At 40.0% G+C, this 288358-nt stretch overlaps 1 protein-coding gene across 1 annotated transcript; it reads right to left on the reverse strand.

The window, feature by feature from the left end:
• Window positions 1-3486: 3486 nt before the first annotated feature.
• NTNG1 (netrin G1) lies at window positions 3487-202322 on the reverse strand. Its single transcript, XM_077824836.1, has 7 exons — window positions 202077-202322; window positions 123448-124088; window positions 80781-80953; window positions 65940-65966; window positions 55595-55660; window positions 48413-48580; window positions 3487-3713 (listed from the first exon to the last, which is right to left on the reverse strand). Exons 1-7 carry the CDS (start codon window positions 202320-202322, stop codon window positions 3487-3489), a joined length of 1548 nt encoding a protein of 515 aa, XP_077680962.1.
• Between the last annotated feature and the right edge of the window lie 86036 nt (window positions 202323-288358).

Below are 288358 nucleotides of genomic sequence, written 5' to 3' on the forward strand. Positions count from 1 at the left end.
TCAAGTTATGAGTTACCACACAGCCCTTTATAAGCAAGCACATTTATTCTGATGGTGAAAGCATTACAGAGAAAACATATAAAATAATTAAAGTTCCTATACGCATGCTAAAAGCTTATTTGATGTCACCCATTAGTCTTATGTGGCCTTAGTGATTGGGGTCTCCTTTGGTCCAATTGCTAGATCAGAAAGAAGGCCTGAGTCAGTGTAAACTCAGACTCTTTACCCAAAAGTCCTTTCTTTGTTTGTTGGTTTCTGGAGGATCCACTCTGAACTAGTATACGTGAACCTCGACAGGTGGCGGTAATTCTCTGGAGGTGTTACAACCTGAGTGAATTTGCACAATCATCCTTTCCCCTCTCCCTCCCCCCACACTGTTGTTCGTTTATGGAGGAGCTGTGGTCCCCCTATCCCATGGAATTATGCAGAATCCCTGGCCCACAATGATATTTCTTAATAGAGCAAGATGTCCCAAAGATATTGCAGGAAGTTGCCATCTGTGTCACAGTGACCACTTGCGGTCATTGAAAGATCCCATAGCAATTTCAACAAGATGAGTCTGTTGTTCTGACCAATTTTCAATATGGGAAATACACTCTGGCTCCCTAAATTCCTCATTGACTTCAATGGAAACTGAGTTACACCAATACAGAGCAGTGTGGAAATCTCATTGTGTGTATGCGCATGATATAATTATTAATATACTCTGAATATTATAGCAGAACTCACGTTCAAAAATCTTCAGGTACTGCAGTTCCTTTACAGTGTGTACAATGGCAAAAATAATGAGGTTTGATGAAAATGGTGATTGAAAAGAAAATTCACTTTCTATTGGATATGTACCTAAAATTGGCGTTTTATTAAAAGCAGGCTGACCTATGTGGTGAAATGCAGAAAATGCTATATAAATATATGGAAAGCTGTGTATTCCACATAGTTTTAGATGATCGTACCTACATGAAATTGAAATGCAGATGAGCTGATTAAGATCTGATATTCATTATACTTTAGTATTGTCTGGCAGAGTTCTGTATAATCAGACATGCACAACATGATTCCTGAGCACTTTCACAAAGCCTTGATTGTATAATGACAGTTAAAGTGCATCTTTTCCAATAATTACATGGTCTGCATTCGGTCTGGGCTAATAAACTTCGGGACAACTTAAATTCCACATTTAATATTAGAAATCCATTTAATTATAAGTAATCTTCAGATCTGTATGTCACCTATATTTGCATTTATATTCCTCAGTGTCTCTGCAATATAATTTTCTGTTTATTGTCTTGAGTATGCACCTAATATAAATCTACAATTTCACGTAGGCCGTGCTGGCACACAGCCAAGCCTTTAATTTATCTCACCCTTGTTTTGTAAACTAAAAGAGCCTGCTGGTGTGATTAGCAAACATTCCATAAGCAGGGCTGAGGTGGTAGCTTGAACAAATGACAATACAGGTAAACAGGTAGTAATCTCCAGATGGGTTTTTCTAGAAACAAAAAACTGTTAAGATATGCTGTTCCCTCATGTAATATTCCTACGAGGTATCTGCCAGCAGTGGGCTTTTTCCCCCCTGGAGGTGGAGAGGCTATCAAAGAAGGTAATTCCCAAATTCACAGTCTATTCACCACAGGGGAGTAAGTAGCCAAGTAGAATCTATTGCCCTTAGGATTTTTGCCTGTGCTGATTAATTGTTTTCCATTCTAGACTATCATATTGGTAAAATATTTACATTATGTATGATGAAAATCTGCTAGGAAATGAATCCACACAGTGTTGCTGCCTTTTGATTTTCCTTGTCTCTGAAACATTACCATGGTTTTGGTTTACTCTTACTTTTCTCTCTATCCCTTGCTGTCACACTCCGTAATTGGGCTAATAAAAGGTAGAAACAAGGATTTATTATACCTTGAGCAATACTTAAAACAAGCTTTTATTTGCTGGAACAGCACTTTTTATCTGTTTGCTGCTGTATATTTTGACACTCCCTCTAAATACTAAATCTGACTTTATTAAAAGTTGAATCACTGCACTTCTTTTTTCTGTGTGTACGGGGTTGTCATTGCTTTTTTTGAGGCAGACTAATATTTCTATATAAATAAACATTTCATTTTAATGAAGCTTTAGGAGACGCATTTAATCAGGGGCTATATCGACTTCATTACTGTCAATCCACAAAAGTTGCATGATTTAAAGAAAATATTCTGTAATACTTTTGTAAATTAGCCTTGGAATAATTCTGGCAATGACTAGAGTGAATACAGATTTAGGGTTTTTATAACCTTTTCCTCTAACAAAAGGTATCTTTTTATTCAGAGTGGTTTGATAGAGAAGAAAACATGTTAGTTAGTCAGACTTCATTGTGAACTAAATTCTGACGTTGAATTTGTATTTCATCCATATAGCAGACCGTAAAATGATCAAGGAAATAATTTTTAAAAATTGTCTTAAGAAATTGCAATACAAATTCCTGAAATTGTTTATGCAGGAATTTTTATTTATTTTTTTTTATCTTCCAGTGTTAAAGCAACAAGAAAACATTTAGAATGTCCTTTGGTGGAATCTTATTACACTTGTTATATATGTAAACTGATATTCTTTGATGCCAGCACGTTGCCCATACAGAGAAATCTCTGCACAATTAAATGAAAGGAGAAAAGAAAAAAAAAGAAAGATTAAATAAAAAGTAGTAATTTTCTTATCTGATTACAATTAAATACATTAATAAATTGTCTGGTAACACAAATTGTCAATAATACAAAAAATCTACATTGTACATTATTTCAAGAAAAATAACTTCATTTGAATACAAAAGGATAGATACACTTTTTGTCCTATAGCCACTCTTGTACAGTAGATGAACACAGCATCTTACTGATGCGGTGCTGCTAAAATATACAAGGATATGACTGTCTTTGAGTTTTATTGAGGGGGGCTGTTACACATGTGCATCACTAACATCAGACAAAGAAACCTTTCAACCAACAAGGGTTACAGAGCAATGTTCACTAAAGCACAGGTTGGAAGGGATTTAGGGACTGAAGCAGGCCAATATGGCAGCTTTAACAGATTTCCTTATACCCACAATGCACTGACAGCAAAGAATGCCTCTATTTGGTTGGTCCACACACTGGGCAGAGGTACAGTAGCGCACCATATCAAAGTGGCAAATGTTTTTTATTTTCCATTTTGGGGACTTGTCAAAGCCTTTTCAATCCTTTGTACTCTTCGCAGCTGGCGTTGTTTGTAGTAATAGACTTGGCAGCTGCCAACTTGTCTTGAGTCAGAAATTAACAGTCTTTTGACTCAGAGTGCAGTCCACAATTGATTAATATGGCTTAGTTCAGTTGGGCCTTCTTAGTTTATATGTGGTTTTATTCTTTTTCTTTTTTAAATTTTAGTAGCAAATGCTTGGGTTTTGTTTTGCTTTTTGTGGCACATTCCTTCTGAAGCAGTCTGAACGCGATGCCATCAACCAGACGGAGCCTAGAATATGAAAAGCCCAGTTACTCCTAGTAGAGCAGTCAGCGGTAATAGAGGGCCATGTGATACTGCCACATTGCCGGAGTTTTGGCTGCAGCCTCCTGGATCCCTTTCACACTTCAGCTTCTCACACAAAATGCCAGTGTAGGCTGGAGGGCACTGGCATCGCATGTTTTTGAGGCATGTTCCTCCATTCTGGCATTGCAGTAGTTCTTTGTCACATACATTTGCTGCAGGACAAGGGGAAAAATAGAAGAGCAGAATAAGCTTAAGTTCATTTGTTACAGAAAGCTTTGAACTTAATTTTTTTTCTCGCCTTAGAGATGTAAATAGATATGTGATTCCAGTTTCCAAACAAATGCAGTTTACTTTTTTTCTCATTTAGCTATTTTCCCATAATTTTTTTGCTGTAATCTGAGAGAATATTATCTTCCATTTCAGACAACTGAATACGAAGTTACTTACTACCAGCTGTTTGTCAGTGCCTTTATTATTATTTATTGAACTGGAATGCTTTGTGAAGTGCCATATTTGAAAGGCCAGTGTGTATGCTAACATCCCAGAGCTCTTGAAAAACATTAATGGCAATTAAAAATGCAACACGATGAGGTGAAATGAATAGAACTGTATGAGAAACAGAACTGCCCATGATACTGAGTGACTTTTATGTATTAATGTTCTGGAAGCTCAACAAAAAGCAGTAGGGGATATGGCATGGGAAAGTCAGCATGCTCTATGGGTGTTAAATGATGTTAGTTTAAATTCACACACCATGTCAATGTGAGAAGAGAGAGAAAGGGCACCATTTTCATTACAGACCTACATATTTCTTCTTACTTGTGTATGGTGCTTAGGTACCAGGGTGATAGACACTTTAGAAATACCTAAGATATCTACTGAAGATAGCGAGGAACGGTCACTAGGCTTTTTCTTTCCATTAATTAAACAAAACTGGATTGAAACATTCCCCTATAAGGGTGTGTACAGGCATACCGTGCTATTGTCTCACTGTAAATTCTAGATTATATTATAGAGTAGAATATGCTATAGATTATATTCCCATTTTAATAGAATATTTTCAGATTCAAAAGCCAGAAGGGACCATTGTGATCACTAAGTCTGACCTCCTATATAATACAGACCATAGAGCTTCCTCCAAATAATTCCTAGAGCAGATATTGGTTTATTTTAGTTTTACATTAAAGAGGACAAAGGGACTGATCCTGCACTTCTAATTTGGGCATAATTCCCATGCAATCATTAGGAATTTGCCCTGAGTAAAGGAAAGCATGATTGGATCTAGGGTAAAGCCTCCAGGATTTGGAACAATGTTATATATTGCTTAAGCATGTAATATCCAGGGAACACACTAAAGGAGGCAAGATAGAAAAACAAATTATTCTCAGTCTTTCCGCTGTGAGATATGCTAATTGTTCTTTACATTCATAGATTTATAAATGCTTCACTTTTTTAAATGTAAAAATACCATGATAGCTGAAATCCAAACAGGTGGCCCAGATTCTCAAATGTTATTTGGTAAAGCTCTCTGTCATAGGTTTACCAAGGCTATGTGGTGATTTACATCAGCTTTACACAGGTCTGGCCCAAAGTGTTTCTAAAAATGATTTTGATTTGTCAAAAAACAAGTTATTTTTTATCTACTCCCCTCTTAACACCATCCCCTTGAACCAAAACAACAACAAAAAAGTCCAACCATCCCAAACACCAAGAGTTGTTTTCACACTTAAATGTCCTTTCTCACATATAATCACTTTCTAATTCGGTGCATACAAAGGAGTCAAATGCTGATGTTGGTGTGCTTCCTATCCAGCATGTAATAATATGAAAATAACTAAAAGGCAACATCTACCCAAGTGTTTCTCACTTGACACCTTTCTCAATTATTCTTTCTTTTCAACCAATTGATATAACATTGCAAAGCATCTATAATTTCTGTTCAGTAAGTGTCTCAACTGATTATTAAAGTTCAACTAATGCAGAATATTCAAGATATCATGAAGAGGAAGACTGTATGTCTGCATTTCAGTGTTCTTTAGTATAGTACATTGGGCTATTTTTACATGATGAATATAAACTAACAGGAATAATAAACAACAAAATAAATACTGCATACAATAGTACCAAATCCAGAATGGTAAACTAAATTTTTCAACATTCAAAGTAAAATTGAATATTTGGTTATGTCTGTTATAATGAAAACCAAAAATGTTTATATATAATAATACAATTTATGTAGTGTTAACAATCATAGCAATAGCAAAGATCAAATAAAAAGTACTGTTTTATTTAAAGATAAAGCTGCTGGCCTTTGCTTATTCTAATGTAACAAGCCTCTAACATTTCCTTTGATTTGGGCAACAGTGGTGGGGAAATATCTATTCCATCAATATTAATCATTGTTGGCCTTAGAATAATTGAGTAGAAATCAATAGTTAATTAAATACCCTTTTTACATAGAAGATGAGATCTTTTTTTCTTAATGTTTGGTTTTGAATCCAAATTAGGTATATACCAACACCTTTGCCTTTTCCAAGTAGCCAATTAAACAAGTTTATTTGCCTACGTTTTCTATTAAAAAAGTTTTTTTTTGACAGACACTCTGATTTTTAAGATAGTCTCTGATCTTTTGCCCCTAGTTTTCTGGGTGTGAATTATTGTGGTAGCATTCCACAGTACATTCACTGCTAACTCTATCTGATCTACAGACACAATGAAGCACTTAGAAATCTAACTGCTTTAAAATATCCCCACAATAATTTGCACTTACAAAATTGCGGATGCAACATCACATAGGATGCTTTTCACAATTAGGCCCAATATCTCTCATTATATCTAATGTTGCCTTAAGTCATCAAATGCTGCATAAAAAGTTTCAATGTCAATGCTTTTTTGTGTACTCACAAAGACCACATAAAAAGGCTAATGAAGGTAGACAAAGGCATAGTCTAATGACCTGAGCAAAGTACTAGGAGTTAGTAATTCTGAGTTTCTAATTCTTGTAATGTCCGTGACTTCTCTTATGAACTTGGCAAGTCATTTCATTTTTCTTAATTTTCTCATCTGTAATACATAGATAATAAGTAGGATTGCTTTGGAGGATGGGGGCAAACAGTTGTGAAAGTTTTCATGCTGGTTTCTGTTAATTTTATATTTGTTTTAATTTTCCAGTCAGCTCTAATACCCTAACCTACATCACAGCGGTGTTGGAAGGAAAGATGCATTGTTTGCAAATGGCTTTGAAAATGACAAGCCGCATCTACATTCAAATGACTGTTATATATGTTGCTACTATTTTATTGACTTAGGACCTGCATTAACTTCTGATAATGTTTCCAGCACATAAGTTGCACAAAGCTATGAATCTGTACTTGAATTGTGACCAAAGTTGCTCATTTAACTAAGCCTAGTCAGCATGATGCAAAAACCAAGAGAAGGGCAGATACGTTAGTTATAGTTAGGAAAAAAATTAAGAGATTTTCCAGTCTACTATGTTTTAAATGTTAAATGCAATATTTTGCCAGGAGAGTTTACCCTGACACTTGTATTATTATGTACTTGCTCTCTATCAAACAAACCCAATGATAAACAATAATAAAAATTTAACATCCCCCTCCCAACACTGTGAAATGAACAAGGCTCTATTTGTTCTTGTTTCTATTAAAGAAATGTCAAGGTGGAAACAATTGTATGTATTAGGCTAGGAATAAGATCCACAAAGTACCCATCCAGCTACTTTAAATTGGTGGTGGTTATTTTCAGAGTTTGTGGTACCATCTTTTGCTTCTATTTATTGACATCATTCAGATAAGCCACGCCTTAGTAAGAGGTCTGCAGTCACTCCTGTGGTGAGAAAAGGACTATATGGAACGTCTTGAATATAACTATGTATGGCTTTCAGAGTCCAGAGTCCAAGCTTTGCCTGAGCAATGGATTTTCCTTTTTATTTTTTCTTCCAAGTATCAAAACAAAGGTACCTCAGTAATAACCTGGCAGATATCTGCTGGGCTGCCGATTCTGTCAAACTGTGGTGGATTTTTTGCTAGTGCTCCCACATAGGACGAAGATGATCCCACCAAGCTTATATGCTTACCCAGAACTGTAAATCAGGAAACAAATTCACTGCTGGAGTAATCAGACACAACTCCATTGCCCTTAAAAGATTAGTTATTTGCTTTTAGTGTTGGAGACATGGTGCAGTGTGTAAAAAAACATTAAAATGAGTCATTTTAGGCAGCTTCGATACAGTAGAACCTCAGAGTTACGGACACCTGGGGAAATGGAGGTTGTTCGTAACTCTGAAATGTTTGTAACTCTGAACATGCTTTATGGGACTGGGCGGACTACTCAGAGCAGGGCTCGCAGCTCTGCATGGGCTGCCTGGCGAGTGGAGGTGGGGACAGGCAGCTCGTTCTAGCCCCCGGCTGCAAGGGTGGTGAGTGAGGCACCCTGGGGGCACTGCAGTGTCAGTGGCTGCGTGGTGCAGGCTGTGGCCCTTTAAAACTGAGCTGCTTCTCCAGAGCGCAGTGTGCAGGCAGGAGCACAGGCTCCAGCAGCTTGGGCTTCAGCAGCTTAAACTCCAGGCCAGGTTTCAGCAGCAGCTCAGGAAATTTATTTCCCAGCTTGTCCCCCTCGCAGCCGGGGGAGGGAGAGGGGAAAACGGCATTCACTACCTCCTACCTCACGAAAACTCATGCTCAAATAAATTGGTTAGTCTCTAAGGTGCCACAAGTACTCCTTTTCTTTTTGCAAACACAGACTAACACGGCTGTTACTCTGATACCTCCTACCTGTGACTGCCCCCTGCTGTGGTGAGTAGATGTGGGTGTGGGAACAGGCAGTCCAGTTGTGCCTATCTTTAAGATGCAGTACAGGCACAGTACAGTACAGTGTTTGGGGTTTTTTTGTCTCCGCTGCTGTCTGGTCACTTTCTTCCAGTTCCCCATTGTGTCCAGTTGACAGTCAGTCTGTATCTCTGGTGTTCATATCTCTGAGGTTCTACTGTATACACTAAGCATTCACAGATGACTTTTCAAAATGTGATTTATACTTGACATCTAAAGCTCAAAACTTGATGATCCTGAAACATCTCAATATAACTTCTAAAACTTGCAGATGTTGTTTGGTTTCTAAAGAACACAGTGAGCCAAGAGATTTTTATGTGGAACTCATGATTAATCACATTCAGAAAACAACCTCCAAAAGGCAAAAAGGTTTGTTTTTTCTCTAAAAAGAAAAGGAGTACTTGTGGCACCTTAGAGACTAACCAGTTTATTTGAGCATGAGCTTTCGTGAGCTACAGCTGTAGCTCACGAAAGCTCATGCTCAAATAAACTGGTTAGTCTCTAAGGTGCCACAAGTACTCCTTTTCTTTTTGCGAATACAGACTAACACGGCTGTTACTCTGAAACCTGTTTTTTCTCTGTCTCCCTACATCTCCCTCCTCCCTCCCCTGCAAAAAGCAAGCTTGTTTCCCACCACAGAGCAAATGCTCTCAAGATGTAAGAGAAGAAAAGGGACTTTTTTCTCTGCAGGACTATTTATGGGATCATATACTGCTAGTATATCCATCTTAAGGCACAAGTGTCTAGTCTAATATGTAACAAGGAATGAGATGGCCTGAGCAGCATGGATTCTACGGGGAGGGGTACTGGATATGTGGTGTGCTTTTGCTCATCTTACATGGGATTTTTTGCCCAGTGAATCCACACAATACAGAAGTCCACTTGTCAAATCCCTATCCCATCCTGAATTGGGGAGGAAGGGAAGTTTTGTGGTTAACACCCTGGGATGACCCTTTGGAGATATGGGTATAATTTCTGACTCAACTTCAGATGCCCTGTATGATCTTGGACAAGTCACTCAATATCTATGCATATTAGTTCCTCATCTATACAATGGGGATAATACTCTTTTTTTTTTCTTTTTCTTTTTTTTGGACTGCTTTGTCTATTTACATGGTAAATTCTTCAGGTCAGGGATTCTTACCTTATATGTATATATAGCACCTAGCAAAATGAGGCACCAATCTCAATTGGTGCCTGTAACCACTACTGTAATACAAATAAATAATAACCCTTCACATCAGCGCTGTGAAGATCTCTGCAGGAGATCTCTGCAGCATTCAGGGGTATTGATTACTCCCTCTCAGCAGGGTCTCCATGGTTTCTGCCTTCTGAGGAAATGACCTGCATATTTAAAGCTGCTTTTGGTGACTCAGAAATTAGTATTTTGCTGTGGTGTTGTAGCCATGTTGGTCCCAAGATATTAGAGAGACAAAGTGGGTGAGATCTGAAGAAAAGCTCTGTGGAGCTCAAAAAGCTTTTCTCTTTCACCAACAGCAATTGGCCCAATGCATTCACCCATCTGGTCTCAGCAATTAGTATGTAGACTACAGTCTTCTGATTATGCTATTCTCAGATCACTGCACTAGATGGATGAAGGCCACCTGCAAAATTGGACAAAGTTTTCAAGATTTGCCTACCTAGGGAAAAGACACTGCAGTTAACTCAGTGAATTATTCTCTGAGTTAAAACTAGGCAACTTTTCCAAAGTGATCATTAATAAAATACTGAAAACTTTTGTAGGTTATGACCTCCATAAATACTGAAAAGATGCTTTGCTGTAAGTCACAAAATATTCACAAGAAATCATTTGTTTTGTAATTCCCGTGTAATTAAAATTGCATTTTTTTTTTAAAGCCAGCCCTGTTCTTCCAACCAGGTCAGGCAGTTCAAATGGCAGATGGTACAATAATGTTTCATACAGTTTAGTTGGACACCTAATCAAACATATTGATTTTGCATTATTGTTAATTATCAGGAGAGGATAATTGATAAGTTTTATTGAATTCATACTGTATTCTTAAATATTCACGTATGAATAATGCATGGAGGAATTTCTCAGTTTGTTTAAAGCTTAACTCTCAGGCATTTGCAATTAAAAAAAAACAAATAGATTTGATCAGGACTGCTGTTAGTTATGAAGCAACTATATAGATGATGTGACTACAACTTAGAGGAAAATTATATACAAAATTATTGTTTCTTTCAAATGGGGACCGCAGGATCCAATTATGAGCTCTTTGTACCCTTACATTCTGTTTGAAGGTCAGTTCAGGGAAGTAAATGGGTTCCCCTCCTTTTTCTGGGACACTTTCTTCTACTTTTGCTATATACAGCTTACTTAAAATAGCATCGTAATGCCAAAAAGGATAGGCAGGTGGGTCAGAAACGTAGATATGAGAGAGAACTGTCAGTTTTTGAAAAGGAAAATGAAGGTGATAACAAGGTTTGAGTCCGGAAAAGGGGGAGTTGCCTCTCCTCATCCAAAATTAGGACAATCTTCACATTTTTTGTGTGTGTGCACTAGAAACATTAAAAGGACCATTAAATGACAAAGTAAAAAGGTTATGGAAAGCAAACTTTTGATAACATAGAGCTAGTTATATGTCTCATTTTTTTCTTTTTCTCTTCCCTTTGTTCCTTCTATATCCTGATTCATCTTTAGGGCTCTGCAGTTTTTCCTTATTTTTTTAGATTTTTTCATCCTTTTGAAATTTTTCAGTTCACATTTTCTCTTCAGCCCCCTCTCTTTCTTACAAGATATTTTTCTTTTTTGAGCTGTCTCTTGCGTATTTGTATTTTTTTCAGTATCTTCTCTCACTCTGTCCCCTCTCTATTACAGCGTTCCTTCCACAATCCCTTCCTACTTCTACCTCCCTAAATTATTTCTCCACTTTTCCACGCTCCCCTGACAGTTTTCTTGGGAGCTGGAGTACAGGTATTGTTAATCCTTTAAATCAGCATTTCCCAAACTTGGGATGCCGCTTGTTCAGGGAAAGCCCCTGGTGGGCCGGGCCGGTTTGTTTACCTGCCGCGTCCGGAGGTTCGGCTGATCGCAACTCCCACTGGCTGCGGTTCTCTGTGCCCGGAGAATGAGGGCTGCGGGAAGTGGCGGCTGATACGTCCCTCGGCCCACGCCGCTTTCCACAGCCCCCATTGGCCTGGAGCGGCAAACCGTGGCCAGTAGGAGCCGTGATCAGCTGAACTTGCAGATGCAGCAGGTAAACAAACCAGCCCGGCCCACCAGGGGCTTTCCCTGAACAAGCGGCGTCCCAAGTTTGGGAAACACTGCTCTAAATGCATGTGATGAGTGAGTTGTAGAAGTTAAAAGCATGGCAGAGTAAATATATGAGTATCACCTTTCAAGAGTGGATGGATTGACAGCCCTGACTACACTGTAGGACATATCTTAGTCAGTTTTAATGGTTTTTACTTCAATAGGCTATGGATCAGGCCCTATGTATGGTGAGTTAGCTACACCATTCCCCAACAGTCCAAGAGTGAAATCCTGGATCCACTGGAAGGTTGCAACTGACTTCAGTTGGCCTAGGATTTCATGCCTGGTGCATACTTTGACAGCATGCATGTCCACTGGGCTGGGAAATATGAATCCCACTTGCAAGGTTGTTCATATTTGTTCCATGTTCATTGGTTGAGAATGATATTTAACATCATCTCTGCAGAAATTTAAATAGTTTAGTTTAAGATATGTTTTCAGTATGCTGATACATCCAGACTGATTGTTCTGTTAAACCATACCAAGTAGAAGAGGAACAGTACAATGGAACCCAGATTTAAGTAAAGGTGTTCACAGACAGCTTCAGAATGTGTGTGTGTGTGTTTGTCCACATATAGAAAGAGTGATTGGCTCTTGTGTGGAACTGCAAATAGCACATTTACATGCAGTGAAAAAATTAGGGACATTTATTTCCCTTTGGCATAACAATGTCACTGTATCAAAGCTCAATATAAGAGGTTTAACTTTACTGCCAAATGCAGATCAGTGAGAAACTAGAGTTACTGTAAAGACTCTGTTACAAGCATTCTTCTATAAAAATGTGTTCACTTAAGTCAATAAATTGGTGGTTTGGGAACATGGAGAAAGGAGAAATCAACCAAAAAGAAACTCTGTGTCTCTATATTATAAACACACTCTCTCTCTCTCTCTCATCTTCCAAGTGAGCCTCTGCAGGCATGGGGCAGAAGCAGAATTTTGAATGATACTAGTTTAAGAGGGCCATGAGAAATACCTTTACAGATTTAGCTAAAAGGTTTTAATTTTTTCCCAGCAAATCACATATTAAGACCTACATTTAAAAACTTACCAAATTATTGTATATAACTTAGTATGATTACCTTGGTATCTGTAATATTTCCTAGGTGTTCTGTATAACAAGTATAGACCCAGTCCTACAATGTGTTGTGTGTAGTTTGACCCCTCTGCCTATGCAGAGTGCCATTGATTTAAACAAGACTCTGCCTGAATGGAGTCAATTGCAGGATTCAGGCCATAGGAAAGTACAGGGAATCCTTTGAAAACCCGGGCCATCATAACTAGGATAAACTTGCCTACTTTTTGAGAGTGACCATTGTTGTGTTTATCACTTCCGAAGTTACCATGATAGTCCTTAGTCATGACTCCGCTTAATGTTGCTTTAGCTACAGCTAATTTGATAAACTTGGAATTTTGAGGGTTTAATATCTGATCTATCTGAAATTATTTAAGGCAGAAAACCGATTTAGGGTTCTTGACTTTAAGGATTTTTACAAAATAGGAAAAAACCAAAGATGTAACTTGGATCTAGTTTTGGATTAAGTGTTTTTTTATGTTTTAATTTTTCTGATGCCATATATATATATATATATTGAGCATAGTAATTCTAAATGTTGATTAGGCTTTCTTAGGGGGTTTAAGCAGAGATAAAATACGAAAAATAGCTACTGCTCTTGCACAACAGTAACTATTCATAATTATATATATTTTTAGTGACGCTAATTCGCCGTTTGCTGCAGTGGCCATAATATCACTAAAACTCCCTTATGACCATGTCAAATCAAGTCAAGGTAGGTGATTTGATAACATGAAAACAAAACCATTTCTGTGCAAATCCATCGAGGCAACATTCCAAAGTCAAGACAGAAATAATCAGTGTTCATAAGTGGAAGCCTATGGAGACAATCTTACAACATCAAGATAATGGCCATAAGATGACAAACTGTAGAAGATGGTCTCTGGTGCAAATATGAAACAATATCCTGACTAATTACATTGCATTAGAAACAAATCTAAGAAAATGAATACTAAGCAGATGAGAGTGGCATGTGAAAACTGATAGCACCTGTCTTAGATATTCCTGCTGGACGCTCCATTGAGTTGAAGCTGTCTTATTTACCGATTTAAGAACATTGCCAGGGTACATGAAAGTGTGGCCTGCAGCGTAGGCTGTTTTTATTGTTTGTTTATTGCTGTTCTATTGTAGCGCCACTGATCTCTGGCAATCGGTTTATAGATTATTCCCTAGCACAACTTTCGATGTCACTGGACCCTATTCACTCCCTAGTCACACTGTCTTTGACCAGGCTTCAGGCAAACTCTTGGCTGCAAGTTAGACAGAAGAAGGGAGGCAGCATTACAGAGAGGAGGGGACTGGAGCCAGCCAGCACAGTTTCAAAAACAGGCATGTACAGCTAGCATTCATAGCTTCTTAGCCTAGCCAGTGGAGCACCTGTACACCCACAGCTACTTTTCAAAGTTACCCTTTCTCCCGTGGTCCCAGGATGATGGTGCACTGGGTGATTACCTACCTGCCCCTCAGCACAGGTGTAAATTGCACTCCCTGGCATCCATGTGGGTAAATTTGACACATTATGTCCCATTCCTGTAAGAACAAAATCCTCTGGAGAGAAAAGGTGGATTTTTTTTCCAATTGTGGTGTAGGGTCAGCAAAGATGATGGCTTATTCTTTTCCATGAGTACTGTCTGTGTCTCCATTCTCTCTAAAACCCCTGGTTGGACAATTAGAAAAGATCCATACAATCTATCAAAACTACAGTGCAAGGATTTTCCGGACTTCCTCTTCACTGAGTGGAACAGTTAACTGAAATTCTGGAATCTACAGTTCCACATGATAGAGATGTTGTAACAGGCCTGGCAGGAAATAACAAGAGATTGCTTTCCAAAATGGATGACATTGAAAATAAATCCAAGATTACTCATCTAAGAATTACTGTTGTTCAGGGGAGGACAGAGCCCTCCTATCTCTTTTGGTTTAAGGAAATGGGTAACGGAGCTGTATGATTCTCTGAGTTGGCTCTGATCAAGTATTTTCAGCTAGAAGGTTCCTAAGGGGAGGAAAAACCCTCAGCTGCATCCATGCTATTTATTGTTTTGATTATATGTGGATCCCTGTCATTTTGTAATAAAGTTCTTAAAGCTGCTATAATAACCTGTGTATTACTCTTTCAGAGCTCTAAAACAGACACATTTACGTGCCTCATTGAAAGGAAAAAAATATTTTGCTTTGGTCAATACGTTATTTTGAAAAATAAGAATCAAAGCCATAGTTGTATCCGTCTGGATTTATGTGGAGGTCGATGACCATTCCTACAGCTGTAAGTCTGTGGAAGAGGTAGATAGCTTTGCTTCAACAAAAATCCAATTATGCATTTGGATTCACCATTCAATGAGTCCAATATGAGTGCAACAGAGGTGGAAGAACCACAAACAGCCAATGTGGCCCATAGTGTAATTTAAAGCATCTTCAGGACTGCTCTAAACAATGCCGCAGCTCAAACGGGACAAATGGATAACCAGGACATCCCAGAGTGCAGTATTGTGGTCATGTCCCTTCTTTCTCCTATCTCACCCATGATGATGAAGACTGGGAAAGGAGTGGGTGTGCCAGCTTTAAGCTACTCAGAGATTCCCTCTAAACTGGGAATCCCATATGGCTGTTTATCTGGAGCACAAAGAGGCTGTAGCAGGGCTTAGGTATAAGTCTGTGAAGTCTGAGTGACACCAGCTATTGTTTTGACCCTATCATGAAAACAAAGTTGTTTCAATCTTTGTTTTGCCCCATGCATGCAATTAATATATTTTGAATGTGCAAAGCTTGTTAATTTTTGTTAGATGTTATATCTTCTATGTACTTTTTATTCTCTTTGGTCTGTCACAAGTCTCCAGTCTCCAAACAGTCTCTGGAAAATAAGTTTAGTTTGTATTACAAACTCTTCAGATTCTGTTTCTTCATTATTAGTTGCTAACACTTCCAAAAATATTACTTTACTGGGTTTAGGTCATTGATAGACACATGGAAGGGCTCATCTGGGCTCTGATTTAGCAAAGTACTGAAGCCCGTGCCTAACTTCAAGCACATGAATAGTTCCTCTGGGAATCAGTGGGGCTCCTTATATGCTTAAAGTTAGGTATGTGCTTAAATACCTTACTGAAATGGTCACGCTTGCACTGCTCCTGGTTACTTATGATACATATATGTATGAAGAATAGTATTTCTTAGCTTTAATAGCCATGGCTTACAGTGTCTTTCTGTACCACCTTTTGTAAGAAGGAATCTCTTATTTCCCCGAAGATTACAAGGTGTAAATAGTTTATATCAGTTTATAAATGTTTAATATCACCTTTCTGGTTTTTTGAGTGGAATTTTCAAAAGCACCAAGTGACTTAGGGCATAAGTCTTACTGAAAGTCAGTGAAACTTGTGCTTATGAGTCAATTAAGTGCTCTTGAAAATCCCACCCTTAAATAATATCTAAATACAGCAGTGCTTAATTTGTGCTTGGGCTGAGCCCCAGCACCTCTAGGTTTGGCAGTTTATAGACCTGGCACCTCTGGGCTTGTCACATAAGTTATGAACATAAAGAAGTTGCTTAAGCCCCGGCACCACTTTATTACAAATAAAGCATGGGAATACAGTTAAAAGATATTCAGCTCCTAGAAACACTGTAATGTTGCTAGGCCAGGATTCTGTGGTGTTTTCCTCTTTTTAGCGGCAACTTAGCAATTACAGTTGTATGTGGTAGCAGTGTCATTATTTCCATCTTCTTGTAGGAGAAAGATTTGTATTATGTAGGAAGCATGAAAGTCAGAGGGTAAGAAGAGCCTCCTCTAAAGCAGAGTTTCTCAATCCGTGGTTGGGACTCAAAATTGAGTCAGCAAAATGTTTCAAAGGGTTGCGTGGCAGGTCCTGTTGCACACGGCTGCCTGGGCTCACCTCCTTGGTCCAGGGGTCCCAGCACCACTGAGATTAGGCCCAGCCATGATGATGATGGGAGTTCATTAGGCCAAATCTGAGTGAGTGGCATTGCAACCCCATGAGCCAGATCATGACTCCACTCACACAAATTTGGTCCAGTCACGGGGTGGGACAAATCTGAGTGGTGCTGCAGTCCTGGAGGTTGCAACACCCAGAGCCGAGAGCCAAGCCCAGCCAGCCCCACAGCTCAGGAGCTGCCACGGTGGAGTAAGTGCTGGGCAGGACTCAACCAAAACCACCCAATGGCCTCCATCCTCAGACTATTTACTGGGTCATGACAGGCCATACCCATTTACAAATGGGTCCTGAGCCCAAAAAGGTTGAGAATCACTGCCCTAAAGGATCTGTTGTTTCCTTCCTTGACAAAGAATGAAACAATTAACTCTGCAGTTTTTTAGTTTTGCTGCCATTGGTAAAATCTGAAGGAACTATCAGCCGTGGCAGCTAGTATGTAGGGCAACTGAACACAGACATAGAAGATGAAACAAACACCAAAAGGCCTAGCTGCACAGGTGCAGTACACTCGTGTGGATATGGGCCGAGCACTAGCAGCATGGCTGGGTCGCATTCTCAGTTTCTTACATACAGCTATATCTTTGACAGGTGAGGATGGAGGAGGGCATGAGACAGGAGACTGACTGAAGAGTAGGGAAAGGTGAGACTCTCTTCCACTGCCATGAGCACTCTTAAAACAGACATAGTTGTGGTTTGGGCAAGGGAGTAAAAAGACTGAAAGGTTGAATTGACTTTAAGACTATAGTCTCAAGACCTGGGTTCTTCACCTTGCTTTGCTACTGACATTGGGAAAGTCATTTAACTTTTCTCTCTCTACCTCACCTTCCTCACTGCGTTTGTGTCAGTGCCAGGATTAGAATGTTCCTCAGAATCTCCTTGATGTCGTTCCTGAGCTTAGCCTGCTAGACTACCCATGCCATTGAACTGCTTTGTGGCTGGAGGCATAGGTGCTGACTTCCTCTCTACCCGGGGGAGTGCTCGACCCTCCCCCTCTGCCCCAGGACTGCTACCACTCCACCCCTTCCTCCAAGCCCCCACCCTGCCCTGCCTCTTCCTGCCCCTGCTCTGCCCCACTCCCCGCTCCCACTTCACCCCTTGCCCCAAGGTCACAGCCACACCTTGCCTCTTCCCGTACCTGCCCTACCTCTTCCCACCCCCTCCCCCAAGCACGTCCTATCCCTGCTTCTCCCCCTCCCTGCCAGCGGCTCCTGCATGCTGTGGAGGAGGCACTGGGAGGGAAGGGGAGGAGTTGACCAGCAGGGCCGCCAGTGAGTGGGAGGATCTGGGGGATAGGGGAGAGCTCTTCTCTTTGTATGCCTAAGGACGGCCCTGGTCCAGAATGCATTTGCCAATAAAAAGTTACGAAATGTCAGTTTGAAGGTAGAATCTGGGCCCTGCTTTTGCATGCCTTGGCATTCTTCTAGTTTACTTTAAAACATTCATGGGCCTCAACCTACAGTGCTTTGTAGATAAAGCTTCAACTAAGGGCATGTCTAAATTGCCATTTATGTCGGCAAAACTAATGTTGCTCACAGGGGTGAAAAAAGCACCCCCCCTGAGCAACATACGTTCCACCAGCGTGAGTGGTAGTGTACTCGGTGCTATGTTGGCGGGAGAGCTTCTCCCGCTGACGCAATTACTACTGCTCGTTAGGAGTGATTTAATTATGTGGACGGGAGAGCTCTCTCCGATCAGCATAGAGTGGCTACCTGGGAGATCTTATAGCGGTGCAGTTGCATCGGTACAGCTGTGCTACTATAAGGTCTCTAGTATAGACTAGAGATAACTTCAATGAGATTTGTGCAGAGAGAAGTGTAGGATCAGGCCCACCTCTTAATGCTATTTAACAGCAGTGGGCTTTTTCTGCCCCCTTCTGGTTTGAGACACACGTATTCATGGATTTTTAAGCATGCTTATTATGTATTTAATAAACATGAAGAATGTATATCAAACTAATACACATTTTAAACCTGTATTGTTGCCTGAGAGGCTAGAATAGTTCTGGTTTAACTATGTATGCATTTTTTGTTAAGAAAAAGACACATTTTAATAAGTGCTTAGAATGCCTCCAAAGGAAAAAGTCAGGTCTGTAACGTAAATTTTTGTTGAGGACACATGCTGTGCATAGCAAAAATGCTTATGAAATTTCTTTGAAAATAATGATTGCACATTTCACTAGCCAGTTTTTAAAGCCAAAATCCCTTGGATTTACATTTTTTTTCTGGGATTTTTCATGCCCATCTAAAATTTTAATCATTGGCATTCTTTAGTTATACGTGAGCAAAAAATCATCTGTTGTTGGCAAACCTTCACTTTTTAATGTTTCTTTAGCTTAAAAGCAACTGAACTAATTGTTTTGAAAATTAGTAGCAAAAAAATTCTGAGCTGGAAATGAGTCTTTATGGTCAAATTATAAATCACATATAATAAGGGTGTATAATGGAAACATCCATAGATCTTTAGCTACAGGCTCATGAACAGCTAAGCTGTTATAATGGGAAAGGGCCGTATAACCTAATGAAAGGAAACAGGTTTTCAATTATTTTAAACATTTATCACTATATTTTACAGGGGTGAATCATAATCTGCTACATTATAATGACCAGATACATGGCTAATGACATGTTTCTGTTGATTGCCTGTCTGTGTCAGAAGTGTGAAGATAATGTTCTGGTACAGAAGACCAAAATCCCATTGCCAGATCATTAATAGTTACACGTTTTACATTAGTAATTACATTGTATTTGTTCCCTGTAAAACAGGAATATGCTGAAATGGAAGGAAGAGCAATCTCTTGGTTAGAGCAAAGATACCAGGACTCAGACATTCTATTCCTGGTTCTATCATTGATTCATGGTGTGATCTTGGATAAGACTCTTCTCAGTGCTTCCGTTTAACCACTGGTGGAACAGGGATGATAATACTTCTCCAGTAGGTCTGAAAATCCTTTTCAAAGGTGAATAGGAATTATTATCCTCACTTATCCCCTCACAGTGGGGAAGCTGAGACAGAGGAAAGTTACATTACTTTCCTAATGTCAGTAGGAAAACAAGGTAAAGAACCCAGTCTTGAGACTTGCAGTCTGTTGTCTTCTTCACTGGATCACACTGCCTAACAGACAGGTGTGTTGGAAGGGTTAATTAATCTTTGCAAAGTAATTTTGAGATTCTCAGATGACAAATGCCACATAAGTGTAAAGTACAATGTGAAAAGAGGAGTATCCAAATCTTGCCCATTTAAAGCATTTGCAAATGGTTACAGGTTTTTGCAACTACAGGATCTAGCATGCAATGTTTTTGCTTGACATGGGCAATCAGAGCTTCAGCCTCTCCATATTTAACATAACAAGGACACTATACAACTTCCACTGTCTGTTTTTGACCTTGGGCTGCATTTTAGCCTTCTCTGTGTTAAAATATTACCTAACCTTTCTTTTTGTAATATTACAGTGAAACAGAGCATTAAGAATGAGAATTAATTATACTGTAGTCTCTCCCTCAAAATAAAGGAAACCACTTTCTTTGCTAAATCTATTGGGCAAGCTCATGAGCTGGTACATGAGTGATGTACACTGATCTAAATTAGTTGAGGATCTAGCCCATTAAATTTACCTATAAACAGATTTTTAAGGAAAAGGAAAGTTGAAGGGTGGTTTTTAGTTTAATTGTACCACTTCTGCTGTGAACAACTTCTTCTGGATGCTGACACAATATACTGTAAATAGAGTCTAATTTGGGTGGATGTATTATTCCATACTGTCTTTTACCAGAATAGTGACAGGATATCTTAACCATCTGTAGTTTAACATTCAATGAAAAAAATGAGAAATAATGAAGTAATGCATCAAATAATTAAAGCTATTAGCCACTTTGGGATAACTTTTATCAGCAGCATTTGTTGTTACATGCAAGATTGCTCTAGGGAGCTTTGTGTGCTTAGCCTCACTAGGAGAAGTCACTAGAGGCAAAAGATATGTTGGATGCATTCCAACATGATCCTCTGTGGTCATACTAACCTCTCTTTTCCAGTATGGTGTGAAGATGTCCCAAATGAGATCATGGTAGTCAATGTCTTAGCCCAATATTTTCTACTTTCTCATAATCTGAGTATTATTCAGCATAAATATGTAAAAGAAGTCTATATCAAAGCACAGACCTTGTATAACAACTTTATTAACTTATATCTAGTCTACTTTATCCCTTTCTTCAAAAATACTATTTATTTGTATTTTCAAAGCAATTTACAGATGGGATCACAGTTAAATTTATAAGGTTGCTGCATACATACAAATAGGTAGATATATAAGCGAAGTGTATTTTGATACAATATCATTATGTAGGATGCTATACACAAGCTGCTAATACAGCAGAAGGGCTATGTTGACCTGGTTCTTGTCAGTTTCACTAGTGCTCTTAGTTTACAGATTTGCTGACAGAACACTGACAGGTCAGTTTTTGCTGTGCTGCAATTTGGGAAAGCTTTGAGGAGCTCCATTTAAAATGTTACCAATTATTGGTGCTTTTGATAGATTTCAAAGCCAGAAAAGACTACTGTGATCTGCCCTCTTATAAAAGAACAGACCACAGAACTTCCCCAAAATAATTCCTAGAGCATATCTTTTAGAAAATCATCTAGTCTTGATTTTAAAATGGTCAGTTATGGAAAATCCACCATGACCCTTGGTAAATTGTTCCAATGGTTAATTATCCTCACTGTTAGAAATGTACATTTTATTTTCATTATTTTTTTCCTAGCCTGGCAGTTCCTAATTTTAGACGATTGTCATTGGGTGTCAAAGAGTTGGAGAACAGTGAGACAATTATATCATCCCCATTAATCTAGTTAACAGACAAAAATAAGAATATTTTCAACTGCTATTCGATATATGTTGAAGGAAAAAAGATGAATGATTTAATGTTTAAAACACTGCACCAATACCCTAGATGTTATGATGAAAATGACTAATTGTTGTATTGGAAATGTCTCCCACTCCCACCTTCTAAATGTGTGATATTGAGGATTTTTTCTTATACCTCCAACTAAAGAGCTTTAAATGAGAACTAAAATACTCATAATATTTTCTCCCTAAACTACTTGTAATACCATAGATACAACATTAATGCCTTGTCTTCTTTCCATATTGTGGCAAAGTATTAGGTTAATAGCTTCCTCACATTTCAGGAGGGATACACGTAGTAACACTACAAACTCCTATGTCTGCTTTATCTTAACTTAGGTAAGGAAGATTCACATCTGAGCATTGCTACAAGAATGTTGTACTTGTCCCAAAAATACTCTCTCTGAAAAATAAATAAATAGCCACATCTTTTTAGCTTCCTCTCTCTCACATACAATAGTTGGAAATAAAATTGTTAATATTTGGATCATGCTTCCTCCTCAGCCAGCCAGCCAGCCAGCCTATCCGCTCCACCCAGTGACGTTCCTTTTCCACTCGTACAGCCAGCCTCCCTGTTTACCCTCTCTCAAGGAAGTAGCACCACCACCTGCTCCAGTGTGTGACCTCCCTCCAGTGGGTTCAGTAGCAATGCCTAAGCTGAGCCTCAAAGTCTGTTCCTTATCAAAATCATACCCCAAGATCCAATGCGGGAATGTGGTAGATTTGACTGGGATGGTGGCTTTCTGAAGAACATACAGCCTAGCAGCAGCCTGTTGGAGAGAGAGAGAGAGAGAGAGGAAGGGGGGATAGATCTGAAATTGGAATGAAGGAATTTAAACCGGAGCCAGAGGGGCAGGGGGAAAATGGGGAGGTAGGAAAAGTGTGTCACATATCTTGGCTGGCACATTGGGATAACATACATACTGTTCAGTGGTAAAGTTTCGTATCTACAACACAATCATGATCCTCCAGTGGTGTAGAGTTGACAATGGGTCCTTACACTACTGAGTCTCCATGGGTGTCTCTATGCTGGAGCTGAAAGGTGTGATTCCAAGCACAGGTAGACAGACTCCCACTAGCTCTGCTCAAGCCAGTGTGCTAAAAATAGCAGTGTGTGAGTAGGGGCAGCAGTTCAGTGTGAACTTGCACTCTGAGGGGCTTGGGCAGGCTTGGATTTATGTGGCTAGATTGAGCTGCCACCCAGCTGCAACATTCACACTGTTTTCTAGCACGCTATCTTGAGCAGAGCTAGTGTGAGTTTGTCTACCCAGGCTGGGAATTGTACCTCCCACTGCATTGTAGGCATATCTCATGCTGCCAGACAGGGGAACAGGGGGCATGGAAAGAATGAGGTGCCCTAACTTATCCTTAGCTGTGTTTTCACCCCAGTGCAGTCTTGCATGAGTAAGAGTGACTCTGAGGCTGTTCTGATCCAGTACATGGTAACCAGTCTGCACACAATATGTGGCCCTATTTCTGTGATATTTCTGCAAATATCGGGCCATATTTTCCAAACTTTGCACATACACAAATTCTGCTGCACACATGCTGCCCTTGTTTTCCATATGCATATAGGGATGCAGAAAGAGGTTGTGCACCCAATGGGAGTTTGTGCACGTGTAACTTGGGCAGATGCATTTTGAAATATCTGAGCCATTATGTACAGCAACTGTACGTGGTGCAGCATTACAATCTCTTGGTAAAGGAGCTCTCGGGGTGGAATGTGTTCCTGTGAACTGAAGCCTGATGGCACAGAACTGCAGTGTGTTGCATAGCACTGATGCAGTGGGACTGATTTTTAGTGCTTTAAGAATTTCCTTGCACTAGTGACTCCGGTTGACATCCTACTGTGAGCACAACCCTATTCTGCTTGAAATCAGTAGGAGGTTAGCCAGTGGAAGCAGTTTGGGACCCTGTGATCTGCATCTGCCCTCACTGTAGAATTCAATGTCTATTGCCTCATTGTCCAAATTCAGAGTTAGTTCTTGAAAGAAAGCTTGAAGCTCTTTTCATCCCTTGGAAATAAAACTAAACTTTTCAAAGTAAGAGTCTCATTTCAAGGATCTTTTGGGTTAAAAGGGAAATTCATATTCTTCTTAAAACATGTATAATATTCAGCGAACACTATGAGGCAGCGTCTTGTTAACAGTACACCCTGCTGTGGACGCTTTTTTGTTTTCTTTTAATGAGGATGCTGTTTATATTTGTTGTTGCCTGTCAATGCAAATGAAACTGAAACTGGTAAGCATATGTCAGGGAGCCTTGTAGCTCTTTAGATTATAGGTCTAGTGCTTCCCTTAGGGCTGCTCAGCACTGCTTTCCAAAGCTGCCCTAAAGCCAGCATAACTAGTCAGTGAAGGATCCACACATAAAGGGAGGTGTGGTTGGGTGAGTCTCCGTTATACCCTGGCAATTCCCTACTGCTGGAATGACTCTGTGGGTCCATTAAAGAAGTCTTAAAGTTGCTCTAATTTAAGCAGGGACCAGACCAAGAACAGGATGGCCAACTAATGGAAAGTAAATGTGGCTTAAAACCACCTTTGTGTCCCCTGTACTGAAGTTCAGCTTAGCTGCAGCTTCAGGGTATATGTTCTGTAGCTTTGAAACACCAGCTCAACGTTTGCAGTTTACATTCAAGCACCCCAGAGCAGATCAATATTTTAGTTTATTCACTCATAAATGAGTATTAAGATGTGGCTTCTGTTCTTTGGAGACCAGGAAAATCTGTTGGGTTTTATATTTGTCTGAAAAGTGGGAAAGAACTGGTACTGTCAAAATGACTCAATGGATGATCATTAAAATAATAGAAATATAAATCTAAACACTTTTTCCAGGTTCAGTGGGTAGGCATTTGTGTGAATGTTAACATGCTGCTCTGAAATACCATCTGCAGTTCGGTCCACCAAGAGAGCACAGATAATCATTGGAAAGAAAGAATAGCATCTGTAAACATGTACCTGTCCAATGTGTAATCAAACAGCAAGAAATGGCTTTGGACACAATGTTTTAAACACTGCAGACCCTTTACTGGGCTCCAGACACTTAAAATGCTGCATTGACACAGCCTCTGTAGCACTTTAGTGAAGATGATCCGATGCCGATGGGAGAGCTTCTCCTACCATTGTAGTTAATCCGCCTCTGTGAGAGGTGGTAGATATGTTGATGGGAGAAACTTTCCCACCGAAGTAGCACTGTCTACAGTGGGGTGTAACTATATTGCTCAGGGGTGTGGATTTTTCACATCCCTGAGTGATGTAGTTATACCAAAATAAGTCAGTAGTGTAGACGTGTCCTCAGTGATCTTCAGAAAGTAGCAATTTCCAGTAACTGATAGATAGGTTCATATCAATCAATCTCCTTCCCTTTCTCTGTAGAGATCCTGTAACTTCTGGCACTATCTCATCTTCCCCTTCTCACTCATGATCATAGGTTAAGGTTTTATTTTTGATTTAGTTATTTTCTTTATAAGAGAAGATAATGGTAATGAACGTGGATCTGGCTTCCAGTGAAGTCTCTTCTAGTTATTCTGCCACTAACTTTGGTCCAATGTAAGAAAACAATAACTGGTAATCAACAGATGTGTATCTTGAAATCATATTGATGAAAGAAAATGAAAAGAGGTAATACTATTAATATCTTGCAGAACATTTTAACACCTGTATGTGCTGTATGGATGCCTGCAAATCTTTATTCATGTGAGTAGTCCTTACTTAGATGAGGAATTCCACTGAAATCATGGGAGGAATGATAGTCATCCTGTGGTCAACCAATAAAAAGACTATGAGCTGTTAATGTGATGCGGCTATGAAAAAGGCTAATGCAGTCTTAGGATGCACCAGACGAGGTATTTCCAGAAGAGATAGGGAAGTGTTAGTACCATTATACAAGGCACTGGTGAGACCTCATATGGAATACTGTGTGCAGTTCTGGTCTCCCATCTTTTAGAAAGAAGAATTCAAACTAGAACAGGTACAAAAAAGGGCTATGTTGATGATCAGAGGAATGGAAAACCTACCTTATGAGAGGAGACTCAAAGAGCTTGGCTTGTTTAGCCTAATCAAAAGAAGGCTGAGGGGAGATATGATTGCTCTCTATAAATACATCAGAGGGATAAATACCAGGGAGAGAGGAGAGTCCCTTCTGACCTTAAAATCTATAAATCTACGAGACTTTTGGTGAAGATGCTGGACTGGCACTCAAGAGATATGCCTTTGGTTCTCAGCTCTGTGGTTGAATTTCTGTGTGACTTTGCCAAGTCACTTGGGCCTTGATCCCGAAAACACTCACATGCTTAACTTTCAGCAAAGCTTGAAGATAATGAGACTACTAATGTGCCTAATTCAGTGCAGTGTTGTGACGATGCATTAATTAAAGGTGCTACAGGTATTGGGGGCCAAATGAGTTTGAAGATAGACAGACTTCTTGTATGAGTAAAAGTTTTCAGAATCAGGTCTTTAAAGTAGTTTGGGTTAGATAGATAGGGATTCTGGGGAAAATATATTGAGGTGGGAATCAGATAAGGATATGTGAAAGTTAATCTCTTGTATTCCATAAAAGAAGAAGAAAATTTATTTTATTTATTTTATTCATTTATTTTCAGGAGATCATTTATATATAAAGCAGTTAATCTACCGACACCAAGCAATAAATCCTTTAGCTCAGATTTAATAAAATAGGTATTCAGTTTGAGAAGATTTTTGGTATTCATAACAAATATTGTACATGGGTGAAAAAGTTAGAAGTCTCTCAGAAAATGCCCAAAATGGAAGTAATATGGTTCATCAACTGTTCAGGTACCGCAGCATTGGGTCCAGTATAAATCTATAGAGAATTGGCCTGGGGAAGGAATTGCTGGATACTTAAGGACAACATCCTTTTAGTATGTTCAATTCCAGGTCAGTAGTCAATGCACCGGAACATTAGATTCATAGATTCATAGATATTTAGGTCAGAAGGGACCATTATGATCATCTAGTCTGACCTCCTGCACAACGCAGGCCACAGAATTTCACCCACCACTCCTACAAAAAAAACCTCACACCTATATCTGTGCTATTGAAGTCCTCAAATTGTAGTTTAAAGACCTCAAGGAGCAGAGAATCCTCCAGCAAGTGACCCGTGCCCCATGCTACAGAGGAAGGCGAAAAACCTCCAGGGCCTCTTCCAATCTGCCCTGGAGGAAAATTCCTTCCCGACCCCAAATATGGCGATCAGCTAAACCCTGAGCATATGGGCAAGATTCATCAGCCAGATACTACAGAAAATTCTTTCCCAGAAAATTCTTTCCCAGGTAACTTGGATCTTACCCCATCTAAAACCCATCACAGGCCATTGGGCCTATTTACCATGAATATTTAATTACCAAAACCATGTTATCCCATCATACCATCTCCTCCATAAACTTATCGAGTTTAATCTTAAAGCAAGATAGATCTTTTGCCCCCACTACTTCCCTCGGAAGGCTATTCCAAAACTTCACTCCTCTGATGGTTAGAAACCTTCGTCTAATTTCTAATCTAAATTTCCTAGTGGCCAGTTTATATCCATTTGTTCTTGTGTCCACATTGGTACTGAGTTTAAATAATTCCTCTCCCTCTCTGGTATTTATCCCTCTGATATATTTATAGAGAGCAATCATATCTCCCCTCAGCCTTCTTTTAGTTAGGCTAAACAAGCCAAGCTCCCTGAGTCTCCTTTCATAAGACAAGTTTTCCATTCCTCGGATCATCCTAGTAGCCCTTCTCTGTACCTGTTCCAGTTTGAATTCATCCTTCTTAAACATGGGAGACCAGAACTGCACACAGTACTCCAGGTGAGGTCTCACCAGTGCCTTATATAACGGTACTAAAACCTCCTTATCCCTACTGGAAATACCTCTCCTGATGCATCCCAAGACGACATTAGCTTTTTTCACAGCCATATCACATTGGCAGCTCATAGTCATCCTATGATCAACCAATACTCCAAGGTCCTTTTCCTCCTCTGTTACTTCTAGTTGATGCGTCCCTAGCTTATAACTAAAATTCTTGTTATTAATCCCTAAATGCATGACCTTACACTTCTCACTATTAAATTTCATCCTATTCCTATTACTCCAGTTTACAAGGTCATCCAGATCCTCCTGTAGGGTATCCCCGTCCTTCTCTAAATTAGCAATACCTCCCAGCTTTGTATCATCTGCAAACTTTAGTAGCACACTCCCACTTTTTGTGCCCAGGTCAGTAATAAAAAGATTAAATAAGATTGGTCCCAAAACCGATCCCTGAGGAACTCCACTGGTAACCTCCCTCCAACTTGACAGTTCACCTTTCAGTAGGACCCGTTGTAGTCTCCCCTTTAACCAATTCCCTATCCACCTTTCAATATTCCTATTGATGCCCATCTTATCCAATTTAACTAATAATTCCCCATGTGGCACCGTATCAAACGCCTTACTAAAATCTAAGTAAATTAGATCCACTGCGTTTCCTTTATCTAAAAAATCTGTTACTTTCTCAAAGAAGGAGATCAGGTTGGTTTGGCACGATCTACCTTTTGTAAAACCATGTTGTATTTTGTCCCATTTACCATTGACTTCAATGTCCTTAACTACCTTCTCCTTCAAAATTTTTTCCAAGACCTTGCATACTACAGATGTCAAACTAACAGGCCTATAATTACTTGGATCACTTTTTTTCCCTTTCTTAAAAATAGGAACTATGTTAGCAATCCTCCAATCATACGGTACAACCCCTGAGTTTACAGATTCATTAAAAATTCTTGCTAATGGGCTTGCAATTTCTTGTGCCAATTCTTTTAATATTCTTGGATGAAGATTATCTGGGCCCCCCGATTTAGTCCCATTAAGCTGTTTGAGTTTCGCTTCTACCTCAGATATGGTGATGTCTACCTCCATATCCTCATTCCCATTTATCATGCTACCATTATCCCTAAGATCCTCTTTAGTCTTATTAAAGACTGAGGCAAAGTATTTGTTTAGATATTGGGCCATGCCTAGATTATCCTTGACCTCCACTCCATCCTCAGTTTTTAGCGGTCCCACTTCTTCTTTCTTTGTTTTCTTCCTATTTATATGACTATAGAACCTTTTACTATTGGTTTTAATTCCCTTTGCAAGGTCCAACTCTACTTGACTTTTAGCCTGTCTCACTTTATCCCTACATATTCTGACCTCAATAAGGTAGCTTGCCTTACTGATCCCTCCCTTCTTCCACTCCCTATATGCTTTCTGCTTTTTCTTAATTGCCTCTCTAAGATGCTTGCTCATCCAGCTTGGTCTACAACTCCTGCCTATGAATTTTTTCCCCTTTCTTGGGATGCAGGCTTCCGATAGCTTCTGCAGCTTTAATTTAAAATAATCCCAGGCCTCCTCTACCTTAACTCTACATTAGTTATGCCTCCTGAAGTTAAAAGAACTTAAAAAGCCAATTGCAAACCATTCAGTTTTCAGGTGAACTAGTCCAGATAATGTCTTTTGGAGGCTGCAGGAATGTAAAAAGTATAATGTTAATAAGCAGTGTAAAAACACTGGCTTCAGCAAGAATTGAAGGGAGCTCAGTTCATCTCAGGAGGTCCTCAGCACCTTCTATGCTCAAACACTTACGTGTAAGAGAAATATCATATATGAGAATACATACCTTGTACAAACTTTAATTATTTCTATTTTAAATGGATTATTTTGATAAGCTTTAAAGTAACTTGCTGCTCTACAGTGGGAATTCCAGACACAAGCTGTGTAACCTTTGACACAGTTTTACAAGATGATAATTGCCACATTGTCTTGTTTGCAAGGGAAGATGGCGACATCTGTCATGAGATGTCCATATGAATTTTTAGTATTGCTGATGGATGCATGTTGAGTGGTTGGTGTTTCTCTGAGGGTCTTCTGCAACTCATTATTTTTATAGGACGTTTAGGGCTCTTTCCCCTACAAGTTTCCCCCTGGGGGCAGATGTTAGTGTCACCCTAAAAGGAGTGGAGGCTATGGCAACTACCTCAAAACCAGGCTTGTCCTTTTTTTATGTTGGGGTCACAAGCCCACAGTGCATATGGTGTGTAACAATGAGTATTTTTAAAAAATGCTTCCTTAAGTGGGACTTGAGGGAGACTGATGCTTCTGATTCCTGAGGCCAGCCTCCTGAGGGGAAAGGGAAGGCAACAATGAACAAGTTATGCCAGTCTCTGACAAGTCTCCCACCACCTGAAAGGCCCCACTAACATGAAGCACTGTTAGAGCGCCACCACCATATGGTTTCTTGATCGTCACTCCAGATCCAGCTCCTACACCATGTGAATCAATAGCTGAAGAGAGAACCCTTATTATCTTAAGTATATTATTTATCCTTTTTGCTATTTTTGTCCTTCATTTTATTAATGGAGACACATCCCAACCTTTTATTAATTTAGGACTTGGAAAGGTGGTTGTCTGTATGCATATGTGTGTGAGCACTAGTAAAGTCCACACAGGAAAGGCACCAGTAAGAAAGTTTCCCAGGTATAACCAGACCTCATAAAAATACTTGCTACAAGTGCTCTTCAGTCTGTGCAAGCATCCAAAAAACCTTTTAAATTGTCAGTTGTAAACTGTTAAATAAGATTTGTTAAACTTCTGTTCATCAAAGGGTCCTATTAAGGCTTCCATTGTCAGTATTGGAGGGAACGAAAAGGGTTAGCCATCACATTGCAGTAAAATCCACTTAAGCTTTCACTGGCTGTGAGGTTGTGATTTAAGACATTCAATTACAATTTGGTTTTAATAATAAATATAAAACCAGTTAAATTTTGATAGTAGTGCCATGGGGAAAATTCTCTAATTTGGTTTTGGGACTTATAAGGATTGATTATCTGCTGTATTAATTTGATGATTTGACTAAACTGATGATTTAATTCTAATCCAATCTTACTCTAATCCAATCTAATCCGATTTTACCTTAATTGTGACTTGATGACTGTATTGATTAATTCTAAGTTTAGGAGTGTTAACAGTTTACTTATAGTGATATTTTAAATTTTATTTATTAACATTCATAAAATGTCATATTTCCTCAATAAGAAATATGGCCCAGAACCTTTCAGAATCAGCTGGGAACCTAATCAGCTCCCTTTAAATTAACCTTTGGTTCTCACATAAGTGTTATCATGAACAGGGAAATCTTGTTGGCAACGGGAGGCTCTGATGGAAATATTTGTGCATGTTAATGTGTCCCTGTGTCAGTATTGCATCAATAACATGGATGGCAAGGAAATGTGAAGTACCTTTTGATTAACTCACGTCAATAATCTTCTTTTGTCTCTGATTAAACATGATGATTGCTTTATTTCAACCTAAATTGTCCCCTTTAGACCCATGTGATCAAATCCTCAGTACTGGTTGAATGGATCTTTTCTTTTTGTTCTGATGAAATGGTAGCAAGCAAATTACACAAAGGTTAAGGCCACTGAGTAGGTTTAAAAGAGAAGCATGACAGCTTTTCGCAATAAGAGCAATCCTGCTCATCACAGTTGAAATGATCAATTAATAATTCATAACAATTAACTGAGTTATATGCTTCCTCTTCAATATGTTTCCAAACACGAATAGATTAAATGGTAATTGCTTTATGTTCTATTTCATGTGCCTAATAAAAGTTTATCTTTTGGAGCTTAATTTGTATCTCCTTTTGATCTACTCCTGAATGCAATATACTATATTAAAATATTTATTATTAATCTATCAAATATTAACCGTTTTAAAATTATACCGACTAAAGAAAACAAATAGGATACTTTAACTTTTTTATGAATTTCTTAATATTTAGATGTACAGAAAACTTCCATAATACACTGCCAACAAAAACTGATCAACCAAAAAATTGTATGCACACTCTTTAAAGAGTGCTGCTTTGAAATGCATTGCTATTATATCCCTCAGCATTATTTATTTTGGCTCTTTACAGATACAGTAGAAACTCAGTTACGAACACTCTGGGAATGGAGGTTGTTCGTAACTTTGAAATGTTCATAATTCTGAACAAAACGTTATGGTTGTTCTTTCAAAAGTTTACAGCTGAACACTGACTTACTACAGCTTTCACTATGCAGAACAAAAATGCTGCTTTCCCTTTATTTTTTAGTAGTTTATGTTTAACATAATACTGTACTGTATTTTCCCTTTTTTTTTTTGTCTGCTGCTGCGGCTGCCTGATTGTGTACTTCCAGTTCCAAATGAGGAGTGTGGTTGACTGCTCAGTTTGTAACTCTGGTGTTTGTAACTCTGAAGTTCTACTGCAATACTATGTATGTATTCGATAAAAGGTTAATAACTTCCCATCTGTACAATATATTTCCTGCAGCACTGCCTATTTCTATTAAATTAGTATTTTATCTTTTTTCAGTGGTTAGGTCTTGTGAGCCTCCCTATTTTTCGCATTTTGCTTCTCTAGCACTTAAAACAGATTGAGTTAGTTTGCTCAAAATTCCAATAGCTAGCTTGACAGCTGACAATATTGATAACCATATGGTGGAATCTGGAAAAAATAGTTGCTATCCTAAAAAGGCTGAAAGGCCTGAAAGTGGACACCTTTGTGAAGGCAATTGCAGTAGAAAAAAACATAATACCATCATGGTAGGGGAGCTTCTTTCCTTTCTTAAATGGCCAGATTGGTGCTGTGGTTTTATAAATGCTGTTCATGTATAATATGCTCTGATTTTGGGGGAAAACACACCAGGTGATCACACTAGCCCTTTTAAAAGGAGAGGTTTCAGAGTAACAGCTGTGTTAGTCTGTATTCGCAAGAAGAAAAGGAGTACTTGTGGCACCTTAGAGACTAACCAATTTATTTGAGCATAAGCTTTCGTGAGCTACAGCTCACTTCATCGGATGCATACCGTGGAAAGTATAGAAGATCTTTTTATACACACAAAGCATGAAAAAGTGGGGTGGGGGGAGAGAAAACCTTTTGTAGTGGTAAACACCCATTTCTTCATGCTTTGTGTGTATAAAAAGATCTTCTATACTTTCCACAGTATGCATCCGATGAAGTGAGCTGTAGCTCACGAAAGCTTATGCTCAAATAAATTGGTTAGTCTCTAAGGTGCCACAAGTAATCCTTTTCTTTTTTTAAAAGGAGAGTTATTGCCCACTAGAACCCAGTGGCCTAGTAGTGTGATGCTAACTCTTTACTCTATTCCCTCTCCAGTTGTTTGTGGGCTGTCATCTTCCTGGGACTTTCTTCGAAATGCCCGTAGATGTCGCTAGCTGTTGACCATTGTGTTTACAACCAATGTCTTGGTCATGCGCTATTATGGAAACCTTTCCTCCATGGAGAGGCGCAGACACAATTCCCCCAGTGCCCATCAATGCCACTTTCTCTGTAGGTCAGAGAAGATTGCTAACTAACTCACTGTAGAGTGGAAAATGCTGTTTCGGCATCACTCCTTAGCCTATGCCACCACTACTAATGCTATCAATATCTATCCATTGACTTCATTACATTCTATGCTGCAATCTCAACATTTGGAGCATCCTCTCACCTTCTTCATGCTAACCACACTCCCTTTCCCTCGTCAAATCAAATCCCACACTAAAACCTACTTTTGTTATGAAACCATGCTTTGACCTGAGTGTTTTTGTCTCTTATATTTTGTTGCAACTGTATGGTTATCCCACATATCATATTTGCCTGAACCAATGTACTCATCAAGGTATGGATCTTGTCTTTTCTGACTTTAAAGATCCACAATGATAGGAGGCTATATGGAATTATGAGGCATATTTTCTGCTGGTAAACTGATATACCTCCACTGAAGTCAATAGAACTACATTGATTTATACCAGATGAGAATCTGACCCAATAACTCTGTGGGGATTTATAATTTTGTTTGTTCTTGGATTGCACATCCTTACATGTTTCAATAACAATATTCCTATTGCCCTTTATAGGACATCAGTGTGATTCTGGACTGATTTCAGTCAAGTTACTCTGAATTTACACTGGTGCAATTTGGTCTGGCATATTCAAAGCACTACCTAATTAACCACCACAACAGCCTTGTGAGGTAGGTTAGTAAATATTATCTCCTTCAGAATAGATGGAGAAACTGAAGTAGGGAGGGTGGGTAAGTGACTTGCCCAAGGTACACAGCAAGACTATGCCAGAACTGCATTAGAAATTAAGGCTTCCTGATTCTGAATTCTGTGTTGCTTCCTCTTGAGTATACTTCCTCATATGTATAAGATTCATGTGTATGTATTTAGGGTGATGTACAATGTGCATCTTCCTACACATATATAATCTATGTTAAGTATCCCTGCAGGCAAGATTTCTACAGGACAACTGCATTTATTTATTTTAACTATTTAGAAAGAACAGAAGGCTGTAATATGTCTTTTAAGAATGACATTTTTGGAAGTTCTCAGTAGCAAAAGATTTTTTGTTGAATTGCAAATGTTAACTTCCTACAAGCAATGTTTATATAATTCATTGGCTCATGATTTCATGTTTGATTTTCTCTGGAAATTCATCCTGCATGATGATTTTCATAAAATGCTTTAGCTGCTAACATTTGTAACTCATGGGAAAATTCAGACAATAAAAGAAGCTTATTTACATTTAAATAATCAGGTAATATATAGAAGGCATACTGACAGAATAACCTAGTATTCTATGGAATGATATAAGTTCAATCCACAAAACAGATGCAAGCAGTTTGAAAAGTTCAGAGATGAGAATTTAATTGTAATCCTCTGCCTGCTTTAATGAAAATTATTAAAGAATGGAAAAGGGGAAAAAAATCAAAGAATATATGAAATGGCTACTTACTGTAATTGTGGTTCTTCAAGGTGTGATGCAGATATGTATTCCAGTTAGGTATGTGTGTGTCCCGCACACCAGAGCCCGAGACTTTTGCCTAGCAGTATCTGTAGATAGGTAGCCTTCACATCTTGTGCGTATTGCCTCTTTCTTGACTATATGAGGCAGCACTGCCTTCCTCCCTCCCTGCCCCCCCCTCAGTTCCTTCACATTGAACATCCAGGGGAAGGCTCCGATGCAGAGGGGTGAAGGGCAGGTCATGCATTACATTTCAAAGAACCACAGTTACAGTGAGTAACTGTTTCTTCTTCTTCAAGTAGATGCAGATGTGTATTCCAGGTAGGTGACTCACTAGCAGTACCCTCTGTTGGAGTGGGACTCGGAGTCTATGTGAGTAGGGATCGCAGGACCACTTCTCTAACATTAGTGTCCGTTCTGGAAGAAGCAATGATCGCATAAACCTTTCTATGGACAACCATGTGGTAGCCCTGCAAATGTCCAATATGGAAGTGTCATTGAGGAATGTTACCAATGTGGCCTGTGCTCTCATTGAAATGAGCTAGTATCTTCTGAGGAGGCATAGCTGACACTATCTCATACACCGTCTTGATTTAAGATGTTATTCATCTAGAGATGGTCTGCGCAGAGACTGTTTGTCCTTTCATGTGGTCCGCATGTGATTCGTGCTTTGCCTTGCCTGTTCGCAACTGTTCAGTCCTGTTCAGATAAAAGGCTAGGAAGCATCTAACGTTGCTTCTTTGGAGAGGAATGCAGCTTAGGGAAATACACCGCTTGGTTCAAATGAAACTGAGAGACCATCTTGGATAAGAACTTGGGCTGTTACTGGAATGTTACCTTGTCCTTGGAGAGCATGTAAGGAGGGCCTTCCTTCAAGTGCCTGCAACTCACCCACCCTCCTAGCAGAGGCAATGCCTATGAAGATTGTAGTTTTTTGAGACAGGAGGGCCAGTGGACAGGATACAAGGGGCTCGAATGGAGGCCCCATTAGAGCTGCGAAAACCGTGTTCAGGTCTCACAAAAGGACTGGCCCTTGGACCAAAGGATGCAAGCAAAGAAGTTCTTTCAGAAATCTTGTCACTGTGGCATTGGAAAAAACTGATTTCTTTGGATAGGGGGATGAAATGCTGATACTGCTGCAACCCCGATTTCTGAAGGTATATTAGGTACTCCAAGATGTCCTGGATTGAAGTTCCAGCCAGATAGGCCCCGTGGGCCAAGGACCACACTGAGAACCTCTTCCACTTACTCAAGTAGGCCATCCTATTGGAAGGCTTCCTACTGTTAAGTAGGAACAGTTCATCTGCCTCCAAGCAATGCCCTTCTTCATTCAGCCATGCAGTAGCCACGCCATAATGATTGGGATAGGAGGGGAGGTGTACAGCAGCGTTGACTGCCAGCTGCAGTGGAAAGTGTTTGGAGATGGAGCCCAGGCTGAGCATTCCCATTAAAGCAGAATAGGCAACACTTCTTGTTTTCCCTGGTCGCAAATACCCCAATCGCGGGAATGTCCCATGCTGCAAAAACAATCCTCCTTCAGGAGCCATTCTGAGGGCGATCTGTGCCTCAGTACCAAGGCAGGTCACATGGCCTGTTCAAGCAGATGCCGCTTGAGGTGAAGGTCCCGCGCCCCCTGAGACCTCTTTTTGAATGATAGACAGATCAAACAACACTCTTTAAGGTAGGCTTTACCAAGGCAGAACAAGCATCTTGTGTAGGAATTGGGAATTGCCACTCCACAGGAAGGGCAATGCTTGGACCCTGGTGAGGGCATCACTCCCGCTAACACTACTCTCTCTCTCTCTTTTTAAACTAACACTAATTACTATTAACTATGTACAATGAACTAGGCTAAGAAGGATGAATGAGAGGTTGTGAGAGAACAACCACACTGAGCTCTGACTCCAGCTGATGGGTGCTGAGAAGGAACTGAGAGGGGTTAGGGCAGCCCTGCCTCATATAGTCAGGGGAAGGGCTATAGACACAAGGCACCCCTCTACAGGTACTGCTAGGCAAAATCTCCGGATCCAGAGGCACACACACCTACCCGTAATACACGTCTGTATTCTACTCGAATACATCTACTCAAAGAAGAATTAGAGTTTAACATTAGATATTTGACTGAAAACTCACACGTCTGAAAGGAATGTTATGCTTGCTAATTGTTTAAGATTTGTACTGTTAAATCAACAGATGATAAAACAGAGCTGATCCAGTACTTCACAACAGTAATGTGTTCAATGAACTTAGGTTCTCAGTCTGTAATCAGATCTACAGAGGGGGACCTCTACACCTCCCCAGAACCCCCCTTGGGCTCAGTGACGAGTCAAGGATCTGCTTGCCAGGATCTCATTGCAGTAGCTGCTTTACCTGCTTACAGAATATCTGTGAGCAGATTGCTGGGATTTTTTTAAACTGTATCCATTGTTTGATTTTTATCTGACTTTTTCAAACTCTTTTTTTGTAACTCTGCGAGTTGATCAAACTGTGTTAATAAGCTGTCCCTGGTGGAAAGAATCACTACCAAAGTATTCTTTCTGTTACCTGATTGCAAACATTTCCAGCATAACTCCTTGCATTAGGGAAATTAAAAACTGGTTTCTGTAAATATTCCTGCATATATCAAGTAAAATCTCTTGAAATGTTATGGTAATGGAACACAAAAGAGGTGAGAATATGGCAAAAGAAATATATGTAGAAATTTAATGTGGAAAATACTCTTTATTAGTCACTCAGCTTTAATTTTAAAACTGACATTGCCTTTGTCTAGATGTAGATGTGTCCCCACTCTGATTCAGGCTCCTCTTATCACATGTCATTAAGAACCCACTCTGGACTGGTCCCTAATGTGCAAAGATGTGGTTGGTCTTCTTGCTTTTTATTTATTTATGTATTCATTTATTTATTTAATTCCTAAAATTGCAAAATAAAAAAAAGGATCTCTGATAATCTGGGTCACTTTCTCAAACTCTAAACAAGCTTAAGGGCTAGATTGTTTTTCATCCATTTCCTAGACTTTGGGGGAGAAGAGTGAGAGAAAGAGGGGAGGTTGTGCATTTGTGTGTGCGCGCGCATGCCTGAGATAGAAATGGGTGATTGGCACACAGCGGTCACATCAGCTGCACCCTGTTTATTCAGTACAGTAAGCATTCTCCCTGCACCAGCACACCTCAGTTAGATGTTATGTCTGTGTGGTGGAAGCCCTGAACTCTGAGGTTACTGCTGCTAATGTTAGTACTTATGATCTGGAAGGCAAGGACCAAGATTTTACCTGGCCCCTCTATTAACAGGGATGCAAGGGGTGAGCTACGTGTCTTTCTGCCTTCTTCTGACTTGTGTCCATGCAGTACTAAGAACAATTTGGGCCTTAATGTATAAAAAATATTGCAGCACCTTGGTCCATAAAACAGAATAGGTCTTTGCATATAATATTTTAAAGTAGTGGATTAACAACTCTGGAACATTATCCACTTGGAATGTATAATAATGTTTTTTAATACTTAAAATCTATCTGCGTAATTTAAATCTACACTATGAACTGACATGACATAGAATATGGATTTGTGTGATAGCAGGTCAAATTTCTGGTTCCAGTGAGTCAATACTACACACTGGGAAAGCTCCCTAAACATAAATATGCCTAATTTTGTAAATAAGCCATATTTTTTTAAAAAAGGAAAAAGTCCCATTATATATTTCTGTAGCATCATGGCTCGGAGAAAGCTGTTACAGGGAATTAGATAAACACCACCCTTGGTGTGCTCAGGCAAATAATCCCTCCAGACTCTTGATAATGCAGTGCAGCGATTTTGGTTTTCATGTAATTTTCTAGAAGAAAATGGTAAACAAAATCTTCCAGACAGAAATTAATTGGAAAAAAAATGGGCCAATTGCAAAAGCAACTAGATCATGGACTCCTCTGCTGCACATTGAAATATCAGACAGCGGATTTTAATCCAGCCTATAACCCTGACAACTGCATTCAGAAACAAGTTTCTTCTGATTTTTGAATAGATGAGCAGTGCTATTTGTTTCCTTTGTGTCAAGTAAAGAAACTTATTAAATATCCCTTGCTGTGTTTTAACTTTCTGAATATATCAGTCTTCTAGTGTTTTAACTAGATATCCTGCAAAATATTTGCAAGAACTTTGATTCAACAAAATGTAGTTTAACTACATATTACACACAAAAAACACTATGAAGAAGTCTATTCTGACCAAGGCCATGAGACAGTGAACAAAGCATGAATTGACAGCAGTGTTCACAGTACATATAAATGTGTAACTAGTAGATAAGGGAACAGTAGAGTAGTGATTAATGTGTAACGGATGGCAGATGTGTGGCACGTGATCAGTTCATGATTTGTATGGAGTATGGTGCCCAGAAATTAATGAACCAATCACAGAGTGCATGACATGGTGTAAAGTAAAATGGGCATACGGCATTCTCTTTTGGGAATGTGTATATAGTTAGATTAATGATTATGTACTTTGGATTTGTGGCAACCCCTTTGCTAGTAGAGTCTGATCAACTCAGTGTAGTTTTACTATATGACAGTAAAGAAACCTAAATGACTAGTTCAGAGTCGAGCTGAGTTGCTGGAGGTTAAGGTATTGGCGGAAATGCCAACACTATGTTAAAAGAAAATTGAGGTTGCAAACTCAGGCACTCAGAGGGTAGGAAATGCCAGAATTAAGGTTGCCTGTTTAATCCTAATGCTGCCTCTTGGGCATGTGCATTATGATACATCTTTAATTACATGATCACATAATGTTTTTTTCCACAGGACAGGCAGTGCTCATTTAGGGCTTGTCTACACTTGAAATGCTGCAGCAGCAGTTGCATTGCTATAGCACTTCACTGTAGACACTGCCTTTACCGAAGGGAGGGGTTCTGCCGTCGCTGTAGTTAATCCAGCTGCCCAAGAGGCAGTAGTACTGTCTATATCAAGGGTTAGGTCAGAATACCTACGTCTCTCAGAGGTGTGGATTTTTCACATCCATGAGAGAGACAGCTATGCCAATGTAAGTTTTTTGTGTAGAACAGGTTTCAGAGAGGCAGCTGTGTTAGTCTGTATCCGCAAAAAGAAAAGGAGTACTTGTGGCACCTTAGAGACTAACAAATTTATTTGCGCATAAGCTTTCGTGAGCTACAGCTCACTTCATCGGATGCATGATGAAGTGAGCTGTAGCTCACGAAAGCTTATGCTCAAATAAATTTGTTAGTCTCTAAGGTGCCACAAGTATTCCTTTTCTTTTAGTGTAGAACATCAATTCAATAGTTTTGTTTTCTCCTTGTTGTTCAGCATTTGGCCTCATGCTTTATTTGCTGCATTAACTATTCCAATACTGTTCTGAACACAGAACATAATAAAGGCCTTACTGGGTGAAACCAATGGTCCATCTAGCCCAGTATCCTGTCTTCCAATAGTGGCCAATGCCAGGTGCTTCAAAGGGAATGAACAGAATGGGGCAATTATCAAGTGATCCATCCACTCCCAGCATCCGGCAGTCAGAGGCTCAGGGACACCCAGAGCATGGGGTTGCATCCCTGACCATCTTAGCAAATAGCCATTGATGCGCCTGTCCACAATGACCTTATCTAATTCTTTTTTTGAACGCAGTAATAGTTTTGGCCTTCACAGCATCCCCTACAAATGAGTTCCACAGGTTGACTTGTGTGAAGAAGTACTTCCTTTTGTTTATTATGACCAATTTCATTGGGTGACCCCTGATTTCTTGTGTTATTTAAAGCAGTAAATAACACTTCCCTATTTACTTTCTCCACACCATTCATGATTTTATAGACCTCTGTCCTATCCTCTCTTCCACGCCGAACAGTCTCAGTCTTTTGAAGTCTCTCTTCAAAGCTTCACAAATATTATTGAATTTATTTTCATGGCAGCCCTGTGAGATAACGGAATTGTATTATCCCTGTTTTACAGATGTGAAACAGAGTCACAGAAAGACTAAGGTCAGAAATATCCGCTAATTTTGGGTGCCCAATTTGAGATGCCTAGAACCTTCTTTTTCATTATATAGCTCTTTATGTGTTCAAAGCACAACTCCCCACTGACTTCAGCTGTAGCTGTGAGTGCTCACACTTCTGCAAATCAGGCCCTAGGGTCTCAGGACAAGCACTCAGGAAATAAGGTATACACAATTACGGACCATCTGAGAAAAGTTTGATATGAATGACTTGACTAAAATCACATAAGCATTCCAGCAGAGGCAGGGAGATAATTCATTTCACCAGGGCAGCTGTCAACTGCTTTAATCATGAGATCATTCTTTCTCTTATTGTAGTCCCCCCTGGCTCATTCACTATACACCTTCTAATGTCTGCAACAAATTAAGCATGGGTTGAACAGCCTCCTTTCCTTCCCTCCTGTATCATTTCTGGAGCAAGTCCATCCTGTGCACTGAGTAAGGCAGGGATCCTGTGGAAAAATAGTATGTGATCACATAATTAAAGTCTGTATGATAATGTGTATGCAGAAGGGGGGCAAATTAAGTTTTTGAGTGCTTGACCGTGCAGCCTCAGTTTTCCTTTAATGTAGTTTATTGGGCCTAATTTCCTAGGTTTTCAAAAAAAGCAAACTGAGAAAATAGAAATTCCATCATGTGGCCCAATATTGACACTCAGATGATTCATCAAGCAGGTTTGTACCTTTCGATTCACTGCACAGACCTCTGGCACTTGAGCTAAAGGAGTAATTGAAAGCAGTAGGAGGTTGTCATAATCTATGTGAACCAGCACTAGAGGGATGAGGCATAGTTCATAGCCTGATAGTTAGGGAACTGGGTGAGGATGCAGGAGACGCAGGTTCAGGTCCCTACTCTGATTGATTCACTGCAGGCTTTTTTTCCCTCACAGACCACTCTGAATCAGGCAGAGCAGGGACTTGAACCAGGGCATGGGGACACACACTGCTTCACAAATCAAAAACCTCAGGTTTCAGTCTCAAAATGGACAATTCAACACAGTTCTGATTTCCTTAAAAGCATTTGAAAAATTTTGTTTTAGTGCCAGTGAGGAAGGAAACCAAATTTCAAAACTTTGAAAGTTTCTGTCAAATATGTTTGCATAAACCAGTTATTGAATAATAAACATGTTAAAATCAAATCTGTGTGTGTATAATTCACAGATGTAGAAACAGGCCAAATTCATTGAATAAAATGTTTACTGTGAATAGGTCATTCATCTCTAGAGACTGCCTGTGGCAAACCTTCAGTAGCTGAAACGTTCTATTTCAGGAATTATAGTTTTCCTACCTGCAATTCCTGATAGTTTTTCAAGTTCCTCGCGTTGGAACTGTTGTCTGCTTATTTGAAGGCCAAGGTCTCTCTCCCTCTCCTCAGCGCTCCCCTCCCCCGCTAGTTGTATTTTAGGAGGCAGTGAAGTAATCTTAGGATATATCATTTGTATTTGGTTTTAGAGTATTTTAGAATCTGTAGCTAAAACACTATGCCAGTAATTCTTCTTCTTCTCATCTTTCACGAGTTTCTAGATCTTACTAACCAGGAGCAAGTGTTTCTTGCAGAAACTGTCTCTTGTATGTGTGTGTGATTAGGACACAAGTGCTGAGAATCAGGGAGAGAAGGTGAAAGAAACAAATAAAAGGATGTTCAAGGGTTTGTAGAATTAAATCCTCAAAAGTAGTAGTTATAGAGATTAGAATATTAAGGATCTGATACAAAGAATCCAGCAGCAGCACGCTAGCCCAATATGTAATGGTGTGGCATTTTCTTGTGTTATCTAGAAAAGAAACTTGGTGTACAGCTAAATATTGATCATCATCTGCTACTAAAAGTTAATATTAAATGCTGTTTTTGTCCCATTTTAAATGAAATTAAAATCTTTAGATTTATTAACTCTGGTTTAGACTGTATTTTTCGTTTACTAAGTAATGAGTTAGTACGCTGTTCTATATATATATTATATGGATGTAATTTAATTTATGAACTCACATTTTTAAGTTACTCAAAAAGGCTGAAGTTCAGTCATAGAAATATGTTAATACACTTAGATATCACCTTTTGTCTTTCAGTCAGAATTTTTAAGTTTGGAAAGTTGCACTTGTGGTTTAGCTCACACAAATTAATTGATAGCGGGCAAGACACACAGATCTGCATATTTCAGTACAAGCTCCTCCAGGCATTAGCAGAGAAAAGGGGAGAGGGCACTAAAAGCATAATGAAATAAATGGACTGCACAGTCAATTTACTGCCCTCATTTGGGAGTATCCATAAAGGTTCAGGGAGTGAGGCATTTTTAAAGCTTGTAAAAGTTTTGCTCTTTTTCAACTCTAAGTAACTGCACATGCTGGGATACAGAAGCACAGGCAGCAAAGGTGCAGGAAAAGGGCAGCTCTCAGTTACTTACGTTGACAGCCTAGGCTGTGCCAGATATATCCCAGCAGACACTTATCACATTTACGCCCTGATGTTCCCTCCTTACACTCACAGAATCCTGTGTCATTACAGCGGTCACGGACAGAGCCAAAAGGGTTACAATTACAGTCTGCAGAAACAAGACAACACACATACGCTGGCCATAATTCAAACAATAGCAATAAAGGAAGCAATTCTAGTGTTTAAAAGTAAAGGAAGACTGTCTATTAGTGACATGTGGAGGAGAGAGAATAATTACCATAGGTCCACTTTTCATTTGTTTGGTCGCTTTAAGAGCAGACCTCTGTCTGATTATGTGAGGGGAAAAAATAAACAGAAAAGATAACTGATCATAATGGAGATTCCATTTTAGTAAGGAGGTTTTGGATAGTTGAATGAACATAATGAAAGATTTGTATAGCAAGGATAAATCAATATGCCATCAGGATGAAATCTGTTTTAAATGATTAAAATAGGTGTAGCTGTATCACTCAATACTTTGAGTTCTGCTGAACATTTTTAAAGTGCTACATAATGCACTTTACTTATTTCCAAGATAGTCTTCCCTCTATATTTAGGAGTACTATGTTAATTATGTAGGTACTTGCCATTGTAGTGATGAGAATTTACAATGCACCTTTCACATATTCCAAAACAACCCTGAGGTGGGGAGCAAAATACTCCAAGACTTGGTCAGTACTGACTTTAAGCTGTCCTTTTCATTTCACCTCTTTTCTTCCACTCCCATGGGGAGGTGGATGAGAGAATGGAAGATCCCGATGCACTCCAGCACCCAAATGCCTGACCCTGACCAAAGACGGTAGTAAATGTTGGTGGTTTGAGTTGACCCCTTTATCTTCCACAACCTTTAGTCTAGGGAAGTATGTCTTCTTCTCTTGAACCACAAAACTCTCTCTTTAACACCATCACAAATTCAGTGCTCAGCTCTGGGCTCCAGGGCAGGTGAGATCCCTTCAAAGAAGGAAGATCATTGACAGCAGTGTTGAGTTTTCTGGTACTGCTATGGATCAGCTGTCTATTTTCTCTAAGCCTAAGGGCCAAATTCTGATCTTGTTTGCACCAACATAAACCTACAGTAACTTCACTGTTGTAACTGAGGCCACACCCTACCTCTAAAAATAATTTTGTCCACACACCTGATTTGTGCTGCTATCAAAGTCAAGAGATACAAATCCATTGGCAACCTTGCTGGATGCATTGTTTATTTTTTTTCTTTTAATCAAGCTACCTTGCTGTTACTGTTTGCTTGGATTACATTAAATTGCAGCAATATTACAAATGACAGAAGAGGAAAAAGCAACAGAATATTTCAAAATCCAATGGAATTTTTTTTATGGGGAAATGAATACTACCAGAAACAAATTTGTCACTTGTTGCCTTACTGCTTATTAACTTTAAATGAGAGAGGACGTTTCAAACATTTGGCATGCTGGAGAAGAATAGTTACCTCTGGCAAACACAGTTCCACAATAATAATCCAGTCAATTAGCTAACAACATTAATTAATGAAGTTGAATGCTGACATATAAAAAAAAACAACAAAAAAACAGCCCATTGTGAAACATTGAGCACAGTTATTCCTCAGTGGGGGGACCATATAAAAAACTGGAACTTCTTATGTTAATCAGACATTTGAAACCTTTATGTAAATAGGCATACAGTTGAGGTACTAAATGCAGTCAGTCAAATTTATTTAAAGAAGTGTAAGTCAAAAGCTAACAGCACTGTATATTATAAGGAAATGGCCTGATTCTCCTCTCATTAAACTGAAAGTAACTCCTGAACACAGTGGAATTACACTGATGTAAAAGTGGGAGAAGAGTCAAGCATGGAATATATGATCTGTATATAATATATTGTCCCACAAAATAGAAAGCCTGATCTAAAGGTCAATGAAAAACTCTCACTGCCTTGAATCATATCAATAAGTAAAGAGTATCAGGCTTATATTTTGCGACTAAAGGGGACAATATATACTGGATTAAAAAAACTGTTATGACAAACATCTTTATAAACGTGCTGTTCTGACAAGCCTCTTTTAAAAAGTGGTAAAATAAGTTAAAGGGGTATTACCAAAAAAAAAAAAAAATTAAAGTGCAGCTTAACAAATTATTATCCCAATCTTGCAAAAACACTTAGGCATGTGCTTAGGCATGGAGGTTGTAAGATTACGCCCATGTGTAATGTTAAGCATGTGCCTAATGTCTGCAGGATTAGCACCTATTTGAGAAAGTTTAAAAAAATCATCATTTCAGTATTTCTTTCTGAGGCAAAATAAATGGCTATACTTGGTGTCTCATCTGTAACTACACTGTATTCATATGGTTATGTATGCTCCATGGTACTATGCATGGAACTGCATGTTTTATGTAGCTCGCAGATTCTTGCTTAAAAAGATTCATTCACATGACACTAAATGTGTTACCTTCATGTAATTATGGTATTACACCATAGAGTAACTGCATAATAATTCAAAGACCTGGTACTTGTATTTGAAGTTTATATAGAAAAGCCAAGTGCTTCATCAGTAATTACAAAACAACTAATCACCATGTACATGCAATAGCCAATGGCCTCTGCAAAATAAAGCATTATCTGGATTTTGGGACCTTGTACAAATTATATTTAAGTGTAATTCTTCAAATACTGTTACTGTTCCTTCAGTGTAAGAGCTTGTTCAATCAGATGTAAGCCCACTGTATGACATGTTCTTATTTGCGTTCATAGCTAAAAGCATTCTCAGTATCTCAGTTATTTGTATCTCTGTCATTTCTAAAAGCACCACATCGTATGTTTCCTCCATTTGGTCTAATCTTGACTATTGTATATTATGTAGCTGTCATTTTTTTTATCCATACACTTACCATGTATATTTTTTACTTGGTTTGAATAGTGCCAATACATATTTCCCTTGATAAAGCTAGCTTAGCCAAACATTTTTAATTTTCCTAAACACACTGTCTGGAAATGGGGAAAACAACTGCACTGGAAAAATAAGATATTCATATGTAAATATCAATGCAAATCTCCTTATTAGCTTGTCCACTGATCTACTAAATGTGTAATTAAAACCCACAACACTGATTGGCTGTCAGGCTCTGGGTAATCAAATGAGCATTTCCAATAGAGTGAGACACATTGCAGGCTCGCGTCTCAGAAGTGTTGAGTATCTTTAACGCTCACTGAAATCGAGGGGAGTTGAGAGTGCACAGCGGCTTGCAGGATCAAGTCACTAGAGTCCCAACACAGGAAAGCACTCAAGCACATGCTTGCGTCCACCCCTTTTTAGGAAAGTATTTCAGTGTGCGCCTAAGGGCTTATCTTCACGTACAGTACTAGAGCGGCACAGGTGCAGCTTTAGTAAGATGCTCCTACACTGGTGGGAGAGCTTCTCCTGTCGGTGTAGTTAGCTACCCGCTTTAGCAGAGGTAGATTATGTCGGAGGGAGAAGCTCTCCCGTTGACATAGTGCTGTCTACGTTTGGCGGGGAGTGAGTATTCCACACCTCTGAGTGACGTAGTTATACTGCTATAGGTCTGTAGTGTAGACCTGGCCTTAGTCCCACTGACTTTAAGGAAGTTTTCTGGAGTCAGGGCATCAGTCAGCATATGCAGATTTTGTATGCAGTATGATCAACTGCAAACCTGAGGAACTGTTTCTATTTTGACCTTTCTGCAGTCATCCCACATGGTACAATGCCTATAGGAGCCCATGAGAATTTTATTTACATTAGGGTGTGAAGGTCTGGAAATGGTCTGTATATTTTTATTTTCTGAAGAATCTTCCTGATTAAACTTTTTAAAATTTTATTTCTCCTGAGTCAGGAATGCTGAAATCTGCTCAGTTGTTCATTTTGTGAACTAATTCTAAATGTATTGCTTGCAAATTATTTTAAAAAGTCATTATTTTTGGTTCCTGCTTTATTAACCCCTCCTTGTTGCCCATACTGCAATAACTATTGATCCCCCTGTCTCCCAGCATTTCAATGTATATTCAATGACAATCTAGTGAATGTGAAAAAAAAGGAAAAGTTATTAGATACCTTTCCAGATCTCATAGCTTCTTTAGCCAGTTTAAAGTACATAGCCCTGTTGTCATAAAGACAATGTACCTTGTCCACAGCAAACAATTACTAGGAAGGGATAGTTCTGTTCAACAGTACTATATATGGCCTATGTTTATTTTATTTAACAGGATAATGTGAGTGCCTGACTTTCTAGTTGTCATACTGAAGTTCATATTACCTCAGCTTAATTAATGTCCAAGGGAATAATGCACATCATTTCACATGCTATCAACCAATGTTAAAAAGGACACATGAAATACAGTGTGCATGTGTCTTATTTTTCATTAAATAAAAAATATATCGATAAGTTGCAGGTTGGAACAGGTTGGAACAAATGATAATCTAAATTAGGTTTCGGCTGAATCTTTCCAACGAAGATAAAAAAAAGTCACATGAAATGTGACTTACTATGAAAATTTGTCCACAGTCTGTTTTTGAATTGCACAAAAATATTACCTATTTCAATCCTATATATATATATTAACTCTTTGGTTACTCTCTGATTAATGACAGAAAGCACCCTGCTTTGTAGATGTGGTGAATGGATATAGCTGAAATCCATGACTGACTCATAGTTACAAGCAATATTGTAAAACACACACTAGCTCTGTTTATAATTGGAACAAGCTTTTAAGGCCATTTGTTAACTAATAGCCATGGAATGAACCTGTACTTTCAACATACTATATGTTAATTTTTCATCCAGATAGTCCAACCTCTTTCTCACTAAACAGTATTTGAGATAATGTAAGGATGCTGTGTATTGCTTCAGTGTCACAAATGTCTTATATTCTCTTCTGTATGTCATTCTTATTACTGGTATTCCATTCTGGCATTCTCCTGGTTTTAGCTGTTTGGAAGTTTTCATGGGATTATAGTATATATATGTTTGAAGCATCATAGACCCTGAGGAGTTTGCTTCAAAACTGGTATCAGATATGGCTCATAGAATTTTTTTTGTGAGTTTTGGTGTCTGACTTATTTTGTTGGATGTAACTGATTTGAAAAAAAATATGCTCTCAGCTACAAGGGCATACATTAAAAGTGAAAGGAGTTAACTCTGAATTTATACCCTTTTATCCGACAATTGGGCACAGTATGTTTGTTTTTGAAATCTGGATGCATAAAAATGTTGTTACAAATATAGGCACTAGTCTTGCCCTTGGATTAACTCTTATGGGTCTCCCTGCAGGTGCAAGGGTCTGCACGCATTAGGCCAACTCCAAGATCTGAGCTTATAACTTAAGGCTCAGTCCTTATGTTTTGCAACTCCCATGTGATTTCTTCTGAGTGGAAGCACTGCACAATCAGTTTATCCCAGAGCTCCTGTGAAGAGCTTCCAAAAATCTTTAGCAATGATTTTGCTGCTTTATCCTGTTCTTAAAGACATTCAAAATACAGCCCCGAGGCCACAATTAAAACTGGGACAAATGCATTGAATGTCTACACAGGAGATGCTCTTATCCATTGAAAAAGCTCATTCTGGTTCAGCTGGCAAATATATAGCGGTGGTGTAAATTGCTAGCCAACTCACTAGTAGCTCCCAATAGCTGAAAAGGCAAAGAACAAAAGCCAGAATTATAATGAAACTGACCTATGCATACATTTTCATCGTCCAGCTCTGCAGAAGCATTTCTGAAGTAGCCCAGCCTGCATAACTCACAGTGCTGCCCTCTAGTGTTGTGTTTACAGCTCACGCAAATGACTGTATTTATCAGCTCGATGTAACTGCACCGGTTGGAGTGGCCGAAGCATTCACAGTCTTGCAAGGAAGAACAGAAATGTATACAAAATGTATACAGTAGCAGAGTAATAGCACATTACATGCTTGGTTAAAATGAACTATGCATAGAAGATGAATGGTAGCACATACATGTTAGTCAGTGTAACACATGGACAACAACAGATGTCTGATTGGCATGAACATGACATCTGTTTCAGGCAGGTTAAAATGATCAGACATTCATGACTCTGAAGATTGCTTCTCCGCAGTAGATCTGATGGAAATGAAGCATTTGCAGTTGTAAACCTTTCAAGGGTTTTGTAGGCTCAGTTTACAAATGCATATCTTTTGCACATTTGAGATGGAAATAATCAAAACACGTGCAAAACTTTCCTACACTTAAAAAAAATTACGAAATGTTAAATACGTAGGACAAAATTGTCAAACTTGGGTGCCCAAAGTCAGGCATTTAAATCCACAGTTAAGCACCAAAATAAACCAGTGTGATTCTTAGAGATGCTGAATAAGCATAACTTGTGCTTAAGTAAATAAAAGTTGTGGATGTTGAATACCTATGAAAATCAGGCTATTTCACTGAGGTGCATAATGGTCCCAAATTTGATAATTTTGGCCAGCATTCCTAAAACAATTAACTTATAAGAACAGAAAGGAACAGAGATGAGTGCCATTTAAATGCCTGTTAAACTGCCATCCTGAGTCAATACCCAACCTATCTTTATACCAATGACAACACTTTTAGTATTTGAAAAATATCATGGAAAATTCTTCGGTTTGTGTAGAATAGGAAGAATGCTTACCATAGCCATCTAAAGTGTCGTGCCCACTTTAGCAACTATAATTGTATCGAAAAAATATAACAGGCATTGGAATTCTGTCGTCTTTTATAAAACCAATTTCTGGCTTGGGCACAAAAAAGTCATCCTAAACTTTTATTAGCAATTTTTGTTGTTGTTGTAAGTAAGCATGACACATAAGGCTAAGATGTCTGTTCAGCTTGTCCTTAGCTTTTGTAATGACCTGATAGCAACACAAGATTTCGAAGCAGTCCTGACCCTTCTCTCTGGTCTAACAGAGACTCTGTGGTCTGCTATCGTGGCATAATTAGTTTCCGGGATGAGGACACCAAATGTACTCAGCCTACAATCAAGCCAGCTGGCCAATCAATGAAGTCATATTGTAGGTGGATTCGGAAGAAATAATTTATCTTGCTTTGCCAACTTCCAACCAGCAGTTGTATAATATCAGATCATTAGGTAATAAAAGTGTGTTCATTATAAAGGGGAGGTAGGGAATCTGACTGTATGATTGCTAACATCTATTAGTGAGCAGAGAGGAAGCTAAAGAATGTGCTATGAATGACTGCAGAACTCACTCACATGGCCCTGCGATCATAGAACATCAGGGTTGGAAGGGACCTCAGGACGTCATCTAGTCCAACCCCCTGCTCAAAGCAGGACCAATCCCCAACTAAATCATCCCAGCCAGGGCTTTGTCAAGCCTGACCTTAAAAACCTCTAAGGAAGGAGATTCCACCACCTCCTTAGGTAACCCATTCCAGTGCTTCACCACCCTCCTAGTGAAAAAGTTTTTCCTAACATCCAACCTAAACCTCCCCCACTGCAACTCGAGACCATTACTCCTTGTTCTGTCATCTGGTACCACTGAGAACAGTCTGTAACCTTTCAATACAATAATATCATAACTCCTTACAAAGCCAAGAAAAACAAAGCTGCATAAAAATTCATTAAATTGTTGTAACAGAACTTTGTCCAAAATATAGTTTGGACTAAAGAAGCACATCCTGTAGTTATGGCTGACTCAGTTCTCTCTCACACACACTCTCAGACAGACAGACATATCATAGTAGCTGATTCCATGCACTTGTTCTTGTTTCATCAGTACTAAAGAAAAAAATGAAACTGTGTCTTGTACTTAACTACACTAATATGGACACTGATGCTTTTATTACATGAGAGAAATAGCTTTGTGAGTTAAGGGGTCTCCTGTCAACCCAGCTACCACCTCTCGGGGAGGTGGAATACCTACATCAATGGAAGAAGTTCTCCCGATAGTGTAGATAGCATCTTCACTAAGTGTTCCAGTGCTGTATATGTAGCCAAGCCCTGATAGTTTACTACATTAAGGTTAGGTGAAGATTTGGGAACCTTGGCTATTAGACTGATAGTGTTACTTGATATAAATTAACCCCAGAGACAATCTACTGTCTGATTAAGGTGGAAAGTGAAAGAAACAACCCCTGCCTCTTTATCATTAAATAAGATAATTGCTAATACAATAATGAGCGTGCTGCCTTGGCCTGTAGCCATTGGGCTTGATTTTTATTTACATTAATTCCCTTTCACACTGCTCTGGTGCCCTAAAATGGGCTTACATTGTGAAAATGGTGTAAAGGGGTCTTCATGTAAATGAGAATCAGGTAATTTCTCCACTGGTAACATTAGGCCAGTTATCACAGTTATCACAGGAACATAGTACCTAGAATTGCATGCTACATCATACAAGCTGGGACGATAAAACAAAGGTTGGCAGAATTCAATTTTTGTTTTTGATATTTTTGGTGGATAATATCAATGTTCATTTTAAAGCATTGTTCATGTTTTTATCAATTTAAATGTTCACAGCTGGAAATTATGGGGATGAGTGTCAGACAATGGGAGGGTCAGACAATATCTGTTTAATGGTAGTAGACACTGAGATTCCAAAAGTTAAAACTTTATATGCATTAAAACACAAATTGTCAAAATCATGTCAAAATATACACAGTAAATATCATTATATCAAACTTTAATAAGTTCTTAAGCAGCATTTTTCTTACTTTGCTTATCTGTATATTTCCATTTTTGTTGATGGATTTTTTTGTCTGTGTGTGTACAGTGACACTGAAGTTTATTGACATGTGCCAATAAAAATTTAATCTGTCCAAGTCTAAAGATAATGCATATCGCCACTGTTGCGGCTTTCTCACCTTTCTGGCATAGGAACAAGTGAGTCATACTAACCCTTACACAGAAAGACCAGAGTATGACATTATCACCCTCTGATCAGTATAGGCTGAAATACAACTTTAGTTTCTTAGACACACAGCTCTGTCTGGCAGCCAAGGCAGAATTCCATCATAGGCAAAGCCATTCAATCACTGATATAGAGGGGGAAAAGGTGGTAAAAGCTAGGGTGCTAAAGCACTAACGAAAAAAATATGAGAAGTGCTTAAAATGTTGACATATGCTGCTTTCAGTTTTGAGCACCACATGTCAGAAAAGACAGACAAATTAGAGAGAGTTTAAAGCTGAGTAACAGTAAATGGTAAATGGTTTGGAAAATAAAATCTCAGAGGAAAGGTTAAGATAGGTAGGTATATTTAATGTAAAGAAAAGGAGTGCAGAGATCGTAAAGACCAGATTTGATAACCATCTCTCTCTGGATGAATCAGGAATTATCAAATCCCTTATCAAGATGCAAAGGGATGAACGAGATGACACATTAGAGGTGCTTTTCTATAAAAACAATCCCATCAATATTGTAAAATCAAGATACAATTGCACTTTAAAGGAGATGCATAAAATAATATCAACCATCAATCATTTTATTCTTCTCCACTTCTAGTTTTAATACCTCTCATTCCTTTATGAGGAAATGCAGCTATGCATTTACATGTGTGAAATGATACAGTCCTGTACTATGGAGGCTAGCTCCAGCTCAGGCTTGAACCATTCCCACTGAAACTGTCACATGAACAGTTGTAGAGGTATATGCAAGAGAATCATAATTTCTGAAAAAAGACATTCCTTAGGTGATGCGTGAGACACCTGTTGTTTCCATATTTTAATTAGCAGAATACAAGACTCTTTCAAGAAGAGAGAATTTTTTTGAAAAGTCTCATTTTTTCATTGCCTGACGAATCTCTCTCCCTCTTCCTCCACTACACACTAGCAAAAGACAAACAAATTAGCTTTTCATTATAACTTTCGAAATAAGCTGCTTCAGTTTCATAACAAACAGTATGGCTCATTATCAGTTTCATTAACTGGGTCAAACTTAATTCAGATTTTTGTTAAATAAACCTATGCCTTAGTAACTCATGTTTCATGAATAATGAGGTGTTGATAAGGATAAATGAGAAAAAACAGAACACCTTTTATACATACACCAGACAGATCAAATGATGAGGAAAATCAACGGGGGAAAAAGTTCTCAGATGGATTTCAGACTGTGAATGACAGATATTTAGCTGCAACAGCTTGACTTTAAGTCATCAAGACAATACTGCTATCCTTTCAAAATGCCAATAAAATTTCACTATGTTTATATTAAAATCATATCTGTTGATATGTAATGCAATGCATGCCTATAAATGAAGTTTGTACTATATTAACACACAATGGAGATGTATGGTATACTACCAGTGCAATAAGACACTTTTTTGAAAATCGTATCATTACACCAGATGGCATTTATGTTTTATTCTAGAGAATATGAACAAGAGATGGTTTACATATTGCCTGCCCTCAACTAATCCGTTTACATTTCCTCATTTACAGTCTATGTAAATTAGTGACAAAGATAATCGCTAGGCTAACATGTTAGTTTTCTAAACAATAACCTGGACTGCCATATTCTAACTCACATTTAATTCTTTCAAAAAACAAATGCTCCACTATTTTATATCAAGCAGAGATTGTCTATGAAGCATATTTATTCTGTTCTTCACTATGGCTTATGTTGTTTGTGATACTTAATGCTTCAATTGCTGTCAATAAACATGCTTCACCAATAAACTGATAGGTACACTTCACAGATATTCCAGATTCATACAGTGCAATGTTCTCACAACACAAAACACTAGGAAATCACTGTATGAATCCAAGAATTCCTACCTCTCTTGTGGTTTGCAACTTGAACAGAAGAAACAGTTGACAAAGATAATTTGGGAGCAACTGGATAGGTTTAAAAACATGAACAATAAATTAGAAAGGTATCATATAGGAACAAATAAAAAAGCTTAAAAATGAATTACCTTAGTCACTACATTTTGAATTAGCTTTAAAAAATTCAACATAAGTGAGTATTTTTTAACTATTGTTTGCTGTTCTGAAAAGGAAGGTTGATACTGAGGTGAAAATGAGTGAAACACTATCAATGATTAAGGTATTGGAAATGATAATAATTTGAAGGGTTTTAAAAACAGGAAGGAGAGACTGTTTTAATATCTGCATTTTTATTTGGCTTTGGCTCAGATGTTATACATGACCTAGGGAGTTTCTTCCCAAGTCCATAATTACTGACTATACAATACACCTCATGGTCTGTATAGTTTTTATCAAATTTATGTACAGATGTTGTTCTAATTGTACTATAAAGAAAAGCATAATAAATAATGTGCAGGTATGGGCATCATTCTGTAATCAGGATGTACATATATTATACTTCAAATACTGGACTCAAGGATCTTAATTCTGATAAATGTTAAACTCTTAACAATATGCTCCAAACAAGTAATCTAACCACAAAATATTTGAAGTTTTTTGTGCTTTGTGTTCTCTCCTAACATGTAAAAGCTAAATAAAATTTCCATGTGTGTGGGAACAATGCATAATCTTGTACTGCTCAAGACGCATTGTGAAGTGATGTTAATCACTTGCAGTATAATTTGTTAAACTATGAAATGCTTTAGAAATGCTAAGTGTCATTTTGTTGAGGATGTTTTGATTGATAATTCATATGAATAACAAACTGAACTTTGCTGCTAATCCTTAAAGAAAGCAGAAGAGCAAAGATAAATTTGTTTCTCTTCTTTAAGGAACACATGCAGAAACTTGGAAAATATAACATGGACTAGCTGATTAAGATTATTCTATTTGTTAGTAACCTATGTGTATCTAGGGCAGCCTCAGTTTCATCACCATGATCAAGGACTAATACTGCAGTCCGTACAATATAACTCCCCAGCAAATTGCTAATGTATTTTGTTTAGCTTAACAGCTATTTCCTGGATCTTCCTCTTGCTCATTTCCTCCTCCTCCATCTGTATTCATTAGAGTTTAAAAAGAACATCCTGTGCATAACCATGGCAAGCTGCAGGCCAGAGTTCTGCAATTCTGGGGGAAGGGTGCAAGGGAGATTGGGGAGAGCAAGGGGATTTCATGTTAAATAATGAACGGGTTTACATCTGATTGTCAAATTTGTAGCATGCAAGCTAGTATGAACACAAATTCAAATGGAAAAGCATTTTACTTTATATTTTATTACTCTTAAAATCACTCTATCCCTTTCTGCAGTAATCATCATGCCACAGTCTGTCACTGTAATTTTTTGTGTGTCATTGGAATTCAGATGCAGAAGTATTGCACTAGGGATTTCAGAGAGATTGCTGTCAATGCTAGAGGAGATGTAACTTTTAGACCACAAAGAAAAATACTTAGAAACATCTCTTCTGTGACCTGACCTGCTAAAAAAAAAAAAAAAAATGGAGGAAAACCCAAATTCTGAAAATATTGTATATAAGATTGTTAAAATAAATTCCAGGAGACTATGGTCCAACTGTCTTCGACTATGCAGCTGAGCTCTGAATACAAATGGGAATAACATTCATTTCACTTAAGAAAACAAAGTGAAAGAGAGACATTAAGAAATGGGTTTGATGTAGACCATGGAAATCTTTGGCACTCAAAAGTCTTGAAACTGTCTCATAAAGCAAACTGCGATGTCTATACAATTCCAGGCTTCTCCAGAGACTCACTTTAAATTTAATCTATGAAATTGCTTACAACTTTGGTGCCTGCTTTTCCATACTTTTTGCAGTAGTGTTTCTAGTCCAGAATCTGTATATTAGAAGAAGCCTTTTTCATGTAAAATTTTGTTTATGCTAATTCTCATTAGATTGGTTTTGACAATACCATTACTTAGTACCAACAGAAAAAGGAGCTGGATTATTATTATTTTTTGCAAACATGTGGGATTTTATTAAAGCAATTTAAGTAACTTTCGACCAGTAGGAATTTTACAGAATCCTACCTTGATTTGGTTTAGAAACCTCAAGGGAAGAAATATTCGGCCATATCCTATCAAACTTTGGTGGATCTGCATGCATCAGGAAAAATCAGGATTTGTTATTTACATACGTGATATTGTTCTAAACAGAGAAGTGTATGGACAAAGACATAAACCACAAACATCTGCTACTGGACTTGTCTATGATGCACTTGAACAATACGTGACTCCCACATTGAACAAGAACAAGCAATTGATGATTCCCAAAACATTGAATGGACATTAAATACTGTATATAGCAATTTATCTTTCAGGATTTTAGATATTAACTTCAGTGTTAAGAATATATACTGGAAAGATATATATATTTTTAACACTAATCACAAACCAGGAACCTTTCTGTTTATGCTATTATTTTAAACCTAGCGTCGAGAGATAAAATGACAATATCATACAAATACAGTAATTTCTTACTATAACATCTCATTTTAAGGACTTTAAATCTACAAATACTTACATAAAAAGAAGCTTCTACTATCAGCAAGTTATATTTACTAGGGGAATGGGTTATTTTGTTCTCACTTTTGTGTATTGTATCTCTTTCCCATTGCCCCATTAATATCTTATATAGCTTGATTTCTTTTAAATAAATAAGGAAATTAAATTTTTCTTAAAAACATTAGATAAAGGAAAAGATTTCTGAATTAGTTGGGTAGATTCCCAAACCACAGATTTCCCAGTAAAAGGTGAATCCCCCTTTTCTTCGTCAGATGCATCAGTTTACACATATTGGAAGTGCATTGCAGCAGCCAATAGGAAAGGGAGCACACACAAGTGAAAGGTATCAAAAACCTGTATTTGTAGAGGTAGAAAGATCACCATAGCACTTGATGAAAGAGTGGCTAGAATTGTATGCACCTGTGAGATAACTTCCCCTTTTCTAGAGTACTGACTTTTATAAATTACTTTATTTGGTCTTGTGTTTGAATAATTGAGGACTGATCTCACGTGTTAAGGGACTGTGAAAATAGTCTCTGTATGTGATAAAAAACAAATAAAAATAAGAGTGAGGTCTGGATAAAGAGAATAGGAATCTCCTAGCTGTCTTACCTGTTGCCTTGATTGGACCTTATCCTTTTACTCTCCTAGCCACTGTGTAATAATACATCAAAAATCTTTGAGACAGACTAAAGTTACATTCCAGATACGAAGTGCTACTGGCAGAATGGCTCTCTTCTTGGCACGTGCCCTCCAAAAATACAGAATAGTAAGGTGTAGTAATGGCCTAGGCATTACCAGTAATAACATCATACTATGTCAAAGCTCAAAGGAAATCTGCACAACACTTTCAAAAGATGAACTTAGGAGCTTAAATTCATAACTTTGCTAGATACTAAAAATCATGGACTGAATAGACACACTGGATTTATGGGTTACTACAACTATCCCACTACAACTCTATCCTGCTAACGACCCCCCTTCCAGCTGCTTTCCCCCCTTCCTTTCCTCCCTATGACTGGAGGAGTGTTAAAGGGCTACTTTATCTTAAATGGCCCCTTGAAATATATGTTAAGTATGCTAAACAATCTGTTCCACCTTGTTTTTAGCTGTGACATGAGTACCTTTCCCAGATCTGAAGAAGAGCTCTGCGTAAGCTCAAAAGCCTCTGTCCCCAACAGAAGTTGGTCTAATGAAAGATATTACTTCACGCACCTTGTTTCCCTAAAGCTCTGTAATACATTTAAGACCAGCCCTATGGAGTATCTGCCACTGACTAAAATATACTGGGGAGGTAGGGGAGGGATAGCTCAGTGGTTTGAGCATCGGCCTGCTAAACCCAGGGTTGTGAGTTCAATCCTTGAGGGGCCATTTGGGATCTGGGGCAAAACTTGGGGATTGGCCCTGCTCTGGGGGTTGGACTAGATGACCTCCTGAGGTCCCTTCCAACCCTGATATTTTATGATATGCCTAATCAGAGCAATTCTTACTTGGAGACACATATTTTCAGTCTCTTGTCTGAATGAGACTACTAATCACGTAACTAGAGATATCAACCAATTTACAGTTCTCTCGGCAATATTGCTGATAGCAGTACAGGATGTTTATGCTCAAGTAGATTATGAAAGCTTGTTTCAAGAAAACCTATTTAAGCTACGGACCCTATATAGGGGATGAACCAGGTTAGAAAATACAACTCTAATGACCTTCCAAATTTATTTACAGTAAGATGAGTTTGCCAAGGGTACACCCAAGAAAGTGATACATATGTATTTGTATTATAACTGATTGAAGTAATTTTGAACGTTTTTGTGCCTGGAGGTTACTCAGTGTTCAGGCAGATACATCTGATGTATACAAGTAAATATAAACTTTCTGGACCTTGGTAATGTAGCTAATGCACTGACTGGTTTAGTTTTCCTACTTAGAAATTTTTCCTTCTCTTCTAGGAAGGTCTTCTTTGACTACTCTATGATGAGTAGGTTTATTTTGTTACCTCCCTGTCTATTGGTGGAACTTGTCATCACCAAGATTTTCAATTTCTCAAGAAGAGTCTTTGTTCTTATCTTTGAAACCCAAGGTTTTATTTTCTGGATAGTATTTTTATTGCTCTATCAAAACTTCCTTGTGAGACTTGCCTCACAAAGAATATAGACTGTCCTCATTATCTGGTATAGACCCTTAACATCCACAGGTTAAAGGTTTGTTTTGATTGGGCTTGAGTGTGTTAGGGCCTTATTCCAAGATGTGAAAGTTATATTATTTTATGTATGTTTAAAAATGTAGATGTTAATTCTAGAAATTAAGCTTTTAAGCCTACAGGATCCTTCTATTATGTATTTTATTGTGTCTGTGGCTTTATGCAGTAGGAGCACATTCCTGTAATTGCATATTTTCCTGTGTAGTTAGGTTCTCTCTTACCTCAATTGTAGAAGAGTTTTTGAGTCATCAAAGGAGCCCACTGCATGCATACTGTAAAAGCCAGATACTGGAACAGATTAGTCAGCCTCTGAACAGCCACCAGTCAGACTCCTTTAATAGGTTATTTAATAGCCAGTCATTCATTTACAGCAATTTGTGAAAATCTTTTTTTTTTCCTGAGTTACTAATAGGCAGGCCTTGTCTACATTGGGCAATTGACTGGAAGAGATATATTCCAGTATAGCTCTCCATGTGGGCACTTTAAATCTGGAATAAAAATCACATTGTTACAAAAGAATTACTTTGTGGTTGAATAATTTATCCAGAATACAGTGACTTTTATTTCAGAATAGTGTGTCCACATAGGGGCTATTTCAGAATAGTTCACTCTACAATAGCTATCCCTCTGTCAATTTTCCTGCATAGACAAGACCTAACAGTAATAGTTCTGAGAACACAGGAGGAGCAAAGTTTGGCTTAAAAGGAAAGCTATGGAATTGTGATCTCTGAAAGTACATTTTGAATACATCTTTTAAAAAATGTAGGTACTTTAGGCACATTTAAGTGTAGAGGGATGTGAGACATGCAGCTTAGCAGACAATCTATTTTAAACATTACTTGAAAAAAAATTCTGTACTGCTGGTTAATCCATCCTGCAACATCTTGCTCAGGTAATAAGGAGAAAATTATTGTATGATGCTTAACAAGTGTATAATCACTTACTCATAGACTTAAAGGCCAATAGAAATTTTCGCTATTGCTTTTCTTTTCACTGGATTCTTTTATAACAATGTTAGAACAATCTGTAGTGCTAAAGGAAGGGAGGGAATATGTATCAAATGACCACTGGAAATCAAAATTTGGACCAACTGGCACAGTATGGTCTTAATTTGGGAGGTTTATGTGAAATAAGTTGGTAGTTTCAGCCCAATTCCAACTGGATGGATTGGAACACAAAAACCACTGCCACAGGCAGCAGAAATTAAGCATCACCCTTATTGGCTGTTTCAAGTGGCCAAACACTGAGTTGACAAGGTAATTAAACTGTACTCTCAATCCAACGTGCTATCCTTCCAGAGCAACACTGAGGAACGTTGTTAATGGAGTGTGTGGAAGAGGATATTACTGCTCCATGTGCTATGCATGTTCTTTGCCTAGTCAGAGTATTTGTCTCCTAAGCTAACAGTATTACACAAAGATTGCATTTGCTTACAATTATTAATAAAATAATTAATAAAAAGCAGTCTTGAGTTTAGTTCACTCTGAAGATTGACAGGGGCCACTTGAATGACCAAGTGATCATTTGACTGGTACATAATAGCAATGACACAACTGTCCGAGAAATTGAGAATTTTGTGATTGGGGAAAATTTGTTTAAAAGTCTTCACTTTTAAACCATTTTTATTTAAAAAGTAAGAAAAGCATGAAGGCTAAAAAAATCACAATCCAATTTCATTTAAATCATTCCAAGTTGAAGTAAAGCACCTGATCATTTAGGCTTGGCCCTGCCACTGTCTTCTTAGACTGCAAGTTCAGTTAAAGGCATGTCTCTTGTAGTGCGTATGTAGAGTGCCTCGCACAAAGGGGCCTTGTTCTCATTTGGAGCCTCTGAGTGCTACTGTAATACAAATAATTAATAAATGAAAGTATATGCCACTCCTATTTAAATCAGTGGAAGATCTGTATATGAATTCCTGGCATAAATGGGTATAATTAGATCAGGTGATATTTTATCACCACTCTGGGGGAGTAAACTATGACAAGGACAGTATTTCACCCTCATTGTATTTCTTATTTCAAATCAGGGTGATGCCTACCTCATGCAAGAAGCTTACCTTAGGGATGAAATCAACTTTTTCTCACAGGTTAATAGAATACTATAGAATAAAACTGAGCAAAAAAGAAATGTTTCAAAATTTAGTCTAAATCTCCCTCGTTTTAGAAATTCAAAAATTTAAAATTAAAAAAATGTTAACCAGTGCTAACTAGACTATTTTTTTGGGCAATGTAAGACATTTCACACCTCTTCCTTAGACGGATGAAAATACTGCATTAAAGTGGAGATGGAGTTGTTTTATTTGGCGTGGAAGCTCCTCAGCCATAACAGCTTTTACAACTGTTGGAAGAATTTGAATTGAATTAGTGGCTTGGGTGTCCAGCTATTCTCTCACAGAAAGAGAGTACGCTTCTGCAGAAATGGTTTCAATGGGCCCCGATGATCCTGTGGTGGAAAGTTTTCATAAATCAGAAAAAATCCACTGTTTCTAACAAGCAGGCTATCTGGGTCTCTTCAAACTCAACAGGCTTGATGACATTTTCTAGTTACCTAAAGGAAAGTAGTAATAAGAATACATAGTAGATCTAAATAGTTCATGGAGGAGGAGAGCTCTGAATCTTTTCCTATGGAGTAGAGTTATTTTGGTCTACTACAGAACTGGTGAAATTGGCTGTTAATGTTGAAGACCTGGTATATCAGACTGTGGTGCAGAAGATCTCGCTCTCTCTCTCTCTCTCTCTCTGTAATCAGGATCGGATTTAAAAGTCAGAGAGCTGATTTGGAGAGTTCAGTCTTCTATACTCTGTGGAATTCACTGAATATTGTTAGGAAGGAGGAGGGCAGAGGTGGACATGGGGAAAGAGAGGTGGAGAAAAATTTCATATTTTTTTAGTCATTTTAACTATACATTTTTCTGTGGCTTTGTAGTAAGAACAGCCAGCACTGCACAGCTGTCATGGCACAGATTAAATGCTTGCTGACTTTCTCCAGTGTCTCATCATTTGATTGCTTTTACCTCATTAACAATTAAACTGAAGACAGCAGTGCAATTCCTCCATATAGTGTAGTCAGTTAAGGTAACTGTGACAAAGTAACTTTGAAATTAGCTGGAAGTGATAAAGAGTGCACCTTCAAAAATGGCGAATATGAAAAATATTGAAGTGCCATTGGCTGTGTCTACTGGTGGCTAAAGCCAGGCTATTCAGATGTGTTATGTTGGTGGACCTGGTGAAAATACTTTTTTTTTTTTTTTTTGCCCCCAGTGTAAACTTCTGTAGTTTACCTTTCACAGTGTTGTAGCATATACATTCTCCTAAGCTACTGTCACCCCACATGGGAATTTTCTCTTCCAGGGTGAACTGGTAGTTAAGTTCCTTTGCTCATTCAGTTTCAGGAAGTGCTGTAAATTGTACAAATTGTACAAATGTGAAATAGATTTGTGATGAGACTTTCTGAAGAAATAGTATAAAAGATTCCCAAATTCTTATCACATGGGACATTAAGGTTTTCTTCCAGATCTGGAGTTCAAATTAATGTATTTGCTCTACTTGCACAATGAATTTTTTATATTATAGAACATCTAATTAGTTAAAGAGCAATTCAAATTAAACTTTTATTTTTGGGATTTAGAAGTATTAAGGCAGAGGGAGCGTGGGGACAAATACTGTAGCTTCCTTGATGTTATGACTATGATGATTAATAACAATGCTTGGCTAAGAAGATGATTAACCTTGTTATTTTATTCACAATTCACACTTGTATCAAACAAAACCCAAATCAGAATATGTTGTTGCTGTGTCAAAACCAACATCTATATAATATCAAGCCAGTTTCAAATGTCTTCAAGGAGAAAAACATCTGAGAGGTCTCTTGACAGAAGAGGAAACTTTTTCCTGTCTCTTGACAGGAGAGGAAACTGGGGGAAACTTTTTCTTTATGTACTAATATATCAACTCAAATAATAATAGGGAAAGATTAATAAACAAGGGCCAAAGTCTGCACTTCATTATGCACGTTGAATCTCCTGCTTAAGTTAATGGGAATTGCATTCAGGACCAGAACTTGGCTCTACAGAAAGGGCTCAACCCTGCAACCACTAAAGTTAATGACAAAAACTCCTACTGACTTCAGTGATGCATGATATCAGGACTGTAATATTTACAGTGATGAAAATAATGGGAGAACTGGAACTCAAGTGTTTGTTAGCAAAAACCTTGGGTAACGTGCAAATTCATATAAGCATATCTGAGACCACTGAAAGAAGTGTTCATCCTGACACTTGCCAAACCTGAAAAATACCCAGCTGATATTTTAAGATTATGAAAGCAATGCATGAAAGTCATGCTGTACAATCTTTTGACTTTTGTGTCTTGAATTGGTTATCCTTCCAAGAGAGATTTCTGTTTATTTGAAATTGGCAATTAGAAAAACAAAAAACAAAACATAAAATACCATTTGATTGTCTTGATTGCATCTTGCATTTCAATATATGGTCTGTCGCTAAACTCTGACTTATCTGCCACCAGCAAGCTTCAGAGGTGATAATCACCCACACAAAGCTATTTGCATATCATGTCAATCCTATCCATGTCTAATTATATTCTTTATAACAAACTGTTTAGCATAATTAGTGAAATTATGCTCCACAGGAATAAGGATAGAAGTTATCCGATAGAAGATTAAAGTTTTTTAAGGTCAGGCATATAGGTACAAGCTAATCACTTTGCTATTTGGTCACAATAAAATACATTTTGATATATTTGCCTACATACAATTATTATTTAAAGTAAGTCTGAGTAACTTTTTGTATAATTTTACAAATTGGATGAAGGCATCACTGATCATAAAAGCTTACATAATTATGAAATGGTTTTGGGATTCATAAATTGCTAACAATCTCACCAATATTTTTCCAGTCATGCCTGAAAAATGCTGTAAAGACCAGCACTGGAATCAAGTATGCTGGAAATGATCAAAGAACCTATTACTCAATTGATAAGACAACAGCAGGTACAAATGACCTTAATGGGAAAGCTCTGGTTTAATTTTTTTTGTTGTAGATGATCAGAAAGGATGTTTACTTAATGACCACTCTTTCTTTGTGTTTAAACTTTAATGATGTGCTGCTTTAATATGAGATGCTTTGAGATCAAAGAGAACGCAGTATTATACATATATGTACACATAGATAAATATATACATTGTTGATTTTTCTTTGGGCATGCTTTGATCATAAAAGTCTTATGGGTGTTACATGAACATCTGTTGCAGTGACATTTTCTTTGTATGTTGGCAGTTTTGTGTTCATTTTTTCCGTATTAAACTGTGAAAAGCTTGAAGCATACAAAAGCCAATACACCAGTTTATTGTTTCATAGAGGCAAAAAAACGGTGTCATCTGAGAATAATTTCCTGTCCCCAGCCGAGGACAGAAATCTACTATTATGAACACATATATTGTATTAGCATAGACAAGAAAAAAAAAAAGAAGAAGAAATCATGCAGAATCCATTAAAGCAGCCTCAAGTAATTAATCATGTTTGTTTTTTAAGTACTGATTGTAATTCTGTTAAAACATAGTTACATAGTGGAGTAGGACCAAGAAGTCAAGGGGCTCTCCATTGTTTAATGACAATTCTGTTATTTCTATCCTATAGGAAAGGCTGTTAGAAAATTGTGCCATGAACAGCCACTTTTTTCCCCAAGCTACTCAATACTCCTGTGGGGGAGGAGGAATCTAGTGGGTAGGAGCCAAACACTGTAGTCATCTCTTTGTGTACTCATAAATTGGTGCTCATGCTTCATGCATTCCACATGGGCAGGGAAATTTGTTGAACACTGCCTCATCTATTCAAAGGACATCCATACCGGATATATTTAAGATAAGGCATAGACGTGCAGCAACTACTATATTTCCTAAGGGATGTTAAACAGAATCTTGTTCATTTTAATAAGTAAATGACACTAATCACCTCACTGTAAAAGTTCATAGAATTCAAAGAGGTCAACAATGCATCCTTTCAGGTCACCATTGATTAAAAAATATTTGAGTTTCCCTATTAAGTATTCAAAGGCCAACATCTGCTGATGCTCAGAGATGGTGAATGTGATGAAGAAGGCTGTATGGAGTGTAAAGTGAAAATCACAACAATGTAGTCCATGCAACACAGTATTGACAAACAGTAGCACAACTGAGCTCCAAAAAGCTATTTTGCCATTTATCCATTTCTGTTACTTATGATCGTAGGATTCCAGGGAATAATAGTTTCATAATCTCTTTTTACTGCCTTTTATTTAGTTCCCTTTTTGGATACAAAATACATGTGCAAATGCAACTGTCAAGATTGTGAAAGTAGCACATCATTGTGCATTTGCAGTGAGGCAAATGTTGAGGGAGATACTAAAGCAGAAAACTTAGACTCTCAAAACTGAAGACTTTCATTGGCAAGTTGTCGTCTTTCATGCTGCTTTGCTATTTAAGGTTGCAAACTGGATGCCATAGGATTAAGCTGGCATCTAAATGGACATGAAACACTATTCCCATTTACAAAGAGGCTAGTTTTGATGGCATTTAACATGCTGTCTAGTGCTTAACAAGTCAGTGCCTAAGCCTGTTCATGCGCTTAAGTAAACTGAACTGATTTATTGAAAGACCTGACCACGCATTTATAAGAAGCAAGGCAGCTGCTTTATCCAAATGATCAGAATATTGCTTTTCAGCCAGATATCAGGTATTGCAAAAAAAAAAAAAAAATCTTTTGACACTGCTTAAACTGTGATAGACCTGCATAGTACAAAATCTGTGCCTAACGCCTATGCAAAGCAGAGGCTGTGCAGGACCATTCTTTCACACAGCTACTTGAATGATACCTTTTCTGCTTCAGTGCTTTATTTCTAATTAGCTGTCATTCCATGACCGTACCCGCTTACACGTAGGATGGTTTGACTCAAATACCATCTTCTTATTTTTTTGCATTGTTTTTATTTATAATAGTTGATTTTTAAAAAAGGCAATTTCATATGTTATTAGTTGTTTTAAATATTTTAATTTCATACAATAAAATTAATCTCAACAAAGAACCTGTTTATTCTGTTCAAGGCCTGACCTAGAGTCCACTGATGTCAATTGAAAAGATATTCTCTAGTTTAGCTCTATGGCCTGATCACCACTGTCCCTGTCCAGCTTTGGAATCTATGAATCAATGGAAAGACTCTGATGGATGCTCTACATTCACTAGATTAAAAACAAAAAGAAATGCATGTTAGTGCATTCTTCCATTTCCCCTTATATTTATCTATTCATATATGCAGCTTTAAGGGCTCTACTCTTCTTAGGTATTAATGAAGTTTGGTGTTTTGGAAAATGTACTTGGTAATATTTTTCTACCCAATGCCATCCTGATGTTCCAATTTGTAATGCTAACTCTTTTATTTGCTGATCAAGAAGCTGTGTTTTCAGACAGATGTACTTTCATGAGCTACATAACATATTCTCTTTGATCACATAATGCAGTTACATGTAAATGCAGCATGGCAAAGTCAATAATATAGCCCCCTTACCGTAAAGCACATTTCAGTGAAACATTATCTACAACAGAAATGGATGTTGGGAAAATAGAGCTAAGAAGCTGAATAACATAGCAAAGCTATTCTAGATTTGCTTTTTATTACTTACTACCAATACTGGAAATACTGGGAATACCTGTAGAAAAAGAGAGTAAAAAGGGCATAGTTAGCAGTTTACTGTAAGTGTCTAAAAGGCTGTGGCATTGCATCAAATATTTGGAACTTATTTTCTCATACTCTCATAAACTTCAGAATACTGTATCAATTAACAGCTAGAACCAAGCACTTGCACATACATCATCCAAGCCTTCTATTTTTAATTGTAGAGGCTTTGGATTCTTTAATATGAGATTGCAGGGAATTTTTGGAAGGTATTTGTTGTGTTCCAAAATGACATTTGGAGTATTTCTGAGACATGCAGCATTTTTCTGCTCTCATAACTTCATGCAGTTGTTCAGAACAGTTCTGTATTCATACTAAACAGTTATTAGGTTTCTGGTCTGGACAATAAATACAGGTCATGATGTATCAGGTATATCTAGGAAACTGTTTTAATACAGAGGCTCCCCGGGTTACGCAAGACCCCAACTTACGCAAATTCGCACTTATGGAAAAAGTTCCATAAGCCAGAAATAGGATTTTCGAGTTGCGGAAATTTTTGCATAATGTACAGGTATATGTTTCTGACTTACACAAAATTCGAGTTACGCAAGGCTTTCCGGAACGGAATGATTGCATAAGTCGGGCGGTGTCTCTACAGGGATAGATCCATTATTAGCTGCTTCAGTCGGCTGCTGAAAATCATTTGGTTTTTTATTAGATTAACTTTATCTAGCTATCATTTTTTGTTCCTCTTTTACCTGTCAGTTGTCTGGATTAAGCTATGTAATAGAAATTTAATTGAGCAAAATAATACAACACATTAGGTCACTCATATTGATCATGCCCCTCATTGATTTTTCTTCTCTCACTTCAATTCTCAAGTTGAATTAATGTGGGAGAACCACTTTATAGTGTGACTGGACTTGGTAGAAAATGTGGACGTGCAATATTCCTTGCAATATAGTTCTCCTTAGCTAAAGTGAAACATGCCTATGAGACTATTTACAGGCCCACAAGTTAAAGCCACAAACTGCAGATCAGTATTTAAATCCGTGCTACTTGCATCATCTCAGTTAAATAGTTTGCCTTTTATACGTTTTATTGAGTTTTGATGGCATATTATAGTGTAGAAATCTATTTCTCCATTAGCATCTACTATCCTTTTAAATTTCTTCCTGAAATTCTTAATGCAGAGAAACTGTGGGATGGATTCTGCGACGTTTACTCAAGGGAATGACTTGCAGGAGTATGCATTACTCAGTGTAGACTAGGGCTGCAGAATCAGGCTTATTTTATTATAATTATTTTCATTATCATATATTAGGTAGTAACCTACTGTGCATTATGGCTATATCCTAGGCTCTATCAGATTGTTTACACCAGTAGAGCCTTGGGCTTCTCAAGTCTGCTGAGGATTCTGCCAAGGTGGAACCATCACTGGGGGTGTAGAATACACAACCGAATACAGGCAGTCCTTGGATTTACGACACAATTGGTTCCTGAAAATTGCGTAGTAAGTCGAAACATTGTAAATCAGAACTGCAATACACTCTGTTGCAGGACCAAGCATCGTAAAGTCGAAACCAGTGGTCGTAAGTCGAATCAGGGTGTCAATTCAGAAACGTGGTAAGTGCTGTTTGTCTTAAGATGAACGTCATAAAGTCGAGGCCTGCCTGTACAGTCCCCACTGCAATCTGGTTTAGGAGCATGGCTGGGAGGAAAAGCAGTACATAATGAGGCAGCTCTAAATTATTTCTTGGTTGGGGCCATGTAGCACTACTAGCTCCAGGGTCGGGGAATCATAAATGGCTCCTTTGTGACTCCCCACCTCAATTACAGATAGGTACTTTTTGGGTACTTGTGAGAATTGTGTCCCAAAAGTTTTATATTCTATTTGGAAACCCTATGTGCTCAGTCCTGCAAGGTGCAGAGTATCACCTTACAGAAGACTCTCAGCAATTTTCAGGACTGGGCTCCATAAGCAAACACTATTTATAAAACAATGTATTTGACTCCTGCTGAGAATAAACTGATATTTAAATGGAAACTCCATCAATGTTTCAAAATTTCAGAATCATGTAATTAGTATCACAGACTACAACACTGATATTTTTAAATAGAGAACATTAAAATTGTATTTATAGAAATAAAAAACCTCTCATTCCACTGCTGCCATATTTTCTTGGAAACAGGGTAACAATGATAGAATCTCTTTCCCATTGTTTTAAATAGAAAAGGAACTCAACTTGGAATACTATTTTTAGATGAGCTTTAGTAACATATATTACCATTTATATGTGGCAGTTTAGTCATGTTTTGAATATGTTTTATTTTCTTTATACACAGATGGGACTTGTACAGATAAAAAGGCAGGTAATATTCTCACAGCTCCCCTGTGAAATGGTATTAAATATTCCCTTTTATGTGTACACACACACACACACAAACAAAAATATACACACATACCCCCCACACCTTCTCTTCCTCTCCAAGGCAAGTTGCAAGGTAGGGAGAGGTTTTCTTATTAATTTGTACTCCTCTTCCTTTACTGTATCTCAAAAGTCTCAGTGAAAAATAATGATGAACATTTCCTTAGCAATAAGGAGTAATGAAAACGAGGTAACTGCTTGCCTGAAGGACTTTGCATTAATATTGTTAGCTTGTTTTCACATTCCCTATTTGAGAAGCTTCTTTTGCTATTTCCATACAGATTTCTCAAAAAGGAAAGAGAAGCTCTGAGTGGCAGTGAACTCTCTCTGTCTCCTAAAATATTTTTGGCCCTGGAAAAAGACAGAAAAATAAATTTCGCACATAACAGGGAAATGCTTTATAACAATGGTTCTCAAAGTGTGGGTTGCAACCCCAAAGTGGGTTGCTACCCTGTTTTAATGGGGTCATCAGGGCCAGAGTTAGACTGGCAGGGAGCCTGGGCAGAAAGCCCCACCCTGAGTCCTGCAATCATGGGGCTCAGACTGAAGCCACGGGGGGGCCATTTAGGGAGGCTGGTGGGGCACCTGCCCGCCCTGAGTTTCATACCACAAATTTCAGCTCTGCACATGGCAGGGCTTGGGTTGTCAGCCCTGTGCTGATAGTGGAAGCCTTGCGGTGCATAGGGCTGACAGCCAGAGCCCAAGCTCATCCACAGCAGGACTTCCAGCCTGAGCAACTTAGCTTTGCGCACCCTGTGGCATGGGGCCACAGGCAGTTGCCCTGGTTCCCACCTCTTAACCCCAGCTCTGTACATCACTTCCTCTACTCAGCACCTAGAAAGGAATCAGTGCGTCTTGTAGATAAAGCCAGTTTGAAAAGTTGCTGTAGAAATAATTTTAGCAAGGGACTGTTTTCTGAAAAAAGGTGGAGGAAAGGGGGGGTAATGAATGGGAATCGGTTGCCACTTGCAGCAAAAGAAGAGCTCACAACAAGGATCTAAGCAGCAGTAAAAAACTAAGAAACTGAAAATACAATCTGAAATATTTGGAATAGGGATTTACTGGGCTGGTTTTGAGGGGGATCCATGGCCACAGTGTGTGGCAAAATTCCAGCAAAGGAGAGCTTAAAACCGTCTAAAATGTGGCACCCACTTGGAGACATGGTGCAGTTCTATTCAAACAAAACCACTTGATTTTTTTTTCCAGCAAAAGCTGAGAGAGCTACAGGGCCAGAAGAGAGTTCTCAGATTGGCAGCTACAACAAATGAGAGCGCCCTTGAGGCATCTTCTGCTGTGTCATACTGGATATGTAAAACTGGGAACCACACTCTATTGGAGAAACTTCTTTTCTGCCATGTGCCAAGGAATGATTTGATTATATTGGGGCAAGGTGCAGTGACTCAACTTGATTCAATTCCCCTGTCTAATGACATTATTGCCAGGTGTATTCACAGTATGGTAAATGATGTGACTGAACAAGTGATCGCCAAAATCAAGCAAAGTTCTTTTTTCCCCCATTCAACTTGGCGAAAACAACAGATGTGCCGGGGACTGTTCAGATGTTGACATATGTAAAATTTGAGAACGATGAAAAACTCCAAGAGGAATTTCTGTTCTGCCAGCCATTACTACAGCATGCTACATGGGAATAGCTTTTTGCACTTTTCAGTGCTTTTGTCTCTGATTCTGACTTGGAATGGCAGTGCTGTGTAGGAATTTGCAGTGACAGCATTTGTGCAATAACTGGAAAAAACAGTGGGCCAGTAACCTGAGTGCAGGCTGTTGCACCGCAAGCAGTTTGGATGCACTGTTTTATACACAGGCAAGCCCTAGTTGCAACAACAACAAAAAGCCACCCGTTCTAAAACAAGTTCATAATGAAGCTGTTCACACAGTCAAGAGCAGCTCAACAAGTGTACATCTGTTTGTGTGGTGAGATGGGAGCTGAGCACCATCAGTTACTTCATCACACAAAAGTTTGGTGGCTGTCTCAGGGAAAGGTTCTCAATTATTTGTTTGAGCTCAGATGAAGATTCCCTGGTGGCCGAAAAGTTTGCAGGTACCAAGTGGCTTGCTTTGCTAGCTTACCTGGAAGACATTTTTGAATGCCTAAATGAGTTAAATACCTCACTTCTCTCACTGACAAAATTGAAAGCTGAATCAAGAAACTTTCCTTATGGTATGTGCATGTGGAAACTGGCAGTTTTGAAGGGGTTTTATACTGGATGACTTTTTGGATGAAAATGCCTTGCCAAAGCATGACTTGCAACCCATTATGCAGCCACCTGGAAAGCCTTAAACTGCAGTTTAGGGAGTACTTCCCTGGAAATGATCAGAAAACAGAGGTGTGGATTAGAAATCGCTTTAATGCAGAAGTGCTGTTATGTTACTTATAGTCAAAGAAACATTAATGGACCTTTCCTGTCATGAGACATTGATGATGAGATTTTCTGAACAACCTCTTGCTAACTTCTGGATTTCTGTGTGAGAAGAATATCCAGAGCTGTCACCTACAGCACTGAAAGTGCTCAGGCCATTTTTGTCCACCTTCCTGTGTGTAGCTGGTTCTTCAGCACTGACCTTACTGAAAAACAAATACAGGGCCCATCTCACTGTTGAAGATGACCTCCGTCTTTATCTCAGCCACACAGAGCCCCACTTCGAGGATTTGTGTTAATCAATACAGTAACTCCTAACTTAGGGCTTGGTTACACTTGCGAGTTAGAGAGCATTAAAGCAGCCCTGGGTGCTATAGCTCACTACCTGTCCACACTGGCAAGGCACTTAGAGCGCTCTGACTCCATGGCTAGAGTGCTCCTGGTACTCCACCTCGGTGAGAAGATTAACGCTTGCTGCGTCTTGGCTGAAATACCCAGGAATCAGTGTGAACGAGATGTTGCATTACTGTGCTCTGATCAGCCTCCAGAAACGTCCCATAATCCCCTTAAGTCAAGTGGCCACTCTTGTCATTGTTTTTGAATTGCTGCAGGAATGCAGATATGCCCTTTGTAAGCGCCATTTCTGACAGCCAGCTGCTTATCTGCTCTGAGACAAAGCAACCATTAGTGTGGAATGCTGTGTATGAGAGAGGGAAGCGGGGGAGAGGGGGTCTGCTCCGGTCTGAATTTACAAGACAGCATGCTGATATGCTCTCAGGACCCCCAAAACCCACTCCCACATACACACAATACACTCCCTGTCACACTCCATCCCCCGCCCCCATTTGAAAAGCACGTTGCAGTCACTTGCATGCTGGGATAGTTGCCCATAATACACCGCTCCCAATGCCGCTGCAAATGTGGCCATGCCAGTGCACTTGAAGCTGTCATTGTGGACAGACTGCAGCACTTTCCCTACTGTGCTCTCCGAAGACTGGTTTAACTCAAAGCGCTCTACATCTGGAAGTTTAGCCATGCCCTTAAAGTCATCCAGGTTAACGCTGATTCGTTGTTACACTGCTGATCAATTAGGGAACATGCTTGTTTAAAGTTGCGCAATGTTCCCTGATAACGTCCTTTGGCAGCCGACTGATTTGTCCACTGCTTGCAGGAAGAGCAGCCCGTTGCAGCAAGCTGGTGGGGGGCTTGGAACCAGGATGGACCGGCAGCCCCCCCATCAGCTCCCTGCTCCCCTAAGTTCCCTGTGCAGCAGGCTATCAGTTGCCTGCGGGGGGACTGGAGGGGGGAAGAAGGGGGCTAATGTCAGGGTGTCCCCCTCCCCCTTGCTTCTGCACCCCGCTTACCCCATCCCCATAGAACAGGAAGACACAGGACAGGGCTCAGGACGGAGGGAGCTTCCTGGCAGCAGTTGTGGTCTCAGCTTGCTGATTTAAATACACTGCCTTGTTAAGTCAGAGTGGGTCAGCATACTTAAAGGGGAAATGCACAACACACACACATACGGTGGGTGTCTCTGTCTGCCATGCTGACTCCCCTCCCTCCATTCCTGCTGCCTTGTAGAGTGTGAGGCTACATTAACAATAAGTTAACCCTTGAGAGCTCAGCCAATTGCTAGTTCATCAATTAGCAGTAAGGCATTCACTGGGAAACATCCCACCCTCTGACTTAAGCACCTCAACCAAGCTTCACAATCATCATTGCTGTGTACAGTATTAAATTGTTTATAAATGCACACAATATAAGTTTTATATATATAAAATATAGTCTTTTGTCTGGCAAAAAAAAAATTCCCTGGAACCTAAGCCCCCAATTTACATTAATTCTTATGGGGAAATTGGATTCGTTTAACATCGTTTCGCTTAAAGTCACATTTTTCAGGAATATAACTCCAACCTTAAGTGAGGAGTTACTGTCCAAGCATACCCCTCCCATAAGGTACATATTTATTTTTTACTGCTGGATATAAAGATTGTCTTGTGAATTTAAATATTTAGTGGCTACTTTTTTCTAGATATGGTCTTTAATACATTTTTTTATTTAAAATATTAACTGTTCCAGAGTAACACAGCGCACTGGGGTCCTGTAGTAATTTTTGTTTTCAGAAGAGGGTCGTAGTGCAATGAAGTTTGAGAACCCCTGCTTTACAGTAACATCAATTGTCTGGAGTTCTGGAGGCACATATTAAACTTGATTCGCTGGTTGAGCTGTGCTTGGTGCAAGCACTTAAGGTGATGAGCAAAAGGAAAGTTTAAGGTACCTTTCTTTTTCGCTGATCCTGGGGTCATGTGGGCGTTTGCACCTTATGGCTGCTCTACTATGTACCTGACTGTCTGTGGCACTAATGAACCATTCTGGCATTCAAGAATAGTTGGAGTGGAGAGACAACCACATTCCCATGGCAAGGCTTTTGGGGAGAGTCTGGCCTAAGGCTTCTATATCACTGAGGGAATTTTCAGTTGGTCTGATTCACCGGGATTCTGGCCCCTTTACACTAGTGGAATGGTTCAAATAGGCTGCAGAGTGATGGAGAATCAGACCCATTATCTATCTTGATATAGAACTCCCACTCCTCATCTAAATATAAAAAGTAAACAATACCAAGTTAATTTATAACAAAACTGCATTTTCCTATACACAACTTTAAAACACATTTAAATACAACTAAATACAGTGTTCATATCTGAATGCGTGAGCTTTCGTGAGCTACAGCTCACTTCATCGGATGCATACCGTGGAAACTGCAGCAGATATTATATACACACAGAGATCATGAAACAATACCTCCTCCCACCCCACTGTCCTGCTGGTAATAGCTTATCTAAAGTGATCATCAAGTTGGGCCATTTCCAGCACAAATCCAGGTTTTCTCACCCTCCACCCCCTACACACAAACTCACTCTCCTGCTGGTAATAGCCCATCCAAAGTGACAACTCTCTTCACAATGTGCATGATAATCAAGGTGGGCCATTTCCTGCACAAATCCAGGTTCTCTCACCCCCTCACCCTCCTCCAAAAACCACACACACAAACTCACTCTCCTGCTGGTAATAGCTCATCCAAAGTGACCACTCTCCCTACAATGTGCATGGTAATCAAGGTGGGCCATGTCCAGCACAAATCCAGGCTCTCTCACCCCCCCCTTCCCCCCCCCCACCCCCAGGGACACACACACACACACACAAACTCACTCTGGTGAGAGAGCCTGGATTTGTGCTGGACATGGCTCACCTTGATTATCATGCACATTGTGAAGAGAGTTGTCACTTTGGATGGGCTATTACCAGCAGGAGAGTGAGTTTGTGTGTAGGGGGTTGGAGGGTGAGAAAACCTGGATTTGTGCTGGAAATGGCCCAACTTGATAATCACTTTAGATAAGCTATTACCAGCAGGACAGTGGGGTGGGAGGAGGTATTGTTTCATGATCTCTGTGTGTATATAATATCTGCTGCAGTTTCCACGGTATGCATCCGATGAAGTGAGCTGTAGCTCACGAAAGCTCATGCTCAAATAAATTGGTTAGTCTCTAAGGTGCCACAAGTACTCCTTTTCTTTTTGCGAATACAGACTAACACAGCTGTTACTCTGAAACATATCTGAATGCTTTCCCCTCTGAAATCAATGAGAGAGAGATTCTGTCAGTTAATCTGATCACAGGGAAATTAGCAACCTCCATAAGTAAAGCTCAGAACCATGTACTTCCACAGATAGCTCTCTAGTAATAGCTATATTTTTAGATTTGACTTGTGTTATAAGCAAATTCACTGTAAATATATATACATATAGCCACAATATTTGATAGAAAATATCTGGAGTTGTCTTTTTAAAGGCTTATAACTTGGATTTCTCCAATTATCACTCATCTGATTTTTATGAAATAATCTCAAATTTTTCTCTATTACCTATTGAAGAAAAATTATACTTAACCTTTCTTAACTACACAGTAAAGAAAATGACATTATTTAATAAAATCAGATCCTCACAGAGAAAATGAGTTTTAGAATTCTTTTGCAGGTTTATATAAAGTATATAACAGCCAATAAACAATTGACTTCAAAGATGGATTGATAGTAATTGCTGATTATTAACTATATCAGAATCTTTCTTGAAAAGGATGCTTTCCTTTAATTGGAGCATTCCACACTGCATGTTTTAACACCTGGAGGTGAACTAAATTTGGATCCTGGACCAAGGAGTCAGTTCAGAGATGTTAAATTCCACATCTGATGCTTTGCTAGAATATCTGTACTGCAGCATGACCTGGCAGTGAGTCTTTTTTCCTTTTTCAAGTGCCCTGCTGAGGTATGATTACAGCATCATAACTTCAGCATCAATTTTAGAAACTACAAATTTCCTAGTGATTGAAAATCCTGAGATGCTGTAAGAAACTAGCCTCTTCTAATCCTCCAAGGGGACTGATTAGTTATGATCATGTGTTTTCAAATGTCTGTTGACCCAGAGGACTACACACAGCAAATTTCTCAGGAAACCTGGCTTATCCATTTCCCTGTAACAGCCCTAGAACTCCTGCTTCTGTAAAAATTGCATTTGTTTGCTTTAGAAAGTCACAATTTTTTAATTCACTGCAAGAGAATGGTGTATGTGAGGATTATCACTTATTCTGTGTCTATGCTCCTCCAAGCAATATCACTAGAAATGTGGCTCTCTTTCATTTGAACAGGCATGAGAAAATAGTTGATCAATGTTTTAAAACATAGGCCCTTTTCCCTTGGTAGTTCAGTCTCTCAGGCCCAGTCTTTCAGTCTCTATATGTAGGAAGCTCCTACTGAGGTTAATGGGAGTTTTGGGTGTGTAGAGGCATGCCTGGGCATACTTTATTTCTAAGAAAGCACAATGCATTAAGAACTTTTGGGAGCCACAAGGAAAACACAACCCATCCTAGGACTCTTAATAATTTGTGCAACAGTCACCTTGCTTTCTTGTGCTAGAATTTAGTGACTGTGCCAAAGTAGTTTCATTGCTGCAGTTTATTTTAAACAGATTTGTTTCAAGTCAGTCAGTGAAACTGAAGTATTCCATCTCCCAACAGTAGGTGTCACTATAACTATCAAAAACAACTGCAAAGGGTTAGTGGACAGGGAATAGTGCATTAGAATAATTTTGCAAGTCACACTTCTTAAAAATATAGCAAATGTTACTTACAGTGTATCGTTTTTCAAGTGTGAATCTGGAACCTTTTATTAACCACTAAAGTTGATGTCTAATATGAGGGAAGGCAGTTAATCAGCTGCAGGTTATCCTGACATTTCTCTTTCCCTGAATGCCTGAGCTCAAATACACTGCCATTTATTTTCTTTTCCCTTCATCAGGTCTTCCAGCGTCAGTCTGTGGCTTACTACCTGCTCTAAGTCCTCATGAGCTAGCCAAGTTCAGTAAGTTGTACATAGTGAGAACAACAGGAAGCACTGCTATTTTGTAACATTTTACCCCACTTACCTCATCTTTCCTGCCTATCATGGATCTATCATCATTGTACAACACTGCCCTTCAAGCAGGAGTGGTCCCATACTTCATATCAGTATCATACCACAGAGGCTTCTTCCAACCTACAGATGGAAGTAGCATCTCTTTAGAAAGCTACTTCCAGTCACTTGAGCCAACCTCACATACTAACTTCAGTGAAGCTAATTTAGCTTTGACAAGGAATAGGGATAGGATCTCTCTCTAATTGCGGGCATGCATGAGCAAGATGGGTAGCTATTTAGGGACATGACTAGGAATCCTGCTAATATACAAACTCTTGGCCCCCTTCACTCATATCACTCCTTTAAAATGGCACTATATCATCATATTTTAATAAGAATGGGTGCCAAACAGATGAGTCTGGATGACAAATCAGCATAATATCTCAAGTGTCATATCTCCTGCCAAAACCCCTCTGTGTGACAGCTGTGCCACATTACAAGTAAAAAGAGTTATGAGGCAGAGTAGGATTAAGGAAGTATTGCTGAGATCCAGGTCCTATTGTCAGAGAGAGTCCCAATGCAGATATAATTTAGCAAGCTGCTTATGGCTGGCTGGATGGCTGTTGCCTGGGAAGGAACCTAGGTCCATGTTGTCCTGATCAATCCCTCATTTCATGTCATGGTATGACCTGGGAGAAGGACTGGCAGAAGTTGGGAGATGTGTCCGGACTGTTTGGTGCAGTTTATTCGCTGATGGGATACATTTTGGTGAATGGGAGCCCAAAATAGTCTTAGATACCTACTTTGCTCAGTTGAATAGTGGTAACACCTGAATGTGAAAGAAAACCTAAACAACTGGAGAAAGAAAAGACCAATGGCTGTCAGACATTTGGCTGATGACTAGAAAAGCTATTCTATAGCAGGCATGTGGGAAATCCAGTAAGATCACTTGGAGTGTCAAAACCTGTTACATAACAAAACTGCCTATGGCATGTGACAGCATCAGGAGACACATTTAATCACAAAAGAGTCAACAAGATGGAACTTGAAATGTTAAGCAGCAGTCAAATACAGAGTTATCCGTCATTCCAGTAAGTGATGGACTATCCCAGGGGTCTCAAACACGCGGCCCGTGAGTTATTTTCTGCAGCCCGCCAGCTCCCTGTGCCCCCCCACCCCCAGCATTTACCTAGAGCAGCTCCGGCCAGCCCGGTGCGCACCGGGGGCAAGGGCAGGCTCCCTGCCCGCCTGCCTGCACTGCCCCCGTGCTGCTCCGGGAAGCGGCTGGGACTTGGTGGGGGGGGGGCACAGGGGACTGTGTGTAGCCCTGGCCGCTCCTCCAGGTCCCCCAGTGCGCACCAGGCTGTAGCCTGCCCCCCGAACCCCTTCTGTACCCCAACCCCCTGCCGCACCCCACACCCCTCCTGCACCCTGACCCCCTGCCCTGAGCCCCCTGCTGCACCCCGACCCCCTGCCGCACTCCACCTGCACTCGGACCCCCTGCCCTGAGCCCCCTGCTGCACCCCTCCTGCACCCCGACCCCCTGCCCTGAGCCCCCTGCCGCACCCTGCACCCCTCCTGCACCCCTTGGGGACAGGGAGGGAGCAGAGTTGGGGTGGGGATATCAGGGAAGGGGTTGGAATGGGGACAGGGAAGAGGTGGGGCAGGGGCAGGGCCTCATGGAAGGGGTGAAGTGGGGGCAGGGGAGGGGGGGTCAGTGATACGGCCCTCGAGCCAATGTACTAGTCCTCATGGGGCCCTTGTGGTCATTTGAGTTTGGACCCCTGGACTATCCAATGCCCTTTCACAAGGAACAAAAGCAAAGAGGGGAAATATTTTGCTCAATCATGAAAAAAACCCAATTGATGATAATAAGAACATAGGAAACAGGATTATCCCAAAGTTCTGACTATGGCTGGTGTAGACTGATCAATTAAGTTTCATGAACAAAAGCTGGCTGTGATGGTTTCAGCAGTAGAGCTAAGTGAAAGACAGCAGTTTTGTTTCATGATGGATTTAGAGATTTTCAACTTTGCATTTGTTCCAAATTGGAGCAAAGATTTTAAAAAAATTAAATTCTCTTCAAAGGAAAATTCCATTTTTTTCATTTCTAGCCCTTCAAAACATTTCATTTCAATTTTAACTTTTAAATTTTGTATTATATACTAATAATTCAAAATTAAAAAAAATCAAAACAAAAGATGCAAATGTTTTGGTCTGAAAATATCAGCACAGGATTTTTTGATACCGTTGGAACTTTTCTGTTGGAATTTTTGGGACTTTTTTTTCCAAATACAATTCTGGTGAAATTGACCCAATTTCAAGAAACATTTTGATGTAACCACCCATTCTGATGGAATATGATTCCATCAAAGTTTCTCCAACCAGTGCTAGTCAGCAGTCGATACCAAGTGCCAATGCCATTGTTTTGCAGGCACTTGATGTACGATTACATAAATGGTACAGGAAATATGGAGGTAGAGGGAACATTGATTTCACACTCTGATGTATTTTACCCCTAGACCTCAAGCACAGCAAGTTTTGTATGGAGTTGGGATGCTGAATGAAGCCAGTAGAGAGTCTGTGATCAGAAACTGTGGTCTCAAAATTTTTGCCGGACATAGTTAGACCGTCACTTTTTCTACAACATGGAAAAAAAGAGAATACTCTTACAAAGTACCCCTCCCCTTTTCTTTTTGAAGGTTCATTTTTTCTACCTGGTAAGAATTTTTTCATAATTTCATGCCCCCAAACTTCATGGTCTATTACTCTCAGGACTTGATATGGTCCTGCTTCCTGTGATACCCATTTTTGAGTTTTTATTCCTCCCTTCTGCTGCTTTGAAGTGTTAGATAACATTCGAAGCATTGCACATTGCTGTTGGTTTTTAAACTTTTCATTCAACTGCAGTACATACCCCTGTTTCTTCTAAATAATTTTTCAGTGAATGGTTATATTCGAAAACCAGCTTTTTGCTTTTAATCAGGGCGAAATGCCAGCCTTTTTTCTAAAGCAGCTAGTAAGTGCGGTCCAAAAAGTTGGATGATTTTGTTTCAGTTTATTTCTTTTCCTCATAGGGATTTAGGTGCATAACTTGAATTAGAGGAATCTGAATTATTGTCTATTTCCAGCATGCATAAATAGAATAGATACCTGTATTTTTGTTTTCATGCCCTTTTCTCAGGATTGCACCCTTGGGGCCATATCCTGTCTACAATCTGTGCACGTGGCTCTCAGTAACATCAAGCAAATAGGAGTAGATGGCCTATAAAGTTGTATTGTAATGGTGGTTAAGCATCTTACATGGGCAATTATGCCAGTGTTGAGCTAGCAGTTAGCTAGAAATATACAGACACAACTGCTCATGTTCTGCCTTCATTGCCTATATCTTGGCAATCCCACACAAATCAAAGTGGTTGCATGAGTATCAAGGAATCTGGATTTCAAGCAGAGAACATAGCTCAAAATCTGAAATTTTCCTACACAGTGCTTAAAACCTATTATTACACCCACCAAGTTCACAAAGACTTGGTCTGAAGTTTAACCTTAAAAAAAGGCTGACCTCACTAGCCAGGGTGTATTTGTATGGATCTGTAGGCAATGGGAACACCCAGCCCTCCCCCAACCTCACTGCTGGGTGCAGGAAGTGGGTCCAATGTGAGGTCTCTATAACCCAAACTGGCTGCCATAGGCCAAGAGCACAATGATGCACCATGAGTGGGTACGCTTCCATCATGTCTCACACGATGTATAGTTCCCCTTATCTCATCTCTCCTACCTCCTACGTGAAGGAGGAGAACAGTTTGCGGCTTCGGCTTCCAGCCCGAATCCCTGGGCAGGGATTCATGGAAAGCGTTATTGCCCTCATGCCTTCCAGGTTTGTAGTACTGGGGACATTGGTTTCCAGCTGAAATCTGCACTGATACAGTCCTGCTGGGTAGTTTGGGGAGTGATTCCTCATTGGTTAAGGGTTTTCAATAAAGTTGTGATCTTCAAATTGCATGATACTATGGCATACTTCTCTTATTGTATCCGTGTCTACATCAAAATTCTTGAAGAAATTGCTTTATGAAAACATCTGCCCTATTCACAACACAACAACAATCCAAAATCCCCAACCCTGTCATTTCAATTATTTTCTACATATTTGGGGAAAAATTCTTTCCAGTTTGCACTGTGGATCTCCTACCCTTCACTCTAATGATCTCTAATGGAAATCCCATGCATGGAAATAGAGTGGAGAACATGCAACAAAGATGGGGCCACAGTTTGGGCGCCAGTCCCCCCCCATTTTTAGGGTGCTTCCGCCACACTTGATAGCACTTAATTTTATTGTAGGGGGCCAAGTTCTGCCCTGGAATGTAAACACACCATTCTCATGCTGAGTTATTTATGTGCATATAAGGGCAGAATTTAACCCATACTTGCAATTAAATGTTTTTATCTTTCCATCAAATTATAGACATAGATTTGTTTCACATTTGGGTCCCAAATGAATGACAAACTTTGGCTAGCACTATTTTTTCCCCCTCAAATATACGGACCAGAATTATAATTATGATGATGTATAGAGCCTTGTTGTACAAAACTACTCACAGATATTTGCTGTGCCCTTAGGAATAGGCAGATATGAGCCAGGACTCCAAGGTCGACCCTGATAATTCTTCTTGCATTTCCCGCAGTCTGGGCCTGTAGTATTGTGCTCACATTCACAAAACAATTTTTTGTTTTCTTCTTTACAGCCAGTGGCATGAAGGTTACACTTGCACCTATCAGAGAAAAGGTAGGGTGTTATGTCAGACTACTGAGATCCTACTAAAATACTCCTTATGGCAGGGGTGGCCAACCTGAGCCTGAGAAGGAGTCAGTATTTATCAATGTACATTGCCAAAGAGCCACAGTAATACGTCAGCAGCCCCACAGATCAGCACCTCCCGATCAACTGTTTTGTGACATGCAGGAGGCTCTGTGGGGGAGCGAGGGCACGGCAGGCTGAGGGGAGGGGGCTAGAAGGGGTGGAGTGGGGGCAGGGCCTGTGGCAGAGCCAGGGGTTGAGCAGTGAGCACCCCCGGCACATTGGAAAGCTGGCGCCTGTAGCTCCAGTCCCGGAGTCGGTGCCTGTACAAGGAGCCGCGTATTCACTTCTGAAAAGCCTCATGTGCCTCCGGAGTCACAGGTTGGCTTATGGCAACCAATATATTTCTCTCCAACTTTGCGGTGTTATTGTTTTAACATGTCTCCAAAGAAATCTATCCAGCTTAAATTGGTTTCATGCATAAATGCCACATTGTGGTATCCTGCTGTTCGGCAGCATTTTGACAGCTTCACCTGAACTCCAAGGAGCTGATCTCCTCTTATTTACACCAGTTTTACACTGGTGTAGTTCCACTGAAATCAATGGAGTTACTTCTAATTTTCACTGATCTGTCACCCTGCAAAGAGTTCAGTGGGACTAGTCACAGGGATAAAATTAGTCATGTGCTTCCATCTTGGCAGGGTCTGGCCCAAAGTGAGATCAACGTCACGTCCCAAGCTCAGGTTTCCCGTTAAATGTACTCGACGACACCCCACTCTTTCTTAACAAGGAACAGTTATACAGTAAATGCACACACTTTTTAGGTGTATTTTATTATACATACAACCAATAAAATAGTGCTTTAAAGGTACCAGAGACGCCAGAAAAACTGTTCTCGGAAAGCTAGTGTGAATTCCTTGCCTAGGTTCTGAAACACAGATTCAGAGGATGATAAATTAGTAATTAGAAGGTCTCCAGGAAATAAGCCCAATTATTCTGAAAGAAAATGTTTACACAAAACAAGAAGTACTGCATTACATACATTTGGAAAACTTTTGCTAAGGTCCTGCTTTTTTGGCTGTGGATAAGATAGAGATATATAGTAGGTACCAACGGATATGCAATATCCACAAAAATATGTTACCCACATCATATTTGAATGTAAAATTGCAGAAGCCAACTTATTTGCTGAAGAGGCAGGTTATTACTTTGTATTGTACCAAGCACTGCCCAATTGCTCAGAAAGGACAATTAATCTGACACCTTAATTTGACAAAATTATAGCACCTGAAGGGAAGAAAAAATAATTTGGTAAAAGTATTTTTTTTCAAAATGGGAAATAAAATAACCGCAATTCTTATCAAAACCATTACATAAATCAGAATTTGAATGTACATTGTTTTCAAAATATTTGGGGTATTTTCAGGAATGGAAAAAGCTAGGTTCAGAGACACTAAGGCATCGTTATTTCTTTCCAGTAGTTGTCAGAAATGGGTAAAATATCCTTGTTATTGGTCCTGGAAAGGAAACTAGTATTTAGCAACTCTGGTTCTTTGTTTTCCTAATGATTATAAATCCAGTGATTTAAAAGGTTCTCATGTGGGCATTTGTTACCTGTTCCATACAGTGCCCAGTAATTAGAGCAAAGCAGCACATGGAATAGCCAAGATTTTTAGCAAGTGCAAATGAACAGCTGCCAAGCTAACTTCCATTTAAAAGGAATATGACCTGAAGCAAGTGGCCATACACACACATATCCCCAGGGTAAAACAAACTTGCAGTTGCCTTAAGCGGCAGCTGGAGAAAAGCCACTAGAATTTGCAATACAGAAGATGCTGTATGCATTCTACTCACTATTAGAAAGGAGACATGAATTGCTTGTTATTTAAACAATGCTCACTCTAGCTGGAAATATAATCAACACCTTTTAAATTAAAATTTGCAAAAAAATCTTTTTTTAAACAACTGAAAAAAAAAAGAGAGACTCTGTTAAGCAAACAGTATTTAATTAGGTATGAGCTGTGTCCTGCATATACATACTGCAGTGAATTACTTGTAGTGCTAATTTGCTTAAAGGACCATTTTTCATACAACATTAGCACCTTTCTTTGATGGTGTGCTCTATATATGTACTACATCCAAAATTGCTATGTTAAAGGAATGTTTAGGTTACAAAGTCAAGCATTCAAGAGATAGGAAATGCTGTGTAGCCTTAATTTGGCCCTTTGCGTATAAGCATTACGATAGTCTTTAATGACATACTGTTACTCCACAAAATTCCTGCCTCTTTCAGTGAATGAGCAGTTATTAAATATTTTTTATTCATCTCATTCAGTGTATGGCCCCAGGGCTTATTTAATGCACACCATCCAGCTCCTGTAGTGAATACAAAATTATGCATTTCCTCATGGACAATTCTGTGGTGCTCTTTCCATAGTATCTGAGTGCTTCACAGACACTAATGAATTTACCTTCATGACATTCCTCTGAAATAAAGAAGTATTATTATCATCCCCATTTCACAGATGGGGAACTGAAGTACAGAAATATTAAGGCCAAAATTGTCAAAAGTGTCCACTAATTGTTGGGTGGCCAATCTGAGCCTACCTATGAAATGATTTTTTAGAGTACTTAGCATTTTTATAGCACTTACATGTTCATGGCACAGCTCCAACTGACTTTAGTTACAGTTGTGAGTGCTCAGCACTTCTGCAAATCTGGCCTTAGGTATCTCACACTGGGTTCCCAGGCAATAAGGAACACACAAGTATGGGGCAACTTTGAATATTTTAATTTAAGTGACTAGCCCAGCACACACAGGAACTCTGGCAAAGGCAAGGATAGTGCGGCATTCAACTGCCCTAACCATAAGACCATCTTTTCTCTTCCTGCAATTCCCTACCGCAGTGTTTCCCAAACTTGGGACGCCGCTTGTTCAGGGCAAGCCCCTACCGGGCCGGGCTGGTTTGTTTACCTGCTGCGTCTGCAGTGGGAGCCGCGATCGGCCGAACCTGCGGAAGCGGCAGATAAACAAACTGGCTCGGCCCGCCAGGGGCTTTCCCTGAACAAGCGGAGTCCCAAGTTTGGGAAACACTGCCCTACCTCTTTCATTGCACATCTTACAACTCCAGCCCACCACCTCTTTTTCTGACAAGCCTCCAGCTCTTACTAACTCCCTCATGCACAGTGTTGGACAACCTTAACTATACGTGATATTACAATCTCTGCCATATATAGGTGCCAGATACAAATTGTCAATGGAACTATGCAGATTTACACCAGCTGAGAATCTGTCCAGTGCATGTGTTTGAAACCCTGTGTGTTTGAATCACCCACAAAATAATAATATAATAATGTAGCACCTACATATGAAAGAAAATCTCAGACAAGCACCAAATGATTAGAGGAAAAGGAAGAGAGAAGAATAGAAAATAGGAAGAGAGAGAGTAAAATTCTAGGATCAGTAATTCTAACTGGATTACAGAAGCAGCAACAAAGTTGAATGTTGAATGACTGGAAATGAAAACTGTCTCAAGAGTGCTGAGGGGGCTGAGTGAATATATGGGGGCAGAGCGGAGACAGACATAAAGACCTGTGATTCAGATAACATTGATAATTAAACATAAAGCGTAGGCAATGCTAGGAATCCTGAAAACCACAGTTATTCAGACATAACTGTCTACAGTTCCCTTGAAGAAGACTGCAAGGAACAAGAAGTGGCTAATGTGACTTCATGAAGGATTACTTAAAGATCAGAGATAAAAACAACAACAACTGGTATTATAAAAGCAAGAGTCAAAAAGATGAATACTTAGAAACAGTTAAGGCTTGCAGGAAAAGGAGAAAGGCTGCAAAAAAAAAAAAAAAGAATTAAAAAAAAAAGAGAGAGATGAGTTAGTGCTCAGAGGATAGCCCAAGTGAAATACAGGAACAACTATCACATGAAAAAGATCACCACCTCATCTAGAGAATAAAGGAATCATGACTGCAATAAGCAGCAATATGTTTATAAAGGATAAATCTTGTCAGAAAAAACTGACTGCTTTTCCTGACAAAAAGATACCATAAATATGAAGGGGATGCAGCAAGCATAGCATATTTGGATTGTAGAAAATACTTTCTAGTACACTTTCACGTGATTGGAAAACTAGCTGAAAAACTGTACCAGAAACAAAAGATAAAGGGCTTGTCTACCCAGCCCCACATTGTGAACTACTGGGGTGTGAACTGCGGCTGCACTAAACTTTTGCGCTATAACTGCCCTGTGTAGACTCTGCTAGCAAGAACTACAAGGTATGTTGTTTGCATTAATGTAGTCCTGTTTGAAACTGGACTACGTTATCACAAATTAGGTATCTTTGAGTTTGTGCTAACAGGATCTACACAGGACTTTACAACACAACGCTTTTGTGCTGCACTGCAGGTCACAGCCCTGTAGTCCATGCTGTTGGGCCACGTAGACAAACCCAAAGACTAATGGCATTGTATTGCTCTGTGGAAGGATCTTTAATGAAGTACTATTGCAGGGATAATGTCAGTGTTGAGTCTGATCTTCTGAAACACCATTGTTAATGATCTAGAAATGGGACAAAACTGTGTGCTAATGAAATCTGAAGAGGATACTAATTTGGGAGTAGTGAATATCAATGAAATCATACAACCTGGCCCAGAGAGTAGAAACACTGGAAGAAAAATAATAAATTGTGATTCAGATAATCTGAAAAACATAAATTCTGATTTATGCCAGTGTCACTCCATTGATTTCAGTGGAGTTACTCCTGGTTAACAACTAATGTGAGAAACAGGCCCCTACTCAGTGAGACGGTGAAACCTAGATAGCAATAATACTAAAAGAGACCAAAATGTAATAGTGGGCAGCACATTAGACATGAGTTTTCAATATATTATGCTTACCAAAAAAAAAAAAAAAAAAAAGCCAGTAAAGTTGTGTGCTGTACACAGAGAAACATCACATTCTGGAGAAGTGCTGTATATTCTCTTTCTATATTGCTCTAGTGAGACTGCACTTGGAATCTTGCAGTTAGTTCTGGGCATTTCATAATGCATGCATTGATAAACTGCCGGGAATTCACAGAAGAGCAATAGGAAAGACTAGAGTGCTGGAAGGAGAGAAGGGAGGGTGAAAGTGTTTCTCAGGCCTACATTCTTCATGATTATTTGTACAGATACAGTTGACAGAATGTGTGAAGATATGTAATAGAAACTGGAAAGTCTTTTCCCATCCTGTTTACAAAGCAAGTGTTAGATGATTATAATAAAATTTTACATCTAGAGTTTTTTTAAGTCCAAAGAAATCCAAAGTGCTTCACAAACTTTTGTATATTCACATAACTTTTTATATACAGAAATCCATCTACCTCTGGCACACCATGCAATAATGTGTTTGGGTGTGTTGGGGAGAGGGGCAGAGCGAACAAACAGAGGAGCTATCAGAATGTAGGTAAAATGCTGCAAATGGAAGAGGATATATCCAGTAACCTTGTCAGTACACTGTACACCATGTAAGAATAAAGCAGATGTTAAAGGCAAAACATAAATCTCATACTGCATATATTTAAAATAAGAGGTTATGGCATGGTTTAATGCTTTCCCACATCTTCATAACCCTTCAATAAGCTATTCACCGCTCCACCAGCAATTGGAAGAAAAAGGGGGAGAGAGAAGCCCCACGCTGGCTGTCTGCCCAAAGGGAGTGGTTTCATCTGTCTGTTACATCTGATGACAAAGCAGTTTTCCATGCTCTCTCTTTATCGGTCATTATGGCAGCCACCTTGTCAGAGCTGAGCCTGTGAAAGTGAATACCAACTCTCCACAACGTTTGTCTATATTTGGAAACTTACATCCTGATGTTTCTACAGCTCAGCTGATTTTCATCTTTCCAGTCCAACCTGTGAGAATGTTTACTGCCTAAATGTCGTTTTAGGGCATACACAAGAATACAATTCTTTTCAATGTGCAGATTTAATTCTGAATAGCCAGAGATTGATATCACTGTCCAACACTATAAACTCCACTCTAATTGTGTAGGAGAACAAATTCGTTTTTCTGACCACTCATCTTTGACAGACTCATTATTTTGTCATAAAGCAATTTCAAACAAATGATATTTTTGGCAGTTATATAAGGTGTAGGAAGCATTCTGGTGCGTTCAAGGAATAGCACTGCTTTAGTGGGAGAACGAAGCCTTGGCATCCTGAATTTCTCACAAATTCTATTTACATATAGACAACTGACATTAAAATGCTGTAAATATCACTGAGGTAATTGCTAACAGCATGCTGATTCACTTGCATGTGCCAACCAGCAGACTGGAGGTCACATGAGGGGATCATTCATGTCAACAAAAGAGAGAGAGGCTCTTTGATACATTTTTAATGACAAGCCATATGTTCCTCACTTAAACACATTTTTGGATCCTTCTATGTCATTGCCAAAGTTTAACAAATCAACTTAAAAACAACTTGCTATGCAAAATGAAGCATGCATAAAATGGATCTGCATCAGCCAGTTCTTCACCCCATGTATTCTGTCACCCAACCTTGAACTTGAACAGGATTCTGTATAGAGGCCTTCTAATGCTACAACTCCAACCATGACAGAGACACTCCTTTACCCAGTTTCCACACAATTCCTTTATGTCGTATAGACAGGATATAAACAGTATCCTACAATGCTAAAGCTTTGAAGGCATTGTCTACATTAGGGAATTTTTACCAAAATGACTGGTTAGCAGCAGTGTGAGTCGTCATGTAGGCAACTCTCCAGCTCCAGCAGTCATTTACAGCACCTTGTTGGTTACACTTGCTCTGAAAAGGGTGAACTGACACCATGCTGAAGATGGCTGCCAGAGTCTGAGAGCCATTTATATGAATGCTGCCAAGGTTGCAAACAATGGGGCAATTTCAACAGTGTTAGCAACACTGGGCTTTTTGTTTCTGTACAACAATCTCTAACGTAGATGGGACTGGAAATTCATGTTGTAATGATGTAACAAGTTTCCCCCTGTCATGGATGAAGATGGAGTGTAGATGGGCTATCATTTTAGAGGAACACTGTCAATATATTTTTTTAAAAAAAGCTCCAAGTAGTTTCAGATAAACACCGGCACCTGAACTCTCTGCTATTTTACAATTACAGGTTTTTAAAAATTTTGTTTTATATTTTCTTCTCCTCTGTTGTGTTGTGTGGAAAACTCAGGCTAACAACAATGGAAAGGAATGGTTACTTACTTTACAGTAATTGGAGTTCTTTGAGACGTGTGGTCCCTATCTGCATTCCATTGTAGGTATGCATATGTTCCATGCACCTGAGACGGTAAGATTCTTGCTAGCAGCATTTGTTGATCTGTGCCTGCGCCTCTCTCCTACTAGCTAGGTCGTAAGGGACAACATGGATCAATCACCTCTCCAGTGTCATTCTACTGCGAATTAACCTAGAATGAAACTGCAGCAGAGGAGTTAGAGGGCGGGTAGCAGAATACAGATAGGCACCACATGTCCTGAAGAACTCTAATTACTGTAAGGTTAGTAACCCTCATTTCTTCTTTGAGTGATGGCCCTTATGAGTCTCACTGTGGGTGACTCACAAGCAGTATTTATTGAGGAAGAGGGTGCAAAGACCCCTGCTGTACCACTGAATGGAGGACTGCTCTGCCAAAGGCTGCAGCAGGTGTAAAAGCTCGCACCCGGGCATAATGTCTCATGAAAGTGTGAACAGAGCCCTGTGTTAAAGAGTTTCCAGGAGAGGGACTTCTTAAAGGGAGGCTACTGATGCAGAGTGGGATCTAGATGAATGGGCCCTCAGCCCTTCTGGGGGAGGGGTTGCTGTTAACTCGTAATAGAGCAGGATGCAACCTGAAATCCATTTAAACAGTCTTTGGGATGAGATTGCTTCATCCCTGCTCTGCGAAGGATACATATAATCTAGGTGATTTCCTAAAAGATGTAGTCTCTGTAGGTGGAATGCCAATTCTTGAAGGACATCTGGAGAATGAAGCTTCTTATTCTCAGTATAGACCAGTAGTTTTGGGAAGATGACAGACAAGTGAATAGTCTGATTTACATGGAGTCCCAAGATCACACTGCGGGGTGAATTTTGGGTGTAATCTCAGGGAGACTTTGTCTCTATGGAAGACTATGTAAGGTGGACCAGCTATAAGAACTCCCAGCCCACCTACTCTTCTGGCTAACGTGCTGGTCACCAGAAAGGGAATTATCATCAATAGGTTGGCTAAAGAATGTATGGCTAAGATGCAAGCAGAGTCTTCATTAACGCTGATAGGACTAGACTGTGGTCCAAAGTCAGGGTAAGTTTCAGTACTGGGGAAAGAGTTCTAATGATACTCTTTAGAAAATGGACTGTCACAGGATGGGTGAAGATAGAATGGTTGTCAACAGGGTGACTGGCACCGATAGCTATTAAATGCACCCATATGGAACTAAGATAAACCTGAAATCTTTAAGGAGAGGATATATTTCAAGATGACAGGAATGTTGGAATCCTCTGGTATTATCCAACAATGTTGACATCAGATAGAAAATTTTTTCCACTTTACTGCAGTACTTTCTTGTGGATGCTTTCTTACTGTTATTAAGGATGAAATGAACTGCTCCTGAGCATGTCCTTCATAGATTCATCACCCTTTCAAATACCAGGCTGTTAGGTAGAGGGATGCCAGATTGGGATGCCTGATTTTTCCTTTGTCCTGGGTCAATAGGTCCAAGAAGAGTTGCATACAGATGCTTGGATGGATGTATCCAAAGATTGACCGCTTCTATACAAAAAGGGGTGGATCTTGCTCCCCTTTGTTTTTTGATGTAGAACACCATTGTCTGACTTGACTTGGACCTGCAGGATTTGAATGAATGGTGGGAATCATTTGCTGGCCTTATGGACTGCTTGCAGTTCCAGGAATTTTAGGTAGATCCAAGAATCTTGAGAAGTCCATGTCTGCTTTGCTACATGCTCATCTTGATGGGTGCTCCACCTTAGCAAGGAAGTGTCAGTTATCAGTCTCTTCTTGGGTAGTGAAGGAACAAAGGGGACCCCCAAATTGCACCTCTTTTCCCTGTTCTCCCACCATAAGAGGAAACCTTGCACTCTGTGAGGGAGCAAGACTAGTATATCTGCACTCTGTCTGCTAGGCATATATACTCTCCATAGCTAAGCCTATAGACAATGAAGGCAAAGTATTGCAAAGAGTGTCACATAGGTACAGGAAGCCATGCGACCCAAAAAAGATCAGACATGAGTGGACCGAGATCTGTGGGCTTACCCAGCTCTGAGTAGCGAGCTCCTTCACGGATTGGAACCTGTCCTAAGGAAGGTATGCCTTGGCCTTGGTAGTGTCCAGGGTTCCCCGATACACTGTACAGGCAGAGTCCCAATGAGCACAGAGGATTGAGCAGTGATAGAGTTGATGTCTACACCTCCTGATGAGATTTTCCAGTCAGTAACCAGTCATGATGGAAGGGGAAAACTGATGTGTCCTGGCGGTGGAAGTGGGCTGCCATAGTTGGTAACACCTTTATGAAAAACCTTGGTGCTGCTGTATCCATAGTGGTCCTGACTGTCAGTGAATCTCAGGAATCTTCTGTGTGCACGATGGATGCCCATGTGGAATAGGCATTCTTCAGATTGATAACTGTGAACCAATCACTCTTGTTCAATGAGGGAATTACTGAGGTCAGGGTGACCTCTTGAATTTTAATCATCAGATAAAACATTCAGTGGCCTGAGATGTTAAATAGGTCTTCATCCTCCATTCTTTTGGGGGATGAGAAAGTATTTCAAGTAAAATTCTTTCCCCCTGTGTTGAGGAATATCGGTTCTATCACTCCCATATGGAACAGGGAGACTACTTCTTGATGGAACCTCCTCTCACCAGAGAGGTCTTTCAAGAGAAAGACGGGTTGGGAGGGGAAAGAGAGAAATTCTGTGGTGCAGCCAGTATAAGTGATCTCCACAACCTCATGGTTGATATGAGATGCCAAGTTTGGGATAAATGAGCTAGGCAGCCACCAAATTAGGTACTGGATTTCTGAACAGAGGGATGTGGTAGGGGGATATATTTGCAGCTCCTGAAGGTCCCATTAACAGTGTTTTCTAATGGAAATATGGGATTGGAAGGAGGGCGAAGGGAGACATCCTGCTTGTCATGTTGCACCCTCTGTAGTTTCCTGGGTGGCTCATAACCCTTTTGATGATAAAAAGTTTGAAGGGCTGGTTGCCGCTTGTTGGGTTGAGATCTGTGGTATTTCCTCAGTGGCACTGGAGTGTAAATATCCATTGAGCAAAGGGTTGCCCTTGAGTTCTTTAGCAAATATAATGACTCATCTGACTTTTCACTGAACAGCCTGTTTCCCTCAAAGGGCATATCCTTCACCATGGATTGGACCTCTTTGGGAACTCCAGAGGATTGAAACCATGATACCTGATGCATGACTATAGATGTCACCATCAAGCAGGAGGCTGAATCTACTGCATGTACTGAGGCCTGGATGGACGATCTAGCAAGCAATTTACCCTCCTCAATGAGTACTTTGAAATGCAGGCTATCCTCCTGTGAGTTCTGCCAATTTACTATAATTAATAAAAACATTCTTCGACATTACTGCCTGATAGTTTGCTATGCAGAACTGTAAGCTGGTTGAAATAAAAATCTTTATCCAGAAAAGATCTAAGCATTTAGCTTCCTTATTGTACGAGGGTGGATATAGGCTGATATTGTCTGCCTCTTTCAATGACTGAATTACTAATGAATCTGGAGCAGTGTGTGTAAATAAAAATTTTACTCCTTTCGCTGGTACAAAGTATTTATCCATTCTTTTCAGAGTAGGGGGGCACATGGCTGTGCCAGACCTTCTTGGCCAGTTCTAAGATGGCCTCATTAATAGAAAATGCCACTTTGCTGGGTCTGGCACTTTAGAGAATGTACAGGAGTTTGAGGAGTGTCCTGCACTTCCTCCAGAGGGATTTGGAGGATCTGTGATCCTCCTTAGCAGGTCCTGAAATTGCCTATAGTCATCAAGTGGTAAAGATGGTCTCACAACTCCTTAACATGATGTGAAGGTATCGTCAATGAAGGAGGCGTGTGCTTCCATTTCTTTCTCACTAGTACTGGGATGGTCCTGCTCCTGTGGTTAATGACGGTTTCAGGGTGCTTTTACTTGTTAGACCTGGGAAATCGGCACCATGTTCTTCTGAGCTCCTGATACTCCCATAACTTGAGTGTGGAGTCTCACTCAACTTGGAAGTTATTGCAGAACAGGTCCTCTTCTTGGAGGAGGACATGGAAGGGGATTTCTCTTGCTTCTTGTGAGAGTGTCTCCTATTTTCCTCATGTCCCTGTTTGAAGAGCTCCTTAGCTCTGCTCTTATCAGCCCCAGAACTGGAGATTACTGTGCTCAAAAAGGTGTTTTTGAGCACCTCTGCCTGTTGTATGGGAGAGTTGGGGCGCTCATGGGGCATGGTCAGATTGGGGCCTCATTGGTTGATTTATCAAGTGTCTCTGAAGTTTAGACTGATGGGCTTGACAGGATCAGCTTGGGAAGGATTGGCAAATAGTGCACTTCTAGGGGACATGAGCTACTCCAAAGTAGTAGAGGCACTTGAGGTGGTCATCACTGATCGGGAAAGCCTGGGGGCAGAAAACGTATTTCTTGAATCCCGGGATCTTGGGCATGCTAGTCACCCCGTACAGGTTGGAGGGGTTTACATAGTGGCAGACCCACCCAAGGCCCTAATTACTAAAACCTCACGTACCTAATTATCTAATAACTATCTAAAATTACCTAAAAGTTATTTACAAATATTTACAGATAGATGCAGAAGCAGCTAGCAAATGCTGCGGTCACTGAAGAGGTTTGGTCTCAGACCACAGGCAGTAGAAAGGAACTGAAAAGGTGGTTGGTCTGCATTGCTCCTTATGCCCTCTACTCGGTGCACAGACATGGATGAAAGGATGCTGCTAGTGAGAATCTTTTGGTGTCAGATGCATGGAGAGCCTGCACACCTAGAATGGAATATACATAGGGACATCACTTTAAAAAATTGACTATAGAGGGAAATAGTAAAACTGGCTATATATAAACACTGTCCAGTGCACAAGATACACAACCCAAACAACCCCAGAAAATTATTCTTCCACTTATTCCTTCCCAGCAAGTAAAACATTTTCAGACAGTGGTTCATGTATACACAGAAACTCCACAAGCCTACTGAATAATATTATACGTTAAACCATAAGATTTCCCATGTCATGTAAAAAACAGCTCATCCTAATTTCCAAAGTTTACTCACTGTCTACATCGCTTTTATTAAAAGTAGATTTTGTAGGGATGAAAGTATAGAGCATATTACTGTTGTGATGGGGGCAGCATGTCGCAGGCTCATATTTTCCATGACTACTGGCTGCTCTGAGACATTCTTGCTTGTAAACACCATTGTGTAGTTTATATACAGTGTTTTAATCCCTCTACTAATATATAGCAGTGCCTCCACACTTTTACACAGTATCTCAATGTTCTAACCCCTTCTCCAAAAGGGGAGGGGAAGTAAGGTACCTCTACTCAGAGGACTCTCTTTGTCAGGCTCTCCTAGCCTTTTGTCTCTCTATTTCTCTCCTTCTCTTCCCCCCAAGCCACCTTCCTGTGCCCTTTTATAAAGCTTCCCTGTTAATGGGCTAATTGGCTCATTGACTCACTAGCCTCAATCTGTCCTGGTACACCTCTGTCCACTTAGGCCTTTTCCAGAGGAACCTAATTAGTACTAATAGTGACCAGAGTGCCGGCTCAAGTGCTCGCCCGCAGCACTGTGTAACAACTGTGAAGAAATAAAATCATCTTTGACCAATTTACACATAACTTTTGGACAGAAACTGGGTAAGACAATGGGAACACAGAGATAAAAGAGGCAACAAGATAATTCCTGCAATCTACACTGCCGCTGCTCACTTCAGGACCAGTCAATCTGAGGACGTTCTGAGCTCAAAGGCTCAAAACAACTACGGACAATTGGCAATCAGCAAATGACCCTGGTGGTCGTCTGCTGTAAGGACAAGTCTTGTGAACTACTGTACTCCAAATCATTTGAGTTAAAAAGCCAATTTGGGCTATTCACTATTTTCAGAACCAAAGGAATGTCTCAGGGGCAAATTCAGACCTGGTGTAAGAGGTGCAACTTCTATTAAGTCAATGGAACTTAAGATCCAACAAGTTCAGCAGTTCTGAACTTGACCTTTGTGGTCATATAACCCATTGTTTAAAAATAGCCATATTTAAAGATCTGTAATAAATGCAGGCTATTTTTATAAATAGATTTGGAAAAGTGGATCTTTATATATATATAAGCTCTTCCATGTCCCCTTGCCTGAATGCACTTAAAGTATTAGAATCTCTCCCCTTAAAAGTGAAGTTCTTGGTAGAAAGGGTCTGCACCCACAACTAAAGAAAAAATTGTTTCACTAATAATAAATATAACTTTATATATAGAGATATATTATTCTTTCATTTGCAAAGCAAGGACTAATGTTGGATCAGCTTTTTAAGCTTCTTAAATCTGTAAGTAGCTTTGTGGCTGAAAAAGAAGTTTAACCTGTGCTCAATAATCCTACTGCACCTTAGTACAGTACCTTAGAATCCAGTGATTTACAGAAGCCTCTTCAATCTTATTCTTTACTGCTTAGTTTTCACTGCTAAATTTGGGTGAAAATTGAATTAAATTTCCACAGGCAGTATGGAAAATTGGGGAAAATAGCTTTTTCCTGATTTCCCCTCGGTGGAGTTTAATATATCTAGCAGGGAACATATAACCCAGGCAAAGGGAGCGTACTTCCCTTTCTTGGTGGCCTACTTTTAACTAGTTTGGAGAGCTCGAAATTTTACAAATAAAATCCCAAAGGGCAAGCACGATCCACTTTACTTCATGAGTAAAACTACTCCTGGGCCTCCTATAGCTAAAAAGGTGATTCTGAAATAAAACTTAATGGAAACTGAGTTGCTGCACCTGATTCAGATCCAACCAGCACAATAACATGGCTGTACAATGCTGAATTTAAATACAAATAATATCTCTCTGTGGTGCTGGCCACATTGTGAACACTTACAAGAGTTCTGCTTACAGAAACAGAGTTACTTTCCTGAGTTCAGTGCTTACCAATGTGAATAAGGGCTCAGTCACAGCTCAGGGCAACTGCACCTGTTTCCCCTTTGCAGTTCAGCAAAGGCATCCACCCTCAGGCCTCCAGGTTTCTAGCTGTCACCTTTCTTGGATGGAGACTTGTGCCTCTCTCTCCCTCCTGAGTGGGATATTTCCAGGCTGAACAGTTCCCTGCCTTCACTGTGTTATTTCCAGCACAAGACAGTCTGCCTAAGCAAACCTGCTTCACCTCTTTCCTCAGAGACAGTACACAGTGTAATTGCTACAGTTATAAGTCACCACACAGTTCTTTTTAAGAAAGCCTATTTTAACCCTATGATAAAAGCACTACAAAGAAAACATATTAAAAACAATAAAAGAACCTAAATGCATTCTCAGGATCACCCCCAACCCATTCTACATGATCTCTGGTGAGTGTCAGTCCGCCCAACCTTTCCCTAATGACTGGAGCACTTTAGGACCGGAGGTCTTGTCTGTTTGCGGGATTAGAACGAAGGTTCTGAGTCAGTTTAAGATCAGGCCATTTATTCAAAAGTCCTTTCTTTGTCTGTGGTCCCTGGTGAATCCAGATTGGATCTTTAAACTGTTCTCATATAACAGGTGCTCAATAGATAAAAGGTCCCCCGTCCGTGCAAAGCTTCCAAGGCTGAGTTCCTAGGTGGGGGTTTGCCATTCCCTCCTCCCCTAAACATCCTACAAATTCCACTTTACACATATTGTCCCAAAAGATTAATCGTATCTGCTGTGTTATTCAACTTCGTCTTTTGCAGTTCAGATTGTCTCCCAGAGAGTGTATTAATCCTTGTCCCCATTAAAGAAGTTCCATACAATCCTACAACAGTACACAAACACTTGCATTTTCAATACAATGGACCCAAAAGGTATTAAAAGTAATGCAATAAGGTTTAATTTAATTCCATAAGGTTTGCCCAGGATATTGCAGGATAGTGTCATATCTGTCACAGGCTGAACAATCGTGCCCCCTATATCTGCATGTATATAGCGATGACTGGTGTGTGCAGGCTATTTTACCCTTCTGAGATCAAATGATACTTACTAATCTTTCTTTGACACTGCTCCATATTACAGATTGCAGTATTCTTCATGCAACTGACTAGTAGAGAGAGTGCCTCCTTTCCTGTCTTCCTTCAAGTGGATAGAAATAATATTCTGTTTTAAAATGCCAGCCAATGATTCCTCTTCTATATACTGTAACAGTGAGAGTCAATTTATCTCAGATCAAGCAATAAAAGTGTTTACTGGAAGATACAGGAGAGAGAGAGAGAGAGAGAGGGGAAAAAAGAACCAATAGATTCTGAACTGTTGTTCTACCCTGAAAAGTTATTCTGTAAAAAGGGCATGGTGGGTTCACCACTGTTCTTTCTCAGTGGTCCCAAATCAAATTAGCTCAGTGAACAAGTAAAATAAAAGCTTCTTCTATCAGCCAACCCTGTAAACTTAGAGTCTGACTTAAAGTCAAACTAGGATATTTCTAGTTTGCACCTCAAGTAACTACAGAGATGGGTAGCACTGGGACTCTGAATCATCCAACCAGATGCAAAACCTTAAAGAAGAAATCTCTGCTTTTGGGGTTCAAAAGCAGAAGTTAGGGTGCTGCTCCTCACCCCTTCACTACATCTGGCAGTGGTTTCTGGAATGTGGGCCCACCAGTCTCCAAACCACCCTCCCTCAGCTTCTGCAGGCTGCTTCCTTTCATAGTCTCTTTATAGGGGGCTGCCAGAACAGATCCTACTCCACCTAATACAACCGAGTCTTCTGTGGGCATGGCAGCTGGCCTGACCAAACAGACAAAAAGGACCATAAGGAATAGCACAATCCATTTCTACAGTTCCCAGCTGAATCAGCTGATGCCCGCTCATTCCCCTTAAAGACCCATGTATGTTATGCCCATTATTCTCCCCTGTTGTGAACTTTTTTGCACTTTTGGGTTTTAGCTAGGACCAGAATTGAAAGTGCCAAAATGCCAAAGGCCATTCTCATAATATTACTGGCTCAACTGAAAATGGGAACTACCTAGAACTTGAAAGAAAACTTGTTACAGCAGACCCAAGAGGTTCAGATAAGCTTTGGCTAAGTAGGCATCCTGAACTTACACGTCCAGCCTTTGAAGTACACAATTCACTAAACAAAATGATGACATCTGGTAGTCACCCTGAAATCAGCCAGATCCTGTGCTGTAAATTGGCATAGTTCCATTGACTTTTCCAGCTAAGGCTGTAGCACAAAGTCCTGAAACTCCACAACTTCAGCCTCTAGAAGGAAAGGCCAACTCCTCTAACCTCCTCCCCACACGCAAGTCCAAGTGACTGGGTGTGGTGCAATCCCTCTCTCCATCCCAGCAGTCAAGCTACAGCGGAGTTGCTCTGCCTCATGCTGCCATAATCTTTGGAGAGAGCACAGGACAGGCCACCAAGAGACCAGGGTTCTGTTCTTTATATGCCATTGACTTGGGCAAATCATTTCACTTCTCCTAGCCTCAGTTTCGTCATCTGTAAAATAGGGATAAGGATACATACCTTATCTGTATGTATGTATCTATACCTAAACTGTAAAATGCTTTGAGGTCTATGGATGAAAAAACGAAGTATTCTTATTATAGCCATGTGTGTAAATGCTCATGCTATAATCCTTGAAGCTTACTACTGATTTTTAGTCTCCAAAGTGATCTTGGAACAACACAAAATTAGAATTGCCACTTCAATGGTACTTTAAATAGCAGATGTGTTGCACAATGGTACCTTTTAAGTCACAAGTTACAAAAGTAAAGGTCTATTAGCTCACTTACAGGACTGAAGAACATATAGTAAAAGCCAAATTGATGTGTCACTGAATAATATATACCAGGAATGAAAATGAGGATTTCCCAGTTCGCTATACAATTAGTGTTATACTTAAGACATGGGTAAACTAACTGATTTTAGATAGCAGTGTGTGTGAGAGAGAATGGGATCTGAGTGAAAAGGGTGCCTAAGAAATCTGTTTTATTTGCTGGAAGTTTTTGTCATTATAGAAATAGGTTGAGCGCCAGCATTTCCTTTTATTTCCCTGCTTCTACAGGTTTATACCTAGCATAAAATTCAGTGTACATGGTGTTGGGCTGAAATAGATTTTTTTTTCTTATAACATTTCAAGAGAACTCAGTTTGGAAGAATCTGAGTTACCATGCACAAGTGTGAAAAAAACATGAAATCTGCTGTTTAAGATGATTTTCAGCACTTGGACAACTCAAATGTTAGCTTTCTTCCAAAAAAGCTATTTGGCAAGTAAGCAATACATAATAGGATCTTAGGGGGGCCAATTCCTTAGTCTCTATGCAGGTAAGACTCCCTTTAAAATTAATGGCATATTTGGCTGTATAAGGACTGCGACATCAGGCCTAATTCTCCCCTGCATTTCACCTTGAATAGACATTTACACTTCTGCAAAGTGGATGTAAAAAGCTCCTGCTGGTATTAGGGACCAGAGAATTCTAATGCAGTAGCATTGTACGTACACGGTGCACAGACGTAAAAGATTACACAAGGCACAAAACAGCAGAGCATTAGCTCATGCTATTCAGAAGTGAAACAAAAGGAATGAATGAATGAATAAATAAATAAATAAATGGCACACATTTTGTTTCATATTGTGCCATCAATTGTTAAGGACCCCTCCCCAGAGATCAATAGGGATTTCTACTTACATACGAGTGACATGATGTGGCCCATACTTAGAAGAATGCTACAGTACATATAGAGTTACTAATCCTCATATGAATTTTTAGCTTTCCTGTTTCAAAATGTGACATTCAAGTGAGACATCTTTTTTTTTTAAAAGGAACAATTGAAAATGTTTGATAGTGGAAGTGTTTAGAGCCAGCATGTGTAGAACTACTGCACGTCACAGTAGCATGTTAGGTAATCTTCGAAGTGTCTACATACTTAAGCATTTGAAGGTACTCTGATTTATTGACTAGATAAAAAGCATTTTAAAAAATTAGAAATACGCATTTTACCAATCAAAAAGAACAGCTTCAGAGCAAACCCAGTCTCTTAGGTAGGTAAAGCGCATTTTAAAAAAAAACCTGTCCATGTACGCATTAGACCAGACAAGCTAGTTCAGAGCCATTTCAGGTCTACTATGTAGAAAATATGTATTTTCACATTAAATACTGACTTATTTAACAGAGCGGATTGGACCCAATGACTTTTCAACTTTTCCTTTTAGTTTCTCTTTCCTATTAGTTCCCCAAGCCTATTCATTAAAGAACATAAATGTGTGCTTAAGTTAAGTACATTCATAATTCCCATTTAGACTGTAGGCCAGTGGTTTTCAAACTTTTTTTCTGGTGACCCAGTTGAAGAAAAATGTTGATGCCTGGAGCTGGGGATGAGGGGTTTGGGCTGTGGGAGAGGCTCAGGGCTGGGGCAGAGGGTTGGGGTGAGGGAGTGAGGGCTGCGGGGTGGGGCCAGGAATGAGGGGTTCAGGGTGTGGGAGGGGGCGTTGGGATGGAGCAGGGGTCAGGGCTTTGGACTGGGGATGAGGGGGTTGGGGTGCAGAAGGGGGCTCCAGGTTTAGGGGGGCTCAGGGTTGGGGCGCTGGGTTGGGGCACGGGCTTACCTTGGGCAGTTCCCGGTCAGCGGTGCAACAGGGGTGCTAAGGCAGGCTTTCTGGTGAAGAGCTAGTGCTTGGGGCGGGGCAGCACGCAGAGCCCTGTGGCCCCCCTGCCTAGGAGCCGGACCTGCTGCTGGCCACTTCCGGGGCACAGCACGGTGTCAGAACAGGTAGGAACTAGCCTGCCTTAGCCGGGCAGCACCGCTGATGGGACTTTTAATGGCCCGGTTGGTGGTACTGATCAGAGCCGCCGCGGCCCAGCGCCTTACATTCCGCAACCCAGGACTGGGTCGTGATCCACAGTTTGAAAAAGTGCTTCTGTAGGACCATTGCAGCGCTTAAGTACTTTCCTGATTTGGGCAAGCGAAGGAGTGTCTCTAATGGACAGGAATCATGGTTCCTGGGTTCTATTCCAATTTCTGTTAGTGACTCCTCTCTGTGTTTTTTTATAATGCCAGTCATTACAGCAGTGGTTTTCGAGCTGGGTCGCGGAATGGAAGGCACTGGGTCACGGTGTCTCTCGTCAGCACCATCGACCGGGCCATTAAAAGTCCTGTCAGCAGTGCTGCCCGGCTAAGTCAGGCTAGTGTCTACCTGTTCTGACACCGCGCTGCCCCCCAGAAGTGGCCAGCAGGTCGGGGTGGGGGAAGTGCGCAGAGTCCTGTGGCCCCCCACCTATGTGCGGACCTGCTGCTGGCTGCTTCCGGGGCACAGTGCACTCCGCAGTGCCAGGACAGGCAGGAAGCCTGCCTTAGCACCCCTGCTGCGCCACTGATCAGGAGCCACCCCAGGTAAACCCACACCCCAACCCCATGCCCCAATCCCCTGCCCTAGCCCTGAGCCCCACCCCAACACAGAGCCCCCTCCTGCACCATAAACCCCTCATCCCCGGCTCCATCCCAGAGCCTGCACTCCCAGCCCAGAGCCCTTCCCCCCTCCTGCACCCCAACCCCCTGCCCCACCCCGGAGCCCGCTCCCACACCCTGAACCCCTCATTCCCTGCCCCACCCCACAGCCCTCACCCCAGCCCTCTGCCCCAGCACTGAGCCCCCCCCATACCCCAAACCCCTCATCCCCAGCTCCATTAGGTCGTGGTCATCAAAAATTTTCTTCAACTGGGTCACCAGAAAGAAAGTTTGAAAACCACTGCATTACAGTATCTAAGTGCTCAGCTGGTAAAATAGATCAGCATGGAAGTATCCATTGTGGATCTTGTAGAGAATTCTGCTCTTTGGCTTTCCAAGGATCTACGAAGCTCTACTGGGTATTATTTTTTGTTTTTCCTTAAAGATTTCAGTTCTGATGGAAAAGCAGCACACTCTAAAAATCAGTCTGTCTTTGCTGGCAGCTTTTTCCACAAACAACTAACTGAGAACACTTTGGGCCAGATTCTCAGCTGGTCTAAATCAGTGTGGCTCAATGGAATTAATTCAAAGGAGAGAGTGTAATGAATGTATCTCCAGACTCCATGCATTTTCATCCTGGGCTTTGGTGGCTGCATTGTCCCAGTGGAGAACATTTTTCTTAGTGGGCCATGGACGGAAAGATGATCTCCGATTATTCTTTGATGGCTTTGAAGGTCAGGACCAAGATCTTGAACTGACCTCGGATGTGAACTGGGAGCCAGTGAAGAGTGTGAAATCCAAGAGTGATGTGCTTCTGGGAGAAGGTGGGCTACTGTGTTCTGCAGTATTTAGAGCCTCCTTGTTGCTCCAAACTTTAATCCCAGGGAATTACAATAACCTAGTCTGGAGGTGCCATATTTGTGGACCTGTGTGGTCATATTTCCTTCTGAGAAGAGGCAAATCTCTTAATAAACTGCGAATGGATAAAAACATTTCTTGCCACTGTAGCTAACTAGTCATTCAAGGTTAATGATTAACTGGGCAAATCAGACTTTATATCATTTACCAAACATAGGATATATGCCCTCAGTATAAGGGCAGTAGATAGATATATATGCCTTCAGTAGGTCAGTTTCTCAGCTACAGTAACTCCTCACTTAACGTTGTAGTTATGGTCCTGAAAAATGCTACTTTAAGCGAAATGATGTTAAACGAATCCAATTTCCCAATAAGAACTTATGTAAATAGCGGGGTTTAGATGCCAGGGAAATTTTTTTCGCCAGACAAAAGGCATCATATATATATATACATAGTATAAGTTTTAAACAGACAGTTTAATACTGTACACAACAATGACGATTGTGAAGCTTGGTTGAGGTGGTGAAGTCAGAGGGTGGAAGAGGGTGGGATATTTCCCATTAATGCCTTACTGCAAAATGATGAACTAGCACTGGGCTGAGTCCTCAAGGGTTAACACATTGTTGTTAATATAGCCTCACACTCTATAAGGCAGCAGGAATGAAGGGAGGGGAGACAGCATGGCAGAGAGGGACAGAGACACACACCCTGTGCGAGAAAGAGGGATGTGCATTGCCCCTTTAAGTACGCTGACACCACTCTAAGTACACTGCCTTTTTAAGTAGATCAGAAAGTTGAGATAGCAGCTGCTGCCGGCAAGCTCCCTCTGTCCTGAGACCTGTGGTGTCCTCCACCTGCTCTGTGGACATGAGGTACAGGAGCGGGGGGAGGGGACACCCTACACCCTGACATTAGCACCCCTCTTCCCCCGCTCCTGCCCGAACAGCAAGCAGGAGGCTTCCGGGAGAAGCTCCAAGGCAGAGGGCAGGAGCAGCACATGGCAGTGCGGGGGAGGGACTGCTGAACTGCCCTGCAATTGATAGCCTGCTGGGCAGCTGCTGCACAGGGAACTTAGGGGAGTGGGGAGCTGAGGGGAGGCTGCTGGTCCACGCTGGTTCCAATCCCCCACCAGCTAGCTCCAACAGACTGCTCTTTCTGCAAGCAGTGGACAAAGCAGACAACTGCCAAGCAACATTATAGGGGAGCATTGCACAACTTTAAACAAGCATGTTCTCTAATTGATCAGCAATGTAACAATGAAACAACGTTAACGGGACAACTTTAAGTGAGGAGTTACTGTAGTTCCTCAAAACATTTCTCCTTCTCACTAGAACCACTTTGATCCTATCCAACTCAGTATAATTTACTGGTCCTCATCCACAGCAATGGCTGCATCTATTGCAAAGGAAATATAAAGGCTGATGTCATCAACATATTGCTAACAGCACAGCTTCTGGTGTCTAACTGTTCTCAGAGGTTTCATATAGGTATCAAAGAGGAAGGGGACAGAAAAGAACCTTGTCAAACTTTACAAGTAAGGACTCTTGGAGAGTACCCATTACCGTTCTGTGGGTCCTGTTTGAGAGGAATGACTATTGGAACCGTAATGTTGTGCTGTCTACACAGCTATATCATGTAAACAGGTCGGTAGAAGCCTGAAATCAACTGTTTGATGCTACAGAAAGGTCAAAGTTGCATGGGAATTGAGATTTACTCTCTATCCATTATCATGAGGTTCTCCATTTGTGATACTAGGGTTGTTTGTTGTTGTTTTGCCATAATCCAGTGAAACTTCTGATTGCAAAAGGTGGTGGCAATTGTCATAGCTGACTAAAGCAATCTAGGCAAATCGCCTAATCTGTCTGTGCCTCAGTTTGCCCATGTATAGAATAGGGATAATATGGAGTTCACCATTAAAAAGTTAGTGTTTGCCAATAGTTATCATGTATTTAGGTCCTATTTTAAGCATAAGGCATAACTGTAGTATCTCAGATACCATTGTGTTCTAACGGTTATGGACTACAGTACCAATGAAGTATGTATTGCAATCTGGCCAAACTGTTTGCAAATGTGACTTGAGATCCTCTTATGAAAGGTGTTGTATTAAGTTGTATTAGAGATTTATTAAACTGTGACCCTTAAATCACAGCTTTACAAAATCCTTAAGTGTCACTGTTTTTGCTTTGGAAAGGAAGGACCAAAAGTGAACATTAGATTTTAATTTTCTGGATTAAGATCAGTGTGCATTACCACTTTAATTTTATTTAGTGACACATTTTTTTATTTAATTAACACCAGTCTTACATCTGCTCAGCAGCAATCTCAAGAAAGTTGCTCTAAGATGTAAGTAATTACACTGAACTTCCTATCTTTATTTTTAAGTTGTATTCACTAGCATCAACTGCCAGCTGGAATCCTGCACCCTTTCCCTCACTATGCCACTAAAAAGGAACAATTTGTTTTGTGGGAGGTCTAAAATTGTGGAGATTATATTCCATCTGAGTGGACATTCAAAAATGTCACTTAACTCTCTGCCAGGGGAAAATTTTGTTCTTACATGCAGAGAGACCCAAGTGAGTTGTTATATATCTGTGTCAACCATAATTATTGGACAGATCTGACTGAAGTGGCAATAGCTTTATCTGTCTTCTGCTTAGAGAAGAGCCATGCAGTAGCAACTACTGTGTCACAATAGGGAATACAGTACATTTGTGAACAGAAATGAAAATCATTGTCATGTGAACTGTATTCCTGCTACAACAGAAACAAGCAAGGTTAATTTCATACTGGTTTATATAATTTCCTGAAGGATACAAAAGGAAAAAGCTGTGTTGGAGAATATCAGTGGTGTGTTCCCACACTAGGGAAACTAGCTTAGTGAAGCAGTACGTCTGTTGCTGTTTTCAATAGATTTTAAAGCATTTCTGTGTAAGAGCCCCCCTAAGGACTGATATTAAAGATTAGATTGCGCCTTAATAGCAACTGCTGCAGTAAGGGTGTGTAGAGAGGCACTTTGCTAGCTACAATGACTGACTATCAGCCTCCAAAGGAGAAACAACACCTTTGGTGCTCTGAAGAAACCCTTCCGGGAGTGGCACAGAATGTCCCACCTTCACGTCACTGCCCCCCTGGGGTGTCTAGCACTAATGCTACCATTTGTGTTCTTCCCTTTTCACCCTTATTTTTACTTTATACCCTAACAAGGAGACTTCTACCTTCCATTTAACCAAATACACAGCAGCTAGGAAGTGACTTGTTTCTAAAGAGATAATGAGTCATGGGTCTGAGAAAAGAAAATGCAAAACAGAACTATTTACTCAAGTTGACTAATCCTGTCAGAGAAAGAAAAATTCAAATGCTGAGCAGTTTATTCACAGTGGATCTTAGGAAAATATCTGGCAGGCCAAACTGAGCAGGCCTCATATCTTAACAGGTGGATAAAAATATGGGAAATGCCAGGAAAATGCAGGCAGAGCTGGTGTTGGGGGACAGCACGAAAGCTGCAAGCAGTTGGTCAGAAACGTCCCTGCCTTCCTTTCCTGGAAGGGAGCCAGAAAAAAGAGAAAAGAAAAACGGAATATATCTGATTTTTCTCCTCATCCTACATATGCTTTCCAGCTTCTTCTCCAGGTGTACCAACAATACACACAGCCAGCAACAAAATACCACTCAAGTACCAAGGCTGAGTCCTGGCACCAATTAATACTCTGCAGTAAATATAGTCATATATGAGCTGTATCCAGGCAATGTTCCTGAAAAGCCTAGGACTGGAACTCTCCCAGAAAGAAAATGGACTTTTTTATTTCTTTTGGGAAAATTCAAATGGTAAAATCACAGTCTAATTTTCAATGAATACCAGCGTGAAAGGTCTAGATTCTTACAAAATACTCGGGCAGAGTGTGGCGTGGTGGAGGCTTTGAGCGTTTTAATTCAGACAATGACACGCGTGCCTCCTAAGTGACTTGGACTGTTGATTTTTTTTCGTTTGTGTATTTAACTAGTTTTATATGAATTGTACTCAAATCAATGTATAATCTCCTTATTAGTTCTAACTGTAACAGCTATCTTGTAATGTCACAGTCCCCTCTTCCAGTCCTGCTGGTTATATGTTTGTACTACTATCAGTACGCAAGAAATGATGGTACAATCATAATGAAGGGAGAGGCTGAAGGTATTTTGACTGTAAGCCTCTTTGGGTAGAGACCATTTGTTTCATCTGTGTTTGTACAGCACATATCATAATGCGGTCCTGGTTTATGACTAGGGTTCCCATTTGCTACTGCAATACAAGTAATAATTATTAATAGTAATAGTAAATGTCCTGTTCCTGCTCCCCACAATGTTTTGCTATCCCAGGAATCACTATTTGTATTACAGTAGCACCAAAAGGCCCTGAGATCAGGGACATCTTTGCTTCTCTCCCCATGCCATAACGCCACAGTTGCAGTTAGCACGGGCATCCGAGCTGGATCCCCCTCATTACAAAAATGAGGGGGTGGCTGACAGGGCATTCTCTGAGGGCTCCAAGACTTGCTCCACCTCCTGGGCCCCAGTCTGAAATAGCCCAAATTTGGTGACTTTCTGGGCAAGTTACAAAATACACCTGTTTGACTAGGTTGTCAGACAGGGCTGAGGATTTGCTTCCCATAATACTGCAAGGATGGAAGAGTGTCACTGTAGGCACCTGAGTTCCTGTTGAAATTATTACTTTAGTGCTGCTGGGATTTTACTATTAATGGTGTCATAAGGTGCCCACAGTCTTGGACTGGCATCCTTGATATCATTTTTAATCTTAAAATAAATACGGTAAATACATAAATAAAAATTCTGCTAAACATGGTACACATACACAGTAAGGCACAGTCCTCTCATCAATGTTACACAATTTAGATGACTGATGAAATACCCTTCAAATTAGCATCAATTCAAATAGTCAATGGGAAGATGCTCAAGAACAAAAGGGCACAACAGAGCCCTATATAGGTGTTGCCAGCATGAGAACTTAGATAAATTTCAAAAGTGGGTTCTCATTTGTAGTGCCTATCTTGAGTTACCTTGGGCCTGGTTTTCAGAAATGCTGAGAACCTTTAACTCTATTTAAAATTAATGGGAGCTCTCGGTGCTCTTTCCTCTGATAATCCAGGCACTTTTGAATATTTGAGCCTTACCTTCTTTATTTTTAAATCAAAACAAATATATAAATTAACAAACAAAAACATAAAAAGAAATTTAAATAACATTTCTGACTGCCTATCATGCTAAACTAGCCACCTTCAGTTTTTAATTTGTAAACTCCAAAGCGCTTAAGCTTCTTTTTACAGTATAATTCCTTCTGAAATAACTGTGATAAGAATTATTTGCTACTGAAAAATTAAGAATTAGACAAAACCAAAATGGCTTTACTTGGTGTACTATGCACAGTACAGTAAAATGAACCTAGCATCATAGAATCATAGACGTTAGATACAGAAAAGACTTATCAGGTTGTTTTGTTTCCTAGCCCCGCTACTGCAGAAATACAGCACATTCAAGTAATTTGTTTGGTCTACTTTTAAAGCATATAGGAAGTGAGGGTTCCACTATGTCTTTTTCTGTAATTTGGGGAACCAATCCTTCTTTCATTCACTCTTTTTCCATGACCAGTTTTGTCCCCATAGCTGAAAGCCCATTTTGTTTCTTTTTCCAAAAATACATGTATTATTGCTTAATTTTAGACATAATTTATTGCTCCCTACAGTAAGGTATGGAAGCCTTGAACCTGCAAACACTTAAGCCCAAATGCAATCTTTCTCATCAGAGTAATCCTGTTGAAGTCAGTGGAGTAAAGTTACAAATATTGAGTGTTAGCAGGATTGGTGCCTAAATTATTATGGATCAAATTTAATGGCATTACACTATGGATAAATCTGGCTTTGTACATGATAGCTAAGAGATGGTCTGTAGTCTCTGTATTTGAGGAAGGATGGTCTTGTGGCTACAGAATTCCTGCTTCTGCCACAGACTTCCTGTGCGATATCATACGAGTGTCTCTGTGCCTCAGCGCCCTCTCTGCAAAATGGGGATGATAATATTCTCTTGCTATTACTCCTTTAGCTCAAGTGATAGAGGCCTATAATTTGGAGCTGAAGGTTCAGGGTTCTGTTCTGATGGGAGACAGGAGGATCATAATGATCCCTTTTGGTCTTAAAATCCAGAAACACATTTGGTATTTATTATTTCGTTACAGTGATGTTCATGTTTCATTTTTAATAAGTCATGAGTAAATCAAAGAATGTTTTGAAGCAGTCACAACTAGAGCTGAACTGCACTGCCCACTAAGGTGTTATAAGCATGTTCTTGTCTCTGAAAACAGACATGCTGGGAGGTTGAATCTGATCCAGTTGCTTTAATATTCCACTACTAGAAGAATCAAACAACTTCATTTATATTTAAAAAGTTTCAAATCAATATCTCCCTTCATTTTATGTTGCCCTAGCAGCATAACTATAGCTAACTGAAAATTTTAGGAATAGATTGCCTGTTATGAATAATTTATTCCAGTCATAGGGGAAAACAAATTGTAAAATACTGCTGACAAAACAATGTATGTATGTTTATTTTAAGGAATAAACCTTTCTATCTCCATCTTGTCTAACTTAGCTTTTAAAATCCTTTAGCCTCTTCTCCCTTTTTAAATGTCATTCAGGCTTCCCTCAATCATACTCTCCAATAAAAAACGTAAAGGCCGTGTCTGTTCTCAAAGAACATTTGAGGTAACCTGAAGGGGAAAAAAGCTGAAAACTCCAACCATTCAAAATATTATACATAGTATAAACGTAAAATGAACCCTGTAACTGTTTTACCCCCACTGTTACTGAACTCACTGCCCTGAGGCCATGCACATTTAGAGAGGAAATACATGCTTCCCTATGCCATATGTAGCATAGTTGTAGTTGTCGGTTCGATGATATTAGAGGGACAAAGTGGGCGCGGTAATCACTTCTATTAGACCAACTTTTTTTGGTCACAGAGACAAGAAGAAGAGCTCTGTGTGGCTCAAAAGCTTGTCTCTCTCACCCACAGAAGTTAGTCCAATAAAAGATATTACCTCACCCACCTTATGTCCCTATGTCATGGAATTCTTTCAGCCAGGGATGAAATTTAAGGAGACTGCAGCCCAAAGCAGGCACTCTCTGGCTGAGCTCTGCAGCCAGAGAAAAGAAAAGAGGATGTGTTGTCCTGAAGACTGTCACAGATCTGCCTCATAATGGAGAGCAAATGGGGGGTGATTGGGGAGGCCTCCAGCAAATTTTCCATAGTCAGCAGGCAAGCATCTCAGACAGGATTTACGAGCTCCATGTGGCAGCCATGTTCTCCAAGTACTACAGACTTCATCTATAGCAGACTGGCCCGATTTACCCACACCTATAGCAAGCCAGAGTGTTCCCTACTGGAAAGCTCCATAGGTGAGGTATATGCTTTCTGGACTTCCTAAACCCCAACCCCAAGGCTCTTTCTACACCTCTTAAGGGGGTAGAGCACCTCAAGAGCAGAAAAGGACAGCTTTTAGTGGATTTCATGATTACGAAGATTTATCATTATATGAAGCAAATTGACCAAAAGAAAGTTTGGGATGATTTGTGTGGCCACATAATCACTTCACACATGGGGAACAAGCTGCTATGGTTTGGCCAACCAGTTAGCAGAAGACTCTTACTGTGTCTCTTCATCTTTCTCTGCATACTCATGGCTTTTATTCTATCTTTGCCATATAACCTCAAAGCCTCAGGTCAATTTTACCCCTTATTACATGGTTGTCTCTGTGTCTTCACCTGCCCAACTACAGTAGAACCTCAGAGTTACGAATACCTCGGGAATGGAGGTTGTCTGTAACTCTGAAATGTTCGTAACTCTGAACAAAACATTATGGTTGTTCTTTCAAAAGTCTGCAACTGAAAATTGATTTAATACATTACAAAAATTGAAACTTTACTATGGAGAAGAAAAATGCTGCTTTCCCCTTGGTTTTTTAGTAGTTTACATTTAACACTGTACTCTATTTGCTTTTTTTTTTTTTTGGTCTCCGCTGCTGCCTTATTGCATACTTCTGGTTCCAAATGAGGTGTGGGGTTGACTGGTCAGTTCATAATTCTGGTGTTTGTAACTCTGAGGTTCTACTGTGTCTCTAAAGATAAAGAGCTTGTTTTAAAAGAAGTATTCTTTTAAAGAAGCAGATGCACAGATTCCCGTGGAAACAAATGTACTCTGGGTAGAGAACTGTGATAACACTCTTGACAAAACAGTCATCATGCCTCTCACTTTCACACTGTCACCTGCTCAAGTGGCTTCTTGGGCCGACAAGTGCCCTTGGCTGCTGTCTCCAAGTCTCTGAGCTTCAAGCCTCACCTATTTCTCTTAGGGCCTCTTGATGTGTTAGAAGTATATCTGTTGTATCTCTGAAATCCATTTTCTTTTAAATATATAAAGAAAATACATATTTTTACGTGTTATGCCCCAGGCTACTGGAAAGCTCCTTAATGCAAAGCACTGGGATTTAACTAGCGATCATGTTTACATTACATGCATATTCATTCACACAGCACTGAAAAAATAATGAATTGGTGTCAGTGTACACCCTGGAATGTACTGATGGGGAACAGTCTCTTCTTTGGATGTTCTAAGGACCAGGTCAGGAATCTGGAAGGGATGTCCCCAAAACATTGCCATAACAAAGCACAAGCATAGACAAGCATACAACAAAAAAAACATCTCTAAGTACTTCATGACCAATATACAATCTGTAACCACAGCAAGGCTCCAGATGCTGTTCCAGATCTTCTCCCAGCCCCCGAGCAGCACCTCAGTTTTACCCAGATTATGCTTCAGTCAGCTCCCAGCCAAGTCCAAACATGGGGAAAGCAAACACACTGCACCAGGTACCAAACTAGGTTTAGGGCCTGGAACACCTGATCTACTTTTTGGGGTCAAGAAGTTAATGGAAAACCTATGGACACTTTAGTGGTAATTCAGGGTAGTTAGAAAAACCATCTCTACTATACAAATCCTAGAGATTTTTATGCAGCAATAACAACAACAACAACAAAAAAACCAACAAAACAAAACAAAAAATAAAGCAAAACAACAATGTAGTCCACAGCGGCTTAAGTATAAGGTATTCTCTAATAGTAACCGCTGAAGTCAATGGATAATACCCATTCCATCTCCAAAACTACTGGATCCCAGGTCAGTAAAAAATTGAAAGAACAGGAGGAGAACTGAAACACCCAGGCAAATATTTTAGGAGACCAAATCTGGAGCGTGAAATGTTTATAAATTTAGAGAACTAGGACATCCAATGTGGTTTACATAGGGGGATTAATTGAAAAACGAATCTCTGAGAAAGACTTTCCTACTTGAGTATAAATGCTGTAGGCAGTTCATTTACTAACTGAGGTGAAGTTAACCCTGTGCAAACAAACCTTCAAAATCTGCAGTGTTCTCTTTCAGGGAAGGGGAGTACACTGCCATAACAAACATCTTCCAATTGGTTAGATGAGGATTTTTTCACTTTATGTCTCCATGTCCCCTCACAGGGTTATTAAATAGCCTTAGGTGCCTCCATGCAGACAAAACACTTTTAGAATAGAAAGTAATTTTTTTTTGCCTTTCTCCATCCCATGCAGCTGTTTCTCTTTTACTATAGTCCTCTAGTCCAGCGGTTCTCAAACTTTTTTACTGGTGACCCCTTTCACATAGCAAGACTCTGAGTGTGACCCCCCTTAAAATTAAAAACACTTTTTAATATATTTAACACCATTATAAATGCTGGAGGCAAAACAGGATTTGGGGTGGAGACTGACAGCTCGTGACCTCCCATATAATAACCTTGCAACCCCCTGAGGGATCCCGACCCCCAGTTTGAGAACCCCTGCTCTAGTCACCATTCACCACTACAGCAAACAGGGAAATACAAAACAGGGGAGAAAAATAACACAGCTTTGACAATCACAGTGTGGGGTGGGTTCATATGCAGGACAAGACTTTTCACTCGTAGAATGTTGGAAGTGACTTTCTTATACTGTCCCGTGTCTACCTATTCATTTTAACAAATAGTTCCAGGAAGAGAGCCCTGGTCCCAGCTCAGACCAGCAGCTCTCTTCCTGTGATACAAAGGGGAAAGAGTTGTCCTCACAGGGAAACTGGCCATTCCAGTTGCATAGGGGCATCCCAAGATGTTTTAAAGTTCTCATAGCCAGCTTTATGCTGTCTAGCTCCAGTCTCCTCCAATTAGAAGGGGTGTTTCTGGGTCATGCTACGGTCTGGAGGGGGCGTTTAGGCATCGCAGATGCTAAGTTAGAGAGATGGACTGGCCCACAGTTTCATAAACACAGTGAGAGAATCTAGAGCTCATAACAGCACGACAACGCTATAAAACAAAGCCACGGCAGACAGAAGTTAAAAACGTAACCCCCAAAAACAACAGTTGGAAAGCATCTGGTTGCCCACACTACCAGGGTGCATGTACCACAGTGAGCACCAGCAGACTCCCTAAAGAATCCTTTTCAGAGGCAAGGACTTTAATGTACTCTGCTGTACAAAAGACTCAACACATGTTGATGGATTGCAACTCTCTGCAATTCCTGTTTGTTTGGTTTCCAGTTCTCTTTGCCTTCTCTGGATTGGCCTAAGCAAAAGCACTAACGCAGTCACACCAGATCAAGGAGGTTCAAATTAATATGCCTGTATTAACTTCAGTAAACACGCTCCTGAAAGCCTACAGATTCCTAATGCACAAGATAGTTAGAAGGGGAAATAAATAAAATCAGCATTATCAAAAATGAGTCAGAAATAATAAATATTCCTGTTGCTGATCTATCCCTGGTAACTTGCATTAAAATATATATACAGTGTTCTGGAAACTGAAGCAGTGCCACAGTTCAGTAAAACTAATGCAATTAAAAGGGTAGAAAGCCTGTTTTTTCCCTTGCTTGCAGTTTAAAATGAGAACTTCCTAAGACTCATGACCATTGTTGGAATCCAATTCAATACCCCAGCTTATCAAATTCCTGACTGTGGCATTATGCCTTTAAGGTATTGAAGTGCTACTTATTACACGAACTCTGTCTCTGAATGTTTCTGTGTAACTTTAAAGTGCAGCCACCCCATTTTGAAACCGACAAGTGTTCATTTTGAGTCAAAATGGAGTTGCTAGATGTGAGCAGCCTTCAGACAGCTTTTCTTTTCTCGTGAGCCAACAAAGGAAAATGTGTTTAGTACAAAAATCTCTCCTATTAACAAATATAGTTATTTTAAAAAAGCTTGTATTGCTTTGCAGGACTTCACACCTACACAAAGCTCCAGGTTCCCAGGGATCCTGAGGAGCAAGCTTTGTATTGTGTAATTCATCCAGGGACAGAGAATCTGCTGGGCTAATGAGCTCTCCTGCAGCCTCTTCTTCTGCAGGTGATTCCCTAGAAGCACAGTCTTAACACACACACAGCCTTCCAAACAGAAACCAACAACAACCAGGATCAAGAAAGGCACAGTCGCGCTAGTATCTGAGTTCAGTGAAATCATGTGCCTTCTGATTTTATTCTGTCAATGTGAATTGAATTAATTTCTGAGCTTCTTTTATGGTCAAGGCCACATTTTGAGTTCAGTATTAATCATTTGAACAGACCCATTCCTCCGATAAGGTATTAATGCAATGGATCACTAATGTGGCAGCATGCACTTAAGCATCATGATAGTGACCCTGACCAGGAAATGATTGGAAAGGCAAGAATAAAGGAGCTGTTCCTTTAGCTTGAAGGTGCAACATTAGCCTAGGCAGGTAGAGTCCCTCACTTTTGTCCCACTACTAATTTCCCCATGCATTACTTTGTCACTTGTATCCCCAGAGGTGTTCATTAGGAAGGCAAGTGACAGCCTCCAATAATATATGTCTATCTTAAAATAATCAAGCCCCTCTTGCAGTGGTGCTGTTTAATACTAATACTGTATGGTAGATTATTAGATGGAAGGTGCACTTAGATGGTGTCTAGTGCAATACATTATCAGTCAGCAAAATACTGATGATCTGTCACTTACAAAATAATGTAATCCAGGGAAAAGGGCCAAGCAGAAGGTGTAGGGGAGCAAGGGGGTTCAATTATATTTGTGGAAGAAACAATGTCCTGAGGAGAGTGTATTATGTAGTGGCTGTTCAAAAGCGCTCAGTGCAACTTGAGGGAAAAATTAGGCTCTGAGAGATGGTGGCTCAGATGGCTGTAACAAAGGATCTGGCCTTGAAGTCAAGTTCAAGCTGAAGTACAAAATTATCTTTTACAATACATAGTTTGCTTGTGAAAATGAAAAGGGTTAGAGATGTATTTAGTAATGTTGGCATTACTACAGGCAACCGCTTTTAGATATTTGATATTTTGGGGACATGAGTTTTGCATCATTATTAGAATTAAGGCTTACTATATTATTCTGCAAACTTTCCAGCACTGAGCAGATGGTTACCCTATTACCAACCATTTGCATTTAACATATTGTAATGATTTATGTACCACATGTCACTGAGCAAAGAAAAAACAGTCAGTGGCAACTAATTAGTTGAGTGTGAAGACACATATCTCAATGTACATATCCTTGTTGTAACCAAATTTTAATTTTTTGATAGTTTACAGGTTTAATGTGCAGTGTAACAGAAATACTGACAGCAATTAAACCTGAACCATGACATCCCTCTGTCACTATGATAGTGCTACTATAATTACATCTGCACCAGCGTTCCCATTAAAAGCCTGTATTTTGGGGGATGGGTGGGGAGAGAAGGTTATAACAATTCTTTGCACTTTTATATAGGACCTTTCTTCAGAGGATCTCAAAGTACTTTGTACTTTGTAAGTACTCTGATATCTCAGAGCCTAGCTCAAGTTTATGAGCTGGGAGGCTGCTTGAGAGTAGAGTGGGGCTGGGAATATTACTTGGTAGCAGAGAGGGACTATGGCCCAGGATACCTCTTGGAAGACTGAAATGAGTCTAGGGATGTGGACGGGGGAGGTGGACACTTTGAGAGGGGAACCAAGGTCTTACTAGAAGTTTGCAGGGAAGGAACAGTCAGCTGTGGGCAACTGAATCAGCATCAGTCAGGATAGAGTCATATACAGAAGCAAACTTTGTAAGATTGCCCATTATTATTTCAAACATATCGTAACTATATACCATATGTGTTGCATTATCTACAGTAGGCCCCACTACAGCAACTCTTGATTATCAGCCTCCTGTTTGAATGTTCTTGGTTTTAGGTTTATGTTGCAATGGTAAGGACTGTCACAAAAATGTCTGCAAATAAGTCAATGAAATACATCTGTAATGCAATTCCTATGTGATTTTCTGTGTGCCAATATTTTTAGATCCAAATAATGCCACTGGGAGTTTTATTTTTCTACAATATACCAATCTTGCTTGCTAAAATACCAGGGGAAGAAATCTGGCTGAAGGGTAGCCCCTCTTCTCCCTTTCTCCTAGCATGTCTCTACTTGCAAAAAACAGACTCTAACCCAAATTCATAGCACTGAGAGATGTCCAACAGAGGGCTCATAAATCCCTGGATTGCAGTCAGAAGGAGTGAAGGCTAGGAAGAGCTACCATGGGCCACAGATGTGATGACTTTGGTGAGTGAGGCAAATAGAATTTGGCCATTTTTGATTAACTTTACTGCCTTCTGAAGTGCATGACTCTAATTTGCTCCTATATGATTATACCCTCAGCTAGTGTAAGTCAGCACAGCTCCACTTAAGTCAATGGAATGAAGCCAATTTACAAGTATCAGGGGGTAGCCATGTTAGTCTGTATCCACAAAAACAACAAGGAGTCCGGTAGCACCTTAAAGACTAACAGATTTATTTGAGCATAAGCTTTCGTGGGTAAAAACCTCACTCATTACAGAAGCAGCTTTGCCTCTCCTGGAATTGACACCTCCTCATCTATTGTTGGGAGTGGACTACATCCACCCTGATCAAATTGGCCCTGTCAACACTGGTTCTCCACTTGTGAGGTAAGTCCCTTCTCTTCATGTGTCAGTATATTTATGTCTGCATCTGTAACTTTCACTCCATGCATATGAAGAAGTGAGGTTTTTACCACGAAAGCTTATGCTCAAATAAATCTGTTAGTCTTTAAGGTGCCACCGGACTCCTTGCCAATTTACAGTATCTTAGAATCTGGGCTATTATCTGGGGATCATAAAGTATAGGAAGGTTAGAAGCTTTGTTTTTGTTTATTTGAAATAGAAACAGCATTAGATTGTTCCATCTGGATTTTTTTTATAACGTTTTGACTAAAAATATTCCTGCGTAATTCTGATCCGTTTTGTGGCAGTGCATCAACTTCAGTCAGTAACTCTGATTTACATGGAGATTAACTGAGATCATTCTCTCTTATTTCAATCCTTAATTTCATATAATTTGTAGGAAATGATGCACAACTTTTACCACAGCACAGTAACAGATGTACAAAAGTGGCATCAGGAAATGAAGAAAAGTTAATTTTTCCAGAATATTAACAACTGGAGTAACTTTGTCTTTTAACTATTTGAACAATGTAGGTACACTTAAAGATGAACTCAGATAAAGTTAGAAAAAGTTAGACTTTTTTCATTAGATTGATTTTTTTAAAGTCCCTTCAATATTTCCACGAATCACAGTGGCAGAATGATACCTCATTTGTTACAACTAACAAAGAGATTAACAAAGAGAGATAATAATCATCTGTGTCATGAAAAACAAGTGAACATTCTGGGCTCAACCACTGATGCACTTCTTGCACTGATCAGTATCAGGAAAAATCGACCCCTGCACATGTGTAATTCTCTCCCTAATGAAGTACACAAAAATAACTGCATGTACACTATCAGTGGTGACTGGGATCACAGATTAGCAGCTGGGAAGAGAACTAGAGTGCTAATTATCAGACAGCCCCTCCCTCCAGGGGTGATGGTATAATGACAACACACATACTCAGAGCAGTTATAGGGCTGTTCTGGCAGCTTTACACCAGTGCAGGGCGTGTTTCCAGGGACCATTCCTGTCTCATGTAAGATCCTGCTGTGCCGCTAGCATGGTCTAAAGGAGCCTTAGTGGAACAGAGAATCAGTCTCTTTATTTCTGGATCAGTGTGTTAAGTTTAGAATTGGTTACCATGACATTTAAAGTGCTGAAAAAAGACAGTAGTTTGAGTATGAAAAACACTAAGCTTTGCTTCAGCACAGAAGGTATCATTGCTGTTGCTACCTGTAAAATAGTTCAGAGATTTTAAACTTTTAACACAGGAATGAACTATTCTGCTGTAGCTATAACCTCAACTTTGAAGAACACTTAAGTGCCTTGAACCTTTCAGATACATGGGCGAATAGATTTGTAAGGTTATTTAAGTGTTTATGTTTGCCTAAAGTCTTTGAAATAAAAAGCTTGAAGAAAAGAAAGTTCCTGCCTGAAATGATTTGTGTTGGAATCCCTGAAGTTATTCACAAAGGCTCTTTGAATGTTTTGGACCATGAATTCGACTCCAAAGTAACACAGTAGGGATACTTCTATTTCATTTAATTAGGATTTTCCCCTATGTCTCTTTAATGTTGAATGACAAAATGAATTATACGACAAAAGTGACTGGTTCCACCCCTCACAAAAACATCGATCTTATAGGACACTGAGAGCCCTCAAGAGGGAGCTGAGGGAGGTCAGTAGTTTTTATGGAAACTCTTGACTTCTCATAAATCGGGCCAAAGAAGATGATCAAAGGTGGTTAATGGAGATTGAAGTTTTAAATACACCTACACTTAAATCATGCACTAGGAATTAAGGTCCCAATTGTACCCTCCGTTTCATAGATTCCCTTTGTAGTCATTGGAACATTGGGTCCTGTCTGATTAACTAATAGTACTTAAATACCAGCATGGAAGTTGAGAATAAAAACTATTTGAGAACATGAGGGTAGTACACAATATATTGATGTACCTTTGGAAAGACTGTTTATCTGGGTGAATGAATATTGAAATCATTTCATTACTTCAATTCATGATGTTTTGCTTAAAAAACCTCTAAGTGTTTACAGAAAAGGAAGGTTACTTTTCTCTAATACATTTTACAGTAGATATACAAAAATCATTGTCTATTGGCACTTGGGAGTTAAGGATAAACCGACAAGTACATAAGTATATAAGCTGTTTTTTCCTGTCCTCTAATGAAGTTCATAATTTAATTGCAGGAATTATTTGATATATGCACTCCAATCACTGGTAAAAACCTCAAAGGAAAACAAGTTGCCCATACAAGTATTCTCTTTGTAAATCAAGAAATCCTCAAGTACAGTAAATATATACAGTACTCCAAAAAAGAATGGCATTCAATTGTCCACTTAAAAGCTTGTTGTTAGCATATCTTTAGTTTGAGGGTTTGAAGCTTGAATTGAAGCTTAATGAGAAAATTTCCTGTTAATTAAAGCACATCTAAAATTTAAAAGTTCTGTGGGGCCCAAAGTCTGCTTTTGGGTAAAATACAGAGTAATGCCATTAAAGTAAACAGTGTTATCCAGATTTACAATAACCTAACTGAGAGCAGGATTTAATCCACTTGGGGACAAATTCTGAAGCATAGGGCACATATGCATAAACCAGAAAATACAAGCATTATAACCTCAGCCATTTCTTTGTGAACATCCACTGCAAATTGTACATCAGGTCCCAGACCATGGATAGTAGAATCTGCTCTTTTCAAGTGGCTGTTTAGGCCCTGTCATCCACTTCCAAAATGAGGTCTTATAAAAAATGGACACTTTAGAACCATAGCAGATTTTGGGGCATACTGACTGAAGAAACGATATAGAATATGCTTTCCCCAAGTGTAATTTATTCAGAATCTTGTGTGGATTACATTTAGCACAGACAATGTAGGGAAGAGAAATTGTTAAAACTGAGGAAAATTTTCACTTATGTCATGTAAGGTAGAGGTTGCTATTACTGCTGAAACTGGAGCTGAGACAGGGTCAGATAACCTCAAGCTTCAAATACAGAAGCCTCAAGCAGAGGAAGAGTTTAAAAATAGATTCCAAAGGGCAAAATACATATTGTATAGAGTCTGGATATTTTAGCTTTTAGAGGAAAGTATTGGCTCTTAGATTGAAAAACTAACCACCAATGAGCAACAGTGTCCTTCACCTTAACCTGCCAATCATTTTTCAAACCATGGGGTCAATAATTTTCCACTATTATTAACCTGAACTACAGTCAACATACAGCATATAACATACAAACCATTGAGAGTATAACGGTAAAACTGAACAGTTATTTATTTTTTACCCTATTTAAGAATTAACATGGTTAATCTTCTGGATCCTGATCCAAAGCCCCTTTCAGTCAATAGGAGCCTTTCCCTGGGCTTCAAAGATTTCGTATTAGACTCTTAATGAACATTTCCTACAGAAAGCACAAGTTACTGTTACTCACAAGTGACAGTCAGGACATAACTTTTCAATTAATCAAAGATATTCAGAGCTATAAAATCCTCCTCTTCAAGCAGCGTAATAAGAAAAAAATTAGAGTTTAGTCTCATGGACCAGCCTTTGATTCTTTCTGCTCAAAAAGAGATGAACAGAGCAAATGTCTACCATCACTTACTTTCCCATCCTGACAGGCTTTATTTATTCATTAGTCGACCTTTCTAGCCATTAGGACCATCCTGCTTCAGCAGTTAATTAACACAAGTGCCATAATTTAATACAGTTAATGCTACTTGATGCCCTTTAATGTACCTTCCATTAGTGATATTATTGTAGTATTACCCTGTAAATTAAAATGAGATCAAGACTATGAGAGGCTTTCTTTAATTAAGGTACTGGCACACTACACTCGTCCATTATTCACCAGAGAAAATCACCCTGATTTAGTGAAGCAGACCATCCATAAGTCAGAATTAGTTCATGAGGATTATTAGGTTTCTTGAATAATGTGCATGCAATGGGGTTGCTGAAATTGCTAACAGCCATGTTTCCTCTTTTTTCATTATCTTAACAAACACACAATGAAAGCTGAATAAACAAGTGGTAATAGAAAAACTAAAGGGTTTATCATCTCTAATACAATAAACATCAAGCTCATTTCACAACAAAATGCAACGGAATGAGAAAACAAATTATATATTAAATGGGCACATTTCCTAGCTTGAATATACTGTGAGGTATTAAAAAGCTGCATATTTAATACAGCAGCTTTCAGACAAATACTTTTCACAGACATTGATCCGTAAAATTCAACAGGAAACAACTTACATAGAAAATCAGCTTCCTTTAAAAATATGCTGTTAAGATGACTGGTTATTTTAACCATCCTCAACCTAGAGATGAATGTTACAGCATAAGCTACAGCATTAAAAAGAGTCTATTATCATCACTCATCCACAGCATGTCAAGTTACTCAGTAACCTCTCTTTGCATGTTATCCTCATGGAATAGTCCAGACAAGCTCTTCAATATCCAGAAAAAATTCTAAGCCCAGAATATCAAACATCATGGCTAAACTTTAAGGTCAATTGACTTCTTGGGTTCAGCTACTATTGGTGGACAATCCACCTGGATTGGATACATAGTGGAGTAACGCTTGGGGTCCCGAGTTGCCCAGTAAGGCCAGCGGTCAGGTAAGAGACAAGGCAACTGGGAGTACTGCTGAGTCACAGAATCTTCAGGGCAGCCTCTGTCAGTGGTCTCCCGCAGAGCACCGGTGATGTTTAAAGCTGTCTTTCCCTGATGGAGGATGGCAGTGATACTACAGTAGGGTTGCCAACCCTCCAAAATACTTCTAGAGCAGTCATGGGCAACCTGGGGCCTGTCAGGGTAATCTGCTGGTGGGCCATTAGACAGTTTGTTTACATTGACCATCTGCAGGCACGGCCACCTGACTGCAGCTCCCTGTGGCTGTGGTTCGCTGTTCTCGGCCAATGGGAGCTGTGGGAAGCAGCAGCCAGTACGTCCCTGCAGCCTGCGCTGCTTCCCGCAGCTCCCATTGGCTGGGAACAGCGAACCATGGCCACTGGGAGCTGCGGGCAGCCATGCCTCCGGATGGTCAATGTAAACAAACTGTCTTGCGGGGTGCATGAGGCCTGCAGGTTGCCCACCACTGTCCTGGAGTCTCCAGGAATTAAAGATTAATCTTTAATTAAAGATTATGTCATGATGAAACCTCCAGGAATACATCCAAGCAAAGCTGGCAACCCTACACTACAGTCTGCTCTTCCTTGGAGTGGCCAAAGGTTCACAGGGTACTGAGAGCACCCTGACATGTGCATGGGGATGGATCAAGCCCTAATTTTTTTATTTATTAATTTATTTATGAACATACTTTGGGGAAAAAATAGTGCAGCAAGAGGTGTTTTTTTCATCATCAGCAGAATGATAAAGGCACTCAAATGAATTTAATCTACTAGGATAGGATTACATAGCAGATAACCCCTGTAGCTGGTGTCTGATTATTGTAGTTTAGCCAACAAGCATCACCATCAGATAAGTTCTCTGTACAGTCACACTTAATTTTTATAGACAATTTGCTATGGGATTACTGTTTCCTTTAGCTGAGTTTTGGAAGGTGTCTGTTTGTGATTCCCTTAAAACACTCTCTTTCTCCTTCAGATTGTTTATGCGATGTGACACTGATAGTCTAATTAGAGACAGAGTGCTTGCCAAAGTTCAGGGGTTTTCCAATGTGGACCTGCACCTTCTCGAAGTATGGTGTTTTTTGAACCCTGTGTTTTGTTCTGGTCCATCTCTACATCTAGTCTACTTGAGCGTGAGGAAATGACAGAAGAAAGGATACAGGAGAACTGAACTATATGCTGTAATTCTGATAAATTGATTACTACAGTGGTTATCCAAACCACTATTATAAGCTTCCCATGTTCCACTAAGCTTATTACATGAACAATATTAGTCTATAAGCAATATTACATATATGTATTACATTAAAATTCTTAATGCAAAAGCAATGATCCAATGTTTTTGTATTTTTAATTAATCATCCTGTATGTGTATTTCGCATAGGGCACAAATAATTGTAACGGTAGCAAATGAACTGTGCAATGAAACTCATTTAGATTTGCATTGTTCGTGCTCATTAAAAATATATTTTCATTGAGAAAATGCACTGATAAATCCAGAGCCATGTAAACAGCACTGATTTTCTGCCTTATATATTTAACTGACTATTAAAAATATAAGCAAAAATTAATACTAATTTGTATTCATTTAATTCTGCCAGGAATTTTTTGCAACATATAAAATTGATTTCCTTGCATGTATGAAAATGCTTAGAGACATGCAATGTCTTCCATATAAAAGAGACTAAAAATACCCACTTAAGTAATCCACTAAAAAGCAGTAACAAGCACACAGTCAATAGCATGCTATATAATCTCCTTGTCTACTGCATTAATGTCAATTATCTTTTGCTTACTACAGAATGTACATACTATTCTTTATCCTTCCAGTAAGTTAAGTGGATTTTTGTTTGTATGCAATCAAATATTATTGATATTGCATCAGTCCTCAATAAAATTTGAAAATAAAGTTGTTTAAAAAAGATGTTTGGGACTCTTTAGTTTAAAGAGGATATGGATAAGAGGTACAAGGTGCATGAAAGAGGTAAGTAAAATAATAAAATATATGCAAGAGGTCCTATTTACCTCATCTGATAATACAAGTACAAAGGGACAGCTAACATATTTAAAGATAACACACACAAAATTCCTAAAAGGAAATCCTCTTTTTACACAACGGGAAATAAATCTGTGAAACTCGCTACCACAAAATATAATAAGGTCAAGAACTTAGTGGGATTCAGAAAAAAGTTTAGACAGTCATGGGGGAAAAAAGGTATCTCCAACAACTAGTGTCCTGTAGCAATGATTAACGTTTTCAGAGGATATCAGTCCTCATGCTTCAGGTAATAAACTAATCACTAGCTTCCTGGTATTAGGAAGACACTTTCTGCGTAGGCACGTTTTGCACAAATGTCTATTATGAGACATTTATACCTGGTACTAGCCATTGCTAGACACAGGATGGCCACCTGTCTAAAGCAGCAGTTCTCAAACTTCATTGCACCGTGACCCCCTTCTGACAACAAAAATTACTATATGACCCCGGGGGGGAAGGGAAAAGGGGGGGAGAAGATGACCAAAGCCCAAGCTCTGCTACCCCAGGTAGGTTGGGGAGGAGCCAAAGCTGAAGCCCAAGAGTTTCTGCCCTGGGCAGGGAGAATATAACCTTAGCCCTGGGCTGTGGGATTCAGGCTTTGGCTTCAGCCCCAGGCAGTGGGGCTTGGGCTTGGGCCCTGGACCCCAGCAAGTCTAACACGAGCCTTGGCGACTCCATTAAAATGACCCCCTGGTCTAAAGCAATGTGGCAATGTCTATGTTCCTATCCAAATTAGCCTAGTGTTATTCAAACCATTGGTTTATTTTTTACACTCAAACAGAACTATACCCTGCAGAAAGGGTGAAATTCACCCCACTGCAGAGGTCTCATCCAAGGCCCTTCAGACCAATTACACCTTACAGTAAGGGCTTGTATTAAAGCCCAGTGAATTCAATGGCTTTAGGCCATAAAGGCGTAAAGGTAGCCTGGCCTGGAGAGCCCTGTGGAGTGTCCCTTCAGCTGGGATGAATTTCACCCTCAGACATAAAAGCTTGGACATCCCAGACCTAGTGTAAGAAGCTGTTAAAAGTATTCCACTCTTAAGATGTACAGAGAGTTGTCAAGTTTAGTGACAGTAGGACTTTGATGACTTAGTACTGCTGACTCAAAAAAGCATCTAATACTTTAAGAAACTGTTTTTTTATTGAGCTACATTTCTGGGAAAACATTTCAGTAGAAACTGCTGACATTTTGAGGGGGGACATTTTGTGGGCATCCTTTAAGGACAGACATATTTACTCATTCTTAAAGACTCATATTCTCTTACCTTCCATATACCCTTATGTCTGAGATTGCATAAAAGTAGCGTGCCAAGTGCTGCTCATCTACATATATTTCCCCAGTTGCTGGTCTGAGCAATCTTATCCTCAGGTCTGTGATGGTAAAGAAATCTCTCAGCTTCTTGGTTGTGTCAAGCTGGCCATACAGGGAAGCCATATTATGAAGCCGAGGTCCAGCAAAAAATGCAAATCGATCTTTGATCTCGAAGTGGATGATTTTACTATTTGTCATGTACCCAGTGGAGTATTCTTCTGTGCAAATGATTTCTAGGACTGTGTGCTGTGATAAATCCTTCACTGATTTTGGATCCATATGGAAAGCGTCTAAGCAGTCTGTGGCATAATACTGGTATGGCTGCCATGTTCGCCCATAGTCAAGTGATTTCTCCAGGATCATTTGGTCTGGACGGCCAGATTCAAAGGTGATAACTATGTTATCTGTTAGTTCAATGGTTTTGTTCCAGGAGAGGGTAATGTTAACCTGGAGAGGTTTTGGATAATCTTTCCACGTTGTAGACTGCCAAAATGTGGAGGGATGTCTTCCTTCAAGATCAAACATCAGTTCAGGTGGATGTGCCAGTTCATTGGTACTTGCATCACATTCATTATTGCACATGTAGGGATTCCCCTATGAAAGAAGAACAAAACAGTTTTACAAGCAGTATTATATGAATGCCTACAGTACATAAAGACATTCTTTGCTTGACAAATTAGAATTGCCTTTCTATTGTTTCTATTGTCTAAGAAAGAAAATAAATGTTTGTAAAAAATATCTTTGTTTATCTTAACTAGATTTCTCCTCATTGCTTTATTTATTAAATTACGCATGTGTTGGGCCAGTAATCTAGTCACAAAAGCACAAGAACAATGAGCAAATGTCTAAAGGCTCAATAACTCTGATTCTTCAAAGATGTAGCAGCGAAGCAAGGAGAATTTCTTTTTAACACAAGTACATTCCTCAAGGGCACAGTTCATAAAAAAGTCACTTTTAGGAGAAGTGCTTTAGAATCAGCAATACGTTCTCTATGTGTGCAATATGAAACCATACCCACTACAGCTTTCATGCTTCCTTTTCCTCTGGCCTCAAATTTATCATACTTAACTGTGTTCCTGTTTAGTAATGTCTTCCCTTAAAATGTTTACACTGTTCACTACAAATCATTAGAAACACAGTGCACTCTGGGTTTTGGTCCAGACACCTACCACCCTATTAGCTATAGGCTAGTGAAGTACTTCAGGAAAGACTTTTTACCAGACATGGGCTCCAATTTATCAGGATAAAATAATCCACCACTTGATTAGGTAGGAGAGTCAGCAGGTCCAGCTGGAAGGCTGCTTAGGTGGCTGGAGGTTTGAACTGTGTGTCGAGTTTAAAAAAAAACAACACCACATAAACTTACCAATAATGTGTAACTTTTACTACTACTTGTCCTCTATAACAAGGTGACAGTGAATTATTCTGCTCTGGGCCTTTTGATGCATTAACTTACACACTACAATCGTCTTCCTCCTCACAAAAGCTACTTCATCTGGAGGCTGGGGATAACTTGATAAACCATTGCAAGCTATTGGCTACTTTAAGCTGTACTGGATCATGTCTACCTAATCTAGAAGCTTTCATCAGTACATTAATATTTGGCTACTTAATAATTTCTTATTTGTTTCAGAAAACAATTACTGCTCTGTATTTTTTAGAGTTAAATTGCAGCAGCTGGAGGTCTATATGGTCCCATCTATGCATAAGGGTTCCTCTTCCTCACATTAACAGGAGTTCGACTCACATATTGATGGGAGAATAGACCCTTATGTAATTAATTTTCCTTTTTTCCCTTATCGTTGCAATTATGTTTCTTTCCATCTCAAGACCTTAGGGATCTGAAGCTTTGCAATCACACCCACTGAATGAGCTGGGTCTCAAATAATGAGTTTCCACCTTGGTCACTGCCACAGTCCCTGACATACTCAAGTTAAAGGCAAGAAAAGGGTCTTAAGCACTTGCTCTGACCTCCCTAGAGGCAACTTTCTCCTACCTACTCAGAGAAGTACTCTCACTCTTTCCCATTAATGTAGCTGAATATCATAACCGACAATAATTCATAGAGACTCAAATATAATGCAAAAGAAGAAAATGGGTTATTTGAAAAACAGAACACTGCTTATTAGATTGACAGACTCTAAACACGCAGCTGTAATTTGAGAAGATCCTTGTTACAGTTTTCCTGCTTTCAAGCTCAGGATCACTATTTCTATGCATCATAGAATCATAGGTTAGAAGGGACCAAATAAAGCAAAGAGGGAAAAATAACAATACTTTCTAAGCAGGATGGATAAACCACTAAGTTTTTTATTAATTAAACTCAGTTTAAAAACATACCCAGAGACACAAATGCAAAGATCTGCAACCTTGCTTGGGCTTTTTTCAGGGAGCCTATAAATACTGTGGAATCTGTTAGGAGTTATACATTTTAAATATATGTAAATGTGCACTTTACAGAAAGAGGTCAGCATTATCACTGGAAATTTACTTGAACAATATGGTCACTTCAGAGTCTGTCCACATTAAGCTATCAGTAGAGCCATGAACATGCATGCTACAATCTCCTTTCTGGCAAAAGCTACTTCATCTAGAGTTCAGGAATATCAAACAGAGAAAATCAAAGCTACTGGATAGCAAGGCACAGACATTTATATTAAGCAGAACAGAAAAATGGCTTTGGTCTTCTACAGCACAGTCGGCAAGCACACATGTGGGTCTGTTGTCATTTTTATGTTAAAAACTATCCACTGGTCCCAGGATATCAGCAGAGACAATGTTTCATGAACCAGAACGGATAAAGGAAGGCTATTTACCTTACAGTAACTGGAGCAGACAGTAACTGTACAATGAAATTAATTAGATGATTGGGTGGGAAAAGATTGAACTTTGCTTGTTGTTTTCAGATTGATCTTTGGGCAGGTGAAGAGGCTTCACAAAACTACGATTGCTAATGATGTATGTAGCAGATGTAGTCAGTGAATGCACCCTCCTTCCAGGGACAGGGCTTGCCTTAGGGACAATCAAAACAGGTAACTTCAAGGTAGTCAGACAAACTTTACTGGAACAAACTCTCCCATCTCTACATTTTAGAGGTCAGCATAGTCTAATCCCCCAAAAGATTAAAGGCTGATCTCGTTTGTTGGCAAATACGGTAATGTGCTGCTGAGGCCAGGTCTATGCTACAGACTTCTGCTGGCACAGCGATATCTGTGAAGAGGTGTGGTTCCCTAATGAACACAGCTGTGTTGGCAGAAGCCCATAGTATAGATGCAGTAATATCAGCAAAACTGTACCTTACTATACTGGTACAAAGCGCAGCTGCTGGTATTGCTGCATCCGTACTAGGAACACTTTGCCGGTACAGTATATTGATATTCCCATACAAGTAAAGTGCTGCTAGGTAGACGTAGTCTGACTGCTGCCAAGCCACCCTAATCCTGTTTGTGAGATCTCTGATTGTTGTATTATTGCTCTCTCCAGGCTTCCATGCACAATGCAAATTAAATATTCCATAATTAATGGAACTCTATATGTCACCAGTGCTGCTATTCTTCACAAGAGAGATGGCTGCATTTTAATTCCTATCTGTTTATATTGTGCTTTGGGATGGAAGATGTTGTATAAATTCAAGTTATTACTGACCTTATAAAAATCCACTAGATATTAAATATTGAATCTTTTCGGTCTATACCAAACAGATATTGATTCTGTGAAGAGTGCAAATGAGAACTCAATTCATTGGGGATGAAATTCATCCTGAGCTGAGGGTCAGCACAAATCCTATGGACCACTTCATATTCATTAAAACATATTTTCAGGCAAGCCTGGTCCAATGGACGGGGTAGATTTTACCCTCTCTGAATTTTTTCACTGAAAACAAAGAGTAATCGTTATCACTGTCAGTACTGCCAACTCCAAGTGTTCAAAAATCATGGCCTGAAGAAAACATAAGATTGACTTAAAATATCCATCCATCCATCCTTTGGATTCTTTTTATTTGCCTTTTGGTTTTTGAGTTTTTAGGGTGCACTTGGCTCATATTTTCAAGTTTTTCTCAACAACTATCAGGGATAGGAGTTTATTCTTTTTTAAATGAAGGCTGAGAGCCTCATATTTTCACAAGACTCCAGGAGTTGGGACTTGGAGGAAACACTAAATACCATAGGACTTGGAATAAAATCATGAAGCTAGCAACAATGAAATATCTAAATCAGCAATTCTCAAACTTCATTGCACCGCGATCCCCTTCTGACAACAAAAATTACTACATAATTGCAGCTATTTAAGAACATAAGAATGACCACACTGGGTCAGACCAAAGGTCCATCTAGTCCAGTATCCTGTCTTCTGACAGTGACCAATGCCAGGTGCCCCAGAGGGAATGAAAAGAACAGGTAATCATCAAGTGATCCATCCCCAGTCACCCAGTCTGGTAAACAGAGGATAGGGACACCATCACTGCCCATCCTGGCAAATAGCTATTGACTATACTAGGGTTAGATGGACCTTTGCTCTGATCCAGTATGGCTGCTCTTATGATCTTACATAGCTGCAATCATGAAATTTACAATTTTAAAATCCTAGGACTGTGAAATTGACCAAAATGGACCCTGAATTTGGTAGGGCCCTAGTTATATTAATATCCATTTTAAGGCCCCTTTACACAGCCAGAGCAGTGGTTTAAAGGGGCACTAGTGTAAATGAGAATCAGACTAAGTCTGGTTAGCTACAGTTTCATGAAATATGAATATCCATTCTTCCTCACTTCTGTACAGACAATGGGGAACTTGCCTCTGTTTGTGATTTGTCTTCCTGTCCCTATGTTTTTAAGATAATGTTAAAATTCATGGTGTCTGATTAGATTACAATGAAATAGATCTTTTTCTAATTTACTCTCAGTGCTGTTATAATCTTGGCCTTCACAACATCCTCTGGCAAGGAATTCCACAGGTTGACTATGCGTTGTGTGAAGAAATACTTCTTTTTGTTTGTTTTAAACCTGCTGCCTATTAATTTCATTTGGTGACCCCTAGTTCTTGTGTTATGAGGAGTAAATAACACTTCCTTATTTACTTTCTCCACGCCAATCATGTTTTTATAGACCTCTATAATATCCTTCCTTAGTTGTTTCTTTTCCAAGCTGAAAAGTCCCAGTTTTATTAATCTCTCCTCAGATTGTAGCCATTCCATATCCCTAATAATTTTTGTTGCCCTTTTCTGAACCATTTCCAATTCCAATATATCTTTTTTGCGTTGCAGCGACCACATCTGCACACAGTATTCAAAATGTGGGTATACCATGGATCTATATAGAGGCAACATGATATTTTCTGTCCTATTATCTATCCCTTTCTTAATGATTCACAACACTCTGTTAACTTTTTTGACTGCTGCTGCACATTGAGTGGATGTTTTTAGAGAACTATCCACAATGACTCCAAGATCTCTTTCTTGAGTGGTAACAGCTAATTTAGACCCCATCATTTTATATGTATAGTTGGAATTATGTTTTCCAATGTGCATTACTTTGCATTTATCAACACTGAATTTCATCTGCCATTTTGTATCCCAGTCACCCAGTTTTGTGAGATCCTTTTGTAGCTCTTCACAGTCTGCCTGGGACTTAACTATCTTGAGTAGTTTTGTATCATCTACAAATTTTGCCACCTTACTGTTTACCCCTTTCTCCAGATCATTTATGAATATGTTAAATAGGACTGGTCCCAGTACAGACCCCTAGGGGACAGCACTATTTACCTCTCTCCATTCTGAAAACTGACTGTTTATTCCTACCCTTTGTTTCCTATCTTTTAGCCAGTTACCAAACCATGAAAGGACCTTCCCTCTTATCTCATGATAGCTTACTTTGCTTAAGAGCCTTTGGTGAGGGACCCTGTCAAAGACTTTCTGAAAACCTAAGTACACTATATCCATTGGATCCCCCTCTTTCACATGCTTGTTGACCCCCTGAAAGAATTCTAGTAGATTAGTGAGGTAATGATTTCCCTTTACAAAAAACATGTTGACTCTTCCCCAACAAATTATATTCATCTATGTCTGTGATAATTTTCTTCTTTACTATAGTTTCAACCAGTTTGCCCAGTACTGAAATCAGGTTTACCGGCTGTAATTGCTGGGATAACCCCTGGAGCCCTTTTTAAAAATTGGCATCACATTAGCTATCCTCCAGTCATTTGGTACAGAAGCTGATTTAAATGATAGGTTACAGACTGCAGTTAGTAGTCCTGCAATTTCACATTTGAATTCCTTCAGAACTCTTGGGTGAATACCATCTGGTCCTGGTGAATTATTACTGTTTAGTTTATCAATTTGTTCCAAAACCTCCTCTAATGATACCTCAATCTGGGACAGATTCCTCAGATTTGTCACCTAAAAAGAATGGCTCAGGTTTGGGAATCTCCCTCACATCCTCAGCTGTGAAGACCAATGCAAAGAATTCATTTAGTTTCTCCGCAATGGCCTTATTGTCCTTGTGTGCTCCTTTATCATCTTGATTGTCCAGCGGCCCCACTGATTGTTTAGTAGGCTTCCTACTTATGATGTAATTTTAAAAGGGTTTTGCTATTACTTTTTGAGTCTTTGGCTAGCTGTTCTTCAAATTCTTTTTTGGCCTTCCTAATTATATTTTTACACTTCATTTGCCAGAGTTTATGCTCCTTTCTATTTTCCTCACTAAGATTTAACTTCCACTTTCTAAATGATGCGTTTTTGTCTCTCACTGCTTCTTTTACTTTGTTGTTTAGCCATGGTGGCACTTTTTTGGTTCTCTTACTATGTTTTTTAATTTGGGGTATACATTTAAGTTGAGCATCTATTATGGTGTCTTTATAAAGTTTCCATGCAGTTTGCAGGGATTTCACTTTTGTCACTGTACCTTTTAATTTCTGTTTAATTAACTTCCTCATTTTTGTGTAGCTCCCCTTTCTGAAATTAAACGCTACAGTCAGGGCTGTCCTTACCCATATGGAAACTACACAGCTGCGTAGGGCACCAGGAAATGTGGGGCACCAAATAGCCCCAAATTTCCTGGTGCCCTACGCAGCTGCGTGCTGCTCCAGCAGCCAGCCCAATCCCCTGGCTGGCTGACCTGGCCAAGAAAGATGCCCCCACCCCACCTCTTCCCCATGGTCCCCGCCCCTGCTCCACCCCAGTCCTGCCCCCACTCCATCCCTTCCCCTGAGCAATGTCCTGGGGGACTGCAGCAGGGGTCGGGTGTACCCTGCACTCACTGGGTGGCAGGAAGTGGAGCTACCTGGCCCCAGCCTGCTCTGCTCCGCTGGCTCCCAGCCGTGCCGCCGGTGAGTGCTGGGGGGCAGTTCCCCCTACCCCCCAAGTCTGGGAGCCAGGGGAGGGGATGGAGTGGGCTGGGGCCTGGTCACTCCACTTCCTGCTGCCCCGTGAGTGCAGGGTTGGCCTGCCCTGCACTCACCAGGCAGCAGGAAGTGGAGTGACCTGGCCCCAACCTGCTCCACTCTGCCGGCTCATGCTGGGGGGTCGTTTCCCCTGCCCCCAACCTCTCCCCTCACAGAGGCCTGGGGCCGCCGCCCCCCCTGCAGGGGAGGGGGGCTGCATAGGGCACCAAAATATCTAGGGACGGCCCTGGCTACAGTATTGGGCTGCTGTGGTGTTTTCCTCACCACCAGGATGTTAAATTTAATTATCGTATGGTGACTATTACCAAGTGGTCCAATTCACCTCTTGGACCAGATCGTGTGCTCCACTTAGGACTAAATCAAGAACTGGCTCTCCTCTTGTGGGTTCTGGGACTAGCTGCTCCAAGAAGCAATCATTTAAGGTGTCAAGAAACTTCATCTCTGGATCCTGTCCTGAGATGGCATGTACCCAGTCAATATGGGGATAGTTGAAATCCCCCATTATTATTGTTTTTTTTTAATTTTTATAGCCTCACTAATCTCCCTGAGCATTTCACAGTCACTATCACCATCCTGGTCATCCCTACTGCTATATTCTTATTACTAGAGCATGGAATTACTATCCATAGAGATTCTATGGAACAGTTTGGTTACGCTTTTTTTCACACATAGTGTCACTCCCCCACCAGCACAACCTGTTCTGTCCTTCTGATATATTTTGTACCCCAATATTACTGTGTCCCATTGACTATCCTCATTCCACCAAGTTTCTGTGATGCCTATTGTATCAATATCCTCATTTAATATTGAACAAGGCTCTCTAGTTCACCCATTTTATTATTTAGACTTTTAGCATTTGTGTATAAGCACTTTAAAAACTTGTCACTTTTTAGCTGTCTGCCATTACATGATGTAATTGAATGGGACTCTCTTTCATCTGACTGTTTCTCATCAGATCCTACCTGTATTTTATCATCTTCCATCCCCTCCTCCTTACTAGAACATACAGAGTCTCCTTTAATAGATCCTCCCCTAAGGGATATCTCTGTCTGAACCATGTACTTCTCTGCACCTGTTGGCTTTCCTCTGTCCTTAGTTTAAAAACTGCTTTATGACCTTTTTAATTTTAAATGCCAGCAATCTGGTTCCATTTTGGTTTAGGAGGAGCCCATCCTCTCTATATAGGCTCCCCCTTTCCCAAAAGTTTCTCCAGTTCCTAATTAATATAAACCCCTCCTCCCTACACAATCGTCTCACCCGCACATTGAGACCTTGCAGTTCTGCCTGTCTAACTGGCCCTGTGCATGGAACTGGAAGCATTTCAGAGAATGCTACTCATGGAGATCCTGGACTTCAATCTCTTATCTAGCAGCCTAAATTTGGCCTCCAGGACCTCTCTCCTATCCTTCCCTATGTCATTGGTACCTACATGTACCACGACCACCGGCTCCTCCCCTACACTACACATAAGTCTATCTAGATGTCTCAAGAGATCTTCAACCTTCGCACCAGGCAGGCAGGTCACCATGCAGTTATCCTGGTCATCACAAACCCAGCTATCTATGTTTCTAATGATCGAATCCCCCATAACTATTACCTGTGTCTTCCTAATATCTGGAGTTCCCTCCCCCGGTGAGGTATCCTCAGTGCGAGAGGATACCACAACATCATCTGGAAGGAGAGTCCCAAGTATGGGATCGTTTCCCTCTGCTCCAGTTTGATGTTCTCCTTCCCTGAGATTTTCATCCTCCTCAACAGCACAGAGGCTGTCAGACTGGGGGTGGGACCATTCTACTCCCTCACTTTAAGTCCCCTTTACACTGCCAGAATGGAATAAAGGGGTCCTAGCGTAAATGAGAATCAGGTCCTTAGAATAAGTTAGTATGAAAACAATCACCATTAAAAAGATGAATTACAAAGTTTAATAGAAAAGGAGTACTTGTGGCACCTTAGAGACTAACCAATTTATTTGAGCATGAGCTTTCGTGAGCTACAGCTCACTTCATCGGATGCATACCGTGGAATTCCTTTTTTTTTTGCGAATACAGACTAACACAGCTGTTACTCTGAAACCTGTCAAAGTTTAATAGCTTCATCTAGGTGATAATCCTCCTTAACAGCACTAACAAGAAAACGGATACATCAAAGAGGAACTTTCTCTTATTTGTCAATACTAAGAAAATTCTTTGTTACCAACATCTAACAGACTACAGCATTGAGTAATTATTTTGTGACCAACAGGCAGCATTAAGTAAATTTTAGTGTAAGTGCTCCATGCAACAGCTCTTCAGCTGGACAAGGTGGAAAATACTCACAACTTTTTAAAACAATATTTAAACCATTAGAATTTTCTAAATAACTGAACAGCTAATGCCTCTAAATACTTCCTGACAATAAAAATAGAAGGATGATGAAGGTTTTCCCTACATTATCACCTTCTAAAGGAAGTGTCTTATTTTACAGTACCTCTCTGAGGTTGTTATTAATTAGCACCTGAAAGCCAGTCGCACTATGCTGTTACTATTTTGCTTCCTGACACTTTGGGACATCAGGATGTTAGTGAAACATTCTGACACACTGGAAAAGTTTTAAAAGAGCACTGGACTTGTTCTATACTGCAGCAGCAGCATTCTATGGGGCTTGTCTCTCTTACAAAATATGATCATGTTCAGACATGCCTGAGAAGAGCTGGGTTAGCTGACACAATGCTGTCCAGGTCTTACTGGTCCCAGCAGGGTTTCATCATGATTAGCTGAGTACAGTTTGTTCTGGTCTACACTGATGGGTTAGTTTTGGTCTGTATTGTGTCAGAGAACTTGAATCTTCACAATGGTGTTTGAACACAATAACATTTTGTGAAGTAGACAAGGCTGAAAAAAAAAAACCCTCAGGTTGCTCTGCTTGGCTGCACAGACTGTCGTTCACAGAAAGGAGCATTGAGAGCTGAACTACAGCTGACATTTTATTCTTCTCCTTGTTAGAAAACTTCCACGGCTTGCCATTGGTAACACTAGAGAACGTGGCAACAAATGGGATAATAGGATAAATATTCATGTTAAAGGCAAAGATCTACAGCAATTCAGTAGTTGAGCTATAATGGAGGTACTCGTGAAAAGGGGTTTTGCAGTTGCTTCTCAAGGGTTAAAATCTGATTGCTCCTTCTCAGCTGAGGGGCCTCCCTCCTCTCATCACAAAGATTCTTCTGTGGCATATACACAGGCTTAGGACTTGATTGAAGCTGTTGCTTGTTTCAATCTGCTCCCTGTACACACTAACACCTTGTGGACTTTTTTACTCGGGAACAAAGATGGGGAGCTTAACCTTTCTGCTGCGTGAATATTGGAAGCTGTATCACAGATTACATGCTGTAATAGACACCTGGCTAAATCCCTACAGAGGATTATGGCTTGGATTTTCAAACTGGTGAAGGCCGCAGAGGTCAAGCAGGCCGACATTTTAGGAAAGAGCAAAATAAATTCTCAAGAAGCCAGTCACAGAAGCCGATTTTTATACTGCTGTCTCCAAGTAGTTAGCTCAGATATACTAGACAAGGAATAAATATAGACTGAATCAAGCAAGACTTAAAGTCAGGTCCTGTAGTAAAATATTGCATTAAAATAAATAATAGGGAAATAATAGGACAGTCATTATTTATTACTTTCCCAAAAGGTCATCACAAGAGAAAGACATTAAGTACCATGCTGTACCTTGTGGATGATTAATTACTTAATTATTAGCAACAATTGCACTTATGCAGCACTTTACATCTTCAAAGTGACTATAAACATAGATAATATTTTTAGTTTTATAGAGCTAGATTATGATACCCTCACTCAGGCTGCATAGTACATTACTCCATGAACAGTCCAATTGAAATCAGTGGGACTGTTAACAGAATGAGGTAGTACTCAATGTGAGTAAGGGGATCAGAATCTGTGCCATCATGGTATACATTTTCAAAGCACCTTGCAAACATTAGCTAGTTGATAGTACACTAGTGAATGTGTATCATGAGCTTTCACGAGGAAAAGTGCTATTTAAGTGCTAAGAATTATTGTTGATATTATGACAGGTTTCAGAGTAACAGCCGTGTTAGTCTGTATTCGCAAAAAGAAAAGGAGTACTTGTGGCACCTTAGAGACTAACCAATTTATTTGAGCATGAGCTTTCGTGAGCTACAGCTCACTTCATCGGATGCATACCGTGGAAACTGCAGCAGACTTTATATACACACAGAGAATATAAAACAATACCTCCTCCCACCCCACTGTCCTGCTGGTAATAGCTTATCTAAAGTGATCATCAAGTTGGGCCATTTCCAGCACAAATCCAGGTTTTCTCACCCTCCACCCCCCCACACACAAATTCACTCTCCTGCTGGTAATAGCCCATCCAAAGTGACAACTCTCTACACAATGTGCATGATAATCAAGTTAGGCCATTTCTTGCACAAATCCAGGTTCTCTCACCCCCTCACCCCCCTCCAGAAAACACACACACAAACTCACTATCCTGCTGGTAATAGCTCATCCAAAGTGACCACTCTCGACACTTTGGATGAGCTATTACCAGCAGGATAGTGAGTTTGAGTGTGTGTTTTTTGGAGGGGGGTGAGGGGTGAGAGAACCTGGATTTGTGCAGGAAATGGCCCAACTTGATTATCATGCACATTGTGTAGAGAGTTGTCACTTTGGATGGGCTATTACCAGCAGGAGAGTGAATTTGTGTGTGGGGGGGTGGAGGGTGAGAAAACCTGGATTTGTGCTGGAAATGGCCCAACTTGATGATCACTTTAGATAAGCTATTACCAGCAGGACAGTGGGGTGGGAGGAGGTATTGTTTCATATTCTCTGTGTGTATATAAAGTCTGCTGCAGTTTCCACAGTACGCATCCGATGAAGTGAGCTGTAGCTCACGAAAGCTCATGCTCAAATAAATTGGTTAGTTTCTAAGGTGCCACAAGTACTCATTTTCTTTTTGTTGATACTATAAGAACAGGGATGATTATAGATAAGAACACTTCAGCATCAATAACATTTTAAACACTGCACTGGCTGCGAGCATTTTAAGTTAAAGTGATTTAAGTATTAGAATCTCAATGGAGGATTGATGCTGTTTCACAGAGCTCCCAAGTGAGAAGTATTTGGAGGGTCAGACAAGCACTTTGAACTTTGAGCCACAAGCTGAGCCACATGAATTCTTCAAAACCAGGGGAAAAGAAAGTTTCTACATCAATAGCTTCTACGGAGATTTTAAAAGATTAAACTAGGGAAGACTGGTTTGCTAAATATTAATAGTAATACTTATCACCTCCATGCACTTTTTATCTTCAAACTGTATTACAAACTAAGACTCTAATCTTACAGTAGAATCCATGTGGGTAGACCTGGCAGGCCAGATATTAAACATATTTAGGTGCCTAAAGATCTCGTCCTTGGGCCCTACATCCTGCAATACTTAATTAATTAATGCTCAGAACACCCCTGACCTCTGTGAGGTAAATGTTATTGTGTGACACAGGCAAATATGTCTTATGCCAAATTTACATAGGAAGAAGAAAGAAGTAAAGAGATTAAAGTCAATGGAAACTAAGGAGCGCGCATCACCTTGCAGGTTCACATCTGCATCTTTCCAGATTAGATCCTAATGATTTGCCCAATACCATTCAGTTTGAAGCATTCCTGGCTCCACTGGCTACTAGACCATGCCTCTCTTGAATATTATGGGTCACAAATATAGCAGCAACCTTTAACGTTTGTGTTTCCATTTAAGAAGATTAAATATATTTCCCTCTCATTGTGCCTATGTTAATATTAATTGAGTGAGTATCTTGCTCACTCTGAGTCTGTTTAAGCTTCTGAAAACTTCTAGTTCACACCAGGCATACTCAGAGATTTAATACAGATTAGCAGTGTCACTAATACAAGGTGTCATTAATATACATCATCACACTAGCATAGCCACTTGATGCCTGTCTGTACATTCTCTCTTTTTTGCTACTTTAATTGCACTTCTATCTTTAAAAAAACCCATGGATAATAGATTTTGACACACTTTTCAAGTCACTTGATTAGACAAAGAGACTATTTCACGCCCAAGTCTCTAGCTGCTTTCTCAGACACAGCCTACTCATTCCGAGTAGATTGTACTATGTGTGGCAGTGCTAACTTTTACTTGGCAACCTTGCTGATGCCATTGCAGCCATGATTTGCCACTTGGGGATTTTGGAATTACGGGTGCCTTTTAACAAATCTACTGGTACTAATACAGATTCTGCTATGCCCTTTTCTGTTCCTTGAAGAATGAAATACTTGCCTTTTCCTTTTGTATCAGCAAGTATCTGAGATAATTATTAACAACTTTTATATTGGGGTAATGCCTAGAGGCCAGTAAGACTGGGATCCTATTGGTAGGTGCTGTCTGAACTGTATCAAGGAAATCATCTATGATTTCTCTGGTTCCTCTGTCTAGTGTTTGTTTAAGTTTGAGTAACTAAAGTAATAGAATCATAGAAATGTAGGGCTAAAGGGGAACATGAGCAGTCATAAAGTCCAGACTCCTGCACTATGTCAGGACCAAGTAAACCTAGACCATTCCTGACAAGTGTTTGTCCAAGCTGTTTTTAAAAACCTCCAATGGTGGGGATTCTATCAGCTCCCTTGGCAGCCTATTCTGGACTTAATTACCTTTATAGCCAGAAAGCTTTTCCTAATATGTAGCCTAAATCTCCCTTGATGCAGATTAAGCCCATATCTTCTTGGCCTACCTTCAGTGGACACAGAGAACAATTGATCACAGTCCTCTTTATAGCATCCCTTAACATATTTGAAGACTGTTATCAGGTACCCTCTCAATCTTTTTTTTTCAAGACTAAATATGCCAGTTTTTTTAACCTTTCCTCATTTTTGTTGCTCTCCTTTGGACTCTCTCCAATTTATTCTCATCTTTCCTAAAGTGTAGTGCCCCAAAATGGACACTACTCCAGCTAAAGCCTCACCAGTGCCAATCATAGCAGGACAATTACCTCCCATGTCTCACATAAGACAAGGCTGTTACAGTATAATACATCAATGATATTAGCTTTTTCTTCACTGCATCAGATTGTTGATTCATATTCAATCTGTGATCCACTATACCCACCCCCCAGATTCTCTTCAGTGGGACTACCTAGCCAGATATTCCCCATTTTATATCTGTGTATTTGACTTTTCCTTCCTGAGTGAAGTACCTTGCATTTGTCTTTATTAAATTTCATCTGGTTGAAGACAGATGAATTCTCCCATTTGTCAAGGTTGTTTTGAATGCTAATCCTGTCCTCCCAAGAGCTTGCAACGCTTCGCAGCCTGATGTCATCGGCAAATTTTATAAACATATTCTCCACACCATTATCTAAGTCATTAATGAAAACCTTGAATAGTACCCGTCCCAGGACTGACTCCTGTGGGACCTGAGCCTGACTGATAACTGATAACTACTCTTTGAGTACAGTCTTTCAACCAGTTGTACACACACCTTATAGTAATTTCATCTTGGCTTTTGAGATGTAATGTGCGACTGTCAAAATCTTTACTAAAATCAAGATATCTCATACCTACTGCTTCCTCCCTATCCACTAGGTCAGTAACCCCGTCAAAGAAGGAAAATTATCTTGGTCTGGCAGATTTTCTTCTTGACAAATCCATGCTGGCTATTCCTTGTAGTCCAATTATCCCCCTAGGGCTTACAAATTGTTTAATAATTTATTCCAGTATCTTTCCAGGTATCTAAGTTAGGCTGACTGGTCTATAATTTCCCGGATCCTCTGTTCCCCTTTTTAAAGATAGGTATTATGTTTGCCCTTCTCCATTCTTCTGGGATCTCACCTGTCCTCCAGCAGTTCTCAAAGATAATTGCTAATAGTTCCAAGATTGCTTCAGCTAGTTTCTTAAGTACCCTAGAAAGAATTTCATCATGCCCTGCTGATTTAAATACATCTAAATATTCTCTAACCTGTTCCTTCCTTATTTTGGCTTGCATTCCTTCTCCCTTGTTGTAGATATTGTGTTGACCATTCTAGTAAAGGCTGAAGTAAAATATGCATTAAACACCTCAGCTTTCTTCATGTCACCTGTTATTAGCTCTCACTCCGAGTCCACTCTAAGTAGAGGACCTACACTTTCCTTCATCTTTCTCTTGCTCTTGATGTATTAAAAGAACCTCTTCTTATTGCCTTTTATGTCCCTTGCTCGGTGTAACTCATTTCGTGCCTTAGCCTTTCTGCTTTTGTACTCCTACTTAGCAATTTGTCCATGCTTCCAATTTTTGTAGGATTTCATTTTGATTTTCAGGTCATTAAAGATGGAGCCTATTGGCATCTTACTATTCTTCTTATCTTCCCTTTACATCGGGATAGTTTGCAGTTCCTTTAATACTGTCTCCTTGAGAAACTGCCAGCTCTCCTGAACTTCTTTTTCCCTTAGATTTTTTTCCCATGGGACTGTACCTATCAGTTCTCTGAGTTTGTTTAAAGTATGCTTTTTTAAAGTCCGCTTTTTTAAAGTCCATTGTCCTATTTTGTTGCTCTCTCTCCTTCCTTTCCTTAGAATCATGAAATCTATCTTTTCATGTTCACTTTCACCCAAATTGCCTTCCACCTTCAGATTTGCTGCCAATTTCTCCCAATGGGGCAGAATCAAATCTAAAATGGCTATCACCCCAATTACTTCTTCCACTTTTTGGATCAAAATATTGTTCCCAATACATTCTAAGAACCTACTGGAAATTTTGTGTTTTGCCGTATTATTTTTCCAACAGATGTCTGGATAGTTAAAGTACCCCACTACTACCAGATCTTGTTTTTGGAATATTTCTATTTATTTTAGAAATGCCTCATCCACCTCCTCTTCCTGATTTGGTAGTCTATAGTAGATCCCTCCCAACACATCACCCCTATTTTTACCCCTTTTATCTTTACCCAGAGACTGTCAACTAATTTGCCTCCCACCTCCATCTGAACTTCAGAACATATGCATATATTCTTGATGTATAATGTAACACCTCACTTTTTACCCTGCCTACCCTTCCTGAACAAGTTATAGCCTTCTATACCAATATTCTAGTCATGAGACTTATCCCACCAGCTCTCTGTGATGCCAATTAAGTCACAATTTATCTTATGTACTAATACTTTCAGTTCTTCCTGTTTATTCCACATACTCCTTGCATTTGTGTATAGACATCTAAGATGTTGAGCAGATTATCCCTGTTTTTGCTCATGAGACACATTATCGTTCGTCTGTACATTAGCATATATGATGGGGAAGCCAATCCTTCTACTGGTGCGTTTATTAAACGAAACAGCAGTGGATATTGATCTCTACTGTTATGCACTTTTCTTTAAAATGTATGTCTGAATAGCTCTCTCAGCCATTCTGTGGGAATTCTGGCAAGGAGGAGATGAGGGAGGTCTTGGTGAATTCTTGAAATTCTCTGTGTATTTGATTCAGATTACTTGATAAACAATAGAGGTCTGAGGATGAGAAAAAAGCTAGGGGAATCTTTTGGGGAATCGGGAATGAATAGGAGATGAAAGTAACAGAAATGGAAGTGTTAATAACTAGATTTAGGAGACAGCAGAGGGGTTCAGAATAGTAATGTACCTCATAGCATAGTCAATGAAGAAAAAAAGTAGGAAGAGAACATAAATAGAGAGTGGAGAATGAATGAGCCAGTTTGCCAGCAATCATTCTAGATAAAGGGATGGCCTTAGTGTAGATTATCCAGTTCTGTTCTATTCTATTTTGTATAGATTCTTACCAATGACTGAACAACTCAAAGTGGTGCATTTAGTAATTTGACTAATATCTGTCATATGGTTCATTCTGTTGCTTATCCTCTCCTTAGGGAAAAAATGTATGGGGAATGGAGTGTTTTGGCTTGGTAGAGTTCTTTATTATTATTTTAATGTATGTGCTGCTATATGTTATTGTAGAAAGAGGAGACGGGTTGAATAAATGCCCCTTGTTTTCTGAGCAGAGCATGCTGAGGTTTGTGATGGTCCTTAGTTCCTGGAAGAGTTCATTCCACAATCTTGGACCAGCTCCTGAGAAAGCTGTCTTCCAAATAGACGAGATCTACTCTTATGATACACAAAAAAAGAAAAGGAGTACTTGTGGCACCTTAGAGACTAACCAATTTATTTGAGCATGAGCTTTCGTGAGCTACAGCTCACTTCATCAGATACATACCGTGGAAACTGCAGCAGACTTTATATATACACAGAGAATATGAAACAATACCTCCTCCCACCCCACTGTCCTGCTGGTAATAGCTTATCTAAAGTAATCGTCAGGTTAGGCCATTTCCAGCACAAATCCAGGTTTTCTCACCCTCGTTCCAAGTACTCCTTTTCTTTTTGCGAATACAGACTAACACGGCTGTTACTCTGAAACCTGTCTTATGATACAAAGTTCCATTGTGCCATAGGAGCAGAGTTGATCATGCCTGTCAGAGGTTTACACGATCATTTAGATGTCCTGGGTCCAGGTAGAATGACCAGATGTCCCGATTTTATAGGGACAGTCCTGATTTTTGGGTCTATTTTTTTATATAGGTTCCCATTACCCCCCACCCCCATCCCGATTTTTCACACTTGTTGTCTGGTCACCCTAGGTCCAGGCCACTGAGCACCTTGAAAATAAGGACCGAGATCTTGAAGTTCACTCAGTATTCTATGGGAAGCCTGTGCAGTGAGCAGAGGACAGGATTGATGTGGTCAGAGTAACCTGTATTGCTGAAGAGATACAAAGTAGAGACATATATATGTATATACATATATATATATATGTAGCAACTAGGATGGCATGCTATGGTTAACAGCCAAACTCTTATGAAGTGGCCAGGGCCTATATTTTACCTCTGATCTGAAGGATGATTACAGTAAAGTGAGGGCACTTTAAACATTTGTTTCCATTTGAAAGGTATAATGTGCCCACCACAACCTTTATTTGAGTAGGTCATTGTGCTGCTAGCTGGAAGAAAAGAGTCATTGCCCCTTAAAGGGCTCCCTCACAGTAGTTGGGAACAAAGGGAGAAAGTTTACCGGGATCGAGGGGAAGCAATTGGAACAGGTCAGGGCAAGGTCACTGCATTGCCCTTCCTGCTGATTGGAAGAGTGTGTATGGGGGAGGTATTTATAGCCCATGCAGCCATGAAGTACAAGCAGTAGCATGGATTGCAGGCTTCCAGCATTAGCAGCATCTACATGTATAAGCAGCCGGCCGGCAATGCCAGATGCTTGCTTTTTGTAACCGAGTGGTGAGATCAGAAAGGGGGAAAAGCAACCCCCCTATCCCAGCAGGTGGAGCCTGATCGAGAAACAGGAGAGAGTGGCTCCCTCTCCCAGCACGAGACCTGAGCGAGAAGGTTGACTGGGGGGCCCCTGTGGGCAGCACGGGGAATGAACGGGAGATGAACCCATCTGGAGACAAGAGACCATAAGACTTTCCATATGTGAGTAGCAGAGGTTGTCAGGGGACAAACACTCCCTATGCAGCACAATGAGCATTAAAGATTGGGGAGGTAGGACAAGAATTAATTGACGTTGTGTGTGCTGTTACAACAAAAGCTGTTTCAGCAGCAGTTCAGAAGTTACAGGGTGCTACAGGACAAGCAGAGCAAGACCACAGGAATGAGGGACCTCTAGGTTTCAGGAGGCAGAATATGAGACTGGCAAGAGACCGAATCGCTGCTGGTGGGGGCGAGTTGGAATGACACAAACAAACACTCGCACTAAAGACAAGCCTGTGTTAACAGACTGAAATAATATGAAGTAGAAAAAAATGTTTTTTCAAAAGATATCCATTTAACCTTTATGCCGCTGGCTTCTGTGCCGCTTTGGAACGTGGTAATGTTCCTCTGAAGTGCTAATGTCCCATTAAATATCACCATTTAAAAACTAATTTACAGTACCTGGCACAGGTGTCAGCACTGGATTTGCATTGTTTTTGGCTCACAGATCAGGTATGTGACAGTGCAGCAGCTAATACTCTGTGCAATTAGTATTTTTATAATGTAATTATTTTACACATTTAATGAAGCCTAAATATATTTATACAGAACAGTAATACAGAGTTTACCACACTCCTATTAAGTTAAGATTAATTGTATGTATATTGCAAATAGATTTTGAGAGCACATATTGAAAGTGGCTACACATACAAAACACGTATCTAACCTTTTTTCCTGCAATATGAACATCTGTACATAAAAATGGTTAACTGTGTGCTAAAGTGCCATTTATTGTGTAAAAGACTGTTCTAGGGGGCACAAATGCATTATATAATGGACTCACAGACATCAGTGGGAAGAGTGTTTTTGTAAGGACCGAGTGAGATCTGCAGGATTTGAGTTCCTAGGTTAGAAAACCTTTGTATTTTCAAAGATAGAAATAATAATTGTGACCATAAACCATGGATCTGTGCTCCCAAAACAATCATTTTCACTGCAAACGTCCCTTGGATGCGTCACTGGGATTTTGACCTTACTGAGGACTGTAGGATTTGACCCGACAACATTGGGATCTATTCTTCCTTACATATGCAAACATAACTTCTACAAGCACCAGCAGAATTTATATATGCACTGCTAGGGGAAGAAACCCAGTAATATCCATGCAAACTGAATTCAGCTGTAAAGAATCCTAATTTTCTTCTCTGTATATTCTAATTTTCTCCCTCTGTATTGTGTGTTCAACTTTTTTCTTTTTGCTACCTATGAAAATTTTTCTCTCTTAAAATGAAAGAAATCTGGAGATGCAGAATACACTGCAGCTTGAAAGTACATCTCTTTTGCTGGCAGTTACATTATGTTATTTTACATAAATGTAATTCTGGGTTTTACATTTTGCTCAGTGAAATATCTGTGAATTATCATGACAAAAATTATGATGTGTCACAATGCATCATACCAACCTAAACTGCACTAAATGTTTATCTTGAACCCTTTGCATGCAATGAAACCAAACAATACCAACATTGATAAAACCTCCAGCCTTTTCGAAGACACATACTTTGTTTAAATATTCACCCTCAGGAAGCAGACATTACAATTTATTTTTCACTTTTTACTTCCACCAATTCATAAAATCCTATTTGCTTGCTTAAATGTGTGGCTACAAGTATTCATACATCTACTCTGCATAATCCGTGGGATATTGGATATAAATTACAGAAAGACAATGAACAGAAAGGCATGCAATCCTCCATGGTATTCATTAATGGCTGCTTGTGACAAGCCAGTGTCAGCCTTAATTTACTAATTTTTCTTGGGATGGTTCCTGCTTTCTCAGTGGGAGGTTTTTAAGACTGCTGGGGAGGACTCATGAGTGGTGGCAACAGTGAGATGACTTATTTGTCAAATCTGATGCAAAACTGACAGAGAGACTTAAAAAATCTTAGAAGTGGCCCTCTAATCTTACTTTAATTATTTATATTAAAAGAAAAGTGTCACCTCAAAATAAATGACCCAATCTAATACCTCAGCAGACTGTACTCAATAGAGGACATTCAGTTCATAAGAGCACTACTGAATTAATAATGAACGAATATTTTACTAAACTGCACAAAGACATTCCTGAATACTCAAGATAAAAAATAAACAGTTCTCCAAATCATAAAGTTCCTTTGGGATTACTGAAAGTGGATTACTCACAAACATATACTGGGCCAAATTGGGCCACCCTTCCTCACACTGAATAGTACCTTATTACACACATAGTCCTATTGATTTCAAGAGGACTCCTGCTTGTGTAGTATGGATGAATAAGAGTGGCAACGTTGGGTCATTATAAATCACTGGAAACCCTTTCCAGTCCATTTATTTTAGAAAGAATATTAAAACATTCACTTATATAAATTTTAATCTGTAGCTCTCAAAATGTTTTACAAGGAGGTAAATATCATTGCCCTAGATGTAGGGATAGGGAAACTGAGGCATGGAATGGTGATGTAGTTTGCACAGAGATAATCAGTGGCTGAGCCATGAATGGAATCCAGATCTCCAGACTCCGATTCCAAGGGCTGTTTCTTTTAGGAGCAAAAACTGGTATTTATTCTTTGTTGTTAATTCTATTGCTGATTCCACAGGGAAGAGAAACTGCAGAGCCAGCCAAGAAATGAAAGATGCTAAAAAGACCAAAGAAGTTCTTTTCTTGTTGGGGATCTCTCAGCTGTGCTGCTGGAGCTGTCTGCATCTGTAGGCACTATTCATTCTATTCTGGTGTATTATTGATTCTGTGTCTGTGGATTAAATGTAAAATCATATTTCTACAGCAGCCATTATTTTATCTCAGATTCTTAATGTTAGTATTGTTCTTGACAATTTCTGACCTGCTCCTATGCTACCAATGTGTCTACTGACATTTTTAATAAACTTTAGAGCCAGTGGATTAAGCACTGAATGTAAGCCCCACAATTAGAATTGCTGATGTTATGCAGAAACACAGTTTTTTAATATAAAAAACTCTGTCGTCTTATTGCCACAGAATTCAGCACTTGTTTCTGTTGTATTAGATCATTTTTGTTGCAAAATTTCCATACTCAGAGGATTCTTGTGTGTATATGAACTATTTAAAGGGAGAAGAAAAGGTAACATAAATAAAAGTGACAACTGTAAATGAAATCCAATTTCCTTTTCACTTCTCTTAAAAGGTGAGGTAGATTATTTTGCCTTCATTTGTGTTTGTCTTGAGGATAAAATAAATATTGTTTTAATGAATCACAATGAACACCTATAAAATCTGGGATTTCCATAATTTTTTTTGTAAAAATTGTATCCCATCACACAGACAAATGATCTCTTATTAGCATGCACAAAGAATAGTTTGCCATCTCTATATGTTTGGATTATAGAATACACAGTTTTCAAAAGGAACAAAGGCACTCATCAAATCCACATTAGATTACTGCAGAAATGTGACTAATTTTAGTGAAAGAAAAGCAATTCAATATCCTTGGATGACCAAACTTTGTGGCACCCAGGAACACACTAGTAACTTTCCAAGAGCCTTTGAGGCGCATATAATTACGTGTACATTCACATAGAAATGTAATAAAAATAATAATTGCACACCCTTGAAAAATTACTATAATATTATATAGTAAGGACCTAAAACAAAACAGCTTGCACTAGTGATATGGTTGTATTTTGGAATATTGGTATAAATTTTATATTCCTGGGGGTTTTTTTGTTTATATTATCAATATCAAGCCTATGAATAATTGACTAACATTTAAAACACATGCAATCGTGAAAATTCCCATGGGCCTGATGGTGCTCAGCTGCTACCTAGGAAACAGAATGAGAAAGAACCTCCCTTCTTATGCTTCCATTCAGAAACCAGGCATATTTGCAGTCCAGGTGTTTCTAAGTCCCTACTTGTACTCTAGGGCACTAGCCACCCTGGAGGGATAAGGTAGGAGTAGCAGGAGGAGGTGTGAATGTGACCAGAAAAACAGGGCACTACATGCGGTCAGTTCCATGATGTCTCCAATGATGGTTATGCCCCTTAGTCACCATCTCATAGGCCATGTCTACATTACTGGTTAAATAGGCACCACTGTGATCGATGCAGCAGTGTCAATTTGGCAGGTCTGGTGAAGACACACTACGTCGGTGGCAGAGGGTTCTCCCGTCAACATCTGTACTCCACCTCCCCAAGAGGCGGAAGCTATGTCGATGGGACAATGTCCCCTTCTGGCTGGATAAGGCAGCTTTCTGATACCAGAATGGTACAAAAATTGCTGTAACACACTGGAAGTTCTAGGTCAATGTCTTTCTACCACTACTCAGTAATTTAAACCAATATACTGTTATATAACATTTATCTCTGTTAAGTGTTTTAGTTTGAGTATGAAAGGCGCTACACCAAATACATTTGTATTGCACTGTATTTATTAGATTGAAAGTTGGCTGTCTGGAAAAGGGGTTGTTTTATTTATAAGGGTGCAAAAATAAAAGCAGTAGGGAAAGACAAGCAAGCCTGTCTTCGGACCCATAAATTAGGCCTATACTATACTGTAAACCAAAACCTGGTGTGTCTTTCTTGGAAGATATGCCGCATTAAAGGTTTATCAGTTTTCTTTATACAGAGATACTTGTATTTAACCTCTAAGAACTAATACATTGCAACCCTAATAAAGCTGTTTTAAAGGTAAGAAGATGTGTAAATTTACTTTATGTTTATAACAATGCAGAATCTTTACATAGCATACAAAATAATCCTATTGAATGTGGCCATCTGTGATCTGTTAAGGCAGCAAACTTCAAAAGATTTATGGTCTTAATTGCTGCTCATTTTTGATAGGGCATCTACTATATGTGCCTCACAGAAATCAATGTAAAAATATAACGTTAAATCTAGTTGATGGCTGAAATCAGCACAAAACCCCAAGTCATCTCAAACAGATTTAAAATTCCTTCTGTGAATTTTATTCCATGTCATCTGAAAATATGATATTTCAATAAATAATAATAAGTAATAAATACTTATTCTATGGGAACATTGTGAACTGTAAAGGCTTGATAAACCATTAAAAATTTACAACAAAAGATAAAAAGTCTTTAATTATCTGCAACTGCTATAACTGATATCAACTTATTAAGGTGATTTTAAATAACACAGCGATGTAACTTTACAATCAAAGCTGAAAAAAAACTTGTCTGTTATAGAAACTATTTAAAAAAAATCTGTTATTTCAGTCCTACCTCCTCAAAAAAAACTTTTGTGTCTCCATCAACATATATCTATTCTTATTTATATTTATCTATATACTGTAGAGATATAGATGTTGAGGTTAACATTGTAACTAGCTTTCTATCATTAAACCAATTCTTCCACTCTCAACTTTCTACATGAACTTTCTCATGCAGGTTCTCTAGAGACCACACCCCTCTCACCTCAGATATTGAGATTAATCAGTCAGGGTATTTTGGAGACAAACATTTGAAAGCCAGGAAATTCAGAATAAAGGTTCTGCAAAGAAGCTTCATCTCTGCTCTTGTATTAATTCCCATCTTCTCCCTATCCACTAGAAATCCCAGCAAGACTGCTACCATTTAACAATATGATAAATATTTGAATATCTATCATATTGTTAAATGGTAGCATGCTAGAAAATACTTTTATTATGGCTTTATGTTCTTGTTATTTTATCCTGAAGTCCATATTGAGATTTAATTAATTGCTTACTCAAGCAAAAATCCATTGATATCAATGGTCTCACAGGACTACTCACAGGAAGTTTGGGATTACCATAATCTTTAGCTGGGGAAATACGCTAAACACCTTCTTCCCCACACTCCCTTCCACAGTACACTCAGCTCCAAGTTATTCCACCCCTTTTTTTCTTTAGTTTACAAAAGAAACGAAAAATAAAATTATTTTCAGACTATTTAATCTCTGTTATTGTGATTTTTTTAGTTCATTAAAAATTATCTAGGAAAAGCCCTAGAAATTGAAGCCTAGGTCAAACTGTAGGTCAAATATTAAGTGGATTATCATACTGAATGTTCACCTGTGTTATCCTGCCAATGCCTGTGTTATCCTGTCAACTCAGGCAGACAGAGTTTCACTGTCTATACAGAAAGCAGTCTTCCTGTCTCATATACTACCATGATGACATCACTTTCATGTGCCTCTCTTTGAAGAGTCCATGAGCATGCACTTTCCCAGGCCCTGCAAAAGGGTGTTTAGCAGTGACCCAGCAACAGAGTTGGAAGTGAAATTAAAATTCAAGAGGCAGAAGCAACAAGAAAGCATATGTACAGAGAGGAGTAGGAGGGAGTCTGAGCCTGTACACATTTGGTATGGTTTCTCTACTACTGGACAGTCAGATACCTTATTCTAAGGTCTTACCCAACTTCTACTGAAGTCAGTGGGAGGCTTTCCAGTGACTTAAATGGGAGTTGAATTGGGCCCCAGTGCTGCAAGGTGCATACATAATGGTAGGATTCTTGGTAGGTGGGAAATCTTTTGGATAACGGAGGCAACTAGTGCTAGGAGGGAGAATACAGTGCTTGTGTTAAGTAGGAGTGGGGAGGAGACCAGAGATATTGATATTTCTACTGAATATCAATCCTTTAGTGGTACATAACCCTAAAGGTTAAAACAATGATATACTGATAAAAGGTGATGTGTCCCTTAATTCATTGTAAATGAAGACATCTATGCCACTGCCTTTTATTGATTAGAATTTACTTGACTTTACATAAAATTAAGTAGTCATTATTCTATTTGCATTTTTTTTAAATCCACAAATGATGGATGAAATTTAAAATAATTCAGCAAAATGTGTTTAATTAAAATATGAACAGACAAAATGTTCTGCAAATATAACTAGTATTCTGTTAGTCTGCTGGATGCAAATGTTAGTAAAATAGATGGCTCAGATTCATCATTAGCATATTTTGGATATGAAACTTTTTGACCTTGTGAAATAGTGAAAAATAATCATCCAACATAAAAAAAGTGTCCTTGTAAAAAATTTATAATAAGCTAATAATAGCTTCAAATGCTTCCTTATATCTGTTTGGGAGCTTAGCACTTTTTAAAATAGTTGTGTGGACCCAGTACAGGAGAAAATGTAAAAGGGGGAGAGGAATGTGCACTGTTTTTTTAAAACTGTAGCAGAAGGCCAGACAAGGAAGGGGGCTGGGGAAGATTACAGACAGCAGCTCTGCAATGAAGCAGCAAGGCCGAATAGCTTTAGAGATAATACTGTTTTCCTTATACTGATAAAGTTCCTTGTTAAGTTTTAAATGAAAGTGACGCTTTACCATTGTCACGTGACAGAATATAGTAGAAATTATATGTAGAAATGGGTATGAACCAAAACACCAGATATTACCATCTCCAAACTGTGGGGAAGTTCAGATCTGAATCCAAATCTGGACTGAAAGTTTACAGCTGGCTCCTGTCTCTATAATAGCTGAATGAAACCTCTGGATCTGAACATCCCCAAGTGTTGAGGAAATCTGGATTGTTTTTCCTGCATTCATTTTTAGTTAAATACTATTGGATACACTGGTGTAAATCTGACAATTTTTTTACTTCAATGAACGAGTTCCGTAGAGCTGGTAAAATAGTTAAAAATTCCCAGGAATGTTCATAATTGAAGATTTTGGGAGGGAGCGTTTCCTTGGAAAATAAGATTTCCAATGAAAAAATTAGTCAAAAATTCAGAAAATTTCAACAATCTCTACTTCACACTGACCCAGGTGCAAACAAGAACACAATTTGGTATACAGTCTACACTGTCCGTTTGCACTCAGAACTTCTACTGATACCAGTGAACTATCAACATTATTACTAACATCATTTGGATTTCTGTTTGTGGAAAGACTATAGAATAGGTTCCTAAAAGTGTAAAACTTCACGGACAGTGGATCAGAACTCAAAAGGAGACATTTTCAATGACAATAAATAGGAGGTTCCTATTGAAAAATGCTGCAGCAACTCTCGTATCTCCAAAAAACTATCGCTCAAATTGTGAATCCCATGTTCACAATGGTGAGCATTTACTCACAGAAGTAGCCTCGTTGAAATCAATGGAGCTACTCCTGTGAGCAACCAGTGTGAACAGGTGGTGACACTATTCACAAATCCAGTACGTGCTCAGTTGTCTGAGCTTAGTATTCACATTTGCTCATTGCAATGCTGGTTTTAGCCAGCACAAACTGTGCTCATGGATTTACAGTTGCACTCCTTGTGCCCTTTTTTGAAGGTTTAGCCTGAAATAAAGTTATTGGGAAAGAGCAGAATGAGGTTCTGAAACAGAATAGTGATAATTGTAATCTTTGGCTAAGACTAAAATAGAGAGGTGATAATGGTATGAAGCTGAAAAGGGAAGATGTGAAGAATTGAGGGGCTGAGAAAAGGGCAAAAAAGGACAGAAGTTTTTCAAAAAAGGGAAAATGACAATGGCAATTCTTCTTGTCTTTGTTTTTTTCCTTCATCCTATAAACTTACAAGCCAATGCTCTCAATATTATAGTTTTATCTACTGCTAAGCAATTGTTATCCCTTTTGACCTGAACCAAGTATTCTATGTTCTGTCTGATGTTTCTATGAGGAGGAGAAATTGATGATGGAGTCAGGTATTTCTTTGTTGCAATCTGGTTTACTTACAAAGAACGTGTGCAAAGTCTGTTCCCCAGAACACAGCATTAAACAAACAACAGCAGGCAGTTTCTTTGCTCACAGTTCAAAGCCTCTTTCCAGCTAGTACTCTGCTCAAAAAGCTCTCTCTTCACTTATCTCAAGGTCACATTTCCACTAGCTGTCTGATTGGCTTTTTCTCTCTGCTTGTTGTCTGGCTGTTTCTGCTCTCAGACACAAACATGTCCATCAAACAATATCCAAAAAACCTCTTCCTTCTGCATACCTCAGTTTCTGACCTGTTTAGCATGTGACTTGTCTTTTGGATGGTGGTTCCTAATGTTTTAGCTATCTTACTCCAAAAAGAAGCTTAACTATTTGTTACATTTCATCCTGAATGAGGGGCAGCTGTTAGGCCCACCAGCTTCAGTGAGGTTTTACCCAACCTCCACCATAACACTATGATGCAAAAGAGCTGCCAGTCAAGTCCAGAAAAAAACACCAGCCTTCCCACTTCTACTTCAAACAAGAAATTTCTAGTTTAAAAAAAAAAAAGGATTAAGAAAATAAAGGGCTCACAACCTAAAAAAAACACCTTAGAGGAGTGGTTGGATGAACTAGGATGGGAAAAGAAGACTTCACGAGAGAATTACCATTAAGTTATTTCCCCCATTTCCCCTTCACCGATATTTTCTCTTTTCCTCACCCTGTAAGACATTATGCTAAGTGGATGTAGCACGCACTAAAGAAGAGGATTTCTCACACAGTTGCCAGGAGCACAGCCCTTATCCAAAGGCTCTTTCTTCCACTCATCCCCCCACCCTCAAAAGACTAGATACGCCTTTATATAGTGTGTATGTCTGAAGCATCTATGGGAAAGGATCCTAAGGGACCCTGAGCACACATTATTTTCTGAAGTCTTGCATTGTAAGATCCCCACAGTATGACCAAAACTTGCATTGTAAGATCCCCACAGTAAGCCCAAAACTAATAGCATGGAGAAAGAAGAGCGAGAGATACAGTAAACATGGTTAAGAAGATTTATGTGTTTCCACTGAAACAAGAACCAGTGGCCTGGCAGTTACAGTGACTGACACAATGTTTTTCCAGTCTGAGACAACTCCAGCGTACAGCAGGGGTGTTCTTAAGGAGTCTGACAAACTGGCAAAACTGAGCTCCTGTTATATAAAATTTTCAGCATAGAAAAAGGCATCAACAGTTAATCCCAATTCATTCAGATGGACAAGTGTCAGTGAGGAAACACTAGGCATCTACAACTTCCAGAACAGCGGGGCTGTCACTCCATGACATTGATTTGCAGTATGAAGGGATTTAATATCTATGGTCAAAACCAGTCAATGTTATCTATCTATTTTAGACAGCTATAGCATGCCCATCACCACAGCATCTGGACATCTCCATTCTGGTGACATCTGTCAAATAAGGCTGCTATATTTAATTTATGAAGGAATAAAATGTAACAATCCAGCTCATCAAGCTGTTAATAAGAACAGTGGGGGGAAGGGATCCCCCCACACTCACTGGCAGTGGCGGAAGTGGAGCAGCCCAGCCCCAGCCTGCTCCAATCTGCCAGCTCCCAGCCGCGGCTCTCCGCTTCCCGCTGCAGGTGAGTACGGGGGGCATCCTTTCCCCAACCTCCCCGCACTCACTGGCGGCGGGAAGCGGAGCACCGAAGCTGGGAGCTGGCGAAGTGGAGTGGGATGGGACTGTGTTGCTCTGCTTCCTGCCGTTGCCGGTGAGTGCCTGTCAGGGGGTGTATATATATATTAGGGCCTGATTCTGTAAACCCTTTGTGACTGGAACTTCTACTCACTCCACTGGTACGGGTCTGTATGACCAAGGCCTAAGACAGGGTCTCTGGTGTGCTGAATGCTTGCTAAGAGCTTTCAATTGGATAAATTTTTAAAAATAACTTTTTATTTTATTCTTTCAAATACAAGAGATTTGATCAAACTCCAGTTACATTGGAAACAAAGAAAGGTGAATGAAAAGTAGGAAAGGGAATAAACAAACATACATAAATACAAAATGAAAGTTCACAGTTATCCCTGGTTTCTTACAAGTTAGTCTTATCTCCTGAAATGACAATAGACAGTCCTTGAAAAAAGCTTGTTCCCAAGGACATTTAGATCATGTAGGGGGCTCCTTTTCTGTATTTATTTATTTATTGTTTCCTTTTCTCCTTCCTGCCTTCCATTGAGCTCTTCTTATTTCCACTGTGGTAAGTGCTTTCATGATCAAATATCTGTTATATGAAAAAACAAAACAAAAAAAATGTCAAGGAGATGGGGTTGCTATGGATTCTATCCCCTTAAGCCACAGATTTCAGAGTCTCCACAGGTGATAAAGGGCATCCATGCAGATCGCTTGCTACCCAGGTTCACCATATCCTGGGGCTTCCCCTACTCTGGGTTTACTGGAATCCCCTTGAAGTTATTACAACTTCTGCAGGCCTCTTGCTGCCTGCAAAAGCTTTGTTACATGGGAACCCCTTGCTTATTCTATAGGGGGTTCAATCCTCATAGAAGAATTCCAGGAAAACAGAGTTAAATTTCACTGAATTTGCCCTCAATAGCAACCATCAAAAGATGAGACTAAAGGGTCAGAGGTTTGGGTTTTGGTCTGTGCAAAGGACATGGCAGTGGTTCTTACATGAACCAAACCACTTTGCCCATCCTCAGTTGACACAATGTTGACCCTGCACATTCACTGTTTGTATTTTAGTGGCATGTTTTTTAATTTCTCTTCTTTCCCAATAATTGCTCTAGGTGCTGCAGAGTCTAAAGGGTACATTATTACTTCTAAACTTGGGCACGGTTAAAAATGTGTGCTTCATGAGGCCCATTTTCCAGTTTGATATTAATGCAGTTGTATGTTAAGAAATGAACACCCGCATCTCCCTTTTCCCTCCCTGCCCCCAGTATGTTTGGAAATGATGAAATCTAAATGATGTTTTCCCCGCAGAAACCACAAGGTAAATGTAACAAGTAATCAATCTACTGAACAGCAATCAGGCAACCACTTAACGAACATACTACATAAACAAAATAATTAATCTAAGCGCTGACCTGAATAGCAATTAATATAATCAGCTTCAACTGGCATGCTTACTGTACATTACTTTGTTTCTGAATTGTCATAGTTAGGATGTCATATGCAGCATAAATATGCTGGCCCGTTCTAAAGAATACTAATTTTAGGAGGAAAAGGTGACACAAATGTTTATGCAGAGCAGGTTATTTGTTCCTTTGTGTTCAGACTAAAGCAAAACACAACGTCAATGTCAAAGCAGAACAAAAAGGACAAGTACTCTGAAACTAGAGTTCTAACCACAAAACATCAGACAAACCATTGTGGTCTGTGAACACAAAATTGGAGATTACTGGTGGGGAAAGCTTTTGCTTAGCCATAGTCTCAACACCAGCAGATGCACATTTTTTCCCCTTTTTTAATTAAAGGGACCCTGTCATTTTAAGAATCCTAGATCAGCTCTTCAGCTGATAAATCAGCCTAGCTCTGTTCATTTCAATGGAGTTATACCAGCTGAGGATCAGCTGCATAGTTTTTGAAAAAGAGACTGCAAATTTTGAATGATTTAGTAATACCTTGGATTTTTAAAAGTGAGCAATTTCAAAAGTCTAGCTTACTTTTCATTATGATTGGACAATAAAAGCAGTTTCATTTTTTTGTTCTCCTGATTAGCAGGGCACAGTAGTGTTTGTATGTTTTCCTGAAACGTAGAGGGTTCCTTAAATACGAACAAAAATACAGTCTCCATGAGTATTAAAAATAGGAACAACAACCCATGGAAACATGTTGTTTCTATTGATCTTAACTTTTGTAAAACCTTTGTTTTCAGAAAATCTAAATACTGGCATGAAATCAACCCGACAGCGACCTTTAAAAACAAAACAAAACAATATGTTGCCAGAGCAAAGTTCCTCCTTCCATGAGTTTAGGCAACTCTCACTGCCTTCCAATGTTGGATGCATTCTAGAATGGGATTTACTTCACTGTGCTTGTTTCTTTAACTTGCCTCTATATTTGAAGGTAAAAAAAAAAAAGAATCCCTTGCCTTTTCCTTCCCAAAAGCTGGTAATAGTTGGCAGTGGGCAGACACTACCGAGGAGAATCTGGATAAATGTTCTTCATGATAGTCTTCTCAACTTACAATGAAAAGACATGTCATGTGGTCCATTAAAACCATGGTTTAAATCCAAGTTAACCTGGAGCATATTATACCAGTTTGATACTGTACATGATGGGCCAGGCCTGCCCTAAGGGCCAAGAAATCTGATGGGTATACCTTGAGGAGTCACATTTCAAGGGAAAAATCAATTATTAACAACAACCCCAATCACTTACAAAGAAAAGAAAAAAGCAGAAATTGTATAGTGACTAGAGGAGAGAACATCTGGAGACTGGAAGAGGAACAGAGAAGGACATTTGTAGCTCAAAAAATCTCTGTAACAGCCCTCCAGCACATACAAAATAATAAAGCCCACACATCACCTTAGGTATTTTTCATTACGACAATTATTTTTTCTTCTATCTCAGAGCCTCTCTCTGTTCTTTCTACACTCATAGCTTCTCTTTCCTCACTCTCAAATCCCACTCCACTCTTCTCCACAGTTTCAGAGCGCTCCCCCTTCCTTCTCTTCCATTCAGCCTCAAAAAAATTTCGGTTTTCCTCTTCTCCACATGGCATGACAGACTAATTTCCCTCCCTCCTACTTCTCAGCTATAGCAAGAGTCCCTCCCACGCTCCCTTTGTGTTAGTCTCATCCACCTGTTAAATTATGTTGCGACCAAGATCGTAAACTCTTTGGGGCAAGGACTATCATTGTAATAATGTGTTTACACACACACTTAGCACAGTGGGACCTGGATCCTCAACTGGGGCCCTTAGTTTTTTTTACTTTTATTATTACTGCAATAATAAAGTATTAATTAATAATAATAATGGTAACAAGTGTAAATCTGGAGTAACTTTACTTAGTCAGTGGAGTTCTAGATTTATATTATGAGAGGAAATGAGAACAGAATGTGAACCTGAATCACTAGAAAATAATAGTTACTGATCCAAAAGGTAGTTTCATGTCATAAAGGATAAAATTAAGAATTATAACAGTTCCTTAATTCATTTCTCCTGTTCCAAGGAACATCTATATTTCAAACATAGTTACAATTGTGAGGAATTAATGAAGTATGTGTTGTAAAGATTTCAGGTATCAATTAACAACATGTATGAACAAAAGCTGAAATTATAATTTACGTTATAATAGGATTGTTTAGATTTTATAAGCACATGCTTATAAAAGTATCTGGAGAGGCTGCATAAGCCTGCCTGATGTCTACAGCTCTGGAAATGGAATAGGTGGAAGCAACTTCATTTCTGGCCCAGAAGATGTTAGGTTTGCACGCAGTAAAAACACTGTTATGGAGAATGGCACTACAGGTCAGGGAGGAGGTGCTGAAATGAGGTACTTTCCTTCTGCTGAGATGTGAAAGGGAGGTTTCATGTCCAACTCTAGTGACAGCTCAGGAAAAAAAAACTCCTATGACAATATGGAAGAGTATGCAACAACCCTTGTATCCTGCCCAACATCCCTCCCCCTCATCGAAACAGGCTCTAGAGGGTAGAGCTGTGCATGAGCTATTCAGGAGTGACTGCTTCATTTGCTTATGCTTTATGGGCCAAATTAAAGATAACCTAATGGGGATGGAGAGCAGGAGGCACAGGGAGTTTATATGCCAATGACCCATAATTTGGCTGTGTCAAAGTTCCTTCCCCACTCTGAACTCTAGGGTACAGATATGGGGACCTGCATGAAAGACCCCCTAAGTCTTACCAGCTTAGGTTAAAAACTTCTCCAAGGTACAAACTTTGCCTTGCCCTGAAACAGTGTGCTGCCACCACCAAGCGTTTTAAACAAAGAACAGGGGAAGAGCCCACTTGAAGACGTCTTCCCCCAAAATATCCCCCCCCAAGCCCTACACCCCCTTTCCTGGGGAAGACTTGAGAGAATCCTCACCAATTTGTACAGGTGAACACAGACCCAAACCCTTGGATCTTAAGAACAATGAAAAATCAATCAGGTTCTTAAAAGAAGAATTTTAATTAAAGAAAAGGTAAAAGAATCACCTCTGTAAAATCAGGATGGTAAATACCTTACAGGGTAATCAGATTCAAAACACAGAGAATCCCTCTTGGCAGAGCCTTAAGTTACAAAAAGACACGAAAACAGGAATATACATTCCATCCAGCACAGCTTATTTTACCAGCCATTAAACAAAAGGAAATCTAATGCATTTCTAGCTAGATTATTTACTAACTTAACAGGAGTTGTAAGTCTGCATTCCTGATCTGTTCGCAGCAAAAGCATCACATAGACAGACAAACCCTTTGCCCCCCCCCCACAAGATGTGAAAGTATCTTGTCCCCTCATTGGTCATTTTGGGTCAGGTGCCAGCAAGGTTATCTTAACTTTTTAACCCTTTACAGGTGAAAGGGTTTTGCCTCTGGCCAGGAGGGATTTTATAGCACAGAAAGGTGGTTACCCTTCCCTTTATTTTTATGACACGCCCCCCAAATCACAGATAGGGTGAAACGCTGGCTGTGATTTCTTTCTGGAGCTCTAGGAGAAAACAGAGTTAATAAGACACATGCACCTCTAAATATACTACTAACTGTATAAAGACTAACAATATTTTCCACATCTCAAGGATAATTTTAACCAGTTGATTCCAGGAAACTTTCATGGGAGAGTGCATCAGCCACTTTGTTAGAAGCTCCTGAAATGTGTTGTATGTCAAAATCAAAATCTTGGAGAGCTAAACTCCACCGAAGAAGTTTTTTGTTATTTCCCATGGTGGTATGAAGCCACTGTAGCGCAGCATGGTTGGTTTGCAGGTGGAAAAGCCATCCCCAAAGGTAAGGGCATAGCTTTTCCAGAGAGTAGACAATGGCGTAACATTCCTTTTCACTGATTGACCAGTGGCTTTCCCTCTCAGACAGCTTCTTGCTCAGAAATATGACAGGATGGAACTCTTGATTCGGTCCTTCCTGCATTAAGACTGCTCCCACACCACGCTCGGAAGCATCTGTGGTTATTAGGAACGGTTTGTCAAAGTCTGGGGCCCTTAGCAGAGCCTCAGACATGAGTGTCGCTTTAAGCTGGTTAAAGGCCTTCTGACACTCTTCAATCCACTGAACTGCATTTGGCTGTTTCTTTTTGGTTAGGTCTGTCAGTGGGTTGGTGATTTGGCTGTATTGCGGTACAAATCGCCTGTAATAACCGGCCAAGCCTAAGAAGGATTGGACCTGTTTCTTTGACTTTGGGACAGGCCACTTTTGGATAGCATCCACTTTGGCCTGTAGGGGGTTGATAGTTCCTTGACCCACCTGGTGTCCAAGGTAAGTCACTCTGTTTAGGCCTATTTGACACTTCTTAGCCTTAACAGTTAGTCCTGCCTCCCTTATGTGCTCAAAGACTTTTTGTAGATGTTCCAGGTGTTCTGCCCAGGAATCCAAAAATATGGCCACATCATCAAGGTAGGCAACTGCATATTCTCCTAATCCCGTTAGGAGACCATCTACAAGTTTTTGGAAGGTGGCAGGTGCATTCCGCAGCCCGAAAGGGAGCAGGTTAAATTCATGCAGCCCGACATGTGTGATGAAGGCTGACCTTTCCTTGGCGGATTCATCTAGCGGTACCTGCCAGTACCCCTTGGTTAAGTCCAAGGTAGAGATGAACTGGGCCCATCCCAGTTTCTCCAATAGTTCATCTGTACGTGGCATTGGATAGTTGTCTGGGCGAGTTACAGCATTTAGCTTACGGTAGTCCACGCAAAAACATATCTCCCCATCTGGTTTGGGAACTCGAACCACTGGAGATGCCCATGCACTGCCAGAGGGGCGGATTACACTCATCTGTAGCATATCCTGGATCTCCCATTCTGTAGCAGTTTTAGCTTGAGGAGACACCCAGTAAGGTTGGGCTCTAATTGGGTGAGCATTACCTGTGTCAATAGAGTGGTATGCCTGTTCAGTCAGTTCTGGGGTGGCTGAGAACATCGGTGCGTAGCTAGTGCACAGCTCCTTAATCTGCTGTCACTGCATACGCCCAAGGGTTATGGAGAGGGTCACCTCTTCCACACCACCAGCACTTTTCCCTTCGTAGTAGACACCTTCAGGCCACTCAGCGTCATCTCCTCCCTGGGTTGTAAACTGACAAACCTTTAATTCTCTGGAATAATAGGGCTTTAGAGAATTAATATGGTACACCTTAGGCTTTCAGTTTGAGGTGGGGAATACTATGAGATAATTAACAGCTCCCAGGCGCTCTTGGACCGTGAATGGCCCTTCCCACGACGCTTCCATTTTATGAGCCTGGAGTGCCTTTAAGACCGTGACCTGGTCCCCTACTTTGAAGGAACACTCTCTGTCATGTTTATCATACCAGGCTTTTTGCTCTTTTTGAGCATCCTTTAGGTTTTCTTTAGCAAGGGCTAAAGCGGTTTGGATGGTTTTCTGTAGGTTGGTTTCGAAGTCCAGAATGTTAGTTCCCGGAGAAGGTGTAAACCCCTCCCATTGCTGCTTCACCAACTGTAATGGCCCCTTAACCTCACAGCCATATACAAGTTCAAATGGTGAAAACCCTAAACTGGGATGGGGTACAGCTCTGTGGCAAAGAGCAACTGCTGCAACACTAGGTCCCAATCATTGGAGTGCTCATTTACAAATTTACATATCATGGCCCCCAAAGTTCCATTAAATTTCTCCACCAGGCCATTTGTTTGATGATGGTAAGGGGTGGCAACCAAGTGATTCACCCCATGAGCTTCCCAAAGCCTTTCCATAGTTCCTGCCAGGAAATTAGTTCCTGCATCTGTAAGGATGTCGGAGGGCCAACCTACCCTGGCAAAAATGTCTGTTAGTGCCTGGCACACACTTTTAGCCCTAGTGTTGCTTAGAGCTATTGCTTCTGGCCATCGGATGGCAAAATCCATGAATGTATGTACTGTTTTCCTCTGGGTGTCTTTTTCGGAAAAGGCCCCAGAATATCCACAGCTACTCACTGAAATGGAACCTCAATGACGGGGTGTGACTGGAGAGGGACTTTGACCTGGTCTTGGGGTTTTCCCACTCTTTGGCACATCTCACAGGACCAGACATAGGTAGAAACATCCTTGCCCATTCCCTCCCAGTGAAGCAACTTTCCCAAATGGTCTTTGGTTCTGTTCACCCCAGCATGGCCACTAGGGTGATCGTGGGCTAAGCTTAAGAGTTTTACCCGGTATTTAGTTGGAACTACCAACTGTCTCCAAGGATGCCAGTCTTCCTGGTGTCCACCAGAAAGAGTTTCCTTGTATAAAAGTCCTCTTTCTACAACAAACCTGGATCGATTAGAAGATCTGAAAGGCAGTGGGTTGCTCCGTGCCACCATCCAAGCTCTCTGGAGGTTTTCATCTGCTTCCTGTTCAGTCTGGAACTGTTCCCTTGATGCTGGAGACATCAATTCCTCATTGGATGGTGGACCTGGGCTTGGTCCCTCTGGAAGCAATGCAGGTGATGGGGCTGTTTCTGTGGACTGTGAACCACTCTCCGCTGGCGCACTATGTTGGGGTTCAGGCTCCAGCTGAGCCTCTTGTGTAAGGTTATCTGCTGCTGCCAGTGCAAGTTTGGTGGGGCCCTTTGATGTTGGGGTTGCAAGCACTGGATTCAGTGGTGGCAATGGATCTGGGACTGGCTCTGTCTGGGTCTCTGTGACTGGATCCACTATTGCTGTTGCAGACGTTGGCATGGGGTCTGGTTCCATCACCTCTGACCGGGTCCTGGTAGAAGTTTCCAGAACAGAGCTAGGTGTGACAGCTTGCTTAGCCTGGCTGCGGGTGACCATTCCCACCCCCTTGGCTAGGTTCACACGATTGGCCAAGTCTTCCCCCAACAGCATAGGGACTGCAAAAGTCCACATTCCTGACCAGCCATTGTACTGGACTGGCAACTTGGCTGTAGGCAAGTCAAAAGAGTTTGATTTGAAGGGTTGAATCGTAACTTGGACCTCTGGGTCGATTAAATTGGGGTCCACTAAGGAAGCATGGATAGCCGACACTTGTGCTCCGGTGTCCCTCCACGCAGTGACCTTCTTCCCACCCACACTCACAGTTTCCCCCTGCTCTGAGGGTTTCTGGAAGGCATCTGGGCCTGAGGACCTCTGGTGTGATTCTGGTGCAATGATCTGTAGTCTGTTGGGGTACTTGAGGCAGTTGACCTTTACATGCCCCAGCTCATTACATTTAAAACATTGCCCAGCTGACGGGTCACTGGGGCGAGGTGGGTTGCTGGAGAATGGTGAGGTGGGACGATAAGGTGTCTGGAGTGCTCCTTGGGGTGTAACTGGGGCCTTCAGTAGTAGGGTGGGGTCTGAGGGTGCCCCTTCTGGTATCCGCTCCAACTGCGACCAGGGTTGTTTCTCTCTCCTCCCTCCACCCGTTTTGTTCCGGTTTGCCCCGCCTCTCTGGCGGCCTGGAACTGCTCGTATTGATCAGCATAAGAAGTAAGATTTCCTGCTGAGTCCATTTTCTTATCCCATAAACACTGTTTTATATCATTCTTGGACATATTCAGGAATTGCTCCTGTATCATCATATCCCGCATTCCTCCAAAGTTAGTTACAGCCTGTCCGTTGAACCATTTATCAAACAGATCTGTCATCTGGTTTACATAAACCACATGACTTGGTCCAGGCCCTCTCTTAAGGGTTCGAAATTTTACTTTGAAAGTTTCAGGTATAACTTGAAATTGCTTTAAAACCAAATCCTTGAATTTATTATAGTCAGAAGCCTCATCAATTATTGAATATGTCCAGAGCTCTTCCAGTCAATTTTGCGACCAATGTGGTCATCTTGTGAGCTTCAGGAATTTTTTGGAGAGTGCACAGTCTCTCAAAGGTGAGAAAATATTCAGCAATATCACTGGATTCATCAAACTGTGGACATAGTCGCTCCCATTTGTGGATTGTTGGGGAAGGATTGTTAGGATTATCCAGTAGATTCTGCTCAGCCCTGGCCTTCTCCATCTCCAGTTCATGCATCCTCTCTTTTTCCCTCTCCTCCATTTCTTTTTCTTTGGCTACTTGTGCCTCAGTCTCCATCTGTCGGAGTTCTACCAGTCTTTCCTGTTCCTTTTGTCTTTCCTCAGCCTCAAATATGGCTAATTCCAATTTCTGTTGGGTATTGCTTTCTGTCATTCTAACCTCTCTGTTTTTAACCTAGCTATACCCGAGAGTTAGAAAGGGAAAAAAAAAAAAAAACCTGGCTTGTAAAATTTTGCTGTGCTGTAACCGGATACCTATTTTCTCTGATAGCTGTTCTCAGCCTACAGAAAAATCCTTTTGTTATGCCTGCTGCTCTGTCCCCCAGGCAGAGAGACAGAATCTGCAGCTGCAATCACCTTTTACAAAACCTTTTAAAACCCTGCTGTGCTTCTGGTTCAAAATGATCCCACCCTCTGCCACCATGTCAAGGTTCCTTCCCCCCTCTAAACTCTAGGGTACAGATGTGGGGACCTGCATGAAAGACCCCCTAAGCTTATTCTTACCATCTTAGGTTAAAAACTTCTCTAAGGTACAAACTTTGCCTTGTCCTTGAACAGTATGCTGCCACCACCAAGCGTTTTAAACAAAGAACAGGGGAAGAGCCCACTTGGAGACATCTTCCCCCAAAATATCCCCCCCCCAAACCCTATACCCTCTTTCCTGGGGAAGGCTTGATAAGAATTCTCACCAATTTGTACAGGTGAACACAGACCCAAACCCTTGGATCTTAAGAACAATGAAAAATCAATCAGGTTCTTAAAAGAAGAATTTTAATTAAAGAAAAGGTAAAAGAATCACCTCTGTAAAATCAGGATGGTAAATACCTTACAGGGTAATCAGATTCAAAAACACAGAGAATCCCTCTTGGCAGAGCCTTAAGTTACAAAAAGACACAAAAACAGGAATATACATTCCATCCAGCACAGCTTATTTTACCAGCCATTAAACAAAAGGAAATCTAATGCATTTCTAGCTAGATTACTTACTAACTTAACAGGAGTTGTAAGTCTGCATTCCTGATCTGTTCCTGGCAAAAGCATCACACGGACAAACAAACCCTTTGTTACCCCCTGCTTCCAGATTTGAAAGTCTCTTGTCCCCTCACTGGTCATTTTGGGTCAGGTGCCAGCGAGGTTATCTTAGCTTCTTAACCCTTTACAGGTGAAAGGGTTTTGCCTCTGACCAGGAGGGATTTTATAGCACCGTATACAGAAAGGTGGTTACCCTTCCCTTTTTTTTTATGACAGGCTGAGAGTCCAGGGTAGCACTGGATGAGCTGGGACTGTACCACTTGTTTCAGTGGCCCCACTGGAGTTGTATTTGGGCAGGGCCATGGCTCCTGAGATGAGGGAAGTACTGGCAGATCTCATAGACTTTAAGGTCAGGAGAGACCATCGTGATTATCTAGTCTGACCTCCTTCACATCGCAGGCCACAGAACCTCACCCACTCACTCCTGTAATAGACCCTTAACCTCTGGCTGAGTTACTGAAGCCCTCATATCATGGTTTAAAGACTTCAACTACAGAGAATTCAAAATTTGTAACTAGCTTAAACCTTCAAGTGACCTAGGCCCATGCTGGAAAGGAAGGAGGAAAAAACCCCAGAGTCTCGGCCAACCTGACCCAGGGTAAATTCCTTCCTATCACCAAATATGGGGATCAGTTAGACCCTGAGTATGTGGGCAAGAACCACCAGGCAGATACCTGGGAAATAATTCTTTGTAGTAACTCTGAGCCCTCCTCATCTAATGTCCTGTCTCCAGCAGCTGGGGATTTCTGCTACTGGCAGTTGCTGATAGGCCACATGCCATTGTAGGCAGTCGTATTATACCATCCCCTCTGTAAACTTAACTGACTTCAAGATTGAGTTTGATAAGTTTTTTGATCCCACTGTACTCCTTGGAAGGCTGTTCCAGAACTTCACTCCTCTGCTGGTTAGAAACCTCTGTCTAATTTCGAGCCTAAGCTTATTGATGGCCAGTTTATAGCCATCTGTTCTTGTGTACACACTGCTGCTTAACTTAAATAACTCCTTTCCCTCCAGGGTATTTATCCCTCTGATGTATTTATAGAGAGCAATCATCTCTCCCCTCAGCCTTCTTTTGGTTAGGCTAAACAAGCTAAGCTCTTTGATTAGAGGAATAGAAAACCTAGTTTATGAGAACAGACTCATTCTTGTTGCCTTTCTCTGCACCCGTTCCAGTTTGAATTCATCTTTCTTAAACATGGGAGACCAGAATTGCACACAGTATTCCAGATGAGGTCTCACCTGTGCCTTGTAGAATACCTTGCCTGATGCATCCTAGGACTGCTTTAGCCTTTTTCACGGCTGCATCACACTGACGGCTCATAGTCATGTTGTGACCCAGGCCTTTCTCTTCCTCTGTTGCTTACAACTGATAATTCCCCAGTTCAATGCAAAAAAATCTTGTTGTTAGTTGCTAAATGCGTGACCTTGAACTTTTCATTCCATTTCTATTACTCCAGCGTACAAGGTATCCAGATCTTCTTGTATGATATTCTGGTCCTCCTCCACATTGGCTATACCCCTCCCACCCCCACTTTGTGTCATTTGCAAATGTTATTAGCGCACACTCACTTTTTGTGCCAAGGTCAATAATAAAAATGTTAAATAAGATTGGTTCCAAAACCGATCCCTGACGAACTCCACTAGTAACCTCCTTTCAGCCTGACAGTATAACCCTCTGTAGTCGACCCTTTAACCAGTTCCTTATCCACTTTTTAATTCTCATATTAATCCCAACCTTCTCCAATGTAACTAATAATTTCCCATGTGGAACTGTATCAAACGTCTTACTCAAATCTGGGCAGATTAGATCTACTGCATTTCCTTTGTCTAAAAATCAGTTATCTTCTCAAAGAAGATCAGATTGGTCTGGCACAATCTACCTTTGTAAAACCATCTTGTATTTTATGCCTATTACCATTCACCTCTATGTCCTTAACTATTTTCTCTTTCCAAACTCTGTAATGTAGACCAGACCAAAGTCCCATAGGAACGTAGGCACTTTCGAGGCACCGTTATTAGGATGGTGCAGCTCCTCCAAGAGGCCAGCCAGCCTATTTTTGCCAGATTCCAACTTTTGAAAATCTGTTACAGTATGAGTAAATATATTTTAATAAATTGAAGAAAAATCTTTTTCAATTAAAATAATTTTTTAATTTCAAGATTTCTGAGTAATTCTGTAAATCCAACATTGTTGCATTGATTTGTTTTACTAGGATATCAACATTTTACTACTGCTTTAGAATTAGAAAATGAAACTAACTTGAAATTATTTCAAATTAAGCAGTCTATTTTTATTACCCACATTGAATGAAAAGGAAAACAGAAACATAAATCATAGTGAAAAGTAAATTAGATTAAAATTTTTTTCATTAATCTGTGATGACACATGTAAAGAATTTTAAAAATATATTAATATGACATTGACAGTATCCCTTTAATTTTAAAGTAAAAAAATCACTTATTTCCCCCCAACAAAGATGGGCTGTATATTTGCTTGAATGAAGAAAATATGCTTTTTGTGTGAATTGAAATGGTAAATTATGTATACTCAATCTAGACAAAGTATTGCATACGGTTTGCTTCAGGTTGGTTCTTGATGCATTAGATGCAGGTGCATATTACAGGCGCAGCTGATAATTAAAACCCTCAAATGTGCAGCAATCTATTTAAATCTAATAAATTGTTCACAAAATGTGCAGTATCTGAAATGAAGATTTACAAAGCTTGTAAATTAAAGAAATTCCTTGTGGCCAATAGTTGATTATTAAAAATACCAGGAGGTGGTGGGTATTTCCTTGTATATGTAATGGCAGTTAATGTAGTCAATACGCAATAAATCTTTTATTTACTATTTGTGTTGATAAAGCTTTATCAATATCGGAGGAGTGGCGGGAAAAAGAAGGTAGGACTTTACTAGCAAAACTGCTTTGATACCAAGTACTTTTTCTTTGGCACGGTATACATAATTTTTGCCAGAATCCAAAATGAAAACTTTAAAATCTCAGTACTGCATACTAGCTCTTTAGGAACCATCAAACAAAGTATCCTGTACTAACTGTTTTAGATGCTGGTACAGGCTTAACCTTTCCTGCAACAGCTGTGGAAATATTTTTTTGATTCGGGGGGGGGGGGGGGGTTGCAGGGGGAGCCACAGATTTCTTCCTCAAAACGTTCCAAAAAAACAATAGAACCTTTTGCGGGATGGCACAGAAAATTAGAGAGAGAGAGAATGGATCCTTCAAAACAATGAATTGGAGGAGAAAACTGAAACAGAATTTTTAAGTGAAAATCCTCTTACATAATCACACTAGTAAAGTCTGCACTTGTACTAGGAGACTAAGGGGGTGTCTTTCTGTGGTAAGAAAGCAACATCAGTTTGTATTGTAGTCTCTGATGTGGATAAAAGATTCAAGACATTTGAGCTATGCCAACTTATACCAGCTGAGGATCTGGTCCTTTACATGAAGAAATTCAAGACCATTGAAAAAATGTAAGCAAAGAAATAAATCAAGCAGTCACCACTCCCTTGTTTTGCCAAATGAAAGAGAAAATGATGGAACTACTATATTACAAATTAATGGGGGTAAAATGAATGCACCACGTTTAAAACATTTTTCCTGTTTACTAATTGCTCAGTGTTAGCCCTTTAACAACACAGAGGTACAGAATGCAAGTTCACTCTTTGCCTGTCTGCTCATCTACTGAAGTCTCTGTCTCTAAATATGCAAACTATACTCAGTTCAGGAACGTATATGCTTCCTCAAGTGGATTGGTATATCCAGTAGATCTTTAGTGCAGTGAAATATAATATGTAACAGCTCCCTCCAAGATGGTTCCCTTTGAATTAAAAATGGAGTTTTCTAAGCTGTCTAATGTGAGAATTTGGGGATTGATTCTGAGGTGCTGGGATTCATAGGACACTACCTCTCAGGATCAGACCATTATTGCACACAGGATGGAATTCATCCTTGATATGAAAAGGAGTATTTGTGGCACCTTAGAGACTAACAAATTTATTTGAGCATAAGCTTTCGTGAGCTACAGCTCACTTCATCGGATGCATCAACTTATGCTCAAACAAATTTGTTAGTCTCTAAGGCGCCACAAGTCCTCCTTTTCTTTTTGTGGATACAGACTAACACAGTGGCTACTCTGATCCCTGATATTAGAGTCACTACTATATTGCTTTCACATTTGTGTGTCAAGTTAGCAATTCTGACAGTCATTAAAAAAACAACAACCTTGTTTCTCTGGTATGTTCTGACTCTCAGTTTGCAGGTTGGAGCTGGTTTTGGTCCTGTACATAAGAGTTGGTGGTTTTTTAGCACAAGTTTAGGGAATTAAGAAGGTGTTAATGGAAACTCCTACAGTTAAATGGCTGTAATAAGCACTGGATTATGGCATAGGCACTGCAGTGTTTAGGGCCCCAGCTGCTGAAGTCTTGTGATTATATCAGCATCTCAGCTTTCCTTTACAAAAAATTAAGCTGTTAGCCCTGATGGATGCAAAGAAATGCTTGAGAATAGGCCGTGTCCACACAGCCACTTTACAGCACTGCAACTTTCTCATTCAGAGGTGTGAAAAAAGCGGCAGTGCTTTAATGTTGCTAGTGAAGACAGACAAGTGAAACCAACACAGAGACAGAGTATCTGCCTAACTCTGCAGAGTGCATGAAACAACAACTCTGTCCCATGCATCTCAGTGCGGCGTTAGCTCCAAAACTCATTGCTCTGCACCCTCCTCACACCAACACCATTCCAGCAAAGTAGAAAAGTGCCCAGGGGCCAGCCCACACATCTGATAAAGCAATATAAGTGCCAACCCCTCCCCTCCTGGGGTGGGAGAAGGAGTCCCTGCTACTATACCTGTCATGCCACTATCTCTAGCTCCTTGGGCTGGAAGCCATCCTCCAAATGGTGAGGCAGAGCCACAGTGCAGGGGTGGAGTTACAGGGAGCCTTTTGTGCTATGCCTTGGGTACTGGGGACTGAATGTAACTGGGAATTTTCAAATTTTCAGCATCACACTAAGGGGGAACTCCTGAGCTCACTGAAGTCAATGGGAGTTTTGCTATCAACTTCATTGGAGCCAGAATTTCATCATAAATTCTTTTTACCAAATGGATGAGGCTTCCAGTCATGTAACTATTATTATTAATTATTGGTATAGCTGCCCCAACTGAGAGTGGGGCCCCACTGTACAACTCCACTCAGTCAAAATGATATTCTAAAAAGGGCCAGCATTGCAAAAACAGCTGTAAAGCAACAGTGAGAAATCCATCTACATGCATGGATAAGTAGAAAGGGGGAAAATACTGTGTAATTTTTCTAAAGCACCAGAACTAGAGATCGCAAGATAGCAGGAGTAAGGGGAAAATGGAATTTCCAACAATCCCCATGATGCTGTGATCAAGCTTTAGAAATTTAAATCAGAAGCCCTCTGGCAGCCCTCTAGGTAATCAAAATCTTGCTATGCCTGTATATAATGCATTGATGTATAATAACCTCTCACTGTAAGGGGTTATTTCCCCTCACATAATGTTTCTACTCATTTTATATCCCAGATGCATTTAACCCTTCTGCGTGAAAAAGTGTCCCCTCTCACATATGCATTTGAAAATTCACTAAAACAAAACAAAATATTGCTGATCTGCTATTTTAATTTTGAAATGCATCTATTTTAAATTTTCTATCTGAGACGTTGCAGTGTGAACATCACTCTAATACATAGCAAAAACTTAATGTATAAACTTAGTGTCTAAACTGAAAGTCAAGGAAAATGAAGGAGTAAATGTGTGTAAAGAGGAAAGTGTAATTTATTTCCCACTACTGAAAACTTCAGTATACTTTATATACACAGTAGAAAACATTTCAATCAAGTAAAATTTGCTCTGGAAAAAGGTTAAGAGGGTTTTCAGTCCTTCTAAACCAAACCTATTAGATATGACTATATTATAGTCCTAACAAATCTAGTTTAATTAAGGAACTACACAATCAATTAGGTGAAGAATGAACCCAGCGTGACAAGCCTTTCCTACCGCAAGATCAAAGAATGCACTCTGCCAAATATTTATTAGAATGCCACACTGCGGCGGGGGGGAGGGCGGGAGAACCCTCACTACAACCTTCTAACATGTTTAGCAGACCTGGACTCACAGGGGAGCCACAAATCATTTATGCTTTTTAAAATTGTTTCCAGTTTAGAAAGAAATCACACTACAGCATTCCTTTTAGAAAAATCTCAGAACTAGTGTTTCAAATGCTGACATCACTTATTGTGGTTTTGTAGTATAGCTAACACCTATGATTTATGTTTTACAACAGAATTATTAGAATGATACAATTTACCAAAAACTATGCACATTTTGCAGAATTTTATTAGCTCTTAAAGGGACAGTGTTAACATAAAAAAATACAGGATCACATTTCTGTCAGAGTTTGTTTTTATACCTACCACTGTTAGAAGCAACAGCAAAAATTACTATCAGTATAAATGAAAGAGATTAGAGATTTTTCCCCCAAGTTTGTTATGTAGTGCATTTGATAATACTTTGGATATAGTAGGTCTCATTGTTTCCAAACTACAGTCAGGCAGTTTTCCCTTGTTGTTAGTGTGGGTCCCTCACACGTCGACAGGGAAAAGAAACAAATGTAATAAAATAGGGAAATGTGATTGTAAACTCACAAAAACTGTCAGGACAACAACAAGTGTAACAAACTAATTTTTAATTTTAATTTCAAGTTGATTTAAACCAAAAAAAGGCTAACGTTTACTTTAACAAAACAATTTCTGTAAGATTAAAGGAGTAGCTTTACATTTTATTTAGACTTTTTAGAAATGGAATTTTTCATAATAGAGACATGGCATGTGTAGAATGCCCTATTATTTGCTAGGAGTAAATAGTGGTAAATGCAACAACAGCACCACTATCCCAGCCCTACCATTTATATCCTAGACTTTGCTGTTCTGCCAGTTCTTCTGTCCAAAAACACATTAGCAATTCATCAAAAGAGCAAATGTCATTATACACAGGAAGCCAGGGGAATTATTTTGCATTTGATTTCCAGTTCCGATAGCATTATTATTGATTTAAATATTCCCAGAATGACATAGGCTAGACACAACAGATCATTGTATTTTTGAACTGTCATTCACAGTAATCCTTGGTTGCCGAAATGCTGATGCCTTTAGAAAACTTGAAAATATAAAACTCTGAGGTCAGGCTCCCAGCCCAGTGACTATCAAACTTCAACAAATGCTCCCAAATGAAAATTATAATTTCTGAAATATGTGAAAAGGCAATGATAAAATAGCTTTATCAACAATGCTGTACGGCAGAAAAACTTTACTGCAAAATGCCATTGTGGATAAAACTAGTGAGATGAGGAAAGAAAGTGTTTGTGTTGCACAATCCAATTTGAAAAATGCACAATTTAAGATTAGCATAGTGAACTGTACTTACATGCACATATGCATCCTAAGATCATCACAGGGATCGCACTCAGGATTTTCAGCACCAGAAGCACAAGCCCCTGCCACTTAAGGTAAATAAGTAATTCCATTAGCTGAGAGACAGTAGCACGGAGCCAGGCAATAGGAAGATAATCATATGCCTAGGCCAGTGTATTACCGTATCAAGTCTTTTTTGTCTTTCTCCTTAAAATACAACTTTCAGGTTCACTTTTGTTTTACATATGTTGTGCAAGGCACAACAAGCCACGATTATGCAAACTGTGTTGGCATCGAGATGGGTCCACAGGCATCGGCAATGTGCTTTCAGCTGCCCAAAAGCTCACTCAACCATCATTCTGCAACTACTTAGCCTGGAGAACTCCATTTTTCTTGAGTTGGTAATGTCAGGATAAGACTTCGTGAGCAAGTTAAGAATGGCTATGCGGGGTCCCACAAAATAACTGTGGGGACAGAAACATATACAGAATCATGTTTTTTTTGGCGAATCAAGTCCCTTCTTCCCCCTGTGGTACAATCTTGACTGGGACTTCCCAATCCTGTACTGGTTTGCAACTGACTGGCAGCTGTCAGGTTTTGCCAGCTTCCAAAGGACAATAGCCACCAGCGTCTGCACTGGTATGGGTTTCCAAAAATGAGTGGTGAGGCACTGGAAAGGTTGGTGCAAGCTGCTCACAAAACTACATGAAGGTGTGCTTCCTCAGTCTGAAGTTCTGCAGCCATTGGTTATCATCCCAGGTTTCCAAGATGATGTGGTCCCACCACACCACGCTGCTTTTCCAGAACCAGAAGCAGCAGTCCATCCACAGGTATATCATTGCAATCCTGGCATTGAAGACATCTGTTCCATGAAACCCCACTGGATTTTCGTTCACTCTCTTGGCCAGCTGTCATCAGCATCTCAAATATTTCTGGACCAGTTCCCTCTTGTATCTGGGAATGCACTGCATGAATGTTTGTCCCACGAGCAGCAGAACCACAGCTTCTTGGACTTGTTCCACATCGTCCACACATTTTGGGAGAAGGGAGTGGGAGCTGCCATTGCCAAATGTGTGAAGGCAATGTACAGTTCCAGAAGCGTGCAGCAAGGGGATTCCCAGAATGCCTCCTGTGATGCACAGTACCATGATACTGTCCCTGAAACGGTAGTGCTAACATCACATAATGAAAAGGGGCAGTGTGGAGGTGGGTATATCCCACAGTACAAATGGTCTCATGAACTGCAACAGAATGTGCAGGCTTACTTATGCACATAAAGATTGAAGAAAAATTACATTTCCTATTATATTAATAGGGCTGGTCAAAAATTTTCTATCAAAGCAGATTTAATTGAAAATTGGGTTTTTGACAAAACTAAAATTTGAGAAAAAATGTCCACTTTCTGAAGGCAATATTGATTATTTATAGAAAAAACAAGCACCCCAAACCTGAAAAATTCCATTCTGGTATGCTGTCAGGGTACATCACAGGAATTGTACTTTGGTTGCCTCATGCCCACATTCTCCTTATGGATAGGGCTCTGTGGACAGACTACAACTCCCATGATACACCAGAGCTAGGGACTCCCATGATGCACTGCCTCCCCTCATCAAGAGGGAAGATGATAGTGCACAATGAGAACTGTGTTCTGAACAGGAAGCCTGGGCTGTAGAGAAGAATGGGAACATGAGGAACCTAAACTACATAAGGCACTGCAGTTGCATTTCCAAAGCAAAATATTTTTGTTTACAGTCAAAATATTTCAGTTTTTGATTTTTCACCAAAAAGTTGCAATTTTCCCAGGAAATTTTTATTCCCTACCATCTCTAATTACTAATTATCTTGCAAGTTCTTAGTTTATACAGCAAAACGGATAGGCTATTCTACAATAGCTACTTTGGAACAGCTCACCATGTACACATTTTCTTCTAGAATAAAAATGATTTTCTTCTAGAATAATTAGCCTGCTTGGAGAAACACTAATTCTACCGGAACAGCGTGACTTTTATGCTGGAATAGAATATCCACGTGGGAAGCTATTCCAGAACAGCAGAATACTTTACTCTTCAATTTTTATTTCAGGCAATTTCCTCATGTAGACAAGCCCTTATTCCTTAGTAAACTTGATCCCTAACAAGGGTGCCCCTTGTACTTGAAGCTTGCCTACCGAAAGGGGTTCTATGTGTGAGTTTAAAAAACAGTAAGAGATTGTACTTGTCAGTGAGTGTCTAAAAGAACTTGACTACCACACTGGATGTTTTCCAGGATGCAACAAGCATATTTCTCTTCCAATAAGGGATTAATATATATCAATTGTTAAAACTGGTTTTCTCAGAAAAACTCCTTCCTTGATGGACTTTGAAAGTGTCCACACTATTTATTATGTATTACCAAATACTCTTACTTAAACTCCCCAAACTTTAGATACTATTAAACTGTTTTGGGAATACTTTCCAGGGTAAACTCAAGTGCACAGACATTAATAAAACCCCCTCGTAGAGCAATATCAGATACAATGAAAACCTTTGCTTAATGTGCAGCAGAGGTCAAAAGGGCAAACACAATGTTAGGATGCCAGAGAGATGGGATAGAATAATACTAATTCTAAATGGAACTACGCACTTAACAATTTTGTTTCAGACATGAACTTTCTAAATTTATTTTTTGCATGATCAGATGATGTCTATATAGCTGAATACCATTAGAGTGCTGCATTTTGTATAGTGAATAAAATATAAGACAGAAATTTTACATTTACTCATATTGATTTAGACCAGGAAGCATGCAATCAATAGTGATTACAAAATCAAAGTATCCAGGGGAGAAAGAAAATTAAACTTGATTAATTACTTCTAACTATACAAATATATTGGATCTGATTCTCCATTGCCTCGCACCATGAGTTGTCTATGCAACCTGAGTCCAAAAGGAGTATAAACTCTCCCAGATCAGAACAGCACCATTGACACCCACTTTGCATAGGTGTAAATTACTATATAAGGTGAAATGCAGTTGCGAATCCAGCCCATTATTTTTAAGATAAACTGCAAAAAGGGAAAATAAATTCCATACAAAAGAGGTGCCTAAACTGGGGCACCTAAAGCTAGGGTGATTAGACGTCCCGATATTAAGGGCTTTGTCTTATGTAGGCAACTATACCCCCACCATCCCCAAAAAGCGTCCTGATTTTTCACACTTGCTGTCTGGTCACCCTACCTAAAGCAATGTGTAGGCACCTAACTAAAAATGGCCTGATCTTTAGAAGTCCTAAACAACCTCATGTCCCAATAACTTCAGAGTTGAGGGTGTTCAGCACCTCTGAAAATCAGGATTTACCATAAGAGAAGATTAAGGGCTTAATGTGGGTTCACCACAAGTTCTGTGTTAGGGGCAGTGTGTCATTGCTCTGCCCCAGGAACAGAATAGGAAGCAGGCTGTTACTCAAGAGTCACAAAGCTGCCTTACCATCCCCTCCTGCCCCATTCTCCCCCTCCCCCCCAATACAGACTTAACCTGTGTTAGCTGCATACCTGGTACAGTATACATCTCGTGGTCTGCAGGTATGTATGTGGGGAAAACTGAGCCCATGCTCCTGCCAGGTTGGGGATGTGGGAATAACCTTCTCATGGAAGCTATGCTCTCCGCCACTCTGAACAGCCTCCTATGGTATGGAGAGCAGGCACCGGGAAGTTTAGGGACAAACCCCAGGGTGGACAAACAGAATGTGCCACAAGCCGACCCTCACAACATTCAACAGCCAGAAAATATCACTATTAAGGTTGTACATATAACTTGAACTCTCCCCCATGATGCGAATGTTTGACAATCTGATCCAAAATGTCCCCTGGTAAATGAGAGATTATTCTGACTAAATAGGAAATCATAAATACTAATATAAAAACAATATAGAAAAACCTGTAAACAGAGCAATATGTAAAATTCTGCTGATCCACTGCTTTCATTGCAGGGGAGGGAACTGCATATGCAGAAGCTCTACGGTGCCTTGAATAAAAGCTCAATCTATTTAAACCACATATGATTAAACTGAAATGGTGTTATCCACTTTTTAGCCTGCATTATGGAGAGATCTTGGCATATGAAGCTTGGGTTTGGAAATGTGCCGCCTGCATGTCACTACCTCTTTGCAGCAATGCTCTGATTTCGATTAACACACTGTGGTGAAAGTGGAAGGCTGATCTAAAGAATAATAGGCATTATTCCATCATCTGACAATAGCTAGATGATTAAATCTGTTACACAGATTGAAGAAGGAAGGGCAATACCTCATTAGAAAACACAGAACTGTCTACTTAATTACTTGAAAAATGTCTCAGCTAGTACATTTATGACACCTGGAGGGGATAAACATGTCGACAGTTTTAATTAATTTTATTTCTTTCATTGCACCTGTATGGCCTGAAGAAACAGAATCCTAATGAAAGTACAATCAAGCACTTCTATAGGACTCATATTCATTTTGGCAATAACCAGAAAATGAAGCATTTCCATGAGTTTAATTAGAGAAAAAGGGTATATTTGGAAAAATATAATTACAATTATAAGTCTGTAACTCAAACCATGATGCAAACTCCCTCATCTCAAGTCTTACAACACTGCCTCTTCATAGTGTTAGTTTTCAATTTAAAAAGATAACAAAACAGTTTTGTTTCCCAGGCACACCAAGTAGATTTGTAGTAAAAATCACTTTCTTGTATTTTCCAAAACTAACAGCATAAACTAATATCTTGACCTTTTAGTTCCAGGACTCATCTAGAATTGAAGACTCAGCTCCTTCACATTATCACATTGAAAATAAACCTGCCTAAAATTTGATTGCAAAAACAGATCTCTCAACTGTGCTATTAAGACACTGCCCAAAGTAAAGGGTGATACAGAGCCGTCCCATCCCAGAGAAGCTCCTGGAAGAAATGTGCCTTAAAGAGTAATTCCTGGAGCACCTGGATGGGTAGGCATGCTGCACTGTCCATTACAATTGTGCAGCATGCTCCCCATATCACCTCAGGCCAGCTCTGCTGGGCATTGAAGGAGGAGGGAGAGACCATAGTCCTCTTTCATCCTGGCCTCTTCTAGGGTAACTTGTGTCCAAGGGAGTGTCATCAGAGAGTAGATTCTGCACTGCCTAAGTGCAGGGCCTGAACTTGTGCCTAGTTTCTGTGATCATGTGGAAAGAGGAAAAAGGTTCCATGCATCCTCCACTCCCATTTCTATGTGGACCCATGCAAGAGTCATGCACAATCTGGCCCAAAGCAAGTAAAAATGAAGACCTCGATAGTTAATCCTGGTAAACCTGAATCTTCCACACAGCAATCTAACATGCTACTGTAATATCAGGGGACCATTTACTTACTGAACATTGCATTTGACCTTTCTACAATTTATGCACTTCCTGTCCTAAACTACTGTGCAATGTTGCTGTACACTTTTAAACAGCTGTCCTATTTTACCCCAGCACTGGCTGCATTTCAGTAGTGCCTGGTGAAGTGACTATTATATTACAGAATAGACACAAAACTGAGAGTATTCAGAGTTTAGATTAGGAGGTTACTCACCCTGTGCAGTAACTGACGTTCAAGTTGAGTGTCCCTGTGGGTGCTCCACTTCAGGTCAAGGTGAATCCCAGCGCCTTCGACTGGAGATTTCTACAGCAGGACCCCTACGGGCCGTGCACGCGCTGTGCCTGCCTCTCAAACAGTCAGTGTTCTAATAGGCCGCACGCAGCCCGGGCTCCTCAGTTCCCTCTCTACAACGGAGTGTGTTACAAATTCCGAAGTAGAGGGGAGGAGGGCGGGTAGTGGAGCACCCACAGGGACACTCATCTTGAAGAATGTCAGTTACTGCACAGAGTGAGTAACCTCCTCTTCGAGAGAGCTGTCTCTGTGGGCGCTCCACTTCAGGTGACTGAAAAGCAGTATCCCTTAGGATGGTTGGGACTTTGGATTAGACATGAAGGCTGTTGACAAGACAGCTCTACCCAATCTGGTATCAGACGCTGCAGTGTGGATGAGAGCATAGTGATTGGTGAAGGTAAGGTTCAATGCCCAGGTAGCAGCCTTGCATATATCAGACAGTGGGACACTGCAGAGAAAGGCCATAGAGGAGGAGACAGCTCTGGTAGAGTGTTCTAATTGACACAGGAGATTGTATTTGCCTGAGTTGGTAACAAAGATGTATGCAGTCAGCAATCCATTTGGAAAGTCTCTGTGTAGAGATAATATTTCCTTGTGAGCGCTGAGTAGTAGAGAGAAAAAGTCGGGGGTTTTCCTAAACTGTTTTGTTCTATCCAGGTAAAAGGATAATGCTCTGCGAACATCAAGTGCGTGCATTATCGTTTCAAAGGCGTTAGCATGAGGTTTTGGGAAAAATGTTGGAAGGTGTATAGGTTCATTGAGGTGAAAGGAAGAGTGTACCTTAGGGAAGAACCTTGGATGCGTGAGTAGTGTGACCTTATCGCGGAAGAACATGGTATACAGAGGGTCTGCCATAAGTGCCCCCATTTCTCCCACTTGTCTGGCAGACGTGATTTCTCTGAGGAAGGCAGTCTTCATGGATAGGTGGAGAAGGGAGCGGGTAGCCATCGGTTCAAAGGGTGTATCCATCAGGGCTTTGAGGACTAAGTGTAAATCCCAGGGTGCAGCAGGCAGTTTCACATCTGGGTATAACATCTGGATGCCCTTCAGGAACCTTTTGGTGATTGGATGGGCAAAAACCGTTATGTTGTCAACCTTATGGTGGAAGGGAGTGATTGCCATGAGGTGGACTTTGAGTGAGCTCGTAGAGAGGCCAGATGTTTTAAGGTGTAATAGGTAATCCAGTATCAGTGGGAGTGAAGCAGAAACTGGAGAGGTCTGTTTGGCAGCGCACCAAGATGTGAACCGTTTCCGTTTATGCAGGTAGGTAGTGCGTGTGTTGTATGTTCTGCTATATAGCAAGACAGTACGTACTTGGTCTGAACATGTTAACTCCGCATTTAGAGAGCTATTGATCAGCCAGGCCCTCAGGTGGAGATGTTGTATGTCAGGGTGAAATAGTTGTCCCAAGCATTGTGATAGCAGGTTGCTGAGTGGTGGAAGGGGAGTGGGTGGCTTAACCGACATGCGCATGAGAAAGGGGTACCACGGTTGTCTGGACCATGCTGGGGCTATGAGAATGATGTTGGCTCTGTCTGTTCGTATCTTCTGAATTACTCTGTGCAATAGAGGCAGTGGTGGGAACGTGTACGTGAGAGTCCCGGTCCAAGGGAGCATAAAGGCATCCCCCCGTGCGTGTTTCCCCAGGCCTGCTCTGGAGCTGAATGTCGGGTATTTTTTGTTTGTTGCTGTGGTGAATAGATCCAGTTGGGAATAACCTCAGGTCTGGAAAATGTTGGAAAGGATGGTGTCGTTGAGTTCCCACTCGTGCTGTAAGGGGAGCGACTGGCTGAGCTCATCTGTGGTGGTACTCTGAGAACCTGGCAGGTATGAGGCGGAGATATGGATATTGTGTTGAAGGCACCAGTTCCAAACTTTTACCACCTCTGTGCAAAGGGAGTGTGATCGGGCTCCCCCGTCTGTTGACATAAAACATGCACGCGATATTGTCGGTCATGATTCGAATTTGGCGGTTTTGGATGATGGGAAGGAAATGGAGGCAAGCATTCCGTACGGCCCGGAGCTCTATCAAATTTACGTGAAGCCTGGTTTCTGAAGTTGTCCAGAGACCCTGAGTGGCGAGGGATGCATCTGTGGTGATGGTAATTGAAGGGGGATCGTGTCGGAAGGGAATCCCAGTGCAGAGGTTGATGGGAGAGGTCCACCAGAGGAGTGAGTCCTTGACTTTCTGGGGCATAGTTAGTAACTTATTTAGCTTGTGCTTGTTTGGTTTGTATACCGTGGCTAGCCAGCCCTGGAGGCATTGCATGTGCAGGCGAGCATTTGCGACCACAAATGTGGAAGCGACTATATGTCCTAAGAGCTGTAGGGAGTCTCAGACTGTAGTCTGTGGGCTGGCACGTATCTGGGTAATAAGGATGCCCATTGTGTGGAATCTGTCCTGGGGGAGAGATGCAAGACTGGTGGTGGAATCGAGGTGGGTGATGATGAAGTCGATTTATTGGGTATGTTGTAAGGTAGATTTGTTTTTGTTTATTTGCAGGCCCAAGGTGCGGAAGCAGTGAAGCATTGCAAGAGTTGCATGGTTCGTGTCTAACTGCATGGGAGACTTGAGGAGACAATCGTCCAGGTAAGGAAATATGAGGATTCCTTTTTTCTGAGATGTGCTATTACAACTGCTAGCACCTTGGAAAAGACACGTGATGCAGTGGAAATACCAAAAGGGAGGACCCTGTACTGGTAGTGTTGAACTCCCACAGCAAACCTGAGGAAACGTCGATGTGCAGAGTGGATAGAGATATGGAAATATGCATCTTGGAGGTCAAGAGTTGAAAACCAATCTCCTTGCTCCAGTGTCGGAATTATCATTGGGAGAATAACCACCCGGAATTTCTGTTTCTTGACAAACTTGTTCAAACGTCGAAGATCGATGATAGTGCGCCAACGGCCACTTTTCTTTTCTGTCAAGTAGCAGTGGGAGTAAAACCCTTTCCCTTTGTGTTGAGGGGGTACCTCCTCTACTGCTCCAAGATGTATGAGATGTTGTACCTCCTGACAGAGCAATTGTTCATGAGAGGGGTACGCCTCTGTGTGTAGTGATGGATGGCCAATTGGCCAGGAACAGAAGCAAAGGGTGTCCAAAAAAAATGGTTGGTTGGAGTTGGCACTAGAGAGGGTGCGATGCTTTCTATACCCCTCGACCAAGACTTCAAAATTTGTTTACTTGGGTTAGGAGGGTGCGTCACCATTGTATGCGGAGGGCGACATCGTTAGTTTCTGGGACTGTGTCGTTGTTGTGTATCATATTGCTTGAAAGGTGGATGTTGTACAAAGGCATGGTAATGCGGTCGTTGGTATGGCTGATATCTATATTGTCTCTTCTTTGAGGCAGGTGTTTGGATGCCTAAGGATCAGAGAGTGACACGGGAGTCCTTCATAGAGTGAAGGACCTCATTGGTTGTAGCAGCGAAGAGCTTGTCTCCATTGAAAGGGAGATCTTCGACCATATTCTGTATCTCCTTCAGAAAGGAGAAAGAAGCAAGCCATGAGGACCGCCATAATAGCTTGTAAATCAATCCTTTTTACTTTAGCATTGCCTGATTTTGGGTTGACTTAAAAATTTTAATATTCTTTTAACTTTGATTCCTTACATGGTAATTAAATAAAGGTACTCTTTGAGAATTGCTGAAGGGGTTGTGAGCTAGAAGCATCACATAATGAGTCAGGAGCTTCTGTGCAACAGTTGCTTCAGAATTTAGAGAATATTCCTTAATTTTTTTTTAACATATATTTAGTTTTGTAAAGGAATTGAAAGTGAACAATGAGTCAGTAGGGGAGCTGAATTACAGTCTGCCATCTTACTTTTATATTAATTTTCCTTCATGGAGACCCTAATCACAGCATTCATTAGGGTTTTGCATATTGTAGGCCTGCTTCTGAACTCTTTAATAAGGCAAAGATGCCAGTGATTTCAATAGTAGTTTGCATGAGAGAGGATGTAGGAATTGGCCTTTCAGTCACAATATGCTGCATACTGAGAATACTGTGAATTTGCAAGATATGTCTATTTACATCAGACAAATATGATGTGAATGGAATTATGACAATGTAAATCACATTACAAAAAGTACCATGAAAGTGATGGAGTTTTATATCACACACACAATCCATTACATGAATTATAAGGGTAATAAAAGTCATTAGGAAACATAGAAATTGTGTGCACACTGTAGATGCTCTTCAAAAGTAGCAGCTTTATGCTTTTTTAAAAACATGAGAGGCTTTGGCTCATGGTAAGGACTTACAGTGTGATCAGCTGCTACTTTTAGATCCAAATTCCCTGCCTTTGTCCTTTGGCTTTATTTATGCATTTATCAGTTACACCAATATCGACTGGCCCAAAAAGGTGTGCATATCCAAATGATCATGTCTTCCACATATACAGGGGTTTTGTCATCACAAGTAGTTTAGTTTGACCCAAAACCCAAACCCAAACCCCACTCATGGAATGTCCAACCACTTCACGTGCACTTCCACCTACAATTCTGGTCTCAGAGGTTGTACCTTTTCCTCAGGGCTTCCTACAGTCCACATCCCCTTCTGAGGGGCTTCATACCACCTTACCAGTGGCTGGTAGAGGAACCCAGGCCCACTCCTACACTGGGTTCCAGTCCAAGGACTCTAGGACAGGCAGTCAAGGTGCACGTCATTTGATTCCTTGCTGCCACGTTCCTGAACTGCTTCCTGCCAAGATTTTCTCCGGGCTTTCTCCTTGCCCTGCTGGAGCCTTCCTAATCCTAACAGGTCCCTTTGCCCTACTATAGGGAGAGTGACTGCAGAGTTCCTTCCTCTCTCCTTGGAGATCCCTTCTGCTGCAAGATTCCTCTGTTAACACCACCACCCAGCCCCTCCCCAGCTGGGTTTCATCATTAATTATGCATGGCTCACCATCCAGGTGCAACCAGATGGGCTAACTGAGCTCTCTGACTCATGTTAACTCCTCTGCTAATCCGGCAGGGGTATACACCCCATCACAGTATCCTTTACAATACAGTCATTAACTGCATGATCATAGAATCATAGAATATCAGGGTTGGAAGGGACCCCTGAAGGTCATCTAGTCCAACCCCCGACTAGATGACTAGATGAATCACATACAACTCTCTCTGCCTCATTCAGCGTACAGGTTGGATAAGACTGGCAAGGGTGTGAAACTGCCCCTGGCATAACTTGAAGCAACCCTGTGGGATTCCCACATTGGGTACAATCTGGCAGGATGCCATGTGCTCTGCCCCACATCTTCCCACTCTGGCATGCTTCCTAGGTGGAGAGAAACCAGGCGAACAGATGGCAGAGAAGTGGCTTTGCTAGCTCTATGCCACCTGAGGAATCCCCCTGTGACAGGAAGAAATCTTTGCTGCCTTTTTAAGGCTGCTTTCCAGCTACTTCATGCTGCTAAGACAGCACAGAGCAGCTAGATTAGGGAGTATGGACTGAACCCAGTGACTTCAACAGACTTACTCCCAGTTTACACAGGTGTAGCTGAGAGCACAGATAAACCATCAGTGGACAGGTTTGTAGAGAATGATGCAGGGCTATTCAGTAAATGAAGTAAAGGTCAAGAAATGGGCTTTCGATGAGGCAGAGATCCAACGTTCATTGAAAAACAAAGATAAAAATAAATATTGAACAGCTGCTTTGTTCACTCTGCACTGGCCAAATGGTGATAGGACATTTTGTTTTTGATAAATATTGTTTGGAATAATTCATTGTGGAAAAGCCTTTGGAGAATATGTTGACTTCAAAATATGCTTCAGAAAATTATTCTTAGTTAGAAATAGTCTTTACAGAGTCCCATCAGTTAAAAAAACTGCTTGGAACCCCATTCTACATTTTGAAACCCGAACTAGGAACCTCAATAAATTGTTAGCTATGGATATGGAGCTAGCTATTGGCTGAATACTGACTATGTGCTTCACAAGTGTAGCTCTGCAAGCACTATCTGGCAGCCTGATCAGGGGGATCCGTATTCGAGAAAAGGTATATTCTAATTGTGGAAGAAATGTTATTGCTTGTATAGCACGTAGGTCACCAGAACTTCAGTTTAAGCACTTTTTTCCTTGTGAAGGTCAGCATCTAGCCCTAAGAACCTGACAGGTTTAATTATTTAAAACTTAGACTTTTCTAAGGAAAAAAACCATGACAAAAATAAGAATCTTGAATTGATAAAACCCTGTATTTTCGATGACCTGGCTTAAGCTGCTATTATTTACAAAAAATACAATCCAATCTCCTCCACGATTTGTTTGCCAACCTTCAGCCTGATACAAACTAGGACAGCCTCAAACACAGAGTTTATAATGGAAATGTCAGAAGACCCTTAAATATAGCACTGGTGCCAGACTCTGCTATAAAGAAGAGAAGCATCTACTTTGCATTACAGTATTAATCACAGAATCCAGACAGTACAAACAGCAGTTAGGGAAGAACATTCTGAGAATGTTAACACAAGTGAATAATAAATGGTTTAGATCACTTCTTGGCCAAAGCTGGTATTCTGTGTTACCAGAGGCAGTATAAAAAAGCCCGTACACAGGTATTGAGATTTTCAAACAAACTAGGAGATTTCACAACACACTCTCATTGCAATTAATGGTATTCCCTCACCCTTTCCCCTGGTTGGCTTCAGCAAGCTCAGCCATGTGCTCTATGGACCTGATCTTGCAACAATGAGAACTTTGCCGTTGTCTTAAATGGGCACAGAATCAAGCCTATTTGCTGCCTCATAGCATACTGCCCTAGCCTAGAATTCAGAAGTCTTGCTATACCATCCTTTTTCTTTCTCAGGCCCAATACAACCGTGACTGCATCAGAAGACCCACTCATACAGTTGCCAACTTTCTAATCGCACAAAACTGAACACCCCTGCCCCCTTCCTGAGGCCCACCCCCACTCATTCCATCCCTCCACACCCCCATTGCTCACTCTTTCCCACCCTCACTCACTTTCACCAGGCTGGGGCAGGAGGTTGGGGTGTATGTGGGGGAGGAGGGGAGTTGAGGGCTCTGGCTCCAGCTGGGGGTGCAGGGTCTGGGATGAGCGGTTTGGGGTGCAGGAGGGGGCTCTGGGCTGGGGCAGGGAGTTGAGGTGCAGGGAGGTGAGGCCTCCAGCTGGCGGTGGGGGCTCGAGGGGTTTGGGGTAAAGGAGGGGGCTCATGGCGGGGGGAGAGGGTTGGAGTGTGGGAGGGGGTTTGAGGTGCAGGGTCCTGGCAGCGCTTACTGTGGCTCCCAGGATGTGGCTGCCAGGTCCCTGAGGCCCCTAGGTGCATGGGCGGCCAGGGAGGCTCTGCACATTTCCCTCATGCCCTCATGCCTCAGTTCCTGACCAATGGGAACTGCGGAGTCGGCACTGGGGATAGGGACAGCGCACGGAGCCTTCCTGGCCACCCATGCACCTAGGGGCTGCAGGGACCTGGTCACCGCTTCTGGGACATGCAGGGAACCTGCCTTCACCCTGGGCCTTTGCTGCGCCACTGACCGGACTTTTAACAGCCTAGTCAGTGGTGCCGACCAGAGCTGCCAGGGTCCCTTTTCGACCGGGCATTCCAGTCGAAACCAGACACCTGGCAATCCTACCCACTCGCAACAAAAACATTGTTCAATTAGGTCTATATAATACAAATACAGTTGGCAAACAGTTGCATGTCCACACCTACCACAAGGCCTAACCCTGTTTGTATCTGTACATTCTGGACCAATCTGGAGGGCTATCCCATAGTGCCCCAGTATACTTGGCACACCCAGAGGACATGAACATGGAATTAAGGACACACTAGTACACAGAGGGATTTCCTATAGCGAAGAGAATTGGGAGAAAGACAGACTGGCCAGCCTGGATAGATAGGCACAGTTAGGAGTTCCTTTTACACAGCAAAACAACAGAGTTTTGCCCTAGTTACAGAAAGAGAGTCATGTGCCAGCTTTGGTCATTTACAAGAACTGATGCGGTTACTAACCATGTATTAACTATGCTGTGCATGGATATAAACTATGTTTAGATTCAGCCAAGTTAGTAACTAGAGGCAAATTCAATTAAAAGATACAATGTAGACAAGACTTTAAAGTAAACCTGTCTCATTTTGGGATTGTATCACTGAAATGTATTTGCACTGTGCTTTCTACCACACTGTCCCTTATGCTTGAAATTCCCTCCTTGAACTAATGTACAAAGGTACTACCCTCTCCTCTTTCAAATTCTTCCTCCAGATTCACTTCTGAAATGACACCTCCAAGAAATCAACCATCTGATGACCGAGAGGTTGAGTGACAGTCATGAATACATATTATTTACTTTTAAAATCTTGTAAATAATGTGGAACTATCATACTGTGCACATAAATAGTCTATGTAACTGCAAGATCTTATGAGTCTTGCTCTCATCCTGCTGCCCCTTCCCTCCTTTTGCTTGTTACATTCGTGCTGCAGCTTGTTTCAAATTAGACTGTAAGCTCTGAGAGGCAAGGATAGTGTCTTCCTGTGTTTTTGTACAGAGCCTAACGCAATGGAGTCCCAAACCCAACCGAGGTCTTCAGTGGCAATACTGAAACTACTACGACTAATAAATCATTTATTTTAGCCACGTGAGCCACTATCTGAGGAGGTGAAAGTAGGTTATTAAAGGTATGTCTACACCAGCGGTTCTTAAACTGTGGGTTGGGACCCCAAAGTGGGTCACAACATCATTTTAATGGGGTCACCAGGGCTGGAGTTAGACTTGTTAGGGTCTGGGGCTGAAGCCTGATCCCACTATCTGGGGCCGAAACCCAAGCCAAGGACTTCAGCCCCAGGCAGTGGGGGGCTATAACCTGAGTCCTGCCACCCAGGGCTGAAGTCCTTGGACTTTGCTCCCCTCCCTGGCCCTGGCAGGCTCCTGGGGTCCTGTAGTAATTTTTGTTGTCAGAAGGGGATCATGGTGCAGTGAAGTTTAAGAACTCCTGGTCTACACTATAATCGGGAGGTGTGATTGCAGCGTGTGTAGGCATACCTGGGCTAGCTTTGGTTTAGCTAGCTCATTAAAATAGCAGTGACATCATTCCAGCAGCCTGGGTGGCAGCACAGGGTAGCCACCTGAGTACAGCCCCACATGGGACCTTGGATACATACTCGGATGGCTAGTCTGTGCCACTGCCTGTGTGGTTGTAGCAGCTTCACTGCTATTTTTGGCACACTAGCTTGATTAAAGCTAGCTTGGGTAGGCCTACACATGACTCAGTCATTAGCTCCTGACGGAGGTGTAAAAAGGAATGGCATGGGATATTAATAGCCTTTCCTGGTTAATTGTATTTTGTGTACTTTCTTAAAGAACATATACCAAATAACTAAACCTGCTTCGGTTCACTAGACACATATGACTCACAAAAGATCATTTTCTGTGTTTAATACCTTAGGATGACAGAGCTCATATAATTCTGCCATTAATGAAAACGCACAACATACTGCAGACAGGACAGTGAAACCTGTTAGCTCCTCCTTTTTGAAAACCAGCTTTCTGAATGGAACATTGAGAGAGAAAGCTAAGTATAAGGCAAATTAGTTAGCAAGATTTAGAAGGAGAGAAGAAAGCACTATGAAAGTTATCTGGGCTACTGTGTTTCTTAACAGCTGTGTTATTTAATAGAATGAATAACATTCTTAACATGCTACTGCTTCAGATTACTGAATGGCGAAAAAACCTGCAGAGACTATCAAATTATACACAACCATTACAGCTGTACAGGTCTCTGCATCTGAACTTTATAACCTTATATACATAGAAACCAGATAATAATTGCACTCTAATTACAAGTATTGACCTACATATGTAATTATGCTTCAAATAAATAAACTTTTAAAATTGCAATAAGCAATTTAATACCTTTCATTGAAGAGCAGAGATCTATATTTTACTATTGAAGGACCAATGGCACATCATTTTTGGAGGCATTTAAGGTAAGTGTAATTCAAAATATAGAGCAGCAAACAATGGAGACTTTTATTCCCATATGAATGCTGTTAATATAATAAAAAATTAGCAATCTTGAGAATTCTCCTACATCCTCTGCCTGGAAATTGAAACAACCAAAATGAGATGCAAATCAGTGCCTTTATCTAATGAATAATGCAAACGAAGGCTCTTTTTAAGGTGAGTCAGTCTGCAGGAATCCTGCCTTACCTCACATTTCTTGTGGATTTAAGCACCATGTGTCACAAGAAATTAGAGAAAGGAATTGCCAAGTAATGACAAAGCCTTGGAGCCTCAAGTCAGTACAGACAGCAAGGTACATTAAGATGCATGGTACAGCGAGGGAGAGACCTGACATCTCATTAAAATGAAAATGTTGCTATATTTTCTTCACCTAGTTAATGGAGTTGTATGACACTGTAATCTGCGATTATTTGTGCAGCTATTACTTAGAAGCATCCTCCACAACACGTCCAAGATGGGAACTCAAAAACTTTATAAAACCTTTTCTTCCCCTCCCACCTCCTCGAACAACCCACTAGTGCTATTTTACCTCTCTGATTCAAGTCAACTGCATCAGCATTTTTTCAGCAGCGCCATACAGCACATTTCATGTATCCATTTGTCACAAATTTTGCCATAACTTTGTTTTAGCATCAAATATTAACTTCCAAAAATAAACTCGTGTCAACAACCCTACAGGCATACAGTCCTTAAAAAACTCACTCACTCTTTATACAATCATAAGTTATTTTCCCTGAATGAAGTATTCAGCACAAACTTCATTACTCTCATCAGAAAGCAGTCCTGGACCTGCACAGACAATTTCTTACATGGAGTAATCACATCTTTCATGGTACACATTATTTTGCTCGCCAGCTTTTTGTCCTTGAATCAGATGCCAAGACTGGGAATCTGCAAATCTTACTTTAGTCAGAGAGCGTCCTCTAAGATGGCACAAACTGAAGGTCCTACCAAAGTACGATAAAGGTAGATTTGACATAATGGAGTCATTCACTTCCAGAATAATTACCCAGCCATCTAGGACAGGGTGGAAAAAGTGCAGCCCAAACGTGGAATGTACGTGTAAAGGGGCTAAGCCAGGGCTCGACCCTCTCTGGGGCGGCAGGGAACCACACCGGCTCGCTACACACAGCTAACTTTGGGGAATTTGTCCGGCCACCAGTCTCTCCCTCGGCAGCCCTTGCGGTAACTGGACTGAGCACCATAGGTCCAGGCCCTGAGTCAGGATGGGGCACCAAATAGTCAGTAGCTCAGACCCTCAGGCAGGGGCTGAGCAAATTGCCCGATGTTAGCAAGCCAGGCCCTGGGTCAAGGCATGGCACCCAAGAGTCAGTAGCTCAGGCCCTCAGGCAGGGGCTGAGCAAACAGTCCAGTGTTAACAGGCTCAGGCCCTGGGTCAGGGCGGGGGAACAAACAGTCAGTAGCTCAGGGGCTGAGCAACACAACATGAGTGAATTAGCCCAGGTCTCCAAGGACCTGGAAGAGGGGGGAGACTGCCACCCATGAGTTGGGTGGCAGGGGGGACGCAGGCCCTCCCACTCCACTGCGTCCCAGCCTGGGGCCCTAGCAGTGACAAATGACCCGCTGCTCCGTCAGTGGGGATCCTGACCGCAACACACTGACATGGGTTCTGGTAGAGTTACAGCCAGACTAGGGTCAACTGTCCCTGGGCTACTTCCTAACTCCCCTCCTTCTGGTACCTGGGTCCAGACAGTGTTCTCCGGGGGGTCCAGCACCATGGGTTCCTCGGGGCAGTGGGCAGCAGCCGGCCTGGTAACTCCCCTGGATAGCTGGCGCAGGGCAGGTCTGGCAACTCCCCTGGATAGCTGGCGCAGGGCAGGTCCGGCCAGACTTGGTGTGGACCTGGGGCCGTGGGGTTTTCCCAGTCGCAGGCTAGGCTGGCTATGTCTGGCCTCCCCGACGGCTGGTCCACTAGTGAGCTCTGAGGGCCAGCCTTTATACTTCCAGGTTGTGCCTTTCCACTTCTGGGTTGCCTCCTGACCGGCTCAGAGCTTCCTGACTCCGCCCACTCTGGTGGATGGAGGGCCTCTCTGGGGTGGCGGGGAGCCCCACTGCCTTGGAGTTCTACAGTGCAGCTGTTCCCTGTCCTCATCTTAAAGAGAGGAATGGGATATGCAGAGTCTACAGGGTCCTGCATGCCATAGTCCATATTAATTTGAATAGCTTTCTGCTTGTGTAGAGATGGAATATTGCATGCACGGACTCTTTGTGTCTGCACTGATATATTAAATATGAGGTTGGTTGCAATTTGTCCCATTTTATTTAACATGCAGCTCTTGGCAAATTGCCAATGTGTTTTTTGGTGTCAAACTGTGAATGCGTCTGACCTACCATCACTGGGCTGATGTTGTGTGGACTTTCAATAATATCACAGGCAGAAGACACAGGAAATGCTTTTCTTTCAGTATTGCTGATTGCCAGCATTCCAATGGCTGCAAAAACACACAGAAAACAAATCCATCTGCTCATTTGAAAAGATAATAATACCACTAAGTCCAGAATCACAAGGCCAAGAACACAGAGTTAACTAAACCACTGACCTCTGGAGTGCCAGAGTTGATGAGGTTTATCACTTACATGACATGACCTTGGTGCCATGTTACTTTTGTTCTGCTTACAAGTTTGCAAACTAATTGGAGACAAATCAGTATTTTGGCTTCAGTAAACCATAATAAGGTTAATCTATATAAGGAACAAAAAAAAAATGAGATTAGAAATATTTTAACGTGAGTCCTTTATGGGTCTGAGAAAAAGAAACCCCTTTATTACAAGCTGGCAAAGACATCATTGCTGAAACAGTGTCTTAAAGCTTATTTTCTATTTATAGTTGCACTTCAGTTCATCTTTTGGATTTGTGCTAGAAAGGATGCAAAAACATTTGAAGTATTACTAAATTATTATGATTTTTAAAATTATTTTCTTAGTGTTCCTTTTGTTATAAAAACAAAGCCATTTTTATTGTACACCACTGCTGAAAATTTCACATAGTTTAAAATAAAAAGGTCAAATTCTGAGCTGACTTATACCCGTTTCAATCCCATTGAAGTCAGAAGGGGATGCATGAAGTCAGATAATTTGGCCCAGTAACTTAAAAACATTAGTGAAAATGTGACTAATAATCAATATGGCATTGTCACTCTCCTAAAGTATGTGCACACTCAGAGTTGCCTCACCGGTTCTGCTCCTGCCAGCAGTAATCATGCCAGGAATGTATACAGAGCTTAGGTTTCCAAAAGCTAGGACAGTCACAACTAACAGGCTATATGGGAAGAAAGCTTTTGCTAAACCAGACTAAGCAGTTGATTTGAAGTGGGGAGACAATTAAAGCATGGCATTTCTGAAAGAGTAATAAAAATGTCACTACAAGTGATTGATTTGTTACAAGTCCTTGGCTTCCTACTGGCACTCCAACAAGATTTGGTGCTAAATCAGTTCTAAAGGATTATTAGTATCATATGTTATTTTCACAAACTCAAAGAATTCAGCATCATTTCATAAATCAACTGCAAGTTAAAATTAGATTTCCTTACAATTTCAGTTGTCATGTTATATCACATTCATACATACACAAACACGCTTACAGATACACAAAATTTACAAATATACTGCAGCCTGACTCAAACCGAGAAGAGTAAATTTTAAAATGATTTCTTAAAAATAATTTTAAAAAACGCTATTCTGACAAAGGGCTCTGTTCTATGGCAGCAGCTGCCCATGGGAATTCCAGAGCCAGGATACACTGTAGGAAAGGACTCTAATTTTTTGTTCACCTACAGTCCCTGCACATTATTTGTAAAGTGGTTTCTGATATTCTGGGTTGTGTTATGTGTCTTTATTTACAGCACTACTTTTTCTGTGAAAAGCATTCTGAACCAAGGGGAAGAAGACTCTATAAAGGAATAAATAATAGCAACAACAGTATAAGACTACCGTTTGGAGACCTCTGAAATACAGTATTTAGGCATCGGCGAATACTATAAGTCAAGAAGGTATTTCAGGCTTAACTATGAATTTCTTTGCTATTAAGTATTTATGAGCTGGATTGTGTCCTCCAGCTGAGTTTCCATGAGACAGAACTGGCAGAATTTATGAGGTATCCTGCACATAAGACAAGTGGGGGGATTTGACTTCTCAAAGAGTTTGTAGGCATGCTCTCTCATCTCCATGGGATCTGTAGTGAAAAGTGTAGCTCTCAATCCCACTGTTCTGAAGGCTATAACATACACACTGATGGCACCCACCCTCCAGCAGTACAGCTTGCTTAGGAGCTGTGTTCCCATTGGATCCCCTACCTGTACTTGTGCCCTGTATCCCTGCAGTGGGAATAGAATGCGGGGAACAGGCTATGGCAGAAGGATCAACATTAATCTGTGCACTGCTATCATGAGGTTTGGGCATACAGGCTAACTTATCACCAAGCTCCCCTGTATCGGTGCTTTACCACTCCTGACAGGAGATGGAGACCAAAATCCTCTAAGGCTATCTGCCTAGGAAGAGAGCTATCTAGTACTCAACTCCCAAAGCAAAAAATTGGCAACTAAACTTTCTCAGCAATTTACTGTAGACCTGAACATCTTCACAGCAAAGTAGTCTGCAGATTTATAAGATGCTGCTAAACATCTAGGTTGTTGTTTTATCTTTTTCTAAAAATATGTTTTAGTGCTTATGAAAGGTTTCATACGTATGGCATTGATAACCTAAGCCCAAAGTTGATCCAAAGTAAAATTAGCAATACCAAAAGTTTTCCCAACCCTGCCCATGCAGTATTTCAATTCTAACCTGTGGGGGAAACCCATATGGGGTGAAGACTCCCTCACATGTATTCAGTCTTTGGGGCTTCTGCTCAGATGGCCAGCAAGGGCACCAATTAGTGACAACTGTGATGGTGGTTTATATGATATGGTCACTAGGACCTGGTCTAAAAACATCAAACCTGATTTCAAGTAGGCTACGAAATTTTTGTTACTACTCTTTTGGGCAGAACCCAAACTAGTAATCTACTTGATGAGATCCTTTAAATCAGTAGTTCTCAACCAGGGGTCTGAGGCCCCATAGGGAGTCTCCAAGTAGGGACAGCATTAGACTCATTGGGGCCCAGACCAGAAAGCTGAAGCCCCACCACATGGGGCTGAAGTCCAGGTCCTGAGCCCTGCCACCTGGAGCTGAAGCCTGAACAATGTAGCTTCATGGGAGCCCTGTGGCATGAGTCCCCAGGCAATTGCCCTACTTGCAACCCACTAACACTGACTCTGGCTTTTATATGCAGAAAACCAGTTATTGTGGCACAGATGGGCCGTGGAGTTTTTATAGCATGTTGGGGGGACCTCAGAGAGAAAAAGGGTGAGAACCTCTGCTTTAAATGAGGTTTCAGAAGGAAGTGCCCTAGGGGAAGAACAAGATTCTGAAAAATTGTATTAGCATATTCTACCTACGTTGTATTACTCTGAAAGTGGGATTGAGAAAAAGGAACAAAAATGTCAGAGTTTTCTGTTGGACTCAGTGTTGCCTTACTGTTCACTGATGTATGTCTGATATTATGCATTAATTTTATCATCCCAAATTCACCTTTTAGCACTACTTGGCACTTGCCAAGATAAAACCACGAGTATGATATTTGCTCCAAATTCTTCATCAGATTAGTGTTGATTAGAAGAGTCAAATATTGCCGATTTAAAACCCTAAACTTTGTGGGCCTTTCCATGTACTTTTAGTGCACAGCATATTTACTTCCTCTGAGTATGTGTACAGGGAAGGTGGCTGCTTCACAGATGGCATTCTGAGAGAGATCTCATAATACAAGTCACATTTCAGTGCACACTTCTATCATATTGCCACTAAAGTGTTTGACCTTAAGATTTAAGTACCTGCCACTGGTCGACAACCTGGGTCTGCAGGGACATAGACTTCTGAGGGTGTAGATGGAAGCCTTTCCATCTGGTGGACAATTATGTTGTCCAATAGAGAGAGGGGAAAGGATAAGGAGGGAGAAATCCTTTGGTTGTGGCTTCTTCTCAAACTAATGTGTAGTAGAAAAAATCTCAGATCTAGAATCCACAATGTACAGTCAGGGGGTCACAGGTAATATCACTGCATTCTTTGAAGCATCTCCAGCTTTCTGTCTTTTGTGTTCTCTGAAAGGAAAGTTTTCTTCAATCTTCATCACTTTGAAGAGCATACTATTTTAGTGAGGCCAAAGGAAGAACTCGTGAAGGGCTGGTACCCAGGGAAGAATGCAGAGACAGATTGTATCGGGCTTGAATCTCAACAGAAGCAGCAGATGTACAGGGACAGACACTCTGCTGATGTAAGTTAGCACAGCTCCATTCAAGTCAATGGAGCTATGCCAATTTACACCAGCTGAGAATCTGGCCCACAGTATCTGAGAACACTACACAGAGAACCAACCAAACGGTAGCATATTTGCGAGAGCTAGCTGGCTATGTTCCTATGGTGCAGCTCAGCAAAACTGGTACCAGTTCAGACAGCAAAGGTCTGAGTCCTTTGCTGGCACCAAAACCAAAGCATATGGGAATGATCTCTCTCCAAACTTACAAGTTTTCATGCTCTGCCTTTTGCCAAAGGGGGACTTTGTTCAGGTCCCTGAAACAGTGCAAGAGAGAAAAGGAAATGTGTGGATGGTTAAAAAATTTGGATATGAAAAATACTGAGCATTTTCACACATCAGTAACTTGGCCATTATTCTAATGTTAAAAAGGACACTGTTTACATTATTAATAGTCAACAAAATTATGCTAAAAATGCAACTGTTTTTTAATTTTAAAAAAGTAGTCTGATTTACTCCTGTTTAGAGACCTATTTCTAAACCCATGAAAATTGGGGCTGATAAAGGATGAGCTCAGAGACACTTAACTATTAAACAGTGCCACAATTAATGATGGCATAATTAGAGAGAAAAATTGGGAGAGTATTCATTAATAGGTTTTTCTGTTCTTGTTAGTTAGTTATAAACAAGCTGTGGAACTCATAAAAGTAAAGCAATATATTTTAATATCCAGACTGTGACATGTGTGACATATTTGTTTACAGTGTTGTTGTAGCGGTGTTGATCCCGGGATAAGAGAGAGACACAGTGGGTGAGGTTATATATTTTACTGGACCAATGGTGGAAGAGACCAGCTTTTGAACTTCAGAGAGCTCTTCTTCAGGTCTGGGCCTAACCCACCTTGTCTTTCTCAGCTGTGTGACATGGCACTTTCCAGTTAAAAATTGTTAAAATATGCTATCTGAGCATTCTTACTTGCCCTAGAAGTGCAGTAAATGTATCAAAGAACAAAATGTATCCCAGTAATAAAATCTTGTCCAGCCACTGGAGACTTTGACCCTTGCTTTCAAGGGTTCTGCAGGTGAGGAAATCCGAAAACAAACATTTATACAACAAACAAACAGGTTTAATATACTGGAAAAAATGCTTTTTAATGAAAGTACCATGACACAGAATGTAAATACACAGAAAGCTTATTCCTAATTGTGCTTTTACCTAAAATTGATTAGAAGTCATTGATTGAGATTTCCAAAGCGATCTAGGGGATTTAGACACATATCTTCATTACACAACTGACATATGCCAGTAGATTTTTGGATCAGGCCATCAATGGGAGTCTTTCCATTTACTTCAGTCAATGTTGGTTCAGGTCCTTAAATGGTGCAAATTAATTTTAATGAAGGATATGTTTCCAAGGAGGAGATTTTCAATGCTAACAGCTATTTGTGGCTTTGAAAATCTCCCTCTAGAATTATGCAGTCATAGAGTTTAAAGACAGAGGGAACCTCCATTTTCCAGTATGACCTGCTCATCACAGTCCACTAAACACCCAATTACCCCTGCATTGACTCAGGTAACATGAATTAAACTAGAGTATTACAGCCTCACGAGACTAAGCTAGTGTGTGCCAGAGTCCTCTACAGACCACATACAAAATCCCAACCACTTACTTTTAAAGGTAAAGTATAGATCATGCTTTACTCTTAAACATCTTTTCCCATTGGAAAAAATGAGACCGACCATTTTTACAAAAATCAAAATCAATGCGTCACCAATAAAGTTCTAAGCTTCTAAATCATCTTCCCCAAAACCCAAGCTTTTGTCCCAGCTTCAGATGACAAGTATTCCTATGTACTTCCAGACCTTATTCTTGCTGATGGTAGTGAATATGGATATCAACAAAAGCACAACATTTTCATCCTGGTTTCTTGAAAATATAAAATTTGAGATGTCCAAACTGAAGAATGAACGGGTGTGGGCACAAAGCTTGTACATAGCCCCTATTATTTTCAAGAGCTACTTTTATTTCATCATCATCTAAATGAGGAAAAAATTGGCCTTTCTAGTGAATAATGAGCTTCTCAGATTTTTAGACAGGGAAAGTGGAGTGTACTGTTTAAATTTTGTTTAATGGCACTGGAAATTTGAACATATTCCTGCATATGAGGCACCTTGTTAGAGTTTCTCCAGGATATTTCTTCAGGCTATCCCTACAGTATTGTTTCTCCTTGCTAGATCCATCTGGGCAACAAAGCCGAGGGATCTACCAGACTGTGGAGGGCTCAGATAAAAATAGAGGTAGAAAATGGAACATATAGTAAGAACTGTTTAGTAGTAACAAGAATCACATTCTGTACTTTTTGATTATACACAGGGTGCTTTTTAAAAGAGGTGTTTAAAAAAAAGTTGTTTGCTATTTAGTTGGGTTTTTTTGCAGTCATTTGCAAATGTCATCCATAATCGGCTCTGTTTTTAGTTTTCACTGGAGGAGATTGCCTTATGAGCAGGTATAGATGGCAAAAATCAAATTGATGAGTTACAGTGATGACTCTTGACAGTTTTACAGATAAAAATGTAACAAGCACTGGAAAGACACTGTATTTACACATGAGAAAATGCTCTTCTTATCATAACACTGTCCCCTTTTAAAGGCCTTACAACTACTTGGCAGTAAAAATTCTCTCTGGTCTGGAACTTGACAAAATGTCTCAACTAGGGAACTGTTTTTTACTTGGAGTAAGCAATTAAAATTCACTTCAGCTCATTTCTCTTTTTATTTATAAATTCCATGTAGAAAAAACTGTCTAAAGAATTAAATTATAAGAAACAGAAACATTCTATGGAAAATAGAACATGGAAAACACCACAGCACTGATCTTCCAAACACTTACACATGGGTAGACCTGCTGAACTCAGTGGAACTACTTGCATGCATAAGAATTTGCATGGTGAAAATGCAAGGCCTTTCCAATATCCATGCAACAGAGTGTTCACTGTGAAGAAACTGGACTGGACGAGGGAGAGGAGCAATATAAAAATAAAACAAAAATCATGAAATCATTGGCTTCACAGGTCAAAAATATTATTAAAATACACTCATAGACTACTATCCATAACCACACTCACACTTACATATCCAAATGGTGTCACTGCATGCGACTGTTGTGGATATATTAAACTGCAGAGGAAAAATTTATACAAAATCAAACTGTGCATAAATATAGATCTGTGGACATTGCCTCTTCAGGTAAATTAGCTCAGAGGATTGTGTTGCACTTCTCAGTCTATTGAGACTAAATTTTTAAGTACAGAGGCCCCTTTGCCTCAACAGTCAAAGAACATAGCAGCATCGAGGGCTATTATCAATTTTTCAGGGTAGAATATTATGGCCTCTGCACTGATAGAGGAAATGTCTGGATTAATAATTTCAATATGTGGAGACTACTTTTGGCTACTTGCAAGACATCTGGAAATACACACATTTATTTTCACATACAGGACATTTCAGTCTCCATAAAACAGTTTCTACCTTGAATCACAATAGAAACAATAAAGGTGTAGTGGCACTAACTCGGAGGAAAATTTAACAGCACCTACAGTCTCACTATTTCCTAGTCCCCTTAAGCAAGACCATATAATGGATTTTTTTCTCCATATGGAGTAAGGGATAACTCACTTAAATGGTTTCAAACACAACCTTTAAACTGCCAGCAGGGGATGCTAGTGCTTCCATGCATTTCATCCTCTCTGCTCTGTTCCATGAAGCAAAGGGAATGAGATGGCTCTTAGGCTCTGATCCTAGAAATACTTATGCACACGTATAACTTCTCACATGAACAGCCCCATTTAACACTATGGGACTATTCATGTGAATAAAGATATGTACATGGTTACATGTTTTCAGGAGTGAACGCATGGAACCTTGGTCTATGCATTGGACTGGTCACTTTATGACTAAAAATAAAAAAAATAAAAAAACAAAGTGTTAATAAATGTTAATATTTGGAAACTGTCTTATGTCATCTTAAAAGTGAACCCATATGAATATCCTCCTATGGTGCAGTGTAACAGTAACAGTCCTTTTGACTTTGTACAGGACTTGAAGAACTCACAGATGCCGGATGAGTTCAGTAGGTATTGTAATCCAGGAATGGGCTTTTATAGCACAAGCTTTTCTAGGCTGGCAGTGGAATAATGTCAGAAAGCAAGTATTGTATTGGGATGCAGTTCGGGTTCACCCACTCCTTGCAAAAATAAAGTCTACAGTTTGCTGAGTTCTAGGGCACCTGCACACAGTAGAGGTTCCTAATGGTACATCATCAGGACACAATGTCGTCATATAGTGATGTTACGCCATAATAACATAGCCTCAGACAGTGAGTGTTTGTTGGGACACTACTATATAGATTATACTACTCTATTACAGCAAATCCTGTTCTGAGGGGCTCCCTAAAGCTTGGAATCCACAAGCCATTGCCTTGTGATCAACTGTACCTTAGCAGTAGCTGTGCAGGTTGCAGTACATTACTAGTAATAGGTTTATTTATATAAATTTTTTTTAGTAAGTGACATTAAGATTTCAGGGTACATTCCTGACACAGTTATATTGACAGTGAGCTACTATAATTCAACTGTGAATGCCACTGAATCTGTTAAGAATTTTTTAAAAATTACTATTTTACTGGGAATACATGTTATTTATTTTAAAACTGATGCTGTGTTTGCACATCCATACTCACCATGATACATAATGCCCCAGAAGGTAAGAGAGTGCATTCAGAGCTGCACCAGCAACACGTGGGACCATGCGTACTGGGATGTCCTGTGTGCAGAAAACTGGGAAGAATGAAAACCAGCCAACATATTGGGTGTGTGTGTGGGGGGGGATCGAGGGGTGGGGTCCTGTCCACACAGCAAAGAGAATAATAGTATGCTGGTTACAGGAAGACAACTCTGTGCCACATGACAAGGTTGAAATGCTGTTAGCAACCACACCTAATAACTGAGTTCTAAACACATTGTGTGTGGATGCAAACTATGGGTATGTCTACACTGCATTTGGAGGTGTGACTGCAGCATGTGTAGACATATGCAAGACAGATTTAATGTAGCTAGTGTGAGTACCAACCGCAGTGAAGCTGTGGCAGCGTGTGTTGTACAAGCCCATCCAGGACCCTAGGTACTTATTTGGGCAGGTAGCCCATGGTAGGGAGACTAGAGGTCCCTATTTTCTAGGGACAGTCCCGATTTTGGTGGCTTTTTCTTACATAGGCACCTATTACCTCCCACCCCCTGCCCTGATTTTTCACACTTGCTATCTGGTCACCCTAACCCATGCTGAAGCCTGTGCTGCCACGGTTTCCCGGCTATTGGTACTCATGCTAACTCGATTAAAGCTAGCTCAGCTATGTCTACAGGGGCTACACTCAAACATCTGACTGCAGTGTAGACATACCCTATGTTTGGAACCAACCATGCTCATAAGCAGTTACACAGATGATTGAAAGCTTGTTTATGGACAGAGCCAAACTCTAGTTATAGAAACTAGCTCCCTATAGGTATTTAAGACAATCTGAGTAAGAATTATGTTGCTCGTCCAATTAAGTCTACCAAAGAAAATCTACATGTCTACCGTTCTCTCTCTAGTAAACTTGTTACATTACACAGTTGTTTCCAGGTGGTAAGAGCACAAACTTAATTTTCTGCTAATTTTTTCTTATTACTTCTGAATGTCTACATGGGGACACTACAATTCCTTGTCTTGCTCAGATCTACAGTTATTGTGGTAACCATCTACTGACACTGAAGGGAGTTGTTAGCTACGTTCTAATATTCAAAGTTAATTTGACATACTGAAGAAAAACAAAAAAACATAGGCATAAACAAACAACATTAAAACACGCTGTCCAGTACATGTTTATGCACTTGGCACATTGTTGCAGCGGCTGCATTGTAAACATTGCAGGAGAGTGCAAACACTGCAAGGGTAAGTTTGATTCAGAAATACTCTGTTTCCACTGAAAGAGAGTTTAACAAATTGAAAATTCCATTGGCACATTTCTGCTTAGCTTAGGTTTTGTAAAATCTTGTTTCTAAAAACCTGTTTTTACAAAATGTAAATTTGGAACTAAATTCAATTCGACAGGTTCCTGTCAATAATCCACAAGTGAGCCTTGAAATGGGTTAATAAATGAAATAAATAAATCTGATTTCCCCATAACCCGAGTCTTAGATTTTGATTTATGACAGTATTTTTTTCTGCTGCCTTTAGATTGCACAGGAAACAAGCATCCTGCAGGTTCCACCAAGCCATCTTTTGTTTCTACTGTCATTACATACATTTACTTTTTTTTCCTTTTATAAGACTAAAGTGGCACTCCCATATTGGGAGCTGAGAGAGAGGCACACTACCACCTGGAGTTCCTTTGCATGTGTAGGAGTGCCATTGTTGTGTCATCCCTGATGAGGCTACAATGTGTAGTCCCTGTACTGGCTGGCCAACTCAAGACGTGGCTGTTGGACAAGTGTAAGGTCACGTTCTTCTCACCCAATCCAAAGTGGCTAGCCATGCTACTCGGACACAGTCCTCATGCTCAAGTGAATGCAAGAAGAGATATTGTGATTGGTCTCCACATGGAGGTGAAAGATGGGACAGGGGTTGGCAAAGGCTCCTTACAATTGCATGGTGCACATAGTGTATTTCCTGATCTTATTATACTATATAATAAAATATTTCTTAAAATAATAGGAAATTCCAAGGCAAAAAACTTTGTTATCTGAACTTAAAGTACCCTTACAAACACTGCTAACTTTAATTACTGTAAATTAAACCTAAGCATTAAAAAGGTATGAAAAATAGATGGATTAATTCAGGTAATGTAGGTAAAGACTGCAATATCTTTCACATTTATATAGTCTCTTCAAATGTACATGTATGAAGATTCACATTAAGCAATCCACTACAGCCTCAACTTTAGCCAAATAAACCCATACAATCTCATGCTTATTAACATAATAGCACAGATGTAACAGAGTAGAATTTGTACCTTAATATTTACAATCAGTAAAAAGAAAAAAGAAAAAAGCCTTTTCACAATAACACATCTGCTAAGAATTCTGCTAGGTAGAATTATACTTAATAATGCGTCTATACCACTGCATTAAATTGTTATACTAGTTATGCTGCATACATAAGAGTGTTTCCCAAAGAAAATCCATTTTCATTGCATATTTTGACTTATAAGTTACTTAGAAGAATGATATCCCTTCTTTTAATTATTTCAGTAAACATAATAATGCCATTGCTAACTACACCACAAAGTACTTTATTTTCCCAATTTTTTAGTAATATGAGCCTACTTGTAATTAAAGGCATGCTGCATTAATGGTGCTGAAAGTCTCAGAGGGAAACATTTAATGTCCACCTCATAATATTATGCCAGAATTACATGCACAGAAGACTTTTTAATAATCTTTGTTTCTTAATTTAGTTTTGATTGACTATGAAATCCAGAGGAGTACTCTAGGGCTCGAATTTCTACTGTCATCAGCACTTCTGCTCCATAAATTGTACAAACGCAGATGACTTCTTCCGTCTGTAGGCTTCTTTTCAAAGCTTCTGTTTAACCTATCCAGAAAATTAGCTGCAGGCTGCAGATAATTGCAGATAATTTTACCATTTTTAAGCCACTGGGATGTTGCATTGGGCTGTGACAGCCAAATTTGTCTAGACACAAAGAGCAAATCATATTTTTATGTTGTCACTTCAGCTTTATACGCATGTTCATAACAATCTCAGCTCTGTATGCAAACTACAGCAGCAGCCACTAGGGGTTTCCTAGGTAAGTATCTGAGAGGGGTTTCTTTTCGAACCAGGGATTAGTAATGGAATTAAAAGTTATATTAATAAGGGTTAGATTCGAGCAAATCAATCACCTCTCAGGAAGGGGTGGTATGTAGCTGTGCTGCTCAAGCTGATAGCTGAGTAGGAAGAGAGAAGGAAATATTACACTGGCAAATTATGTTTATTAAAATTAAAATGGGGTCTGTTTGAAGCAGTGTTAGTGAGGATAGATTAGTGAGCAGAGTGCAAGTGGTGCAATCAAAAGGTACAAAACCAATGTAATTGCTTCATGTATGATATCAGCACAGCGTATGTGGTGACTGTTTGTGTCCATGCATACAACACCCCAAATGTGTGTGTGATTGCACCTGAACACTTTCACGAGTACTGGGGGTTGAAACGGATGCCATAAGCCATTCAAAAGTTAATTTTCCCAGAATAGACCTGTTTGTCACAGAGTAATAGTGATCTCCATACAGATAATATACAGGCAAACAAATATATTTAGTAGGTTATATCAATTTACAGTAAACTTATTTATAAGAACTCCTTAATTTCCCAGAGCTAAATTATTAGCTAGAATTATACAAATTTCTATTGCTTTACTGATATCATCATAATAAAATGAACCATGAATAACACCATATATATGATTTATACTTCAAAACTACATTTTCCTATCAAGGAATAATAGTTTTCAACAGAAATTAACATTCTACTGGAAGAAAATTTATTTTATATATAAATGTAAGAAAAAAGTCTTCTACAAGCTGAAAATTTCTTCCAACATTAAGAATCTCCTAGGATCTGATCTGGCAAACCTTTATGCATACAGCTTTACTCAGGTGTAATGTTTTGACACATACATAGTGCCTAGTTCTTCACAGTTGGCACAACTATTTACTAAGTGCAACATTTTCACAATTGGCCTCTAATTTTAGGAAGACCAGATGCAGAAAGCCTGACTTAAGACCCTTGGGCATGATTTTTAGAAGTGCTGGGCACCCGCAAATCTAATTAAAGTCACAGGAAAATGCAGATTCTCAACACCTCTGAAAAATCAGACCCTAGCTAATGGTGTTTCTTTTAATGCTGCCCATAAATACAGCTGTGAACATTTATGGCTCATGATAACGAAGCATTAAGTAGCAATGCTTAGAGCTGTGCATACTTCCCTGAAAACACTGTCAATGCACCTTCCCCCACCTTAAACCTGCAATTGTTTAAGTATTCTAATTGTAGACTTCTACTGGGCAAGGATGCCTAATTACACCACATTATGATGGTTTCATGATGTGAACACACTAAAATCAAGCCACCAAACTCTTTTTCACAAATAACCCATGCAAACACACCCAGTTGAAAAGTTAGTGCACTAGAAGCTTGATACTGCTTTCATTTAAGTCCACTGTAAGCATTGCCATTGATTTCAAGTGAAACAGCATTGGGTTCTAACTAAATGAACCACTTATCCTACAGCTTAATGTGTTTTAATGAAGATTGCCTATTTCTTCTTGCTTTGTTTCTCAGAAGCCTTTCACATTTACGAACTCATAATATTATGTGGCTTTGCCTGGATCTTCACTGAATTGGGGATTTCCACTTTGCATCTGCCTATTACAGAAACACATCCTGAAACTATATAGGAAAGGAGCATTGAAAAGTTTGCCTTACCATTGCACAGAAGGTCTCGGGAGGATCTCCACATGTTATATCAGGGGGATCCAGGGTCACTTTCACATATTTGATCATGTCTCTGGATTCTGGCTGACAGGCCATGTAATCCCAAATTTTGCCTTCTTCAGTGTAAATCTGAGTCTTACACACGTCATAATGTCCCCACACTGAAGGATAATGCTGCATCACTGAAGATACAGTAACCCAAAGGGCATGAAGTGACAGGAATCTTGACAAATACATCTCTAAATCCTTTGAAATTGCCTTGATAATTATAACCAGTATTGATTTAAGGACAGTCTATAGATTATAAATATATGTACATGTATATTTATGTGTGTATCTTATAAAGAGGTTGCACAACTGAACGTGAAACGTTAGAATATGGTACTTGCTTTACTAAGTTGAAGACTTTGGTAGAAGCCTAACATATTCAAAACAGCAGCTTTTCACCGAAATCTGAAGCTTGTCCTTGGTCTTATAATGTGTCTATCAGGGCTTTTTGTAAAAGATGTCTGAGAGCAGATAATAATTTAGCAAAGTTGTAGGTCTTCACTTGTACTGTCGATAACCCCGAGTGATCTTCCGTGTTCAAAGCTCACAAGAGATACCCAGACGCACTGATAAATCAGCATCTGAAGCAAAAGGATGAGTGTCTACAGCCTGGTGTCTGTTTCCCATCAATCATTCTTTTCTTCTGGCACCAACACCCTTTTAGAAACAATAAGAGTAAGAGTTATTGTCCAAGAATCAATGCATTATAAAATATATGATATGTTGACATTTTGGAGGTCTGATGCAATATAAAGCAAATTGATGTAATATAGATAACCTTTACAGTGTGTGCTTTGCTAGAATGAACAAACTACCAAAATCATTCACAGTGAAAAGTATTTCAACTTGAAGGATTTAACTCTTCTTTAACAAAGACAGATTTATAACATTTCAGGTGAGCTACAGGTTTTTGCTTTAAAAATGACATTTCCATCTTGGCAAAACCTGAAAGGCAAACAACAGAACTTAAACATTTCTCATATTTTATAACCAATGAGGTGGGGGAAACCTAAACCACCAAGGAGATCAGCAAAGCGGATCTTTTATTACAGTGACAAAGATGACAACTACCATTGTGTGCTTTTTATCTCTTGGAACGGGGACCTCAGAGAGCTCAAAATGCCCCATATGCTTCTATGCTTTCGTTAGCTTAATAAGAGAGTTATTAGGAGCACACATCTGTCTGTTTGGATTTTCTCATTAGTACTGGAAAAGCTTTGCTCCTTTTTTTAAAATTGCAGTTAATGATAAAGATAACAACTGGCTCACCTGTAGCTTATTATATTAACAATTTCCCTTTTCAACATTGGTCCCATGTTTTCTTAATTATTTTAACATATCTACCTCTTGTTTATTTCTGTAACAGAAATACCCTCCAAACAGTTCTGTATGTTGTTGTAAGATGTAAAATACCAGGACATAAGATCATAAACCCTAAAAACAACATGATACAAATTCAAAAGTCATTTATATAGGTCAATGTAGTTTTCTCTAATTTTGCAGTCAATCCTGTTTCAATTGAAGATATTGGAAGTTTGGCCACTGACTGCAATGGGAATAGGATTAGCCCCTTTGTGAAAAGAAGGATGCATTTAACTACTACTGTACTTTTCAACTCTTTAGCTGACTCTTACAATCTAATCAACCTCTTAAATTTCATGTTTACAGACAACTATAAATCATAATGTTGCTTAACTTAATTAATATCTGTAGTCTAATATTCTAGTTAGTATGATGAATCTTCCTATGCCATAAAAATATGAAAGGTTCCATCACATACACCTTGTTTTAGAATACACATTTTCAAGAAAGAGCAAAAGTTGTCTTCAAAGCAATTTCACAAACGGGTTCACTATATTTAAATACTTCACCATCTTAAACTGAAATAAGCCACACACACTATGAAATGCCAACAGATGGCTGAAGTGTGTTTCCATAGCAAAGTAATTTACAATAATTGCCTTATGCACACAAGTGCAATTTTTCATTATATTCATTTCATAAAATGTTATCATAGAGCAGTGATTTGTGATGTATTCTATTGGAAAGTGTGTTGAATATCTGAATTTTTATGTAACAATAATTAGCTATTTGCCTAAATACATGTAAACTTCAAGTCTGAATTTGCTACAAAACCAGAAACTTCAGATACTTTACAAAAATTAAATACATTTTAACTCAGATCATTAGCCATTACCACGGCTTTTTTAACAACCGTCCATTATTCCTGTTTTCATTGGCAATACTTAACTTGTTATTTTGGAATTAATTACAGAAAAAAACCACAGCTCAAATACAAAGGTCAACATCTATAAGTAAGGAATTGACCTGAAAAAAACGTTCTCTGTTTCTAAATAAAAACTTACGAAGTGTCTTAAATGATCATGACAAATCAGTGCATATTCAGCACTGAAGGATGAGAAAAACTATTTTGAGCTTGGGCAAAGCTGGTATAACTAGTGAGTGAATGTTATGTTACTGTATAGAAATAACAATTTACTATGTTTAAACAGCCTTACAATGTAGCCTTTTTCATTTAGTCAGAAATATACTCTTTTTTTAATGCTTTCTTTGGTAGTTTTTCTTTTCCTCTATAACCTGCTATCACTGTCAATCTACAAATAAGTGGGACTAGATAGGGCTGTAAACAGATGTATTAACTGGAATTGAGAATATAGCTATTGAGAATTAAGGTGAAGACAGCCGTTATCTCAACACCCACTGTGCTACAATGCTCACCATATAACCAATTCTCATTAAAGAAAGTCAGCCTCATAATGATGGTCATTACACAGAATTATAGACTATAACATTGATCAAATTTAGCGCACTGACAAGGAAAAAGTGCAGAGGAGTGCAACATATGTTAGAATTGGGAAGATATAGGACTGAGTGACGGACATTCCTGACAAGAAGCGGCCAATTACAGCTTAAATTTCTGGCACATAACCAGTTGTGATTAATAGTCTTCCATTATATTACAGATATATTATTAATGTATTAAAAATGTCAGGCTTTGGCAAGAACTAATATGGCATGGTTCACTTACTCTGCAGTATCTTCTTTTAATGAGCTCCCATTGACATAGAGAAAGATATTGACCAAAGCACATTAAATATCATATGCTATGGGTCACTGAGGCTTTTATAATAGAGCTACACGGTTTGTCTTTATTATATTTATGCCTGCAGTGTCATTCATTATGTGCATTCTAGTTCCTGGTTGTCTATTCCCAAACATATCTAATTTTTAAAAAAATTATCTTGCAAAAATTATTTTAAAATTACATTTCCGAACTTTAAAACAATACCAGTTGTAGCTCTAAACCACACAGCAAACTGTGGGTAATATAAACCAAATTTGTTTTCGTGAATACACTTACATTTGGCCCTATGGAGTAAAATGCACCAAACACAATAACTGACGCATTTCTTGTGCCCAAATCCTCTGTACTCTGTAGTTCTCTCTTCAGCAACTGACCACGCGTTCTGCTGTGTTAAACTGAAACAATCCATAAGGTCTGACATACAGAGACTGACATCTTCACTGACTGAAGGAAAGGCGACTACAAACTACTGGAAAAATTGATTATGCTAGCTGTATTCAGTAAAATGGTGGCACATGGTATACTGGAGCTAATCTTTCTTGGCAATAACTGTATTAATTGTAGAATATTTAGGCCCTTGAATTTTCACATGTGCCTTAACTCCTGCCATCTGAAAAACAGCAGGCATTCCCTGGGCAACTGTGGAACAACAATGCTTAAGTCCCTAATGTCTCTGCTTTCTTCCAAACCATTCCTCTGTATGTAAAGAAGTGGATATATACCACATATAATAAATACATGTATACCTCTGTATCAGCAATTCTACATGAAGAGCATTAGTTGACCAAGACTAAAATTGTCTGTAAAAGTGGCCTTACACACATGAATTTGTTTCCAGGTGGCTACACTTGAATCAGTTCAGCCTCACACAGCATTTTAATTATGTAGTCTGCTCAGTTACCCTCCCCACCCCAACTCCAGCCAAAAAGTATATTCCAGCAGTAATTAATTACGGTAAAAGAAGCTGTCAATTCTTATTAGGATATGGTAGTAAACACAGCTCCTTGTAACTGTTTTGGTCACTGTGAATATTTCCCCCCTCCCACACACACTATGATAATTTTCTCATTATAAAAATTGTCACTAGCAGCTTAGCATTCACAGTGTTACAGAAGTCTCTTGGTGAGAACTTGCTGTACTTACATTATAGATTTTTTCCAAAAACTCAGTTATGCAGTGGATTTCATAAAATGGCAACTAGTGATCATTTCTTGTACAGACCATGAATTTGATAAACATACACATTTTTGCAGCACATGAATTAGAAAGAAAGGTGAATAATCAGTTATCTGATAACATATTCCAGTATCTGCTGGTGTAAGAAATAACATTTAGATGTATAAAAAAACCTCAGTCAATGGCAGATGTGTATAATAGTAGGAATATATAAAATATTTTAAAGTGAAATCTATTGTAATTTTGCATCTACAATCAGAGTACATTAATATTTCCTAAAAAATACAAGTAAAGGTGATTTTTGGCTGCTTTGGTTATAATTTCTAAATTACTTTTTTCAAGATGAATAAAATATGGTGTATACCACAAGATACAACTGGTAACTGATATATATTTTCACTGTTACCACTTATGAAACTTGGCATACAGTGATATACTGACATACTGTGATATATTAAATCTGAGCATTTCATAAATGCAGTTATTCATCCATGCAAATTAAATATGTTCATGTGTTTAATTATATTACATCCTATCTTTGATTAAATGTAGTACCTTCTGAAAAATTCTTAGGATATTTCAAAATCAGTACTAATACTAGAAGAACTTCACATTTTTTTTCTATTAAATAGTTAAATAAATTTGATGAAAATGGAAAGATTTTCTTCTCTCTTTTAGGAGAAAGGAGTAATAAGACTTCTGAGATCTATTAACAGAAGACAACAGAATATGAAGTTCTACAAATAAAACTAGGGATTCTGAAATACCCTACAAAATTTTAGGTTGCCCAAAATCTTTCTTTGTCCTGTAAAATAGCACATGAACATTACCACTTACACTGTATCACCAACATTCAGCATGGAATGAAAATACTTCAGAAACTTTCATTTAAAAGGCTTCATTTTTAACTGCTGTAAGTTTTTAATATAAAACCTTTGTAATTTTTTAACCGTCTCTTATTGGTTAAGTCAACTTTGAAGCACAAATTGCATTGTTTTGCAGTTTTTATGCACTTAAGATGATCAAAATGGTTTACAGAAATAAGATTCCTAACAGAAAAAGTAACAGGCTCTTGTCAAAAACTACTCACAGATCATCTATTGTGTAGTGATAGTAAAGTCTTCAGATTGTGGCGTGAACTCAATATAACTTTCTGAAGCTGCTAAAATTATATTAAGGACTTAACATTGGAAAAAACAAAATAAAACTAAAAGGACCCGGATTTTGTTTTGTGCTGTTGCCAAATTCTGTACCTCTAATCAGAAAGTTGGTTCCACTCCTTAGCAATGCCACCGTGGTGCATGGCAGATGACAAGGAACAGGAAAGATCAGGCTACTGCCATTAATTGGTGAAAAATGTCAGGGAAACATCCTTTAAAGTACCAACAGTCATCTTTGATTTTTTTCCATGTAGACTAAAAAAATGTGAAGTCTTACCTAGGCCACAGTGTCTAAAACTTGGGCTGCATTATGCTTGAGGCAAAACTGTAAATTGCTCCCTCTTTAAAAGCATCTGTACCAATTATTTAATTCACTTCCTCTTTTCACATCTTTGCAAAAATTAGGCTGAATCTTAGTGCACAAAATATTGAAAAGCCTAATGCACAGCAATATAAATGTGCTCATTAAAGCCAACAAACATACAAACTTTAGGAGAGAATACAGGACCATTCATTTTATTGGTCTCAGCTATTCAGCAGGTAGTAAATCATTTGGTTTTTGTCTGAATAATTTTTCATTTATTTTTTGAATGATTATGTAAACTGCTTGTAATTTCTGATACGAAGCAGGGAATTATTCCTAGTTGAATAAGTGAACTGTCAGTTCCATGGGGATTGGGGTTGTTCTACAAACCATCAATTCCACCCTTTTTTATTGGATTTCTGATAATATTTTTCTGCAGAAAAATCTTTATTCATAGACTGCAAACTGTTTGAAGCAAATGACCCCCTTTTGGCAGAATCCTTCTGAATTCACTTCAAAAACTCTTTCATTCCCTTCATTGCCAGTTTGTTGGCTCTTATTTAATACTCTTTTCATTTTAAAAAATAGGAAGTTATAACCAATCATTTCCACAGTTCTGTAAAATCCTGATGTGATTCAGGGTTTTGGGTTTTTTTGCTTCCCTGTTGGAAGTTAATGCCCTTTATCTTTTTTTTTTAAGTGCACAGCTGATTTCCATGCCGGGAAACTCATGAGAATAGATTGCAGGTTTGTGAACCAAAATGTAATTCGATGTTTGAGGTAGGAGGGTAGCCCATTTGGAAAACAATCCACAGAGGAGTTTCAATGGCGTGACTATGTATCAGAAATAGATTAATCGACTTGTAGGTTGGGGGAAGGGGCGAGACCAATACCTGTGTCTATAGGTGCCCATTCAGGATGCAAAAACAAACAGAGCAATCGCCTGCTCTTTTAACGAAAATGCCTTTGAAATACGCGCTAGTAATTTTCCTCCCTGTGCAAAGCACAAGGGCAATGTGCTTGGAAACCCGACACAGAAATTTGCTCCCCAGCGAGGAGCTCACAGCAACAGCAGAGGGCGCAGTTTCTATTTGTATAGAAATTCCACCCCCCACCCTCCTGCTAAATCTCTTAATTGGCTACGTGGGGTCCAATAAAAGGCAATAGCTCCACCTGATCCATGTAGATCTGTACCGACTGGGAGACCCATAGCGGTATTCAAACTAAACCCCCAGAGAGGCAGAATTACCACTGCATGCAATTCTCCCTACATACCCATCTCCCATCCGCTAGGAGCAAACCCAGGGACACATACCACTCCACCATCCCCCGGCCGGTACCAGCCCTCTGCCCAGCGCACCGCGGGATTCCCACAGCCCAGCGCGGGGGCGGGATTCCCACAGCCCAGCTTCCAAGACCCAGCGTGTGCAGCCACCGTGCCAGCACCCAGGGGCTGCGGGCAGCCAAGTTTTTCAAAGCCAAGTCCAGCTTGCCCAGCCCCAACTCTTCCCCCTAGCCAGCCACGCCAAACGCTCCCGAGGGGCTGGGCAGAGTTCCTCTCCCGCCCGCAGCCATGGCTCCTGCCCGCCGGTTTCACCGGGCTGCAGGCAGCAGCGGTTCGCTAGCGAGGCAGGGAAGAAGGAGCCATACTCACCGTGTGGAGCAATCCCTCTCGTTAGAGTGGGGAGGAGAGCGGACACCGCGCTGCCTGGGACCTTCCCAGCCTCATCCCTCTCCGGCAGCGGGAGCATGGGAGCCAGGGGCGCACGGGTGGGAGGCTGCTCCGCCCGCTGTGCCCCGTCCCCCGGCCGTGGGGAGCCTGGCAGGCGTGTGCCGCACGCCCAATAAAAGTTCCTGGTGACGCCGAAGAGTTCAAGGGCTGGAGAAGAGCAGCCCCCGCCAGACGGCAGGTCGGAGCCCCCTTCTCAGCCCCTGCCCCGGGACCTGTAGACTGCCCTGGAGCTGCCCCGCGGAGCTCACTCCGGGGCGAAGGGGGAGGAACTCCTCCGGCTCCACTGCAAAGCTCGGCGACCGGCAGATCAGAGAAGGGGAGCCAAGACCGACGCTCCCCCTGGAACAAGTCAGCAGCAGCCGCTCAGGGTTGCCTGCCAGCCCCGCTGCACCGCCGGGTCTCCCGTCTGCCCGAGCCACTTCTTTGCCTTAAACTTTTACTGGGGCTCCGGGAAGCTGCAGGACGTTCCCTGGTTCTCCGCGACAAGACGCGCTGCGAAGGCTGAGCTCCTGGCTGGCCCCAGCTTTCGTTTTATTTTAGATGAAGCCGTGGAAGGTACTTGGAGGGGACATAAATCACGACAATTAGCACTGGCGCCGAGAAGATCCTCTCCTACCAGTTTCGCCGAAGCTTCCTCCGCGCATTCCTCTGCTCAAGTCAGAAGTATCACTGCATACAGCGTTGATGGCAGGGAGATGAGACACATGGAAAGTCCATCCGATGAAATATACATGCCAGCGATTCTTCTGGATTGGAAATCTCCTGTGGGCCCCCCCCCCCCCTCAGCGCTCGTGCTGACCCTGCATTGCAAAAGGAGCTCTCAAACTTAAGGGCAGGACACTATTAAGGGGAATGAAACCTCAGAGAGGTGGCAGGGACGTTTCACTTAAAAGCAATCTTCTCCTGCAACTGCCAGCAAGTAGAGGGATTGCAAACCTTATACCACCTCCAGACCTGAGCGCGCCGAGCGGTCCTAAAGCCGTTTAGATCTCCATCTCTCTCTCACATCTCCACACTTGCCACTTGCACAAGTCCCTTATTAACTCATGACACCGATTATCTCTACTGCTGCATTCCCCCCTTGCACCTCCCTTTTTGTTCCTTTGAAAAAGCCTTTAAGGTCTTGGGCTTAAACGACACCAGAGCCTTAGCCTTCAATTAGAAATGGACTGAAGGGTCAGGGTACAAGTTGGATCTTGCCAATTTTTGGCCCAGCCTTCCAAATTCCACCCCTTAAATGAAGAACAAGCCTAGCTGTTCCAATTGCAACAAATACCCCAGACCCTGAGACATCCCACCTCAGTTGCATTGCCAAACTCTGGATCCATCAGGTGGGTCCTGCTGGATCCTGGCAGTTTTTAACCCCATCTACCTAAGTTTCATGCCTGAACAAAAAACATGTTTAGCTGTTATTAGTGCATCTTAAAAACACAGACCCTGAAGCTCACCAGTACAACAGTACCACAAAACTCAGGTTCAGCATCTGGATCCTGGCAAAATTTGGTCATAAAACAAGACATTGAAGGACCACAAAACATCCTGGTACAAGACAGACAGAAAAACTATAATTTGGCACCCATCACCTTTTACTGGGTCTCCATACTCTCTAGTTTTACCACCTACATTTAGGTCATTTGCAGCTTCTCCTAATCTATCAAAATAATCCAGCTCCCAACCCACACCCATCCCTACATCTGGCAACTGAATCTGGCTGAATCCAAGAGCCAGATTGGAGGTCTGTTGCATATGGAACTCTCAAGAATTGGACTTTTTCTGACAACAGGAGCAGCTAAACATTCTCTATTTGGGCAAGGACCCAGCAGGGCTTCAAGACTTTTTGTGAAGGAGTCAGGAAGAGCCCTACTGCAGCTAGAATGATTGCATTTTTCCTTATTTAAAGCATCGGCTGAAGGCAAACCTGAGGCTGCATAAAGTATAGTTTCAGAGTAACAGCCATGTTAGTCTGTATTCGCAAAAAGAAAAGGAGTACTTGTGGCACCTTAGAGACTAACCAATTTATTTGAGCGTGAGCTGTAGCTCACGAAAGCTTATGCTCAAATAAATTGGTTAGTCTCTAAGGTGCCACAAGTACTCTTTTTCTTTTAAAGTATAGTTCTTTGTCAAAATCGCATGCAAGTTGTGATTGCGATAGGACAGCAGGTGAAATCCAGAAGTTTGGACTCATTTTCCCTTTGAGTTTTTATATTTGTTAGAACTAGAGCTCAAACTAAATGTGACTGAAGACCCACAATCAAAAAGAAAATGTTTGCATAAACAACAGTGAAACAAAACTGCTGAGTTTCACACAGCTCCATTGTGAATAGTGCCTAACACAATGACCATATCTACTGAGACTGTGGAACTCATTGCCACAAGACATCAACACCAGAGTTTAGCAGGATTCAAAAGAAGATGAGACGTTTATATATGGATAGCAAGAAAATACCCAGAGTTCTAACAAAAAATATGGGGGGAAAACCTAACCCCCCTAAAAGCTTTGGGCGTATAGAAATGTGTAAACTTTAGGGCTTAAACCAACTTCTAATTATGGGGGGATAGGATGAAACTTCCCTGCAGATTAGGTTATCTCATAATTGCCCACAGTAGGGTTTCTTACACTTGGTCTGAAGCCTTTGGTACTGGCTACTGTCAGACAGGATACAGTAGAACCTCAGAGTTATAAACACCAGAGTTACAAACTGACCAGTCAATTACACACCACGTTTGGAACTGGAAGTACACAATCAGACTGCAGCAGAGACAACAACAACAAAAAAGCAAATACACTACTGTTAACATAAACTACTAAAAATAAAGGGAAAGCAGAATTTTCCTTCTGCAGAGTCAAGTTTCAAAGCTATATTAAACCAATGTTCAGTTGTAAACTTTTGAAAGAACAACCATAATGTTCTGTTCAGAGTTACGAACATTCCAAAGCTACAACCTCCATTCCCGAGGTGTTCATAACTCTTAGGTTTTACTGTACTGAACTAATTAGACCACTGGCCTGACCTAGTATGGTAGGTAGTCTAGTATGGTAGACCTTTTAGTAGGGTATTTATCCACGGCAATGACCTAACTGCAACAACACAAACCTTGAGTATAGAAACACTATCCCAGTTTGCAAACCTTTCAGGGAAACTAGGCTGAGTTTGGAATTTGTAACAAAACCCTAATCAAGTTTTGCATGATTTCAGGCTGTGTTGTGGCCATTGCACACATCTCTAAATGTCATCCATTATGAATCTCCCATTAACTGAGCTATCCTGTGTCTTTGTCACGAAGGAAACTGTAAAGGCATTGTATTTGTGGTATTCCCCGTGTCTAGTTACCTACAACTCTCCCAGTGGAGCCAAGAGAGTTACTGTGCCTGAAAGTATTTAGGGACACTGGGAATTTTGTTGTCTGAAAAATAGCATTTTAGTCTATCAGTATTTGAAGCCCAAAGCTCCATGAAAGAATTAGACCTGGTGTGCCAGTGTGCCTGTCCTCCTTCACACTGGAGGAGGGATGATGCCCAACTGGCCCACTGCATGATGGCAACTGTTGCATACATTTTGGGCTTGATCTGCCCCTCCCCCACACTGTGCAACCTCAACATCCACAGAAATCAATGAGAATTGAGAGCACTCAGCACTTTATAGGAGGTGTGAGCAGCTTAGAGTGGCAAGCCCTTTGTTGGAAGAATGGCTCAGGTCCTAGGGTCCTTTGTGCAGTGCAACTTTCTACTCCACACCCTGCTTTGCACACGCTATTCCACTGCATTGAGCACATGCTGCTAACTCTCCAACTGGCAGCTGAAATAGACTATTTTGAATGAAGTAGCAGACAGACTGCGTGCGAGAGAGCAGGAGGATGGTTGCTAACCCTCCCCCCCCTCCCACAACCACCCAGCTATAGTTGAGGCAAAGGGTGCAAATCTCCAAACAGGAGCAGATTTCCCCAAGGGCAGAGCTGGCCTGTCTGCTTTCTCATTGCTTTGCCCACAGTAGTTTAACCTCCAATACAGTCAATCGATCAGTGATGATTTGAATGTTGATCTGGACTTGCACCTTTACTACCTCCAGCTGCTTCATTTTTAACTCCCAGTGGAAGAGGAATGTTTGAAAAATTGCACTGGAGATACGTGAGCAAAATCAAGAGGTTACTGCATTCAGTAGGAAAGGCACAAACCCCTAAAACTGTTCAGTGAAACAGCAGAACAGACAACACTCAAAAAGACATTTACCACTCCACTGCCACCACAGGGGCAGGGGACGGAAAGAGATACCTCACCTCTGCCTGTGGAAACCTCCATCACATGGGTATGCTTTATAAAAAGTTTGCTCTGAGAAAGGATAGATGACAGAATGACAAATGCTGGAGGCCACAAGTGCCTTCTATGGAATAGGGCTCCCATCTTTGCTACCATTGCCAGAGCTGACCAATGTTAACAATGCTGGGAAATTTTAGTGGAAAAGGCACAGAGTGATATTGAAAGCCTTCTAGCCAATGTGTAGCTTAATCTATCTGACCAGCTGGGAGTATGGTATTGCACTGATGCACAATACATAAAGAAGTATGCGAATCTGACATTTTACTCCTTCCTGTATTTTCATGCAGTTTGATAATGACTATTTCCCCTTACAGGGGAAGGAGATCTTTCCCAATCTTGTTTCAGGGATGAGAGTTTCTGTGTGCAGGACATCTTGGGGTGAGATCTCTACACTGGGTACGTACAAACCCCAAGAAAGGCTGTCTAATAAACCTTATTTTTCATTCCAGTCCCATTGTTTCTCATTGGGACAGCATGGAACATTATTATTGATTTCTAGGGTTTGGATAGAAAATGAACCATTTCAGACCTATTGGAAGGAATGATTTTTATTCTTATGCAGTTCACTGGAGAATAAGGTCCAAGGAATTCCATAAATTAAACTTTTAGAGAAATGGAGAAATCAAGCTCAGTGTACAAAGGGTTAATATTAAGTATCAAATTTTTGATCCAAAAAGACACATAAAGATTTGGTTTCTACTCCCAGAATATCAATGAAAAAGTGTCTTATTCTAATAATAAACACTGGAACCCTGCAGTGTCCAGTTACAAACACATGACACTATGTACAAAGACTTGACAATTTTTCAGATTTTGCTTTAGCAGTTTGTTTTCCAGTGAATGTTAACATTTTCTGTATGTATTGCAACAATTAATAAAATGCCACATGCCTATAATTGCAAAATCAAATCCCAAATATACATACATGTGTCTTCTAAAGTGGCATTCCTGTACTATACTTGACCTAAGCAAAGTGGTAGTGTGTATTCTATTTTCTATCTGGGGTGGTTTGGTGTCTCATCTCACCACAGATAGAAAACAGAATACATGCGACCACTTTGTTTAACTCATGTGTAGTATAGGAATGCCACATTCAATGGGGAGGATGGATCAGTGTTCACATCACACTCCACATCAGTACCCGACCAAAGCCGGGGAAGCTAATGATCCAACCAGCAGACCAGATTCTGTGATGAATCCTGGTGCCACCTGACGCAAGTTGCGCATATACTAAGAAGAAGGTGTCTCAACAAATATTCCATTAATCTGACTGTTTTTCTTTTAAAAGAGAGAATTCACTCTTCAATTCATCTTTAAAAAAAAAAACCCCAAAACAGTCAACCATCTTTTAAAAAAAAAAAAAAAAAAAAAGATCATGCTTGGAACACAATCTTTGTAACTAAAAACAGGATATAAATCGAGGGATTGTAGCCCATACTGTGCACCTGCATAGAGGAGTAAAGAGATATAAGACAATCCTTTGTCTACTGGGCCACGTATCTGCTAGGTGGGGAAGAAACAGCCTTCACAGAGCCTCACCTCATCTCCTGGACAGGTTGGTGGGAAGTGGACAAGTAGTGGCTCCATCCTTCCCATGCGCAGGCCCAACTGTACCAGGGATGAATGGTATTATACTATATGCAGGGCTTATCCTTCCCTTCTCTGGAATTAGGGGCAATCAGGAAGCAGACAGACAATCTGCTTCCCAGTCTGCTGCTAGGTAAATGCAATTCTGTGCTGCCTCATATACGGAGCTTGTGCCAAACCACAGTCTACCTTATTATTTTGAAAGTGAAAAAAGTTCTTAGTTGATGAAACTTCGATCTTTCACCCAGGTGGCTTTCTTCTGAGTCTACATTTCTAATACTATTTATTGCTCTATTTTAGTAATTATTTATATAATTATATACACGTACACACATTATTTTTAACCCTAATATGAAAGGCAACACAAGAATAAAGGAAAATAACCCTGCTAAAGATATCCAATGATTTAACTCCATTTCAACATGCTTGTGCATGATGGGACAGAAACACTCTATGGCCTCGTCTACACTAAAAATATTTTACTGGTCTAGTTCTTTGGGTATACCTATACCAGCAGAGCCCACCAATGTAGATGCAGCTTATGCTGACAGAAGGCATTTTTCTGTTGGCGCAGTAGCACCACTTCCCCAAACTACATTGGCGATACTGATAGAAGCACTCATCTTGGCCTAATTTTTTTTTTACTTTTACCAAAATGGTTCAGCCATTTCTTAGAACAAGGTTAGGGGAAAATACATTGTTTTCCCATGTTAAAAAATTCTTACAACTGTACGGTCAAGAAACTAGCACTTCCATGCTTTGGAGCATCCTTTGACATTTGGCCGGGTGTTTGCCCTAGCATCTGGGATGTACCTTTTCCTTACCAGCCGTGACTGGACCATTGTTTAATCTCAGTTTCTGAAACAGAGCGGACTGCAGTTTTTTTCTGTCTACATCTGCAGCTAAACTATGCTCAGCCCCAGTTCAGCTGCACAAATCACTGAAATCTGTTGTTGCCAGTGGATCATCTTTCTAGTGTAGACCAAGCCTATGACTACTGAAAAACTAGTGAAATAGTGACATTACAAGAGACATGAAACCTGAACTACTGAAAGAGAAAGGGATTTTTAACTGTTAAAAAAAATCAAGCAAAAACCAGTTTTAATTACTATCTATTTAACAGAAATGAATGTTTTGGATAAAGGATGTCTTTGTTAAAGATTCCACTTCCTTATCCCTTTCAATTAAGATATAAGTGCTAAGAAATGCTCTGAGAACCCCATACAGTTCCCCAACAAAACTAGGAAAGGCTTGACATTCCTAAGGTAAAACCCCACTAAAAACAAAACCTTTCCTGGCCTTCTTTATGCATCCTAAAAGCACACTGGCCCAATTTTCCATGCTATATTTAAGCGATGCACATGGACGAAAACCTGTTAATTGAGAGAAAACATGGTTTGACAGCAAGGATGGTCTTGTGGTTAAGGCACTGGACTGATCATCAAGAGATCTTGATTCACCCATTGCTTACAGTCACAGGCATGCTGTCTGACCTTGGCCAAGTCACATGAGGGAAGATTGTGAAAGACCTTAAGTGCTTCTTTTGAAAATCTCCTCATTAGTCTCCTTGTGCCCCAATTCACCAGTTGCAAAATAGAGGGGACAATATTTCTGTTCTCTAATCTTGTGTGTCTTGTCTATTTAGCCACTAATTTTGCACTGAGCTTCACGCTATCAGACCTCTGTACCTGTGTGGCACCTCACTGAAGTTAATGGGGCTCCAAGAGCAGTGCAGTACAGATTTGGGACCTCACATTGTCATAGAGATTATCCACATTTTTCACACAAAAAGTTGTTGTTGTTGTTTTTTAAAATGGCCTTTTTAAAAAACAAATTTTTTGTGAATAATTGTCATCTTTAGTGAAATTCTGTTTTTGTGACATTTTCCATAGACTTTCCTATTCAACATTTTATCAACATAACCAAAATCTTTTTTTAACATTATTTAAATTTTTCATTTACTGAAAAAACAATTTTCAGAAAAAATGTGTTTTTCTAATCAAGTTTTCAATAATGATTTTGATAAAAATTCAACAACATATTGATAAATATTTTGACTAAAAGTATTGTGATTTTTTTCCCAAAAACCAGAAAATGGATCAGTTTTGAACCCTGCAAAAGAAAGTTTCAATCTTTTGAAATATTTTGTGAAATTGTTTTTCAACCAGCTCTAACTGCAAGTTTGTTAGGGTGCGGATTGTCTCTTATTATGTGTTTGTACACTGCTTAGTACAATGAGATTCTGATCTAAATTGGAGCATCTAAGTGCTACTGTAATATACATAATAAGTAATAGTAATTGAACAGGTCCCTCTGTCACCTGGTGTCTTTTGAGTGTAAATGGCATCCAAGCATCTTTCCTTATTCTAATTAGCACTTTTCAGTTAAAATGTCCTAAACTTACTTTATCATACTGATAGCTAGCTAAAAACCAAGAATTTAACTGCCAAGTCAAACTCAGTAATATTAGAATATAATAAGGTTTGCATTTCTCATTTCTTTTTAAGAATTCTTTAAAAACATTTATGTTATGTATGGAAAGAATTAAAAGCAGAAGTGGACCTAGTAATGTTAGGTATTTACACATGCACAGGATATGGACATAACTTGATAGTAACAGATCTTTATTTGAATCAGATCATACTTTTAACATAAAATTTAAAAAAACGTTTTTCGTTGTTCTATTTGTGATAAATTGTTTTTCTTTCATTAAAAAAAACTCAGTGTCACCAGTGGGTTATAACACCATGGTAGGGTAGGATAAGAACATCAGAAGAATCAGTGGAAGCCACTATTTGAAACAGTTTTACTCAATAAATAAATAAAATTTAGTAGTGGAGAGGCTGGATTAAGAAGAGAGGTTTTGTTAATTTCTGAGAGGGGTTATGGAATTGTATTAGACAGAAATACATAATACTCATTTAGCTTTTGTAGGTCTGCATAATATTTTGTCAATTAACCATTATTTTTGATTTGTGATATACCATTACAAACCAGTAAAGGGCAGCACTAACCAACTGTTTTAAGTCACTAAAAAAAAAAAAAAAATGATTGTTTTCAAGTTTTAAATAATGTATACATCTATAGTTTGACTGGATTTACAATTAATTTAGTGTCTTGCCATCTTAGTGCTGAATATCGATTTTAAGAGTCTTCCATAATCTTTAAACAGAAAAACTAAGGCTACAAATGAGCAGTTTAGTTATAATTAACTTTTGTTAAGGGCATTTCAGTTAGTGAGGAGTTGAAGCTCTCTTATTAAGACAGAGTGGTCACTTTAATTGCTTTATTAGATTATGCCAGAAAATCTACATAGTAAAACTGTACAATGGTTTAGATAGGACAAAAAGAAAAGGAGTACTTGTGGTACCTTAGAGACTAACAAATTTATTTGAGCATAAGCTTTTGTGAGCTACAGCTAACACGGCTGCTACTCTGAAACCCGTCATTACATAGGACAGTAACTCATAATCTGAAACATCTGAAGACTAAATGTGTTTGAAATGTTGCTGGTAATCTTTATTTGCAAATAAACTGGTAAATTAGATTAGTGTAATTGTCTTTGAGTCTAACTTCAAATAGCTTTTTTTTTTTTTTTTTTTTTTTAGAAATAACATGACTTGTACGAACTAGACATTGCATATACTGTAGAATACACACGTGCACTCTCGAACATGAATTACATTGTAAGGAATTTTCATTAGTCCTTCCATATTTTATTCATGTTTGTAAATGATGTAATGAATTGGCGTGAACTTTTTTAAAATGCTGTTTTCTTTACCCCGGTGTCTGAGAGGGAATAATGAATTAAATATACAGAATTGTGATAAGAAATATCTTTTGGAAGACAAAAAGTGGCTCTTCTTCCATGTAAATTTAATAAATTCTTTTAACACAGGCATATAAGAAAAGAGGCCCCTGGGTTCTAACACAACGAGGGTTGTTTTGTTTTGTTTGTAATTTTAGGTTCTTCATAATTAGCTGTACCTATTTAATTGTAAAAATAATAAATATGTACCATTCTAAAAATCAAAAACGTACCAATTGAAAGATTTGTCATGAGTGTAAAATGTTGAGATATAGAAGTCCTATTAGAGCCTTAAGTGCATATATGGGATAGTCCCCATATAAAAGACACATCAGATATTAGATTGATACTGTATTACACTTGGCAGGAAAAAAAGCCAAGAAGAAGTGATCAAGTCTATGGCTGCTATCTACTTTCAAACTGCTTTCAGTAATATTACATTGTAGCACAGTTTCTTTTACAACCAACAATATTTTATTCTATCACTGGAAAAAAATGTTATTAGAGCTGAAGAACAAAAAGTTATTGTGGTTCTGTTCATGTATACTAAACACTCACACGCTTTCATTCTTACTTTCTCTTTTCATGTTGTCCTTTGTAGCTTTAGGAAACCCAACCATTCTGAAGTAGAACCACATAGAGTCAGCATTGTCTCCAAATATGGAGAGTAAAAGATACAGCACCTCAGAACCCCACAGCCAGTTCTGACTCAAATAATTTCTACTAAGCCTTTGGATGGCATGCCACAGATTAGCATTTTAGACACATGATAAAGATTAGTGTAAAGCCCAACCACAAGTCAAGCCATTGCCTATTAATCCAAAACGTTCTACTTTAACCTCAGAAGTTCTGGCATATAACAGACTTATGAGTAATTATTATTATTATGTCTGTTGTGAACACAAGAAATACAGCATTCACTGCATACCCACTCTCCCACTGAAGTCAGTAGGAACTTTTGATACTTGGTGAATAAAAGCTTATTTTTTCTTACCTTTTATGTCTAAAACATTTAAATTAAAAGCGAGTTCACATCATGCAGTAAATTTGTACTTACAACTTTTTGCAGCAATATTTCTCAACTGATTTGCCCAATTTAGTATTTTCAGTGGTATTTCTGTAGTAGTTTTTTTCTGATTCTTTATTGGCATTTCCTTCTAGGAAGACCTAAAACCAGATTATAGCCCCTGAATCTGCAGCTAAGGTGACCCTCCACAAACAGATCTGCCACTGGCCAGGTCGGTAAAGGGCACCTGGATTTCCAGGAAGAAACTGTGGATCCAGGGAGCACAGGTCAGAGGGAAATGCATTAACCCAGCCGAGTCCCTGGAAAATCCATATTAAAGTTATATAGCCTTAACATGAGGCTGTAGGGGCAGCTGCCAGTGGAGTATGCCTGGCAGTATGGGTCTAATGGAGTTGCATTCCTCAGTCTTGGAGTATGAGCAGAGTCCCAAAAAGTGGCTCAGGCACATGAACTCTACACCATGGGGGGTCGGGGGAGGGAAGATCCACAAGGTCTGTAGGCAGGTCCCTCCTCACCTTAATTTATATGGAAAGCCAACCCCCCACCCCAGAAGAAGATTATGGGACAAGCTGAGAGGAATTGTGCTGATTTGGGTTTTCCCATGAGAATGGTTGATCTGGCCCTTTATTATTTTCCCCCCCCCCCCTTTTTTTAAAAAAAAAAATACACACAGGGCTGTGCATTTACTAGCCAAAAACATCAGGATTTCTAGCTTGCTTTAGTTTGTAAATTCAATATAACAGACCGCTGGGAATAAAAGTTATTAAAAAAGAAGCTAAAATGATGTAATAAAAATATTTAATGAGTTGTGTATAATCTGTCAATAGTGGAGCGATGAATGGACACCTGGAATGACACTAACAGAGGTTAGATTTTTCTCAGGCAGAAATGGCAAGGAAGTGCAACCAGCAGACTGCCTCATTACAGTATTCACTCATTTGAATGATACTAGAAATTTTCAGATCACTGTATAAAAAAAATTCTTTCCTAAGTGGCTCATGTGAAACTTTTCTCTCAAGTCTGCAGGCATCTTCTCTATACAGAATACCAGCAAAATCTACAACAGAAATCTGCCATGCAGTATGGAGGAGAGGAGAAGTTTGCTTTAAAGGGTGAAATGTATCCCTCTCCATATAAAGCCATATTAAAAAGGGAAATATAGTGAGGATTAAAATGGGGAAGCATCAACTCCCAAAAAGCATGGATAAACTATGGGATTTCACTCCAGCCTCATGTTGGGTTCTGTTCCAGCCTAGGAGTTTCCCCAACATAATCCCTCCACAGGAATCCCTGACCACTGTCTTAGTGCAAGAGTGATCACCCCCATAAGAGGGTACAGATGGCTTGGAAGGACCTGCATGTTGCTTCTTTGCCAGTCCCTCTCACCTAATGCGAGAGTACTACATAGTTTTAATGGTGTGAAGGGCCTTCAGTGACCGTGTCAATTCCATGCTAGTGCCACAGTCAGTTACAAAGAGAGCAAAGTGCTCAGTTTCAAATGTGAACCATGGTAAACGTTCTTCTTGCAACAAATTATTTGAATTTAATCATGTGTTCAAACTTCATTTACATTCTAAACTACAGTTCAGTTCTTAACACATTAGATCATGAAACTCATCCTTGGAGGAGGTAAAGGGGTAGTAGTTCTTTGGAAGGTTTAAAAGAAGTTCCTATAGAATTTCCCCAAGACTTCTGATATTAAATTAAAATGGTAACATTTTCTGACCCACTGACGGATTTTCAGATTCCCACAAATTTTCAGATTCCCAAGCCAGAGAGACCATGTCAAAAATTCTAGAACAAGTAAACCAACAGAGACAATAAATGGAACTGAACTGAAGGTCCAGACTGGTATTTAAGTTTCATATTTATACTCTCACAGGAAAGATATTAGCCTGAAGTTTGATCAGTAATATGCAGAGATCTATTATTGTTATGTTATATCATTATTATTTATTTCCATTACATTAACAGTGTGGTACACTACCTGAATACATAGCTGAAAAGGCAATCTGAACTCCCATTACCCAAATTGTTCAAATCTCCTAGGGAACTTTCTGTTTTCTAAGGGCTTGGTTTCACTTCCACTGTCCATGAGTGATGGATTGGGTCCCAAGAGACTAGAATTTAAAATTGCTATCTTCTTTGCCAGGACTGTGACAGACTAGAAAACGGAGCTCTCAGGACTCTTTGTTGTTTCTAAGATATGCAACTCTCAAGTGCTTTCAAGAGTAGTTTCTGTGGTTGAGGAATTACTTTGCCAAGCCTGAGTTCTTTGCTTTCCTGCCACAATGTCACCACAAGGGTTAAACTTGAAGCTCAGATTGTCCACAGCTCTGAGGAAGTGTGTGTAAGCAACCAGGGGACTTGGGAGGCCTCAGACACCAATTTCAGGGCCTAGGATGGCTTGGTGGCAGCAGCCCACCTTCCAAAGAGGAATGTCAGACAGGAAGCCTGAGCCCTAGAGTGTGCCATGTAAACCCAGAACTAGAAATGTGACTCAATTCCATCTAGGCATAATTGGTATGGAAGCATATGGGGCCAGTGACTGGGTCCACCTGTAGCAGACCACTGATTGTACAGGGGGGTATTGGGCCAGGTTATAACAAAGGCATCATTAACTGTAGAGGTTTATGGGTTAGCCGTAATTAATAAAAGAGAAAAGTGAAAGGACCTGTAGAAGAGAAATGACTAATCAGAATTTAATTTTCCTTAGAATCGTGCATTATACATAAACATTTAAAGAGAAAGGTTTTGAAACAGGATTTTTGGGAAATAAGAGAAAGAACTAAATGCCAAGGACAGGGCTACATCCAGCATTCATTGAAGTCAATACCAAAACTACCAATAATTTCAATACATGCAGACCCCGTATTTGTCTCTTTTGAGACCCAACTTCCACATTTCAGTGGATCTCCTGTCACATTTTATTTAATATTTGAAGCTTTGTTTTCAGATCTGGGGCCAGATCTTCACCTAGTGTAAACTGGACAATGGTATTTACATTAATACCATTTACACCAAGTGAGAATATGGCCTTTAGTTTCCATAGCTCCTTTGTTACAAAAATGGTCAATTCATACCAGATTCAACACGAGTGTTCTCAGTAATTTTTTAGTGTTGATCATGTGTATCTTTCTGGTTGTCCAGTCCATAATGACCATCTTAGTCAACCCCCCCCCTCAAAAATAACAATAGTGATTAAATTATGTGAGGAACAAACAGTTGCTAGCTGAAACTGCAGAGTCCAAAGATCTTAGCCAACATATGTGGGAACATTAACTAAAATATTGTTCCCCATTTTTCATAGTCTGTATCTTATTATTCAAACCACAAATTGCATCCAGAACAGTAATATCATGTGGTTGACATATATATATATATATAACATTATTCTATGCATTATTTATACAGCACCATAAATATACTTTTTTATTAAACATTTGTATCTATTTAGCACCATGGATGCGAATGGTGCTTTACATATCCAGTAGATACACAGTTCCTGACCTGTTTAGAATCTAAAGGGGATCACATCAAGACAAGACACTATGGGAAATAACAGGTAATTGTGGTGGGAGTGAGGGGGGGAAGGAGAAAATAGAGGGCAGGAGAAGAGACTACCCAGAATAAGCTTAAGGGATTGTTTGGGTGGCATAGTATATATTGTAGCCATGATCCTGAAAGCACTTATGCTTGTGGGTAACTTATTACAGTAAATTAATGTTAGTGGTTTTTATAATCATATTTAAATGGAATTGAACGTAGAAGATACTTAACATCAGACCTTTGGCAATGGGAATTGCAGCTTTTTGAGTCAAGTCATATCACAAATCAACATCTAAGGTTCCTTTTACTTTTGAGAAACTTGACCCACATACTCTGAAATGGCTGCCTATCCCTCTCCCATTTTGTATAAGAAATTCCCATTGAAGCTTTGGGATCTGAAATAGTTAAAAGAAAACTGGCCCCATTTTGCTCAGCCCAGCAGTCTGAGAGTTCAAAAGATAAGCATTTCTCAGCATGAATAACCTGAAATGTGTTTTAAAATAAAGTCATTAAAAACATTGTTTCCCAATACATTTCACAGCTTATTTGTGCTGAGCAGTGCAGAAATTGTGAGAAAATGCAAGTAAGTGTCATTTCATCACTGGACCATCTTTGAAATTGTGATTAGTGTCTGGTAATGAATAATAAACAATCTGTAGCTGAAACTGTATGATCTAAGCATATATATGACCAGAAAGTGTGATCTCATATGGTAATTATGACAGTTAATATCCAAAACAATGGTGCCGGAATGAATACCTGCACAGTATAAGCCATTTCTATTGTGCATTCTCATGCACACAAGGTCTTGAACTTAATATTATAGGGAGATCCAGATACCTCTAACTGATAAAAATAATAAGTAAGATCTTTGGGGCAAGGACTGTCTGTGTTGTGTGTTTATACAGAGCCTAGCAACTGGGCCCTCATTGTGCTATAACAATACAAATAGTCATAATTTATGCAGTACTGGAATCCATTTATTGATTTATGGATCCCAAATCTTAAATCATAATCCATCTGATATCCCCATCTGTAGGATTTTGTAGGCCAGATTCTCCTCTCCCACCTGCAGTGGGGAGCGCGAGAAAGATCCTCACAGTGGATCAGAAAGAACTTTCCCTCATATTTGTGAATTAGTCAACAGAGGTATAAAACCACATGTAGCAGGATAGCTCTTTAGTATTTCCATGACAGAAGGGACTTGGCCCAGCACACAGGGAACCCTCAGGTGGTAAAGCACCACGATAGCAATCCCAATGCCATCATCCTCACCTCCAATATTCTGGAAGAGGGGATATGGTCAGGAAAAGGGCAGCATACATGGGTGACCATGTATCCTAGTGATCCCTGGCCAGCAGAATGGCTTTTGTGGCAAAATTAATTTTCACTGAGTACTGAGCTAACACTCAGATGGCTTCAGGATGTTGGGGGTGTGCATTTGTGACTCTAAGCCATTGCTGTGCCAAGTAAACCTCAGACATCTCTCCAGAGCCGAACCTGTACATCCTATTATCCCCTAACCTGAGCCATCTAATCACCATTATTTATTAATTAATTTTCTGAAATCACTCTGATTATTAAATCACTACTGCATGTTAGCACCCATTATTTTTTATAAACCCATTGCAGGCTCCCATGCATGATAAATAAATTGTATTAGCTCCAGCTCATATGAAATATTTATAAATATTATGGAAAGGGCTCACTTTCTGAGCATAGTTATTAGAAATTTTAGATTATGGAGGATTACAAATGGTCAATTATGTAAAATTATGAGAATACAGACAAAACTAAAGCTCATGTTTTCACTTGCAGACATACACACACAACTTAGATTCCAACTGGGTTCAAGAAGAGTGACATATTTTATGTTTCTTAATTATCTTTATTTCCCAATTGTATTGTTGTTATAAAGGCTCAATTACTATATACCAATGAGAGAAGAATAATATGTAGAGAAACTCCTTTTTCAGATGAAAGTTTCACACTCTTTTTTACATAGTCAGAATATAAACTCATAAAGGACAGATGATTTCAGGATTTACTTTTTTCTACTCAGAGCCACTTAAGAGTCTGGGCAAAATACATTTACTAAATACAAAAACAAGACAGGGCCAAAATGCATCCCTTTTATCTTAGTTCTCAATCCAGGTTCTTATATTGTGCCCATCACCATCATATCTGAGCACTTTGGAGGCAATAGGGTGACACCATGGATGGATTTGGTCGAATATGATTAAACATTTCTAATTGGGGAGATTTTCAAAGGCAAAAAGGAATGTTAGGTGCCCAACTCCCATTGAATGTGATTAACAAACACCAAAAGAAGCCAGTGATATTGAGGAGACTACTGCTTCATTGTTAGCTCACTGTGTTATAGAGTGAAGGGAGACATAACGGAATGACACAAAAGACAGAGGGGGGTATTTTCAAAAGCGCTCATCCCCTGGCCGAAGCTTGCCCTCCTTGAAATCAATGAAAGTTTTACTATTGACGTCAATGGGAGCAGAATTGGGCCAATGCTGCGTGTTTTTAAAATCCCACCACTCAGATGTACAAGCTCATTGGTGTTGCCATCAGTGAATAAAAACTCCACACCTGGTCACAGTTTAAAGTCCTTCTCCAAAGCTCATTCAAATTGACGAGAATCTCTTCATCAACTTCAATGAGCTTTGAACCAGTCCCTCTCTGAATGGCTGCAACTTCATTATTTTTTTTTATATTTTAAATGCCTGTTCCAGTTACCATTCTACTGTGATTACTTTCTTGAACAATGGCCATAACATTGCAAGCCTTGGGCAGGAATGGAATTTGCCTCCCATCTTCTCCATCCCTCCACCCCCGTATGGCCAGAGTTGCCCCCTCAAAATGCAGAAGTCAAATTTACGCCTATGCTTATGTATTGAGAGGAGAATATAACTTAAACAACAAAAAGTTTGGACTAAGTCAGCATAGCTCCATCAATTTACAACAGCTGAGGATCTGATCCTTTTATATTCAAAAGGCAAACACATGGGAGTACTTTGTAAACACTAATGACACCACATTTTGTTCTCAAACGTTGTCCCTAGGTTGATGAAAAGCACCAATGGTCTGAATCCTCTTTTTGGTGTGGCTTCAGCTTAAAAAAAACCAGAACTTATGTAGGTAATAGAGATTTTGACTGCAAGCATTTGAGGCAGCATTTAGCCTTTTCATGTGTAGAGCATGACTGTAATTTTTCATGTATTTTAATTTTATAGTCAGTGATTCTGCAATACAGCAAGTAAGGGCCCAATCCAATGCCCATTGCAGTCAACAGCAATCTTTCCACTGAGTCTTTCACTTGACTTAAAGAGACACCATATGAGATTATAGCATTGCATTTTCCCCCTACAGATTGCCATATAAATCCAAACATTACAAAAAGCTTTTTATTTTTTATGCGACCGATTCCTTTCAGCTTCAACGCAACTTCTTCAGAATCTAAAACTTCTAAGGACAAATCCTACCCTTTTTCATCCCCAATTGCGCGAACAGACCTAAATGCAATGGAACCAACGCAGTTCCGCTGTGACATGGGTGCAACATTCAGAGAGGCTGTTCAGGAGACTCCACCCTTTTCATGCTACTGAACACAGATCTGCAGGTGGTCCCTGCTCTCCGTGTGTGTTTGGGAAATGGGGTGAGAGATGAGAAGGGCAATTGTTTAAAATGCTGTAAAGCTACTATAGCCAGCAGTGCAGTACATTTGCTTGAATTGTTTCATTCTCTCTCTTTCTCTAGTTTTTTGTTAAAATGTAGCTCTCATTTTCCAGAGGTTATCTGTGAAAATTGCTACAGACTTTACAAATTTAGTATCCATACTTTTCTTTGACTGTATATGCACCATAATTTACACATTTTTTTTCTCTCCTCTCCCACCCCACATAGAATGCCTGTTCTAAAAGTGGACTGGCCATTTTTAGAAATTCATGCCTGGATAAGGCCTGTCAATAACTATTTGTCAATGTATCTTACTGCCAGTTGTTTTTAGCATTTGTAGTTCCTGTAAATATGTTGTGATAATGTTGGTTTAAAATAGCTATGGTTCCAATCAGTTCACATTAGGACTAAACTAGCAGACAGCTCATACTAAGAAGGAAATGCTTATACTAAAACTCAGAAACACCATATGCACCAATTCTGGAAATGGACAATCTTGATAAGAGGTTCACCTTTCTGTTCTGTAGGGAAGCTTTTTTAAGAAAGCATAATATGCACAAAATAAGCCTGTTTAAGCAAAACCCCTTTAATTCAAAACTTTCTCCTATTCAAATCTAGGTTATACCCCCAGTTAGAAAATGTATATATTAGTTAAATGTTTGTACAGCACCTTGAAACGGTAAAGTGCCAAGTAATATTACATCTCAATCATATATCCTGTTATCCAAATTGGTTTGTTGTCCCCAAAATATTTTGGATAAATGCAGTTGTACTGTATATCCCTAATGAGAACAGAGGGGACCAAGCCTTATACAAATGCAGACTTCCCCTGACCGTATACAATTCAGAAAAATGACAGCACAAAGAATAATAATTTACAGTATAAAACAATTTTCTAAATATTTGGAAAAATGAAAACAATATTTCAGTAAACATTAAGAGGATTTTCATTTCTACCATTTAATCACATTGCTATGTTGATTACAGAGGCATCTGGAAATGTTATAACTGCAGCACATTAATTTTACTATAGTTCAAGACCTGATGGTATCAGAATACTACATTTCATGACGAACCTGTCAGGATGAGCAAGATTCTTTTCCTGTAATATTAATACTCTGTACTGATATGGTGTGTTTCAACCCAAGTGCTTCACAAACTATTTCCACACAATACTTCTACTCTGGAGGTGGCAGTAGTAACAGTGAACACCACATTTTGTGACACTAGAGAAGAAAGAATTTTGGCCAAGGACACCATGGTAAATCCATATTCTTAAGAGAAATGCTAGGAAATGCTAGGAAACCTCTAATGTCCATGTAGAGCAGACAGCACTTTGATTTTTGAGAAATCATTCCCAAACTGCCTCCCACATGGTAAACTACGTGGTACTTGAATTATTTACCTTGGAAGATGAAGGGCAGAACCAAACCTGTTAGAATTTGAACCTAGAATAATGCCAGGGAAGTCTTGATAACCAAGCCTAAGGGATGCAATAAAATATGCTATGTGAGTAGTCCTAGAACCTCCCTAATTTTATATGTGTGATTTTCCTCATCATACAACATACACATCTGAGAACTGGCAATGGTTTCGACTTATTTAGCAACAATGTAACACTAAGTGCTCATATTTGCTATCAGATTTGCTGCTTTCAAGATCAGCCATTTTCCACTTAGCTCTTGCATTGTTTGCTTTTCTGCCTGAGGTATATAATTTTACATATACCACATGCAGTTTCATCTCTCATCTGGATTACATTCCCAGTGCTGATCTAATGTTTCATAGTGATTCCCCATGTTCCCAGCCTGGCTCTTAAGATAATTACCAAACACTGAGATGTTTGTGGTGTGTAATTTTCTTCCTCAGAATTATCAGGACTCCTAAAAACTGAGAAGAGAGACTACTGTGTTTGAGGCATCAGAACAAAGGTGGGAAGGAAGCAAGTGTCTGGAGTGCTTCCTAACCCTGGGGACTAACTATGAAAGATGTTGTCATCGCTAGTATCTGAAGAATCTGTTTTGCTTGATGGGTTAGTGATGGAATGACAACATGGATCATTTCCTTTCTTCTTCAATACATGTTGAGATTTTTTCCCCCACAGGATACTGTGCCAAATTCTGTTCTGATTTACATCTACACAATCCCAAGGAGGTCTGTAGGATTGCACCATTGTAACTGTGAGCAGAATTTGATCCACTAGGTTTTCTCTTGCTAAATAAAATGTATAATTGTACGAAAATAGTTGTTGATCCAATATTTCATCACATCACTGTCTGGTGTGGCCTTTTTTTTTAAAAGAAGCGCTACAGTACATATTGTATTGGTAACACACTTATCAACCAGCACAACGGTCTCCAGAGCAATTGCTTTTATTGAAATCTACAGTAAATAGTAGACTAAAATCCTCATTAAATGTTATTATATAGCTACCCACAGCACAGAAGGGAGAGCAGCCAATTCTACACCAGCTTTAATTTCCAATTCTAGTTTTCCAGTGGATGTACAGATTTTCTGGCCTTGGGAACAGAAATACAAAGTAGGAGTTTTCACACAGGGAAAATGCTTTCAGCAACACTCCTTTCTGGTAGGAGTTTGGCCTGTGTATGAAGTGTTAAATAGGGCACTTAATAAATACTAGAACTGCTACTTTGTTAACTTAAGGTGAAATTCACCCCCTGGCAGAGGCCATGCATAAGACTCAAGTTATTGATGCAGAGGTGGGTTCCATTCCATTCTATTCTGTCTATATTCTTATGTCCTCACCTACCTGTGAACAGACTGGCAGGAAGGGAGTATTGAGGATGGGCACTGGGAAGGGATGCTGGATCCATGCATATGTGGATTCAGTGGTCGGGAGCCACCAAACTGAGTGCAGTGGCCACTGGTATAGCGCACAGGCTGTAGTGATCAAGTACCATAGGAGGTACTACACTGCAGTTCTGAAGCCTGATCCCGAGTTGCTGGGGCTTTGATTTCTAGATTTCCGAACTTCTGCATAGCCCTGCAATGTCACTTTGATTTGGATGTGGGTACAGGAAAGAGGAATAAAAATGGGTGGTAAAGATTATGGAGATAAAGTAAATTCTGTATTTATATTTTGCATCATGGAGATCATCTCTAACACATTAAGAACAAATTATTTCATATTATTTTGTGTTAAAATCTAGATAGGACAATTTATTTACAATAATTTAAACTTTTGACAAATTTAGTCATTGGAGCATCTCAACAAAATATTTTTAAAGGGGAACTCTGTACTTAAAATGGAGTCATTTTAAAAAAAATAACTTAAAACACTTTCAAATACTATTCATCCTCTTAAGTCCCCCTCAGAATTTCTGGCGGTGTTCCAACCACATTTTCACATTTTTAAATGTTTTTCTTTCAACAAAGTTATATGAAAGCAAGCTCGTATGCCCTCCAACAAGAGATACTGATCATAATGAAACCAATTATATACAAAGTGCTGTCAAATGCACAAAGTAAACTGATAATGAAGGGGAAAATATACATTTATACTAATCTTAGATGAATGGCTGACCAAAACAAACCCTGACATACTGTATATTTTGAATCATAAGCTTACAGGGATCTATTAAATGAGGAGATTTAAAAGGGTACCACCAGTGCAAGCTCAAAATATAGTTATTCAGGGAAAGAATTTTTACAAAACTTAATATTCAGACAGAGGGGTTTCATGAATTTTTAAACAATATTTTTTTAAATATTCAATTCCTCTGCCATATTTGGAGCCCAAATATTGCAGCACAGCACTAGTACATAAAAACCAGGATCTGAAATGGACTATAAATAAAAATAAAACCAAGTTGTCTATTTTCATTGTCCAAGCTGAAGGCCTCTCCTACAAGCTAATGAGCAGAGCCATGTCCTTACATCTGTGAAGAATCACACTAAAGTCAATGGGACTTCAGGCAGGTGCAGGAGTCCACCTACTTAGATCAGATTGTTGCCTTCTGTCCCTACTCATGGGTACTCAGCATCTTCCATTGCTTTAAAGTGAGCAAAGGGCTCTCCAAGAAGACATAAGCAGCAAACAAAAGTGCTAATGGGTAATGAGTAAAATAGATTTGTGAAATGTTCTTTCGGTGTTAGGAAACTAAGTTGTTGTTTGTAACACAGCTAAAGAAATTTGTTCTCTCTCCTGCTGACATGATTTTTAACCTGACACTGTGATAGATTCACCAATGGGGGCTGCTATAGGGGCACAGAATCAGAGGGGCTCAGATCAGCCCTGGCCACGCTGATAAATTGGAGAGGGTTCAGAGAAGAGCCAGGAGAATGATTCAAGAATTAGAAACCCTGCCTTACAGCATTAGACTCAAGAAGCTCAATCCAGTTAGCTTAATTGGAGAAGGTTAAGGGGTGACTTGATTACATTCTGTGAGTACCTAAATGGGAACGGTGGGAGGGCAGACTTGCTCCTACCTACTTTCTAACCCCTTAGACCTTTGGGTAAAACAGCTTGTGTGGTTTATTTACAGTGTTCTTTTCCACCACCTGTACAGACTATGCTGCCTCATACCAAGAGTAACATGGTGCTCTCAGCTCCTGAGGCAAGGAAGGGAGAGAGATCTCATGGCTCTGATGCTACAAATAAACCAGCCATCCTGCGCCCTCCCATTCCTCTCTCTCATCACAACTCTGATCTTCCCCTTTTTCACTTCCTTTCTATGCCTTTTGTACCCTCTGGGCTAATGAGTTAATATTTTTTTAACTCTCTCCAACCCATCCCAATCTATCAAGTGGGCAGAATTCCCATAGTCAGGTATGCTCCAGGGCAACTAATTGGAGTTCCAGTGATCAGAGTGTCGGCTTAGCTGCTATTGCCCAGCCCTCTGTCACAGGAACAAATATGTGATAATGGGCTAGTCGATCTAGCAGAGAAATGTATAATACAATCTGATGACTGGAAGCTAAAGAGAGACAAATTCAGACTGGAAATAAGGTGTAAATTCTTCACAGTGAGAGTAATTAACAAGGGGAACAACTTAGCAAGGGTCAGGATGGATTCTTCAATACTGGCAATTTTAAAATCATGATCGGATGTTTTTCTAAAAGATCTGCTCTAGGAACAATTTATGGCTTGGATTATGCAAGAGGTCAGACTAGATCACAATGGTCCCTCTGGCCTTGGAATCTATGAATCTCACCCCTGGGGTTTGGCCCATTCCTGCCAGGTCTCTTGCTCCATCTTTGCCTCTCTCTAGTATGCCCCCTTAATTGAAGGCTTCTGTGGAGATCTTTCAAGTGTTCCATGCCTGCTATAATCTGATGGGCACACTGGGGTTATTCTGGTTCTGTCTCTGGGGCGGGGGCGGGGGGGGGTGGTGGAAATCTGCACTAGAGACTTGGCAGGCTTATTCTCCATGCCTGATAGCCACCATTTTCAATTTGAAGGTAGGATGCATAGTAGTTATCAGTGCATATGCTCCACATGATCCAAGTCTGGATGCTGAAAAGGATGCTTTTTATGCCATGTTAGAGGAAGAGCAGATTTTATTATTGTTTGCTCTATCACAGACATTGCTGAAGAATAAATGGGGGTGAGGAGAATGAAAAAGCAACACTGGATTACAGATACTACCATCAAATTGTGGGAGAGAAAAAATGACTGTGCAGAATGGATGCACTGGGAGGTCAGAGTTGAGAGTGAAGAGGGAAGGAAATGGGCTATAGAACAAAAGAAATGTCTTGAACGAGCAGTCAGGAGGGCCTGTCACAATGATCATAATCAACGGTGGAAGAGTATGGCATAGTGCATTGAGAAAGCCTCTGAACGACATGACCAGAAATGTATATGTGAGACTTTGAAGATACTAACTGGATATCCATTCTCATGGCTTTCACCAGTTAAGGACTAAAATGGAAAATACTTGCAGGATATTGATACACAATTTATGTGTTGGCATGAGCATTTCTGTGAATGAACAAATTGATTCCCACCAAAATATAAGCAAAATACAACTGAAATAAAAAATGAACCCCATGAAAAACAAGCTGGTGACATTAGAGGAAGTGATGCTTGCAGTCACACACAGTTATGAAATATTAAAGCACCTGGTCTTGACAGTATTTCATCAGAACTTCTAAAGAGTGGAGATCTGGAGTTAGTTCACTGGCTTCATAGAGTTGTCTTAAAAGTTTGGGAAACTGTTCAACTGCCAGAAGATTGGAAAAGGAGCTGCATCATCTTCCCTCTCCCCGCCCCTCCCCCCCCCAAAAGGAGAGAAATCAGGTTGCTTAAAGTACAGGAGAACAAACACCCAGGGAAGGTGTTTACAATTATACTACTGAACGTACTGAAAAGCTCTCTCTACCCAAAAAAGGAGAAAAAAACCAGTGTTTCTGTACAGGTGATAGCTGTACAGTGTCCACTGTATCTTAAAATATACAGTAAATTGTTCATTATTATAATGGCAATTTTACATGACTAGCAAGAGCACTGAAGTGTACAGAGTGTGAGGCACAGTATAAAATATGTATAGATAAGTTTCATATTTTCTTTTTTAAATGATGTGTGTATGGTGGGATTAAACTGAGACAGAACTAGAGCACTGTGACTAGTGGTTAGACCACTGGACTAGGAATCAGGAGATCTGTATTCTATTCCCAGTCTGCTACTGATCTGCTGGGTGACCTTTAGCAAGTCACTTCACTTCTCTGTTTCTCAGTTTCCCCATCTGTAAAACAAGGATAATGATACTAACCTCCTTTGCAATTCACTTTGAGAGCTGTGAATGATAAGACCTAATGATAACATAATGATACTTATTATTAGGGATGACAAAAGATTAAAAAAATTAATCGCGATTAATCTCGCTGTTAAATAATAGAATACCATTTATTTAAATATTTTTTGATGTTTTTTACATTTTCAAATATATTGATTTCAATTACAACACAGAATACAAAGTGTACAGTGCTTACTTTATATTATTATTTCTATTACAAATATTTGCACTGTAGAAAACAAAAGAAATAGTATTTATCAATTCACCTAATACAAGTACTGTAGTGCAATCTCTTTATCATGAAAGTTGAACTTACAAATGTAGAATTATGTACAAAAAATCCCTTCATTCAAAAATAAAACAATGTAAAACTTTAGAGCCTACAAGTCCAATCAGTCCTACTTCTTCTTCAGCCAATTGCTCAGACAAAGAAGCTTGGTTACAGTTGCAGAAGATAATGCTTTCTTGTTTACAATGTCTGTCATAAATGTAAAGGGAAGGGTAAACCCCTTTAAAATCCCTCCTGGCCAGAGGAAAAATCCTCTCACCTGTAAAGGGTTAAGAAGCTAAAGGTAACCTCGCTGGCACCTGACCAAAATGACCAATGAGGAGACAAGATACTTTCAAAAGCTGGGAGGAGGGGGAGAAACAAAAGGGTCTGTGTCTGTTGGTATGCTGCTTTGCCGGGGATAGCACAGGAATGGAGTCTTAGAACTTTTAGTAAGTAATCTAGCTAGGTATGCGTTAGGTTATGATTTCTTTAAATGGCTGAGAAAAGAATTGTGCTGAATAGAATGACTATTTCTGACTGTGTGTCTTTTTTGTAACTTAAGGTTTTGCCTAGAGGGATTCTCTATGTTTTGAATCTAATTACCCTGTAAGGTACCTACCATCCTGATTTTACAGGAGTGATTCCTTTACTCCTATTTACTTCTATTTCTATTAAAAGTCTTCTTGTAAGAAAACTGAATGCTTTTTCATTGTTCTCAGATCCAAGGGTTTGGGTCTGTGGTCACCTATGCAAATTGGTGAGGATTTTTACCGAACCTTTCCCAGGAAGTGGGGTGCAAGGGTTGGGAGGATTTTGGGGGGAAAGACGTGTCCAAACTACGTTTCCCAGTAAACCCAGTTAGAGTTTGGTGGTGGCAGTGGTTATTCCAAGGACAAAGGATAAAATTAATTTGTACCTTGGGGAAGTTTTAATCTAAGCTGGTAAAAGTAAGCTTAGGAGGTTTTCATGCAGGTCCCCACATCTGTACCCTAGAGTTCAGAGTGGGGGAAGAACCTTGACAATGTGAAAGTGAGAACAGGAGTGTGCATGGCACTGTTGTAGCTGGTGTTGCAAGATATTTACATGCCAGATGCGCTAAAGATTCATGTGTCTCTTGAGGCTTCCACCACCATTCCAGAGGACATGTGTCCATGCTGATGACGGGTTCTGCTCGATAATGATCCAAAGCAGTGCAGACCAACGCATATTCATTTTCATCATCTGAGTCAGATGCCACCAGCAGAAGCTTGATTTTCTTTTTCTGGTGGTTTAGGTTCTGTAGTTTCTGCATCAGAGTGTTGTTCTTTTAAGACTTCTGAAAGTATGCTCCATACCTCATCCCTCTCAGATTTTGGAAGACACTTCAGATTCTTAAATTTTGGGTCGAGTGCTATAGCTATCTTTAGAAATTTCACATTGGTATCTTTGCATTTTGTCAGATTTGCAGTGGAAGTATTCTTAAAAAGAACATGTGCTGGGTCATCATCCAAGACTGCTATAACATGAAATATATGGCAGAATGTGGGTAAAACAGCAGGAGACAGACAATTCTCCCCCAAGAAGTTCAGTCATAAATTTAATTAACGCATTATTTTTAACAAGTATCCTCATCATGGAAGCATGTCCTCTGGAAGGATGGCTGAAGCATGAAGAGGCATATGAATCTTTTGAGCATCTGGCATGTAAATATCTTGCAATACCAGCTACAACAGTGCCATGCGAATTCCTGTTCTCACTTTCAGGTGACATTATAATTAAGAAGTGGGCAGCATTATCTCCCGTAAATGTAAACAAACTTATTTCTCTTAGCAATTGATTGAACAAGAAGTAGGACTGAGTGGACTTGTGGGCTCTAAAGTTTTACACTGTTTTGTTTTTGAGTGAAGTTATATAACAAAAAAAATCTACATTTGTAAATTGCACTTTCACAAAGAGATTGCATTGCGGTACTTGTATGAGGTGAATTGAAAAACACTTTCTTTTGTTTATCATTTTTACAGTGCAAATAGTTGTAATACAAAATGAGCACTGTACACTTTGTATTCTGTGGGCTGGGGCTTGCCTGGCTCCATTCCGTGGCTCTGTGCAGCTCCTGGAAGCAGCAGCATGTCCCCTCTCTGGCTCCTGCACGTAGAGGCAGCCAGGGGGCTCCGCACACTGCCCCCACCCCAGCGCTGCTCCCGCAGTTCCCATTGGCCAGAAACCTGCTTCTGGGAGCTGCTTCAGATAAGCGCCGCCTGGAGCGTGCATCTCTGACCCCCTCCTGCACCCCAACCCCCTGCCCTAGCCCTGATCCACCTCCTGCCCTCTCAGCTCCTTGGTCCCAGCCCAGAACACCCTCCTGCACCCCAACCCCTTATCCTCAGCCCCACCCCAGAGCCCACACCCCTCCGCCACACCCCACACCCCTGCCCCAGTCCGGAGCCCCCTCCCACACCATGAACTCCTAATTTCTGGCCACACCCCAGAGCTCTCATCCCCTCCAACACCCCAACTCCCAATTTCATGAGCATTCATGTCCTGCCATACAATTTCCACATCCAGATGTGGCCTTTGGGCCAAAAAGTTTGCCCAGCCCTGCTTTAAAGTATGCTATACATAAAGAAATCGGTTGTGACATTCATGCAAAGGACATAAGAATGATAAATTATAACAGTTAATACTTTCAATATTTATATCTGCCTACGTAACATGGTTTAGTACTTTTTCATGCAACTTTTAAGAAACCGCTAATGCATAATTTTAAACTTAGACCCTTTTGATGTGATGACAGGGCTCAAAACTGGGGTTGCTGTCATAATCTAAAAGGATATGAATATTCAGCATATGCAAGTATTATTAATGACTCCCTGTGAGCCAGTAACTCCTCTGGATATTAACTGCAGTTCTTTGTGCAAGAGGATTGCATATATAGGCCCCATAAGATGTAGTTGGCATTTGCAAGCTGCAAGTAGAAGGCATATCTTGGTGGCAGGGAGCGCTTTTTGAACAAAAATGCCTTTTTTTTTTTTTTAAATTACCAAACATTTTTTAGGGTACATCATGTATCTGAAAAGGCCCAGAAACACACTGAGTTAACTGTTTTACTCCGTCATCCTTTATTTTTATAGGGACTGATCCTGAGTTCTTAATGCACTTCAAATTCTTGCTGAAGTCAAAACGCTGTCAGGGAGTATTAGGTAAGTGATACTCTATCCAGTGGACCACTCTTCCTGAATTCTGTGTATTTACCAGGTTGTGTTGCCCCTTATAGCCTGGGAAGTGAAGCAGTAAACTATGAACCCAAACTTGCAAAACAATAATTTGAGCACGTTATAGTGCAAGGATTCCTTGTGCATCTGAAACTCCCACTGACACCCTGACAGCTTTTTGACCTCAGTTTGAATGCCTAGGATGCATTCCTCGACTCGACCACTTTGTGACTGCGTCAATCACATGAACATCTCAGTGTGTCTGTTTCCCCTTCTGCACAGTGAGAACAATAATGCTTACCAAGCTTTGCAAAGTGCTTTGAGTTTTACTAATGAAAAGCTCTATATAAGTGCTAAATACTATTATTAATATATAAAGAAAGTGAGATTTTTTTCTTCCTTTTGTTGCTTTTTCTCCCCTCAAACCAGGATCTTCACATTATTTTAATATTTTATTGTCCTTACTTAAGAAACAGATATAAGTATCTTCACCCATTTAAGGAACATAGTTATATAGACTTCAGAGGAACAGATGTGAACAACAAATCAATGCTTACGTGATTTGATATTTAAACTCCCTCTGCTTACTCTGTATTCTGAGTTAACAGGTGGAGATTTAATACTTTCTTACTGACAGAATCACCTTTTATTCTGCTCCTAAAAGGATAGATTGATCTATTTTTTAAGTTAATAAATATGCCATTGTCCCTGTCTGCTAGGATACTTTGGGAATATCTTAAAACCTTTCTGTGTTGTATTATTTACTATGCAGCCATGCAAAAGAGAAATTCAGCCAATGCACTGTCAATTAATAACTTTAATATGCAAATTGAAATTGGCTGGTGTTAGACAGCTGACCCATCGCTCAAATTTGACTGAAATTATACAAATGTAATACAACGTGCAAAAAGCTTCTGAACAGACTGAATTTGTATATTTGTTTAGGAAAGAAATGGAGGTGAATGGATGGAGTGGTTAGCTGGACACGCACCTACAATGCCAGCTCTTTTCAAAGAATGGAAGGGAAATTAACTTAGACGTCCTTTTGATTAACCAGCTTTTTAAAGACTAACATAAGCTCTTTAGTCTTCGGAAGAAAATGCTTCCAAGGAGGATAGAGAGTTCTTTTTAATAGAAGTAATCTTCTAATAAATTACTCCTGACCAAGGGGACACCTGGAAGGGCAAGGTAATCCCAGAGTAAAGTTGATTTAACTTCCCCATTATCCTCAGCAAGGCTCTGGGTTTGGAGCTTTGAGTCAGTTTCATGTGATGTTTTTAAAAGGTTTCAAGATGGCTTAACTCTCATCGTGTTAAATATGTTTTGGGAAGTGCCGAGGCTTTCTATCCCTAGTGAATAGGCACTAACAGAACGTTCATGTACACCAGATAGCTGGTGACATTTGCTTTTTGACAAGTTTATGACAAGACACAGAGACACACACAAAAATCAATCCCCTCCTGCCCCCCGGGAACAACTTTACTGCATTGCCAATGAGCAAAACCAAATGGGTTCCCCCTCTCCCCCACCCCGTCCAGTGACATGTGTAGTAAGTATGTGATTTCAGTTAATTTCCTAAATGGGCATGATTCCTCATCAAATCACAGTTGGCAGCCTTTATCTCCCTTTGCTGATAGCTTGAGGGAAACAAACAAGGACAATAAGCAATCAAAAGGAAATATCCTCTCATTGCATCCTCAGGTCTGGGTTGAAGTACACTGACAGGGTCAAGCAGGAAAGCTTGCATTGCTGCTGCCCCTACTCTTTCATTCTGTGGATATAAAAAGTTTCAGTCTTTAAGGCTCTCAAACCAGCACCAACTGCACTCAGATGCAGAAATAAAACCTTAAAAAGAGTTTTTTAACCGGGAGACCCTGATTCGCATCACAAAGTTGGGGGGCAGAGGGAGAAAATATCCATTCAGCTTGTTATATTTCATGGCCTTGTGAATTTCACACACATGGTCAGTGGCACTGACTGTAACAGCCTGATAATCTTTGGTAGGGAAGGAAGACAGGTTGAGTGCCACTACACTTAATTCAGAATAAGCAAAATTCATGTCTCTTTTCTTGTGTTCCTGACTACACTTCACTTGCATTAATAAGAGTGACAGGTGAGAATTAGTTCAGCTATCACTGGATAAATTTCACATTTGTCAGTGACTGGGAAGGGCATAATTTTTCAACTCTGTTTCCCCAACCTCTCCATGTGGCAATTTTGTTGCAGGTCAGAAAAACTGTTGAAACCCGATGCAACAGTGGTCTTTGGCCTCTGCAGGATGCTGCTACTATATCTGCCTTTCTAATTTTCTTCCACAGTTATGTTTCCATCTGTAGTCTGTCTCCTCAGCCTCGGCAAGTGGACCCTTCTTTTACATCAATATGTGGTCATGTTGTGAGATAATGAAAATTAAGAAGCTGAACACCTGGATTTCATCCTTCCCAGAGTACTATGGCTCACCCTTATTAGCTGTTGTTTTGGGTGCTAATAATGTTTCTGGCCTTCACCCCAATTCTTTGATTTATTTTTCCTGATGTGCTACATTACATAATGAATGATAATACATGCTTGCTAGGTTCCCATAGTCCCTTCACCAATCTTCTTTTTGTTATTAAGAAAAACTTCATTTATTTTAATATGTTTTATATACAATCTGTTTTGATTGAAATTTCTTCCCTGTGGTAGACAGAAATAAGTTTTCATTTGTTAGGTATCAGTCATGCAAGTCTTCTTAGTCTAAATCTTTCTATAGTTATGGTCCCAGTTTGCATTTCATTTAATACCCCAACGGTACTGTTACACTAAGATATTTTCCTCCTAAACCCAGGCTTATCTTTTTAGATTTCCACTTTGCAACTTAAATTCCATAGAACGTCTTGCACTAGATACCTGGGTTTAATAGTGTTATTAGTAGAATGGAACAATCTTATCTTGTAAACTTTGGGTTCCTGCCATGATAAGAGAAAGGGGAAATGGAAAAATATTTCCCCTAATCTGATAGGTCACTATAGAACTAATTTCCTTGATAAACTTCGGACTATTTGAGAATGATCTATTTATGGTATTTCTGTAGCATCCATAAGCAAAGCTGTTTGGTCACAATGAGAGTCGCTGTCAGTTACTCAAGAGAACATCTCTTCATGTAGCCAACATCCATTTTTAGCTCTGGAGGGAGGATTTAAAGGATTCATAAGGGCAATGCCTATTGTGGAAGGTTTGAGTAGTGCATGCAACAAATAGTGGCTAGTTATATCTTGAATTGTGACTAGGCTTCATGGGTACAGAGTTAAATTTCTGTGAACAGACCCCTAGCAATGTCTCAGGTGTGACTAATTAATACAAAATATTAGGAGCCTGATTTTCAGAGATGCTGAGCACTCACAGCTTCATATTTACTGCATCTGTAGATTTGGGTGCTCAGCACTTATGCACATTTTGTAATGAGTGGCCCTAAGAACCAGGCAAGCCAATGTCTTTTTCCTTTGATTTTATAATCCACCTTGGGTTGATAATAAAGATCAGCATGTCAAACGGTGTTCAAGCTATAACATCAAAACAGTAAGAAAGGCAGGAATCACTGTGCTCCTAAGAGCTATAAATATCTTCCAAAATTGAATATCAATTTTAAAAAAAATAAAGCCTGCTATAAAAAGGAAACTCTTGGAAGATACATTTTATGATAAGATTTATTTTATGAATTTCTACTGACTACAGTAGTTTCAACGCTTGCCAGTCTGAAAAATATTATTTTTTCAGCTGCAAGTGTTTTAATGACCCTCATTCTTCCTCTGTCTTGCTTCCAATTCTGCAAAGCATGGTCATTGCTGGCTTCTGTGCCGGAATGACCTACGGCACTAACAAATACTGAGTCAGCAACATGGGCTTAACTCCCTAGTGTAACATTGCTACTAATTCCCATCTGGCAGAAGGTACCTGACTGATACAAGGTTGAGCGTGTTATTTGTCCTTCTAAAAACTACTGGATCCTGGTGGTATCAGGAGCTAGAACTTACACTCTTATGCAGCATACTATACTTGCATTACCTTCAGCTGCTGAAATTCTGCAATTGATTTGTTTAGAAGTCATTTGTTCCCACTTAGGCCACTGTCCCCATCACATTTCATGCCAAACACCATCCTAGGGATTTTACTGGTCTTGCTCCTCACTTCTTTAATACAGACTGCAACTTAGTTTAAATCATTTGCACTCATTATCTCTAGGTTTTTTTATAATAAGAGGAAAAAAGGAAAGGGTGTTTCTCTTCACAAAAACTGGCAACCTATGAGTAAATCCACTCAATGCCTCTATGACAAACACATTTCAATTCTGATACTAAGTTTTATCGTGTGTTTTGGGATATGTAGAAAGTAATCTTCCACATGATTTATTTACTTTGTTTCAGAAAGTCAACTCAGCTGACCAAATGTTTTAAGGGGGGCCATTTCCTCAAGGGACACTGAAAAACTGTCTATATTTTTAAATAGAGTTTAGCATAGCACACCATTTAAGTGGTACATCCCAAAATTAAAAACAAAACATCCATTTAAAATGAATGCTTCCCTATTGCTCTATATAAGGGTCTTTTTGGCAGGGGAAAGAGAGTGGGCCTGAAAATACCATCATCAGAACTCCTGCAAGGGACTTACTGGAGGGTATTGGGGAGCAAGGAAGTAGCCATATTTCCCTAACTGCCATTGTTCCCTGGCCCCATACACTAATCTAGGGAGTAAAGAAGGGTCTGCCCCGAGCTGCACCCCTACCAGTCTCCCTTTGCTCCCTGGCCTTCTTCAGGGGATTCAGGAGGGAAGAAAGACTGTCCCCCAGGTTTTAGCTCCTCAGCCCTTCATATTGGGGTTCATTCAGAATAAGGGCTCATCTGCCCCTCAAGGATCTTATTGCTTCCTTGGGACAATGCAGATATCTGGAAATTAAAGAGGAGGCCACCTGTCTACATGCCAACAGACAGGCTCTCTTCCATTGTTCCTTGATCCTAATCAGGGGGCTAGGGAAGGAAGAGTGAGTCTCTACCAGCCCCTCCACAGGTTGCAGTAACTCACAGGCCTTGTGAAAGAATTCAAGGAATGAAGGGATTCTTTCCCAGCCTCTAAATAAGGCCTCTCATTGCTCCCAAACCATACACATGGGTCCTCGCTAGTTGCAAACTCAAAAAATGCAGCCTCTTTGTAGCTAAGCTACTGGCAGATAAACACCCTCTTATAAGGCCAGTAGAAGAACAGCATGTTCTGCCCAGAGCAGTGCAAGAGAGTGATGTTTTTTTAGTGGATGAGACAGTTAATGCAAGTGACCATCAACAAAATATTGAGTAGAACGGATGGAAAATTTCAGCTTTTCGTCAAAAAAACACTGCAAAACAAAAAAATGTAAGTTAGAAATGCCGTCACGGTGCTTCATGGGAGTTGTAGTTCTGATGCCTAGTGCCCCCATTCTCCACTGTGGACCAGGCTTCCCCAGCCAAATTACATGTCTATGAGGCACCATGGCTAGAGACTCCAAAGATGCATCACTGTGGCTCAGCAAGAGAAGAGACTGAGGGGCATCATGGGAGACATAGTCTGGCCAAAGAACCCAACCCAAAGGAGAGAATGGAGGCACCAGAACAACAACTTTTATGAGACACCACTGTGGCTTTTCCAAGTTGAAATTCTTTGGTTTTCAATTTTTCACTGAAGATTCCATGGAAGATTTCAACTAAAACTATTGCCCCATGCCCATTTTCATCTAATTTTCCAAGCAACCCCTCCCATTTTGGAAAGATATCCCTACATGGAATGATACTGAAACATATCATTCAATAATCAGTTCATAAGCACCTAGAGGATAATAGAGTGATAAGTGATAGCCAACATGGATTCATCAAGAACAATTTTTCATGTCAAACCAATTTCATTTCCTTCTTTGACAGGGTTACTGGCCTCACGGATGGGGGGGAAACAGTAGAGGTGCTATATCTTGATTTTAGTAAAGCTCCTGATATAGCCCCACATGACCTTCTCATAAGCAAACTAAGGAAATGTGGTATAGATGAAATTACTATAAGGTTGGTGTACAACTAGTTTAAAAACAGTACTTAAAGAGTAGCTATTCATAGGTTGCTGTCAAACTGAGAGGATATACCTAGGGGTCTGTCCTGGATCCAGTACTATTCAATATTTTCAGCAGTGACTTGGATAGTGGAGTGTATGCTCATAAAATTAGTGATGACACCAACCTGGGAGGGGTTGCAAGCATTTTGGAGGACACAATTAGAACTCAAAAGGGCCCTGATGAATTGGAGAATTTGTCTGAAGTGAGTAAGATGAAATTCAATGAAGAAAAGTGCAAAGTATACACTTAAAAAGGAAAAATAAAATGCACAAATATGAAATGGGGAACAACTGGCAGGCCGTAGTACTGCTGAAAAGGATCGGGGTGTGTGTGTGTCATATTGGACCACAAATTGAATATGAACCAACAATGTGATGCAGCTGCGAAAAAGGCTAATATTCTGAGGTGTATTAATAGGAGTGTTGTATGTAAGACATGGAGGTAATTACCTTGCTCTACTCAGTACTGGTGAGTCTCAGATGTTTCTGGGATCCACTCTTCAAGAAAGACGTACAAATTAGAGAGAGTCTGGAGGAGAGCAACAACAGGTTTAGAAAACATGACCTATGAGGAAAGATTAATAAACTGGGCAAATTTAGTCTTGAACAAAGATGACTGAGAGGGGGACCTGATAACAGTCTTCAAATGCATTACATTACAGGCTGTTATGAAGAGGACAATGATCAATTGCAGTTGCTTCCTCTTCCCAGGTTTTCCCTTAGATTGACATACTGCTATTCATTTTTCGTAACAACTGGATTTTGCTTGTGGGAGCAGTAGCAATTCCATTCCCAATGCCCTCATTTCTCTGCTGCTCTTCCCTTCAAGCAGCAGCATATCTGCTTTCAACAGAGGAGAGGTGCCCTCTCATATGTCTGCAAGAACATAATCTTCCGTGGATTATGATGACCAGATATCCCAATTTTACAGGAACAATCCCATTATTCAGGGCTTTGTCTTACATAGGCACCTATTAACCCCACTCCCAGTCCTGATTTTTCACACTTGCTATCTGGTCACCCGACTGTGGATGCAAGTAAACTAATTTTGAGTGATTTTAAAAATAGCCATGGCTTTTGGCTTAGCTACTTGGACAGCTTTCTGATGCTGATACAAGACTTGGGCCTCCTTCACCTTCCATGTCAACAAGGGACATTAAAGTCAATTACCTGGGACGGAAATGACAGGAACCAGAGCTGTCTGTGCCACTGTAATAGAATCATAGAATATTAGGGTTGGAAGAGACCTCAGGAGGTCATCTAGTCCAATCTCCTGCTCAGAGCAGGACCAACACCAACTAAATCATCCCAGCCAAGGCTTTGTCAAGCCAGGCCTTAAAAACCTCTAAGGATGGAGATTCCACCACCTCCCTAGGTAACCCATTCCAGTGCTTCACCACCCTTCTAGTGAAATAGTGTTTCCTAATATTCAACCTCACTGCAACTTGAAAACATTGCTTCTTGTTCTGTCATCTGCCACCACTGAGAACAGCCTAGCTCCATCCGCTTTGGAACCCCCCTCAGGTAATATAAAGCTGCTATCAAATCCCCCCTCACTTTTCTCTTCTGCAGACTAAATAACCCCAGTTCCCTCAGCCTCTCCTTGTAAGTCATGTGCCCCAGCCCCCTAATAATTTTTGTTGCCCTCCACTGGACTCTCTCCAATTTGTCCACTTCTCTTCTGTAATGTGGGGGCCAAAACTGGATGCAATACTCCAGGTGTGGCCTCACCAGGTCCAAATAGAGGGGAATAATCACTTCCATCAATCTGCCGCAATGCTTCTACTAATACAGTCCTATATGCCATTGGCCTTCTTGGCAACAAGGGGACACTGCTGACTCATATCCAGCTTTTCATCCACTGTAATCCCCAGGTCCTTCTCTGCAGAACTGCAGCTTAGCCAGTCGGTCCCCAGCCTGTAGTAGCACATGGGATTCTTCTTTCCTAAATGCAGAACTCTGCACTTGTCCTTGTTGAATCTCATCAGATTTCTTTTGGCCCAATCCTCCAATTTGTCTAAGTCATGCTGAACCCTATCCCTACCCTCCATTGTATCTACCTCTCCCCCCAGTTTAGTGTCATCTGTGAACTTGCTGAGGGTGCAATTAATCCATCATCCAGATCATTAATAAAGATGTTGAACAAAACCAGCCCCAGAACGAAGCCCTGGGGCACTCTCCTTGATACCAGCTGCCAACTACACATCGAGCCGTTGATCACTACCCATTGAGCCCGACAATCTAGCCAGCTTTCTATCCACCTTATAGTCCATTCATCCAATCCATACTTTTTTACTTGCTGGCAAGAATACTGTGAGAGACCATATCAAAAGCTTTGCTGAAGTCAAGATATATCACATCCACTGCTTTCCCCATATCCACAGAGCCAGTGATCTCATCATAGAAGGCAATCAGGTTGGTCAGGCATGACTTGCCCTTGGTGAATCCATGTTGACTGTTCCTGATCACCTTCCTCTCCTCCAAGTGCTTCAAAATGGATTCCTTGAGGACCTGCCCCATGATTTTGCCGGGCACTGAAGTGAGGCTGACTGGTCAGGAGTTCCCTGCGTTCTCTTTTTTCCCTTTTTTAAATATGGGCACTCTATTTGCCTTTTTCCAATCGTCCGGGACCTCCCCCGATTGCCACAAATTTTCAAAGATAATGGCCAATGGCTCTGCAATCCCATCAGCCAACTCCCTCAGCACCCTTGGATGCATTAGATCTGGACCCATGGACTTGTGCATGTCCAGCTTTTCTAAATAGTCCTTAACCTGGTCTTTCACCACTAAGGTCTGCTCACCTACTCCTCATGCTGTGTTGCCCAGTGCAGCAGTCTGGGAGCTACCCTTGTCCGTGAAGACCGAGGCAGAAAAAAAAAAGCATAGAGTACTTCAGCTTTTTCCACATCATCTGTCACTATGTTGCCTCCCCCATTCAGTAAGGGATCCCCCACTTACCCTGACCTTGTTCTTGCTGCTAACATACCTGTAGAAACCCTTCTTTTTACCCTTCACATCCCTCGCTAGCTGCAACTCCAATTGTGCCTAATAAAGGTGTGTCACAAGGGAGTGTGGTTAAGAGTGCTGTTACTTGGCACTTTGTACCTGATGTATCAAGGCTGCAAAAGATTAATAACCCCTCATGAGAAAGGTCAGTATCCACAGTCTCCAGTGGTTACTATTACAACCAACACTCTTGCTCACATTCCCGTTCATTCTCTTCACACTTAGTCCCACTTTCATGACCCGCTTTCCCTGTAAGTCAACATGATCTAGGTTATTTTAGCCCCTACACCATTTTAATTAAGTCTTGTATATAATGCCTGAGGTGATAGTGGATTCTTGATGCTTTAACAAACAAATGTGGCACAACCACTGACTCTAAAACCTCCTTGCCCACCAGACACTTCTCTTTTGCCCCCACCATGTTTTTATATACACACATGTACACACACACACACACACACTTTACTTCTTTCCAAAGAGAACACCATAATTCAGGAAGCACAAAACTGGCAGGTAGTATGATGATTAAGATTAAAAAGCTTAATTGTCTTCTAGATGGAGGAAGGAATCAATGGTAGAGAAGCCAGTAATAGATGTTCAACTCAACCAGTCACATTTTGCCTTGCATTTCATGATACAGGGTAAAGTATTTTTAGATTTAGCATTCCTGCATAGAATAATATTTAGATATTTTATTTTGCTTTTTTATAAGACCTTTCACCTGAGCGTCTTACAAACATTTATTTTGCCTCACAAACCCCTATATTATTCTATTTTACAAATGGGTAAACTGAGGCACAAAGAGCTTGTGCGACTTGCACATGATCATCTTGAGAAATGATAGCAGATCTGGAAATAGAGCCCAGAAGCCCTAACTCTCAGTCTCTTGCTCTAGCCACTGCACATTATTTCCTCTTGTCGCAGTTGATTTAAATCACAAAGAGTCAGAAACTCAAATTCAGGCAACTGTTTTTAACACAGCCCCCTGTTCCTCAGCACAGGAGTATCCATTTATTCAATATCCAACATGATAAATAACAAAAACCACTAAATAAATAAGTAAACAGTGGTCTGAAAAGGAAAAGAAGGGGATGCTCTTTGAGGATATATTACAGACAGGTCAGCTTTTCTTATCTTTTTTTTCTTGCTTGTTGTTTACATTATAAACACCAATAATTTTTGGTCCTGAAATTCAGGTCCTTCCAGAAGGACTCTGACAATGTCTGGAGAACTAGGATGGTGACATCACAATAATTGGAAACTACAGATTTGCCTGCACAAAAAAGTTGCCTTGGTTAACTGAAGGTGTGAATTTAAACAGATGCAGTTAAACCAGTGCCAAAGGCTGTGCGAACACACTTACTTTGGTTTAAAAGTGGCACATTTTGTTTAGTTCAAATCAATTAGGAATTGGTTTAAGATAAACTGAAATACAGGTAATTGTGCAGCCTATTGCATAAGTTTACTATATTCAATTAAAAACCAAGTTAAATCAGTGCAATTTTCTCACATACACAACCCATCGTTTATACATTATTATTATATGGTTAATGAAGACTGATTAATAATAATGGCCTGCTATATTTTTTTTTTAAAAGAATTAGCTATTTCTGATTTATAGAAAAATATTTTTCACTGGAAAATTTAGCAAAACTGGATTACAATAAATGGTTCCAAATTCAGCTCCCTCTTTATATCTGAACTGTAAGATCGAGGGAAAAGACCATATTATATATTTTACCTTTTTAGTCTCCTTATCATAACTTACTAATATTTAAATAATTAAATAAACTGCCTTTGAAAAAAGTATTCATATTTCAATAAAAGTATTATTTGTAGTACTTATCTCATAGTGTCTCTCCTCATTTTATGTTCTTAGGTAGGAGTAACTCAATGCTACTTATTTTGTTCTCTAGGAAAAGTTTTGCTGGATAATTCACCAGAGAGCTGAACATTTTAACATTAATGCTACTGAGAAGCTGGTGTTACGCTTATGGGGAAGGAATCCATTGTAATGGGAGTTGCCATTACCTCACTCTTTTTAGGATTCCCATTTGAATTATATTTGATCACCTGAATAGGCAAGGGACATTGTACACCACAAGACAGAATACATACACTCAGTTTAATTGCTTCCTGGAAGTCCTAGAAAATATAGGTAAAGCTAAATTGCTCTATTAACATACCATGTTAAGCTTACAGAGAGACTTGGTTAGAAGTATTCACCAACCACAACACACATTTACCTGGACTACTTGCACAAACAAGAATAAAATATACTCACAATATTAGTGTTCATGGTATGATATCTAGTCATTATATAAATAGAACACCTTTCATTCTAAAGGCAGGAATAACCACTTACTTCTGGAATGAAACAGGATAGCTCCTTTAGCAGCACACAATAAGAGTGCACAGCAATTTAGGATAGTGAGCAAAAAATAATACTGCATCTGACTGAAGATTCAGAAAGAATTTAATTTATCCAAATTGACTATTTCCCAGATACCATTGTGTTTAATACCCCACCCACACACATGCAGAAAATGCCATGGGCTCTTTAATGACCACTACATCCAGGACCTTTGTTTCTTTATCCTCTTTTTTCTTTCTTCCTTCTTTTATTTTCTTTTTTATTAATTATTATTATTATTAAAGAGGCACTTCTAGCAACACAGTATCCCTCAGCACCAGGCAGGGTCTTCTATTTAGTATTGCTTCTAAAGGAGCATTACTTGCTAGTGCATCTTTGCTTTTTTCCTTGAGGGTTGGGAGCTGTCTTCCACCTCAGGACTGGCCCAGCCTGACACAGTTTTACTTGTGATATTTGACATCACCACCAACCAAACCTTGATCACAAAAGATCAGATAAGATCATTTAACACACATTAGCACAGTGTTCATCATTGCCCCTCTGTAATGGTCAGGCCATTTAGGAAGGTAAGAATCTACAACAGCCACTGACTACAGACTAATACTCCGAGCACTAAAGATTCCTGGTTCAAACCCCTTGGTGAACCAGCCAGCAGGGAGGTCTGTCACTCATTACAATTGGAGCCCAGAGCCCACAGTGTAACTGCTGACCCAGAGACTATACCTGGCTTTGACTCCAAACTCAGAGCCCAGCTCCCTTGCATCTAGGATGCACAGAGTCCACCTATATGCCCACTCCACAGTTGCCCGTGCAGCAGTTACTGCTGAGCTTGAGGGCTCCTGCAATCTTTACACCTGTGAGTGAATTTTCTCATGTCTGATTTCTTATAAAAATTAAACATGAACTCTCCATGGGGTGAAAATATACTTAAAAGCAGCCCCTTGAAGGGTTAATCCACACTCCCATCCCTCCTTCTCTGCCTTTCTGAGCCTCAAAGGGGAAAACCTTTACAGTGATCCTCTGTTGCCAAGTTCCTACCCCTTCCCAGCCTTCGTGATGCTCTAGATATATACACAATGAAATAGTAATGCTGTGGCCTCATTCCAAGGTTACCTTATGGTTTCAGCTCCCGTTCTTGGAACAAGCTGAATTTCCTGGTTGCTCAGTGGCACAGTTTTCAGGAGATGTTTATGCTCTCCCCCGTCTGCCTTGTGAGTCTGTGAACCACAGTGAGCAGGGGAGTGCTAAGGGAATTGCTTGCCAGGTTTTGAATTGCTGGCAAAGCTTGCTATACCTCTTTTTCAAATGTGCATTGAATCTGACAGGGTAGGTAGCCAGATGCAACTGGGCATAGTTCCCCTTCCCTCACAGGGATTTTAGAATGCCATTAGCTCCCTCACCTTATTTACCTCCCATATCTGTACAAAATTAGATATACTGTGTAAACCTGTGCTTTTAAGTGCAATGAATAAAAATAATTGTGTAAGCCTAAAGCAGCATAAGGAATTCTATGGATAATTTTAAAAAAAAAAGTCCATGTGCTCACATTTAAGACCCTCCAGGTAAAACACAGGTGAATATATAAGCAGGAAAATGCAAGGAATGAAGAACTGATCAAGAGTGCGAGCGTGCACTGACATCTGCAATTTACAGAAAAATTAGTTTGAGCTGTTGGAAAAATGGAATTTTTCTTTCATGGGAAATTATGACATTTTGAAATTCCCTTCCATTCTGAAACAAAATGAAAAGTCAAAATATCAACCATTATTGGAAAATAAAAAATTCCAAAAAGTTTTGAATCAAAATGTAAAAACAAATTTTTGATATTCTCAATCACAATGAAACAATTTAGCAAAATAAAATAAAATCTTCATTTTGAATTGACATCAAAACAAAATTTTCAGTTCAAATTAACATTTCAAAATAAAAAAGACTGACATTCCAAGACAAACCAATCTGAAATGAGGCTTTTTGTTCTGATTCTCCCGACTGGAAATTTTTTATATTTTTTATTTTAAAAGAGATTTTCCGGCAGAAAATGTCAAATTTTGACAAAAAACACATTTGCAACAGGAAAATTTTTCAGTCAAAATTTTTTGTCCACCTTTAACTGTAAGTGGGAAGTAAGTAAGTGGAAGACAAACACCGAGGGCTATACTTTATTGTTCTCTTTCTCACTGCTTTTTCACAATAAGTGTAGATCCTTCTGTGACACTGCACCCCATATTCTTCACAGTGATATTATGATATCATTATGGCATAAATATGATGTATGTTGTACAAGACGGGTCATGTGAGGTGTCACTGGAAAAGTTATGATTTGCTGAATATGATTATCATATTTGTATGCATGTATCATTTTTGTATCTAAAGTTAGGAATATTGACTATGTATCTGTATTTCAAATAGTGCTTACTCTGGGTGACACCCACAACTAGCCTTTCTGGTACAACAATGAAGAAGCCAGTCAGTGCTGATGGCCCATCAGCAAAGACAATGGATCCTGGAAGAACTTAACTTTCCTGTGAATTTTCCAGACAGCCTGTAAGTAATGGCTACTATGACTCAGCAAGGTGTGCAAGGGCATGTGATCAGGCCACATGACTCTGGACTCCATCTTGGGATGCCAGTATTTTTCCACAATCTGAGTTTGGGACAAAGGGTTCCCACCATATGCTAAAGCTATATAAGGCAGGGAGTGACAATCTGTTGTTCTTCATGCCCCACACAAGAAAACTCCTGGAAACACCTAAGGAACAAAAGACTGAACTGGGGGAAGTGCTAGACCCAGGCAAAAGGGATTTCTAGCCTGTGAATGAAAAACCTGGGGATTCCAAGCTGTAAAGCAAGTGCAGTTAGCACCTTAAGAATCTGCCAGCCTGCTTGTTTCATCAGTCAGGGTGAAAGATTACTAATTCAGGTCCTATCTAGTATCATAGGCTCAGTTTGCATTTGTTTTATTTCTTATGGTAATCTACTTTGATCTGTTTGCTATCACTTATAATCACTTAAAATCTATCTTTTTGTAATTAATAAACTTATTTTATGTTTGAATCTAAACCAGTGAGTTGGAATGAAGTGCATGGGAAATTGTAGCTCAAAGGACAAAGGCTGTTGCATATTCTTCTCCACATTGGGGCGGGACAAACTCTACAAGCTTACACTGTACAGTTCCCTGTGCAGTGCAAGATGGAATAATTTTGGGTTTTTGCTCTAGAAGGGGTGCACCCATGGGGAGCTGAGACTTACCTTTGATTTAGCCTTTCTACTGTTGGTCCATAGAGTGGCTGATCAGAGAGCCTGCATGTAACTGCAGCTGGATGTGTCCCTATCTGTGTGAATGCTGGTGGAAGTGTAGGATCAGGAGCAACTCTGCAGATTGTCACTGCAGCACAGTGAGAGAGGGAGCCCAGGCTGGTGGCTCAGAGGTACCTCAGTTCCAGGCAGCACCCCGGGGGGAACCCATCACACCTTATTCTTCGTGTTTTCAGTACACTGTCTAAGGCTTTACTAGGCTAGGATTTAAATGTGTTGTTAGAACATATTAGGACATGCCTTTAAATCCTAGCCTTGCAAAAGCCTTAGATTGTGTTCCGAAGCCTGTTCTAAGAGTACGGTTTGTCCAAGACACTGCATGTGTTAATCAGGTCAAGTTAAAGATTAGGTTCCCCTCACAGATTTGGAGATCCCTCAAAAGCTGGTGAAGAGCAACCTAGACCTTCCCATATCAACTAGCTTTAACCATCTGCACAACTTTTTTCTGCAATTCTATAAAAATATTTTTTTATTTTTACTAGCCTACCAATAAAATGTTGCAAGAAAAAAAATAATGCAAGAGGAGTAGTAAAGGAACACTGTGCATTTACCACTACTGGTAAACTTTGGCTTTCCACTTTGACTAGGTTAGTTTTAGCAAACAATCTGAATTGCTTTTTAGCAAGTGGTAAGACTCCCTTGAGATACAATCTCACTCAGAGCATAAAGGGACAAAGTGAGGGCAAATCCCTATGTGGGATCACTAAGCTATAAATTCCAAAGAATTTTAATTTAGCAAAAAGATAGATTCATTGTGACAGTTTATTGTTTAGGGTTTACAAAATAGGGAGAAGAGGAGGACAAGAGACCAATTAGTGAAGGACAGGAATAGTTTTTAAACTATGTACCCACAATTTATCTTCTCCCAAAATGCACATATATTATGGGTGTAATTTCATCTTGAAATTCTGGTGATATGAACAAATCTCTTGAGCTTCACTATCATTGTTTGTGCTCTTACTAGAATCTCTACAAGGAATTATAGCCTTATGTGGAATGAGTATACTTTTCTCCTTATACACTATAAATTGTTCAAAAGGAAAGCGAATTATAGAAAATAAGTTATTTTATATATAGTCAGATCCCATAAGAAATACTTTGTACCACCAAACTGTACTTTGTTTGCACTGCACTCATTTAGAGTTTGTGCAGATTTTAAGGAATATACATATTTTGTATTGTTTTATTGATATGTTGTATATTAGCATGAAACATTGCTGAATAAATATAGGATGAGATGGGAGATGTTTCTTCAGAACTTACTGACTCTGAAAACCATCTTACATTTTAGTTACCCCCAGTAATACACATATTTGCTTTGTCACAGCATACTATACTCTGTTGTGGTACAATAAATGTAAGTACAGTATGTGCACATTTAATTTAATTTGTTGGTAGACATTCCTTCAGTCAAAATTACAAAGGAGATGGTGGGGCCAAAACACCAGGGAATTGGGAGCGGGATCTCCAGCTTAGTGGTCTGGGCCAAGTTTTATAAATGGATCTGAGTCAAATGCCAAGAGCCTGACTCTCCTACTAGTTGTGCCAGGGTAAATCAGAAATAACTTCATTCAAGTTACACTGGTGTTAAAAATGGTGTAAGGCAGAGGAGATTTAAGCCCCAGATCTGAATGTTCCTCTAAATCTGCAGATTAATTTTAGTTTTGTAGTTAAGTCTCATCTCTAGTCAAAATAGGTATTAATAAGGTTGTGTTTAGCAGGGGTCCAAGGCTTAGGTTAAAATGAAGCCATTCACCTTGGATCCAAAGTCAATGTACTGATTTTATATGAATTTACTAGTGATGTTTTAAACTAGAAAAATAAATGAAAATATACCAAATGGTTTTGAGCAAAATGGTCTTTACTGGAACTCTTGCTTTGATGTTGTCCATACAAATTTGCATCCTCACAATGAAGGTTACTTTTTCTCTTGAAAACCTATTGTGGTCAAATCATTTGTTTTCAGCTAGAAACCTGAATGAATGAGTGAAAACCACAGGTACGGAAAATATGCATCTTCTAGTACAAAAGCCTAGCCACTTCCTCAAGATAATGTCAGCTGTATTGCTGATGAAATGTCACAACGCACATGCACATTTCCCTTGCTTTTCATTGTCATTTGTCAGTTCAAAATTATCTTATTTCTCTCCCCTTCCACTCCCCCACTCCACCGAATAGTGTGTTTTTTCTCTGTCCTTTTTATTCTGCTCCAGGGGACTCCTCTTAGCCTACTCAGAACACTTATTTGACTGAGTTAGATCTGATGGCCTCTTCTGTCCTCCTTCATCCAGAGATTTAACACTTTTATGTCCCAGTTCTCTGCTATTATAAATGTTTTTTCAAAATCTTTCACAGACTTAAGGGAGCATCTGGCTGTGTGCGGGGGAGTGGACTGAAACCTGAAATCCTATTTAGGGATGACACTTATAAGACCTGTCCATTGAAGAGCTGAATGAATTTGATAAAAAACCACAACTGGAAATACACAAAACATTTTCTTAACTAAAATTCATGTTGAAGACATTACTTGCTGCCATACCATCTCAGGCTGTGATCTGATCAGATGTTATCCAAGCTATGTAGGGTCAGTCCTAGTCAGGACTCGGATGGGAAAGACCTATGGAAAACAGAAGGTACTGCAGAAAGTGGTACTGTTGATTCAGCAGGTGTCACTCTCTCTTTTAAATCAATGTTGAATCAATGTCCCAACCTGGTGCTGCTGCTGGAGGTACCATGTTTTGGAAGAGAAATAAAACTGAGGTCATAGACCATTATAGTTTAATAAAGATTTCATAGCACTTTTTTAACGTAGGGGTGCTTCGTCAGAAAAATCCACTTAGATAATTACAAAACCCTGCCTGAAACTACTGGGGGAATTTTAATAGGATATAGTACTTTCATATTTTGTCTTAAATGGTCATGTACTATTGCTTTGTGCCAAGATATAGTCACCACATTCCACCTTGGATATACCTGTGTTTGGATATACCTGTGTACAATGGAAAACTGGAAAGCCTGATATATTGCTTCTGAGTGATCCTACCACCAGGATTGCTGCCTGCATTATTATGCCCAGATTTCTATCTGCCACAGGAAAAATAATGGACTCAAAAGCAGGTTATTTTCAAAATTAACCCCCCTCCACACAATATATCCCCTTTAAGGGAATCTAGTCAATGGTAGGAATTATCCTCTTTAGGCTTGTCTGGACGGGACTCAGCTCTCTTTTTCCTCTAGTCTACTTTAATGTCATCTTCATGATTGCAACAGCCACCCACAGCAAGACTGTATGCTATCCACAACATGCTAGTCACAGAAACACCAACAGTCACAAGATTTTGGAGACAGCTCTAAGGGCTTGAGAAATTCTCCCCAAAGCCTGCAGGAGATTTGTATAATGGCGGGTAAAGCAGTTCCTGTGGAGAAGAGGTAGTCAAAAATCTTATCTCCAATTCACACAAAGAATCTTACTTTCAATTTTCTGCTTTCTCTGCATGTACTTAACTCCCATTATTCTCAACACAAGCTCTGCACATACAGTAACAGCAGAATACTGGAGCTGAGAGCTACCTTAAGGATATAAGAGCAAAATGTTGCCAATGGTTTGCAAAAAAGGTTTGGAATCCTTCTGGATGAAAGGCTCTGTATAAATGTAAGACGTTATTATTACTAATAATACATTTTATACTCCCTTAGTTACAATTACTTTCACAACATGACTTGAGAGACTTGCTGCTAAGAATAAACTTGATACTTGCGCAGCATTACAATACAGTTGAAGATAATTTTCCATAAAGAGTAAAAAGAAATAAATCTTTTACCTATGGCAAGGCAAAATACCAACTGTTTAGACTACTTTGATTTCAGAGCTGATAAGTCACCTGGGAGAGAAGTAAAGGTATCATGAACTTTGAAACATTTACCCCATTGACTAATAAGTCACTTTTGCACTATTTGTAATTTTACACATTTCATGGCTTGTCACAACCTTAACTGTATATGAATGCAATTTCTCTGTGTTAAATATAATCTTTTAAAATAAGTGATACTTCTCATATTTTACACAATAAATTGAAATGGTCAAAGTAACTGTCTTAAAAAATGCTAGATGACATGCATATTAAGCACCTGAAAAAATGGGTAGCTCAGGGTATCATTTCTTCTAAGAGACATGCAATACATAGTCAGAGTAAATCTTCACAGTGGCAGTGACGATACCAAAGATACCAGTGCAGGAAGATTTAGAGGGATTAAATAACTATAGGAAGTTGGCAGAGAAAAATCACTGATGTTCAAGGCACTTTGTTTTATATCTGATGCCCAAAGGGACATACATTTTGATCAGCTATGATGTTTTTGGTATAGAAAATATTTGAGCATCATTGTATCATCATCCTCATTATTTATTTGTGCTGAAATAGTGTCTAAGAATCCCAGTCAGGAACCAGGGCCCCACTGCAGTAGGCACTGTACAAATCCAGGACAAAAAGACTCTCTTTGCCCCAAAGAGCTCATAGTCTAAATACTGTTTACCTTAACTGTAACTATACAGTGCAGTACATATAAGCCTAAATCTTACCCGCCATTGATGTAAATGACAATTTCCCTGATTCTATTGGAGCAGGACTGAAACAACTTAGAGCAATTAACTCTAAAAGACTTGATCCTGTAGTTTGGAGTACAGATCTATGATATGATAAGTAAGGAACTATTGAGAACTAGAATAATACTTTACCCATAGTTTGTTATAATTTAAGAATCACTGAGCCAATTTCTTCCTTCAGTTATGCCCAGGCTTGGATAACTTGGATATCAGTTACATCACTGATCCCATGGACTCATGTGGAGATCAGGACAGAATTTTGCCCAAAGTTTAGCAGTACAAGTCATTGGCTATCCATAATGTCATGGAAATAGGTTGCATTTATTGAGAAAAAAATACCAGAATTGCCCACAGCACAGCCCTCAAGTCCTATTTTCTGTAGCACGGGCTCACACAGCACAGAAGCTGGATATATTTGCTTTTTAATGACTATGGCCTTAAATTGTTAATGTTGGCCTGAGAGCATCCCAGGTAGACCCATGATGCAAAAGAGTCCTATATGTGAGGATCTCTTTGTTCTGTGCAGAATAGGGGAGTGCTACTTCAGCAGTATTGTGCCCACTTCATACAGAAGCCTCTCCAATTGGGGTTAACATGGCTGCTACTCCAAGTGGATTTGGGCATGGTTTGGGAGTCGGAGGAGCGTGAAACAAGACGGATAATGCTCTCTGTCACACTGTCCTCTGATCCGCACTTGCCCATTCACAAAATCCTAGTTAGAAGAACTGTATTACTCTCTCTGGGTCCCTTCTGAGAAGCCAGAATGGGACTCAGCCAGCGACAGTGTGGCTGTGAGATAGCTCCTGGCTCTGCACAGGGGTCTATAGCTGAACCCTAAAAATTCAACATTGCCACTGACTTTTGGAGAAGCAAAGGGGGAAATCTCTTCCCCACAGGAGATGCCGGTGGTTAGGAATGGTTGTGGCCTCAAAAAGACAATGCCTAGCATATATGGTCATATGATGTAACTGGGCTCTTTTCTCCATTTTCTCTTAAAAATATATCCTTGAAACTTCCATACGAAAATATTACACAAAAAGATTATTATAAAGGTTACAGAAATTAGGAAATGCCAAATTAAGGCAGGGGAATGATTCTGATTCTGTCTACTTGAGTGTGTGCATGTGTTATAATACAGTCTTTAATTACATTTTCACATATTATTCCAGAGAACCCCCTGTGCTACTCAGTGCAGAGGATGAATGGTGAATAAGGCATGGGTGTGTGGTGAATAAGATGGGAGCTACACAAAGAGAAAGGGATACAGCTCAGGACTAGGATAAATGTGATCTAGGATCTTCTCCTGGCTTTGTTGCCCAACATCACATAGAAAGCGTGTAAGTCATTTCAGCCAAAGTTTGTAACTTCTGCTTGTATGTGTCTTATTTTCTGGATGCCCAGCTTGAGACACTGAGGGTTTGAGTTTCAGAAGTACTGAGCACTCAACTCCAAATGAAGTCCATACGAGCTATGGATGCTCAGCACCTCTGAAAAATTAGGTGTTTCAATTCACTACCCAATTATTGTAGCACCAAAAGTCAGGGGAATGCTTTTGCAAAGCTGGTCTCTAGTTTTCCTGTGTCTCAGTACCCTTCTGAGAAATGAGGATGATAACACCTTTCTATCTCAAAGGTACTCTGCAGATATGTTCATTACTGTTAGAAGGACTCGGGTCCTTCAGTAAAGAGCTCCATAGAAAAGCCCAAGAAGAATTAAAAATCCCTTATTCTGTGCATGTTTTGGATGTGTGCAACTAATAAGGTATGGGACCACACACTGACTGATGAGGATAGAGAGAAATATTGAACATCTGTCTCATTCCCTGAGCACCAGCCATACTGTGCACTGAATGAGGCAGGGGTCCAGTGGGGAAAAATTAGCATGAGATTATGTAATTTAAGACTGCATCATAACGTATACACACAAAGGGGCCAAATTAGGGCAGCACTAATTCTGTCTTTTTGTAATTTTAAAATGCTTCACTTTTCAGTCTTAATATTTTTTTAAAATGTCATTCTTCTGCATGGAATATAAGTGCTATTTAGGAGGTTGTGATACAGTCTGTAACTGAAACAAATATAGTCTGAAGTAACTAATAAAAGTCTTAAACCAATAAAAGTCTTAATAGACTGCATGAGTATAACAAAATATCTTGATCCAAAAAACCTGATTAGAACAGTGCATTTACCAACTGCTCACATGGGAATGGGCCAGGAATAATCATTTGAAGTAATATCTAATTAATCCTGCTTTGCAACAGATGTCAGACATATTCTCTAGTCTTCTGCACATGAATTTGGTTTTAGTAACTTTCATCCTAGTTAAACATGGTTGGCTCAATTCTCAGCCCTTTATACAGTGTCGAACACTGAAAGCACTGGCCTAAAAAGGGTCACTGAGGATCAATTTATGCACCTGATCAGCAGACAGTGTAAAGGCAGTGCATCCAGCTCTATGCCATTTACTCCTCACACTCCACATTTGGAGCATCACTGGGGACAGGAGGGGATGGACTGGAGAGCCTGTAGCTCTGCCAATTCAGAGCTAGTGCATTGCTACCTAATTTAGTGATGTGGCCCTTGGGACCCTAGGATTGAGGGAGGCAGAAAGATAGCTCAAAGCCACCTTCTCCTTCATTTCCCTCATCTTTTTTTCCATCTTTGCCTGTTTGCATGCCAGCCAGTTGGCTTGTGCACCCAACAAGCTTTTGTGTAACATGTATTACTGATAGGTGTGTGTGTGAAATGGCTACTGGTAGGGACAAGCAGATGGTCAATGTCTCAGCCAGACAGAGTAGAGCGATTCAGCTACAGCCCACAGCACCTTGCTGAGTTGTGTCCTGATGGACCCAGTCACAGGTCCTGTGCTACCCACATCAGTTAATTCAGTTCAAATTAGATGATGAATTTAGCTTTTCTTGTACCTCCTGTAGTTGAGAGTGTCTCTTGTATTTTTCTCCCTAAAAATATTTTGTTATATTGCCCTGCCCCAATGGCATAGTATTGGCATTGGCTGTCCTGGTCTGTGTAATGTCCTGCACTGATGCTCTGAAGTAGCTTAGGAATGTCATTTTACATATACCTCACCCAGCATTATTACACATCCTGCATAGTTTATGCAGTGTGCATACCTTTCTGCCAAACTGCATTTATATAGCATGCATGGTGCATTATTCATATACATGTCCATGGCACTTTACAGACAAGTCCAAGGAGCTTGCAGTCTCAGACAAAGAACATAAGGAGAAATGATAAAAGATCATGAGGGGAATGGAAACCGGAGAGACAACAAAGAACAAAATGATAGAGAAAACTTCTGTGAAATATTAAATTTCTTTGTGTTCTGTCTCCTCTCATCCACTTTCCAACCTGCAGAGCTTCAAAAAGAGGTGAAGGCCATGCACACAGGTGAGTGCGCACAGGCCATGGAAATTGGGGGTGACATGTGGCTCTGCACTGATTATTTTGCACAGGGCTCCAACAAAAACAAGAGATGGCTCTGTAAGCTGGAGGGATGACTGAGCAGAAATGAAAAACAGGCAGCAAGGTCTGTTCAGCAGGAGAGAGAACCTATACATTCTAAACAAGGTACACTGGCAAAAAGAGTAAGAAACAACAAACTTTGCAGTCTGGGGATCCACTCAGTCCTACAAGTCAGCTAAAGAATCCCACTTTCTCCCCCAAGACTATCCAGCAGCTCTTTTTATTCTCCCTCCCTTGTACACCTTTCATAAGGAGAGAGGAAAGGGAAACAGGAGTTAACTCCTTGTCTATTGGGGCCAGGTAGTGCCACCCTAACCCCATGTGTGTTAACACTGGTCTTAGGTAGTTTTTTCTTATATTCTAAGTCTCAAAAAAAAAAAAATCTATTTACACCCTTCTCATTATTTTTCTAAGAAACAGGGACCAAGATTTTTGAAAATGACTAGTGATTGTGGGAGCATCAATTTTGGGGTATCTTATTTGCGAGTTTCCTAGGTTTTCCTACAGAATAAACTCTATGGCATGAGTGGTAGCCTTAATTTTGAGCTTCCCAGTTTTTGTAGGCTTGTTTAATCTTATAATACATGCAAAAAGTACAGTCATCAAAAATTGCCTTGCAGGCATAACTTTAAAATAAAAGATTGGCGTTAAAATATGCAAAGTAATTAATCTACGTAAAGAACAAAACAACATTTACTTGTCTAAAACAGGTTGGATTTGAGTTATGTGCACAAAAGGAAAAACTTAAAAATAGCAAGTTTGATAACTTGAAAAACAGCTGAAATTATTTTCTTCTACAAAAATCGAGCTCTTGTGCTCAGACTTCATATGCCAATTTTCAGCCTAGAGTGAATTTTTATGGTCAAGTCATAAACGCCTGCAAATTACAGTTTATAGTAGAAAGGCTGACAGAGCCTTAATTATAGTGTTGCAAGAGGTGACATGACAAAAAGCACATTAACTCTTTCAGTAATACATGGCAAAGGAGTTCTAATGTTCTGCATCACCTTTTTGATCACATTCTGAAAAATGTGACAGTGAAACTTGTACAGAGAATACTACTCATTACATCAATCTAAATTAGCATCTCTGTAAGCACACTACATCAGTCTCCTAAATTGCACAGATACATACCTATTTCGCTAAACAATCTACTTTGCCTTTATGCATATATTGTATTTGATTTGGTTTGGGCAAAGGAAAACTCTATATTTTTAGCATAAATTTGGTATTATTGGGCCACTTTAAAAAAAACAAAGCAAACAGCCAACAATTTTCCATTTGCAGTAGTACTGCTAACTCTAAACATTCAAAGTTCATAATTCAAGCCACCAAATTCATGGGTCTGTCTTAAAAATCCGGATATTTTAAATGTAATAGATTTTGAGTTCTTTTTACTTGCCTTCTAGTTTTTGAGCTTTTGGGATTCACATTTTTGAGCATTTCTTTACAGTCAAGACAAGAAATTTAGTAAGAAAAAAAAAGATTTTCACTTATTCACATGATTCCAGAAGCTGGGACTTTAACAGAAACACCAAATATAACTAAGACTTGCAATAAAGTTGTGAGTTGACAACACTATACATTTTGTGGGCACAAAATTGTGGATATGATTAGTTGTGGGTGTCAAACTACAGACTGGACTGAGACCTATTTAATTATATCTGAATTTGAAATTTGCCTCCACTCTTACCTAGGGTCCAGCTCTAGGAGGAGAGGGTGTTTAAAACTTCCTCATCAAGCTCTCTGCTCAGACTGCCTACAAAGATGTCAATTGTTACCATTTGTGCTAGCATGTTAATAATGGGGACACTGATCTATTCAAATCTGAGTTGTGTTGGGCAACTCATTTGTCATCATACTTATTTCTCTCACCATGACCATTAAAGGATAATGACCTTCACTATCAACCTGGGGGGTGTTTTTAGGCCACTGAAGTCAATGAAAGTTTTGGCATCGACTTTAATGGAAACAAGCCTTTGGCTAGATCTGAATGGATGGCTAGAGGCTATCCAATTACCAATATCCAGAGTCACCCACTTCCCCTAAAACTTTTTATTAAATAAGTATGAATGCCTGGAATATACTCTGCTTTTTAATACACCACCAGTATTTTATGGCTTTGATACACTGAGTATCATTTCATAATGAGGGTTATCTTGTTTTTTTAATGTGTTTTGTTATTTACTAGTAATTACGCCTATTACTGAGATTTTGGGAAAAAGTTCACACCCTGCAAGGATTGTCTCCTGAAGTTTTAGCTGTTCATAATGTGAACATCACCTGAAGGATGCTTTTAAAAATTACTTGGGACCATACATTCTATAAAAACAGATGCACGAATGAATCTTTAGACCCTTGGAGATCACCTGAAGATGAACCAAGTGTAATTATCTGATCCAGCAGAATACATTCATAAGACTCTTGCAGCAAATTTATGCTTGACTGTCTATGACATTTGGTGTGGACTGAGGCCTACAGGAGAAATAATTTCAGAAACAATTCAGTGTATTCAGCATGTAGAATATATTCATTTCTTCACATGCCTGTGATACATAGGAGAGGAGAGCCCCTAAAACAAAGAATTTGTAAGCTACTTGGAACAAAGCCCCATCGTTTTTGCTCTGTGTGTGCGCAGTCCACAGCACAAAGGGGCACTGATCCTGATTGGAACTTTTAGCAGGGTATTGCAATACAAATAATAAATTATTATATCAATGGATCCAAAGTGCCAGATATCCAGGCGGAAACTCATCCAAAAAGAGATGGGAGACCAGTTCTAAAACAACACAGGCATTGGTTGAATCAGTCCTTGCAATCAGTAATTATATTAGTACATTAGACTCTTTGGTACCCAGCTCACAAGGAGATGCATGTCTTAGAAATACCATAGCTAGGTGTTAGATCATACCTGGAATTACTGCTTATTTAATAAAGCCAACAAAACTACTAACCAGAGAAACCACAACCCAGCCAACTTAGGCTGTGTTTGTTAGTAAACATATTTAGTTGAAAAAAAGAAAGAAAAATCTGCAGGCAGTGGAAGAGTAAAACATGGGAATCACGGTTAAAGTTAATACCATGTTGGCTGACACACAGCAGCTTCAATTCTCTTTAATTAGTTCAGAGTTAAGTGACAAAGTATTTAATCAGCAAACTAACAAGTGCAGCAGCTGATTGCTCTGTGCGCGCTTGTGTGGGGATGTGACTGAAAAAAGTAAATAAAATTACTATCCTTGCTTTAAATGAAATGGAATCCCTAATTTTATTACAGTAGCAATCAGTTTAGAAGCATGATCAAGCAATAAAAATTGATTCTTTCCTGGTTTATTCCTTTAACAAAGTATTTCATTTAAGAGGAGACTATTGTAATTTAACTCTTTGGTTCCCCTGCAGATGAGTATGGGCCTTATTCCCATATATCAGGACACATATCTTGTGTGATGGGGATAATCCAACACCTATATCCTGTCACCTGTTATTTTTAAAACACAGTCATTTTTATTTGCAACTGACCAGATGATTGTGCCCCATTTTTTTAAAACTGATCTAGCCATGGTGATCCATACAATCAAGACTTCCAGCTTTGATTATTACAATTCATATCTAGAAATCAAGCCAAAACACCCTGAAAGTGATCCAACTGCTACAAAACACAACCACCTACCTACTTAGTAACACAGACTGTCATCAACCACATCACACTTGTGCTCTGCTCACTGCACTGGCTCCCCATTGGACAAATTCCAATTCAAGATTTCTGTTTTCATATTCTAAGTCATCTATGCGTATGCCTCTAGTTACCTGAGAGATCATTTCTCCTGCTGCAACTCCCTTAACAGACTCATCCAAAATAATTTGTGTGTACACACTTATAAAGTATTCTGCTGCAGCGTGGAACCCAGCTGCCTTTTCCTTTTATTATTAGCAATCAGATTACATTTCCAGGACTATCTTTGCAAGAAAAAGGACTACAGATGTTCATTAAAAAAAGTGTGATCCTTTACAGGACCCAAGGGTTGGCAGTGTCAGTAATCAGCTCACATGAGTTACCAACAACTCAACAGTGCATGATAAAGACAAAAGTAGAGTGTAATTAGTACAGATATTTTTGTAATGCCCACATCGCCAGAAAAATGAGGGCAAAGATGAAAGGTTAGGCCAGATCCTGAGCTGGTGTAAATCAGCTGGTATAAATCAGCAGCTTTCCAGTGATGTCAGTGGAGCTATACTGCTTTACTCCAGTTGAAGATGTGGGGTGAAATTCTGGCTTCACTGAAGTCAACAGCAAAATACCCATTCACTTCAATGGAGCCAGGATTACACCTCAGCTCCTAATGTTAGTCATTCAAGGAACATACACCCCATCTCTCTCTCTATCTCCAAGCATGTGGATATGAGCCCTGTAACATCACTGGAGGTAGCCCTAGCCCACATATGGTAACACGTGTGGAGGTGCAACTTTAGACTTCTATGATAAGGTCATTTACACAAGACCAGAATGTTGATACATTAGATAGTGCCCCTGAATCTAAATTGGGCTTTTCAGATTGGCAATTATGAAATTCAGTTTTGGGTAATTAGATTTATGAGGTAAAATCCTGGCCCTACTAAAATCAATGGCAAAAATTCCATTGACTTCAATGAGGTCAGGATTTCACCCATGGTAACTAATTTACAGCAAGGGACTGCCCAGTACTAGGCAGCTCAGGATCAGCATAGTGCAAAAGTGGCTTAAAACTACCTTCAGTGTCCCGCTCCTGAGTTGCACAGTGTACTCTTCAGCTACAGGTGAGTATTGGGACCTCAGTTGCTAACTGTACTGCAGAGAGCAAAGAGTGGTTAGTCTGTGAAGGTAGACTTGGAAAACAGACCCTTAAATGTGGGACTGACAGGCTTTCTTTAGAAAGCCAACATATGCACTGGCTGCATCCGTATCTGAAATGTTTCCCAACTTGACAGGCAGGGAATCTACAGAACAGTGTATATTAAGGAGAGGTAGTTTAGGATTTGGATTTTGGTTCACTTCTAGCAATTTCTATAATGTCGTACATTTTTAGATAGGCATTGATTTTGTTTTCCAATAAGGGCTATGGATACAGCTTATCTTATGTCTTTATTTTTATACAACCCAGAGAAAAATAATTGTAATTTTAAGATGATTCTGGCTACCTGTTTAGGGCTGGATTCTGCATTTTCTCCATGCAGTGAACCACCATCAAAGTCAATAGGAGTTTGGAAAGGCTATTGAAATGGATGAAAAGATTTTTTTTATAACTTTAATTTCTTAGAATTATTATCCATCAGGAAGAGTGCAGTAGAGAGCAAAGTAAAGATTTTTGTCATTTCAAAGGGGTGTTATTGACTGACGTTAAAGTGAAACATGGAAACAGATGGTGAAAATACAAAATCTCTGCCCTTAAATAACAGGGTCTGCACTCTCCATCCCTTGAGTGCCTTCTCATTTCCCAGTGACCTTAGGAGGAGGGCTTGATGTTGAAAGTGTTTTCAATTCAATAAAATTGCTTTGAGATCAGAAGTTGAGTGGTCTGTACCCTGCATGAATGTCAGGTTTGTCCTCAGCTATAGAGAAGTATGAGCACATTAGAGACATACGATTGGCAGAGACATATGTTATGAACCTTCACTCAGGCCCTAACTCATGAAAGCATCCCTATTCAGGAAGACACTTAAGCACATGCTTATGTCCCATTGAAATCAATAGCACATGTTGAATTGTTTTCCTGAACAAGGGTCTCCTTCAGCACATGCTTAAGTACTTTTCTGAATTGAGGCCAATGAAATATTGGTTGTAAATCACCTTATAAATAGTAGGACAAGTTTAAGAATCCATAAGACAATTCAGACAGAGATATTACTGAGAGTGACAAGCTGTTCTCAGAAGTGCATAGCAGGTGGAGCTAGATCAAGGGATATGAAGGGTGAAACCATGAACCTGAGGAGCTGACTTAACTTTTCTTGATTCGGTAGGCCATGAACTAGTATAATTGCAGTGGTATATTTACAGCATCCTACTCTTTTCTCAAAAAAGAATGATGGTAACTGCCGGCAAATGCTATCTTTTAAAATAGTTCTTTCTGTATTTGATTTACAGAGCTGCTTCAAACAAAGGTCACCTTCTAATAGTTTGACTGGAAATCTCCATCAACTATTCCCCTAATCCTCCACAAACACATATACAAATTCTGATGAAAATGCTCCTGATTCTCCACTGCCCTGAACCTTAGTCATTTATACCAATGCACAGCGGATGTAAACTGCTGCCATTCTGATTTGGTAGTGTTTTTACATCCACTTTGCACTTGCGTTAACGGCCAATTTGCACAGCTAACCAAACAGTGATGTCTGCTGGAAAGAAATAAACAAAGGAATCCATTCCCAGTTGCAAACAATGAACCAAATTCAGAGGTAAGTGAAGACAATATGTTGAGGAAATCTAAGCTGGTATAGTTTATACCATTTTTTGCCCTCGCCTACCCCAATGTGTGTGTTACATCAATTTAAGGTTCCCTTTAGGCCCCATTTACTTAGACTCACAGTCACTTATCAATGTATCCTGTAACTTACACTGCCTTCTTACAGATTCCCTCTGAATTTAGCTCACTGAGTTTATATTAAAAAGAAAAGGAGTACTTGTGGCACCTTAGAGACTAACCAATTTATTTGAGCATGAGCTTTCGTGAGCTACAGCTCACTTCATCAGATGCATACCGTGGAAACTGCAGCAGACTTTATATATACACAGAGAATATGAAACAATACCTCCTCCCACCCCACTGTCCTGCTGGTAATAGCTTATCTAAAGTAATCGTCAGGTTAGGCCATTTCCAGCACAAATCCAGGTTTTCTCACCCTCCACCCCCCCACACAAATTCACTCTCCTGCTGGTGATAGCCCATCCAAAGTGACAACTCTTTACACAATGTGCATGATAATGAAGTTAGGCCATTTCCTGCACAAATCCAGGTTCTCTCACTCCCTCACCCCCCTCCAAAAACCCACCCCCATACACACACAGACTCACTCTCCTGCTGGTAATAGCTCGTCCAAACTGACCACTCTCCAAGTTTAAATCCAAGTTAAACCAGAACATCTGGGGGGGGGGGTAGGAAAAAACAAGAGGAAATAGGCTACCTTGCATAATGACTTAGCCACTCCCAGTCTCTATTTAAGCCTAAATTAATAGTATCCAATTTGCAAATGAATTCCAATTCAGCAGTTTCTCGCTGGAGTCTGGATTTGAAGTTTTTTTGTTTTAAGATAGCGACCTTCATGTCTGTGATTGCGTGACCAGAGAGATTGAAGTGTTCTCCGACTGGTTTATGAATGTTATAATTCTTGACATCTGATTTGTGTCCATTTATTCTTTTACGTAGAGACTGTCCAGTTTGACCAATGTACATGGCAGAGGGGCATTGCTGGCACATGATGGCATAAATCACATTGGTGGATGTGCAGGTGAACGAGCCTCTGATAGTGTGGCTGATGTTATTAGGCCCTGTGATGGTGTCCCCTGAATAGATATGTGGGCACAATTGGCAACGGGCTTTGTTGCAAGGATAAGTTCCTGGGTTAGTGGTTCTGTTGTGTGGTATGTGGTTGTTGGTGAGTATTTGCTTCAGGTTGCGGGGCTGTCTGTAGGCAAGGACTGGCCTGTCTCCCAAGATTTGTGAGAGTGTTGGGTCATCCTTTAGGATAGGTTGTAGATCCTTAATAATGCGTTGGAGGGGTTTTAGTTGGGGGCTGAAGGTGACGGCTAGTGGCGTTCTGTTATTTTCTTTGTTAGGCCTGTCCTGTAGTAGGTAACTTCTGGGAACTCTTCTGGCTCTATCAATCTGTTTCTTTACTTCCGCAGGTGGGTATTGTAGTTGTAAGAAAGCTTGACAGAGATCTTGTAGGTGTTTGTCTCTGTCTGAGGGGTTGGAGCAAATGCGGTTGTATCGCAGAGCTTGGCTGTAGACGATGGATCGTGTGGTGTGGTCAGGGTGAAAGCTGGAGGCATGCAGGTAGGAATAGCGGTATATATATTGGTATAGAAAGACCACAAAAGAGAAGTACATCAAAAAGCAGTTAATAGGAAGGTGTGAGAATTAGGTATTTGATTATGGTGTGTAAGTGCCTTTAGGAAGAGAAAGTACCAGTAAAGGACTCTTTAACCAACCAAAGAAAGGTATAACAAGAATCAGTGGGTGGAAGTGAAAGCCAGACAAATTCAAATGAAAAATAAGGCATCACTATTTGAACGGTGGGTGTGTTTAGCCATTGGAACAAACTACACAGGTAAGTGGTGGATTCTTCATCTCTTGAAGTCTTTTTGAACTGGCTGCCTACCTGGAAGATATGTTTTAGGTAAATACATGTTACTGGGCTCAACACAGGAGTAACACTGACATTCTATGGCTTGTGTTATACAGGAGGTCAGACTAGATAATCTAATGGTCCCTTTGGGATTTAAAATTTGTGAATCCACAAGTGAAAATGAGCTCACCTACTTTACCTTACAGCTTCCAGTGCCTTAGTATAGAAATTAAACCAGTTTAGACTTCCGACCTGTGAGTAAATGGACACACTGTGAACAGTTCTATCAGGGTCTAAGTGTGAGGATCTTAGTGTTAAATTACATTACCCTCATGTCAACTCTGAATTTGACCTAGTGAGTTTATGTATACATTGAACTGCCTAATCCAATTCTTATCAAAATTACAGATGAGGACTATTTTGCAAGGGACTTAGTACTTCATGCACACATTTTGAACACTAAATGATTTTCTACATGACACCAGGGAGCCTCACGTCATTCATTGTTCAGGTAAAAACTTTAAAGGGGCAACAGGCTTTAAAGTATAAAAATATTTTAAAACAGGAGGAATGGACTGCTCAAGCAATTGCTAAGGGAGCTTTTAACTTTTAAGTGGCAGGTTGGAAGCCTTCCCATCTGAGTAGTGATAGAAAATTAGTACTATGTGATAGCTGATTGCTGACCTGTATGTGAAATGAATAGGTTCCTCGTTGATGGGTGCCCAGCTGATAAAACCAGCTACCATTATTGGCACCAGCACCCCTGCTAGTCTCAGAAGAAAGGAAAAGGATTGAATGGGAGTGATGACTGAACTATCCTCTTGCCCTTAGACTTGACCCCTCCAGTTCAGGAGTGAGGCACAAGTAGGACAGGTAGGGGACACGGATAGCTTTACAAGGGAAGCTTCTACCATTTTTGCACTTGCCATAGACACCTTCCAGACAATCAAGTATTATCTTTTCACCATTACTGAAAATCACTCTGAATAAGACCAATAAAATAAAATTCTATAGACAATCATTTTAGCTAATAGCGTTCCACAGCTTTAGTTTGCTTTGACTTTTTCAAGTTTTTGTTTAAATGAGTCCATCCAGGCTTATGAAGAAGAGCTACCCCTCTCTCTGGCAGGAGATCAAAGCTTCTGGGGAATTCTGGACTGTAGGCCATGGGAGGAGAACATATTTGCACTCCCTTGGCTTGGCACAGTATAGACACTATACACATCTTGCATAGGCTGGCTGATTTCTGACTGAATTAACAACCAGGTGTGGAGCCAATTTCAGCAGCTTCCATGGCACTGCCTGCTCTGGAAATATTTTTCATTTGAAACTGAACAGAGCAGTAAGATGAGCATAAATGCAAATGAGAATGATGATGAATTCTCAGAGAGCTCTTACTTCAGATTTTTAAGGTTATTATGGTATTAAATTGACATATGGTCAGGATGTAGGAAACATTCTAAATATACCTCCTCTCCTCCAGTTAAAATGAACTCTTCTGGCTACAGTGTTTGTACGTGGGGGGAGAAGGATGGGGAATAGAAAGAGAGAGACTACGAGAGTTAGTTGAGTAGCTTTCCAAAGAAAATATAGTATCAGCTACTTTGTGGTTAAACTGATTAGCTCTCTTATAATCGCATCTCAGCTGATGAACCTTGAGATCTTAAATCTGTAAGAGTCCTTTCTAGCTTTTTTGTTTCATTCTTTAAGTAGATTAAAAGGGTGATCCTTAAGCTGTGCAAACCACCTGTTGTTTGGGCCCCTAGCTAATATAGCTTTTGATGCAATACTTTGATAGCTCAGGAGTTTGATTTTCAGCAGGGCTACCTATTTGTGTACCTGAACATTTTGCATGTGTAGCATATTCAGAGCACTGTGCACCTCACAACTTCCAGCAGCACAATTAGAAGGCCCTTTGAATAATTGGGCCTTTCTTTCCAGCTGAGCCAATATTCCTCTATTCCTCTCTCCCTCAATTCCCTTTTAAAATCCATCAATAGTGACACTGATTTCATTGCTACAGATGTTCCTTGCTGTGGGACAGTCTCTTACCTTCTGGGTATTTTCAGATTTAAAATACACCCTTCCACCTGCACACTCAGTTCATCAGAGATCATGGCTAACTGAATGTTTGGGAGAAGCACAGAGGCATCTGGGGCCTGCAGCCCAGATCCTCAAATGTTTCTAGGCACCTGACTCCCATCGAGCTCTTATAAATAAAGGAAGAGATGAAAGGCAGATCCACTGGAAGGGGAAAGAGAGGGAAACAGGACAGCCAGTCAGTGGCAGGCTGGGCCAGCCAAGCAGTCATACTAGAACTGGGACAAAAAACCTCATTTGACATAATCTGCTGGGACATTGTGGCAGCCACTTCAAATTAGGATGCATTCCTGAAAGCCACACTGCCTGGTCATCCTACTCAACTGTCACTCATTACAAGTGAAACTCCTAATTTTAGATCCACATACAATATTTCCATATGAATGTGGGATCCTCTAGTTATTTTTAATTATTTACAAACCTGAGGTGATAAAAAAAGGTTATTTTCTATAAAATATGAGTTAACCACCCATCATTCTGAATCTCCTGGACACCTTTTCTTGTCTCTCTCAGACTTCAATATGGCAAAGCATTTAAGGAATTTCTTAACTTTACGCAGACAAGTAGCTTTAATGGGACTACACAAGTGCTGAGAGTTAAGCATATGCGTAAGTGCACTGTTTGACTGCACCCATCTACTCTATACGTAGAGAGATTATGATGAAAAACAAATATGAAGAAATACAGTAGTATTTTCATCCACAATAAAGACTCTCTAAACCCACTAAAATGAAGTCCTTCTTATTAATTCATTTACCCTACCCCTTTGGAGAAGCCTGTGAGAATAGATAAGCTCTGCAGCATGACTTGAAAGTTGAAAATCCAGGTGAATGGCAAGCATGCAGGTCCCTGAGTCAAGGGATCTTGTATTGAAAATACCCTGTTGTTAGCCTCCTCATGTTTAATCGTGAGAAGCTGGTAAGTCCTTTTCTGATGTGTTGTGTATCCATATTATATATATATATATATAATATTCTTCATAAGCTCCTCTGCATTTCTCAGATAATTTAATACTCTTTTTGGTCACAATATTTTCCAATGTACCATGAATACATTCTCAAAATGATAGTTGCATATGGCTCCTGTGTCCTCCCTTTGACTTAGATGGTTTGAGAGAACCACAGTTATTTGCTAAAGATTTATCATAAGCATGTTTTGTGCTATGGAAATTAACAAAAAAAAAAATCAAGCATCAATTTATCAGCACATTTCTGACTGTGGAAGCATGATTACCAAGAAACATCTGTAAACATATGGCCACTGTTCTTGATGAATCTGTTCCTTCATATCCCCTGACAAGGAGTGAGGAGGTCACAGAATTTGACTATGAATGTATCACTTCTGGATGCCGCTAGTTTTGATCTCTAGTAATCATCATTAACATAGAGTACAGCATCATTGAATATTTTATATTGGGAAATGGATCAGTAGAATTAGCATATGTGGTACTAGGCATGGCTCAGTAGAAAAAGAATTGCCTGAAAAAGGTATCCACATGGGTGGTTTAATTGACAAAGTGCAGGACGAAAACAGAACAGATTACAGTTATGAGAAGCAAATTGTATTGGTTATAGTAGCAGTGGATGAAAAATGGATTAATCACCAGGTTCCTGACACTACAACACAGAACAAGTGAACAGCATAAGATTTCTTCAAGACTCAGCCTATTGTGCAGTTAGCCAAGGAAGATCATGACATCCATATTTCTGAATGCTCGAGACATGACTCTTAATGACTACTACAAGCCATCTTAAAGCTGAATTGTAGGAAACAATCAGCATCTTGATGAATAAACTATCAAGAAGGACAAAGGTCAAGATAAACTCCTCTATGGCACGATTCCTGTACAAGCTAATAGAGCACACACTCATGGCAGGAGGCTTTCAAAATGTAAACTTTGCATGCGCTTGTTTTGCATGGTTCATTGTTTTCTAAAAAGGCATATAGTTGTTTAAACAAATCTTTTAATCTTGGAGAATACAGTTTATATTGCATCAGGACATTTAAAGTTCCCTTATTTTTATACATTTGCAGAGCATAAGGGTTCAGTTTAGCTTTGGAATTTTGGTCTTTGTCTACACTGGACCTTTAGTCCCTGGTGTTGTTACATTGATGTCACTGGTCCATAAAGTCTCCAGCCAAACACCTTCTGCTGCCCCTACTCCAGGATCTCCCCCCTAATGAATCCTCATTTCCCCACCCACTGAAGATGTAAAAAAAAAAAAAAAAGGAGAGCTCTCGGGGAGGTGAGCTCTTCTAAAGCCACAGAGATCACAGGTATCTTCCCTCTGCTTTTAGCACAGGTGAGAGGGAGTTGCACTCTCTCACTCTCAACTTCTGTTAACTCCTGGAGAAGGGACACTGCTAACAGCAGTGCAGGGCTGCCATGGTTGGCTGAGAGGTCTGAGATGCAATGTAGGGTGATGGCCATTAGTTAGTACTGTTGAAGAGTGCCCTCAGTCAGAACTTGTGAGCAGCAGCAGCAGCCGGAGGCAACCACTTCATTCAATGTGAACATGTTGGGCTGGGAGTGCAACTGCACTCCAGCCAGCTGGACCAACCCATCAGGCAATTACCTTGTCTCCTGGCAAGCTGCCTAGTGCAGGTCTACCTGCCCCTGTTGACTAAATTCATATTGAGTTGAAACAGAGAGGGACTTGGCCACTACTAATTCTGTCTACAATTTTTAGTATAAAGTTTGGTATACCTCATATTATTACTGTGCGCTCAATGAATAACTGCAGTAACCTCTTTCCCAAGCTTCCTACACCCGAAACGGATAAACATTACTGATGTGCTATTAACGAGGTATTCACCATTTTTATTTTACAATATACTTAATGAGGGCTTTGTCAGTGGGTTTGCATTACACTGTAAGAATGATCAGGACGCACTCTCAGTTCTCAATGATTCTTCTAAATACATTTTTCAATTTTAGTATGTTGATCTTTAATAGTTGCATGAGTACTAAAATCCAAATTATTTTATTTTCAAGTCTTACTTTATACTTACATTAATGTTAAGTAAACAATTTCTCCCTTCTTTTATTTTGACCTATTAGTCTGCATGGCTCTTGTCTTATTCAGCTGTAATCTCCTCAAATAAGTCAATAAATAAAACCTCTCCTCAGCAAGAACTCTTCATTGCATCTTATGAGCAATTATACTGCAGCTGAGTGGCGTTATATTACTAAGTACTGACACACAGATATAATAGCCTCACAGGAGAAAGAAAGCTGTTGCGTACATAAAGGGGGGTGCTAAAGAAAAGTAGACTTTTGTGAATTACTAGTCCCTGTTCTTTAGATGGCAATGCTATATTTCTTGTTGCAATAAAATATAAGAATACAGACCCATGAGAACAAAAGTGATTGCGACTGTATTTAATGCAACTATTTGCATATTCTAGATGATAAAAGGATCAAATGAGACTTCCTTTAGTTCGGTATAAAAGGATTTTCAATATTGTAGTAATTAATTTTGTACTTTCCATAAAATACTCAGAAGTCAGACCATTTATCTTCATGTCAAAGTATCGCTAGAAATTAGCTGCAGCCTCATTGGAGTGATTATTAGTAATGCAAGGCAAATAGAAGCTGTATGACTGTTGAAAGTTGCAGGAAAGTTTGAGAGTTACCTGTATTGAGGCCAGAACAGAAAAGGAGAATAATTTACTAAATCTAAAAAAGGAGGAGGACAGTGTAAGAAATAAGTGGCCAAGTAGGTCGTCATGGCTCACTCTATACAGTATGGCACTTTAGAGACTACAGCTGTAGCTCATGAAAGCTTATGCTCAAATAAATTTGTTAGTCTCTAAGGTGCCACAAGTACTCCTTTTCTTTTTGCGGATACAGACTAACACGGCTGCTACTCTGAAATCTATACAGTGTGGCCATTTTGGAATTTCCCAGGGACAATGGCATTAGAATGGAGATCCTCCTGCTCCAGCAGCACAGGCCCCTAGCTTCACAGGGCCTATCACATAATTGAGCAGTTTTGGTCCTATACACTGGAGGGAATTTCAACACACACACACACATTATTCAGTGAATTACAATATTAAAGGCAGCTTCCCCTGAAGAAGACATGAAAACTGAAACTCTGGGTAAAAAACCATGGAAACAACTGGAACTGCGCAGCTGGAAATTCCATATTTTTGCAGAAAACAGACTTCATCCACAAGCATGGCAGCCAGAACATTTCACCAGATATAGAGATTTCACTAATTTGAATTATGAAGTTTTATGTTCTACTGAAAGCAAGTTTGATTTAATCCAAAATCATGCTAGTGAGTGTTTTGAAGAAAAACTGTTTTAAATCTAAGGATTAAAGTATGTCAAGCAGAACTGCTTGATGACAGCCTCATTCTGATATTTCAGAGCTGTATAATAGTGCCCCATCCCATGGGCACATGGCTTATTTATATCATTAAAAGCAGTCATTAACAATGAAACAAGCTCTTTAAACTATAGATTTAATAACACCAATGAAACAAAAGCATTCAAAATAAAGACTTAGTAGCTATTAACAGGGCTGGCCTTACAGGTGGGCGACGTGGGTGACCACCCAGGGTACCGTGGTTGGGGAGAGAGGGGGAGTCATGGTCAAGAAGCAGGGCAGACCTGGGGTGCAAGGCCACAGAAGGGAGCTCGGGGCAAAGTGGTGGTGGGGGGGGAGCCCAGGGAGGCAACGGGGGCCTGGGGTTCCAAAATACAAGTTTTCATTCTTTCCTAAGGCCAGCCTTGGCTATTAAACTGATGTACTAGTAAGACAAACAAAGCCATGACCAAACAGATAGTTCTTAGGCTCAAATCTGGAGCATGCCAAACTTAGACTCTTGCAGATATAAGAATTACATAGGAAAAGTAATGCCAAAAATTGGAAGAAAATTATCTTTTGCTTATTGGTATATTAAAATTAATGCCAATTTTACTTGCAAGCAGAAATTATTAACTAAAATAATGCCTCACCAGCAGAGGGTCATAAGCAGGAAACTGTTCCTAAGCAATATTTCTAGGTGCATCGTACATGTTCAAAATAATTTCCATTACAATGTTCCAAAAATATCACAAGTCTATAGATAGGTTGAGTGTATAATTTCTAAAGTGAATTTAACATTCTTTTCTATTGCCGTTTTCTCTTATGAATGTATAGAATATTCACCATGTAATTGAAGGAGATGTACATGCTGATCACTTCTAGAGTATATACTGTTGCTGAATGAAACTAATATGGTGGTATAAATTTCAATATCTATTCCTTTATTTTTGCCTATCCCTTAAATTCCCTTATTCTGCTATATAGCTGACACTTGCAAGACACTATTCTGAATGAAGCAGTTTCCACATGACTATTTCAAAAGGAGAGTGCTTTCATGTTTAGTGATTTCATATCTATTCCTTTTCCAGCATTTAATTAAAATTTAGCTCACCAAGATAACTTTATGACTGGCAGGATCTCATTTGTTCCCATGAGACATGCAAGTGACCGCATGTATATATTTATATATGTGATATTCATACATATACCAATACTAAATGCTGGGAAAACAACAAAAACAAACTTGCTTACCTCTTTCCCTCCAAAACTTTGAGGTTTCGCAAAACAAGGCATCTGAAAAACAAAAGATTTGGAGTAGTATTGGTGGGATGAATATATTCCAGAATGTAAAAGACTTGGGAACAGGTGTAAATGGGTTTCATATATATATATATATATATACACACACACACACAATCTGAAATGAAAGACCTTTGGGGTAAATATAAGCCCCAATCCTGCAAGCTACTCCACATGGGTGCAGATGGGTTAGTGGTGGATAGGAGAGTTGCTGGTCTGGGGCCAGAGGATTCAATTTGGCAATTGATATGCACAAGGGGAACTTGGACCTGTTTAGAGCCATGTCAAAATCAGTGGAAACTCCATGCTTGCAGGGATCAGACTACAGGATTGGGACCATAAATTAAAATTGAATACAAATTAGTTATTGTATAAAATATATGAATAGTTTGCATTGCATAAGTCTGAGATAATCTTGAAACAGAGGGGAAGGGTTTAGTTTGGTTTGGTTTAAATGTTCACGTCAACTGTGGCAGAAATAAATCATTTAAACTTTTTTTTTTAATTTTACAATGGGAGGGACAACTTTCACCATAGTAACACTTTATATTCAGGCTATTTATAAGCTTTTTTCTTTTTATATATTTTATATTACACAACACTACATTATTGCCGCAGTTAATAAAGGTGTATTTTGCCTTTCACACACCAAATGTTATTATTAACAAAAGCTAAAGAAACTGTAAATTGAAGTGTCCAAATCCAATTTCTCCATCATCAGCATTAAGTTCAGAAAAGAACTTAAGGGAGCCAGAGGATACAATATTAGGTATGAATGCATCTGGAAAGGTAGATTGTGGCCTTTCCTAAAATAATACTGCAACAAACTTCCAAGTCCAGGCCCTGATCCTGAGAAGATGAATGTGTCCCAGGCCAACCAATGGGCTGAATTAGAGGTTTAGTTTTCCTTTTTCTTTCTTTCCTGGATTTGTGCTTCTTTCAGTATAAATTGCTGAGGAGATGGTGGGAGAAGAGATCTTGCCCCAGGAACCGAAGTCTGATAGATATGCCTTCCCCTTCACCATTGGAAGGACATGGCATGCCTTATCTAAGTGGGTTTCTTTGACAGAATAGGGAGGGCAGAAAAAGTTGAGCCTTTGACTCAGTATAGGACACTGCGGTCTCCACCCAGGCTGAAAACCTGAGAGATTTCTTTGATCCACAAACAGTTGATTTAAAATTTTTGTTAGTCAGCTAGGAAAAGCCCTGCCCTTATGTAGACATTAGGGAACATAGTATGGTGTTACTATGGCATCATATTTCTCCTGGGCCCTATAGATAAGAAAGGGAGTGTCAGAACCAGAATTTCAAAGCAGTTATTAAGGAGGTAGTACCCCCCCATGAGCAGGGAATATTCTCCGTTTTCTGACCCTCGGTTGCTTCCACAATCATGAAGGCTACTTTAGGATCCCACACAGAGAATTCTCAGAAATATAAATAAGTAATCTCTTAGGTCACCTAAATCAGGAATTAAAAATTATATTAATTGCAAAACAGTTAATATTTGCTATTTAGAAATTCTCATTCCTAAACAGTAATGGGTCTAAGAGAGTAAGCTACCCCAGAAAAGTTTCTTCTGAGCTAATTGATAAATGCAACATTTCTAGGATCCTTATTTGTGGCTCTGCAGGGTTAATTATTTAGCAAACAAGAAGCCACTAAAGAATTCTTGTATGTTTCATAAGTCATCTCACACTGACCTTAAATATTTTGCTTTGTTTAAATAAACCCCCCCCCCCACCTAGCTGAATCCAGTCATTTTTCTTTACTTGCTTATCTTACTAATGCTATTTCCTCGCCTCTGGAAGCCCCGCAGCTGCGCTGTGGGGGAAGGGGATTTGAGGAGCCCAGCCCATGCCAACACAGCTGCCCCGTGTACAGCTCCCTCTGTGAGGCTGCATGCCAATTAGTTCACCTGCTGTTTGGAATATCGCAGAGCCCCATAAGCCTCAGGCAGTGGCACAAACCCGTGGGGCTGGGGAAGAGCGCGCGGGTGTGAGGCGAAGCTGCGGGCTGCCTGGGGCCAGTGGAGTGGGTGGGGAGGGCACTCAGGGAGCTGGATGTCGGTTGGCCGGGGCTCTTGGACGGGCACTACCATGCTTGGCTGGCAAGCGTGGAGGGCATTGGCTGCCTGGGTGTGGGGGAGGTGTTTGTGCTGGGGAAGCCTAGGGTAGGTCGCTGGAGGTTGAAGGAACCTGGGGCCGGGGCTGGAGTCCTCGCAAGCTGCCGCCGCCGCCTCGCGTTCCAGGGGCTCCCTCCGGGCTGTGAGCCAGCTGCCGGGGGCGTCAGACTGGCTGCTTGCTCGGCGGGTGCCACATGCGCCCCACGTGGCCAGTAGGTGCAACTGCAGAGAAATGCCCTGCAGCCTGCTGACACCTGAGCCGGCCGCGTGAGCGATCCTGGAGCCCAACTAAATATCCTCGCTGCGCCCTGGCCCGCTTTGAATCCCGTCCTACCCAGTGGCCACTGCCTGCGGCAGAGATGCAGCGCCGCGAGGGCACCAACCCCAGCCACTGCTGTGAGACTGGTCTGCAGCTTGCGGGAAGGCGACTTTTCCTTCACCGCCACGGATCCCCCAAGCACGCAATCTGATTCCTGGGGCTGTACCCCGGACAGCCAGGCTTTGCCATGTAAAGAACACCCAGTAAGTATTTTATTCCCAAAGGGCTCCGTCCTGTGAAGAAGTAGACGAGAGATCGCACTTAAATTATACTCTAAATAGTTCCAATATTCAATCCCAACAGTAAAGGAACCTTTTCATACATGGAATACCGAGCAGACTATTCAGGTGCGAATAATTTATTATGATAATTATGGCATAAACCAACGTGTCAGCAGCTAGCTGTTTAAATTGCGCCCCCTCCCCGCTCCACTCTTCTCTAATCTTTTGGGAAATCACTGGAAGAAATGACCCCTCTGCCTTTCATACTCATCAGAAACATGATGCTATACATGAACACTTTGCTATGTGATGAGACAATTCTCATCTGCAGTGATCCTGGAGCTCCACAAGGTCAACGGGTGTTCTGGTAGCCAGGCTTACTCTTTACAGGCAGCCCATGACATTAATTAATAATACCCACACACCTTTCATCAGCAAAATTGGAATAACATTTATGCACATAATTATGAGTCTTTTGTTTTGTAATGCTTTGACAGCCATAATTTATACTTTGCATGCACCTCATTTTACTTCACCAACCATAAGCTAACGGGGCTTTATTTTTAGTGGCAAAGATGTTTTCGATTACATTATGACATTTTCTGACCCACATTTGTGCTTTCAGGTTTACCTGGGCTCTGTCAACAGCACATTTTAGAAACAGTGCAGTGTTAAGTCTTGCTGCTAAACTGTAATGTAAAAAAGTCCCCTGAATATTGTAAAGCTGATATTGACGCCAGTGAAAGGTGTCAAAATAACAAAACTGGAGGTTGAAGTTCTCACTATATTCACAGAACAGGCACAGCTTCGTCGAGCTCCTCTTCCCCACCTCAACACTATGCTTCAGCCCTGACCTGAATAATCTTTTTCTAGGAGTTCATTCTTCATAGCAATTTAAGGAGCATGCAGAACTCCCACTGAGTTCAGAAGGTGCTCAGCACTTTGAAGGATCAAGCCCTCAATCCCTAGCCTCTCTGCAGAGACTGCTGACAAGGGTGCAAACTGGGATGGTGTTTTTTGTGATGTGGTTACTTGCTCCCTGGGAACTGGATTGAGACCATCAACTCATTTCACATAGGCCACCAAATAATTTTCAAATGCTGATGACTTTCTTTCACTGCCAGTTAGGGGTGGGATACATCTGTTTTTGTGATTCAACAAAATACTAAATGTGCCTATTCATTTAAAAAAATGTATGTGACTATGAATACTGTGAGCTACTGAGCAATCATGGACAGGGTAAGGTACCCAGTGGGGCTCTCTGCATGAGGGAAGAAGTGGTTGATGGGTTAATGCCACCAAAGAGGAGAGGTGGAAGTCAAGGAGCAGGTGGAGGAATGTAGCTGTAGAGAACTTAACAAGGCCATGGCCACAAGGCACTTGCTATTCAAGTAATCTCTTTCGGTTTCAGTGTGGTTGAATATGAACACTCGCTTAATGACTACATTCATGTAGAGAGCTGCTTCAAATGAAAGGTTTATCATCTGTACTATGAACCTGGAGAACCTGTTAATTTGAATTGCAAATCTCTGTCTCCCATTGTCAGCAAATGATGGAACAACTTGTCTGCATAAAATAAGAACCAGTTCAAGAGCTTTACCAAAACATTTTTAGAGTTCCAGAAAGTTTGATCAAACGGTTTTATGAAGTAGTTTTATATTTTGCAAGTGTCTGTGGTTTTAGTCATGCTCAGGATTGGAGGTCCCAAAGGATGGTTCTTCTCACAGGGTTCCCTTTCCAGTGCACCAACAGTGCTACTTATCTCCAGATGGGTCCATATGACAAGATTTCTAGCCCCATTTTGCACATATAAGAGCTTTAGATAACAGAGGTAAATACCTAGATTTTTAGCTGTTTCTCCAAATAGAACCTCCCTGGCATGTGAAAGGGATACATATGCTCTATCATCCATCAAGATAGTGAAGCTTGGTCCCCTCCCCATAGCTAGCCAGCTCTGCTGTCATTGTAGAGAGACGAGAGATAGGACTTAGCCTCACCAGCTGTCTGCCACTCTCCACCATCCTTGTGGTGACTTTCCCACAAGAGTGCTATGAAGGAGAAGTGCTACAATTCCAGAAACAATCTAGTACATTGTGCAGGAAATGGACTAGATAGTTAAAGAAAATGGTTTCTTGGCAACAGCCTTCTGTGATTGGAATTTTATTATGTGTAATTTCTTGTTCTGAGACAAACAAGCTCTCCTGATATTTGACAGCTTTGTCATTATGCTGCGGGGAAACATGCTGCACCTTATACTTATGCCCTTACAGGGTAAAATTAGTATGAGAGTAGATGAGTAAAGCAAGAAAGTCAAGTGTGTTAGGGATTGAGAACTGTAGATTTTTGAGATTTCAAATAAAAAGTATTGCCAGTAAGGGAAATCATCTGTAAAGCTGTGCAACCAGTAACAAACACTAGAACACACAGAGATGGACAAGTTCCTCTTTCTGCCTGGTAACATTACACATGCAGATCCTGAGTGTCAGTAAAACTGCTGTGACCATTCTTGCAGAAGTGCTATATGCCAGAGTCTATACATCTTGCAAATGATCATTGTGAAAAAACAAGGAACCTCCATAGGCAGTGGTCAGGAGAGTCCCTGGCGGTATGTTTAGTTCCATCAGAACTGCCTTGAGAGGGGGGTGGAATGGGGAAGCAGGGTGTGCCGCAGCCGGTGCAGAGGCTTGGGCTCTGTACACAGATGAACAACAGCGTTGCTGGAAGTAAGGGTGGTAAGGGTTCTGCCCCACCTCCTGCCTTGAAGTAAAAATACCAAATTCATGGTTTCCATCATCAGCACCTGCACTATAAAAATTGTTGCAGCACATCTGATGAGCAATGCGTCCAGTAGATCTCTGAGAATCCATGGGTTCTGGGAGCTGGTCAACCCTACTGCTTGAAACATGGAGGAAAAGAGGGGAGAGTGAAGTGAAGGACAACTACAGAACAATCCGGTGCAAACTGAGCTTGTCGTCACTATGGAGCTAAATTGGCACTGCTGCAATCTGTGCAATGGCATTGATTTAGCAGGTCTAGTGAAAACGTGCTCAGTTGATGGGATAGCACTCTCCCATTGATTTCTGAACTCCACCTCAATGAGAGGCGGAAGCAATGTCAGCGGGAAAGCACCATCAACATAGCGTAGTGAGGACCCTGTGGTAAGTAAATCTAAGCTACGTTGACTTGAGTTATGCTACTAATGTAACTCAAATTGCGTAGCTTAGATCGACAGGCAGCAGTAGTGTAGCCCTGGTAGTGAGAAGGACCTGGTGAAATTTTCTTCTGCCAGGGTCAGGTTTATCCATGGGAAGCGGCAATCTGGCCCACAACACCTGTTTGTTTGTTTTTTTCTAACTAGCATATCACACAGTTTTTATTGTCAGCCTGATGTATATGGACTCATGTGACCAAGATAATAAGTTTTCTTTTTCACAGCTTTGAATTCCCACTGAATGAATTTGATAGTTTCAGTTTAAAGCCCCAATGGACAACAATGTATATCTTCCAACTAATACATAATTCTCTCTCTCTCTACTCAGGAGAGGCCTAGGATCAAGGCTATATAGAAATTAATTAATAATTTGTCCCTGGAGGATGATTCCTGTTGGACAACATGGAGGTCATTGGAAGGTCAACATAAAGAAGATTGCACTAGTGACCGTTCTAATATCTTCACCCCTGATGTTAGGGGACTATCATCTCTGGGGATGGTTTGCTAATCACTTGCCTGTGCTAGGTTCAGTTTGTGGATAAAATGAGACTTTGTAATGATCACATTACATCTTATGCTGGTGATTTTTCAGTGTAAAGACTAATCATCACTGTTGGGGGTATATGGAATTCAAAGGTTGTGAAATTAATAGGATCACCACTTTTAGCTTTTAAGACTGTATATTTGAAACCAGTTCAAGAATTCCAATGACTACAAACCAGAAAACAATTAGAATTGTGATTTTCAATATGCTTTTCCCCACAATATCAGTTAACCCCACATGTGCAACCCGGGTAAGGAATTAAATGCAACTTTGCATGGAAATTCTAGATTTTCTTGTATTAGAACCTGTACTATTCCTCTCCTATACCTCTCTTGATAAATTAGTGAATTATCACTCATGCTGAAATAAATTCTTCTTAATCTGTGATAGTGAATAGCACATATTGACAATTCTATTGATATAAAACCTAAGACCAGTTTCTATTTATGGTGTAAGTGGAGTCACTGGAAGGGATGGCTGAAGAGCCCACCATCTGATACTCGCCCTAACTGAAAGCTGGGTTTCTGAAAAATTGTGCAAGAAATGGTGACATATGATGAAACTCAGCAATCCACTGGAAGTTAAAGTTGAGGAGGTAGAACAAAAAGCAGGATCTGCTGAGCACCCAGTCCAGTGCAGCACATGATAAAGTCCAAGTTTGGGGGACAGGGCAATCCATGGAGGGTCTGCCAACTGTTGATGAGGCCAATGAAGGTCAAGAATAAGGAAAGATGACAGTGAGTAATCCTGTAGTTAACATTCAAACTAAAACTGGAACTCAAGGCAACACCCAATCCATTTATTAGAGAGGCATCATGATCTAGTCCAGGGGTTCTCAAACTGGGAGTTGGGACCCTCAGGGGGTCACGAGGTTATTACATGGGGGGTTGCAAACTGCCAGCCTCTACCCCAAACCCCACTTCACCTCCAGCATTTATAATTGTGTTAAATATATAAAAAAGTGTTTTTAATTTATAAGGGGGGGGTCGCACTCAGAAGCTTGCTATGTGAAAGGGGTCACCAGTACCAAAGTTTGAGAACCACTGATCTAGTCATTAGAGCTTGAGACCAGGATGCTGGAGACTTGGGTTCTAGTTCCAGTTCTGCTTGTGACTCTGAATAATACTACTGTACTTAGTTCTCTACATCACAGGAGTCTTGTATTGGATTAGTTAATATGCGTAAAGTGTCTGAATGTGTAAGTCATTGGTTAAGTACTAAGTTCTATTACGGTTACTGTTTGGAGGAAATGGATACAAAATATTGCTTTTTGTTTAAAGCACTGGAACAGCATCTTTCAGACAGCTGGAGCAGAAAAAGAACACATGAAATACAACAAATGCTAAATACCACGTACTCTGAAACCCAAATACCCTTGTTCATGTATGAATCCAGATATTAATATGAAGAAGAAATCTTCTACAAATATTCACAGAAGCAAAACTCTGTTTGTGCTGCTGTTTGTGGATAGCAAGTAAAAGGAGGTTAGAATGGGCTCTCAGAATTGGAACAAATATTTACAATCACGTTTTTGGCAGTGTTTGACCAGCTTGAATAAAGAGGCAGAAGAGGAGGAGGACTGGCCCTGATTTGGAGGGAAACAGTATACTCAGCACCATTAATAACGAGGCTTGTGAAGGGACGTTTAAAAATCTACCTCCAACATTCACATAAATTCTTGTACCTTTCAGGCATTCTTTATAGCTTTCCTTACCCTTTTGGCTCATTATTAAAAAAAAATTCTTTTTAAGCATAGATTTTCTCCCTCACAGCCATTTCCTTCTCCTGCTTGACCCTGCAGTGAAGTCAAAAATGACAAATTTGTGACATCATAATAATTTTTTCTCAGGTAACAAACTGTGAAGCCATTAACACAGAGCTGTGACTTCACTGCAGGACCAAAGGGAATGAGCAGCTGGCTACAGAAGGAGAAAGCTCTTATTCAAACACATATATCTTCAATAATAGCAGGGGAAATACAGAAAATTACTGTCAAAGTAAATTGCATTTTGTATAAATGCCATCTCCTTTCAAGTTTTCCCCAGCATGATAATCTTTCTTTATTTAGTGGTGTTGCCCTTTTCTCTTTAGAGACCTTCAGTGAAGCCTTCTTTTATATTTAATGTATTACCAAAATGATTTAAATGAGCAGGGATGTGGTATGCTTGACATTTGTTTTTAATTATTTACATAAATAAAGAGGTTTCCTTATTCCACACCTGCTGCAATTATAAAAATATATTTTCTTCATTTATTAACTGAATTTAGTGCTTATGAGAGCTGAACAGACAGAGCACAGGCAGCAGCATTGGAAAATTTCCTGTACTATTCTCCCAATATGCACGAAACCTGACTAACAGGACAAACTTTTCTAGGGATAATAAGGTCTTGATGCTCACTCAGCTCTTGGCCTCACTGTCAGGCTTCCAACAAGGGTGAAATTTGTTTAAAAATGGGAATTTGGTGGGAAGAGAAAAATTACAGGGCGAAACTCTGGCTAGTATTTCACCCGGGGTCTTGGTCTTGCATTGCTCCCAAGGCCACACTGCTACAGTCTCTGGTCTGCTTCTGAAAGACAATGCAATAATTGTTGATCTGATAATGTATCGGTAATCAAGATGTTAAGGCAGAAGATAAATCACACGCAGAGCTTGTTTTCTGCTTATGTGCAGCCTGTACACACTGGTTCTAGCAGAGTAACCCTATTTAAACTTTGGAAAACTTAAAGTGAGGAGATTTTATGTGAAATCAAAAAGTTGAGTTGTATTTTGTTGTGGATTTGTTTTTTGTTGGCCATTGCAGCCATACATGTATATTGGCATTGATCATAAAATGTATAAATAATTGTTTTAAAAGTATAAGAATTTTAATTAATTTAAATGAATCCAAAACTCCATATGTCAAAGTACACAGTCATTGCAGATGATTGATTCTCCTTTCTGATGCAGTCCATTCTGTTTTCTTATACTATCTGTTTTCTTATACTAGCAGTCCATCTTTAAATGGGCTGAATAAAAATTATATCAGACACACATTTCAGGAATGACCTTGGAGACTATTCCAGCCATTTCAGAAGTTACTTTCCCATCAACTCCGGTACTCCATCAGGGCGAGAGGTGCAGGCGGAGTCAACGGGAGAGCATCAGCTTACTGCAGTGAAGACACCACGGTAAGTAGATCTAAGTATGTCGACTTCAGCTATGTTATTCACGTAGCTGAAGTTGCGTAACTTAAATCGATTTCCTCCCTCCCCCCCAAGTGTAGACCAGGCCTAAGTGAGGGAAGAACTAGGCCTCAGGAATTTTTCTGGAGTTTGCTCCCATGATCCACTGAGGAATAAAGACTTGTTCCTACCTTTGTAGATTGGGGTAGAGTCTCTGTCCGTAAATCCACTGATGGCCACTTAGACTTCAGTCACCTGCTGGGGTCAGGCACATCCATGAAGGATCTCTTCACAGCTACCCTGCCTTTCTCTCTTCCACAGCAGCATGGCTCCCTCAGGAAGGGTTTGCCGCTAAACATACAGATACTGGGAGATACAGTTGAGTCCATGACTAAGCCACTCAGGCCTAATGTGTGAGTGCCACAGCAAGGAGTTTCACCTCAGTTCCTCCCCCTCTGATATCCTTGCTCTACCCTTCCGAAAGTCACAGAACCCCTACCATACTGAAAAGATTCCATGGTACCCTCTGGCAGAATGCAATAGTTTTTGCTGCTTTCCCCATTATGTGAATTTGCTCCTTTCATGTCATAATTTGCTACTCCCTCTACCATTCTTCAGAGGGCAGCATGTTTATCTGTATGCTTGTTGACAAAGAAGATATGCAGTAGCAATTTGGCGATTTACTGTGATTAGCTCAAACTGTTGTTTAAAAGTTTAAGTTATTAGTTAAAAGCTCTTTGATTAATGGTAGCTGAACAGCTTGGTATATGTATGACTATTCCACTGCTGAGTTGATGTATTCCAGGATAAGGTGACTGATTGTCTTAATGGTGTGCACTTATGTTTCAGGGTGCACATAAATTAGCTTAAGGCACAGTGCTACAGTCATAGGATTATTTTTGGGGATCGTTCCCTACCTTTTAATTTTAATTTTTTGTTTTTCAGTTTGATTCCAAAAAGAAAAGGAGTACTTGTGGCACCTTAGAGACTAACCAATTTATTTGAGCATAAGCTTTTGTGAGCTACAGCTCACTTCATCGGATGCATACTGTGGAAAGTACAAAAGGTCTTTTTATACACACAAACCATGAAAAAATGGGTGTTTACCACTACAAAAGGTTTTCTCTCCCCCCACCCCACTCTCCTGCTGGTAATAGCTTATCTAAAGTGATCACTCTCCTTACAATGTGTATGATAATCAAGTTGGGCCATTTCCAGCACAAATCCAGGTTTTCTCTCCCTCCCCTCCCCCCCCCCCCCCCCCGCCACAAACCCACTCTCCTGTTGGTAATAGCTTATCTAAAGTGATCACTCTCCTTACAATGTGTATGATAATCAAGGTGGGCCATTTCCAGCACAAATCCAGGGTTTAACAAGAAGGTCGGGGGGGGGGGGTAGGAAAAAACAAGGGGAAATAGGTTACCTTCCATAATGACTTAGCCACTCCCAGTCTCTATTCAAGCCTAAGTTATTTGTATCCAATTTGCAAATGAATTCCAATTCAACAGTCTCTCGCTGGAGTCTGGTTTTGAAGTTTTTTTGTTGTAATATTGCAACTTTCATTGGTTAGTCTCTAAGGTGCCACAAGTATTCCTTTTCTTTTTGCGAATACAGACTAACACGGCTGTTACTCTGAAGTTTGATTCCAGGCATCCTACACTGCGACCTGTCTTGCACTGCTCCCTTCGCAGCTGTTTTCTTGCTCTCTTTCATGTAACTGTCATGCCCGAGGTATGATGACGACAACAGCGACAATGCAAAGAAAATCTATTCTGATATCTTGGTAGACACAGCAATTTGCACAAACAAGTTCTACATTTTAAGCAGGTAAAATTACTTTAAATCTTGTTGTGTCGAGACAATTGGGCTTTAAGGGAACATTTTCAAAGGCACCTAAATGACTTAACAGAGCTAAGGCTCCAAAGTCATTTAGGTGCTTTTGAAATGTTTACTCTCAGTTTAAAAGCATATGCATTATTAAGCCCAGTTCATCAGATATGCTGTGGCCAATTTGTGCCACACTGCCAGCACAAGGTGACCATAAAGCTGGCATAT

Source organism: Eretmochelys imbricata, chromosome 8 (assembly GCF_965152235.1).
Source record: "Eretmochelys imbricata isolate rEreImb1 chromosome 8, rEreImb1.hap1, whole genome shotgun sequence".
NCBI classification, from domain to species: domain Eukaryota; kingdom Metazoa; phylum Chordata; order Testudines; family Cheloniidae; genus Eretmochelys; species Eretmochelys imbricata.

Coding starts and splice junctions, on each gene's coding strand:
- NTNG1 (XM_077824836.1), bottom strand. CDS start 202,322: ATGTATTTGTCAAGATTCCTGTCACTTCATGCCCTTTGGGTTACTGTA. Junction 65,967..80,780: donor TAAGGGCACAGCAAATATCT/GTGAGTAGTTTT, acceptor CTTTTTCTACAG/GTATTCCCAGTATTTCCAGT. Junction 3,714..48,412: donor CGATGAAAATGTATGCATAG/GTCAGTTTCATT, acceptor CTTGTCCTGCAG/CAAATGTATGTGACAAAGAA.